The sequence below is a fragment of the Hyperolius riggenbachi genome, chromosome 2 (genome assembly GCF_040937935.1).
Source record: "Hyperolius riggenbachi isolate aHypRig1 chromosome 2, aHypRig1.pri, whole genome shotgun sequence".
Taxonomy (NCBI): Eukaryota; Metazoa; Chordata; class Amphibia; order Anura; family Hyperoliidae; genus Hyperolius; species Hyperolius riggenbachi.
Window position 1 is genome coordinate 264,272,809 of NC_090647.1, and position 279,692 is coordinate 264,552,500.

The following is a 279,692-nucleotide window of genomic DNA, read 5'->3' on the forward strand; positions in this document are numbered from 1 at the left end:
AGCCACATGGCTAATTAGTATTCACTGCACAGTAGTGTCTTTTTTCTGAGTGGAATCATCAGAAAGCAGGGAGGACATGACGACACATTTGGCTTCATAAGAGACAGACAAACATGGAACCTGCCATGAGCTGTCAGGAGCATCATTCTCTGCAAATACTATATAAAAATTCTGTGAAATCCAAACGTGGACAGTGAAATGCATATGTAATGTAAGTACAGCCAATCTTTAGCTACTGATATATGTGTTTTTTTTTCTCTGAGACCTTATACCTAACAGGTCCTCTAACGACCAAGGTCAGCCGATCAGCGGAACTAGGTGTTAAGTGGTTTTACATGGAAATGGCCTTTCCATGTCAGTTCATGGAGGGCGTATCCGTGAACTGCCTGCGAGCCTCCGATCGCGGCTCGCAGGCAAAATGTAAACACGCGGGGGAAGAAATCCCCGCTGTTTACATCATATGGCGCTGCTACGCAGCAGCGCCGTAAAGGAGATCGGTGATCCCCAACCTCTGATTGGCCGGGGTGGCCGGCATCTGAGAGGCTGAAGCCTATCAAAGGAGGCGCAGGACGCAACGCCGTCCTTTGCTGCCCAGGGGAAGGACGAAAAACGCTGCGAAGGGGGGCTTTGAGGAGCCCCCCCGCTAGGCCAAAATAGCCGGTGGCGATCAGACCCCCCCAGCAGGACATTCCCCTAGAACAGGCAAATGTTTGATTTCATGAGGGCAGCCATCTTTTTGGTTGAAAGGAGGTGACAGGAAGCATGAGACACAGTTCCAACTGTCCTGTTAGCTGATCACCCCTCCTAGTTGCTAGGCAACGCAAACAACAACCTTGGAAATCCCATCATGCTTTGCACAGCATCAGGGGAAAAAAAGCCTGAGCAGTTGTCTTTGATGGGTGGAGCTTAGCTAAAAATGCAACTAAAAATGATGCTTTGGTAAGAAAAACAAAGTTCTGATGCTGTGAAACTGTTAAAGAAACACCAAGCCTTTTCAGTGCTGCTGAGTAGAATTTTAGTCCGGGGGTTAACTTTGAGGACAGTGGGGACAAGAGGAAAAATAAAATGTTGATCAGGGTGCTGTGGGTGCTCCAGGGTGCCAGAGCGGGAGGGCGCTATAGGTGCGGTGGGCAGTGAGGAGAGCGGGAGCCGCGCAGGAAGGTGGACGGAGGACTTGGAGCCAAAAACATATTTAAATTAGGCACCAAGGCTCACCATTTGTCTTAACAAACCAATGGGAATCTGGAGGGTGCATTTCTCATGTTTTCCTTCTGTCCCTTGCAAGAGTTCGGGTCCACTTTAAAGAGAACCTATCAAGACATTTGTTATACGTTACTGCTGGAGGTACTAGTTCTAGGACTGGGCACAAGCGATTTAGCAGGTTTAAAAAAAATAAAATAAAACAAACTGCTGTTGGGGCTTGAGGGCAGATGTGGAAAAGGAAAACACTATAGCAATAAACACATTGCTTTATACCAAACTATCGTATTATTTCTTTATGACATATTCAACTTGTTCATTGCTATATTTAATAACATTATCGAGTCATGTAGTATGAAGTACCCATTACACGTAGCTTTGCAGCCTTCTTCAAATTCTTCATGTCGCAGAACCTGCAAAGAATATGATAGTAATTAGCTATGTACTAAAACAAGAGTGGAGTATTGTACCAGAACAATGAATCACCTTTAAATGTCCATTATATATACGCTGAGCGTCCTACATGTTGTCAGAATACAGGAATTTACTTTCTGTACACAGGGTAGGGAAAATACAGCCAGGACAATTGTTCTGTGAGATCTTGACAGAAAAAATCTAGGGTGTGTACAGCTGACCCATGACGTCATTTAACAATCCGCCACTCTGAATAATCAAATGAGTGCACTGTTCTTTAGTTACAGGCACTGTCCACCATATCTCTCTATTGATCAGCACATCCTGCTTTTGGCTATTGCCAAACATTGTGTCTCTACAGTGCTTATTCCCCAGATTGTCGCTCTAACAATATATCAACAGTTGTTACGGGTGACCATTATTGCGCATATATACAAGGTTTTATGCTGGGAACACGTTTCGTTTTTGCAGGAAGAATCGTTCCGATAGATGCCTTTGATCGATAAATTCCGTCATGTCTGATTCTCTGCTCAATTGTTTTCCACTCGATTTCTCACAGAAGTGAATGAAAAAAAAGATAAGAAAAACGAGCGGAAGATAAGAGAATCAAGCAGAGAATCAATTGCGGAGAATCGACCGCAAAAAAAAAAACAAAAAACGTATCGTGTGTTCTCAGCATAATGCTGGGGATACACGGTACGTTTCTGTACCGTGTATCAACTAGCTGATCCAGCCAGCTGATAATATTCAGCTAGCCCGATCATGCCGCTTGACCCGTGCCCGCTCGATTCCCGCCGGCGGACAATGGCAGGGAATCGAGCGGTGATAAGGAAGCGCCGGCAGGGACAAGCGGCAATCGATCCGCACGCACGCGCGGGGATGCGCTGGCTCGATTCCGCGCATAAAACGAGCCGTGTATGAACGGCATAAGGCATGCAAAACCTAAGCAGGACCCTCTGGGTGGAAAGTGAACACACTGAATAAACAAATATCAACAGTACATGATAGAGATTCCTTTTTACAAGAAAAGAAAGTTTTCCCCACATCATTGTGCCTTATCTTAGCAAATCAAATTACTCAAACACTCCCCTTCATATGTTCTATGGACAGACACATGAAATAGTGAGAAGTATTAGCTCAATGCTGAAACTGGCTGTCAGCACTTATCAGGCTAATGACTCAATTTGGGTGTGGATGCCACACAGCAATTACCAGTACATTGGCTTCTATGAAATATAAAATAATAACATTTAGCGTAGGCAATTGCAGAAAAGCAGCTGCTGTGCAACTACAAATTTTACCAAGCCACATCCGTCTGTCACATAGAAGATCTGATCAGTTTATACAGTGCTGCCCATAATTATTCATACCCCTGGCAAATTTTGACTCTACATTATTTTTCTTCAACCAGCAGTAATTTTTTAAAGAGAACCCGAGGTGGGATTTAATGATGATGTTAGTGGGGCACAGAGGCTGGTTGTGCCCACTATCACCAGCCTCTGTTGCCCTATGGTGTGCCCCCAGGACCCCCCTGCGCTCTGCTATCCCCAGAGCCGTGCTAGCGACACACAGCGTGTCGCCAACAGGCTGTTTACCTGTGACTGTCTGTCAGCGGCGCTCCCCCGCCTCCTCTGTATTGGCGCTACCCGCAGGCATCCCTTCCCTCCAATCAGTGGGAGGGAAGGGACGCGGGCGGATAGCGCCGATACAGAGGAGGCGGGGGAGCGGCGCTGACAGACAGGTCACAGGTAAACACCCTAGCACGGCGCTGGGAATAGCAGAGCGCAGGGGGGTCCTGGAGGCACACCATAGGGCAACAGAGGCTGGTGTTAGTGTGCACAACCAGCCTCTGTGCCCCACTAACATCATTAAATCCTACCTCGGGTTCTCTTTAATGGGAAATGACATAGGTGTCTCCCAAAAGATAATAAGACCATGTTCAAGAAGCATTATTGTGGGAAAAATATAAACATTTCTCAGCTTTTATTTGCATTTAAGCAAAAAGTGTCCAGTCCAAAATGTTTCATACCATTTTCAATAATCAATAGAAAAGCATTTATTGGCTATTACAAAAATCAAATGCTTCCTATAATAGCAGGCCAGCCTTTTGCATGTCTCCACAGGTATTTTTGCCCATTCATCTTTAGCAATGAGCTCCAAATCTTTCAGGTTGGAGGGTCTTCTTGCCATCATACAGATTCTTAGCTCCCTCCAAATTGGTTTCAAGTCAGGACCACCACTTTTTCTGTGTGTTTTGGGTCATTGTCATGCTGAAATGTCCACTAGTGCCCAAGGCCAAGTTTCTATGCAGACTGCCTGATGTTTTAGCTGAGAATTCTCATGTATTGCTCTTTTTTCATGGTGCCGTTTACTGTGATTAGGTTCCCTGATCCATTGGCTGAAAAACACCCCCAAAGCATTAGGTTCCCACCACAATGTTTGACAGTGGGGATGATGTTCTTTTGGTTGAAGGCTTCTCTATTTTATGCTAAATGAAGGAAACATCATTGTGACCAAACAATTACATTTTTGTTTCATCTGACCATAACGCAGAAGACCAGAAGTCATCTTTGTCCAGATAAGCATTTGCAAAGGCCAAGCAAGCTTTTGTGTGCCTTATCTGGAGAAATTGCTTCCTCCTTGTTCTGCATCCGTGGAACCAAGCAGTGCGCAGTGTCCTTTGGATTGTCCGCCTTGAGACATTGCCACCAGCAGAGCCCAGATTCAGCAGGATGGCCTTGGTGCTGATCCTTGAATTCTTTTTCACACCTCTCACTATCCTCCTGGCCAGCACAGGTGTCACTTTAGGCTTCCGATCACGTCCTCAGATTTTCCAGTGCGGAACAGCTTTAATTTTTTAATAATACTTTGCCCATGTGCCATTGAAACTTGAAAACATTTAGAAATGGCCTTGTAGCCCTTTCCTGACTTGTGAGCAGCCAAAATGCACAGCCGCAGGTCCTCACTGAGCTCCTTTGTCTTAGCCATGACTATCCACAAACCAACTGCAGAGAGCTGCCGGTTTTCACCTGTTCAGTTGATTAAGCCAGCTGTTCCCAATTAATCAGGGTAATTAGGATGCTTTAGAACAGCTTGGACTATTTGGAATGGTATAGAACGGTGGATTTTCCTACAGACTGTGACAGTTTGTGAAGGGTGTGAATAATTTTGGACTGGACACTTTTTGTTCACATGTAATTAAAGGCTGAGAAATGTTTTTTTCCCCACAAGTAAAAACATGCAAAAGAGAGAGCGCTCTGAGTGACAAATAAATAAGAGCATCCACCCTGCCAAGGACAGGTCTCACCTGTTCAGAAATGGCTGCTCGTAGGACACAGCCTCTGATAGCGTTTGTCCCTTTAGGGGCCAGGGACCAGGCTCACGATCCAGCTCCAGGCGGGGAATCCGGAGGGCCACCAGGGAGTCACGGTCTCAGTTTGGACACTTCCAGGGAGGCAGTAGGCAGGCCAAATGTTAGATCCTGGCGCACGCTCACCTTGCGAGAGCAAACGGGAGTGAGCGGCGTCTATGCAATGTCAGTAGCGTACTGAGTAGTATTGTGCGGCTAGCAGATATAACTGCTGACTTGCCGCAAATAAAATAGAGAGTGGTGGGGTAGTAAGGTATAAAAGGGGGGCTTATTTATTAGTAAAAACAACGCGTTTCTCAGAGAAAACGTTCTCTGTTTTATCAGGCTAATATAAAACAAGATGGCGGCATCTCTTTTTATAGGAAATGCTAAACATTGGTTCTTTGGGATTGGCCAATCCACATTACATGGGCAGTACTATGCAAAATAGTGTGAGGTCATAAAGGTGGTGCTAATGATGTAACTTCCACTAGGTGGAGTATGTAAATGAGAAGGAGGAGTTAGAAAACTGCTCCTTTATCACAATACTATAAAGATCACTGAATAAAACAATTGAAAGTTGTATATATAGCAGTAAGGTTTTTTAGAAAGGATCTTCTTAATTTAAATTACTCGATCTTAAGAGGAAAGTAATATTGAAATTTCCCAATAATCAGTCACCATAATGGGGTACCATTAATGGTTCCCTAGGGTATATATAGATAAAGAAAGGGAAGTGATATAATGTGAATTCGCTCACAATTTCACATGGTTACAAACAAAACATGCATCATGCACACAGATCCACATATATATGTATATGTAGCATGTGGGTTTGCCTACCAATGGCTGTACCCCACAGCCACACATACCTGTTGTTCACAATCAAATCTTCCATTATATACTTTGTAAATTTCAATATTACTTTCCTCTTAAGATCGAGTAATTTAAATTAAGAAGATCCTTTCTAAAAAACCTTACTGCTATATATACAACTTTCAATTGTTTTATTCAGTGATCTTTATAGTATTGTGATAAAGGAGCAGTTTTCTAACTCCTCCTTCTCATTTACATACTCCACCTAGTGGAAGTTACATCATTAGCACCACCTTTATGACCTCACACTATTTTGCATAGTACTGCCCATGTAATGTGGATTGGCCAATCCCAAAGAACCAATGTTTAGCATTTCCTATAAAAAGAGATGCCGCCATCTTGTTTTATATTAGCCTGATAAAACAGAGAACGTTTTCTCTGAGAAACGCGTTGTTTTTACTAATAAATAAGCCCCCCTTTTATACCTTACTACCCCACCACTCTCTATTTTATTTGCGGCAAGTCAGCAGTTATATCTGCTAGCCGCACAATACTACTCAGTACGCTACTGACATCGCATAGACGCCGCTCACTCCCGTTTGCTCTCGCAAGGTGAGCGTGCGCCAGGATCTAACATTTGGCCTGCCTACTGCCTCCCTGGAAGTGTCCAAACTGAGACCGTGACTCCCTGGTGGCCCTCCGGATTCCCCACCTGGAGCTGGATCGTGAGCCTGGTCCCTGGCCCCTAAAGGGACAAACGCTATCAGAGGCTGTGTCCTACGAGCAGCCATTTCTGAACAGGTGAGACCTGTCCTTGGCAGGGTGGATGCTCTTATTTATTTGTCACTCAGAGCGCTCTCTCTTTTGCATGTTTTTACTTTCTCTAGTGGATACTGAGAGCTGCCTAAGGAGGATTGCCAAATCGCACCAACAGGGAACTGTCTACATTCCCGATTTGCATTTTTCCCCACAAGAATGCCTTTTGTGCATCGTCTTAGTTGAAAAAGCTTTGTGAATCATGCCCATTGTATGCTTGTACCTGGATCTGTTAAAAGCACAACAATTTAGAATGAAACTAATACTGGAGTGCAAAAGTACTCGAGTCCATCCTGATGCCCTTTATTTTCTTATTCATATCCCCTAAAGGGACCCAGTACCCTTCATACAAAAAAGTAGGTTTGTAATTGAGTGGGTTGTTGGTGAGGGCGACTGGCATTACGTACCTGGGGAGCGACTCCCTAGCCTCCTTGTCAAATGTTCTAATCTGTTTGTCATGAATGAGAAAACCTCCTTGTAAGACCCTTCTTATGTTATAATTAGAAGACAACGGTAGCAAGAGGGTTATGGAGGCTGTCATATTTATTTCCTTTTAAGCAATACCAGTTGCCTGGCTATCTTGCTAATCCTCTGCCTTTTAGCCATAGACCCTGAACAAGAATGCAGCAGACCAGGAGTTTCTGACATAATGGTCAGATCTGACAAGATTAGCTGCATGCTTGTTTCTGATGTTTTTCAGATACTACTGCAGCCAAATAGATCAGCAGGGCTGCCAGGCAACTGGCATGTTTTAAAAGAAAATAAATATGACAGCCTCCATATTATTCTCACAACAGTTTTCTTTTAAGGCATCTGAATGAAATGTATTTCTATTGTGCAAAAAAAGTCTCTGTACCTCCGTTTGATGTTCAATGTATATAAGCTATGCGTTCTAACATTTTGTAGGCATACAGGAACAGAGTCTAAAGTTGTTTTATTCGCTGAAAGCTTACTCTTTTTCTCTTAAGTTAGGCAATAAATGGTATCATCTTGATTCAAAACTTCTACGTTTTTACAGGAAAGCAGAGTATGAAAAGAGTTATTGTTACGGTATCTGCAAACTGGAGCTGGCCAGTTGAGTCATATGTAACCGAATCAGGCAACAATCTCATGACCATAGATTCTCTCCAAAGATCACAGACTGATCATTATAAAGAAAGAACTGTCTAACCACTTTTATTCCTTCCTAGTGAGGTTGCACTGGAGTTTCTCACCCCCATCCCATCCTTATTGATAAAATAAGTAAAGAGCTAGTTACACATACACAGTTACTGCTCTCAGCAGAGATTGTACCTGGATACCTTGGACAGCAGATTCAAGTTAAATGCTGTAGAGATGCATTGCTTAGCAATGTGCCTGCTGCTACAGAGGGGGAAAAGAGGCAACATGCGGGGTACGACGGAGCAGTAGCCGCATGAAGCTGGCCCCCTACAATCAGCAAAATAAAAATGATTTTATACTACGGTGATCCAATTTTGCCTGATAGAAAACGTCCTGCAGGCTGCATCTCTTCTGCACTTTTCCATGTATTTTTAGCAGCCAGAGATAAATAAATAAAAAACAAAAAAAACACAAAATCGCCAAAAGAAAAAAAAACAACAACCCCCCCCCCCCCAAAAAAAAAACACAAAACATGTTCAGTATAAAAGAACCCTGAGGCTATGCTATACACTATGCCAAAATGGGCCTTTTCTACAACAGGCTCCGTTCATACATCTGTTTGCGATGGATCCGGTGCCTATTTCGTCAGCAGACCGGTGCTCCAACTACACTGGCATGTCCAATTGCAGCGAACAGAGCGCATTCTTTTGCAATGCATGATAAATCCCAGACTCTGGATGGTTGTCGGATATGTTATAATGGAATGCTATGTATGACATGTCCAATGAAACTGACCCACCGGAAACTCTAGGAGCAGTAGTTCCATGCCATAGATGTTCTTTTGTGTTGTTTATACTGGTTGAACTCGATGGACGTATGTCTTTTTTCAACCAAAATAACTATGTAACTATGTTGTGGATCTGCTGACAATGTGCACAACACATGTGGGAAGAGAGCCTGACCAATTGTCATTTAGCTGTAGACTCATGCAGGGGAATGAGAGGTACAGACTAACCAGCAAGCTCATGGTGACCCAGAACTCATTGGAGTGCGTAAGGGACTACAATGGTCCTAAAAGCCCCCTTACTAAGATGTTAAGAAAAACAAAAAGTTTGCTTTCTTAAAACAGAAAGAATTTGCGATAATTCAGGTTGGAGTGAGCTTGAGATTTCTCCCAGAGCATCAATGAGGAAGGACTCTGCCCTCAGCTTCCCCTGAGCCCCTTATGGTGCAGTGTCCTCACCTTCATGCCCAGCACATCTCTGTAGAAGCGAGCTGTCTGGCCCCGGTCACCAACTTTCAGGACATAGTGTAGAGCTCTCCTGCTTCCCATCCCTGCTGCTGTCACTACTAGTCTGCTACAGTCCTCCCGTCTCAGCTGTGTCGGCGCTTCCTAGTGACATCACCTCTTATCACCGGGGCGACGACTGGCTGGGACGCCAGAGTACTGTCATGTGACTGTGTGTGCCCTCTCCCCTCCAGTGATGCCTCTCTACAGTGGCGTACCTAGGGCATTTGGCACCCGGTGCTGGGTATTGAAAGACCACCCCCCCTAAAAAAAAAATGGGCGTGGCTCTCTATAACCTATACATAATGTATATATAGAATGCATTGTATACGTGCAATCCTAAATGACCCATTAGCTGGCGTGACACTATTTACACGTATGCTCCAACTTCCCCACTATACGGAAATACAATCCGCCAACCACAGCATGCGAATACAGCGCATACGTCACTAGATGCGACAGGTCAGGAGGTGAGGGAAATGGCGGCGCTCATGAGAAGCGTGCTGAGCTGTAGCCGGCTGGTGGGAGCCCGGGTGTCGGTGAACGTGCAGGTGACCCGGCATGTACGGGCGCTGCGGAGGCGGCCTGTCCGGGTTATCCCGCCAGAGAGCGAGAGGAGGGAACAGAAAGAGGAGAGTCGGCCACAGGCTCGGTCAGCCCACCCTCTGCAAGAGACACAAATCCAGCAGAAGGCAGCTGATCACATCCCCCGCAAACAGGAACTCAAAATTGACAAGGCTAAAGCTGGGGATAAGAGGCTCAGGTAAACCGGTCACTTCCATGCTTCACCCTTCTCCAACATGCTTTACCCTTCTCTAACATGTGTAGCTCAGTGATGACCCTCATCCAAAAGCAGGAAGAGCTCACCAATCAGCTGCTGTACAGAATGCACCTGAACCTGATCTTTACCATTGTTTAGCTTTTAATAAATATTAGTATGTTAGTATTATATGTAATATATATAAAGGTGAAATGTATTGAACAAACCTCACAAGATCTTAATTGCTGTGTCTACTTGGAGAGCTTCTCCTGGTCTCCCACTTTCTAGGTTTGGAAGTGAATCTGGGTAGGATAGTAGACTGCTTTCCCAGGAAAAGGTTAAAGATAAAATGGGGCCCAAGGCAAGGGAAGCAACTTCCATTCTTTTGGCAGCACAGAAGTATGGGACTTAGCCAGCCAGGTACTTTCAGTATATTTAGGTTTCTTTCAGAGGGGCAGCAGACAGGCAGTAAATTCAACTGCTCTCCTGCATCAGCCAGGGCTAGACAAGTGTATTACCTTAGTCACATCTGAGCCCAGCCGTCCTCTGCCCACAGGTACCACTACCAGGTGTCAGCACTTGACAAGCGTGGTGTTACAACCACTGCAATTCATCTGCATTTAAATTGCACCCTAATTGCACTGGGGAGTGAAAAGCGTGCAGTTCAGACGTCCGTCTGAAAGAGGCCTTATTGTAAGAAATAACTATGTGCAATAGCAAAATACTTACAGTATTTAAAATGTGCATTCAAAGAGGCTGAACTAGGGCATTGAGTTACCTAATGTATACACAATATAATTCCTTCATAGTAAACTCCAGTGGACCTGGCCAAGTAGTTTAGTATATCAGAAGTTTACTGTGACAGAATTGGTAATACATTGTATGGTACTTATCCGTTAGCTGGGCGCATCCGGCAGGTGGCGACAAAACTCCACCAGAGTTACATCTTTCCCGACTATCCATAGCGGCCTGGAGGGGGAATAGTAATTAGCGCCACCTGCCGGATGCGCCCGGCTAACGGATAAGTACCCATTGTATATTCATACAAGCGCATGGTTGAGGACTGAATTTACTATAACGTAGTTCTACTATAATTGCATATATTGGTATATATTGCATTTATAATGCATTTAATTATTTAGATTTTTTTTTTTTTATTAACCTCCTCAGCGGTAATCCCGAGTCAGGCTCAGGATTGAAATCCGCAGGTAAAAGCGGTAATCCCGTGCCTGAGTGAGTTATATGCAGGAGCTGCTGCATATCTCTATGTGGCATGTTTTATTTTTTTTCCTTGGTTTTTAGGGTCTAAAAACTTGTGAAAAAAATTCACGGCTTTTAGACCCTAAATCTGGAAATAATCATAATGCTAGGGAGGTTAATTTGATCTACCGTTTATCCTCGAGTATAAGCCGAGTTTTTGAGACAAAAAAAGTGGCCCAAAAGTGGAGGTCTCGGCTTATACTCGGATCACCAATTAACCTAGTGTCCCCCAGCACATTAGAGGTGTGTGTGTGTGTGTGTGTGTGTGTGTGTGTGTGTGTGTGTGTGTGTGTGTGTGTGTGTGTGTGTGTGTGTGTGTGTGTGTGTGTGTGTGTGTGTGTGTGTGTGTGTGTGTGTGTGTGTGTGTGTGTGTGTGTGTGTGTGTGTGTGTGTGTGTGTGTGTGTGTGTGTGTGTGTGTGTGTGTGTGTAGGTGTGTGTGTGTGTAGGTGTGTGTGTGTGTAGGTGTGTGTGTGTGTAGGTGTGTGTGTGTGTAGGTGTGTGTGGGTGTGTGTGTGTGTGTGTGTGTGTGTGTGTAGGTGTGGTCTTCCCCTGCTGAAGCAGTATTCTTGCCAGTGTGAGTAACCTGTAGGTATATGTACAGCAGGAGCGCAGTGCTGACAATGTCCCCCCTCAGCTGTGTGGTACCTGCCGCCGGAGCAGTATTCCCGACAGCGTCCACCTGCCTGTGTGATTAAGTGTACCGTGGGCATATGCAATGCAGGAGCGCAGTACCGACAATGTTCATCCTCACCCGGCACATTAGGGAGCAGTGTGTGTGGTATGCTGTATTTATGCACGTGGGACACTCAGGCAGGCGAGCACTGTCAAAATTACTGCTCCGGTGGAAAAGACTGCTCTGGCGGGGGAAGGGGGGACCACACACAGTTCCCTAATGTGCCGGGAGAGGGGAGACTTTGGCTATCATTCATAAAGGTGCAGTCGGTAGTGCGGGAAAACACCGTTCTTCTCCGCAAGCGGTGCTTATGACTTCAGGGTGGTCATTCATAAAAAAAGTAGCCTGTTGCGATACAAATGCGGAGGTTTTCTGGAGGAAGCTGGCGGTAGCGTGGCGGAAGACATGCGGAAACATAAAAGCTGCCCGATTCCCTCCGTGCGCTGCTCTGTCTGATGCTGCTTGGGAGGTCCGTCCCATTCATTTAAAAGTAATCCGCCCGCCTATCGCTACTGTCGAGCAAGCGGTATTTTCCTTCCGCATACTGCTTGCTCTAATCTTTATGAATGGACGTGTTTGTTACTTTTTCTAGATAAATCTAGAAAAACTCCGCACAAGGCGGAAATGTATTGCTCTGCTCGGTAGTGTAATTTTTTCATGCGGAAAGAGCCTTTATGAATGCTGACTTTGCCGAGTGTTCGGTAAAGTCAGCTGTTCTATGCATTTCCGCATGCGGAAATGCTTTATGAATGATAGCCATTGTCGGTACTGTGCTCCTGCTGTGCAAATGCCCGCGGGACACATACACAGGCAGTCACTGTCAGGAACACTGCTTCGGGTGGGGGGAGACCACACACAGCTCTCTATTGTGCCAGGTGAGGGATCAGCACTGCACTCCTGTCTATCTACTATCCTGTAGTAGGTGCTTGGCTTATACTCGGGACACTCATATTTTTTTTGCCTTTTTTTAAGTAAAAGTGTGTGTGTGTGTGTGTGTGTGGGGGGGGGGGTCGGCTTATACTCAAGTATATACGGTAATCTCTTTCATGTTTAACATAACTAAATTACACTGTTCGCTAATGGACAGTGTCATCTCACCTTGCTGGTCACATTGTAAAATATATTGTATGTTTCATAAGAGCTGCCATTTTGCTGATTTAAAGGATATCCAATAAATCTATTTTACTTACCTGGGGCTTTTTCCAGCCCCTAGAAGTCAAGTGTGTCCCTTGCCACAGCTACGGTCTTCTCCCAGGTCCCTGTGGCAGCCTGTGAAGGAACACCGACTCCCAATCAATTGGTCGGCGCCTTCTGTGCGGGTGTGCACACACCCACCCACTACATCAAGAGCGTACTGGGCCTGCTCAGTAGTGGTGCCGATCCATTTGGGGGGTCCTTTACAGGCTGCCACTGGGGACCTGGGAGAAAACCGGAGCTGCGGGGAGGAACACATGACTTTTAAGGGCTGGAAGAAGCCCCAGGTAAGTAAAAATAAATGTATTGTGTCGTCTCAATATCCTTTAACGTTAACAGTACCTTATTCATTCTCTTCCTAACACTTAATAATGAATTTCTTCCTCCCATATAACTGTTTACACAAACGGGTGGGACAAATAAATGAACAGCTAGTTAAAGAGAACCCGAGGCGGGGTTCTAACAACGAAATCCCCATACAGAGGCTGGGTCTGCCTATAGAGCCCAGCCCCTGTTGCTATTCAGATTCCCCCTAACCCCCCCCCCCTCCCCTGCGCTCTGCGAGACCCCATAAATCACAGCCGCTCTGACACGCTGTGTGTCGGCAGCGTGGCTGTGATTTATGGGGTCTCGCAGAGCGCAGGGGGGGCTTAGGGGGAATCTGAATAGCAACAGAGGCTGGGCTCTATAGGCAGACCCAGCCTCTGTATGGGGATTTCGTTGTTAGAACCCCGCCTCGGGTTCTCTTTAAAGGGAACCTTAAAGTGGATCCGAGATAAACTTTTACTCATTGCATAATTGTGTTCCTTTCATATAGTTTATAGGGCATTCCTCAAGCCAAATACTTTTCTTGTTTTGTTTTAATACTCTATCTATAAACTAAACAAGCTCGCCTACAGCTTTTCAGAGAGCCTTGGCACTGTAGCAAGGACTTATGGAAGATCAGTCTGGGCAGGAGGAGGAGGAGGTTACCAGCCAGAGATTTCAGAGGCAGAGGGGGGAGGGTGTAATTTTCCACAAGCTGAGTGCTGAAGATGCTATCAGCTTGCCTCAGGTAAAGGAGGACACTCAAATTCCAGCTGCAAATGGAGGAAGCACTCAGAGGAAGTGAGTGCAGGCTCTCTACATATGCAGGGGCAGTACAAGCTGACACTTGCATGCTGCTCTTTTTGGAATGTGAGAGGAAACCAGAATGCCTGGAGGAAACCCACACAGACACAGGGAGAACATACAAACTCCTTGCAGATGTTGACCTGACTGGTGATTTGAACCAGGGACCCAGTGCTGCAAGGTGAGACTGCTAACTACTACACTACCTTGGCAGCCCTGTGTTCTTTATTTGGGCAGTTCATCACTATAAGAGTCTACAGTATTTATAAGGGACTGAATGCCAGAGTCTGTCTTGTTCCTCACTGAAGAGTAATACTAGATACAATTTTGGGGATCTCACTTAGCTGTGTTGCACTAAAGTACAAGGCGGGAGTAGGGAGACGGGTTAAATTTGTAGCTTTTTTTTTTCTGTTCAGGTATGCCCAGTCCTCTGTGCCTGCTGATTAATAATAAATTATTAAGACTAATGGTGTTCCCTTCTGCAACAGTAATATGGGTAAAATGGGTAGAAACAGACAGAGAAGGGTCACCAATTACAACTTTCAGCTACCTTTTTCCTGCCCTCTTTCAATACTCTCTCGTCTCTCACCTTTCCAGGCCTGTAGCAGGACCTCCGTGCTGGTGCCCACCTCCTGCAGGTACACCACCCCTGCACAACCGTAGTACTAGCACAAATGGAGACGGCACACAAATGACTTCAGTATTGCACTGTATTAGCAAGCATGCAGAGGCACACACGACATGTTTCGGGCGGAGCCCTTCCTCAGGTGTGCCTTTTTCCTGCCCTCGGCTTATACTCTGGTCAATAATTATTTCCTGTTTTATGAGGTAAAAGTTGGGGGTCGGCTCATACACGAGTATACACAGTATATTTTCCTGTCAAAGGAGAATATAAAATGTTTATTTAAAAATTATAAAAAAAAAAAAAACACAAATTTCAGCGTTTAGGCTTACAATGTTTTTTGTACCTTTTATATAGCAAAGTTGTTACAATAGCCAAGTCTAAGAATTTTCGGGATCGCCATGGCCTGGTATTACTGGAAGGACGGAGGCTGCTTGTGGATGCAATGGAGGCCGGTGCCGTTCTACAGACGATGTTCTTTAGTAGAGTTGATCAGTTAAAAGACTTACCATCTGATAAACTTCAAAATGCAGAGCTCATCAAAGTGAAATTTGAAGACATTAAATTGTGGTCTGACGTCGTCACCCCACAAGGAATCATGGGTAAGAAGACTGTGTACAGTCAGGTACATGATGTTGTGTTTGTATGCTACTCTTCAGGACAAGCATGCATACTTGACACTTGCTGGGAGATTGAACTCAATACAGTGAAATGCATTGTTGTCACCTCCACATTTGGTTGACCATATAAACAGGTCAAACTTCCAGGCAGGTGCGTGTAAGAAAAAAAAAAGGTTGCTGGCTGTACATGACAGCAATTTTTAATGTTAAGATGATGACATGTAAGTGCTCAGAATGATAGGAGCAGTCCCTACAGCCTAGTCCAGACTGGGACTCTTTTCAGGAGCGTTTCAGCGCTTTGCTGATCGCGGCACTGTAACAATGTATCCCTATGGGACCATTCTCTTTTCAGCATTTGTGATTTGTATATACCGCAAATGTACTGCATGCAGCATTTCGGGCACGATTGCGTTGTGGTTCTTGCTCCCCACAAACAAAAATTTGTACGGGAAAATGACAATTGCTAGACTGCGTTTTGTAATCCAAATGTGAAGCACCTGCAAATCTGTCTGCCATCTTGGATAGCAGAGACCTCTACAGATAGACTAGAGGTGGATCGGCCGATGTAAAGAAAGTGATTAATGGCCAGTCGGGGTTCATTTACATCTGATGGCCCATGCCCCCACCATTGTTTCCCCAACAGGAGATAGTGCTATTTTTAATGGGTAGACTTGCAAGTGACTTTTAAGATGGGTGAAGCCTATTGTACATTTACCTTACTAATATAATTTACTAAACAATATTGGCAATATCCTGCTTTTTTCTGTGGTTTACTATGGTAGTTCAGAGACCTCCATATTGTAGCTGTAATACTTTCGGCTCCTCTCCAGGCATTGGTGCACTTCCAGGTGCGCCTGCACTGCTGCTATTGCCTTATGACCATAGCCAGTGGTGTGTGCCCACATGTGTGATGCTGCATTACATTTAGCATACACATGCACAGCACACGGGCATGCAAGCCAAAGAATCACTCACTTGCCTGTAAAAAAAAAACCTCTCCAAGAAGTCAGCATCATGGAATATGTTTGCACTTTATAAATCAGTACTAATATTACTCAGTGCAGATGGCTTTGTCAGCTTTTTTTGGTTCCACCTGACCCTACCTGGTGTTATCCACTTACTTTGGGCCTGTCTGACCTGTGTTTCCTTTATACAGCTTGGCTTGTTTGACCACCCTCAACTTGATCTCATTTAACTATAGCTTGTGACCTCAATGCTGCCTGATATCTTCTTGCCCTGACATACGCTAGTTACATACCTCTGCAATTTAACTGCTTACCTTGACTTTAGTTTGTGACCTTGTCTACACCTCTCCGCTGCCTGCCCCGCAATCTGCAAAAGGGGGCAACAGCCTGAGTACAGTTGGTCCCTGCTGCTAAGACGATTAGGTGCACTTTTGGTGGGCATTTAAATGTTATGCCCAGGTCTCTTATTTGTTCATGGTGTGGGCCAACATGACCATTTAGTGTTAAATTCAATGTCTGTATTTGCTGCTGATCATTTATTTTGGTTAGGGAATGCTTGACCGCAAAAACAGCTTATTTTTATGTAGTGGTGGTGGTTCCCGAATGTATTTCATTGGAGCCATGTACAGTAGCTGTTTGATTAGTATTTGTCAATGTTAATCTACATGTAATTTTCCTTTAGGAATTTTTAAAAGACCGGATCATGTAAAGATGAAGTATCCTGAGAGCCAGCTGAAGAACACATTGCCCTTGTCTCTTATTTGTGATAATATCCGTGATCCTGGCAATCTGGGGACTATCCTGAGAAGTGCAGCAGGTGCTGGATGCAACAAGGTCTTGCTTACAAAAGGTAATGCAGATAATGTAGACATGTATATACTGAATTCAGTATCAATCAGTGGAATAATAGCAATGAGATGCAAATAATAATTCTGAGTTCATACAGGAGATGTAGTGGCTGGATAGTGTACTGGTGAGGGCACCGCCTTTGACATGGGAGACCAGGGTTTGAATCCTGGCTAGGGTCTGTACCTATTCAGTAAGGAGTTCAAGGCAAGACTCCCTAACACTGCAGGGTGGTCTCTTGAGCGCGTCCCAGTGGCTGCAGCTCTTGAGCTCTTCGAGTCCGACAGGAGAAAAGCGCTATTCAAATGTTTGGATTATTATTAGGAGTATGCAAATTTTGTATGCACAGCTTGAACATGAATCCATCGAATCCTGCCAAGGTGCAATTCGGCTGGCCCTGCTTCCCTTGCTGTCGTTCTGCACTTCTCTGTTCAGCAGCTGTGCCAAGCTGAAACCTGGCCGGCAGTTGCAATTTTTACAAACTGCGCAAGCACAAAAAGCACCCAGCTACAGTAGCACGATGGGGGGGGGGGGGGGGGGGGTGTCATGCATGCAGCTTTCAGAGAAGCACAGCTGCGGTAGGGATTGGAGTGGAATGATGGTGATGGACCAGAACCTCAACAGGGGGCTAGAAGAAGGCCTGGGTAAATTTAACTGGGCACAATTTTTGTTCCCTTTATGCTTGGTACACACAATACAATTTCCCATGGGATTGACGATCGAATCGATAATTTCCAACAAGTCCAATCTGATTGATTTTTAGATAACTTCTATACAAAACTGGTCATAAAAACAATTGGAAATTATTTGTAAACAATTGGAAAAAATTTCAAACAGTATTGATTCAACTGTAAAAAAAAAAGGGGGGGGGGGGGGGGTTAAATTCCAATCCCCACTGACAACCAATACACTAGTGGCTTCATTTAGCACACATTACACAGGTGGCAACAGGGCTTTTAATTATAACACAAATCATGTTATAGTGCAATATATTTTATAGCAAGTACATTTTTTCTGGACTAGGGTTGGCTTTTTCCTTATTCCATTTTTGCACATTGCACTTTTACATAGTATATATTCCCTTTTTTTTTTTTTATTGACTGAGAGGCTGATTGATGGATTACCTTGTTTGCTAATTTTAATGGCTATGCTATAATCTTTGTAGATGTTTTTCATATTTTGTTGCTGCATTTCTAAATAAAACATTTTCCAAATACCTTATATGTATCATGCATTCTTTTTCTGGGCAAAGGCTTTGATTGGTTAGTTTTGCATTGTTGTAGATACTTGTCCAGATGGATTTTACTTTTTTGCTCCACTCTGTGTTGGCATTTTGATAACCCCACGATTTGCTTGGTAAAGATGTTCCTTCTGTTTTTCCCTCCAGGCTGTGTTGATGCATGGGAGCCTAAAGTAATCCGAGCTGGCATGGGTGCTCACTTTCGCCTACCAATAATCACCAGTTTGGAATGGGACATTCTTTTCAATTACCTATCTGAGGATACCAAGGTGTTTGTAGCTGACCACGCCTTGCTAGAGACTTCAAAGGAGAAAGTCATTAAGCAGGATTGGATGTCTTCTAAAAAAGTCAGTTATGTTGAAGGAGAGGATTATTATTCTTCCAGTGATGACGAGGTGGACGAACTTCTGGATCTTCCCAATGTTCCTATTCAAAACTATCATGAACAGTGGGCTAAGGGTCCGAGTGCACTTGTGATTGGAGGAGAGACTAAAGGCCTGAGTTTAGAGTCACTGTTACTGACTGGAAAATCTGGTGGAAGGAGGCTGTATATTCCAGTTGTACCGGGGGTAGAAAGCTTAAACTCTGCTATGGCTGCAAGCATTCTTTTGTTTGAAGGAAAAAGACAGCTAGAATTGAGAAACTCTTAGTTGTGTATATCCTTTTTGCATTGTTTACATGTATAGTCTGTACTGTTATATATCAGTAATTGAAAGTAGACTTGCACATTAAACACCCATCTTGTATTTGTTTATAAAAGCAAATGCATTCATTTTGCTAAGAATCTTAAAGACCACCTCCAGACAAAAAAAAAGTCTGAATAGCAATACATATATGTAGTCTAGGCACCGTGTAGTTAGATGAACATATAAAGTTTACATCTGGTACGGGATAGAACAGACACTTGCATGTATATCTGTAGCAGCACTTCCTTATTTATCTTAATGCTTAACCACTTCACAGCTCCAGTACAGTATATCTACTCCCCTGCATACTTCATCTAACCGCCCAGGGGAGTAAATATACGTACTCCCGCTGCCACCACTGCTGTAAGCGCTCCCGCTTATTTGTGCGCTCGTTCATGTTGCCATCTGCCCGCCAGGAGATCAATGAATGGGAAAGCAATTCCTAATCATTGATCTAAGTCCCCATAGCAATTATCGGCGCCTTTTATGAGAAGCTGCACGATCATTCTAATAAATAAGTTTCCCATCTTTAGTACACTTCCTGTAAGCATACATATTTCGCTTACAGGACATATAACAAAAAAAAGACTGAGGCCATCTTGTGGCCAAATAGTAAAACTACATCTAAAAGTACTTTTTTTAAATGCAAAGACCTGTTTTTACATTTTAAATTAACCCCTTACCTCCCACACTCCCCAATAGTTACCAACATTTATTTTTTTTTTTGTAAAAAAATACAATGAAATAAATTTACAATTATAAAAAATGCATTAATAGTTTTCTTAGGGACTGAACTTTTTTAATATGTATGTCAAGATGGTATAATACTGTTACTTTATAAATTATGGGCTTTTTATTAATGATGGATGCAAAACTGAAAAAAATGCATCTTTATTTCCTAATAAAATATTGGCACCATACATTGTGATAGGGACATCATTTAAATGGTGTAATAACCGGTACAAATGGGCACATTAATTACGTGGATTACGGTAGCATGCATTATTTGAAAATTATAATGGCCGAAAACGGAAAAATAAGGATTTTTTTCCAATTTTTTTCTTATTTTTCCATTAAAAAACATTTAGAATAAAAAAATTCTTGCCATAATGTACCACCCAAAGTAAGCCTAATTAGTGATAAAAAAACACATTTAACACATTTCATTCTGATAAGTAGAGATAAAGTTATTGGCAAATGAATGGAAGGAGCTGAAAGGTAAAAATTGCTTGGATGCTGAAGGGGTAAAACCCCTCAGTTGTGAAGTGGTTAAGCTTTGTGTCCTCCCCTCCAGATTGGTTAACTCCCCTGCCCTACTCTCTGCCTGCCTGAATCAAATTACTTCTCTTTTCACAGTGTGTAACAGAGATGAGACACAGAAGAACTGCTGTAGCATGTCTTGTTTGCTATAATTCTTATTTCAGATGTATGTCTGTCTAGATTTGATCACATGTATATGAGGGGTGGAGTTATGTCAATGCCCTAGCATCCTTTGCACCTATGGTTTAGAAAGAAAAAAATGCCAGGGCCTAATTTCACACTGGGGGCAAGGATTTTAAGACCATATGTGGAATATGGACCCTGGGGGTGATAAAATCACACTTTAGCATGTGTGATTTTATATATCTTGTAAACTTATTAGGTTTCAAGCAGCTTTACTTGCTCATTAATGGGTGTTTTATAGCCACGTGAGCCCGCCCACTCATGCGCAGTAGCATGGAGCCCGTGGCTCCGGCTTACTGTGCATGCAAACTCAGTCAGCTACTGCACGGCCATGTACAAGGAAGAGGAGATGAGCAGCCCTGATCTGATTAGTGACAATGCATTGTCTCTAATCTCCCAGTGGTGGTGGGCACTCAGTGATGGGGACAGCAGAATAGAGAGGGAAGCCTCAATAGGATCGTGAGGCTTCCCTTTCTGGACCTGAACTGTAAATTTAAAAAAAAAACATTGGAATCCTTTTTAAAAATCAGTCAAAAAACTGTGCAATATATGATAAAAACGTGAATAACACTCATAATATAAACAATTGAATTCATCCCCTCCCACCTGTGATGTTGGATGCCGCGGCAATCACTTGATAACTTTTCGGCAGGCTTACTGAGAATGCTGGGAAATCTTGTACGTCAGCTAAATGCCACCTATGTATTGTGCTCGCGAGAGTTTTTGCAGGCATGTTTTGTTTACGTGACGTCCTCAGCTGGCGTCTCCTCGGAAGGCAGAAGGGGAAATGATAGGCAGAGCGGACTCAGTGAAACATACAGCGGAGGGACGAGAGAGGAGATTAGAGGAGTGCGAGAGAGCTTTTGGAGGAGCGACCACGGACATCACAGGGAAGGATACAGGAGAGAGCCTAGCAGAGTACATGGTGGAGGGGGAGGAGAGGCTGGGAAGCGCAGTAGAGGGACAGTGCAACCCAGCAGACTCACGCCTGAGTGCACAGAGGAGGATCCCCCCTCCTCCCCCCTCCACAGCACAGAGCCCAGCAGACGAAGGAAGGGGGAGAAGGGGCCTGCATCAGCTAATACAGCGAAGAGCTGTGCTGTCAGACTCAGCACGACAGTCAGCACTCTCCCGTAGGTAGGTTGCAGCAGGCAGGGGGAATCCCCTCTGGCATCATCCAGCTGCCCTGGTCTCTCCTATAGATAGCACTGCAGAGGAAATCCCCTAAATTAAAACTCTGAAGCTTTGACCTGTATAGCTGCAGCACAGTGATGTATGACAGTCTGCTGCACGCTTTCTGCTCCAGGAAATAGAGCATTGTACACAGAGTGTACGCTTTTATCAGACGCACAGTGATGTGCTGCAGCTTCAGAGGTGACATCAGTTTAAAGACCCAGTGGCTGTATCAGGATGTCTCTACTTCCTGGAGCAGAGTGCAGCAGCTATAGAGGACACAACAGTGATGTATGACTATCATACATCACGCTGCAGCTTCACAGGTCAGAGCTTCAGAGTGTCAATTTAGGGGATTCCCTCTGCAGCACTACCTATAGGGGAGACTATGGCAGCTGGATTACATAAGGGGATTGCCCCTGCCTACCATGCTAACTACAGGAGAGGGGGGGGCAAGAGATGGTTGACATGAGAGAGGATTCGCTAACTAGGGTAGACCAGGGCAGCTGGAAGCTTAAGAAAATCAGCTGAAACAGCTTACTTTACATGTGAAGTCGTGTGACAGTACAGTGCAGCAGCCTTACAGTGTCAGTGTCCTGTGACAGCCTGGGCGACTGCTGATGACATCATGACACAGGGCTGTAAATCTCGTTCAGTGGGCGTGAATGGGACAACTGTAACACCGCCCAGGGAATCTGACTGCACCTCCCATGGAGTGAGAGCTGCAAGATGGAGCATGCCAGTCTCCAAAAAACCTTTTACTCAAAGTTGAATTGCGCAAATATATATATATTTTTATATTGCATGTGACAAGTGTTTTTTTTTTATCTAATAATTAATTACTAAGGGATAAAGAGTCTCAATTTAGAAACTTTTTTTAGTTCAATTCCTCTTTAAGTATCTTGTTTTGTGGTACACTTTAAAGGGAAGGTTCAGGGAGGGGATTAAAAAAATAAAAATAAATTTCCACTTACCTGGGGCTTCCTCCAGCCCGTGGCAGGCAGGAGGTGCCCTCGCCGCCGCTCCGCAGGCTCCCGGTGGTCTCCGGTGCCCGACCTGGCCAGGCCGGCTGCCAGGTCGGGCTCTTCAGCGCTCCATTTCCTGGGACTTCTGCGTCCCACGCCGGCGCGCTGACGTCATCGGACGTCCGCCGGGCTGTACTGCGCATGCGCAGTAGTTCTGCGCATGCGCAGTACAGCCCGGCGGACGTCCGATGACGTCAGCGCGCCGGCGTGGGACGCAGAAGTCCCAGGAAATGGAGCGCAGAAGAGCCCGGCCTGGCCAGGTCGGGCACCGGAGACCACCGGGAGCCTGCGGAGCGGCGGCGAGGGCACCTCCTGCCTGCCACGGGCTGGAGGAAGCCCCAGGTAAGTGGAAATTTATTTTTATTTTTTTAATCCCCTCCCTGAACCTTCCCTTTAAAGCCAGTCTAAAGGCTCTCTTTAGTAATGCTACTTATGTGTGGATGTTGAAAATCCTCCAAAATACCCTTTTATGCTGATGACACGAGTGAAAATAAATGCCTCTGAGCTTAAGGCCCGGTTCACATTAGCGTTCCCTGTCCGGATCCGCCTGATCGGATCTGGACCGTATACTGTACAAATGGAACGTACATTCCGCATAGCAATGCAAAGTCTATGCGGACGTTCACATGCGTATGTTCCGTACAGAATGGAGCCGGATCTGGACTTCGGACACTTTTCCAACATGCGCTATATTTTGGGTCTGGATCATCCGGCCCACGCACCCGGACCGGAGCCTGACTGTACCATCCGGAAATAGAAACCTATGGGGAACGGAAAGCACAGAACACACAGGATACAAACACCTGACGTTCTACACCACTTCCTATGCGTATTCTAGCGGCCATTTCGGATGGGGACACATGGGCAGCAGTGACTAACGTGCTGGAGCTGTTTGGCAGGAGGTGGAGGTGAGGCCTAAACAGCGGAAGACCTGATTCTACAGGTGCACCTTCTGCTGACCCCAACAATTTTATTAGTAATTTCGCTGTTTCTACCACACGGATCAGAATGGCAGCCTGATACATTTCTGATGCAAACGGATCGGATCCGGATTGGAACCGTACGGTTCCGATCCGGATCAGGTCCGGATCCGGTCCGTTTGCATGCCAAAATGTAAGTGTGAATGGGGCCTTAGCTGGCAATAATTACATTTGCTGATGACTAGCTATAAACAAGCTTCACCTGCTCTCTGTAGTGAAAATAATAATATATAATTTAAAGGTTTTTACACAGTGGGAATGCTTTCAAATGTTATTTTATGTAACTAAGAGTAGTTACTGAAATTTTAGTTTTGGTAGTATATTCCCACTTTAATAAAAGTGAGTCTACAAGTATGTTCACTTAACATGCAATGTAACACTACTTGTAATGAGACTGGATGATGCCTACCATGAATTACCTGACACAAGAAAACTTCTATGGCACTTTTATATAACATTAAGCAGCCAACGTGCTTCAGGATGGCTGGTTCCTGCGTACGTATTCTTCCACCACCGGTGAGTTGGGCGCAGCTGCTCAAATTCCCAGCAGTGTTAAATTAAAGAGAACCTATAACAAAAAAAAAGTCCCTTGGGGGGTACTCACCTTGGTAGGGGGAAGCCTCAAGGTCCAAATGAGGGTTCCCCTCCGCTGTAGCTGCAGGCAATCCAGCGCTAGCTCCCCTGAAGTGTCCCGCAATTCAGGGCTCGACAAAGCTTGATATATTTACCTTCCCTGGCTCCAGCGGGGGCGCTGTTGAGGCTCTCCGCGCAGAGATAGGAGAAAATAGCCGATCTCTGACGGGTCCTCTCTACTGCGCAGGCACAGGAGGCCTGCGCAGTAGAGTGGCCCGACAGCTATCGGCTACTTCCACCTATCTCCAAGCGGAGAGCCGAGCCCGCACTGGAGCAGTAAATATTTACATCCCCACCGTTCCGGGAGGATTTTCGCCGCCGCGGGACAGAGGAGGACGGAGGAAGCCTCAATAGGATCCGGAGGCTTCCCCCACCTGAGGTGAGTACCCCCCAGGGGAACTTTTTTTCATTACAGGTTTCCTTTAATATTTCTGCAGAGTCATCCTAGCATTTGTGTCTTCCATTGTCAGAAGAGTTAGGCTCAATAACTCACATGCTCGGATAAAGTATGTCACACAAGGCTGTCATAAAGCAATGGTGAAAGGCATGGTTTCTCAACCCAGGCTACAGAGACCACTTAGGCCTCGTTTCCACTACATGCACATTTGTGTGCATTTTCTGCACATACATTTGCATAGCAATGTATTTCAAGGGGCCTATTTCCGCTGTATCCAGAATCTGTATGGAGAAAATATCTGCACAGCATTACTGTCACGTTTCTGCATACAGGGTACGCAAATTGCACGTTATGTATTTGATAGGAAATTTGTGTGCATTTTAAGAGTGCTTTTTGTGCATTTTCACGTGAAAAAACATCAGCCAGTCATTTTACACATTATGACTTCCTGTGTCGGTTAAAAAAAAAAAAATGGAGAAAATTTGCATTTGAGTTTTTATATGCAAATTCATATCTCTAATGGAAATTAGGCCTTTGGCTGAAAGAGTACATGAGTGAAAATTAATAAATGTTGATCCATTTACCTGGGGCTTCCTTTGCAGTCTCTGTGTCCCTCGTCACAGCTCTGCTGGCAGCCACTCTTCTGCGGTCCCCACCATAGAGGCTGCCTACCCAGGCAGGTTGGCGGCTTCTACGCCTCACGGAATGCTCCCGCCCACATGGGTGTTGCCCCACACTAGTAGCCTCTACAGAGGGGACCACAGAAGGGAGATGAGGGACAGAGACTGCAAAGGGCTGGCAGAAGCCCCAGGTACATAGATCAGCATTTATTCATTTCCGCTCCAGGATTCTTTGAACATCAAAAACTGACGGCTGCAAGGCTATTTTTTAATCCACTGCCTTTGCCTATTCACTACAAAGATTGGTGCTGCGCAGCAAATATACCCCAAAATCACACCTATAGTTCATTTAAAAAAAACCTATTGCTCATCGTGGAGATGGTATAATCAAAATGCACTGGATGTGTTTTCATTGGGGAAACAGACAAAACTGCCTGCAGTGTGCATGGAGCAACATTCACATCTCTTCATAGAAATATGAGAATGGCTACATTCAAACTAAAGCGTTGCATTCCCTGTAAAAAAAAAAAAAAAAAAAAAAAATTGCGAGAGGGAAAAAGGTGTATGACACAAAGTGTACTTCACTGCAACTGTTACCAGGCACGATATGTGGTACTGCACTACATGCATCACATGATTCCATTGCACTGCTAACACACCAATGTAAACGTTCCATTGCAATACAACTGCATCACGTTAGCCATGCAATTCTGTTATGCCCGTGTAAAGTAGCCTTCACCTATAAACTGAACACTTGTGAAAGTGCTTTGGATATATGGAAAACATAACTTGGTGGTGTTTCCTGAGGAAAAGATGGAGACACACGGGCCCAGATTACTCAGGAATTCTAGGTAACTTATCTATCATCAGGTATCACACAACCTGGATCATTTATGGAAGAACTTATGGAAGCCCAAGATACACAAGATCAACAGTGGTCTTTTATGCAGCACAATTGTCAAAAGACTTTTGTTGTGAAACAAGTTGAAACAACTAAAAAAAAGTATTTTGCTATTATTCAAACAGCTGATAAGAAGTCAATCCAACTGTTTTTTAACAATAGCAAAATACTATTTTAGTTATTTCAACTTGTTTCACAACAAAAGTCTTTTGACAATTGTGTTGCATAAAAGACCGCTGTTGAGCGTGTATGGGGCTTAGGAAATGTGTGTTTAATAATCCAGCCAGCAGGGGGCATATGCAATCCATTTTATTATCACAGCTGCATCTGGAATTTGACTGTCAGTACTGAAATGCATACAGCTGAACCATATACAGTACTCAATAATCAAATGGCAATGTGGGTTATGGCTTGCTAAAGCAAACCTAAACTGAAAATTAAAAGTCAAAATAAACATGCACAGGTCATACTTACCGACCTTGTAGTCTACCTGTCAAATCTATTTCTCTACTATTGCGTCCCGTTAGTTTATTGTGATCGATGGAATTCTCCGTCCTCCATTTTAAAAATAGCAATGGCCCTGCTTAAGCATCGGTAAGGATTTCGATTTGCAGAATCCTTATCGATTGCCAACGCCCAAGCAGGATTGATCAGGCAAGCACTGTACACAGACTTTGTGCGAATGATTGTCGGCTGAAACAGTTATCGGCCAATCCATCCCACAGTCATGGCATGTGTGTATGTAGCGTAAGTCCGGCCTTAATTTATCGATCACTTTTAATCCTTGTTTGAGGCAAGATTAAAAAACAAAATTCTCCAGACACAATGTCAATTTTATTTTTATTTAAAACACCATGAAGTTCTTTCACAGGAAACCTATTCAGGCAGTTTAAATATTACAAGACAAAAGGTGTATGAAAAGATGAGCTGATCTAGCTGAACCTTCCAACATTATGTGCATTACTATTCCCAGTCCTCTGCAGACTGGGGGTCAAATAACAACAGAGTAGCACCTGGCACAGTTGTAAGCGAGAAGACACAAGTACACTGTTACTGTCAAATAATCAGGGGTGTCCTTTACATATCTTATTGTGGTGAAGTGTGAACAGCCAATAGAAAATGTTATGTGTACGATGATGCCAAGCCAGCGATGTATGTGTGATGTGCTCAAAGCTAAAGAGATGGGTTTACTAACATAGTGGTAAGAATATCAGTATACAGTATTGTTACGCATGACAACAAGATATCAGCATTCAGGAGCTAGAGTGATTTGAATTATGAAAGCTCATTTTGGACAGGTTGCTATAGATTATTTCACAATAATATTCTCTGCATTACAAACAAGCTCAAATAGATCATGTGCGTATCACAACTATTCCAAAATTTGGCAAACAGGAGCGCTGAATACTGAAGTGTTCTACTTGATGTACATATAGCTCTTTGTACATACAAAAAACAGGCTGAAGAAACTGCATATTAAAACCACAGGTGAATACAAAATATAAAAGAAGAGGTATGGCCTAACCATTAAGCATGGCCGAGATGTAACAGAAAACTTCTAATAATATGATTAACGCTTTTTTGTTGCTGTAAAATAATAAAAAAAAAAAAATGAACACCAAGAGTTATGCTGGATACACATGTTGCGATTTCCCGCTCGATCCGTGGTATCGATTGGATTATTTCCAACATGTTTGATCGGGTTTCGATGGATACAGCCATTGATTTTTCATATTAAGTATGCAAAATTGACGGCTGTCGAAACCTGATAGAACATGTTGAGAATAATCGAATCGATCCTGCGGATCGAGCGGGAAATCGCAACATGTGTACCCAGCATTAGGTTAGTTTGCTCAGGACAGTTCCCTGTATATATACTCATTGCACATCTATGGAGTTTTAAAGTGTAACAATGCCTGGTTTTAAACAAACCGATCACCTGGAAAACACCTGAATGCATTAGCACTGTATGCACTTTTCTAAGCCTTTTAAAAGCACTGCCCATGTAAACGGAACCAGAGGGGGGTACATTGCTTTGAGGAAGTGACATATTCAGTTCTGAAGCCATGGCCGAAAGTGAAGGTGGCTGGTACTTGGTGCTGCTCTCCGAAGAGGCACTTGGCAATAGAGATTATAGTCCTGGAGGATCAGATTATAAAACGACGACACAAAAAGGCACCCTGAAAAGGCGTTCTCAGATGAGATAACATCTTAAAATCCATGTGGCAAGAGGAAACAAGCATTGTGTTTTCTTAAATAATAATTCTTTTCTGTGGGATATGAATACTGTGTTCTGTTAAATGGGTTCTGGTTTCAGTTTCTCTGCTAGGAAATCATTGACAAAACTCTCCACAATCTCTGGCGTGATTTCCTCCACATCCATGACATACTTTGCTCTGGCAGACATGTCCAGTATGGTGAGCAGAGGGGCGGCTTCTGGGAGGTTTGTGAAGTCCCGCAGGGAGTCTGTCATATCATCCTGAAACAACAAACACAATCCATGGATTCAATCTGCACTTCAAAGAAAAACAGACTTCTTAAACTGCTGGCAAACTGGAAATAATACCACAATAGACTGTCATGAAGAACACAGAAGAAAACAATTGTTCACACCTTTAAATCTAAATCAATCACAAAATTCCAAGTAAAGAGATGATTTGCATATTCTGGAGTGATGCATCATGGGAAACAGTTGCTCACTTCAAACTGAATTGTCGCAAGTACCTTCTGTTTTTTTTCCCCAAATACATTTTAAACAGCTGGATTATTATTATTATTATTATTTAGTATTTATATAGCGCCGACATATTACGCAGCGCTGTACAGTGTGTATATATATATATATATATATATATATATATATATATATATATATATCTTGTCACTAACTGTCCCTCAAAGGAGCTCACAATCTAATCCCTACCATTGCCAAATGTCTATATTATGTAGTGTAAGTACTGTAGTCTAGGGCCAATTTTCAGGGGGAGCCAATTAACTTGTCTGTATGTTTTTGGAATGTGGGAGGAAACCGGAGTGCCCGGAGGAAACCCACGCAGACACGGAGAGAACATACAAACTCTTTGCAGATAGTGCCCTGGCCGGGATTCGAACCAGGGACCCAGCGCTGCAAGGCGAGAGAGCTAACCACTACGCCACCATGCTGCCCTAGGATTGCAATGATGTGTCAGCTTGTTAATTATACAGAGCCACAATAATCCAACATGCATATAGGCCTGGTGCACACCAAAAACCGCTAGCAGATCCGCAAAATGCTAGCAGATTTTGAAACGCTTTTTCTTCTTTTTCTGTAGCGTTTCAGCTAGCATTTTGCGGTTTTGTGAAGCGTTTTTGGTGTAGTAGATTTCATGTATTGTTACAGTAAAGCTGTTACTGAACAGCTACTGTAACAAAAAACACCTGGCAAACCGCTCTGAAGTGCCGTTTTTCAGAGCCGTTTGCGTTTTTCCTATACTTAACATTGAGGCAGAAAAAAACGCCTCCCGCTCTGGTGTGCACCAGCCCATTGAAATACATTACCCTAGCGGATCCGCACCCGCAAGCGGATCGCAAACCGCAGCAGGACCGCTCTGGTGTGCACTAGGCCATAGACTGTTTTAGTCTGGTTGGTCCTCATCAGCTCATGGCATGGATTAATATGGCTCTATGAGGTAGGACTTGAAACACTGTAACTTTGAATTGTTGGATAATTGAAACATTTTTTCCTCAACTAGAAGGGATCAATGCAAGCCTTATTTTACATATTATCAGATATTATCTACTCTACTCTCTCACTAGCAAATGTTTCACTAGCCTTCTCAAACATCCAGTGATGGAAAATGCTATAAAGACCTCCATTTCCAATCTCATGCCTCTTCCCAAATTAGTGGAATTCAGGGAATTTTATTCACGTTTTTTGTTACAGAAACCTTAAGGTAATTTTCAAACAACATTAAATTTGAAACAGTTACATGGTTAGAATTAAAAGTTATTCAAGATAGAAAACATTTACTCTGTAGAAAAAATCTCCTTCAGAAGCCTACTTTGTCTCACTAGATCTTTAAGATGTATATTTACATATAGCCATCCACCCTATTTCTCAGTTACCTAAAATGTATTTGCATGGATGAGACAATACAATAGAGGTGTGATGCTCTGCTTTTTAGTCACATATTCACCGAAATCATGTCCAAAGTAATGTCCCTTATAAAACCGCAAAAAACTTCCATACCTTCACATTTCAATTCATTTTCTGACCTCTGCCACATCCAGAAAGAAGTTCTTAGAAGATTTTCAGATCAAAAGTAGTAAGCAGTAGGTTCCATTTGGGAACCCTTGCTATCGCAATGGCAGAGTTAACTAAAACATGCATTGTATAGTAGCCACACTGACTGCACTGACAAGGAATCTGAAGTCAGAGGGATGAGTCTGACATATTTAGTTTAATGCTGGGCATACACGGATAGATTATGCGCCAAAATCAAGCCGCTCGATAGATTCCGGCGCGTCCCCGCTGGTGCCCGGATCGATTCCCGCTTGTCCCCGCGGGCCCTTCTTATCTGCCGCTCGTTTTCCTCCATTGTCCGCCCGCGGGGATCAAGCACAGAATCGATCCGGCGCGGTGATCGGACCTGTCGGAAATTATCAATCAAGCCATCAGCGGCTCGATTGATAAGAAGAAACTCACCGTGTATGACCAGCATTAAACAGATCCAGTTGCCTGGCTGCCCTGCTGATCCTCTAAACAAGCATGCAGATAAGAAGTTTCTGACAGAAAAATGACAAGATTAGCTGCTACATACTTGTTTCCAGTGTGTGATTCAGACACTACTGATGCAAGAATGATCATCAAAACAGCCAGGCAACAGGTATTGTTAAAAAGGAAATAAATATGGCAGCCTCCATATCCATCTTGCTTCAGGTTTTCTTTAAAGTGTGCCCAAGATGGATTTTACATATTAAATGGGACATAGAGGCATCGTCCCTGCTTCATAACATGCCTCTGTGTCCCCCAACTGCCACTCTCTAACCCCCCCCCCCCCCCACTGCCGCGCTATAGCCCCACGGATCAGGTAGCCTAATTTTTTTGGGGAGCCCACCTCGTGGTCTCTTTAATGACATGCCTCTGAGTACACCCCTTCCCTGTGCTCTCTCTCCCCCACTCCCTCCTCAGAATCTGTCTGTCAAGCAGTTTCTTAGTAGGTTAATAGGGAAGGGGAGTCCTCTTTGTAGGATAGGGGCACTTCTGCAAAACGCCCACTCTGGCAATAGGAACGTCTTTTCCCTGCCGCTCTGTGCTCTCCAGGTATTAGGAACACCCCTCCTCGCCTCTCTGTGCTTTGAGCTCAGAAGCAGAGCTGAGGCACTGCAGTGCTGTGATCCTGGATTATGTGGCCATTTTAGAGATAAAAAAAACCTTGGGGCTAGGGATTTGAGAGTGGGATTGCAGACAAGGCGGTACCCAAATTGGATCATTATATCATAGGCTAAAGATAGGAGCGAATTGCTCATCAAAAAAAGGACTCACACGCCTGCACAAACAATGTAGAAGGAAAGCATATCTCACATAGTCACAGCTTACAGTGCCTATTTTAATGAAATAAAGGAGGTGCTTGGAAGTCATTGGCACCTTTAATTGAGAGCCCTGATAATAGCCAAAAGTGTGGTAGAGTACCCACACTTGGCAGCCAGGAGGTGTACCAACCAAAATGGCCTGCTTGTTAGCAGCAAATTTGGTTGAAATAAAAGGAACCCCCCCCCCCAAAGTTAGAAAGGGCATGTATAAATATGGCGATTGCAACATATGCAAATTTGTTGAGGAGATACGTTTTACAACCAAATCCGCTGTCCATGTGACCTTATTTATGTAGATAAAACATATAGGGGTTGATTCACTAAAGTAAATAGCGAGAGTAACCTTCTGTTACTTGCGCTATTACATCAGCGCGGTTTAATTTGAAGTCCCTGCACGTTAGGCGCACTAGTGTCAGCATAGCATGCGTAACTAAGCAGCGGCCGCTGCTTACAAAAGCCGTGTGGTAGTGATGTATCGCGATACTTCACTAGCACAGCCTGTTAATTAACATACTTACTACATAGTAAATATATTAACATAGTAGCATGTGAGCTAGTAAAGTATCGCGGTAGCGATAAATCACTACCGTGGGTCCTTTGTAAGCACTGGCCGACTGGCCAAATTACTGGGCCGCCTAGCGGAGGATCCAGGTGGCCTGGGAGGACGGCGAGGGAGCGATGAGCCTGAATGGAGCTGGAGGAAGCCCGGGTATGTATCATTTTTTTTTCATTTTCCTGTAGAGAATTATCTTGTGATATCAATTTAATAACCTGCACATGATGGCAAGATGAAAGGGCTACATCTGGAACCATTTAGTGACTTAAACTGCAAAAAAAAGTGTCACAAAGCAATGCCAATGGTTTCCTATAGTCCCTTGTTTTGACCATTAAATTATCTGTAAGATAAGATACAAATGTAAAGATAGTAACAGCAAGACCTGCCTAACAGTTTGCAATCCATTTCTCAACAAATATATATAACACTGAGAAAATATACAGTATATCCTATCTATCTACTAAGAAAATTCTTCTTACTAACTGAAGATGTAGTTCTATTTTCTTTTCACTAGAGGGTACCAGATACTGTGCTCTGCACATAGACAAGGGGCAGTGCCAGGACAGTACTCTGAAAGCTGAGAACATGGTGAGAGTCATAGAACAGGAAATTCCAGGATAAAGTACGTAGATATACAGACAACACCTCAACGGGGGATGTAATGGGCCTCATGCCAATTCAAATGCTGCATTTCAAAAGAGCATAGCTTCATGCAAATTGTGTGTTGGATCCAGTAGGTAATGCACATATATGCATATGCAAGTTTCTGACTGAAACTCAATAACAGCATTCTGTTATAATTTATAATGAAGGAAACCAGCTCTGAGTTCTGCAAAGCAACATGTTTTCCCAGTATCCCTCTCATAATGAATCCTAACTGTAAGCTCCATCTGATATTTATTTGTGTTTTCTAAACTTCTGGTAATCATTTAGTACTATTTATACTGCTGGGGGGTAAATAAACATAGTTTTCAAGTGATTCAGTAATACTATAACAATGCTGCCAGATTGCTGTACTTTGTGCTGCCTGCATGCACTTATGACAAGAAAGAGTTGTGTGCAGCTGAGAAACCCTAGAACACACCATAAAATTAGCACTTGAATTTCAGAGGAAGCATCTATGTTACATTTTGACTTGGTATGTGTTAGCCTTCCAATACTCCTGGCTACATCTGAATCCTATTTATGGCCTATGGATTTTTCAAGACTCCCCATGGATGTTCTATTTGTATATATTTTCTATGTATGAGCATCATGTCTCTTTTCAATACATTTTTATTGATTTTGAGTAAAAAATTAAACATAACAGTAACAGTGTATTGTATGAAAAATTGGATACTGATCCAAAGTCACATTAATAACACAGTAATCACAATGATACAACATGGTCATAACAATGAGAACACAATATTAATCATTCCTATGGGTATCGCAAATCATTGCTGATGTAGATATGAAATATATGACCGCAAATTAAGCTTTTAAAGATCCTCAACCATATCCGGTAAATAGCATCTCAAGTCCATCTGTAAGTGGAGGTAGCGACAAATAATAGCAGTATAATCATTCATAAGTACCAAAGATTGGACTATAGATACCGCCATCATAGACTAATAAGATCCGGAACTATGATCATTGTATTAACCACTATAAACCAGAAAACAAGAAGGGATAGGGTAAAAAGGAGAAGGTAAAGTGAGAAAAGAGAAAGAGGGAGGAAAAGTGAAGAGGGAAGACTCCCCGGGGGAACACAAACTATAATGAAGTATGCTTCTGCCGAGACTCAATCCTGAACAATTAGAGTGCACTTAGAGATGGAGGGGGTGGAACATGGTAGTATTGGGTATATAGTGGTTCCCAGATTTTTTCGAATTGTGACATTTTACCAATCAAAGTAGCATGTAATTTGTCATAGAACATAGCCTGCCCCAGACGCTGTAAAACAGCTTGATAAGAGAGAATCGGGGTTCTCCAAGTAGCTGAGAGAATGTGCGTTATCAATTTGAATTTTTTTGTGGTTACCCCTTCAGGCTTAAGTCCCAACAGAGCCACCTCAGGAGATTTGGGAAAAGAGTTCCCTGTCACAGAGTATATTACTTGATACACTCTATGCCATAGCTTCCTAACTTTAGGGCATTTCCACCACACATGCAGAAATGTTTCTTCTTGAGAACACCCTCGAAAACAGCAATCAGAATGTTTATTACTAAATTTCACAAGCCTGTTAGGATTTAAATACCATCTGAATAGTACCTTGAGGTTTGTTTCAACAATATTAGAGCATATAGAAGTTTTATGTACATTTTGCCAAGTTCATCCTGATCAAATTCTACATTAAGATATTTTTCCCATCTCTGCATGTATGAAGGTTTATCATTTTTAGGAGAAGCCATCAAGCTAGAGTAAATCATAGAGATCATTCCAGAAGAAAATGGGTTATGATAACATCTTTGCTCAAAGCTTGTGCGAGTTAACCATTTCTGCCACCCGGACGTGAAGCTCAAGTCCGGGCGGCTGCTCTGCTGTGGTGCTGCACTTTGGCGCGATCGCTGGCGCGCCCCCGTGGTGTCCCCCGGTAGCCCTGGGATCAGTGAACGGGAACGTGGTTCCCGATCACCGATCCGTGTCCCCAGCAGAAAAACCGAAGCGCTCTTACAAGAGGCTTCAGTCTTTCTGCACGTAAAAATTTCCGCATCCCCCTTGTGCATCCGCTTAGCGAGAAGCAAAAGGAGGAAAAAAAAAAACTCAAGGTGGCCAAATAGTAAAACTACATCCACATATTTTTTACATTACAATTTACACATATAATAACATTAAAAATTAACTGTTTATTTCCCACACCAAAATATTACCCAAATAAAATTTTTAATGGGAAAAAAAAATTACAAGACAAATAGTTAACTAAGGGTCTGAACTTTTTAAATATGCATTTGAAGGGGGTATACTACGAACATTTTTTAAATTATAAGCTTGTAAATAGTGATGGACGCAAAACGGAAAAAATGCACCTTTATTTCCAAATAAAATATTGGCGCCATACATTGTGATAGGGACAAAATGTAAATGGTGTCATAACTGAGATAAATGGGCAAATGAAATACATAGGTTTTAATTATGGTAGCGTGGATTATTTTAAAGCTATAATGGCCGAAAACTGAGAAATAATGATTTTTTTCCATTTTTTTCTCAACCCTGTTAAAATGCATTTATAAAAAAATAATTCTTAGCAAAATGTACCACCCAAAGAAAGCCTAATTAGTGGCGGAAAAAACAAGATATAGATCAATAAATTGTGATAAGTAGTGATAAAGTTATTAGCGAATGAATGGAAGGTGAAAATTGCTCTGATGCATAAGGTGAAAAATCCCCGCGGGCTGAAATGGTTAAAAGAGATTCAGATCCTGCGGACAGCTTTTGTACAAAATGCGTAACTTGTAGGTACCTTTCAGAACTGGGTAATTTTTTTGTTATCTACAAACAGCTGAAATGATTTAACGGTGGAGTCTGTGACTAAATCATAGACTGTGGTGAGATTATGGTCTTTCCAGTTTTGAAAAGCCCTTGGGTTAAGCAAACCAGGTAAGTAGGAAAGGTATCCCAAGATTGGTCTATGTTTAGACATTAGGACTCCCACCCTCTTAGCTCTGTCCCAAATTTTTAGAGAGTGCAGAAAATAAATATAACTCCATATAACTCACTTTAATATTTTGATAGTTAAACCAATGCATTTGAAGTGTAGCTAGTGCCCACACTGATGCATAAAATACAAAGGATCCTTAAACGTACCATGAAAATATCCCTATTGTCAGAGGGGCAAGGCCAATCTCCCAGAAACTCCGGTCTCCGTTTTGAGTTCCTCCCCCACTTGCAGCCACGAACTCACATTTGTACTGTGCACGTTCATAAAACCGTGACCTATACTTGTGACTAGGCATATGTAGTTTGTGGACTCATGTATGACCAGTACAAGTAAGCGAGTTCATGTTTACCCAGCATGCATGGTTCGGAACTTGCGCACGTCCAGTACATATTCAGCCATGGGCTCTTCCTGAGCAACTTATTTGACTGCCCAGTCATAAAATAATTTGAAGTAGCCAAAAGTGAGAATGAGTTGGACATTGGAGGCTGCAAATAGTGATAAGCGCTTCCTAAAAATTATAGGAATGCTCCAAATACTTTATTTATTTGTTCAGTTTACTTCAGGTTCACAAAGAAAAACGGTCTCGTCCAGCAGTGGTCGAGGAGGAATTTACAGGAAATTAAGCATTTGCAGATAAATGGATAGAACATATTACAGTGCTACTCAAGTGATTTTATCATTTCATTTTGAAAATAATATCTTTACATTTCAATGTGCAGCCAGCAATTATCTTCCAAATATGTCAGATAATTAAAAATATGCTTACTGGCAGCTATGTAATTGTCCACTGTGTATTTACAGCATACCCAAAATTCTGTTTCCACACAATCATTTTTCTGTAGATTCAACTCAATTACCGCTTTCGGTTTATCTACCTCATACAGCAGTTGTCTGGCATATCTAGTCACTGAACAGACAGAACAGTTCTAAATAAAGTCAAAATAATTTATATATATATACAGTGGAGGAAATAATTATTTGACCCCTCACTGATTTTGTAAGTTTGTCCAATGACAAAGAAATGAAAAGTCTCAGAACAGTATCATTTCAATGGTAGGTTTATTTTAACAGTGGCAGATAGCACATCAAAAGGAAAATCGAAAAAATAACCTTAAATAAAAGATAGCAACTGATCTGCATTTATACAGGTGACTAGTTAAGACAGGTGTCCTTAATGAGGGTGACTAATTGAGTAGAAGTGTCTAACCACTCTGTGGGAGCCAGAACTCTTAATGGTTGGTAGGGGTTCAAAAACTTATTTCACTCAATGAAATGCAAATCAGTTGCTATCTTTTATTTAAGGTTATTTTTTCCTTTTGATGTGCTATCTGCCACTGTTAAAATAAACCTACCATTGAAATTATACTGTTCTGAGACTTTTCATTTCTTTGTCATTGGACAAACTTACAAAATCAGTGAGGGGTCAAATAATTATTTCCTCCACTGTACAGTGGTGTGAAAAACTATTTGCCCCTTCCTGATTTCTTATTCTTTTGCATGTTTGTCACACTTAAATGTTTTTGCTCATCAAAAACCGTTAACTATTAGTCAAAGATATCCTACTTGAACACAAAATGCAGTTTTAAATGATGGTTTTTATTAGTGAGAAAAAAACTCCAAATCTACATGGCCCTGTGTGAAAAAGTTATTGCCCCCCTTGTTAAAAAATAACTTAACTGTGGTTTATCACACCTGAGTTCAATTTCTGTAGTCACCCCCAGGCCTGATTACTGCCACACCTGTTTCAATCAAGAAATCACTTAAATAGGAGCTATCTGACACAGAGAAGTAGACCAAAAGCACCTCAAAAGCTAGACATCAATGCCAAGATCCAAAGAAATTCAGGAACAAATGAGAACAAAAGTAATTGAGATCTATCAGTCTGGTAAAGGTTATAAAGCCATTTCTAAAGCTTTGGGACTCCAGCGAACCACAGTCAGAGCCATTATCCACAAATGGCAAAAACATGGAACAGTGATGAACCTTCCCAGGAGTGAGTGGCCGGCCGACCAAAATTACCCCAAGAGCGCAGAGAAAACTCATCCGAGAGGCCACAAAAGACCCCAGGACAACATCTCAAGAACTGCAAGCCTCACTTGCCTCAATTAAGGTCAGTGTTCACGACTCCACCATAAGAAAGAGACTGGGCAAAAACGGCCTGCATGGAAGATATCCAAGGCGCAAACCACTTTTAAGCAAAAAAGATCATTAAAGGTCCGTACACACGCCGGACTGGAGGCAACGACGGGTCCGTCGTCACCTCCCGCTGGGTGGGCGTTCCAGCGACAGTCCGGCGTGTGTACAGTCTGTCTGCAGACTGATACGGCTGTTTCTGAGCGATCCGCCCGGCGGCTCGCTCACAGACAGCCGTATCAGTCCGCCGACAGTGCGTACACACGCCAGACTGTCGTTGGAACGCCCACCCAGCGGGAGGTGACGACGGACCCATCGTTGCCTCCAGTCCGGCGTGTGTACGGACCTTAAGGCTCGTCTCAATTTTGCTAAAAAAACATCTCAATGATTGTCAAGACTTTTGGGAAAATACCTTGTGGACCGACGAGACAAAAGTTGAACTTTTTGGAAGGTGCGTGTCCCGTTACATCTGGCGTAGAAGTAACACAGCATTTCAGCAAAAGAACATCATACCAACAGTAAAATATGGTGGTGGTAAGTGTGATGGTCTGGGGTGGTTTTGCTGCTTCAGGACCTGGAAGGCTTGCTGTGATAGATGGAACCATGAATTCTACTGTCTACCAAAAAATCCTGAAGGAGAATGTCCGGCCATCTGTTCGTCAACTCAAGCTGAAGCGATCTTGGGTGCTGCAGCAGGACAATGACCCAAAACACACCAGCAAATCCACCTCTGAATGGCTGAAGAAAAACAAAATGAAGACTTTGGAGTGGCCTAGTCAAAGTCCTGACCTGGATCCTATTGAGATGTTGTGGCATGACCTTAAAAAGGCGGTTCATGCTAGAAAACCCTCAAATAAAGCTGAATTACAACAATTCTGCAAAGATGAGTGGGCCAAAATTCCTCCAGAGCGCTGTAAAAGACTCGTTGCAAGTTATCGCAAACGCTTGATTGCAGTTATTGCTGCTAAGGGTGGCCCAACCAGTTATTAGGTTCAGGCGGCAATTTCTTTTTCACACAGGGCCATGTAGGTTTTGAGGGGTTTTTTCTCACTAAATAATAAAACCCATCATTTAAAACTGCATTTTTTTTTCAATTATGATATCTTTGACTAATAGTTAATGGTTTTTGATGAACAGAAACATTTAAGTGTGACAAACATGCAAAAGAATAAAAAATCAGGAAGGGGGCAAATAGTTTTTCACACCACTGTAGATAGAATTTTCATATTACTCACACAAATCTTTACATATCCTTTTTGGCTAGCTTACCAAAAATGATGAGGTTTTAAGACTTGCTTGTCCCAAATGGCCTGATGTTATTCTGCTTTCAAGTCAATCTGTAGTATAAGTACTGTGGACAGCTGAGCAAAGCCTTGTACACACGCTAGATGTTTCTCCGGTGAGATGGCCAGATAGTGCATGGCAAGTGATCTGCCTCAGCCAAGGTTACCTGTTGTGCTATTCACCCCGTCTGCCCTGTCATTCGCTGCACCACCAGCCCTTCTACCCCTACATAGCAACAGAACATGTTGCTAATCTGCCACCTAGTGACACATCTATGCAGTTTAAACATGCCTTGATAAAGGGGGACCCTGCTCGGCCCCCGAAACAATTGGCGGCGAACTTCTTGTGGAAAACATATGGCTCAATAAAAGAGCGTGTTTGAAGGAAACCGGTGTGCTGATACACTGAATCAGAATCAGAATCATTTATTTCGCCAAGTACAACGGGGGTTGTACCCGGAATTATTTTTGGCACATACAGGGTCGGTGATGGTACAGCAAAACACAAGCAGTGATGTACATTACATATAATAGTGAGTACACAGTGCATGGGACATAATACTTAGTTAAATAGTCGAAGGCCCCGAGGAGACATTCAAATGCTATGTGAGTGGAGTCGCTACCTTCTCTGCAGCGCTCAACAGCTCTGCAGCTATTTGGATGCCCCCCAGCGAGCCAAGAAGAAGCATAGAATGAGCCTAGATGGAAGAAATTTACAGATGGACCCAGGAGGAGGACTGGAGGGGGTAATCCGCTGCCGTATTAGGCACTCAAACGCTTCTGCAGCAATACTTGAATCAGATGCCCCCCCCCCCAGTCCAACCCTGGGGAAGAAAAGAGATACGAGAGAAAAAGGAGGAAAATAAAGATAAGTGAGAGAGAAAATGAGAGGGACAGCGAAGAGTGAGTCCCCTTGTGCAGAGCAGCCGTCAGATGGATCAGGCGAGGAAGTGTTCAGGTCAGATGGATCAGGCGTCAAGGTGGCTGGGGTCGATGTGGCCCAGGAGGAGCAGACCGCGTGGTGAGCCATTCAGGGCATGAAAGCCAGTCGCGTCGGAGACTAGAGAGAGGATCTGCAGAGAGGTGCCAGTAGGTGCCAGATCGGTGGGCCCCTGCCAGATGCTGGATTGTTTTAAGTCTGTCAGACCACGTGGGGACCAGGTGGAAGGTGGCCGCACCAGGTTGTTGGAGCAGGCCCCAGAGGACCAAAGTGGCCTCGGCTAAAGTTCCTCTGTGGAGGGACAGGATGCTTTCTATGGAGGGGCCACAGAAAGTGAGGGCAGTGCCTGCATCAGGTAGGCCTATGGTCGCAGCCACGTGGGGCTGATGTATATTATGGCGCTATGGTGGGGGTGACTCGTGTAGCAGCAGCAGCTTGGGCACCAGCTGTAGTCCACAGCACTAACCTCGGTGGCTCAGGCAGGCAGAGCTGGGCAAGATGACCCCGTATCCCGCTCTGTGGACCGGTTTGGATGGTGGGCAGCTGATCCTCAGGTGGTGGTCACGCTGGAGGACGTGGGATGGCAGCAGGCAGATGAACACGGAAGGTGGCCCGCAGAGCCGCTCATGCAGTGAGGAGCTCCTCCACGTGTAGGAGCAGGAAGCGGCGGCGGGTGGGTCGGCTATAGGTGGCAGTGCAACGTGTGTTGGAGCAGCCAGCAGCGCCCGGAGGTCTCCCCGGGGCCCGATCAGCTGCAGCCCGCCGACAAAACCGTGTGCAGCGGCAATGTGCTTCCCATCGGCGGCAGCGATGGAGCGGTCTGCGTGGTGGGAAAAGCAGCAGCCCTGCAGCAAGCAGTGTGGTAGACCTGAAGAGCATCCCAGGAACATTTACTACTGGAAGTGGCATTGCCTATGCTGCAGCGTCAAGCACCCTAACGTTTATTTGATGGAGTGCCCATCCACAACCATTGTACTGCATCTATGCAGTTTTGTCCCCAAACAGTCGCCCGAGGGATTGCGTCCCAACCTATTCCGGCAAACAGTCCTTATATGGGGAAGGGGGGGGACTGAAATAGTTCAAATCTCGGCCTACACTTACTTATACTGACTGATGATATACTGGCACACATTCACAAGGAAAGTTTGATGAATATCAATGAGTTATCTGAGTGGCGAACTGTAAGAACTGCACTGAGCAGCAATGTGGAGTCCTTTCCCACACGTCTGCCTCCCAATGAATTTGAAGAAAAATGCGAATTGCTGTCATCATTAACAGGCAAGGGGAATTGTGCTTTTTACACAGATAACATTAAATTGGCTCAAAGCCAGGTGTGATAGATATAAGGCTACTTTCACACTGAGGCATTACACATCCTGCAAAAACAAGATTGCAGTGCAACAGAGGGGAAAAGTCACATTGCGCGTTGTTTGTATGGTGCAACGCATACAGCGAAGCACGCAGTACATACAAAGTATGCTTCACCCCACCCGTAAATATGCACATTATGTGATACAGCATTGCATGAATTGCGTCATGCCAAATGATTCCGTTATATCGCACTGCTAGCACGTCAATGTCAACATTCCACTACAGTATACAGTAGCAAGAAAAAGCATGTGAACCCTTTGAAATTGTATGGATTTTTGCACAAAATGGTCATAAAGTGTGATTTGATCTTCAGCTTAGTCACAACAATAGACAATCACAGTCTGCTTAACCTCCTTGGCGGTTTAATTTTTTCGCCAAGGAGGCTGCATTACAATTTTTTTGTAATTTTTTTTTTCTGTTTCATGTAGCTACCCGAGTGGTAGCTACATGAAACACCACTAGAGGGCGCATGTGTCCCTCAAGTCCGATTGCCGCCGGCAACAACAGCAAACAGGAGATTGCGTAAAGAACGCAATCTCCTGTTTGGCTTCTCCTGTTGCCATGGCGACGATCGGAATGACATCATAGACGTCAGCTGACATCCTGACATCAGGCGCACCCGATCCAGCCCTTTGCGCTGCCTGGGAGTGATTGGTCCGGGCTGCGCAGGGCTCTGGCGGGGGGGCCCTCTTCCGCCGCTGCGTGCGGCCGATCTGTACGTGTGGCTAGCAAACTGCTAGCTGCGCGTACAGCACTTTACAGAATTTAAACGCCCCACCAGGGGCTGAGATATCCTCCGAGGCGGCTTACCCCGAGCTCAGCTCGGGGTTACCGCTAATGAGGTTAAACCACACAAATAATGAAATGTTTCCATGTTTTTATTGAACACACCATGTTAACATTCACAGTGCAGGTGGAAAAAGTATGTGAACCCCTAGACCAGGCTTTCTCGACCAGGGTTCCCTGGAACCCCAGGGTTTCTTAAGTACTCTGCAGGGGTTCCTTGGCAATTTTTCCCATCGTGGGGGAAGTATAATAGAGCACATTATAATAGGTGGTACTTCAACAAGAAGCACTAAATTGGGGGGTCAGGAGACAGTATAATGAGTGGCACTGTAATAGGGCATAGTGAAATAAACAGCCACACATACTTTTAAAGACCATGTCTCCTCCAAAATAAATGCAGGGGTTCCTAAAGATCAAAATATTGTTTGCAGGGGTTCCTTGAGATCCCAAAGTTATTTGCAGGGTTCCTCCAGGGTAGAAAGGTTGAGAAAGGCTGCCCTAGACTAATGACATCTCCAAAACCTAATTGGAGTGTGGTGTCAGCCAGCTGGAGTCCAATCAATGAGATGACATTGGAGGTGTTGGTTACAGCTGCCTTGCCCTATAAATAACAAACACTAGTTTTGGGTTTGCTTTTCCCAAGAAGCATTGCCTGATGCCTCCCACAAAACAGCTCCCAGAAGACCTATGATTAAAGTGAACCGAGCACCTTTTTTTCACTCAGGACATTTCTTTAGCACATGAAAAATGTATGCCGACTATCTGTTTCATTATTAAAATAAACTTTAATTTTACTTTGTATTTTACATTCAAAGTTGTTAAATTGGCCTGTTTGAGCAGACCTGCCGACCGTCCCCATCCCCATCCCCAGAAAGTTCAGTAACCTCTAATTGTTTTATTGCGCTAATTACCAAGAGATAAACCATGCCTTTCATCAGCAAAGAGGGTGAATAATTAGGAGTGTGTTTTCAAAGCATGGCTTTGAAAACACACTCCTAATTATTCACCCTCTTTGCTGATGAAAGGCATGGTTTACCTCTTGGTAATTAGCGCAATAAAACAATTAGAGGTTACTGAACTTTCTGGGGATGGGGACGGTCGGCAGGTCTGCTCAAACAGGCCAATTTAACAACTTTGAATGTAAAATACAAGGTAAAATTAAAGTTTATTTTAATAATGAAACAGATAGTCGGCATACATTTTTCATGTGCTAAAGAAATGTCCTGAGTGAAAAAAAGGTGCTCGGTTCACTTTAAGAATTGTTGACTTGCATAAAGCTGGAAAAGGTTATAAAAGTATCTCCAGAAGCCTTGCAGTTCATCAGTCCATGGTAAGACAAACTGTCTATAAATGGAGAAAGTTCAGCACTGCTGCTACTTTCCCTAGGAATGGCCATCCTGTAAAGATGACTGCAAGAGAAAAGGGCAGAATGCTCAATGAGGTGAAGAAGAATCCTAGAGTGTCAGCTTAAGACTTACAAAAGTCTCTGGCATGTGCTAACATCCATGTTAGCAAATCTACGATACGTAAAACACTAAACAAGAATGGAGTTCTGGCGTTCACAGTAGGATACCACAGAGGAAGCCGTCTTCCCCCCCCCCCCCCCCCCCCCAAAAAAAAAAAACCATTGCTGCGCGTTTAAAGTTTGCAAAAGAGCACCTGGATGGTCCACAGCAGTACTGGCAAAACATTCTGTGGACAGATGAAACCAAAGTTGAGTTGTTTGGAAGAAACACACAACATTATGTGTGGAGAAAGAAAGGCACAGCACACCAACCTCAAACCCTCATCCCAACTGTAAAGTATGGTGGTGGGTGCATCATGGTTTGGGGCTGCTTTGCTGCGTCAGGGCCTGGACAGATTGCTATCATCAAAGGAAAAATGAATTCCTAAGTTTATTGAGACATTTTGCAGCAGAACTTAAGGCCATCTGTCCACCAGCTGAAGCTCAGCAGAAGATGGGTGTTGCAACAGGACAACAACCCAAAGCATAGAAGTAAATCAACAGAATGGCTTAAACAGAAGAAAATACGCCTTCTGGAGTGGCCCAGTCAGAGTCCTGACCTCAACCCGACTGAGATACTCTGGCATGACCTCAAAAAAGCGATTTACACCAGACATCCCAAGAATATTTCTGAAACAGTTTTGTAAAGAGGAATACTCAAGAATTACTCCTGACCATTGTGCACGTCGGATCTGCAACTACAGGAAACATTTGGTTGAAGTTATTGTTGCCAAAGGAGGTTCAACCAGTTATTAAATCCAAGGGTTCACATACTTTTTCCACCTGCACTGTGAATGTTAACATGGTGTGTTCAATAAAAACATGAACACATTGAATTATTTATGTGGAATTAGTTTAAGCAGACTGTGATAGTCTATTGTTGTGACTTAGATGAAGATCAGATCACATTTTTATCACTAATTTGTGCAGAAATCCATATAATTCCAAAGGGTTCACATACTTTTGCTTGCTACTGTAATTGCATTGCGTTACCAAGGTGATTATATTGTCCGACCCAACGCACTGCTACACCCCAGTATGAAAAAAAGTCTACGGGAAATATGGAATTAGGAGGCAGGTTTTTAATGTATGTTATGTCAGACTGTAATTACACTTTGAACAAATCTAGAACGCTAAACAGACAAGAAGCACAGGAGTTTGGAAAAAAGCAATCTCTGAAAATATTTGCCATTTTTGACCCTGCTGTGACTTTAACACTGACATATGAAAATATTTCACATATTCAGCCAAGAAAATGGAGAATTGGGCGCAGTAATAACTGGTGAGTGGCGACAATGTGAAGAGCTGCAGGCTGATGGAGATGAAGTGAGGACACTGATGAGGAAGCTAAGCCTTGTTAGTCACGTTGTCTAGGAGAGAGCAGCTTCATTGTGTAATCCACAAATGACATATAATGTGCTCCCATTTTTTCCCAATCATTCCTCTACAGTTGGACTGTACAGCTGAAAAGAAACAGATGTGAAAACTAATACAAAAATCATTCCTTTCCTGACTGTGCAACATGATAGATTACAGACATGGCACAGGAAACTATTCAGTATAGCTCAGTCCCTGTACATAAAGCATTGTGCACGCCTCTGATCTGCAAAAATCATCATTTTCAATGCAGAGATGAACGGATTTACAGCTATTTACAGTATATTACTGCATAACAAATGGGCAACAATGTCACACACAGTAATTACCTATAAATTATGACCACAGGTTACAACATAATACACATACATTAATCAATAAAAGAATTTAGTCTGTAGGCACAGAAAACAATCTCCATCCAGGTTTGTGTGGCAAACTAGAAAGTTGTATCCCTTTTGTGCTATTATTAGTACAAAGGCCCGCCTGTTGAAAAATGGAAGCTAGGCCTCGCCTGCTACCACCCGCCACGCGCGCACGGCCGTCATTCGCATGCCAGGCATGATGCACAGACACAGGGAGATTGTTATAATTGTGTTATTTCACATGAATTTTCAGTTGATGTGACCTATCAGCCCAGTAAATACAAAGGATGTCCAGATTGTGCAATACCAATATAATAGGATGATAATCCCGAGAAATGGCGTAAGCAGCATCTAGCCCTGCAATATAAACAGATTTTTAATCAGCCATGTTTTGTTTTTCTGAGCTACTAAACCCACAAACTGGAAGTTTTCTGAAGAAGACATTAAGCTGTCATTCTGATACAAGTTATTACTGTGGATTCCTTTTCATGTCTAATTTACGCTTAATTACTTTGTGTCAAATGTACTCCCTGCAGGCAAATGGAATGTTATCATCTATTATCAAATATCAAGCAGATGGGATTGTAAAGGAGATAATACAGCCGCCACATCTATCCACAGAAGCAACCACTGTAAAATATCTAACTCCATTAATGCTGCACATTATTATTATTGTTTATTTATATAGCGCCAAAATCTTGTGCAGTGCTTTATAATAATGTATATATAGTCATGTCACTAACTGTCCCTCTGAGGAGCTCACAATCTAATCCGTTCCTATTGCAATCCAAGGACCATTTTTGATGAGAACAAATTAACCAATAGGTATGTTTGGGGATATGGGATCTCCTGCTACAACCTGCGGCAGCTCCTTCTCACCACTCTGATGGCAGCAGCATCACCTGCTCTCCCGGGGTCTAGACTGCACCCCTCTGCCCGGGCAGCCAATCAAGACTTGCAGCAGCCCCAGAGCCATAAGAAGTGGTCCTAATGCTTGTGCTGCACATGCGCAGAATGATCGAACACTGACATGGATGCTACCCTACCCTACAACTAAACCATAAGGCTTGGTTCCCATCTGCCGTTGGACCACGTGCGGGCCAGCAGTAAAGGACAGTGGCCTTGATTCATCATTGTCTTTGCGATAACTTTTTCCAGTTCGTTAAATTACCGAATTCGAAGTTTATCGATTTCTAGTTGTATTCATCAAAGTTTTTCCGCATTCGGTGTGAATTCGATAACATGAAAAATATCGATAACAATGCGGTGACCATTTGGTCGAGATTTCCATTTTACAGCAGTAATTTAACACAAGGCCATAAGATTCCCATGGAATTGTGGGTAAAAAGGCAGTCCTTTGAACATCACGTAGCAACATTCCGAATAGGGCTTAAAGGAATACTTAAGTCAAAAAAAAAAAAAATGACATTTACTCACCTGGGGCATCCCTCAGCACCCCGAAGCTGGATGGTGCCCTCGCAGCCCCGCTCCGATCATCCTGTCCCCGCCGGCGGCTACTTCCGGTTCGGCGACAGCCGCCGACAGGCTGGGAACGCGGCTGATTTTCCGCGTTCCCAGCCGCTGCTATCACTCTCTATGCTGCTATAGCGTATATATATACGCAATAGCAGCATAGAGAGTGATAGCAGCGGCTGGGAACGCGGAAAATCAGCCGCGTTCCCAGCCTGTCGGCGGCTGTCGCCGAACCGGAAGTAGCCGCCGGCGGGGACAGGACGATCGGAGCGGGGCTGCGAGGGCACCATCCAGCTTCGGGGTGCTGAGGGATGCCCCAGGTGAGTAAATGTCATTTTTTTTTTTTTGACTTAAGTATTCCTTTAACACGTGGACCAGGATTCTGGAAGTGGCTTGAGACAAACCCACAATGTTGCCAGCTATGGCTTGATAGGAGCCTTTTCTGAAAAAATGTAGTGCAGCTAGCAATTTAGTTAACCCTGTGTTCTCTTAGAAGATGATCCAAGAGAAATGCCAATGTCCTGGTATAGCAAATAAATCCATTCTCTTGCAAATTGATATGGTTCTAGACCTTATTCTTGCCCTTCTGCACCTTTGAATCACTTTCAGCTGATACATAACCACTTCAAATGGCTCCATCTTCTCTGTCAGCAATGATCTGACAGGAACAACAACAGAGCAGTGAAGGAGATAACTAATCCTAAATTTAACGCTAAACCACGCCCACTTTCATTTTCATGAATTGCACTTTCTTCTGTTTTATAGCATCATTACCTAATGATTACCGAAAGCTCGCTAACAGCTGTAGATAACTTTGATGAATCCTGAAATCAACTTATCGAGTTCAGTATTTTACCGAGCTGTCGGTAATTGATTCGATAAGTCTTGATGAATTGAGGCCAGTGTAGTGTCCTTTCCGAAGGTTCACTGTGTTCCAGCTGTAGCCCAGGCTAGATGGGTTACTGCCATAAGCTATATGGGGAGTGCATCTGCCGGTCTGGGATTTTTGTGGACTGCACAGAAGTGCGATGAATGCAGAATGGACAAAAAAGGTCCATTCTCAGCTTTACAGTACACTCCCATTACACTGTGTTTGCAGTGTTGTTCCAATGCATGATCCAGGTGTCATCTTCAGCTTGCTTCTAGGCATGCAGAGGAATTACCAATGAGACTAAAAGGTGGCCATATACGATTAGATAGCTATACAATATGGCAAACAGATCAATCCCGCTTCGATCTGAATGTGATCAGAGAGGGATCAAGTCCCCTCCCCATACACCGCTTTTCAATACTGTACACAGATTTTCAACAGGCTTTACCCCCAAATGTACTGAAAATCTAACTGCAGTGTTGCACTGTACGATACAATGCAACGTTATGGATCACTGGTCTACCAGCCACTCCCCCGCCACGTCTGATCAACCAATATTTACCATCCGTCAGATTGTGATTTTGACCAATTTTTGCCAGGAATCATTGCGTCACAGATAACAAGTAGATTCGATCATGGTGATCAAATCTGCTGGAAAAAAATCGATACGTGTATGGCCAGCCTAACAAAAAGCCACAAACCAGTTAGGAGCTCAAACACCAGTACTAAAGCAAGCAGGGGCTAATAGCAGCTCCTGTTCACTCCCTGATCAAAAAATGGATTGAGACATTTTACTGGAATCACACAATGAAAATGTACTGCTGTTCCTGGTGATACTTTCAGCAATGTAGCAGAGAACTGCTAGTCATGTGCCATTAATATATAAATGTATACATATCTTGTTTAGCACACTGTTTACTATAGGGTTTTTTTTATAATACAAATCTGCACAGAACCTCTAGTTTTAAATAACAGTTCAGTTTCCAGTTACAACTGCAGTGTGTGATCTTTGAGTGGGACACAGACATATTCTAAACAAAGAGCAGGACAAGAGGGCCACAAGATAATGTCAAAAGGGAACAGAGATATGTTAAGTGCTTTCAAATCTGTTCTGGCAAGCAGAAGATGCTTTGCTTGGATCCAAATGCCAGAAGCCATACAGCTACCTTTGCAGACAGAGAAGTGATCTGTCAAGATGAGGTAGATGCTGGGAAGATATAAATCAGGAAGGTGCACATCTGGTTTCAGGAATGCAGACTCTACTCTGCAACTTAACAATATTAAATGCAGAGACAGAGTTGCTGAACTTTCTAAAATAATAAAATAAATAATAATTTACAAGTAAAAGAATGTAATAAATCCATATGCTGAAGCCACAGAGAACAAACTACAGCATCACACATGTTGCACTAATAATCTAGTATTCTATTTTAATCTGCAGCTATGAAAAGCTGTGTTAGCCTTACAAGGAGAAAACAGCCCATTTCTCAGTTCATGCAGCATTAAATTATCTGCATACCAACACTTCTTGCCAATTCGTCATGCTATTGTTCTGTCCTGGAGGGCCTGTAGGTAAACTGGGATTTGTACACACTTCCAAAATAACAAATAAGATGCCAAAAGAATCACATTTACTGTGACACGGTTTCACAAATAAACTGGAATTAGCTTTCCTTCTTCACTTCAGAAACAAAAATGATTGTTTTGGACAGCCATTACTGCAAGTGTGTAATGGCATTTAGGAAACTATCTTCATGCAATAACAGGTACTGTAATGCTTATTAGATGCTCATAGCTATTCTATTGTTAAAGAGACTCCGTAACAAAAATTGCATCCTGTTTTTTATCATCCTACAAGTTCCAAAAGCTATTCTAATGTGTTCTGGCTAACTGCAGCACGTTCTACTATCACCATCTCTGTAATAAATCAATGTATCTTCCCCCTGTCAGACTTGTCGGCCTGTGTCTGGAAGGCTGCCAAGTTCTTCAGTGTTGTGGTTCTGTGATGCATCTCCCCCCTCCAGGCCCCTCTCTGCACACTGCCTGTGTATTATTTAGATTAGGGTAGCTTCTCTCTTCTCTCTTATCTTTTACAAGCTGGATAAATCCTCCTCTGAGCTGGCTGGGCTTTCACATACTGAGGAATTACATACAGGCAGAGCTGTCTGCACTCTGCAGGAAGAAACAGCCTGACACTTCAGTGGAAGATAGCTGCAGGGGGAAAGAAACACACAAATGATCTCTTGAGATTCAAAAGGAAGGGTGTATACAGCCTGCTTGTGTATGAATGTATTTTCTATGTGTGGACATACTGTACATCAACCTACTTCCTGTTTTGGTGGCCATTTTGTTTGTTTATTAACAAACTTTTTAAAACTGTTTTTAACCACTTTTAATGCGGCGAGGAGCGGCGAAATTGTGACAGAGGGTAATAGGAGATGTCCCCTAACGCACTGGTATGTTTACTTTTGTGCGATTTTAACAATACAGATTCTCTTTAAAGCTAAATTAAAGTGCAAGGGCTAATATAAAATATTCTGATAAATACGATCAAATGAGTAGGCAATCCAAAAATAGTATGTGAGTTTTGCTACAGACTCATTAAAATGACCAATAAATGGGTCCGAGTTGGATGTTGAGTGATTCGACACGATAGCACATATCAAGATAATTGTTGTCACACTGAGTGTACTTCCGAATGATCAATCTAATAAGAGTGCACAATGGATGTTTGACAGCAACAGAAATTTGATGTAAAAGAAAAGAATGAAATAAAAGAATATAAAAAAACAACAAAAAAACAAAAAGCACATGCTGCAAAGGTGTACATCGTTATGGCATTATTGTTCAAGATATTGATAGTAACGATTGATCGCCCACGTTTATAGAAATAAGATTTTCGGAATTAGGCCTAACATTTTGTCTTAGTTTACACTACAAACTACTAAGTGCTTAGCAATTGCGATAGGGATTGTTGAAGGAATGTGTTGCATGCAGCAATATTGCAATTTTAAACAAAACGGGAAGCTGCTGCAGGAAGCCCCTTGTAAAGTAAATTAGTACTAGCGCTTTGCTGACGACTGATAATGTGAACAAGCCCTTAGTCCACTTTAATAGCACCTCAACAAAAAGGCTGTGTTCCCACTTGAGGTGAAAATTGACATTTTTTTTGTCAGTTCCCCACTCATTGCAAAACTGACAGTGAGCGGCTCCTATTTTATATATAGGAGCCGTTTACACTTGTCAAGTTTGCAATGGATCCATTTGATCCTTTGTGGTAAGTGGCATGCACTTCTGTGCAGTCTGCGATAATCCTAAAACATTTGTATAGTGCTTTTCTCTCGTCGGACTCAAAGCGCTCAAGAGCCGCAGCCACTGGGACGCGCTCAGGAGGCCACCCTGCAGTGTTAGGGAGTCGTGCCTTGAACTCCTTACTGATTAGGTACTGATGCATTCCCTGTATAGCCCATGGTGGTAATGCATCTGTCCCAGGCTCCAGCCGGACTATCGGAGTGGTCCCCTCCCGCTGGCTGCACGTAATCCTGGGTGAGTGGGAACTGAGACTTGGTGAAAAAAGTTCTTTGAAGACTGAAAGTAATTAGAAGTGTCAAAAATAAATACTTTGTGAAATGAGCTATCACTGCTCCAGGACTACTCTCTTCAGATGGCAGAAGAGGTTCTCTACCAAGTACTTTACTGGCGATTAGTAACTCAGCTGTTAAACATTTTGGCAATTTAAAAACACTTTTCAGATGTAAGGCAGTCCCTTTTCAACCCACGCTCAAGCAAACTTCAGCTATTAAATTGGACCTAAATGAAGACATCGGGCTTGATTCACAAAGCCATGCTAACTGTTTAGCACGGGTATGCAAAACAGTTAGCACGTGAAGTGCCATTCGCGGACTTTTACGAGCGCAAAGTGCCACAATTCGCGAAATCGTGGACTTTTGCGCGTGCAAAAGTCTGCGACCGCGCGAATCGCGCCACTTTGCGCGCGCAAAAGTCCGCGAACGGCACTTCATGTGCTGTTTAGCACACCCATGCAAAACAGTTAGCACGGCTTTGTGAATCAAGCCCATCAAGTTCACTTTAACAGCAGAGTTCAGCCACAGTAAGACACTGTTTTTGTGGCTACGTTTTCATACAAGTACTTCAGATGTACGACACACATTTTAGTACTACTTAAAGAGTGCAGGCCCTCGGTAGCATCATTATACTTGTACACCGCCCTCCCCCACCCAAAAAAAAGCATGCTCCAACTTTTATTTATTTTATCTGCTGATGGAAAAATGGCATACGTACAGCTGCGTGTTGGACCACTTAACACCAAAGAATGAACATGTTGTGTTTTTATTTGCCTAGCCCACTGGACGCCAATTGCTCCTGCCCCCCCACCCATTGTCCTACTCCCCTCTCCACTGTATAGTGCATGCTGCTCAGCTACAGTATAGCACTTGTGTCCCAAATTCTTTCTCTATTTATCGAAGCATAATCATTGAGGATGAAAATCATTGTGCATGTGTACATACCTCAAGAATGGCATATAAATCTTTCATTTACTCTCCATCACATATTCTCTGGAAAGTCCTGAGATTTCATTACTTTCATGTAATACAGACCATTATTGTATGTAAGGACATTACCAGAACGCTTATTTGGACACCTAACTGATACACAACTAATACGAACTGGACATCTGTTAGTTACGTCTGGCTAACCACGATCTATATGGATTTTGGGCATGCACCATTTACCAAGGGCTGTATATGTCAGGAAAAACAGTTTCTGGACCAATGACCAAGATGACCAATTATCCAAGACTATAACCGGATAGAAATTCTTCTGACATAATGCATCACATTTCCTATCCCATTTTCTTAAAGTAAACCTGAGGTGGGTTTACTAAAAGATTTGATAATAACCCTGAGCTTCCTCCAGCCCCATGAGCACTGAAGCGTCCCTCGCCGCCCTCCCGAATGCCGCAATCAGCCCTGGTAGGAGGAGCAGTGCATGCGTAGAAGAGCCGACTGGCGCGACTGAGCCAGATTACTAGGGCTGATTGAGGCACTCGGGAGATGTAAATTTCCTTTTTTTTTTGAGAACGAGGACAAGCAATCAGCTCTGTGTTCATAGGGCAGGTCTGTCTGGTTTCCCTGTCCCAGTTTCTCAGAGACTAAGGCCAGTTTCAGACTACTGGCTGGTGTTAGGGGTGGGGCCTGAGGGCCGCACCACCAAAAACAAGCCTTTGGGGATTACCGTATTAGCACGCAGTAATCCCCTTCCATTTCTGTTCATGATTTCACTTGCTCCAGTCCCATTTCTGTTCATGATTTCACTTGCTCCAAGTCAATTTCTGTTCATGATTTCACTTGCTCCAGGTCCATTTCTGTTAATGATTTCACTTTCTCCAGGTCCATTTCTGTTCATGATTTCACTTGCTCTAGGTCCATTTCTGTTCATGATTTCACTTGCTCTAGGTCCATTTCTGTTCATGATTTCACTTGCTCCAGGTCCATTTCGGTTCATGATTTCACTTGCTCCAGGTCCATTTCGGTTCATGATTTCACTTGCTCCAGGTCCATTTCTGTTCATGATTTCACTTGCTCCAGGTCCAGGTCCATTTCTGTTCATGATTTCACTTGCTCCAAGTCAATTTCTGTTCATGATTTCACTTGCTCCAGGTCCATTTCTGTTCATGATTTCACTTGCTCCAGGTCCATTTCTGTTCATGATTTCACTTGCTCCAGGTCCATTTCGGTTCATGATTTCACTTGCTCCAGGTCCATTTCTGTTCATGATTTCATTTGCTCCAGGTCCATTTCTGTTCATGATTTCACTTGCTCCAGGTCCATTTCTGTTCATGATTTCACTTGCTCCAGGTCCATTTCTGTTCATGATTTCACTTGCTCTAGGTCCATTTCTGTTTATGATTTCACTTGCTCCAGGTCCATTTCTGTTCATGATTTCACTTGCTCCAGGTCCATTTCTGTTCATGATTTCACTTGCTCCAGGTCCATTTCTGTTCATGATTTCATTTGCTCCAGGTCCATTTCGGTTCATGATTTCACTTGCTCCAGGTCCATTTCTGTTCATGATTTCACTTGCTTCAGGTCCATTTCGGTTCATGATTTCACTTGCTCCAGGTCCATTTCTGTTCATGATTTCACTTGCTCTAGGTCCATTTCTGTTCATGATTTCACTTGCTCCAGGTCCATTTCGGTTCATGATTTCACTTGCTCCAGGTCCATTTCTGTTCATGATTTCACTTGCTCTAGGTCCATTTCTGTTCATGATTTCACTTTCTCCAGGTCCATTTCTGTTCATGATTTCACTTGCTCTAGGTCCATTTCTGTTCATGATTTCACTTGCTCTAGGTCCATTTCTGTTCATGATTTCACTTGCTCCAGGTCCATTTCGGTTCATGATTTCACTTGCTCCAGGTCCATTTCGGTTCATGATTTCACTTGCTCCAGGTCCATTTCTGTTCATGATTTCACTTGCTCCAGGTCCAGGTCCATTTCTGTTCATGATTTCACTTGCTCCAAGTCAATTTCTGTTCATGATTTCACTTGCTCCAGGTCCATTTCTGTTCATGATTTCACTTGCTCCAGGTCCATTTCTGTTCATGATTTCACTTGCTCCAGGTCCATTTCGGTTCATGATTTCACTTGCTCCAGGTCCATTTCTGTTCATGATTTCATTTGCTCCAGGTCCATTTCTGTTCATGATTTCACTTGCTCCAGGTCCATTTCTGTTCATGATTTCACTTGCTCCAGGTCCATTTCTGTTCATGATTTCACTTGCTCTAGGTCCATTTCTGTTTATGATTTCACTTGCTCCAGGTCCATTTCGGTTCATGATTTCACTTGCTCCAGGTCCATTTCTGTTCATGATTTCACTTGCTCCAGGTCCATTTCTGTTCATGATTTCATTTGCTCCAGGTCCATTTCGGTTCATGATTTCACTTGCTCCAGGTCCATTTCTGTTCATGATTTCACTTGCTTCAGGTCCATTTCGGTTCATGATTTCACTTGCTCCAGGTCCATTTCTGTTCATGATTTCACTTGCTCTAGGTCCATTTCTGTTCATGATTTCACTTGCTCCAGGTCCATTTCGGTTCATGATTTCACTTGCTCCAGGTCCATTTCTGTTCATGATTTCACTTGCTCTAGGTCCATTTCTGTTCATGATTTCACTTGCTCCAGGTCCATTTCGGTTCATGATTTCACTTGCTCCAGGTCCATTTCTGTTCATGATTTCACTTGCTCCAGGTCCATTTCTGTTCATGATTTCACTTGCTCTAGGTCCATTTCTGTTCATGATTTCACTTGCTTCAGGTCCATTTCTGTTCATTATAATCCCCTTCCGGTTGACAGCCAAGGGAAGGATTGCTCGCATCCTGTTTCAGAAATATGGAAGTACACAGAAGTGTATTGTAAAAATATGTTTCCGCGCATGCATGCTGCAACACCACCATGGAGGTTTTTTAAAATCCCTGCATCGCCATAGACTTCTGGTCCACTGCATGTTACTGCAGAACCGCGAGGTAACGTAGTTCTGTCCTTGCGTCGGAGATGCGGCAAAAAGCCACTTCCTTCGTATAGCACCGCACCAGTATGAACCATAGACTTTCATTGGGCTGCAGTGGGGAGTGGTAAAATTACTGCACCCGCCTAGTGTAAAAGCACTCTAAGGCTACCTTCCCACTTGGGAGCCCGCTGCACCCATGCTGATGTGGAATTGCATACGGATCTAACAGTAGTGCCAATGCGCAGCTATGGGGATTGGGATGAGATGTCTGAAAAAATGCTACAGGCCCTATTTGTTTTCACTTGTGAATTGGAAGCAGCCTATTGATTTCAATAGGTTGCGATACTGCTTCAAAATTCGCATGCGGGGAACCCATGTGGAAGATGGGATATGGGGAGAATTTTAGACAGTGTATGCCCAGTAAAATTACCTTATCATTTCAACAGGAAAGAGGCAGACAGGACCCAGCCAATCAGTTATTTTAAACAGGTTTATTTCAAAAGCTGCAGATGTACAATGTGCAAACCTTTTGCCTTTTTTAATTAATGCATGTGTACCATCATGTGCATTAAAGGGATTCCGAGCACCTCTCATCGGCATGCCTTTAAGACAGACGACTTCCAACAAAGTCGGGCTATGACCCCTCTGGAGAAGCCTCTTGCGTGTCACTTCCTCTTCCTGCTTCATTCAGTGATGCACTTCTCTAACAGAGAAGACAGGGGGGACCCGGAATTTTTAACATAGCCAAAATGGCAGCCGCAATTTTTTAATTGAAATCGAACAAAAACTATTTGATGTAGAACGGCGTCAGGCATTAAATAGAAGAGGAGAGTACAAGCTACAAAATGGTATGCATCTTTAAATACTTTGCAGTACTGGTCGGAGTCTTAAAGGCATGCCCATGAGAAGTGCTCGGAGTCCCTTTAAAAAGTCGCTGAACTAGTATTTTAACACTTTACTCCAATTATCTATACTGACTATTTTCTCTACATGTCTTTAATCTCTGTCAAATACTTAAACTTTGTGTACTGGATACACATCATGCATTCCCTAGAATTTGATAGATGATAATGTCAAATCTTTGGCATGTGGTATGTGGCACCAGAACAAGGACTTCCATTCATCCTGGATTTCCATTTAATCCAGGACCATCCATTGACAGTGATGGGTCAGCTTTGCGCTTGCGGGCAAAATGCAGGCAGCAGTACGCAAGCACATCATAGCGCATCGTACTGCTGTGCAGCGCCTTTGATGTGAACGGCAGAAGGGCTGTCTATGCCTTTCTGCCGTTCTTGCGTGTCACCACGTCATAAGCGCTTCCAAATGCGCACGGAAGCGCGTATGATGTGAACGAGGCGTTAGGAACGTACAGCCAGACTTTTTCTGTGTTTCAGCAATATTTACATGCGCTCTTGGTTACTAAACAAAAATTCATACTTCCTAGCAACTAAATCATGGCAAAATATTTCACTCCTCTACACTGCCTTCTTTGTCATCAATATCTTATGGAACAAGTTGCAGCCCTTAGAAGAATGGAGTGACAAAAGGAAGCCACACATGGGTAGACATCACTGTAGAATAATATTTCCTATGTTTTTTTCTCTATGGGGACGCAAGGGGGTGTGTTCACTAAGCTGCGGTAAGTGCAATACTGTGCGTAAAGTCTTACCGCAAGAACAGAATTCAATACATTCATTATATGCCATGCATTTCGCTCTACTCATTGTGCGGTAAGACCTTATACATGTTATTTTGTTTACCACAGTTATGTGAATCTACCTCTAAGTTCTGTACGGAGCTCTCTGCTGTTAGCCCACACTAAATATGGTCATGCACATTTCATGTAAGGCTTCCTTATTTTATACCACAGTGCCGAGTGGCCAGAAAACCCCAGGAATCTTCTGTGTACTTCATCTCAACTCCTGCAATGAGAAGTGATAACAGAGCCAGGCCTGGCTATCTGCTGATAGTCTGTGCTCTGTTCCATTCAGCTCTCACTTTCTTCTCCACACCCAAATTCATCTCTTCCCAGGATACAAGTGATTTACGTTATTCTGGAAAGCACATCACAAAGCTCATTCACAGGAGACATAAAATGTCTTCATCGCTCCACCACATTATTATTATTTTTTTCTTATTTCACTGCTTTTGCCATTTGTTTTCTCAGTTATTTTAACTTTCAAACATCGCCAGCCTTTAACTATAATGCAGTGACCCAGATAATTCTCGCCCAGCCAGAAATTGTGTGTAGTTATTTCAAGACTGAGCTTCTTTGCATTTTCACATGTTCTGAAACACACACTTGTATAAACCATTCATAATCTGAGAAGATAAACAGGCACATTGCTATAATAACAGCTCAGGTATGCACAGAGCACACCATCCATCACATAGCAAGACACCAGTGCAATGATGCTACATAATACTCAGGCTACGCACAACTAAACAGAGCCAAATGTGCATGTGCAGTAGCCACGCTCGCCCCAATCGGCCAGCTTTCAGAGGGGGACAGCGGCTAAATAGAACAGAGCAGAATAACGGTGAGGGACCAGGGCGACTACAGGGGGCTGCACAAAGCTCCAGGTAAGGTAAACTGGACACATTTTATTTATTTATTTATTGTATTTATAAAGCGCCAACATATTACGCAGCGCTGAACATTAAATTATATAGGAGTTTTATTAAGTCTGTTCTGAATTGTACACAAATACTCATTGGCACAACTTTTTGCCCTATTAAAGTGGATCTGAACTCTTGCACAGGACAGAAGGAAAACAGAGAAATGCACCCTGATTGTATTTAGAGAGTTTGGTCTATTTAATTCCCCCTCATTTGTGTCTAATCACAAGTTGTAATTTGATCTCCCCCAGTGTCACATGACTGCCACGGCAGATAAGCCCATTTGAAAGTACAGGCTGTAAACAATATGTCTGCTTCCATGAATCAGGAAGTAGAAACTGTGCAAATTTATTTTAGGATTTTATACAGCTGTAACAAATACACGTTTCTTGTTTAAAGGTTATTATGCTGTTGTGTATCTCTTAGAGCAGAGAGGAGTTCTGAGTTCAGGACCACTTTAAATAACCAAAAACAACAATATTCCACAGTGGTCTACTGATGCACAAAATATTTTATTAAATAACTGCAATACAAATCCCCTACCCCACTAGAAAGAGCAGCATGTGATGTTATACAGCCTGAACCATACACAGCTGGCTGTGTCACACAACTACACACTCATACCAAACCCATACAATTGTCTCTGTACTCCCGGGAGTCGATGGAAACCATCACTTCCTTAATAACAAAGATCACAATCGTATTGGCAGTATTGTCCAGTTCATAGGCCTCCTGTGGTATATATGCTAATCCAAGTGCGTATAAACACTAGTGTCCCGCTTAAGGTGATCACCTAATGGTTTCAAGGGCTAGAATAATACAGTTCATTGACGTATAGCTATACCAGTGTAGCCGGCAGTATGAGGAGGATAATTGTGCTCGTGTATAACAGCGTGGCGCACAGGAGGGCTCTCACCACCTCCTGTGATTTACACCGCTCCAGTACCACTTCACATCATGGGTGCAACACGCAAGCCAAACGCTGACACTCTGGATCCCCTCAGCCGCCGGCCAAAGCTCCAGCAGAGCTCAGTTCCGGACAATGGCCTCAATTCACTAAGATCATGCTAGAGATAATAAAGCAAGAGAAAACTTACCTCCACACGTGAGAGAGTTATCTTACCTCTTCATTCCTTAAGTTACCTCTCCTGTAGTTAATTTACCTCCTCTGTAGTTAATTTACCTCCTCTGTAGTTATTTTCACATGCAGTTAATTAACAGCCTGTCTTTAACTCTGGAGTTATTTTAAGGATTGGAGAGTTAATTTAAAGACAGAAGAGTTAACTTTAGGCTTGCCTGAGGTAAAATGTTTCCTGAATACTACATGCCTTATCACCATGGTAACAACTCTAGAAGAGTTATTAAAGACAGGAGATAAGCTTAGTGAATTGAGGCCATTGTGTAGCGGTGATATCACCACGCTACTCTCGCCGTAACTAGGTTCGCCGGCCCATCGGGCTTCGTCAGACGGTCACGTGAGTGGCACCGTCACGTTCATTTTAAAAGGTCCTCATACATCATTTTAATTTAAAAAAATAAATCATTCACTATAGATATTTTTCTCCACTCACCTCTCCGGCCACAAAAAACAGTAGTGGTGCTTCCTCATCTTTGGCTTTATATTGTGCTATTATCTTCTCTGCTATGGGTCTAACAAGTTCTTTTGCAGCTTCTGACTCTCCTTCATCTTCTGAGTCTAAAAGACACAATATTATGTCATGTTTTTCTTTTTCTTATTAAAATATACATTTAAAGTAATCTTCAACATGGAGATTGTAAAGGCCAATTTTCATATAAAAAAAAAACCTGCAGCACTATGTAGAGTTACAGACACTGACAAAAGTAAATGTTTTTTTCTCTTCTAACAAATCTGTCAGGATATATTCTCACTTTTCTTGTTTCCATGGTAGTGGAAAATGCCAGGAAGAAAGCAAGTGAGAAATTCTGAACAATTACTGGCAAATTTTCTGAATTTTGAAAAGCCCAAACCTGCTAGCACTGCTGTGTAATACAAATTTTTGGTTAAACAAAATATTATCATTAAGAGAGGACACCTACTGCATGTGGTTACTTTAGACCGTGTCGCTTTTCCTATACCACAGAACGCAGAAATGTGACAGGCTGATTTTAAAACACAAGCTGGTACTGTAACACAAATATATGTACATTGCATGTAATAGTATAGATTTTCTTTGCAGTTGATCTTTAATGTCATAGAACCTAGGTTCTCAAAATGTGGTACACGTATCCCTAGGGATACTTCTGAATAGAATGTTCTCGGAGGTCAGTCGAGTAATCTGGCATGCAATAAATTATAATTCTTCTCTGGTCTATGAAAAACTATAAAGTGCTTTCCATCGTAAAAGGATAAATGTACTTATAAATTGCTTCTTGATCAATAATTACTGATTTTGCTCCCATGAGGAGGAAGCTCTAAAGACCCCTTGGCTGAACACTCTGTACACTAATTCTGATATCTCTGCATTGCTGTAGGAAAGGTTTACTCACATGACTTGTAGATGAGGTCTTAAAGCCATGTTCTGTCCAAGCCTTAGGGCTCATTAAGACAGGCGTCTGAACCGGCAGCAGTGGTGTCTGGCTTAGATTATGTCAAAAGCTTTTCTACTATTAATCAGGAAAGAATTTGACAACCTTCAGCTGCGCTTCCCGACATTTAGTCTTTGCGTTTTGACTCCCTCGGGGGGACATGGAAGGGGCAGCATCCTGGACAAAATGAGAGGACAGGATCAAGAGTAGCGTTTGCGCTGATGGGAAATGCCTGAACTGACGTTTAAAAAGCGCTGCCCATTCATGTGAAGGATGAACGCCGCAACTGCCGTTTAATGCCTGTGTGAGCCGGTCCTTGCTGCTCCGGTAACTGCTTATCTCATTTCCTAATCGTGTATGGGTACAGGGCGGGACATGCACGGAGCAATGATCAGAGCTGCCTATACATCACAGATATGCAAGTAAAGCAAAAGGTCAATATACAAGCTGCTATGGAAAATTGTGACCAGCTGGAATGGTACTCAGTTCTCTTCAGGGGAGTAAAATCAGTAATGCATTAGGACTGCACAATTGGTCAGGAAGTAAACTAGGGTCATGTAATTAATAACTATAGCGTGCTTACCACTTAAATAAAATAGAATTAAGCAAATCCCCATTTACCTCTTGTGGCCTGTGAATTTAAACAAAGCACAAGTTTAGAATGAATGTTACTTTTGTAAAGGAAACCAGGACTGCACTGATGTGGAAACAGAAACTTTTGCACATGATACAAGCAGACTTTCTAAAGCTGGGACTCGCTATCAGCAGGGAAACAGGAAGCAAGTGAAACATTTCCCTTCCCAGGCTAAACACCCGCTGCCTTCCCATGAATTAATAACTTTGCTATAACAAAGGAAGTGGATTATAACACCCCTCTGCCTTGTTTCTGTAGAAACTAGTGTCATTATGTTTAACAAACAGCAGTGGAGGAAGCTGCCTGTACAATGCACTTTTCTGTGACACTGCCAGCGTGGGAGGTTTACTATGGTTTAATATCCAAGATCAGATTAATGTCACACAAAATCTCTCAGTGTGAAGTGCTCAGGGAGAGAGAGGTCTAAAGCATGCCAATAGCATTTCTACAATGCAATTGTCTGCTTGTGGCTGACAAGCTTTGTCAACAAGGCTTTAATGAACTGTCCATTGGGTATGCACCGCATGTTATTTTAAATAGTTGTGTGTGAAATGGTGTACCAATAGGGACATGCTGCAAGGTTTTCCTCTGTTCTGCACACTGCTGAATACTTTTGAGATCTGTGAGATCAACAATTTCATCAAAGAATAAAAAATGGTAGACAGTTCAGTCTTGCCTTGCTAGCATTAAATTGTACCTGAGATGGTACACTGGCCCTTATTTATACTGACCTGGGGCTTCCTCCAGCCCCATGAGCACCATGGCTTTCCTCGCTGTACTCCTCGGCCCCTCCATTCTGGCGCTACTACTCCCGGTAATCTGGTCAGTCGTGGTCAATCACGGGCTTCTGCGCATGCAGGGCTCGCCACGCGTGACCCCTTTGTGCTCCCGTCCCCTGGAGTGTTCTGCGGGGATGGGAGCGCGGCGGGGGGGTGCACATGCAGCCGAACCACGCATTCGCAGAAGCCCGTGACTGCCTGGATTATCAGGAGTCATAGCTGCAGAACGGAGGGACCAAATAGGACGGTGAGGGAAGCCACGGTGCTCATGGGGCTGGAGGAGGTCCCAGGTAAGTATAAATAGGGGCTAGTGAACCATCTCAGGATGGGAAAAACCTATCCTGAGCTCACCAGCAGGGATGAGCAAGAACAATTTTGCTAGAATCAAAATGGTCACAGGGAATGTGGGTGGGCAGGGCTTGGGATGTGTAAGTATGCTGTCGCCTCTCTTCCGATGCTTACACCCCTGCTTACACACCCTTCTCCCCGAGAAATCCATCTTGTTCATCATCACTCACCAGAAGAGCAACACTAATTGTGAAAGGCTCTGTTCAAGATTTTGTACCTCTACCTTGATTTTAAATTAAAAACTCTTTTCATCAGTATCATTTTTTTATATATACATCATACAAGATTTTTTCAAGTGAGGAAAATTTTGGTTAATCAGAGCTGAGTTACTTTGATAACCTTATCAAAGTAACTGAACTCTGACTAACCTAAATTTACCACCTAAATTGTTATTCCCTTTTTATTAGTTAGGAGCTGAAAACATACATACATTTCTGTGTATTCCCATTTAATAAATGTTAACTGCATGACTGAAATATCTAATAAAAATAATTAAATGAAACACAATTTTAGTATTATTAAAATGGTGCTTACAATACACATGGTTAAAGCAAACTTGAACTTAAAATAAACGTATGAGACAATCAATTCTATGTGTAGTACTAGAATCTCACGTTATTTTCAATTTGATATCTGAATATTAGGACTGAACTCAGCAGCTATGACAGTATAATATAAAATCAGCTTAAAGAGGAACTTCAGCCTAAACAAACAAACTGTCATTAAGTTACATTAGTTATGTTAATTAAAATAGATAGGCAATATAATCTCTTACCCACCCTGTTTTAAAAGAACAGGAAAATGCTTGATTTCATGAGGGCAGCCATATTTTTGGTTGAAAAAAGGTGACAGGGAGCATGAGACACAGTTCCAACTGTCTTGTGTGCTGATCACCCCTCCCAGTTGCTAGGCAACGTGAACAACAACATAGGAAATCCCATCATGCTTTTCACAGCTTTAGGGAAAAAAAGCCCGGGCAGTTTTCTTTGATGGGTGGAGCTTAGCTAAAAATGCAGCTAAAATTGATGCTTTAGTTAGAAAAACAAAGTTCTGATGCTGTGAAACTGTTAAACACCAAGCCTTTTCAGTTCTGCTGAGCAGATTTTTAGTCCAAAGGTTCACTTTAAGGCTCCCTTGCACACTGCAAATCCGTCTTGTGATTCCGATTCCGTTTTCAATTCCGATTTTCCCTGAATACAATCAACAGAAAAAAATCGGAATCGCATGCAGTGTGCAGGGAGCCTAAGGCCTCTTGCACACTACATGTGATTCTGAGTTTTGTTTTTTATACGATCCGATTTTTTATTCCAATTAAAAAAAAAGTAATGCATGCTGCTACTTTTTTATGCGGAATCAAAAACCGGATCGTATAAAAAAAAAAACGGAATTGCATGTAGTGTGCAAGAGGCCTAAGGTGCGGCCAATTTTTACGCAACTGAAATACATTGCAATCGCAATTGCTCAAAAAACGCAGAAAAAAATGCTGCATGTAGCACAATTGCATTTTGCGCTTATCACGATCGCCTTATACTTTTTATTGCAATAGCCATTTAAAAAGCGATAGCAATCATCGGCGATTAGCAGTAAACGACCGCTAATCGCCCAAGTGTGAACGGGCCCTAAGGCCTCTTTCACATTACATGACCTACAGTGTGACGTCAAAACGCACAGATCAACTCCTAGTGTGAAAGAGCCCTAAGACTCGGTGTCACTTTAGGTTTGATTTTCCAAGGATTAGGAATAAACAGATCATATGCATACTATTACAAATACTTTAAAATAATGCCCCCATTTTCTAACAGATTACCTGTCTGCTTCAATTTACCACGTACATTTTTCGTAAATTGCTATGATCTTGAATTTTTTTGTAAACAAAAATTACCTAATCTAGTATTAGTACATAACTTACCATATTTTTCGGACTATAAGACGCACTTTTTCTCCCCCAAATGTGGGGAGAAAAAGTTACTGCGTCTTATAGTCCGAATCAGGTACTTGTTTCCTTGGTCCGCAGCGGGGTGGCAGCAGCGCAAAACATTCTGAGCTGCATATGGAAACTGCTGTAATCATCCCCAATGTAATCATCCCCTTTGATCTTTAATCTCACCTAGCAGTGCGATCCCCATTGTTTCTAAGTGGCATTGGAGCAGCCCCTGTAGTAGCCGCTGTAGTCTTCACAATGCCTGTCCTTTGATCTTCCGTCTGCCTCATTGTTCCCCGCAGTGCGATCCACAATGTCTCTAAGTGGATTAAGAAAAGCAGCGGTAATCCTCCACAATGATTACTCTTTGATGTTGCACGTGCGTCGGGGTCATGTGATGATGAAAGTAAACAAACCAGTACGGAAGCCGCTGGGGACTCTGCCGCTATAGCGGCTGAAGATGTGCTATGTCAGCTTGCATCGCGCTGCTGCGGGGCTGCTGGGCAACATCAAAGAGTAATCATTGTGGAGGATTACCGCTGCTTTTCTTAATCCACTTAGAGACACTGTGGATCGCGCTGCGGGGAACAATGAGGCAGACGGAAGATCAAAGGACAGGCATTGTGAAGACTACAGCGGCTGCTCCAATGCCGCTTAGAAACAATGGGGATCGCACTGCTAGACACTCTGGGTAAGATTAAAGATCAAAGGCAGCTCCTATGCTGTTTAGGATCGTTGTGAATCACGCTGGCTGCTGATACCACCACCTCATTAGGACAGCATGGACACCCAGACCGGACCCAGCAACTGCCACCCAGGCTGGTGAGATCTCATGTAATGCTATTGTATTTGTTGGTTATTGTAGCTGGGGTGGGGGTTGTGTAGTGTGGGGTTGTGTACTGTAGTGTAGGTAGTGTTGTGTAGTGCAGTGTAGCTGGGGGGCAGCAAGGGTTAGTGCAGTGTAGTTTAGTATAGTTTGTGGGGGCAGCAGGAGTTGTTAGTGTAGCCTAGCAGTGTAACTTCGACATCTTGGGGGGAGGAAAGGCCCATAAGACACTCCTGGACCATGGATGCACCCAGGTTTAGTTTTTTTTTTCCCTGGTTTTTGCCCTATAAACCTAGGTGCGTCTTATATTCCGGAGCGTCTTATAGTCCGAAAAATACGGTAAAATGATCCCGCCATGAAAATAAACTAATACACTGTACCTATCCTTCTAAATATTACTTTTTTTTTTTTTTTAGATACTCAATGATTTTATTTTATATTTAAATGATTTACAAAGTAGATGTAATATTTTTTGTTTCTGCTCAATGCCAGTCTATTAAGTGTCCCAAAGCTAAAATACATGAACTATTGTCCTTTTCAATGTATACCTCTGCTCTCAGAAGTCATCTGCAGGAAAAGTTTTATGGCTGTAATTCCTTAACAGCAGGGGCGTAACTAGAAATCACCGCCCCCCCTGCAAAAATGTGGATGACCCCCAGGGCCGTTTTGGGGGCAGGAGGGGTCGCAGCATGAGGAGAGAGCATTACCTCACATCGGCGGTGAGGGGGGACAGTCCCCCTCACCCCAGTCTCTCCCCTCAGCGTGCTCCCCTCCTGCAATTATCAGTGGCAGCGGGCGGCGGCAGGAGCACATACCTCCATCCACCGCAGAGGTCCGATCTCTAAGTGCCTCATGACACTTAGAGAGAGTGGAACCTCCGGCACATGGAATGCATGGAGGTATGTGTTCCTGCCTGCCGCCACTGGTAATTGCAGGAGGGGAGCGCGCTGATAAGAGAGCCTGAGGTGAGGGGGGATGGAGTGTCCCCCCTCCCTTCCGTTGTGCGGCCATGCTCTCTCCTCATGCTGTGACCCCTCCTGCCCCCAAAATGGCCCTGAGCAGGCCCCGGGAGGCCCTGCCCCCCCCCCCCCCACAGGTGCAGGAGCTGCAGCCCCCATTGTTACACCCCTGCTTAACAGTGAGGGTTAAGCTATAATCCGACAAGCATTCCACAAAGAGAGGAGCTATCACTTGCATGCCTGAAGATTAACTCTTTCAAGCAGTAAAAGAAAAAAAGAAACACGGCCTGGTTATTAATGGGTTTGGCACTGTACATACACCTGTTTATTCAGGTCACATGTCACCTCAGGTACAATTTGATAAATAGGGTGGAACAGAGTTTGGGTACCAGTACATTCAGCAAGTACAGTTGTAGAACAAAATAACAGAACAAGAATTTTGCAGAAACACAACAATCATCTCTTTCCGTACCTACAAAAAGAACAAGGCAGGGCCCCTCATTTAGCTGTACTGCATTTAATTCCGTCAGCTCCACAACAGGTTTTGGGTGCCATGGGAAGTCTTTGCAGTCAATATCGTGAAGGACCTCTACTCTCCCCTGACGAGTAATGACCTCTCCTTTGGGGTCCAGTATAATGAGATTAGGAATACCTGCATGAAAGAAAACATCAACAAAGGATCAAGAGAGAACGACATGCTGCAATTTCATATATTTTAGCTTCTAGGCTGAAGGCAAAATATATCAACCCCATAAAGTAATAGTGTTTGTGAACTTACTCTTATGCTGGGCACACACGATGCAATTTCCCATCCAATCGGTGGGAATTGAGCAAATATTTCCGATACGTCCGATCTGTTTCCGATCGAGAAAGGGAAAGATTTTGTGAAGTTATCAGAAAATTGATCACTTTATCTATTGGGAGCAATTTGGACATGTACACGCTATAACTTCCTGTCTGATCACCCGTCAATCAGATGGAAAATTGCATTGTGTGTTCCCAGCATTAGCCCTGCATAAAAAGCCTGGACTCCTAATCAGTAATGCAAGATACTGGCATTTATTTACCCTATTATAGTAGTAATTTAGCTGTAATGTGTCCTGATTGACTAATGTGCTGCTACTGTTGAAAATAATCTCTACACAATTATCCTTTTACTGAAGTGCAGATAACATACAGGAGTATATACTGAGGACAATGGCATCAACAAGCTTATTTAGAAAAATAATGGTCAGTAATGCAAGCACGTTGCAATAATGATCAGAGCCTCATTTTAATCAGGCTTAAAATAAACAGTAAAAACACAAAAATTAAACCAGGGTCTGCACCTGCGCAGTAGAGCGGGCTTTGCTATTTCTGCCGAAGCCCATCGGAAAGCCACTACTGCACCTGCGTACGCCAGTATAGTGTCAGATAGTGCATCATATCTGATAGTGCTCCCACGGCATGCGCAAGTGGACTTTCCAGCCCTGAGCCGAGTGGCCGAGGATCCTGGTCTGCAATGTCCACTATCCAAGTGGAAAAGAGATAGAATATAAAGTTGTCCAAGCACAGCGAGGACTAAACCCAAAGCCAACTTACTTCACCGATTTGCAATAGAGGTAACATTATCAGAGGAGGGAGCATTATCTCATATGTCACTGGCGACAAGTAGATTTTTGGGGTTGCCATCGTTGGACACCCCACTTCTAAAGACGACGTGAAAAGCCTCTTTAGGACCCAGAGGATTCCCATTCCTGAGGTAAGTACCCCCCTAGGGACACTTTTCTCCCTTCAGGTACACTTTAAAAAAAGGTGACTAGGTTCTGCAAATCATTACACGCAAGTTCACTATTTCTATAGAAAAGGTACAGTAAACTTGATTACACTCCAATAGGCAATATTCAAATAATTTCTAATATTTATATTTTACATCCCATAAAAAATCTGAGTATTGTAGTAAAACATAACACTGAATGAATTGCTAAAAATTGAATCTCATAACTATATTCTGTAGTGTGACTTTACTGAGTCACGTTTAAAAGGAAAGGTTGAAACCTGTAGTTTCTACTGTTGAACTTATGGGAAATCCATATATCAAAGATTGTAATGTTTTCTGTTACTTATCAGACATAAGCCAAAGAATATGGACTGTGGGTGAAATTCTGTTTGTCTGCAAAACTGTGAGAACACTGAAAGAGCCATCAAAGCCACCACTCTGACAGGAGACACATTTGTTATATTTTTACCAATATACCGGTATGTCTAACGTTAAAGTGAACCTCCAGACTAAAAATCTACTCAGCAGCACTGAAAAGGCTTGGCGTTTCTTTAAGTTTCACAGCATCAGAACTTTGTTTTTTCTTACCCAAGCCTCATTTTTAGCTGCACAGAAGCTAAGCTCCGCCCCATCAAAGAAAACTGCCCGGGCATTTTTACCCTAATGCTGTGCAAAGCATGATGGGATTCCTGATGTGGTTGTTATCATTGCCTAGCAACTGGGAGGGGTGATCAGGACACAGGACAGTTGGAACTGTGTCTCATGCTCCCTGTCACCGCCTTTCAACCAAAAAGATGGCTGCCCTCATGAAATCACAAACATTTGCCTGTTCTTTTAAAACAGGGTGGGTAAGAGATTATATTACCTATCTATTTTAAATAACATAACTAATGTAACTGTATGACAGCATGTTTGTTTAGGCTGAAGTTCCTCTTTAAAGAAAACCTGAACTGAAATTAAAAGTCAAAATAAGCATACACAAGTCATACTTACCTTCCATGTAGTCTACTCCTCTCCCGCGTCCTGTTTGTTCACTGTGATCAAGGGAATTTTCCGTCCTCCATTTTGAAAATGGCCATTACCCCATAACAGCTTTCTGGTCAACACACAGTTAAACTGTAACATCGCCCACTTGAGCCATAAGGAAACATGGACATTTACCTGATGCATCGGTTTTCCTCTCAGCTATAACTGACAGCAACTGATATTTTACTGACAGCAACTGATATATTTCAGATCTGACAAAATATTGTCAGAACTGGAAGGGATTAATGTCAGAAGAAAATGGTGAGCTTCTGAGAGTAACAGATGGCAAGGTAACTATGCAATGTTCATTTAAAGTTACCTCATGTGTTTATTTTAAATATTTTTACTCAGTACAGGTTCTCTTTAAAGGACAACTGAAGTGAGAGGGATATGGAGGCTGCCATATTTATTTCCATCTAAGCAATGCCAGTTGCCAGGCCCTCCTGCTAATCCTCTGCCTCTAATACTATTAGCCATAGCCCCTGAACAAGCATGCAACAGATCAGGTGTTTCTGACATTAATGCCAGATCTGACAAGACTAGCTGCATGCTTGTTTCTGGTGTTATTCAGATATTACTGGAGAGAAATAGACCAGCAGGGCTGCCAGGCAACTGGTATTGATTAAAAGGAAATAAATATGGCAGCCTCCGTATACCTCATACTTCAGTTCCCCTTTAAGAATTGTTCCATGAAGTGCCAGTATAAAAGGGAAGACATTGTGTGGAAGATGCCAACCTCAAGTGACAGTGCAAGTTCTAGAGCTTATCCTGATTGTTAGTTCCCAGTTTGATGAGTCTTTGACACAGAAAAAATGAGTGTGCAGATGATAAAGGTGAAAATCCCAGCAAGAGTATTTGTTTTAGGTTTGTAAAGCTCTGTGGGGAAGCAAGGATACCCCCTCCAGAGCTTGTATGTTCACACATTATCTCAGCAAATGCTGCTGTCTCGTTTCTTTGTTAACAGGTTTCCTATTAAGAAAACTTTCACTTCAATGTAAAAAAAATAAAGAAGGATAGTACTTTTTTAGTTAAAAGCCAGCAATAACTTGCAAACACCTCCTCAAAATGAAAACTGTGCTTGCTTACAGTTATGGCAGCAGTGTACTTTCTGGCTTTTAATACCAATACTGTTACTGGTTTGCCATTTTCCTATTCTACACAAAAGGAAATAATCATTTTACATATGCTTTTAACTAGATTTGTGTTTACTGCAATGAGTCGCACATGTAAAAGGATGCCAGGGAAGCAAAATTTCTCTCAACTCTGGAACTGAACATCCCCCTGGTCATTTCTGCAGAAGCTCAGTACAATAGCCTGCAACAGACTCCAGAATGGAAACACAAACCAAAAACCAAAACACTTTCTAAAATCCTTGCATTGTATAATACTGATCTGGTATAGCAAAGGCTATTTTCCCTGAAAGTGGAGTTACACTTCCAATAGGATTACTTTCTGGCAGAAATTATTATTTTGGGTTCATCTAAGCAAAATGATTAACAGTTGAAGCAAAAAACACAGGGTTTCCGGCATAATATAATGAAAACGTGATAAGGGTTATTAATTCTAAATATAATCACAATTAATCCAAGCTAAGTTATGCAGACAGTTTTAAGATGCATCTAGTGCTAGTTTCTGAGGACTGACATAATTACTCTTACGTTCCTTACAGTGTTTAGTTAAGCAAAGTTTCTGTATCCAAAGGAAAAAGATTTTGCCAGTGTTTGGAAATGATACAGAAAGCTTACGCCGAATATAAACACATTGGAAACCCACATATACAAATCAAAATTTGTTAACACAGGCTTGATTCAGAGCAGACGGGGCCTATGTTCAAGCATGGAGGCTATTTGTTTACAACATGAACTCCTCCACTGCAGCCACACGCCTCTATTGTCTCAGGCAACTCTACTACATATAATCACCACTTCCAGAAACCATTTCTAATCCCCATAAAATAAACTGTACAAACAAAATACATGTTCTTAACCACACGACAAATAAAAGCTTAGAAGTAGCCGCCACAACTCTGACACAAACATGCTACAAGGCTTAGAACAGCCTTTCAGTTTAGACATCACAAACGCTATGGAACTAAACATGACTAAACATTTATCACTTGCTTAAGTGTAAATTTTCCGCATGGCATACACACAAATTTTAAGATATTTACATCGACTTCCCAATACTACTGTTTCTAAAAGAATGAAAATGAGGAACAAATACATTCATTTAAAAATAAGGCTTGATTGCTGGACATATGTTACCACACAGTCAAGGTTTCTGCAGACTTAGGGCCCGTTTCCACTAGGAGCGGTGTGATGCGGCTACATAGCCGCATCGCACCGCGTGTATGCTGAAACACATGCACGGCAATAGAAGAGTTTCCACTGTGTGCATGTTGTGCGGAGCAGTGCGGAGCGATCCGAGAATCTGCAGCATGCATCTGCGTCCCATCTCCTCCAATACGGGAGATGCGGAAGTGATGCAGCCGGCGGCGGAAGTGATGCAATGCGGTTAGGTAGCCACATTCGCATCACTAAGTAGTGGAAATGGGCCCTAAGGCTTTTGCAAGTTTTTTAGGTTTCACAATGTGTTGTGAAGATCAAAGATCCACAACAGTCATTGTATGATTCAACTTCTTGTTGGGAACAACACTGCATAAGCTGTAGATTACCCTCTCTTAAGTTTTCATGGTTGAAGCAATTTTTCCCCAACGGATGGCATGAAAATTTATCCGGGTGGGACACGACAGGGAAATGCAGGTCTGCCGCAACTCTGCTTACAGCATTGGAGGGGGATGAGGTTGTGAATCAATTGACAGTCGGGTGCTCACCAAAATTAGCTGGGTGGAGATCCTGACTAAAAGCTGGTGGAGTAAAGGACACTGTAAAGGATAACTGAAGTGAGAGCGATATGGAGACTGCAATATTTATTTTCTTTTTAAACAATAGCAGTTGCCTGGCATCCTGCTGATCTTTCATGCATCAGTAGTGTCTGAATCACTCACCTGAAACAAGCATGTGGCATATTCATTCAAACAGAATCTGATCTACATTCTTGTTCAGGATCTATGCTTAGGTCCCGTTTCCAATAGGGAAAATTAGGCCCGAATCTGCAGCATTTCCTTGCAGGCGGGATGCACGGGGGAAACGCTGCCTATGTGGCCAATGACTTGCCGTCCAGATTGCATGCTGTTGCGAATCTGGACAGCATGATGCATATTTCTGCAGCACGCACCTGAATCCCGATCTAGATGCCTTCTCGAATCACTTCAAGTGCCCCGCAGTTGCAGCACATTCGGTCTGCTGTTTCTATGACAGCAGAGCTCAGAGAGCAGGTCAAGAGCCAATTTCACTGGACAGGCCCGGTAGATCACAGGAAAAAATCTACCAGGAAGCTTCATTTCAAACACCCAGACACATGGTGATAGAGAAAAATGGATGCTTGCAAAATGTATTAATCAAAAGTTGATTTTTGAAAGCCAACAAGAAACCTTTAATAGCAGATAGTCATTAGAAGGTATTCCCAAAGTAACATTCCTTTAGATTGTAAGCTTTCAAGGGAAGGACTCTCTCACCCTTTTGTGTCTCAGAATTGATTTGTTTTGTGTCTTGGTATATGTTATACATTTTATTCATCATGTTACTTTTGTCACTGTAATTACCAATTCTGTGTTTTGTATATTGGCGTATACCATTGTCTATATATGGAATATGTTAGCGCTTTATAAATCTATAACACAACAACATTTATTTGTTTTACTAAGGAAGTTTTCTGGTCCATTACGCCACTATTAATGGACCACACATCAACTTTATTCTATTTTGTGATATATGGAGAAAACATGACTTTTTTAAATTGAAAAATAGAAAGAATTAAACACTTTTTCATAATGCATAAGTTAGAAAAGATTTAAATTTAACTTACAAATTACAGCAAAATCTAAAAAAAATAAATGCTGTCTGTCCACTTTCTGTTAGTGCATTCCCTTCATTCCATGTCAAAAACGTCACACACTCACATTCCTGAACACTGCTGAGCCAGCAATGACTGGGATAAAAGCAGAGGGAGCTACCTGTCTGTTAGACAACCCCACACAACACAAACCACATAACACTGAGGGGGCTGCTTTATGTAACTATCTCTACAACATAGTATGTGAAGTCACCAAGGGACTTATGTGTGTTCTGTAACATTTTAGCATAATGCATGTTATGTTATGTTGCAGGGAATGTGATGTTACTGTGATATACGGCAATGCATCCACTGTCCACAAAAATGTGTGTTGTCAGCTGCATTGGGTACCCTGAGAATGAAGACATTTAAAACAACGGGTCCACACTGTACTGTGGATTGTGCATGTACTTGTACAGCGCGTACGTGTACAACACTCTCGGCTTGCAACACTGGGTCCCTGCTATGTTCTCCCGATGTCTGCGTGGGTTTCCTTGGGGCACTCCGGTTTCCTCCCACATCCTTAAAGCATACAGATAAGTTAATTGGCTTCCCTCTAAATTGGCCCTAGGTAAAGATAGACATACATGACTATGGTAGGGATTACATTGTAAGCTCCTCTGAGGGACACCTAGTGACAAGACTATAAATACTCTTTAAAGCGATGTAGAAGATGTCAGCGCTATATAAATACTAAAATAATAGTACAGTATCCCTACACAGTAAGAACGGGCTTCAACAGGAATAGATTCAAAATTGTTCTTATCAGTAATGCTCCAGTTCACAGATTTCCTCAGAGGAGCTGTTTAGTTATGTGGGTGCCCATAAGAAAATCAGGGTGCATCTCTAAGGCCATCTAAAGTGGAGATATCCATTTTCTTTTATTTGCAACAGTCTATTATGCAATCTTGGTGACACTTCACAGTAGCTCACAAACACAAAGTTGAATTCCAGGTTCATAAATTGAACACACCAACCCCTATTTAGATTATAAATTAGATTATATTGCCCACTAGTTATTCTGTTACTGCAACCACTTTTCAATACAGGTTTCCCTTGTTTACAATATGCAGGGAAAGATGACTGAACCCTGTATATTTGCTGCTGAATAACACTGAGCATCATGAAGCTGAGCTACATACACACTTTACATTTTCAGCTAAGAAACAAATAATCATTTCAGCCAAGGAAAATCTAAATTGTGTACAGGTGTTTTCAAATGTCACTTAAATTCCCACAGTGGACAGTTTTTTTTTCTTCCACCCAACACCCCCATTCCTTAATCACCTTCCATAGAATGAAACACAATGGTTGATAGAGAGCCAACTAGCATGTATGTACAGCAATCATTCCTAAACTGTCCACCAAAACATTCACTGATGTACATAATACATAACCCATTTTAACCACTACACAAATACACCAAGAAAAACCTCTCACCTTGTATTCCAAATAACCGGTTTAATCGTGACCTTCTTGCCTCGTCACTGTATGGGACGGCCAACCAGGGCATCTCACTAAAATACTGGTTAAATGATTCTTCAGATCTGAGAAATAAATATATACATTATTCTAGGCCACAGTGATGCCAAATATTCACAGTGACGGTTCATTCATGGCAGCAGTGGTAATGCCAAATGTTGCTTTCTGTGCAAGGTCTGGTGTTCTTACAAGATCCCACACTATATCTGGTATGATGTAACTTTAATGCAAAACTTCAAGGACAACTGAAGTGAGAGGGATGCGGGAGGCTGCCATATTTCCTGTTAAGCAACACCAGTTTCCTGGCTATCCTCTGCCTCTAATACTTTTAGCCATAGACCCTGTACAAGTATATGCAGATAAGGTGTTTCTGACATTATTGTCAGATCTGACAAGATTAGCTGCATGCTTGTTCCTGGTGGGTTTCAGTCACTACTGCAACCAAATAGATCAGCAGGACTGCCAGGCAACTGGTATTGTTTAAATTGATATAAATATAGCAGCCTCCATATCCCTCTCACATCAGTTGTCCTTTGAAGTGTTAGCTTCCAACTACTGTCAAAGCTGTAAAGAAATGAAAAAAAAAAAGTCAAAAGCCTTATCTGAGCTATGCCATGAAGACCAGACTGTGCAAGCCCTTTGTTCAGTGGGTGAATTTAAAGCAGGGGTCCCCAACCTTTTGGGGGCACGGGTATGGAGGGGCGTGGCTAGTGGCGGCGGCAGTTAGCCCAGTATAGCAAGTATAGTTACCACAGTATAGCAAGTATAGTTACCACAGTATAGCTAGTACAGTTAGCCCAGTATAGCTAGTACAGTTAGCCCAGTATAGCAAGTACAGTTACCCCTGTATAGCAAGTACAGTTACCACAGTATAGCAAGTACAGTTACCCCTGTATAGCAAGTACAGTTAGCCCAGTATAGCAAGTACAGTTAGCCCAGTATAGCAAGTACAGTTAGCCCAGTATAGCAAGTACAGTTAGCCCAGCATAGCAAGTACAGTTAGCCCAGTATAGCAAGTACAGTTAGCTCAGTGTAGCTAGTACAGATAGCCCAGTATAGCAAGTAGTACAGCAAGTATAGTTGCCCCAGTATAGCTAGTACAGTTAGCCCAGTGTAGCCAGTAGTTACCCCAGTAAAACTGCCCCAGTGTAGGTAGGAGAGGTGCCCTCTCAACCCCCCTCCCCCCCAGCCCCCCCCTAAGCGGCCGCCGCTCCTGTTACCTTAAGTACAGTTAGCCCAGCCCAGCAAGTACAGTTAGCCCAGTATAGCAAGTACAGTTAGCCCAGTATAGCAAGTACAGTTAGCCCAGTATCACAAGTACAGTTAGCCCGGTATAACAAGTACAGTTAGCCCAGTATAGCTAGTACAGTTAGCCCAGTATAGCAAATACAGTTAGCCCAGTATAGCAACAACAGTTACTCCAGTATAGCAAATACAGTTAGCCCAGTATAGCAACAACAGTTACCCCAGTATAGCAAGTACAGTTAGCCCAGTATAGCAAATACAGTTAGCCCAGTATAGCAAATACAGTTAGCCCAGTATAGCAAATACAGATAGCCCAGTATAGCTAGTACAGTTAGCCCAGTGTAGCTAGTACAGTTAGCCCAGAGTTGCTAGTACAGTTAGTCCAGTATAGCAAATACAGTTAGCCCAGTATAGCAAATACAGTTAGCCCAGTATAGCAAATACAGTTAGCCCAGTATAGCAAGTACAGTTAGCCCAGTGTAGCTAGTACAGTTAGCCCAGTGTTGCTAGTACAGTTAGTCCAGTATAGCAAATACAGTTAGCCCAGTATAGAAAATACAGTTAGCCCAGTATAGCAAATACAGTTAGCCCACTATAGCAAATACAGTTAGCCCAGTATAGCAAATACAGTTAGCCCAGTATAGCAAATACAGTTAGCCCAGTGTAGCTAGTACAGATAGCCCACTATAGCAAACACAGTTAGCCCAGTGTAGCTAGTACAGATAGCCCAGTATAGCAAGTAGTACAGCAAGTATAGTTGCCCCAGTATAGCTAGTACAGTTAGCCCAGTGTAGCCAGTAGTTACCCCAGTAAAACTGCCCCAGTGTAGGTAGGAGAGGTGCCCTCTCAACTCCTGTTACCTTATGAGCGGGCGGTCGCTTTCTTCCTTATATTCCCCCAGGCGCTCCTGTCCTCGGTTGCAGCATCTCGTAATACAGCAGCGCTTTCCGCGGCAATCGCCGTTACCATGGAAACCGCTGCCCCACCTCCTTCTCTCCTTACAGCAGCCGCACAGAAAGCGCTGCTGTAATAAATGCTGCAAAGAGGAGAGGGGCTAGCCGCTATGGGATTGGGGAATATAAGGGAGGAAGCGGCCGCCCGCTCATAATCTAACAGGAGCGGCGGCCGCGGGGGGGAGAGGGAGAAAGGCCAGATCCGCCGCGGCCCCCCAGAAATTTGCCCACAGACCACCAGGGGGCCGCGGCCCCCAGGTTGGGGACCTCTGATTTAAAGGACACCTGAAGTGAGAGGGATATGAGGGATATGGAGGCTGCCATGTTTTTTTCTCACAAACAGTACAGGTTGCCTGGCATCCTGCTGATCATTCTGGCATTAGTGTTTGAATCACACACCTAAAACAAGCATGCAGCTAGTCCAGTCAGACTTCAGTTTGCATTGTTTAAAATGGATTAAATTCATCAACCTCCATATCCCTTTCAGTTTAGATGTCCTTTAATGATCTAATGAAGGTAGGCAACAATAAAAATGGACTCCATAACTATATTTTTGCAACAATAAATGTAAAGTGCAACATACCAAATAGCTAGCATACTATCTAAACTATAACAATGTCAAACGTACATACAATACTTTATCCTGCATCAAAACACACATAATCTTTTTTGCCTTAAACCATTCAGGACCAGGCAATTTTATTTTTGCATTTATGACTATCAATTAAAAGGAACCTGAAGTGAGAGGGATATGGAAGCTGACATACTTCTGTAATTTAAAACAATACCAATTTCCTGGCAGTATTGCTGATACTCTGCCTGGTATTACCTTAAGCCATAGACCCCTAACAGGCATCTGACAAGATTAGCCGCATGCTTGATTCAGGTGTGTGATTCAGACACTACTGATGCCACAATGATCAGCAGGACTGCCAGGTAACTAGTTTTGTTTACAAGAATATAAATATGGCAGCCTCCATTGACTTCTTCCTTCGGGTTCCCTTTATTTATTTTTAATTCTCTAAAATATCATCTTAATTATTAATAATGATTATTGTTACATAGCAGTCAAACGATTGTTTATTAGGACCTCAAAAATGTACCAAATACGCTGGAATGTAAAGCAAGGGTTTTTGCCTCAAAATAACATTGCATATCAAATCCTTGTTTATTTTGTAGTCACTGATCCAGAGAGGACATGATGAGTGTGCCAGGGGTAATTATGTAACTTTTCTTGTTCCGCTAGTTTGATCTCCAGTCTTCACTCAGCTGCTGCCTGTCACCGTATTCTTCACTCACTGTGGTGTTCTCTACAGCTCGCTGCTGTGTTGTCAACACTCAGGCTTGTTGTGCCTTACGATCCACAATGATGTATGACCCATAAGAGGACTAAATGATGGTGGTTGCCAGCAAAGCACATTGCAGCAGGCAATGGCTGAATGAAGAATCTCATTAAAAATCAAGTATACCTGCACACCAATTTTGTATGTTGCAAAAAAGTTTTATATTTAAATAATCAAAAAGCTAGACAATCACATGTAACAACAATATAGTAACAGCTGAGATAAACACTCAATTAAGACACTCTGTAAATGGTGGTACACCATAGAAGTACATAACATCAATGACAGCAGTAAACAGCAATGAGTCTAACATCAGTAGGACTAGGTGATGCCGGGGATGCCAAAAAATTTTTTTGTTTGTAAACCTATGGTGCTGACCACATGAAATACAGCGAAAGAGATCCTAGTAAAGCAGCCACAATACAAGCTTGGAGACACAGGATCCTACAGTATCTGTAGCAGAGTATCAAATGTCCATTACCCTGACAGCGCTGTTTCGGAAAATCCTTCGTCAGAGGGTCAGGAGACGCCCAAGGAGTGCTGTATCATAATGTTCACCATTGTGCCATATAAAGAGTGAAACTAATTGCTAATGAGAGATTGTGGGTGTGCATACCATATTTTTATATAATATTCTTGTCTTTTCAGGTTATTGCACCCCTTGCTATTCGTTTGGACTATAGAAAGCATGTCTTTTTCTGACCTAAGTGGTCTAGCTAATCGGTCAGCTGAGACATTAGCCTATACACAGGCAGAGATTGATAATACTGTCACCAAGTACGCTAATACCCATAGTAATATCACTACTGACATCCCTTATTTAAAGAGGCAATACGAGGATTTGGAAAAAAGAGTAATAGATTACAAACTGCATTCTGACACACTAGTGGAATACCTGAGAGCTAAGCGTATACCAAGAGGCCTGCGCCTCAATATACGTCCCACCTTTTGTAGAAATAGCAAGGAATTTTGTGAGGATTGGTTTAGAATTTTGAATAAGTGCAGTCTTGACTTGATCAATCTCACTATTAAAGGTATCCAGGACGAGATTGCTAGGCTTGAATCCTTGGCACTTTCTCTTAAAGATAAACTTAAGACTATCTTAGAAAAAGAAGATTTTGCAATTTATCTTGAACTAACTGAGTCTGCACTTCTTGGCTACAGACAGGACGTCCTTTCCAATAAATTAGATAAATTTCGCCGCGATACCCTCGACTATCAAGAGGATCGCGTATATTCTTGGCGCCCAGATAGACGCCCCAGGAGACGTCCTAATCATCCTCCGAGTAATCCACCAACAGATAGCTCAGGGGAAGGCTCCTCAGGTTCCACTAGTTTTTTAGGCCAACGCCAGCGAATCAAGGGAAGAGGAAGAGGAAGAAAACCAGGAGAGGCAACAAACGCTCCAGTAGACCCCAGGGTCACGAGGAGCCAAACCCTGACGAGGACCTAATAGTGAACCTTTCTTCTCGGACACTGACCGCGACTGAGAAGCAGGTACTCAGACGTGGTCTGGGCTTTGTCCCAACCCACACTGGCAGTAAACTTGAATTGGACTGTGACTTATACAATTTTTTTAGGACCTTACGTTTGAAATCTTTTTTCTCAGGGAGGACATCTGACACAGCCTCTATCCCAACCTCTACTCCAGTTAACCTCTTCCCACCTGAAGTCAATTTAACCATGTGTCGAGCTAAAAGTAAGTGGCTACCTCCCAACACCTCATATGCAGTTGAGACTTTCATTGCCATGGTACAGCGTGACGTCCACTTGATCAGCGGTGCAAGTAATCAGGCACACTTTAACATGCCTATCGCAGAGAGACAGGCTTTACGTTCACTCTGTGAGGATCCGAATATTATAGTGAAACCCGCTGACAAGGGGGGAGCCACGGTGATCATGAATCGCCTGGATTACAGGCGGGAGGTGTTACGACAATTACAAGACACTAATGTGTATATTAAACTTTCAGGTAACCCGACCTCCAGATTGAAAGAGGAGATTGACGAACTTATCAAGGGGGCCCTTGAGGTGGGCACAATAACCAAACAGATTCACGACTTTCTATTAACTCCATTTCCTCTGATCCCTCTCTTTTATGTTCTCCCGAAGATCCACAAGTCCTTAGTGGATCCCCCTGGGAGACCTATTGTGGCAGGCACTGGCTCTATTTTTCAACCTCTCTCTATCCTTCTCGATCAGGTTCTACGTCCAATGGTGTCAAGCATGCGTTCTTTTCTCTTGGACACTACTGACTTTCTGTCTAAAATCTTAAGCTATGGCACGTTTCAATTTCCAGTACTTCTCTGTACTATGGATGTGGTTAGCCTATATACCTCCATTCCACACTCTGAAGGTATTGCAGTTATTGATGAAGTGTTCTCGAGAATGAACCTCTCTACACATCTGTCAGGCTTCCTCTTGAGATTGCTGAACATGGTCCTAACTAAGAACTATTTTTGTTTTGAGGATGTCTTTTACCAACAGCAGCGGGGGACGGCGATGGGGAGCAATGTAGCCCCCAGTTATGCTAATCTCTTTATGGATTGGTTCGAGCGAAGGTTTGTGTATGGGCATCCTATGTACCTCGGCCATGCCATGTGCTGGCTGAGGTACATAGATGACATCTTCTTCATCTGGTCGGGCTCGGAGGAAACACTGCTGTCATTTAAGGGGGACCTTGATCGGAGTTTCCCCACGATTTCTTTCACGCTAGAATACAGCGCAGAATCTGTACATTTCCTCGATGTCCTGATCCAGATGGAGAGGGGTGAATTACATACATCTCCCTACCGCAAGCCGACGGATCGGAATACCTATTTGGCAGCTAAGAGCTACCATCCGCAGCGCCTCAAGAAAGGCCTACCTTTTGGCCAATTTTTGCGTCTGAGGAGGATTTCCTCAGATGATGCTTCTTTTTTTAGAGAAGCAAGGACCATGTATGCAAATTTCCAGGCAAGGGGATATGACTCTGTAACACTTGATAGGGCATTGGAGAGAGCCACACAGAGGGATAGGGAGTCCCTACTGCGGTTCAATCCACGACGAGAACAGTCACGACTTCCCATGGTACTAACATATTCTCCACTCTCCTTACAGGCACAAAAAATCGTGAGGAAACATTGGCATATCTTGAGCAGTGACCCATCTCTTCCAAGCGTTTTTGGTGAACAGCCAATTTGTGCATTTAGACGATCCAAGAATTTGCGCGACACTTTGGTGCATGCAAGGAGTACCATACCCACTTCCACAGAAGGAGGTAATTGGCTTTCTAACTTACCTAGCCCTAAGGGCATGTTCCCATGCGGCCACTGTGCACAGTGTGGTTACGTCCAGAGGGGTAGATCTTTTCCGCACCCACGCTCTGGTAGACGCATCGCCTTAAATTGTTTTGCAAGCTGTTCATCGAAGAACGTAGTGTACTGCCTTATATGCCCATGTGGCCAATTATATATAGGCCAAACTTCACGTGACGTACGCACGCGGATTAGTGAACACCGCAGCAATATACGCTGTGGTGCCGCAGATTCTCCTGTCGCCAGGCATTTTATGGAGGCAGGACATAATGTGTCCCAATTACGCTTTAGGGTAGTGGAAGTGGTGACTCCTCCATATAGGGGGGGAGATATCGAGTTAAAATTATTACAGAGAGAACTCTACTGGATGTATCAACTTGATACAATTTCACCCCATGGGATGAATGAAGATGCAGATTTGGCACCTTTTCTTAGATAAGTTATGGGGGCTATAATTGGTGACAGTGTGTTCATCTTGCTTGTAGGTATGGCTAATTTTAACACTATTTTTCTAGCGGTTTAGGGAACTGTTTTGGTTTTATTACCATTTTAAATAACACTTTGTGTCTTATTGCTTTTAGATTTTGCTTGCTGAAGGCCTGGACACTGCAAACTGCTCAACAGCACCATCTACTGGACATTGAATTTACTGCACTAGCTTCTGTTCTTGTTCTAATTATATTCCTGGCCGGGAAGCGCCGCACTGGGCATGTGCGGCGGCCATCTTGTGTGTGTCTAGGACACTGCTGGATGGCCTGCTGCACAATGCGGCGCCAACCGGAACCGGAAGTGACGTCATGACGCCGCGGCGCACGTCGCGTGACGTCATGCGCGTCAGTGGGCCGGCCCCAGTGTCCAGGCTGGTCTCATTAGCAATTAGTTTCACTCTTTATATGGCACAATGGTGAACATTATGATACAGCACTCCTTGGGCGTCTCCTGACCCTCTGACGAAGGATTTTCCGAAACAGCGCTGTCAGGGTAATGGACATTTGATACTCTGCTACAGATACTGTAGGATCCTGTGTCTCCAAGCTTGTATTGTGGCTGCTTTACTAGGATCTCTTTCGCTGTATTTCATGTGGTCAGCACCATAGGTTTACAAACAAAAAATTTTTTTGGCATCCCCGGCATCACCTAGTCCTACTGATGTTAGACTCATTGCTGTTTACTGCTGTCATTGATGTTATGTACTTCTATGGTGTACCACCATTTACAGAGTGTCTTAATTGAGTGTTTATCTCAGCTGTTACTATATTGTTGTTACATGTGATTGTCTAGCTTTTTTATTATTTAAATATAAAACTTTTTTGCAACATACAAAATTGGTGTGCAGGTATACTTGATTTTTAATGTATTGTGGGGGCTGTCAGCCCTATTTATCTTACCTAGCACCCAGTCGCACTGATGTCATATGCTTGATTGTGGGTGTGCATACCATATTTTTATAGAATGAAGAATCTCACCCAGCATCCAGCATGCTCATTTGTGTTCTTTGTATTCCGCATGTAGTTCAGACACTAATGGGAAGCAGGATGAGCAGGAGAACCTGCCTCAGGAAAGAAAAGGGCCCCTACGTTTATAGTCCTGTCAAACATTTTTAACTGTTTCCTCAGGCAAAAAATGGGCACCTTGCATTATACTCTTTTTTTCTCAACTGCAAGTGTACTTACATGGTTAATAAAGCTAAGTGCTGCTGTAATGCACAGTAAGCCTAGCATTCAGTCTAAACATCACCTTATACTGAATGACAGACAAAAGCCAGACTACTAATATTTAAGAATTTCTTACATGGAAAAGTTGTTTTGTTTTTTTGCAATACTGTGCACTACCAAAATTAAAATGGAGGAAAAAAAACAACAACTTAGAATTATAATTGTATTTATAAACTTATGGAATGTCTACATATATGTGCACTATGCAAAAAAATTTAGACTTCACACACTGAAAAACCTGCTATAATACAGTCGACTCTTGGATACCCAGAACTCAGTTAATCAGAACTCTCAAGCAATGTTGTACAGTAAAAAGAAAAAAAAAAAAACTAGAGGTTGGACAAATCCACAATTTCTTCAAATCCGAATCTAAAAAGGTTCTCAAATATCTCAAAAGTTTCGAATCTCACTAATCCTGTACATAATAATTGTGTGACCCGTGGTATAATTGACCACAGTATATAGGTAGCCAGGCATAGGTGCCCACAGTATAGGTAGCTAGGTAAAGGTGCCTTCAGTGTGGGTAGCTAGATAAAGGTGCCTTCAGTATACGTAGCTAGGTATAGGTGCCTTCAGTACAGGTAGCTAGCTAGGTATAGGTATCTTCAATATAGGTATCTTCAATATAGGTAACTAGCTAGGTATAGGTGCCTTCAGTATAGGTAGCTTGCTATAGTTGCCTTCAGTATAGGTAGCTACTTAAAGGTGCCTTCAGTATAGGTAACTAGCTAGGTATAGGTGGCCTTCAATATAGGTAGCTAGCTATAGGTGCATTCAGTATAGGTAGCTAGCTATAGGTGCCTTCAGAATAGGTAGCTAGGTATATGTGCCTTCCGTATAAGTAGCTAGGTATAGGTGCCTTTAGTCTATGTAGCTAGGTAAAGGTGCCTTCAGTATAGGTAGCGACCGTTTCTCATCCCCCATCCTGGCAGAGCCTGAACTTATCCAAGTATACATGGATGATCCCTCAGGTGACATTGCAGGGCCGAGTGTAGAGATGCATCGCACTAGCTGTCTATTGCTATGCAGAGTGGGTCTATCCATTGGGCTGATATCTGGCCAAGGAGTGGGGGGGGGGGCACTGTACACATACAAGATTTTCGGCATCGGCAACAGTTATAGACCGCCTTGGCCAAATTTTATCTTACATGTGCCGTGCGGGGCTTTATGTCTATATTGAATCATTATACTGCTACGTACACAAGATCTCAGCATCTCAGTCACTATGATGTATTCAGGCTATTGGAATGTACAAGAAAATAGTTTAGTGGAACAGCATTTATTGGTTAAGATTTCAGCCCTGAATCTTAAAATGTTTACACAAACACAGATCATTGGTTTCCATGGCTGAAAACCATAATACCTTTTACCGTAACTCATCTAGCTATTAAAAAAAAAAGTTTCCTGGAAAAGTAGCCAGTCGCCTTCCACTTTTATTCGTTCCAGAGCTATTCAGCTGTTGCCAACTAATATCATCTCACCAAGATTAAGTTTACTGTCCCCAGATATATGAAATAAGTTGGCAGGTGTTCAGTGTTTCGCTGTGCTGGTTTAAAGAGCGCATAACTCCTAGGTTATACTGCAGACTACCACGGGTTGTGCCGCTTTTTCAAAGATACATATGATCTAATAAAATGTAAGAATGTTAATAGGATTAAAGCAATTATCTTGAATTATAAAAGTTTAAGGGATTACTAGCAGCAAGCAAATATTTCAGGAAATGGACCTCGGAAATCAATTTGTAGCATATGTAATGAGAGGACAAGGTCCAGGAGTTGTATACATCATTGTATAACATAACAAATAAGTCTTTGCCTGTAACAGTATATCATCCCTGTTCTCCTAGCACTGTGCTTAATGAAGACGCATAAAGGCCCATTCACACTGGAGCGTTTTCCATGCAATTTCAGCATCGCTTTCAATCGCTGGCGTTTTGAAAAGCGCTACTGCAATGTAAAGTGTATGGCAGGGATCTCACTGTAGCGATCGCGGTACATGGTTTTTAGCAATTGTGTTTCAATATTAAAGTATCATAAAACACAACTGCTCCAAAATCGCTTTCTTATATACTGTACAGTCCTGGCCAAAAGTTTTGAGACTGTCAAAAATATTGGAAATTCAAAAAGTTGGTGCTTAAGTTTTTATAATAGCAATTTGCATATACTCCAGAATGTTCTGAAGAGTGTTCAGAGGAATTGCATAGTCCTTATTTGCCATGAAAATTAACCACTTTGTCCTCGACGTATAAAAACGTCGAGGACATGCGCTCTCCCGCGAGCTCCCGCGGCCGATCGCGCGCGTACACGCGCACTCCCGGCCGAGGATTCGGTAGCCCAGGAATCAATGTATCGGGCTACGGTGCCCGATCACTGATTCCTCTCCCCCGCTGAAAAAGCGACAGCTTCTCTCGGAAACTACACTTTTTCTGAAGCTATGTCCCTCTAAGCGTACATTGTACGCTTAGAGTAACGTCATGTAAACAAACTCAAGATTGCCATCTTGTGGCCAAAAAGTAAAACTACAAGTAAAAGTAAAAAAAATTACAATACACAAATATTTCCCCAAATAAAACACTTTTTATATCCCACCCTCCCAAAAATGCCCACATAAAATGTTTAAAAAAACATTACTATAAAAAAAAAATTTTTATAAGCTTGTAAATCGTGATGGATGCAAAACGGAAAAAATGCTCTTTTTTTCCAAATAAAATTTTGTCGCGATACATTGTGATAGGGACATAATGTAAACGGTGAAATAACCGTGACAAATGGGCAAATACAATACGTGGGTTTTAATTATGGAGGCATGTATTATTTTAAAACTATAATGGCCGAAAACTGACAAATAATGAATTTTTGCATTTTTTTTTATTCTTCCTGTTAAAATGCATTTACAGTAAGGTAGCTCTTAGCAAAATGTACCCCCCAAAGAAAGCCTAATTGGTGGCGGAAAAAAACAAGATATAGATCAGTTCATTGTGATAAGTAGTGATAAAGTTATAGGCTAATGAATGGGAGGTGAACATTGCTCGGATGCATAAAGTGAAAATGACTGAGAGCTTAAGTGGTTAACTGAATCCCCAAAAAATCTTTCCACTGCATTTCATTGCTGTGATTAGAGGACCTGCTGACATCATTTCAGTAATCGTCTTGTTAACTCAGGTGAGAATGTTGACGAGCACAAGGCTGGAGATCATTATGTCAGGCTGATTGGATTAGAATGGCAGACTTGACATGTTAAAAGGAGGGTGATGCTTGAAATCATTGATTTTCCATTGTTAACCATGGGGACCAGCAGAGAAACGCATAAAGCCATCATTGCGTTGCATAAAAATGGCTTCACAGGCAAGGATATTGTGGCTACTAAGATTGCACCTAAATCAACAATTTATAGGATCATCAAGAACTTCAAGGAAAAAGGTTCAATTCTTGTTAAGAAGGCTTCATGGCGTCCAAGAAAGTCCAGCAAGCGCCAGGATCGTCTCCTAAAGAGGATTCAGCTGCAGGATCGGAGTGCAACAGTGTAGAGGTTGCTCAGGAATGGCAGCAGGCAGGCGTGAGCGCATCTGCACGCACAGTGAGGCGAAGACTTTTGGAAAATGGCCTGGTGTCAAGAAGGGCAGCAAAGAAGCCACTTCTCTCCCAAAAAACATCAGGAACAGATGCAGAAAGTATGGTGAATGGACTGCTGAGGACTGGGACAAAAGTCATATTCTCCGATGAAGTCCCTTTCCGATTGTTTGGGGCATCTGGAAAAAGGCTTGTCAGGAGAAAAAAAAGGGGAGCGTTACCATCCGTCCTGTGTCATGCCAACAGTAAAGCATCCTGAGACCATTTATGTGTGGGGTTGCTTCTCATCCACTCACAATTTTGCCAAAAAACACAGCCATGAATAAAGAATGGTACCAAAACACCCTTCCAACAGCAACTTCTTCCAACAATCCAACAACAGTTTGGTGAAGAACAATGCATTCTCCAGCACGATGGAGCACCGTGTCATAAGGCAAAAGTGATAACTAAATGGCTTGGGGACCAAAACGTTGAAATTTTGGGTCCATGAAACTCCCCAGATCTTAATCCAATTGAGAACTTGTGGTCATTCCTCAAGAGGCGGGTGGACAAACAGAAACGAACTAATTCTGAGAAACTCAAAGAAGTGATTATGAAAGAATGGGTTGCTATCAGTCAGGATTTGGCCCAGAAGTTGATTGAGAGCATGCCCAGTCGAATTGCAGAGGTCCTGAAAAAGAAGGGCCGACACTGCAAATACTGACTCTTTGCATAAATCTCATGTAATTGTCAATAAAAGCCTTTGAAACGTATTAAGTGCTTATAATTATACTTGGTGACCTAAGCCCGTTTAAAAACGGGCTTTAGGTCTCCTCATGCCGCCGCCACCGCCGCCCGCCCAGCTCCCTGGCCTGTCCTCCTGTCCCAACGGCTGTCTGTACTGCGCACATGTGCAGTACAAAAAACCCACGGACGCACAGCTAGGGACAGGAAGGATGACGCAGGGACAGTAAGGTTTTATTATAGACAATTTTAGTACATCACATAAACAACTGAAAAAAAGATCTAAAAGTAGATTAGCAGCAAACTTTGTGAAAACTAATAATTTTGACAGTCTCAAAACTTTCATGTTAACCACTTAAGTACCAGCGGTCTCTGCCCCCTTAAGGACCAGAGACCACTGGTAAAAAAAAAAAGTCAGAATCCTGACATTTGCCGCACATACCCGCCGCATGTCGGGAACCTGGGCCACCCACTTTGCCGGCAGAGTTCCTGTGAACCCGGTCAGGAGCAATGGGATTTGCTTACATTGAAAGACAGGGCCAGGAGCCAATGAAATCGGCTCTTGACCTGCTCACAGGGCTCTGCCGTCATAGAGACAGGCAGAGCGAGTGAGCTGTGACGGGAGATGGCGGGGATTCAGTAGCGAGATCGGCTGGAGTGACGAAAACGGCGGATGCACACAGTGGTGGCCCTGGCAGCCAGATAGCCAGCAGAACAGGGCGTAGATTTCAACTACTAAGGTCCTCAGAGCTGACATATTAAACAAGATTTATACATACCTGGGGCTTCATCCAGCCCCATCCGTACGGATCGCTCCTACGCCACCGTCCTCAGCCTTCTCGGTTTTCTACACTGGGTCCCGTAACTTCCGCCAGTCGGGGCCAGTCTAGGCAATATCCAACTCCGACTCCTCAGTTTATGAACCCACCGTCTCAGACTCCAGGTACCCAAAATTGCTCCAACTTCTTAGTCTAATTTTTACAAAGGCTATATGGATTTGGTTCAAAAATCAACCGACTCCTCAGTTTATTGAAACCCCCGACTCAGACTTAAAGTGAACCTAAAGCCACTAAAAAAAATGAGATTAACTCACCTGGGGCTTCCCTCAGCCCCCTGCAGCCGATCGGTGCCCTCGCAGCTCCGGTCCGATGCTTCTGGACCCGCCGGCGACAACTTCCGGTTTCGCCGTCACCGGCCGACAGGCATGGGAACGCGAGTGATTGTTCGCGTTCCCAGCCTGTATATCGCCCCCTATGCTGCTATTGCGGCCTCCTTGCCGCAATAGCAGCATAGGGGGCGATATACAGGCTGGGAACGCGAACAATCACTCGCGTTCCCATGCCTGTCGGCCGGTGACGGACAAAACCGGAAGTGTTCGCCGGCGGGTCCTGGAGCGTCAGAGCGGGGCTGCGAGGGCACCGATCGGCTGCAGGGGGCTGAGGGAAGCCCCAGGTGAGTTAATCTTTTTTTTTTTTTAGTGGCTTTAGGTGCACTTTAAGGTACCCAAAATTGCTCCAACTCCACAGCCCTGTTTACTATATCAGAATTGGTCATCCATTGTATATTTATACAGACATGTGCTGGGACCTGAGGACTGGGTTTACTATATCCAGAGGTTTACTCTATCAGCCTTTACTATAACAAATTGTACTGTACTGCCCTTTGCAGACATACAAATGAAACAGATCAGCTCTGTTTCATAGTCATCATCTCACTGCAAAAATATCACAGAAATTGGTAGAGCCTATATATTGTGCTTCTAATACTGCCATGGAAACAGCAATCCATTTAGTTCAGGTTTCCATTTTGCAGGAAATGACAACAAACCTTATTTCAGCATTCTTAGGCCTGGGTCCCACTACAGGATTTTGGTAAAGCAATTTCAGCAGCGATTCCCAGCATTTTTTGGGAGTGATTTTATTTTAGTCCTGGTGATTGCAAAAGTGATTGGGATTAGTGATCGCAATTTCATTTTTTTATTCTTTTGGGTGGTTTATGTAGTAAAATTGCTTCAAGTGCTTTTGTAAAGGTATTATAAACGATTTTGCACTGATCCTATACTGAACATTGAATTGCAATTGCTAGGAAAATACAGCAGGCCGAGAGTTTGCTATCTGGCCAAATGGAAATTGTACCAGTGGACACACCACCAACCACTTTCATTGGCATAGTGATTTTTGGAATCGCCAGCAATCATCGGCTGAAAGCAATCTAGTGGGTCCTAGGATTTTAGTAAGTAAAGCACAATTATCCAGAGTCCTTAACAGAGACTGTAGCTTGGGAGTGTTCAAGTCAGCTGACCATACTAGTGTGGAAAATGAAAAAGAAGCTCCTGTTCTGTGTAGCTAATTACATCAGCAGCAAAATGAGAACTCTCTAGGCAGCCCGTACTCTACAAAGGAAGTACAAATTCCAGGCTCGCAAAGAACTATAAATCCAGCTTTAGCCAATTATGGAAAGGACTACCGTATATACTCGAGTATAAGCGACCCCCCCCCCCCCCCAACTTTAACCCAAAAAAAGCTTGGAAATATGATTGACTCATTGGGCCACTTTTTTTGGACACAAAAAACTGTCCTGTATCCTGATAACTCCTCCCAGCTGTGTGCGCTAGGCAATGAGAACAACAACATCAGAAATCTCATCATGCTTTGCACAGCATCAGGGGAAACATGCCCAGGCAGATTTATTTGATGGGACGGAGCTTAGCTTCAGTGCAGCTAAAAAATGAGGCTTGTGTAAGAAAAACAAAGTTCTGATTAGTGATATTATTTAGAAACACCAAGCCTTTTAAATGCTGCTGAGTAGAAACTGCTCAAGCAGTCGACAGAGGACCACAATGCATTATACTGCCACAGAAGTGATTTGGGGTTTTACCTGTGGGTAAGTCATGTGCCATCCAAATACAAGAATTTAGCAGCTGGGTGCAACAGATCCAGGAAGAAGCTGTGTGCCCCCGTATATTAGAATTAGATAGTCATGTGCCCCTAGATACTTCTAATATTTAGTCGTGTACTCTAAAATAACCAAGATGAATTTGTTCTGTGACTCCAGATACCAGCACTAAGTAGTCAAGTGCCCCCAGATATCAGTACTGTATTAGGTAGTCATGCCCCAAGGTACCAGAATTAAGCAGCATGTGCCCCTGCCTACAAAAATTCAACTGCCATGTGTCCCCAGATATTAGAATTAAGTAGACATTTACCTCATAGATTCAAAAATTAAACTGCCACTTGCTTCCAAGATACCAGGATCAAGCAGTCATGTGGCCCCAGAAAAGAATTGAGCTTCCATTTGGCATACATTTAATAAAGTTACATTTTTAACTAAAGGCCAAGTATCGCAGATATTTTGCCATCAGCTTTGGTGTTTTTAGGGGCCCGTTTCTGATCGTTCCTCTATACCTAAACAAATACCTTTTATTATCTATTGCCTAACTCTAACCTACCCTATTAAACCCCTGTGGTTAATGGAAATATCTTTCCAATGCCTTGCCCTAACCCACTCCTTCCCAGAGCAAGCCCCTAAGTCTGTAATTTGTGGCACAGGTGGTCATTTTTTAAACATTTGACTTCTGATGCCTGCGCTGACTATGACGCTTCAAGTCCATTTTATTAGGTTGAAGTTAATTACAAATTGCAACAGTCTTACCAAACGGCAGAAAACTGAGGCTGAACATACAAGACCCATGAGGTAATCTCTATTACACTGCACTGCCAAGCCAAGGATGCTTCACTTGTGTAATACAACTCCCTTGGGGCTTTCAGTAACGAGTTCATAGAAGAAGACATTGTTACAGCATAAAAAGTCCGCATTCATACGTACTTATACTAACTGTTAAATGTATACTTTGTAGTTAACATATGAACATACAGTCAAATCCTCTGATTGTACAGTACAGAGAGGTTTATAAAATGTGATATTTCAGATCTCCAGGGCACTTCAGTAGAGTACTAATAGCTGCCAGATTATAAAAAAATCCTTAGTTAAAGGGGAACTTCAGCCTAAACAAATATCCTGTCATTAAGTTACATTAGTTATGTTAATTAGAATAGATAGGTAATATAATCTCTTACCCACCCCATTTTAAAAGAACAGGCAAATGTTTGTGATTCATGGGGGCTGCCATCTTTGTCATGGGGGCAGCCATCTTTTTGGTTGAAAGGAGGTGACAGGGAGCAGGAGACACAGTTCCAACTGTCTTGTGTCCTGATCACCCCTCCCAGCTGCATGTGCTAGGCTTCAAATGTCAAATTCAAAATGTAAAAAGAACAAAATTGCACCAAAACAGCAGAACGAGAACAACAACATCAGAAATCCCATCATGCTTTGCACAGCATTAGGGGAAAAATGCCCGGGCAGTTTTTTTCTGTGCAGCTAAAAATGAGGCTTGTATAAGAGAAAAAAAGTTCTGATGCTGTGAAACAGTTAAAGAAACACCAGGCCTTTCCAGTGCTGCTGAGTCAATTTTTAGTCTGGAGGTTCACTTTAAGGGCACATCCAACTTTCAGCCCCAACAATCCCTCCCCCCCCCCCCCCACACACACACACAAAGTATGCAAAGTAGGGGCGCTTTTCGTAAGAAATGTAAGCCTGCATAATGTTCTCATTATTTTACTACATCTGAAAATGCAGGAATGTGAATTCTAGCAATGAATTGCAGGCATGTGAAAAAGCTAAAACACACTAGTGACTTCACCCATTAGCAACGTTACCGCAGTAATAGGCATGTCGGTAATGGGTTCCCCCAGTGTTAGAAACTGTAACATTGCCATGTGCTGCATGTGCAAGGCAACCTTACCGATGAATAGTGTATCTACAATGGAGAAATTTGCTACCTCATTTTCAACACATTTGAAGATGATTTACTAATGGAGAATTCTGAGAGGAGCAGTGAAGTTTCAAATGTGTCACTGAAGTGGATCTGAAATTGGTTATGGTAAAACAAAAAATAGTAAGGGTGCATCCGCAACAGCTTTAGGCAGGGAATGCGCTTCATTATGCGCTTTTCCCAGAGATTCCTGGGTTTCCATCGTTTTGCGCTCGCATTTTCACACACACAATTTTCCACACTGGTTCCCCGATTTATCAGATGTGACAGAATAAATTGTAATAGCTAATGTGGGTATTGTGTTGAAAAAAACTGAAGCTGTCCAATTTAAAATCACATATTGGGGGGGACACACGACTGTAAATGTGCGATTCCCGAGCAGGCCATTTATTATAATGGCCAGTGTGGCAGTGCGTATTTTGCCATGCACAGTAACACGTGCACAAAACTACAAGTGTGTTCCCTGCCTTAGCGATTCTTACTGTCTAAGCCTTGGTTCACATTGAAGTTGTATCGCCAACCGGGGCAGACGGTACACCGTGGAGTCTGGAGCAGATGCGGTTTCACCATAGGTGTCTATGGAAAGTGCATGTGCTTGTCGTTTTAATAATACATATTTGTTAATAACATAAGATCCATCAAATGTCTGTTTTACTATCCAGCAAAATAGACCCAAAAAAATAAATAAATATCTGTTGTGGTTATGGGAATATCTCTCTTTGTGCCCATGACAGCCTACTTGAGTCTCCATTTCACATAACTAAATTTTAATATGTGTACCTCACTGGCTTCTAAAAGCAATAAAGAGGTTCTGTGGAGAGTTTAAAAAACAAAACAAAAAACTGACACTAACCTTGGGCTTCTATCGGCCCCCTGCAGCTGTCATGTCCCACGCCGTCTTCTACGATTCTCCATTCCCCGCCACCGGTCCAGGTCTAATTATTCATCTAACTAGAGGAATACTGCACGCTCCTGCTCGCGTCTCGTCTCCGGGAGCTTACTGCACAGGCCCAGTATGAGAAAACCTCGTACATCGCAGTAAGCTCCCGGAGACCCGAACGGGAGCGAGCATGCGCGCAGCCACGGCCGCACAGCTGCAGTTGTATTAGAAGAATAATTAGACTGGAACCAGCGGCGGGGAATGGAGGTTCGTAGGAGGACGGCGCGGGACATGAAAGCTGCAGTGGGCCGATAGAAGCCACAGGTAACTGCCAGTTCTTTGTTTTTTGAACCCTCCACAGAACGCCTTTAAAAGCAGTTTTAGCAAATGATTAAACTAAACTAATTTACTGCAATGGCAGAATGGCTGAATAGTACTGTATTAATGCTGTTGGGTATACAGCATTACAACTACGACATCACTGACTTCTGTCACAAATGGGTCTCTACAGAGCCCTGGCAAGTCCCTTAGCCTTATAAGAATCTAACTATGGACCCGACCTATTATCTGCCCTTTCTCTTCCCAGGTGACATTGCAGCCTCAGTACTGGTGCAGAGGCCAGGAAATGATGTCACCAAGGGGATGAGAGGAGCATGGAGGCTGCCATATTTATTTCCTTTTAAACAATATCAGTTGCCTGGTTGTCCTGCTGATCCTTTGCCTCTAATACTTTTAGCCATAGTTCCTAAACAAGCATGCAACATATATGTTTCTGACATTATTGTCAGATCTGACAAGATTAGCTGCAAGCTTGTTTCTGGTGTTATTCAGACACTACTACTGCCAAATAGATCAGCAGGACAGCCAAGCAACTGGTATTGTTTAAAAGGAAATATATATGGCAGCCTCCATATTCTTCCCACTTCTGTTGCCCTTTAAATATGACATTCAGCTGAATGCCGACACTCACCGAGGCACAAAAAGAGCATCATTAGCTAAAACAGTCAGTGCTGCTTCAAGTGTAACTGTCAGGCTGCAAAAGCTAATTTAAACCTCTATTCTCCTGTGTTAAACAGTTTAGAAGGAAGCCAAAAAGGCAATACTGAAGTTAAAAATCTCTCTTACTTTTGATGTGTGCTGAACAGCAAGGCTGTTATTCCCAAGCTCTTAAAAGGACAAGAGGCCGCATAACATACTGCAAAGCATTCTGGGGCTACTTCTCCCCACCTTGGGTCCTCCCCTCGGCTGCTAGTGAGAAGTTACAGGCTCAAGTTACAGCAGCTTGTAATGCAGTCCAGCTCACAGCACTGAAAAATCACAGGGCAGAGTATACTGCATGAGTCCGCTATTGTTCCTAGCCACGTGGCTAATATTTACTGCACAGTAGTGTTGTCCATTACAATCTTTTTTGTGAGTCGAATCATCAGGAAGCAGGGAGGACATGACGACACAATTGGCTTCATAGGAGACAGACAAACATGGAACCTGCCATGAGCTGTCAGGAGCATCATTCTCTGCAAATACTATATACAAATTCTGTGAAATCCAAACGTGGACAGTGAAATGCATATGTAATGTAAGTACAGGCAATATTTAGCTACTGATCTATGTCTTTTTTTTCTCTGAGACCTTATACCTAACAGCTCCTCTTTCATACTAGTATAGATCATTACTACCAGATAGGGAAATACTGTAGTGGTCCACAATATCATTTATAGCTTATGTTTTAAAAGGAGCGACACTTACCTGTCAGCACTAACAAGGATGATTTCAAACTTTTGTCCTAACTCTTTTATCTTTCGATAAGATTCGACTAATACCCTGGTGAGGCTCCGGCAGGGAGGACACTGCAATTTAAAGCAGACACACTTAGAAAATATTAATATTTACCCGGCAAGCATGCTATGCAAAGCCAAACACTTGAAATCACATATTCAGGGACCATGGGTACAATTTATTTTGGAAACTCATTCAGTAACATTTTAATGGAAGTAAGCCTGCCCAATACACTGTTTCAGCTACATTAAAACAAAAGGTATTCATGCAAGAAAATACATGAAAAAAATACTAAACCGCCATATTGTTTATTGTACTTTCTATCATTAAAAGCCAGATTTACTAAAGTTCTCCAAGGCAAGAGCAAACCTGGCTTAGATTTATTTTTGTTATGGTTTACTATTATGTGGCAAAACATTGCAACTGTCACCTGGGCCATTACAGATAGAAAGTCCACTTCACACCAGGTTCCAATAAAACCAAGGAACTTTATTGACTCAAGTGCAATACAAGGGCAATGGTCCCAGAGGACCACACTCTCCAAAAGCCAGCGCTTTTAAGGCCCATCTGGGTCGCTATTCACAGCCATTTTAACATAGGTACATGTAAAATTGAAATACCCTTTGCCTCACCCAATACCTCCTCGACAAGGCACATGTAACTTAACCCCTAATATGCCCAACTCCATCAGCATAAAAGACTAGGGAAAGCAGGAGAAGATTGGAGCCAGTAAAATAAATAAAAACCTATCACAGCTATAAATATGCATATAATTCTGGCACATAGTGACAACTACAAGAGAAATGGGACATTAACAATTCAGATCTATTAAACAGACTAGATCACCTGGGCCATATCAAATTACAGTGAGGGCCGTTAATGGGTTTAAGTGCATTTGTGTGATTACAATTGTGTGCACAAATCTAGTACTTCTTTATAGATAGTGCATCCGGAAAGTATTCACAGTGCATCACCTCTTCCACATTTTGTTATGTTACAGCCTTATTCCAAAATGTATTAAAAATAATGTTTTCCCTTTGAATTCTACACAACACCCCATAATGACATGAAAATGTTTACTTGAGGTTTTGGCAAATAAAAAAAAAAACAAAAAACATTTTTTAATTTTTTAAAAAATAAAAATGTCTCTGTACATTGCTGCAGCCATCTTTCCCTTTATCCTGACTAGTCTCCCGGTTTCTGCCACTGAAAAACATCCCAACAGCATGATGTTGCCGCCACCATGCTTCACTGTAGGGATGGTATTGGCCTGGTTGTAAGTAATGCCTGGTTTCCTCCAAACGGGACATCTGACAGTCAGACCCAAGAGTTCAATTTTTGTTTCATCAGACCAGAAAATTTATTTTTCATGATCTGAAAGTGCTTCAGGTGCCGTTTCACAAACTCCAGGCGAGCTGCCATGTGCCTTTTTCTAAGGAGTGGCTTCCGTCTGGCCGCTCTACCATACAGTCCTGATTGGTGGATTGCTGCAGAGATGGTTGTTCTCTCTCCACAGAGGACCTCTATATATAGTTCTCTCTGTCAACTGTTGGACCTTATATAGATAGGTTTGCGCCTTTCCAAATAATGTCCTATCAACTGAATTTACAGAGGAAACAGGATGCACCTGAGCTCAATTTTGAGCTTCATGGCAAAGGCTAACTCAATTTTGAGCTTCATGGCTTATGACAGCTAACTCAGTGTTTGGTTTTTTGTATTCTTAAAATAAATTTGCCAAAAACTCAAATCAACTTTTTCATGTTGTCATGATGGGGTGTTGTGTGTAAAAGTCTGAGAAAAAAAATGAATTTAATCCATTTTGGAATAAGGCTGCAACAATGTATACAAGTGATGCACTGTGAATACTTTCCGGATGTATGTATATCGAGAAGGATGCACTGTAAATCCAGGACCGCCTGAATTCATTCTCAAAATGTCCTACTGTTCCTATTGTGATTGTACAACTGTTTTTGTTTTGCTTGCCTCTCATCCATCTTTATTATGGCCTGCTATGATCCAGAGAGTTGCCAACTTTTGCCATGTAGTAGCAAACAAAAAACAGGTTATTTAGGCTACATGTCATAGACACTGTTTTAATGTTGCACTGTTCCTTTACAACAATCTGTCTAATTTATTTAGCAATATGAAACAATGACTTAAACATATGGTTTATGGATGACTTGACTATTCAGGCCGGCTTCACACTGCGGATTGGCAGCACCACACCGCCAAAAACAGGCCTTCAGTGATTACCGCGTTAGTGGTAATCCCTATCTGGCGTCCGTCCAACTGGAAATGATGCTTACTTCCTGTTGGGCAATCAAGGGCATGCACGGAAGCACATTGCTAAAATACGCTTCCGTGATTGCACAACGCTAAAAACTGCGGCAGGTTTTTTAAATACACGCATGTACCATAGACTTACATGACTTCAGGTCCCACACACATCCCCACAGGAGCCGCGCAGTAACACAGGTATGTCTGCGCGTTAGTTAAGGCACTTCCAGGGCAGCGTACCACAAGGTGGGGAGTGTGAACTACCCCATAGACTACCATTAGGCTGCGGTAATTTTAACACACAGCCCCAGTGTGAAAGGGACCAGATTCTATGCCATCACCCACATTATTTTCCAGCACATATTGCAGTCTTCAGTGTCGGTCGGACCACTCTCTGCTTCCTGTAGAGCAAGAAATTCACCTACATTTACTTGTAAACCTCATAGCTACTTATGAACAAATATTCTAAAAATAACTTTCCCACTTTCAGTTACCTTTTGATTGGTGCCCAATGGCACTAAAATGGCTAGCATGATAAGAATCCACAAGACAAACAGAAAATTAGCCCAAGTCTAGGAAAGAGCAGAAATGTGACCTAATATTGCTTCCTCCATTGCAGCCTTAAAGGGAACCTGAACTGGGTAAAATAATTTAAAATAAACACATGAGGTAGCTGTAATTGAATATCACATACTTACCTCACCGTCAGTTCCTCTCAGAAGCTCGCCATTTTCTTCTTACAGTGATCCCTTCCAGTTCTGACATTTTGTCAGAACTGAAATATACCAGCTGCTGTCAGTTATATATCAGCAGCTGACAGTTACAACTGAATGTGCAAGGTAATGTCCACGCTTTCCTATGGCTCAAGAGGGTAATAAGACAGTTGAACAGTGTGCTGTCCAGGAAGTCATTATGGGATAATGGCCATTTTCAAAATGGAGGACAGAGAATTCCATTGATCACAGTGGACAAACAAGACACAGGAGAGGAGAAAGAGATTGATGAGTAAACTACACAGGAGGTAAGTATGAAGTGTTTATTTTGACTTTTAATTTTCAGTTCAGGTTCTCTTTAAGCCTGGGACACACTTAATTATGATTGGCAAACCACTGACCAATTGTACCACCTCCATATACAAGACAAGACAAATAACATTTATATTGCGCTTTTCTCCTGGCGGACTCAAAGCGCCAGAGCTGCAACCACTAGGACGCGCTCTATAGGCAGTAGCAGTGTTAGGGAGACTAGCCTAAGGTCTCCTACTGAATAGGTGCTGGCTTACTGAACAGGCAGAGCCGAGATTCGAACCCAGGTCTCCTGTGTCAGAGGCAGAGCCCTTAACCATTACACCATCCAGCCACTGCCTAACAACAGTAGTCAACAGATATTGAATACTATGAACAAATTGTGCTTCACCACTGACCACATAGAGGTGGTAAAACTGGTCAATCATAGTCAAAAGTGTGTACCAGGGTTTAGCTTTGTACTGCTTCCTGCATGACAGTTTGATTCTATTCTCAGTGGCCTTGGGCTTTCAGAATACGTCAGAAAGAGTACAAAGGTATTTTCTTTATAAATAGGATAATTTGACTAAGACACCCATTTACAAAGCTGAGCTGTGCAATTGTTAATAGAAGAAACCCAAAGAATAATGTGCTTCTTTACAGTCAGCAGCTGACACTTAAGTTGTATGTGAATGTAGAGAGGATAGTAAACATGCTGAGGAAAAAAAATAAATTGTTATTGTGCCAATGCTTTATTAAGTTTTCCTTAAATTTTTTCACATACACTCACCCAATGTGCAGAAAAATAAACACCAACATAAGAACCTTCCAATGTGCTACTGTCTTGGTTTTGGCCACTGTTCCTGTGCAAGGGTCCAGCAATGACTTCACTAAACGGCTTTGGCCCCCATGGGAATTCCAGACCTGAGAAGATTCATAATCAGAGTTAAATCAGCTTTCCTTCCCAGTCAATAAATACATTTACATTTATTATAAGCCACACAAGTTTATCAGAACACTGTAGAGGTGAGTTGCTAACCCTAAATAAAATCCAGATAAAACAAAACACAGACCTGCTGATTCATACAATTTCATTTATACAATGAAAACGTATGAGCTCTGCTAATGTACAAAGCAGGACTCCATGCAATGAACAGGTGGCAGAAGTTCTGCACACATACTGTAGCTTCATGGAATATGCTGCTAGACATAGTATCTTGTCCAAAAAAAAATGAATGCAGCCTGGCTTGTTGAATAATTTGTTCTATAGCCTACAAGATTCTGCACTCAAGAGCATAACAATGATCCTAAAAAAAAGGGTCTGGCACAGGCAGAAAAACAAAAATAGAAAACAGGGGAATATGCAGACAACACCATGGCAAACCAGTGAGATGTGTCTCATCGCTCTAAGGGCAGGTTCACTCTAGGGCGAATTCGGAGTGATTTCTGTAGCATTGCTGATCACCAGCGATCAGAAAAAGCATGTTCACATTTGAATGCTTTGTGCTTTTAAAAAGCACAAATGTGCTAAATGCAGCATTTTCTGAGTGGCTGTGATGCGCTTCTCGTCCCACAAATGAAAAATCCCATCACAATCACTAGTTGATTGTGTTTTGGTGGCTGAAAAGTTTAACGGTTAACCACTTTACCTCCCTTGCTACGCTTATCTACTCCCCACAAAACTTTACTTGAATCTCAGGGGAGTAGATAGGCGTACTTGTGGTAAACAGTGTGCTGTATGCCCAATAAGCTATCTGATTATGTATATAGGGTATCATTTTAACCGTGACAAGTGAGAGAATAGATTTTGTGGTGTTTGACAACTGAGGGATAAGTCATGTGATTTTTTTTTACCGGAAAACTGAATGAAAAGCAATAAAACTGTTATTTACATGCACTCTATACCCCTAAATAAATACTTGTAAAAAAAAAAAAACGTGACAGCATTGAAAAGAGAATACACAGTTACCCTAGGGACTTAGCTTTTAAAATATGTATGCCATGAGAGTGTATTACTGTTAATCATGAAGATAAGGGCTTTTAATTACTGATAGAGTACAATGAGAAAACAAAAAACACAAACCAGAAACGAATATATTATCGCCATACATTGTACTAGGAACATTATTTAAATGTTGAGATAACCAGGACAAATTAGCAAATACAATGTGTGGGTTTTACCTATGGTAACATTGTTTATTTGAAAACTATAGTGCATGGAAATGGAGAAATAGTGTATTTTTTCTTTTTTTTTTCTCATTTTTCCCTTTAAAATGCACAGATAATAGCATAATTACTAAAAGCAAATATCACCCTCACAAAGCATAATTTGTGGCAAAAAAAACAAGATATAGATCATTTACATCTGATGAGTAGCAATAAAGTTATTGGTGAATGAATGGGAGGAGCGCTGAAATGTGCAAAATTGCTCTGGTTTTTAAGCAAAAAACCCTGTGGTGCTGAAGTGGTTAAAGAGACACTGAAGCGGAAAAAAAATTATGATATTATGATTTGTATGTGTAGTACAGCTAAGAAATAAAACATTAAGATCAGATACATCAGTCTAATGGTTTCCAGTACAGGAAGAGTTAAGAAACTCCAGTTGTTATCTCTATGCAAACAAGCCATTAAGCTCTACGACTTTCAAAGTCGTGGAGAGGGCTGTTATCTGACTTTTATTATCTCAACTGTTGCTGAACTATTTACGTTTTCTCTGCCAGAGGAGAGGTCATTAGTTCACAGACTGCTCTGAAAGAATCATTTTGAATGCTGAGTGTTGTGTAATCTGCACATATTATAGAATGATGCAATGTTAGAAAAACACTATATACCTGAAAATAAAAACATGAGAATATTTTCTTTGCTGCTAATCTTCTAGTAATTATTCATAGTACACAACCAATTCACTATATCATATATTTTTTTTCGCTTCAGTGTCTCTTTAAGAGCTCTGCCTCTGACACAGGCGACCTGGGTTCGAACCTCGGCTCTTCCTGTTCAGTAAGCCAGCACCTATACTCCCTAACGCTGCTACTGCCTATAGAGCACGTCCTAGTGGCTGCAGCTCTGGCACTTTAAATCCACCAGGACAAAAGTGCAATATAAATATTCTGTGTTTTGTCTTGAACCAGAGGTTTCCAGTTGAAAGTACTGTAGTTGGTTGTAGCAAACTTTTCCTCCCGCTAAACCGCTTTGCCTCTCTGCCTCTATTGTCACAGGTCAATTGCATGTGCCTCTGCATGTATTTTGTTAATGCTTCGAAGTTTCTACATAGTAACTAAAACACAAACAATTAGCTTAGTGTAAATTACAGCAAATATCTTACCAGATTAACCTATAAGCTGAATTTTGCTTCAAAGCAACACGTTACAGTCATCTAAACACCTTTATGAAAAACGAATTTTAGATCAAAGGTTAATAAGGCATATGGAATAAATTAAAGGATGAGTACACTTCGAGGGAAGTTTTCCTATGCCTGCAGGAAAAGCCTACAAGGACATACCTTGCAAACAGACAGATTCTCATTCAGAGTAATAAACAACCTGCCTATATAACTACATTCTGCACTTATAAATCAAAGTTTATTGTAGATCAACATAGTTGAAGGTCAGATGAGCATGATCAGGTGATTCTATTTACCTTGCAGGCACATGGAAAGTATAAAAAATATATATAAAAAGTAAAAGTGCATTGTAAGTTTACTTTTCTTCTAATGATGGCGTTCACCATTTATTGTCTGTAACCTAAACTAATGTCCAGCGCTGCGTAATATGTTGGTGCTTTAGAAATACAATAAATAACTAAATAAATAAAATACTAATAAGGTTCAACGTGTAGTAACTCATACTAACAATTTCTTATAGTTCTGACGATGGAAAACTGAAATCAGATAAATCGCTGTGAGCAAATGTTTTGTATGGCCACTGCACTTTTCACTTACGTACAAAAAAAGGCTGTCAGTTTTGCATTTGCTTCAAGGTGCATTGTGATAACATTAATTTCATTGCCACAAGAGTTTTGTACAACCGATTGTCAATAAGAAAGCCTGGTACACGCATCCAATTTTGATTGGCTAATTTTACCACCTCTGTATAGCAAGAGAGCTAACAGACTGGGTAAAGTGGAAGTGTAAAATTGGGAATATTTGGCCAATCAAAACTGTATGTGTGTAACAGACTCAAGTCTGTTTGATGTGTATTGCTATCCACATACCATGTATTACCCCACAATTATGTAATCATTGACTGACTTACAGAAATGTTTCAACACGCAACAAAGCTGTATTGGTAGTGACACAGCTGCTTGTAATGTCAGTACTATTTAGATGGCTCATTGCTAGCAACAGTTATCTATCTGCACTGGCCCTTAATGGGAACCAGAGATGAAATAAAGAAAAGGTTTTATACATACCTGGGGCTTCCTCCAGCCCCATACGCACGGATTGCTCCTCCGCTGCCTGCAACTACGAGAACCGGCTTCTGTCACTGACGTCATCGGAGTCAGGCTATGCAGGAGAAGTGCGCCCTCTACGTATCTCTCCAGCGGCTGCTAGAGAGATACGCAAGGAGCGCACTTCTCCAGCGCTACACTGGCTCTGACTGACGGAAGAGCGGGGAGACGGTTCTCGTAGTTGCAGGCAGCGGAGGATGCAGCGTGGGAGCGATCCGTGCGTATGGGGCTGGAGGAAGCCCCAGGTATGTATAAAATCTTTTCTTTATTTCATCTCTGGTTCTCTTTAAAGAGGAACTCCAGTGAAAATAATGTAATAAAAAAAGTGCTTAATTTTTACAATAATTATGTATAAATGATTTAGTCAGTGTTTGCCCGTTGTAAAATCTTTTAACCACTTCGTCCACAGGTCAGTAGATATACGTCCTCTGGGACTTCATCTAAGCCACAGGTCAGTAGATATACGTCTTGCAGCAGAAGCAGTGCTGTGCAGGATTGGGCTTGCTCCTGTGCACATTTCTGGCACTATCTGATTCAGGACTAATTGGTGAATGGGAATATAAGTTTCCTGAGCTAATGAGATTTATTTTTACTATTAAAAATACTTGTATTTTCTCATTTCATAGTGAAAAACACACTCTGTAGCATTATTGCAGAATCAAATATCTTCACCATAAATTGTGACAGGAACATAATCTAAATTTTGTGATAAGCAGTAAGAATAGCCAAACAAAATTTGTGTTTTTTATCTACAGTAGCACTTTTTATTTTTAAACTGGAATCGGTAAAACTGAGAAATACATGTTTTTTTCTATTTTTTCTTTGTTTTCTTATTAAAATTCATAGAAAACAAAATTGTTTGAGGGAAAAAATGGCATACAATGAAAGCCTAGTTTGTCTTGAAAAAAAAATATATATTTCATTTCTGTGTCATAAGTAGGGATAAAGTTATTTCTAAATAAAAAGGGACATAGCTAAACTGTCAAAACTGCTCTGGTCAATAAGTTGAAAACAAGGTCTGGATGCGAAGTGGTTAAATCCCTGATTTACATTCTGAAATGTATTACATGGTGACATTTTTACTGTTGGCAGGTGATGTAGCTGCTGCAGGCTTTTTTGGCAGTTGGAAACAGCTGTAAACAGCTATTTCCCACAATGCAGCAAGGTTCACAGACAGGAAACTGCCAGGAATGCCACGGTCCTCAGAGTTTCTTTGTGGGAGGTGTTTCACCACAATATCAGTCATACATCGCCCCCTGATGGTCTGTTTGTGAAAAGGAATAGATTTCTCATGTAAAAGGGGGCATCAACTACTAATTGGGATAAAGTTAAATTCTTGGTTTGAGTTTCTCTTTAAATATCTTTCAAGGGTTGGGAAAAGGATAATGGGGACTGTAATTTCAGTTTTTAAAGTGGAACTGAAATTATATTTAAAAAAAAAATGATTTTCACTTACCTGGGGCTTCTGCCAGCCCCCTGCAGCCTCCCTGTCCCACACCGTCTCTGAAAAATTCTCCGTTCCCCTGCCGCTGCTCTTTTTCAGTTTCTCCATCTTAGAAGTCAACCCTTGCAACGCGCGTGTCCTAGTTCCCGTTCCCCTTGTCGAGAGTGTCCTGGAATGGGAGGGGAACTGGAGCTTGGGCGCGCGGGGCCAGGATCAACTTCTAAGATGGAGAAACTGTAAGTGAGCCGTGGGGGGGGGGGGGGGATCGTTCAGAGACGGCACGGGACAGGGAGGCTGCTGGGGGCTGGCAGAAGCCCCAGGTAAATTATTATTATTATTCTTTTTTTTTTTTTTTTTTTAACCTCACATCTTAGCCAACATGTAGCACACAGAATACCAATTAACGGATCTAGTGCATATTGCTGCAGGTTTCGACATTTTTTTTTTGAAGATTTGTCTATCCCTGCTGTAGACATACCACACATGCAATCCTTCCGATTTAAGTAGTTTCCAATCCTTTCCACACAATTCAAAACTTGTTTTTTTCTTTTTTTAATCTTGGAATTGAACTTTAATAATACATAAATAGCAACAGTAAATTAATCTGAATCAGTTCCAAAATGCAAAAGAGAAAAAAACAAAAAACAAAACAAAAGCAAAGCTGTTATTTTTTAAATTAGGAACAAGTATTACTTGAAGGACCACTATTGCAAAAAGTGTATAATACATATGTACAAACAGATCCAAGCAATGACCCAACACAGCAAAAGGTTTGCTTATCTGGGACAAATGTACATCTTATATGTACGTTATTATTATTTAGTATTTATATAGTGTCAACATCTTCCACAGCACTTTACAGATTACATTGTCTTGTCACTAACTGTCCCTCAAAGGAGCTCACAATCTATTCCCTCCACAGTCATGTGTCATGTTTGTCTAGGGCCAATTATACTGGGAAGAAAATTAACTTATCTGTATGTTTATGAGGTAAGAGACCGGAGTGCCTGGAGGAAACCCACACAGACAAAGGGAGAACATATAAACTCCTTGCAGATAGTACCCTGGCTGGGATTTGAACATAGGACCTGCAAGGCAAGAGTGCTATCCACTACACCATTTTCAATTTTTACGCAATAGTAGTCATTAAAGTGTCTAAGAGAAGTGCCATCTCTAGTGTTCATCATTTATGAAGCACCTTACTTACAGTAGCACCTAAAGGACGGTCATGGAAGACATTTACTAACCTTCTGGGTCATCTCTTATTAACAAGAGGCCATTCCGACAAACAGTTTTCCCCGTGGATGCCTCAATAAAGATCAGCGATGGAATGTTAGAAATTCTGTACTTGTTCCATAGTTTCAACTGGAAGAAAAAGAAAAGCTATTGGTATTTAAAAATACACAATAACTACATTTGCAAAACAAAAATGTAATAACCATTACAACCATAAAATGTAAATGAACTGAAGGATCATAAAAGGAACCTGAGGCGAGAGCGATCTGGAGGCTTCCATGTTTATTTCCTTTGATAGCTATCAATCACCTTTATTGAATGCATCAAAAGACAACACATGTATATTATGACTCCATGTCAATAATAAAAGAAATATGCCTATAGCTGCCTGGCTGACACACTCTCACCGCGGGCACCAGTGCCATATGGCACCAAACATGTTATGACCAGGACTGTGGAGTCAGTTCAAAAATCATCCGACTCTTCAGTTTATGAAACCACCGACTCCTCAACTCCGACTCCTTAGTCTAATTTTTAAAAAGGTTATGTATTTGGTTCAAAAATCATCCGACTCCTTAGTTTATTGAAACCATTGACTCCAGGTACCCAAAATTGCTCAATCTGCACAGCCCTGGTTATGACATCACATGAACCTAATGCCACATGGTACAGCCCCGGTGGTGAGAGCGGAGGCAGCCTGGAATCGCTCTGGTGGAGAGGTGAGACTTTAAAACACTGCACAGGGGCACGGAGGGACACCTTCTTGGAGAGGACACTGGCCACGGGGTCTGTCAGGTACATAGTTTGTTGTGGCCGAGACTTTTCCAACATATCTGAGCAATCCTTTTAACAGATTTTGGACAAAAATCAATCGAAACATAGATCAGGGGAAAACGTTCCAGCACAGATTATCCTCTGATTCCATAATTTTAGGTTATTTGGCTTGCAAAATCGTTTGATGTATGGCCACCTCAATCTAGTCGGACTTGGGTAAAAGTAGTTAGTGTATTTGGGAGAAGCAAAATATACAAAAAATCCCTGCAGGTGCACCACAAACACCAAGCTCAAAGTCTAAATAATTAATCAGGGATATACCAAAGACACGGAAGATCAAAAATTAAAAATTAGTTTTTCTTTTTTATTTGCAAAAAGGTGCCGAAATATGTACACAAATTCTTTAATCACGTAAAAAAGTGCATATAATTGATTGAAAAAAAGGCAACAACATCGATTTGTTTCGGGTTGGTAACCCTTCTTCAGGCCTTTAAATATATAGTGAACATCTGCACAGTTGGAATACAAGGTAGAAACTCATCTGGTCAAATATAAAGCCAGGGCAGACCACCACAAGATCAAACAAAGAGCCGCATGGAGACCGGACATTCACCCTGTTTGGATGTCCGGTCTCCATGCGGCTCTTTGTTTCATCTTGTGGTGGTCTGCCCTGGCTTTATATTTGACCAGATGAGTTTCTACCTTGTATTCTAACTGTGCAGATGTTCACTATATATTTAAAGGCCTGAAGAAGGGTTACCAACCCGAAACAAATCGATGTTGTTGCCTTTTTTTTCAATCAATTATATGCACTTTTTTATGTGATTAAAGAATTTGTGTACATATTTCTGCACTTTTTTGTAAATAAAAAAGAAAAAGTAGTTTTTCAATTTTTGATCTTCCGTGTCTTTGGTATATCCCTGATTAATAATTTGGACTTGGGTAAAAGCACCTAATCTGCATGCTTGTTCAGGGTCTATGGCTAAAAGTGCTATGTAAAACCAAATTTTGCATTCTGTTTTTAGTTTCTGCATAGCATTTTAAGTAAAGAGGCTTTTTAGTCCTTTTTAGCTCCTTACACACTCCTAGGAGTTCTGGTTCACCATTAGCTTCCTGGGCAATCTGTAACTCTGGCTAAAACTATAATCAAGAGGACAGCCAGACAACTTGCATTGTTTAAAAAGGAAATAATTATGCCAACCTCCATATCCCTCTCACGTCAGGTTAACTTTAAGTTTTTCAATATAATTATCTATATTATGGAAAGCCAAATGAAACCCAAAATTGGACAAGGCGAATTCTGAAAATACACATACCGATTAGTGCATATTATATTACCTTTAGAACTGGATTTTTCACATTTGAAATTCCCTTGTGTAGCTGTACATACCTGACGCTGTGCACCTACCCATACATACTTAGGACTAGTTCACACCAAGAGCGCTTTTCAAAGAGCCTGCACTGTGAAAAGCGCTTGGCTACTGTAACCCTATGGACCCTTTTCCACTGGCTGCGATCCGCTTCAAAAAGCAGATTGCAGACGTTTTGCTGATCGCTAGAGCACCATACAAACCCTCTTGATGATCTATTCAAAAAAGGTAAAACATTCTTGTGGGAAAGGGGTATCAGCTGCTGATTGGAATGAACTCCAAACCTTGGTTACAGTTCCTGTTTAATCAGTACAAGATACAGTCCAAGCATTTCAGTGTCTCAGAGAGCACAAACCCTATACTTTGCATTGTGTATATTTATCCCTCCATACCGCTTTTGCTGCCCATAATTGCTACACTTCTCTAGGCTCCTCTCTGCATCACCAACATACACATGCAAAACATTCACTGTTAACAGGAGCTGCACATTATGAAAAATACAAGTTTTCCAATAAGCAATTATGGTATTCTTTTATACATAAATAAGGTGGAAAGATTTACACTTCCACCACAAGAGTGTAGTGCAGCCACTAATCAGCTTCTGCCACCAGAGCTTCAGGAAACGAGAATTACTGTGGACAGACCGGATCTTCAAACAGGCTATACTGGATCTGCAAACATATCAACCATTAACCTTCTGAACTGGGCAACACTACAGGGTTGTGGCTGTACAGTTGTGTCACTAGCCTGCAGGCTAGTTCTGTGTTCTGTTACTATGCAGGACAGCAGCCAGCAGTGTGGGAGAGAAGTCACGTGGCAGAGAACAATGCTCTCGGCCGTAGCTGAGCCGAAGTGATCAGCCAGGCTGATCGCTGAGCCAGCAGTTGAGAGGGGTGGAGGCTGCTGTACACATACACACAGCCGAGCTGTGTGTATGGGGCTTTAGATTAGCCATGTGCAGATCCAGTTCAGCCCCCCTGGAATTTCCATTAATTGTAGAAAAAAAACTACTTTGCTGAATTCAATTTCATAGCTCTATTTACCACCAACAGGCAGATATCAATGTACTGATACTGCCAACTACAGGCAGACCTCAATTGACATGCAGATAACGCCACAGGGGCATAGCAACCTACCGGACAACCAACCTGTCAGAAATTATCTATTGAGCCATCTACCTGCCAAAAAAAAAAAAAGCTCATGGTGTATTCCCAGCATAAGAACAATTGACTCCCTCCCCTTGCCACGCATGGCCAGTTACATTCATCTTGCATCCACCTAATTTTTAAGAAAATTATATGTCAATAGCAAATGTACTAATCAGAATTAACAGGAAAATAATTTGATTGGTCCAATTCCAAGCTTCATAACATTTTCACAAAATTTGCATGCAAGCTGAAATAATCATTCACCATTCTAGTCATGATGGTGACTTTTGCTTTCTGTGTAGGCGGAGTGCAATCAGCCAATTCTTCTTGCAGAAGATATTTTCCAAATAGAACTGAACCATCTCTGGATAAGGACTTCGCATTTCCCCCAGGGTATCGCTCTTTGACAAAATGTTTTAAAAAAAAAAAAAAAAAAACCACAATGATTTGTCAACACTGATAGGGGATGTTATGGGCATGTAGATATGGATACTTTCACTTAGGAAAATGAATATTCAATTTTTTTCCATGCAAGCTTTGCAGCACAGATGTTCATGTCATACAAATCAGTACTGAGGATAATGAGCTAAGTATATCCCAGGTGGCAAGTAAGCAGCTGCTGACTAGTCAGAGGTGACCTCTACTAAAGTGTTGATTACTATCTGGCATGTTTATTAAACCATAGTTCACTAAAAGAGCATGTGACTAAATGCTGTCAAAATGCAACATTCAGCACAAAGCTCTGGAAAATACATTCACTATAATTACAAACACCAAGGACCTGCTGCTACACGTACAGGTGGTTTACAAGACCTTTTTATACACATTACCCAAGCAGCAATTCTTAGTCTGCCTCAACCTACACAGAAGAATGCTGAAGCACAGACAGGCCTGGAAAGAACAGCTACAATCTATGCATAGTTCACATAGTCTAGAGACCACACCCAATAAACTAAAATTGAATACCAACTAGCACCATCTAACAGACAACCTACCTTCACAGCAACAGACCACTTATGGCCATACGTTGAAAAATCGGACAAAAATATAAAGTGAGAGGATGTGCAGGTAAACTAGAGTGTCAGAAGCAAACCCACGCAAAGATGAAGAGAATAAACAAACTCTGAATGTAGTGTTCTGGCCTTGATTTGAACATTGGACACTGTTGTTGCAAGATGAGAATGCTAGTCCCATCATCACCATGATTCCCTAACTAACTTGAACAACTGACACCTGCATGAGTTCAAGAAACTCCGACCAAAAATTGAACATTATCCCAATCAGTAGCTGATACCCCCTTTTACATGAGAAATCTATTCCTTTTCACAAACAGACCATCAGGGGGCGCTGTATGACTGATATTGTGGTGAAACCCCTCCCACAAAGAAATGAGTACGTACTCTTAGCAGTTTACTGTCTGTGAACCTTGCTGCATTGTGGGAAATAGCGGTTTACAGCTGTTTCCAACTGCCAAAACAGCAAGCAGGAGCTACATCACTTGCCAGCAGTAAAAATGTTACCATGTGATAAATGTCAGAATATAAATCAGGGATTTTAGGAGATTTTACAATGGGCAAACACTGACTAAATCATTTATACATAATTATTGTAAAAATGAAGCACTTTTTTTTATTATTATTATTCTCACTAGAGTTCCTCTTTAACCCCCTTGCCGTTCCAATTCTGTCGGCAAGGGGGCGGCGCAGCACTTTTTTTTAATTCATGTAGCTAGCCTAGCTACATGATAGCCGCTGACAAGCGGCATCCTCCTATATACTAGCAGGAAATCCCGTTTAGAACGGGATTTCCTGCTCGGCTTCCCCTGTCGCCATGGCGACGGGGCGGGCTGACGTCACCGACGTCATGGACATCGGGACGTCAGAGGGAATCCCGATCCACCCCTCAGCGCTGCCTGGCACTGATTAGCGAGGCTGCCTAATGGGTCTGAGGGGGGCGGCGCGGCGGCTAGCGGCGAATCGGCGGCTAGCGGCGACGATCGGGATATGCACGCAGCTAGCAAAGTGCTAGAAAAGTGCAATAAAAAAAAATTGTGAAAGTCGCCCCGGCGGGGCCGGAGAAATCCTCCTGCGCAGGTTTCCCAGAGCTGAGCTCGGGATAACCGGCAAGGAGGTTAAACTAGACTCTTTGCTGTCTAGAGTAATATTTGGTGACATTTTCGTATTTTCTTTGATGTACCATAACCTTGATAAAAGAGCACCTTTCCAGAAATACATGGCTGCTTGGTTATTTATTTTTTGCACTATTCAGCAAAGGTATAGAGACATCTTAAAGAAAACCTGAACTCAAAATTAAAAGTCAAAATAAACATACACAAGTCATACACACCTCCCATGTAGTCCACTCCTCAATCTATTTTTCCTCTCCTGCGTACTGTTTGTCCACCGTGATCAATGGAATTCTCTGTCCTCCATTTTGAAAATGGCTATTACCCCATAACAGCTTCCTGGTCAGCACACTGTTAAACTGTAACATCGCCCACTTGAGCCATAGGGAAACATGGACACATCAGTTCTCCTCTCAGCTGTAACTGACAGCAGCTGATTTATAACTGACAGCAACTGATATATTTCAGTTCTGACAAAATATTGTCAGAACTTGAAGGGATTATTGTCAGAAGAAAATGGTGAGCTTCTGAGAGGAACTGATGGCAAGGTAACTATGTAATGTTCATTTAAAGGGATACTATAGGGGGGTCGGGGGAAAAGGAGTTGAACTTACCCGGAGCTTCTAATGGTTCCCCGCAGACATCCTGTGCCTGCGCAGCCACTTACCAATGCTCCGGCCCCGCCTCTAGTTCTCTTCTGGAATTTCAGACTTTAAAGTCTGAAAACCACTGCGCCTGCGTTGCCGTGTCCTCGATCTCGCTGATGTCACCAGGTGCATACTGCGCAGGCCCAGTATGGTCTGTGTCTGCGCAGTACGCTCCTGGTGACATCAGCGGGATTGAGGACACGGCAACGCAGGCGCAGTGGTTTTCAGACTTTAAAGTCTGAAATTCCAGAAGTGAACCGGAGGCGGGGCTGGAGCATCGGTGAGTGGCTGCGCAGGCACAGGATGTCTGTGGGGGACCGTTAGAAGCCCCGGGGAAGTACAACTCATTTTCCCCTGACCCCCCTACAGTATCCCTTTAAAGTTACTTCATGTGTTTATTTTAAATAATTTTACTCAGTACAGGTTCTCTTTAAGAGTATACAAGAGGAGAGAGAACCGAGAGCCCAATATGGTGTAGTAGGTTTTGGCAATTGGTAAATGTAAAAGAGTAAAAATTATACTCACAAACCAGGGTTACCTCCAGGCAACCACTGTATAAGCAGGTGAGGAATTTGACCTGTCCCCACTCAGGATTAAAAAGTCGCTCTCTGTAGATAAGGAAAGAAGGGGTATCCCCCTCCACCAAGGGTGGATATAAAGTGCAAACTAAGTAGAACAGAGGCGCCAACAGGATAAAAACAGTAATTAAAATGTTAAAAAATTCGCTGAGGAGGCTATGGTGGCTCCGCCCCCTCCAAGCAAACACAGAAAACTGTGTAATATAATCAGAATAAATTTATTGGTACACTCCAGGGTATAGATACACAACGCGTTTCGCGGGTATGAGCCCGCTTCTTCAGGTAGTAGAAGTAGGAGTACACAGCAATCTGTCAGCAACACACCTGGCGCCAAAGTCTTTGGCGCCAGGTGTGTTGCTGACAGATTGCTGTGTACTCCTACTTCTACTACCTGAAGAAGCGGGCTCATACCCGCGAAACGCGTTGTGTATCTATACCCTGGAGTGTACCAATAAATTTATTCTGATTATATTACACAGTTTTCTGTGTTTGCTTGGAGGGGGCGGAGCCACCATAGCCTCCTCAGCGAATTTTTTAACATTTTAATTACTGTTTTTATCCTGTTGGCGCCTCTGTTCTACTTAGTTTGCAGGTTCTCTTTAAGGTCACACACACACACACACACACACACACACACACACACACACACACACACACACACACACACACACACACTAGGATAAAGTTGTAGGAAGCTAGAACTGTACCGATATGTCACTCTGGTATACCAGGCACAAGTCTACCTCCATTAACAAAAAGAGCAAAGAATTAGATTTAAAGTCTTCTTTACTTTTTGCAAAGTTCCAGTTCAACCACCACTTATTCTGATCATCAAAGCACATTGAGGTAGGGATCACACTTGGGCCAACCCATGTTAATCAATGGGCTGGCTCACATTAGTGCGACTCCAGCATGCGGGAAACAAAATTTGCTGCATGCGCTACTTTGAAACACATCGCATCCAATTTCTATTGCCGGCAGTCTGCCGCTATCAGCAGCAGACTGTTGAATAAAACTCATCTATAGTGAGTTGAAACTCATCTCCAGTTGAGTGTGGCAGATTCATGGTAAGCTGAAGGTCAATGCTCCTACATTGACTCTATAAACAGAAGCACTCATTCAAGTTGAGCCTTCCCATTTATAGAGCAGCAAAAATATGCCCTGAGCAAGTTTTCTTTAGCTAGGACAACTGCAAATGATATTTTAGCTTAATGAGCAATTTTCAAATGCAAAGTCCAACCCCACCCCCCACCCAAAAGTTCTTCTATAGATGGCTGGTGTAAAGTACCGGGAAATAGGAAAAGGCATCAAAGAATATTTAGCTCTTCCTGAAGTAATGAGGAAGGATCCAAAATTTCAGAAAAGCCATGTTCTATCCCTGCAAAGAGCTCCAGTGTTTTGCTGCCAGGAAGAATGCATCTGATAGCTTGCTCAGCCAAAGCTAACACAGATGTAGAATCCATTTGACAATACTCATGCTGGGCCCTGTACAGCTCTCAGAGACATGAAAAGTCCAATTTGCCTGGCAGATTATCCTTCAAAGTGCTTTACATGTCAAAAAAACACTGAACTTTACCAATTACAAGGACACATAACACAGAGTAGCCAGTACAGTCTTATCTGTGCCCAGCTTGCCAACTCAGCCATGTTTTTTTTCAAAGTCACTGAGCTTTTAAAAGGGTTCAACATAGTCCAGCACATAAGTAATGTGTGAATTTGGGTGTGAATATGGATGTGAAGAGGTATGGTACTATCTTTGACCATGACTTTCTAAAACACAATATAGAAATAATAATAATAATAATACTAAACCATGGTGCCAACAAAACACTGTGGATTGCTTCTAATGAGAGTAGTTTAGAGCTTTTAACATGCAAACTAGAGTACACAAATAAGCCAAACGCCTATGTTTGTAATATCCTGCTTTAAAATGGACCAATCAAAACTGAAAATTTGGGGGTCTCGCTGTCAATCTTCAAAGTAGTAATGCACAGAGAAGCCAAGTAAAATAACACATTTAAACCTATATAGTACAGTGGGCAGGATTATGTAAATAATTATTTTGAAAGCCTATGCATAAACTGCACATCCAGAAGCACTGGGTGTTTTCCATAGTTGCAGACTAATCCAACATTCATACAGCTGTTTAGGCTATTCATCCGTCATCTGTGCAAGGTATGAGTTTCCTTTGATATGAATGTAAGAATCCAGGGACAGTGTTACAAAATCACTAGGTAGCTGATGGCTTTACTGAAGAGGGACTAAGGAACCAACAATAAACAAACTGCTAAGAACTACTGACACCTAAACTAGTTTGATGGTTGTTATTAACCATGTAATGACAGAGCAGAGGATTTGTTACATTATCATTATTCACTCTGCAACAAGTGATGTTTGTTTACATTAAATAATACAGAACAATCAGTTAAAGGGCAGGGGAGTCTCAGTCATTCCTTACCCTGTAATTATTAATAAGTAGTGGCTACAGGAGAAAACTGCTATGAGTGGCAAAAGCAAGATGTTACTCATATCTATAAGCAAACTCTTCAGTAATGTTGATGTATAATAAATGTACCTCATCACTGGGATGTGGAAAAGCTTCTTATAAGATGACACAGACAATCTTTTTGTACATTCATAAATGGGCTACTGAATGGGATTAGAGACAAAGAACTTAACAAATGAACTTTACTTGAATGCCACTTTGTAACAACTTTTTCATATGTACAGTATGCATTTCTCTCTTTTTTTTTCTCCTTGAGGCAAGTAACAATTTCATTAGAGAGAAAACCCAGCTCTGAGCTGGGCCTAAAAGGTGCCCATTAATGGTACAATATTTTACTCAGATGTGATTATTCGATCAGATTTGTGGGATGGTAAGTAATCAGAAAGTCAGTTATCGATTTTTCCCATAAACTGGTCAATTAGGATGCTTTCCCACTTCTGATATGATCGTAAAATGCAACATTCCAATTGACAAAGAACTGTATTCCAATCAACCATAGAATCATTCCACGCCCATTTTCTCCACATACCATGTGGTATTTTTCTGTACGATTCGATCTTAACAAATGATCGTTTTTGAGGAAAATATCGTACTGTTAATGGACACCTGTTAGGAGACATCAAAGCTCTGAATAGTACATGTATGAAAATGCACAAAAACATCAATTCAAAGTAGTTCCCAAGTTTACCATGTCTTTGTAGTTGTAATTTACCATGTTTTACTAAAGTTTACTACAATTACCCACTTAGGATCAGTTCACATTTGTTTAAAAAATTTATCCGTGGCTCTGTTTTGGGGCCCGGACCAAAACCGGAGCCACGGATACCAATGTTAAAAATAGCAGCAGCCTTCACTCAATTAAAAAAAAAAAAAAACGTATCCGTGGGCGATCCGGGGGATCCAGGTTGAAAAACTGAGGGTCCGGACTTGTTGGGACTTCACTGAACCCGGATGGGACTTCACGAAGCCTGGATGCATGGAGGGATAGTGGCAGGCAATGCAAAAATGGATCTCCCTCTACACACACAGACAGAGATCCGGATTGCCTACTGCCTGCTCCTCCTCTCAAGGTGTTTAGGCTAGAGGGGAAGCAGCTAGGACGGGGGGCTGCGGGCACAGCGGCAGGGAGGGGAGTTGCCCCCCTCCCTCACCTGGGTCCCTGTCCCCCTCCAGCTAGTTGCGAAAATGTTACTGTATGCAGCGATCGGGGAAGATTACCTTCTAGTGTGGACCGAGCCTTAGGAGATATCAGTAGAAAATAATCTGTTCATGTGAACATTTAACTTGCAGGCCACATCACTTGAATGACAAGAGAAAGCATATCACTAAACCAGGTCTGGGACAACTGCCAGGTCACTACTCTTGGTATCAGGAAAGTTTGGTAAGGTTTTAGTTAACATAGGCAGAATACAACCAGCTCTGACTTGTGGATATGCAAGGTGGATACATATTATTTAAAAATGCAAAAACAGCAGAACTGAAATTAACTCTGTTAAATTTAAATCTTAACAGATTACCAGGCTATCACCCATTCACTGGTAGTGGACCTCTCATCCAAACTTGAATGCGTCACCAAATGGAAATGCTAAGGAGAAGCCAGAAAATGAAGCCTCCTGGCTGAGGTATTTCTCCACTCAGAACTTGGAGAATGCATAGATGTTCCTAGGGAAAACACATTGTTCTCAGTATGGAAAGCCTCACTGCGTCACCACCTACTGACATCAATGTGGTTTATTTATAAGTTACAATTAAACCACACAGTATACAGCAACAGTCATGGACATCTCATACCAACACTGCATATCTGAAATGATTTGCCAGACTGGTGGTAATCTTTTACACATTAATAGTTAATAGAAATTCTCAATGTATTTACAAATCTTCTTCATACAAATATGGTTTTCTATTGCAATAGAGTAGAATTTAGAGAAGAATTAAAAAATCTTTCTTGTTTATCGTGTTGTCTATATCAAGCGGGGTTGCTGCTCAAGAGGAATTATAATCTGATATAAAGAGGAGCTGCAAGAATACATTAAACAAGTTAAGAGAGGGAACTGCCACTTCTGCATGCACGCAGAAGAGCTGACTGGCGCAACTGAGCCAGATTACTGGGGGCTGATTGCGGCCCAATGGAGGCACTCGGGAGGATGGCAAGGGATGCATCGGTGCTCATGGGGCTGGAGGAAGCCCCAGGACAGTATAAAATCTTTTTATTTTGCCATCTCAGGTTTACTTTAAGCAGCTCCATCATCTCCTCTCAGACTGAAATTTACCTATGTGCAGCATATATCGCACCAGCAGAATCGCAATATTTTATTCCCAATTGCTACCAAATCCTACAAATGAAGGCTACCCACTTCCAAACCATGGGAAAAATACTAATCTACGCTGATCTAAATGCCAAAACAGGTGTGGAAAGACTACCTCACCTAAGATGGTAATTTGCATATACATTGAAACCTTGGTTTTCAAGCTTAATTCTTTCCGGAAACATGCTTGAATGCCAAAGCACTCTTATATCAAAGCGAATTTCCCCATAAGGATTAATGTAAACTCAGATGATTTGTTCCACAATCCAAAAACAGAAAAATATAACAAAGTAATAAAAATGTAAAAGACTCACTATAACTAACAGAGTTATTCTTATCTAGTGGTTCTCCCCAAACGTTTTATTTTGTTTATGTGACTTTAACAAGGAACTTATCCAATGACAGTTGCTTTTGTCAACTTTTGAGGATTTCATGGAAATGTGACATTGTATAGTCCCTATGCTCAGAATAAGTACAGTTAAGTACAATCCTGCAGCCTCAAAGAGAGAAGAACCATCGGCTCATTTGTGTTGATGTGACACGTGTAAACACTTTTTTGCACGTATATTAAGACGTTGCTTGTATATAAAGTAAAAATTTCACAAACATTTTTGCTTGTATTTAAAATCTCTCTCCAACCAAGTTACTTTCAATCCAAGGTTTTACTGTATCTGGACCCAAGACCCAGTGCCCTAAAACATACAGAAGGATAGAAACAACTATGAATGCACAGTCAATGGCCTCGATTCATAAAAATGTGTTCGGTGAAGTAAATCAGTGCGGGGAAACTCCGCGCTCGCTATTTCTGACTTCTGGATGGGCATTCATAAAATGTTGCCAGTTGCGATAGCAGAGCGGAGATTTCCCGCTGTAGGCAGGCGGTAGGCTGTCGGGAGCCTTGCGGAAACACAGGAGCTGGCTGAGTTCCTCAGTACACTGCTCTCTCTGCTGCTGCTTGGGAGGTCTGTCCCATTCACTGCACTGTATTCCGCACGCTTCTCGCCACATCTGAGGTAGCGGTATTTCCCGTCTGCATACCGCTTCCTCTAATCTTTATGAATTGACATTTTGTTACTTTTGTTAAGATAATCACCGCACAAGGCGGCGATTTATCGTTCTTCTCAGGAATGTCGGCTTTTCATTCGGAAAAAGCCTTTATGAATATAAATTTTGCTATGTGGTCGGTAAAGTGAGCTGTTTTCAGCATTTCCGCATGCGGGAATGCTTTATGAATCGAGGCCAATATGTATGGGAAACCACTGCTGAATCACTGCAGAGGTCTAGGACTTCACATTCTTAACCACCCTGGCGGTATTGACGAGCTCAGCTCGTCCAGAAAAAAATTTGCTGAAAGCGGTATTGACGAGCTGAGCTTGTCAATACCGCCAGGGAGATTTCTTGTTTCTCTGCCCCGCCGGCTGCACTTTTCCCTCATCAGAGGGATTCCCTAGGATGGCTGGATGCCTGTCAGCACGCTGTGGGTAGCGATCTGTGCTACCCACAGCATACAGAACTAGCATCCAGCCACCCTGGGAATCCCTGTGCAGCCGGCGGGGCAGAGAATGTGTGGGGCTGTGCAGGGATTCCCCTTCTTTGCCGGCGGGTGGCTGGTGCGGGGATCCTCTCTGTGCGGGGGGGCGGGGATCCCCGTACTGTGCATGCGGGGTGACCCTTTTGTGTGTGCGGGGGGGGGGGGGGGGGGGGCGGGTATCCCCTTCTATGGGGCTGGTCTTGGCCGGTCGGGGACACCCCCTTCTGTGCGGGGGGGGGGGGTGTCCCCTTCTATGCGGGCTGTGGGTGGCCTCTCCCTCCTCTTCCCCCATCCCTCCCTCCCGATCCCCCGTGCCCCCCCCCATCCCGTGTCTCCCCCGTCAGAAGCCCTGCTTTACTCACCTGAGGTCTTTCTCCTGCGCCGGCCGCGATGGACACCCTCCTCCTCCATCGCCGAAGTCCCGGTCTGTGTAATTACAGTCACCAAGCCGCGTAATGTAATTACAGAGAACACGATGGAGGAGGAGGCGTGCCGCTTCCGCCGCAGGAGAAAGCCCTCAGGTGAGTAGATCAGGGCTTCTGACAGGGGGGAGACACGGGATGGGGGGGGGGCACGGGGGATAGGGAGGGAGGGATGGGGGAAGAGGAGGGGGAGGCCACCTACAGCCCACATAGATTGGGACACCCACCTTCCCCCCACCACAGAAGGGGGTGTCCCCGACCGACCACGGCTAGCCCCCATAGAAGGGGATACCCGCCCCCCCCCCCCCCGCACACACAGAAGGGCCACCCGCATGCACAGTATGGGGATTCCCCCCTCCCACAGAGGGGATCCCCGCCGGCCGTTACCAGCCAGCACAGAAGGGGAGCCCCCCCACAGAAGGGACACCCGGCAACAGCATCGGGGGCAATGGGGGGGGGGGGGGCAGAGGCACCTGCAAACCTGGCTCCCTATACATATGACTCCCTAGACCTGGCTGCACATATGTCTCCTATACACCTGGCTGCACATCTGTCTCCTATACACCTGGCTGCACATCTGTCTCCCTATATACCTGGCAAACATCTTGCTCCCTATATACCTGGCAAAACATCTGGCTAACTATTCCTGGCTAATACATCTGACTAACTATACCTGGCTGCACATCTGGCTAACTATACCTGGCTGCACATCTGGCTAACTACACCTGGCTAATACATCTGAGTCTTATACTCACCATTGGCATGCTGATCCCTCGTCGCGTACCACTGATAGCTTCCCCAGTGCCTTCTTTCATGTCCCTTGGCGGATTTTGCTTCTCCCTTGGCGATCACATGTCCCCCGTCGATCGGCGTTAATGGCACCAGTGTCACACAGCATCATCAAAATCTCACAGCAAACATTTTTTTTGAAATTGAATTCAATACAATAACCTGTATTGAATTCAATATAAAAAAAAATGATTGCAAAAAAAAAAAAAAAATTGGCTGAAAATTATTGGAAATTAATTGAACCACTTTTTGCACGGAAATCCTGGGGCTACAGGACTTACGAGGCGAAACGTGGAAAAAAAATTAATCACTTGCCTCATCTTTTAAGGCACGGACAACGCCGTCTGCGCCCTCCGTGCCGATCCGCCGGGTCCCTCCGCTCATTAGCCCCCCGGGACGGCTGCCGACCCCACGGCCCGGGTCGGGCTCTCTCGCCTCTCCTAAGATTGCCGCATCCTTTGCCTGCGGCTGCGCAGTCCGCATAGCTGCGAGTGCGGCTGCGCAGCTCTAGGGCCAACACCCCGGATCCACGCTACGTACCCCCATACTTCTCCCAACCCCCATAATGTAGAAAAATGCCAGGGAACCCTTGCAGGGTACTCAAGGAACCCTGGGGTTCCAGGGAACCCTGGTTGAGAATGCCTGTTCTAAGCGATCAGAAAAACACTGTCCCACCTCAAACCACCGGTAAAGGTCTGGTCTTTGACTGTGTCCTCACCCCAATCCCACTCTACAGCAGTGGAGTATGGGGCCCCATCACCTACCCAAATCAATCAAAATGGGAATCTAGCCGAACAGAAATATTCCACCTAGAATTCTGAAAACACCTCCTCCATGTCCACAGGAGTACCTCAAACATTCCCTTCTGAGCTGAGCTGGGTAGATTCCGATTACTGCTTGAGATACAGAAGAAAGTGCTTCACTATTGGGCCCGCCTACAGAGCAATGGCCCTGACTCATCACACTACAAAGCTATGTTGCACAATGAAGGACAAAGAAGTGCTCTGAAAGAAATGGTCAGCTATATGCTCCCCCCAAACCCAGATCCACGGGTCCTATCAAGAGCCCAGATAAAGCCCACCACAGACCACAGCAAAGAGGACTATGTAGATAAATGGAGGAGTGAAATAAAACCGTCACAAAAGCTAACCATACACCAGTCCCTACAGTAAGATTTAACAGGTATAGGGCCATTTTATATTCTCTAACAATTAAGAGAGGCAAATCCTGAGTGTCCACAGACAGTGAGTGCTCACAACTTTGAAACAGAGTCTGGGAGACACAGGCAGATGTACAAACCCTGGAAGAATAGACATTGCCAATACTGAGCAGAAGACCCTTGAGGATGAGAATCAATTCCTGTTGCACTGCCCAAAATATACTGCAACCACAGAACCCTTCTTTATGAAATTGATGGAACTATTTCCAGACTTTTCCACATTAGTGGATGATAGAAAACGCTACATTTTACTAGGAGAAGAGGAATCCACAGTGACAATCACTGCACACTATGTCACAGCACGATACAGACTGAGAGGAGCATAACGAACTGTAAACCTAAAAATGTCCAGGAATGCTTATCTGTTGTACCCCTAAGCCACTCCCTTTCATGTCCCCCATTTCCCCTTACTTTGGCAATAAATGTATGAATCTTTGGTCATGCCAATAAAGATATTTTTGATTTGATTTATATGTACCCTTGTTTATAACATCTGTTTTGTTCATATGTACACAAACACTGGTTCGCACGACAGCTGGGGCCCCAGTCTCTCTCGCTGGTTGGGGCCCCCAAACCACCATGCAATACCCAGAGGGAAGCGCTGGTGGGCCCTGGACCTCTCACCCCCAGGGAATTCACCCCCACTGCTAACTGCAAAACACACAATTTGCTCACTTCCAGCTAAAGCACTTTGCTACCTTTATTTGGTCAGTAGGGGCCAGCCAGCCAATCAGGTGTACTGTCATACACCCTTTGACAGCCGTACCAAATCTAGCAGGAACCACAGGTGTTTATTGCTGTTTTGTATCCCAATGACAAGGTTTTCTCACTTTATATGGTGTCACTGATATAAAGCCAGGGGAATCCCTTCAACAGTGCCACAGATGCCAATAAAAATGTTAAAGAAATTCTAGCCCTTTTGTACTCGATACAGAACTTAAAAATGTTATGGTGGAAGCACCACACTAAGTTAGTAGGGATACATCAGTACTTAGATACAGTATTGCATTGCACACTGCAGATATTAACTTCTGTCTGCCGATTTATAAAAAATGTGTTTACATTTATAGTGAAATTTAAGAATATAAGCTTGGCATATAATGAGCCTTTCTGTTCATGCCTGACCCTAGCATCACACACTTGGTTTTGCCTGACACAATAAGGGCCTGTTTCCACTTCAGCTGGTATGCGTCTCAGATATGCACACCGACACTTGCTGCGATGCAAGAATGAATCCGAATCCCTCTAGCCATGCATGGCTATAGGGATTAGCATGTGTGGCCCTGATATTTTTTGCTGCATGCCATGTGTCTTTTTCCCTGTGTGTGAATCAGAGGACAGCCTACCAATTTCAATAGGCTGTGTTTCGCCCTCCGAATTTGCATGAGGGGGAATGCAGCGAAATGCCCCTGGTGGAAACAAGCACAAGCCTTAAAGAGACACTGCAGCGAATAAAAAATTATCATATAATGAATTGGTTGTGTAGTATGGATAATTACTAGAACATTAGTAGCAAATAAAATATTCTCATATTTTAATTTTCAGTTTTCAGGGGTTTTTTTTTTTTTACAACATTGCATCATTCTCTAATATTTGCCGTTTACACACTACTCAGCAATCTAAATGATTTTACAGAGCAGGTCAGTGAACTTTTGAACTGTTCTCTGCAGCAAAAAAAAAAAAAAAAACAATACAGTGTCAGACACTTGAGATAATAGGCTTCAAAAGACAGAGCTCTCTGCGATTTTGAAAATCGTGGAGCTCACTAGAGTTTCTTAACTCTTCCTGTACTGGAAACAATATTAGACTTACGTCTCTGCTCCTAATTACATCGTTATTTCGGTTGAAAAAAAGACATACGTCCATCGAGTTCAACCAGTACCAGTAATGTTTTAATTCTTAGCTGTACTACACATACAAATTATATCATAAATTTTTTTCACTTCAGTGTCTCTTTAACCCCTTAATTATGCGTATTGCCAATCTCCAATGGTCCTCCAGTTATGTAAAGCTGCGTACTCACCGCTCGACGGGTCCTCTTCTTGTTGGCAGGTTAGGCACTAGGTCACGCGACGTACACACCAGCGCGAGCGAGACTTCCACCGATCGCTGTACTTTTCGCTGTGTCGTTGAGGATCTTAAAGATCTGATCTGCTGTGTCGGTCTTCTGTCATCGCGCTACACTATGCGACGTTCACAATCGTGCGCCTGTACCCACCTCATGACATCATGTAAAAATCGCCGGTGGTCGGGAAAATTGCTACCAGGTGGGTACATAGCTTTAGAGCCCATACACACCTGCAACCTCCTGAGTCAACGGTTTGTGACGGTCTTTTTCAAAGCATGTAGAGCCGTCCCCCAACATCTGCTGATAGCTAGTAAGTGATAGGCATGCAAGAAAACCATGCCCAATCCCTACTGTGATTACCTGCCTCAGGCACCAACAACTCAATTCCATTCATCCCTCACCCCACAGAACAGTAAACAATGCTTGTTAAATAGTCATGATGTGTGCTTGTAAGGGAAATTTTCACCGTAAAATGTTCACAAACAATTATTTTGAGTATCCTTGGTTACAAACATGAACAGACCTTTAAATAAAGGTATCCTCTTCTTAGTTTTATTATAGCAACTGATCTCACAATGCTTTTTCCTTGCATAAAATATGCTTTGAAGCCTTGCTTACAGTGGCTCTTCTGCTACTGAAAACACTGAGTAATTCTGGAGTGAGATAAATGCATGTTCTTCACACCACCTGTTCCGTTAGGTTGGACCAGCTGTTTCATTCAGGCATCTTTATGTGTTTAAACATAGCTCTTTTGGTCCATGCAGAAGTAATGTTAATATCCCGATTCTATCCGTTATCTTCCTATATATAGTTAAACATATTATGCTAGACTGAAACTTTCCAGATTCCTAAAACACTAACCTAATCGTAACTTCACTCATCACACTAACCTTCCCTGACTCCTGAAATACTTAAAGGACAGCTGAAACAATACCAGTTGCCTGGCTGTCCTGCTGATCCTCTACCTCTAATATGTTTAGCCATAGACCCTGAACAAGCATGCAGCAGATCAGATGTTTCTGACATTATTGTTAGATCTGACAAGATTAGCTGCATGTTTGTTTCTGGTGTTTTTCAGACACTACTGCAACCAAATAGATCAGCAGGGCTGCCAGGCATCGGATATTGTTTAAAAGGAACTAAATATGGCAGCCTCCATATCCCTCACCTCAGTTGTCTTTTAACCACTTCCCGACCGCCGTATATACAATTGGCGGCCGGGAAGTGGACGCCGCAAGGATCGCCGTATTGACAATTGGCGGCGGTCCTTGTATGGGCATGGGCGGAGCGATCGCGTCATCCGTGACGCGATCCTCCGCCTCCGCCTGGCGCCGCTCACCCGCCGGCCATACGGAAGCGCCGGCGGGATGTTAACCCGACGATCGCCGCATACAAAGTGTATAATACACTTTGTAATGTTTACAAAGTGTATTATACAGGCTGCCTCCTGCCCTGGTGGTCCCAATGTCCGAGGGACCACCAGGGCAGGCTGCAGCCACCCTAGTCTGCACCAAGCACACTGATTTTCCCCCCCCCCCTGCCCCAGATCGCCCACAGCACCCATCAGACCCCCCCCCTGCCCATCCCCCAGACCCCTGTTTGCACCCAATCACCCCCCTAATCACCCATCAATCACTCCCTGTCACTATCTGTCGACGCTATTTTTTTTTATCCCCCCCTGCCCCCCGCTCCCTCCTGATCAGCCCCCCACCCCTCAGATTCTCCCCAGACCCCCCCCCCATGTACTGTATGCATCTATCCCCCCTGATCACCTGTCAATCACCTGTCCATCACCTGTCAATCACCCATCAATCACCCGTCAATCACCCCCTGTCACTGCCACCCATCAATCAGCCCCTAACCTGCCCCTTGCGGGCAATCTGATCACCCCCCCACACCAATAGATCGCCCGCAGATCCGACATCAGATCACCTCCCAAATCCATTGTTTACATCTATTCTCTCCTCTAAACACCCACTAATTACCCATCAATCACCCATCAATCGCCCCCTATCACCAGCTGTCACTTTTACCTATCAGATCAGACCCTAATCTGCCCCTTGCGGGCACCCAATCACCCGCCCACACGCTCAGATTGCCCTCTGACCCCCCCTTATCAATTCACCAGTGCATTAATTACATCTGTTCTTCCCTGTAATAACCCACTGATCACCTGTCAATCACCTGCCAATCACCTATCACCCATCAATCACCCCCTGTCACTGCCACCCATCAATCAGCCCCTAACCTGCCCCTTGCGGGCAATCTGATCACCCACCCACACCATTAGATCGCCCGCAAACCCGCCGTCAGATTACCTCCCAAATGTATTGTTTACATCTGTTATCTTCTCTAAACACCCACTAAATACCCATCAATCACCCATCAATCACCCCCTATCACCAACCGTCACTGTTACCTATCAGATCAGACCCTAATCTGCCCCTTGCGGGCACCCAATCACCCGCACACACGCTCAGATTGCCCTCAGATCCCCCCCCCCCCCCTTATAAATTCGCCAGTGCATTAATTACATCTGGCCTTCCCTGTAATAACCCACTGATCACCTGTCAATCACCTGCAAATCACCTATCACCCATCAATCACCCCCTGTCACTGCCACCCAACAATCAGCCCCTAACCTGCCCCTTGCGGGCAAACTGATCACCCACCCACACCAATAGATCGCCCGCAGATCCGACATCAGATCACCACCCAAGCGCAGTGTTTCCATCTATTCTCTCCTCTAAACACCCACTAATTACCCATCAATCACCCATCAATCACCCCCTATCACCACCTGTCACTGTTACCCATCAGATCAGACCCTAATCTGCCCCTTGTGGGCACCCAATCGCCCGCCCTCACGCTCAGATTGCCCTCAGACCCCCCCTTATCAATTCGCCAGTGCAATATTTACATCTGTTCTCCCCTGTAATAACCCACTGATTACCTGTCAATTACCTATCAATCACCCATCAATCACCCCCTGTCACTGCCACCCATCAATCACCCCCTGTCACTGCCGCCCATCAATCACCCGCTGTCACTGTCGCCCATCAATCACCCGCTGTCACTGCCGCCCATCAATCAGCCCCTAACCTGCCCCTTGCGGGCAATCTGATCACCCACCCACACCAATAGATCGCCCGCAGATCCGACGTCCGATCACCTCCCAAGTGCAGTGTTTACATCTGTTCTCTACCCTAAACACCCACTAATTACCCATCAATCACCCCCTGTCACTGCTACCTATCAGATTAGACCCCTATCTGCCCCTAGGGCACTCAATCACCCGCCCACACCCTCAGAATGCCCTCAGACCCCAGCCCTGATCACCTCGCCAGTGCATTGCTTGCATCTATTCCCCCCTCTAATCACACCTTGAGACACCCATCAATCACCTCCTGTCACCCCCTAGCACACCTACCCATCAGATCAGGCCCCAATTTGCCCCGTGTGGGCTCCTGATCACTCGGCCAAACCCTCAGATCCCCCTCAGACCCCCTTCCGATCACCTCCCCAGTGCATTGATTGCATCTATTTTCCCCTCTAACCACCCCCTGAGACACCGATCAATCACCTCCTGTCACCCCCCTAGCACTCCTATCCATCAGATCAGGCCCAATACAACCTGTCATCTAAAAGGCCACCCTGCTTATGACCGGTTCCACAAAATTCGCCCCCTCATAGACCACCTGTCATCAAAATTTGCAGATGCTTATACCCCTGAACAGTCATTTTGAGACATTTGGTTTCCAGACTACTCACGGTTTTGGGCCTGTAAAATGCCAGGGCGGTATAGGAACCCCACAAGTGACCCCATTTTAGAAAAAAAGACACCCCAAGGTATTCTGTTAGGTGTATGACGAGTTCATAGAAGATTTTATTTTTTGTCAAAAGTTAGCGGAAATTGATTTTTATTGGTTTTTTTTCACAAAGTGTCATTTTTCACTAACTTGTGACAAAAAATAAAATCTTCTATGAACTCGCCATACACCTAACGGAATACCTTGGGGTGTCTTCTTTCTAAAATGGGGTCACTTGTGGGGTTCCTATACTGCCCTTGCATTTTAGGGGCCCTAAACCACGAGGAGTAGTCTAGAAAACAAATGCCTCAAAATGACCTGTGAATAGGAAGTTGGGCCCCTTAGCGCACCTAGGCTGCAAAAAAGTGTCACACATGTGGTACCGCCGTACTCAGGAAAAGTAGTATAATGTGTTTTGGGGTGTATTTTTACACATACCCATGCTGGGTGGGAGAAATTTCTATGTAAATGGACAATTGTGTGTAAAAAAATCAAACAATTGTCATTTACAGAGATTTCTCCCACTTAGCATGGGTATGTGTAAAAATACACCCCAAAACGCATTATACTACTTCTCCTGAGTACGACGGTACTACATGTGTGGCACTTTTTTTTACACCCTAAGTACGCTAAGGGGCCCAAAGTCCAATGAGTACCTTTAGGATTTCGCAGGTCATTTTGCGACATTTGGTTTCAAGACTACTCCTCACGGTTTAGGGCCCCTAAAATGCCAGGGCAGTATAGGAACCCCACAAATGACCCCATTCTAGAAAGAAGACACCCAAAGGTATTCCGTACGGAGTATGGTGAGTTCATAGAAGATTTTATTTTTTGTCACAAGTTAGCGGAAAATGACACTTTGTGAAAAAAAACAATTAAAATCAATTTCCGCTAACTTGTGACAAAAAAATAAAAACTTCTATGAACTCACCATACTCCTAACGGAATACCTTGGGGTGTCTTCTTTCTAAAATGGGGTCATTAGTGGGGTTCCTATACTGCCCTGGCATTTTAGGGGCCCTAAACCGTGAGGAGTAGTCTTGAAACAAAAATGACCTGTGAAATCCTAAAGGTACTCATTGGACTTTGGGCCCCTTAGTGCAGTTAGGGTGCAAAAAAGTGCCACACATGTGGTATCGCCGTACTCGGGAGAAGTAGTATAATGTGTTTTGGGGTGTATTTTTACACATACCCATGCTGGGTGGGAGAAATACTTCTGTAAATGACAATCTTTTGATTTTTTTACACACAATTGTCCATTTACAGAGGTATTTCTCCCCCCCAGCATGGGTATGTGTAAAAATACACCCCAAAACACATTGTACTACTTCTCCCGAGTATGGCGATACCACATGTGTGGCACTTTTTTGCACCCTAACTGCGCTAAAGGGCCCAAAGTCCAATGAGTACCTTTAGGATTTCACAGGTCATTTTGAGAAATTTCGTTTCAAGACTACTCCTCACGGTTTAGGGCCCCTAAAATGCCAGGGCAGTATAGGAACCCCACAAATGACCCCATTTTAGAAAGAAGACACCCCAAGGTATTCCGTTAGTAGTATGGCGAGTTCATAGAAGATTTTATTTTTTGTCACAAGTTAGCGGAAATTGATTTTAATTGTGTTTTTTCACAAAGTGTCATTTTCCGCTAACTTTTGACAAAAAATAAAATCTTCTATGAACTCACCATACTCCTAACGGAATACCTTGGGGTGTCTTCTTTCTAAAATGGGGTCATTTGTGGGGTTCCTATACTGCCCTGGCATTTTAGGGGCCCTAAACCGTGAGGAGTAGTCTTGAAACGAAATTTCTCAAAATGACCTGTGAAATCCTAAAGGTACTCAATGGACTTTGGGCCCTTTAGCGCAGTTAGGGTGCAAAAAAGTGCCACACGTGGTATCGCCGTACTCAGGAGAAGTAGTATAATGTGTTTTGTGGTGTATTTTTACACATACCCATGCTGAGTGGGAGAAAGATCTCTGTAAATGGACAATTGTGTGTAAAAAAAAATTAACAAATTGTCATTTACAGAGATATTTCTCCCACCCAGCATGGGTATGTGTAAAAATACACCCCAAAACACATTATACTACTTCTCCTGAGTACGGCAATACCACATGTGTGGCACTTTTTTGCAGCCTAACTGCGCTAAGGGGTCCAAAGTCCAATGAGCACCTTTAGGCTTTACAGGGGTGCTTACAATTTAGCACCCCCCAAAATGTCAGGACAGTAAACACACCCCACAAATGACCCCATTTTGGAAAGTAGACCCTTCAAGGTATTCAGAGAGGGGCATGGTGAGTCCGTGGCAGATTTCATTTTTTTTTTGTCGCAAGTTAGAAGAAATGGAAACTTTTTTTTTTTTTTTTTCTCACAAAGTGTCATTTTCCGCTTACTTGTGACAAAAAATAATATCTTCTATGAACTCACTATGCCTCTCAGTGAATACTTTGGGATGTCTTCTTTCCAAAATGGGGTAATTTGGGGGGTATTTATACTATCCTGGAATTCTAGCCCCTCATGAAACATGACAGGGGGTCAGAAAAGTCATAGATGCTTGAAAATGAGAAAATTCACTTTTTGCACCATAGTTTGTAAACGCTATAACTTTTACCCAAACCAATAAATATACACTGAATGGGTTTTTTTTTATCAAAAACATGTTTGTCCACATTTTTCGCGCTGCATGTATACAGAAATTTTACTTTATTTGAAAAATGTCAGCACAGAAAGTTAAAAAAATCATTTTTTTGCCAAAATTCATGTCTTTTTTGATGAATATAATAAAAAGTAAAAATCGCAGGAGCAATCAAATAGCACCAAAAGAAAGCTTTATTAGTGACAAGAAAAGGAGCCAAAATTCATTTAGGTGGTAGGTTGTATGAGCGAGCAATAAACCGTGAAAGCTGCAGTGGTCTGAATGGAAAAAAAGTGGCCGGTCCTTAAGGGGTAGAAAGCCCTAGGTCCTCAAGTGGTTAATTAGGTCCATAAATAGTGATGGATTCTGGCACAAAAATGATCTCAGACAAGAGTTTATGGTTTTCTCTCCCCCTACCTTCTTGAAAGAGACACACAGCTGGTGCATGAACATGTATGTCTACAAGCACATCTTTAAAGCAACTCTATGAATGAGGGGAATATGGAGGCTGTCCTGCTAATCATCTAGACTAGTAGTGTCTGACTCACATACCTGAAACAAGTATGCGACTGGTATAGTTGGACTTTATTAACCTCCCTGGCAGTATGATTCTCTAGGGATTTTAGGTTTTAAAAGAGGTGCAATTGTTTTGTTAGCTTTTAGACCCTAACATTCTGAAAATATCCCACCTCAGAGAGATTTGCAGCAGCCCTGCACATTACTCATCTCCCTAGGTGAGCTCTAACTGCTGCTGCGCGGTGTCCCCAAACCTCCTGCCTGCAACCCCGAGCTAGGCTTGAGATTATCGCTCCTGTCATCTTTTTTTTCTTCCAGAGCCTGACTCTGGGTAACAGCCTGTCATCGGGAACTTACTGCGCAGGCGCAGTACAAGAAAACTTTGTACTGCGCCTGGGCAGTAAGCTCCCGATGAGGCGCGCGGAAGCGAGCATTATTAGTCTTGTTAGACGAATATTAGACTGGGACCGGCGGCGGGGAACGGAGCATCAGAGGAGGATGGCGCGGGACATTACAGTTGCAGCGGGCCGATAGATGCCTCAGGTAAGTGTTGTTTTTTGTTTATTTTAGCAACCCACAGAACCCCTTTAAACGAAAATATTGCAGACTACATATATCTTTCCGAACAGTAGCATGTTAATGAAGGCTGTCATTGATAAACTTATTGAAAACATTGGTTTGCTGGAAAGTGACATCCTATAAGAGTGCCATGTTTAAGTCTATGAGCTTCAGGATGACATATTTTACTGCATGTATTGTCTAAGCAGATTACAGTAGATTACTGTATGCTTTATTGTATCCATGATTTAAAGGACTGAGTTGAGAGGGATATGGAGGCTGACATATTTATATCCTTTTAAACACCAGTTGCCCGATAGTCCTGCTGATCTCTCATGCATCAGCAGTGTCTGAATCACACACCTGAGACAAGCATGTGGCAAACTTCATTCAAACATCTGATCTGCATGCTTTTTCAGAGGGTGAAAGTATGCCTGTTCTGAAAATTTTAGACTTTTTAAAAAACAAACAAACAAACAAAAAAACACCACACAACTCACCTACTCCTGGTTCCCTTCGCTGTCTTTTCTGCCACGTCAGCTCTTCCGTTCCACTGACATGTCCTCTCGTATCTGCCACCATCTTCAACGATACGGCGCTGACCCGGAAGTAACTCAAAAGCACTTCTGGGTCAGCACCATTGAAGATGTTAGCAGATATGAGAGGAAACAGCGGTGGAAGGACGAGCTGACAGGCCGGAAAAGAAGGGAACCAGGAGTAGGTGAGTTGTGCAGTGTTTGTTGGTTTATTTTTTTTGATGAGTGTAAAACTAAGGGCTTACAAGTGCAGGGGAGCGTTCCTAGGGAGGAGAACGGCTATTTCCTCCCCACCCATACTAGACATTCTAGTCAGTGGAATATTTTGGCTTACTAGAGTGGCGGATACTGGACTGGTTCTGTGACATATTCAAGTACCCCTGAACTGAGAAGAGGTTTGATTGACATATGTGCCGTTCTGTCAATGGTGCTGTGACATAAGTCACGGCAAATATGTCAATCAAACCTCCTATCAGTTCAGGGGTACTTGAATAGCCAGGCAATTTGCATTGTTTAAAAGGAAATCAATATGGCAGCCTCCATATATCCCTCACACTTCAGTTGTCCTTCAAAAAGTGTGGATACTAGGCATGGTCAATAAGATGTAAATTAGAGTTTATGCAAATGTTTATACTAATATAATGCAAACATTTATACAGCTTGAAAACAGACCAATCAAATGATGCCACAGTATTTGAATGATTGGTCCATTTTTAAGCTCCATAAAATGAATTAGTAGCATCTCATAAATCATCCCTAGTGGCAACATCATTAAATCCATTACTAATTAGGAAGGGTGTCCATATAATTTTGTTCAGAACGTGGAGAGAAACTAAACTGAGTTTAATGAAAACCATTATTTCCCCTTAAAATAATTAATTTTACATAGTAGGTTTTCTGTTCTACATTGCACAACAGTGCTTCAGTGATCGGAAGTTCACAGAGTTCACTTTTTGCACAAAGAAGGAAAAAAATCCCTTATCCGATCATTAAAATTCCAATTCACATGAATCAATAGTGTACATGTCAGCATTACCAAAGTTTCTTGCCAAGAATTGAAAATGCTGCATGTGACCTACAGCCTATTCCAGAGTTCAGCTGCTCTCTGGCTACCAGGGGCATCGTTAACTTTTTCCCAAAGTGTTATGCAGCAAATCTATGGTTTTAAAGGACACTCAATGCTCAAAAGAACATCTTGCTTGATTAAAAAGCATTATAAGATCATTTTGATTGGTGAAAAGGGAAAGCTGGATGAGAAGAACATCCCTGCAATAGAGAAAGAGAAATCACTTTTAAACAACCCACCAGAAATTAATATAAAATGACATTAGTGCAGCAAAAAAAAATACACAGAAACTCGTACTGCTTCCACATGCCTGTTCCATCAGACCGATTTTTCAGTTTTATTTCCCATAAATACATTTTAAGGCTTCCAGTTTTTGGTAAAGAGCATCTTGAAAAGTCCCTAAGCTGCAAATTGAAGATGAAATGGAATAGCACACTGCCAGTTTATTGTTCCATCCAGACACAAGAAAATAATAATGCAGTTTCTTTGAAAAGTAACAGTGCCTTCAATTGCTTCCAAATTAAGGCCAGCATTGTAAAACAACGATATATGTCAAAATTATGCCCGCCACAATATAAACTGTACAGGACAGCAACTATACTGGAGTAGAACTAAGGTTTCCTTCCAAACCACACTATAAATAACCAAACTATTTAAATCCAAATTAAAATCACAAGAGAGCTAAAACTTCATGCTAGAAAATATTTTTTGGAAGATAACAGGCTTGCATGCCTTCTCAACAGCTACTCCAATAAATGCAAATGCAATGCATTTATGGTTAAGTCACAATAGTTTGGAGCACGGGTGTGGAGTCGGTACAAAAATCTTCCGACTCAGACTCCTCACTTTATGAAACCACCGACTCAGACTCCAGTTACCCAAAATTGCTCCTATTCCGACTCCGTCTAATTTTTACAAAAGCTATGAATTGGTTCAAAAATCATCCGACTCCGACTCCTCACTTTATTGAAATCCCTGATTCCGACTCCAGGTACCCAAAATTGCTCCGACTCCACAGCCCAATGACTGCACTAGGTTTCAGCCAAAACCACCTACTATATAGCACGATAAGCTCTCTTAATCGGTATACTGTATTAGTAAAATGCCTCTCCTAGGTTAACAATAGCCTCCGCCTCACATGGATACTGGGCACGGCTGTATAAGTGTACAGAAGACAGCTGTTATTGCCGTTAGTAAAAAAAATATTTTATCATAATTTTCCCACTAAATGGTGCTCTGTCTCTGTAGTGTTTTTAAAATGTACTAGAAGTCATATTAAATTATCACAATTAACCTATGTGCATGTGTGGTTTAGTCCCTACTTATTAGCAACCTCTTTCTTGCAGTAGATAATACAAATCTTTTGTTTAATAGACTGTCCAGACCTAAAGAGTTGTCACCTAGAAGGTAATCCAATGCCTGCCCTGATCTGCCCACAGTATTATGTCACTTCTAGCCCAACTTCCCAGCTGCCTTTGCTCTAGCACTGCCTTCTCCTGTCCAGGAAGCAGGGATTGCAACACGCATGGTCACCAACCATGCTAATACAATATTTAAATGTATTAAATTCAAAATATGCTACTACAAGTATGTTACTACATAATGGGCAGTTCATTTTGTCTTTTTTTTTTTACTTCAAATGATTTCTTGCACTACTAAAGCTTCTTAAGAAAAAACTGCTTATTTTACTATAATAATAAATGCGGTATTCTCAGACAATTAATTTGGCTCAAAATGCAAAAAGCTATAAGCTACTTTCACCCTATACACAATTTCCATTATGACAGGATCACAATGCAATGGTGGTAAAATGTTGCATCAGGAGTCTGATGCGAAGCATACACTTCATTGAAAGTATGCTTCACTGCAACTGTAAACATGCACATTGTCCAGGACCCACCGCATCACTATGTTCAGTGTGGTCCATTGCAGCATAGCATACATAATGGCTGCATTTCGACATGGCTTGCTGCACTGAAATGCACCACCTACAGCGACGTTCACAGTGCAGCAGGTGCATTATAACGGCTTGTGGCACTGTAACTCATTGCAAGCCGTTAGTTACTGCAAAATGTGGGCGTTAACAGTGAAGCATAATTTTCATTGACTGTAAGTTTCACAATACTCCACTGTATGCAACATAAGGAGGCATACAATCAGTCCTCTGTTCACTTTACAGCTGGCCAATGACCTCAGGTTATATATAGCCAAAATCCCCAACAAAGAAAAAAAAGTGAAAAAAGGAACAAAAAGGCCTAAAACAGAGTCCTTTCTGGTATTCATAAAGGAATGGAAGCGATCTGCATTCCAAGTCCTTGAGAAAAACTGTGTGAAAGTGTACGTAGGAAAACAAATACTGTTTTGTAGACCTAGGCTGGAACCAACAAACACTGATTTGGGGATTTTTTTTGTGCACTTTGTAGATGGCGAAATGATTAATAAAACTATTGACTACATCCTTCACCTTGTAGCATTTTCTCACAAGGGACAAAAACTTTTGCATTGTACTATATGCGATTCCAATCCAACAAGATATGCCAGAAATATAAGACTATTTCATCCTGTTCTCACACGTTCCAAAACAGGAAGGCCAAATCCAAGCCACACAACAGCTACAAAAGGATGAGATGAGCTCAACATGCATTGCTCCTCTTTGCATTGCTCCTCTTTGGCCTATCTTGTTTAAGCCCAAACCTGCTCTTTGAAGAGCTTGCATACACCACCCAGTATGTGGTCTGTTAAGACACAGATGAAGAGAATGTCACACTCTATTAAAGCAAAGCATTCAGCCAGAAGGAAGGTCTCCAGAAGCAAACTAAATCTCACATTGTAGAAATAAAGCCAGTGTTTACAAGGTGATAAAACGTGATACTATAAGATGTAGCCATTTACATATTTTCTCAGCTTTTACATCTCATCTTATCAGGAAAAAAATCATCTTTTCTCACTCTCCATCAATCTCAATAAAACTTCTGCAAAGGAATTCTGCATCCACTGGACAGTTTCAACGTACAGCACAACTGAACTGCCTGGAATGTTGATCAGATGGTTAACATTTCCTACAAGTCAATCCTTTCTCTCTGAATTCCAGACTAATCCTAAAACCAATTTTCACACATACTTGAAAGCTGATAAGACTTAACACATGACAGTATAACAACCAAGATTTGTCTCATCAGAAAGGAATACATCCACACAGTTTCAGAGAATAACCTGCAGAAATAGGGTTCACATTTTTATAGAGGAGTTTCACATAGGAAAGTATAAAGGGACACTGCAATGCAATAAAATGAAGGTCTTTATTATGATAAACTGTTATTAATTACACAAACAATGCTGCTCCGAATAAGCACCTTGCTCAGACACAGAAAACATGTAATGGTGAATGGAAGGGTTTTGGTTACAAACACAAGTAAGCTGCATTCTGAAGAATAATTATCCCTGAAAGTTGTGTAGCACCATATTCTTCCACAGTGCTATATATAGCAGTAGTCGAGGCAAACAAGCAATACAAGTATAAAGGTGGCCACACACAATACAATAAAAAGATTTGAATTTTGGCAATTCAATAAAAACGACCAGTTTTTGTAAAAAATTAAAAAAAAATTAAGTTTTTTTGTTTTGTTGTATTTCAGGGAAAAAAATGGATTTCCCAGAAGACTGCAGAAGAATGGAGCAGCCTGGGAGGATGGTAAGGGAGGCCACAGCCTACAGCGCTGCTTGCGGATAATCTTCTGCGGTTCCCGCACACCCAGGTGTGATTCCTCCTCAATTGTTTTTTCAAAGGGAGCCTTCGGGGTTCCCATTGCTGGATCAGCCAGAGTGAGGAAAACAGGGGAAACCTCTCTGGGATCCAGAGGCTTTCCCCTCTCATATCTAAATAAGGCTGCAGCAATCCCCTAAAGCAGGGTTTCTTAACATTTTATTGGTTTGTACTCCTTTTAATTTCTTGTACACCCCAAGCATCCCCTAGCATAGTAAACATTATCACAAGTACCCCTTAGCCATATCCATGCCAGCGTTTAGGACGGACTGAGAAATGGAGAAATGTGTTCTACTTAATGAACCACACTTTTCCTGATTCAGACCCATCAATTGATTTGAACTGCCAAAAATGTGCGAGGATCTTGGGCGGGAGATTGAAATACCTGCTCTAAAGTCTTTGCTTTAAAGTCTAATGGTCCGACACAGCTCATGGCCAGTGTCTGTTGTCTGAATAAAAAAACACGTTTCCTCATATTTATCTGATGGTTATATATCTACAGTATATGTATTAAAGTTTGTCTGGACTTCAGGTGGCATAAGGAGCTGATTTGCATAATCAGCAGTGATGCATCATGGGAGATATTTGTCCCTTTTGACAATAGAAACTGGATAGAATTCTCCTTCAGGGCCCATTCATATTGGGGAACTTTTGATCGCTACCATTTTGAAAAGCGATCTCACTGCAGCAACGCCATGCAGAGCTTTTTCGCATTTTTTTTTTTTTTGCACGATTACGACGCAGTTCAATGTTAAAGAATTGCAAGAAATTGCAAGAAACATGTTCCTGTACAGAAAAAACTGTGAAAAATTGGGCTAGCAAAACCCTATCGATTTCGTTGGCATTTGATATTTCCAGTGTGAATGGGCCCTTAGCGGGGAAAAACAGCCTTAATTACAGGACACCCGATTGATTTACTTGTACACAATACCAGTTGCCTGGCAGTCCTGTTGAGCTTCTGACATACGTAGTGTCTGAGTCAAAAACCCTGGAACAAGCATATGGCTAATCTAGTAAAAAAATGAGTCATCTGAGTCAGAGTACCTGATCTACATATGTTTGTTCAGGGGCTATGGCTAAAAATATTAGAGACAAAGGATCACGAGGACTGCCAGGCAACTGGTATTGTTTAAAAGAAAATAAATGTGGCCGCCTCCATATGACTCTCACCTTGGGTTCCCTTTACAAAAAAACAAAACTAAAATCAGATAGAGGTTGTAGCCCTTATCCGTTTTACTTAAAGCTAAAATAAAGGTTATAATTGGAATCCATATTGGCTTTCTTTGAATTTCATTCAAACAATTCTTTGGAACGCTTTCATATTTAGGAACTTATGGTTTAAATTATTTTCAATATTCACAACCATTTGTATTTTTCTGCTCAAACCTATTTTAATACTGAATATAAAAAAATAAATAAAAAAAAAGATTAAAAGTATAACAGAAATGCATTCCATTCAGCCAAGAAAATAGAGATGTGGGGCCTGATGCATGGAAGGCTGGTAATTTTGCTGTGCGCAGGCAACACATAGCACCTTTACAGGTGCTAACACCAGGGGAGCACGCCTGTTACTGTATTAGCGCCACACGCCTTAAAGTGGATCCGAGGTGAACTTTTACTCATTGCATAATTGTGTTCCTTTCCTATTGTTTATAGGGCATTCCTCAAGCCAAATACTTTGTTTTAAGGCTACTTACACACCAAGACGTTGCGTTTTAGGGGACATTATGGTCGCATAACGTGCCCCTAACACAACGTATGGTGGTGGTGTTGAAGTTGGACGTCAGATTGAGCTGCGTTATGCAGCTCTCAAAGCAGCAAGTTAGTGATAGGAAGTCCGGATCTTTTTAAGGATTCAGATCATTTGAATCGGATCATTGAAAAGATCCAGATCTTTGAACCGAATCATTTGAATCATTTTACTAGGGAAGCAGACTGGGTGAAATGACTAGCAGGACAGGACTTTCCCTGCACTGTACATTCTGTATGTTCCTTCCAGACAGACATCCACTGTGATCCGAATCTTTCATTGTGATGATCCGGATGATTCGACTCATGATCCGGACAACACTACAGTCCTACCACGAGTCTCTGCAGTGCAGTGAATATTAATTAGCCATGTGGCTGGCCGCGGAGGAGGAGGGGAGACCTCCTCCTCCAACATTACTGAGCATGTGCAAGCAGTCTAACGCTGCTTAGCCCAGTATAACGTACAGCATGCTGCACTTTCCCAGAACGTGCAGCGTTACAATGTAACGCAATGTGGGCACTGTGAACAGCACAATTGATTTTACAGTGCTATGAGTTAGGCTGCGTTACTGGCTGCTGTAATGTGGGACTTTAACGTCCCACTGTGAAACCAGCCTCATACTCTAATTCCCTATAAACACCCACAGGTTTTCAGAGAGCCTTGGCAGTAACAAGGGCTCATGGGAGCTCAGTCTGGGCAGGAGGAGGAGATGTTACTAGCCATTGATTTTAGAGGCAGAGGGGAGGAGGGAAGAGGGGGTTTCTTTTCACAGGTTGAGTGCTCAAGATGCAGATAAGGCCTGCCTTTGTGTAATATTTACAAACAACATGGCTGCTGTCGAATTACAGGAAGAAATAATCATTTTCTATCAAAGCTGTTTGCAGCTAGATTTGCTGTGCAAACTATCTAAACTTTAGATAAGATATATAAACAAGTTACTTGTTATAGTTAGTTTTTCATCTCGGATCCGCTTTAATGGATAACGTGTGCATTGCTATGGTAATGTGTGCCACCATAGTAACACAAACATTACTCCAGGAACAGGCATGGCACTAATAGAGTAACACACATGGTGTTAAGACTGGTAAAAGTGCCGTGGGTTGTCTATGCACAACAAACTCGACAGCCTTTGAATCAGGCTCATTGAAACAAACTGTAAGTGAGTACTCTCGTGAACTTTTGCCTAGGCAGAAAGTTTTTGCATTAGGTTACCATTTGATGGCTATTTTTTTTCCTTTTGTCTACAAAGACCAAAGCCTCACAAATTTAGGATGCAGATGGGATCTAAACTTATTCGGGCAGACAATATTGAAAAGTCAAGGCTGTACAGACGTGTTTTGTTGTCATTCAGGGTGGGGGAGTGGGAGTTACGTCAGGCAGTGGGAAGGATGAGAGGGGAAACCAATGCCCTTGGGTCAATCAATCTGTCAGTGTGATTGCTGGCCAAGGCATTGGGGACATCAGAGGGCAGTTGTCCACAAGGCAGATGCTTGGCATAGGTGGTCGTTATTGGCCACCGCTGCAGAGTTTAATCTACCGGGTGTACAAGGCTTTAGGGTTACCCATTTTTTAAAATGTTTTCAAGTTGACTACTTGGTCCATTGAACTAAATTTCTTAGCTCTCCTATTTGATAAAGCCAGTGCAATTAAGCATGGCCAGCATTAGGCTGGATTTTTTCTGGTGTGTAATGCCTCGTACACATGAGGCACAAAAGTCACAGGCAACATAAAAAAAAAAAAAAAAAAAAGCAGCGACAGCTCGTCGCACAGCAGCCGTATACACGGCGCACAGAGGGACAGAGATGCAGCGGAAGCTGTCGCCGAAGGTTCCTCCCCCCCCCCCCCCCCCCCCCCCGCCGGAAGCTCCTTGGATGGAGCATGGGTTGCTGTCACTAGTCCGCATACACACGCGGTACACGTGGCGGACTAGCGACAGTTGCAGCGAAGTTGCGGCGACAGCTGTGGCCGGCGATTGGCTAGGACTAGCGACGGTTCGTTGCCCGCACGTCATACACATGTGGGACCTGTCACCGCAACACGCGCGTGCCACGTGTTTGTGGCGACAGTTGTGCCCCGTATGTATGCACCATAAGTTTGTCATATGTTTATGGAAGTATGGGCTGGCCATGAGTGGGCTTTAGTTTATAATGCTTTGGTTCAGTCTGCTTAGCGGCTGTTCAGATGATAGAACTGTCAATCTCCCAGGCAGAGATGAAAGTATCTTATGTCTGTGATCAACCTTTATGTCCTCAACAAAAGGGAACCAGTATTTACACAACTGAGACCAGGGAAACTTTCAAAACCAGATGCAGCACAGCTTGGGAACACTAAACAAAGTCCTACAAAATATTTATTGCACAGCATTAGAAGGTGACTGGTGGCACTGCAGAAGCACTTGCAAGATCAATCAGTTCTATGATAACTTTGATGTAATAAACTAAACAGATTCAGGCAAGCTGATTATGTCAAGCAATTTGATGAAAAACATGCCATCAAGACAGAACATCCCATCAATTAAATGAACGGAGCAGAAACTTACTTGAAAAGAAGCCCCAAAATTTCATGAGATGGATACATTCAAGAGAACTCACAAAGAAGATTATGCAGACACTGCAAAATACTCCTGTTGATGTATGCACCCTTGAATAATAGACATTCTCATTTGCTGGATTCCAATTGCACAGACTTGTTTTAAGTGTACTGTTTAGATACAATAAGACTGCTATGGCACACTCTAAGACCTTGTCCACCGAGCCGGGGACAAGGTCCTCCAGCACCCAAGGCTGAGACATTAAAGTGTGCCCCTCCATCCCTCCCACCCCAGCTGTCACACACTGATTGCTATTAGACTAAGAGGTGCCCCAGGGCCCCCAACACCTTAATCTCTAGTTATCTGGCTTGCAGTCACTGCCATGTATCCCCTTTTCTTATTTCTCTCTGCTTCAAACACAATAAGAGAGTGATAGCTGAGTGAGTTGTGCGCCCCCTCCTAAATTGCGCCTTGAGGCTGAAGCCTCTCTCCGCTCTGCCTCGGCCCGGCTCTGCTTGCTTACACTACATTTCTGCAAGAAGTTTTGTGTCGATTACGCAAGGACATTAGAAGTGCACACACTGCACTCTCACTTATGCACTGTGCAGAAGTGCGCCATTGTAACACACTGCTGCAAGCATGTTAGTCCCAATGCAGTGCTGTACAATTCATTGTTAGTGAATAGGATCAGCACCACAATGGATATCAACGCAGATACTGTGCATTGCGATGCAAGTACATGGCATAAAGTTTTTGAAACTAAAAGAAGCATACACACATAAATTAACGGTTTAAAAAAAAAAAAAAAAAAAAAAAAAGGTTTAAGATGCAGGTAATGTCATTTTCAGAATTAGCAGAAAGCAATATGGCCGCCCCATGGCAATACATTTTGCTGCTCCGGCCAGAAAAGTTAGGTGAAAATGTAACTATAAAACAATGTTATTTAGGCATGAAAAACATCAGAGATCAAGTGAAGGAAAGTTTAGTTCAGAAGAGAAATGTATAAGGCAACATAATTATCACCACCCATTTAAGACCTTAATAACCAATGTGAAAGAGGTTAATCATTTGTAAAAGATTTACAATATCATTTAAAGCACAATCCATAGCACATGACCAATTAAATATAATTGCTCTCCATGGAAAATCTCAAGTCCTAATACATTTGCTTGGTGGTATGCAAAGATCTATTCCAAACTCGGTTCTTTCACATTTTCCTTTGTAACCTCTGCTAATAAATCCTTGAGAATTCAGCACTAAATGAATAATTTATTGAAGCAAAAGACACAAAATAGCTTTGTCTTAAATTCACTTTCCCGATAAGTAGCCTTTAAACATTCTATAATAAAAAATAACTGAGAATTGTACAATGTATAGACAATTGCAGTGTATGTATGGTTTTAAGTGATTTAAAATGTACCAGAGGTGAAATAAAAGTATTAATATATACTTACTGCGCTGTTCTAGAGTCTCTTCAGCGAAGCAGTTAATAAAAGCGCGGCCAAAAATGGGCACCCTCTGTTCAGCGGGCCAACCACTACCGCTATTTAGTGGGCAGTTTAGGTTAACTTGTTATTTACCGTTATGGCTCCGGGGAGAGTGGGGTGGTTATTAGTTGCCTGGGGGAGGGGTTGTTAGTTGCATTGGGAGGGAGAGTTATTAGTTTTTTATTTGGGGGGGGGGGGGGGTTATAAGCTGCCCATCCAACCTCCTGCACAGTGTTGCCGCTGCACACTTCACTCCGGTACAACTCACAGCAACCAATCAGCAATAGTTATTAGGACAGGTTTAACGTAAGGGCAACACTAAGTGGCTACCATAAATGTTCTGCAGTGAGACACCATTATAAATGTATGTGACCCAAACTAGTGTACCACAAATACCTCATTTAAAAACCTCTGTATACTTAAAAAGCACAAAGCACTGTAAAAAGCTCACTGCAAAAATGTTCTCAACACCAAGCCATTCAGAAAAATGCACTTTTCCCAAACATGAAATGGTGAAATAAAACAATTCTCCTAGGTCTACTTGAAGTATAGCATGAGAGCCAAGACACGTGTTCAACAAATTCATTTGATCAGAGTGCTCTTAATGAAACGGTTACAAGTGGAGCTAAATCATATCCAAAGTTTTTATTACTTTTTAGGAGTTCTGGCAAATAATCCAGCTAGGTTACCCTAAGGAAAGGTCACATACAATATACAGCACAGCTCAGCTGCTAATAAACTTCCCATGGTGAAAAAAACAGTATCATCCACAATCGGCTATCAACAAAGCACAATTAAGAAATAAGTGTCCCAACATGGTTACTGCATTCTCCAGTTTTGACTGTTTGGGGATCGTCTCCACTGAAATTAAACGTTTTCAACTTGGCATAGCAAAAACTTGCATATAAACTGACTTTAGTAAGGAATCGCTCCTCTCGGCTGCAGTATGGTCTGAGGCAGCGACAAAGGTAGAGTCAGCTGACACTCAGGCGGGGGTTTATGTAAATAATATAAAATATTGGTTGCTGACCCTGCCTGGGAACCCTGGTCTCCCACGTTGGAGGTGGTGCGTTTGACCACTGTGCTATGGCTGATACTGTCAGGAAGTCTTGCTGGTCAGTACTGGGTGGGTCAGCTGACCTGTTGTGGTCATCTGTGTCAGCTGATCTCGCTGTCAGCTGATTGATGCCTGCGTGTGATTGGCTCTTGTGTGCATGTGGTCGGCCACTGATTGGTTGCATGTAGTATTTAAACCTGCTGAATGCTTTCTGTCATGGCTCGTGATAGCTTCTAGCTTTTGTTTGCTGGTTACTCTGTTTACTTGTTCTTGGATTATCTGGATTTCGGCCTCTGCTTGTTTATTGGATTTCCCTTGTCTGCTGCCTGCAACGACCAATTGCCTGGATTACTGTTACGACTGTTTGCTGCCTGCCCTGATCTCGGCCTGTCTGACTACGCATCTCTATTGACATTCTGCACCTTGATTACCTCAGCTCTATAGGTCTCAGGTGACTATTACAAGTATACTGTATTGCATCCATTGCTGCCTTGGTGTCTTGCTATCTGGCCAGGTTATATGCGACATCTACCTGCAGGGGTTTAGTTTGTTGTTAGGAAGGAGCTTTGCGCAGGTGTTAGGGCTGGATTTGATGCCAGTCATATGGGCATACGATCTGACCTATAGCTAGTACCTGGCAAGCCTGACAACTTTAATGCAATTTCAATCGGATATAGTTTCTATTGAATGTGTTTTTTTTTAAGTAATTTCCTATACACCAAAAAAACAGAGCCTGCTGCAGTTTTTCTCATGCCAATAAGCAGCCCAATTTCACATGCCAATAAGTGACCCAACTGGCCTACTACATGCAGGTAAATCTAAGAAATTACATTGTTAAGTATATGTGGTATTAAAGCCCAATGAAAATAAATCTGCATACCTTCTGATCCAAAGGCAGCCAAAATACCACGAAAAAGCATAATGTCATTAGCGTATATAGAAGATCTGCTCCCACATGTCAGATACAGTTAAGGTTTGCCCACATCTTATACTGCATACACACAATTTGGCCTTAATTTCTGTTGCCCACAAAGGTCTAACTTGTTCCTAAGAGTTACAATACGGGGTCCAAATTCTGTACAGATGTGCCTCTAGGTAACAGTAAAGCGACACTTTCTCAATAGAAGGGAAGGAGTGACAGCGGCAGTGGGCCTGACTGAGCTGCTCCTGCAGGCGGCATAAGGAGAATAAAAATGATTTTGGCTGCCAATTGCCTCTTAAAAATTTAGCATGCTCGCGGATCATTAAGCAACTTAGGTGGTCACCTGTACCAACGCTAGATTCTCCGCTGAGACCGCGCACCTTGGCCAAGAACACAATTATTTATGATCAATTTCAGTGGCCCGTGCAGACATGCTAAAAAAATCACGCTACTGTAGCATGTTCCTGATCCCCCTCCATACATTAGAACATGTTACTTGGGAAAGAGCCCCACAGAGTGTCTGCACAGGGTTCTGTCACCAAAAATGATCAAAATCATTTCAGGTGACCAAAGTCTTAAATGTGTACTGAACTGTAAAAACTGTGGAGCCGACACCGTTGGGGTTACATTTACATAACAAGTGCATATTTAACTACTATAAATCTTTTCTACTAGGCTCCTCCCACCCATGTTTGTATTGTCAGACCCGTGAGTTTTGGATGCTGAAATGATATTTGGTCTTCCCATGACTCAGCCTACAGGATTGCATGTCTGGCAGCTGCATTGGAGCAGAAGGTCTTCAAAAGTTCCCTAAAGCCTAGTGGTACTGAATTGTACCCATGCATGCTGTGGTTTATCACATGGTTTGTACAGCAGGACACAGAGAGCTTTCAGAGGACTCCATAAAGGCAAGCAAAAAAAAAAAAAAAAAAGGTGGAAGTTTAAAGGATTTGGGGCCTATTCCTTTTCCCCACCTGACAGCCTCTGTATTAATGAAGAAGCTAGAGGATGGGATAAAGGGACATCTGCTTGCACTTCTACGTGATTAAAAGAGTTCAAGAGTTCAATGGCGTTTATAGCCATTTGCATTATACTGTATGTTTAGAGGTTTAACCAGCCCCACTCTAGGCTCAAATGTTTTTCTGGTCATCTAAAGTCATTCAGAGGCAAAACCTGTTTATTTGTGTATTAAGTTCAAAGGAGAGGAGAGGAGCATAAAGGAACTGTAATCCCAAAAAATGCTAACCTACTGTACCCCTACCCCACCCCCTCCATTCTCCATGCTTTGGCAATCCCTGTATTGAAGCTTGGTCATGCCAATAAAGCTATCTTTGATTTGATTTGTACCGGGCCCAGTAATTTACAAATTCTTGCGCCACAGCCTTTTTATTGCTCTAGGCTGTATTATACTCAGACACCTCAGTCTGTGGCCGCCGCCTGACTATTAGGCCCCAATCACACTATATATGCTACCCTTAAATTTGATGGACAACACAGTAGGCTCAAAACAGAAAACTCAAAGACTGCAATCATTTTCTATGAGCCAGCTCACATTTAACTGTTCCAGTTTAATATGTTTTCTTCTGTTGCAAGAAAAAAAAATTCCTGTTGCATGCATTTTTCAGACAGCAGAACATAATCTGACAAAAGAGTAATGTGGAGAAGCGTGTCGTGTCCATTTTCACAGAAGGGCAGATCATTTGTTTCATCTAGCGTGTGTACGAAGCGGAATATTTTAGCCATAAACCCTGAACAAGCATGCAGATTAGATATCTCTGACTGAAGTTAGCCACATGCTTGTTTCAGGTGTGTGATTCTGGCATTTTTTCGGTGTCCTTTTGGTCAGAGTCCTCCAACCCCTACTCAAGATCCAACACGAACATTCACAAGTAGGGTAATAAGTGCAACAGCAGATCTGATTGACTATATGTGAGAATTTCCACAAAACATGCATTGTTGGTGGGACTTGAGGAACACTGATGTAGAGGACCTAATTAGGTTGCAGAAATTCCCAATTAGTAAAATACTGCCTGCACTTGCCAAAAGCCACCAGCTCCAACATGATGCTACTGTACTTGTGTACTTCTTTAAACCAAACTTAACAGAAACATCAAGTAAATTACATTAATCCAGATTTACTTACCTGGGGCTCACTCCAGCCCCGGCAAGCTTATGTGCCCCTCGCCACAGCCCCGCTCTCAGCGGGTTGCCCGGGGTCCTCTCCGTAGCTGGTGGCTACTGCGCATGTGCAGTACTTCTGTTCTCCTGGCGACAAGAGCGTGAACGCAAGGCGCAGAAGCCGCCGACCTCGCCAGGTCAGCACCGGTTAAGCTTGCAGGGACTGGAGGAAGCCCCAGGTAAGTAAATCTGGATTAGTGTAATTTTCCTGATATTTCCTTTAAACTTATCCCCTATAGGAAAATGCTGTAGCTAATACAGGATATGTTGCCATCAAAAATGTCATCTCCAGCTTATAAAAAAAAGGACAGAAAAACTGCAATGCAGTGCCATGGATAACAATGCAGGACAAAATTAAAAAGCCACCTGATCACAATTAATCTGTTAAATGAAACCTGAAACAAGAGATATATGGAGATTGCGATATGTATTTCCTTTTAAACCATACCAGATGCCTGGCACCCCTGCTGATCAATCCAGCATCAGTAGTGTCTGAATCACACCCGAAACAAGCATGTGGTAAATCCAGTCAGATGTTTGGCAGAAACATCTGATCTGCATGCTTGTTCAGGGTCCAGAGCTTCAAGTTTTAGAGGGGGAGAATCAGGAGGACAGCCAGGCAACTCTTATTGTTCAAAAGAAAATAAATATGACAGCTTCCATATCCTTCTCACTCCAGGTTCCCTTTAAAGTGGACATGCTAATGCTCCAGCAGAATGTAGCCCCTGGATTATTGCAATGGCCCAAGTTAAAACGAGCTCTAAATACAAGCAAATAAATTATGTATCCTTTTTTTCCCTTTCAAGAAACATCCAGAACTTTATTCAATGTATTGCATGTACTAAAATTAGTGTGCACAAAACGGTTGCAGGTTTTTAGACTAGACAGACTAGACAGTGATGTGTTGTGGTGAGGCTTGCATCACTGCATTGCACCAACTAGATTGCAGAATGTATTGATTGTGCATAAAATCAAAATTGTATTGTGTGTGGACTCACCAATCAATCCAAAAGTTTACTTTGTCTGCAGTGTTGAATCCCTTTTGAATACCCTCAATGTCTGAGGGCTGAAGGTAAACTGTGACAAAAGGAACAGGTATTGGAGGGTGATGTTACACCTGGTTAAAAATAAAAAAGTTAGATACTTGTATCAGTAGTGGGAAGCCTCTGGACTATCCAGAGGCTTTCTGTACCTTCTTAAAACCCCCCGTTCCAGCACAGAGTCCACCTTCATGCTCTGACCAAGTTCACGGACAGACGCATCCTGACTGGGCATGCACGACTAAGGTCTGTGCATGTCCAGTAGAATGAAGCTCTGGGGGAAAAAAATCAAGCACTAGCAGCTGGGTTTTACTGGGCATGTGCAAACCTTACGTGTGCATGCCCAGTCTGAATGGGCTTATCCATGGTCAGGAGAGCAGCCATAAGAAACTAATTTGACTGACTCCAGTCAAATAAGTTTAGAGGGACTGTTTGCTCCAACAGTGGAGTGCGTGAACATACGGGAAGCCTCTGGTACTGAAGTATCTAACGTTTTATTTTTACCATGCTTCAAGGTACTTTAAAGCCCACTAGTTAATTAGAGGCAGCCAACAATCATACTGTACTCCCCAGTGTAAATGCAGCCACAACAGACAAGGAATTGTAACTTACATACAACATTGCTAGTGCTGTCCTACCTGCAAACTGCTGAGATTTATTCTGAAGGGAGTTTACTAGTTAAAGGAGTCTTTAGAAAAGGTGTTGCTGATGGTAAAAAACGAATTTGAAATCTATGCTGTGGTAAAATTGCTTCTGTCATTTTCAGTAAATATAGGACTTGCCCATTACAAGAACGGACTTAGAAGCACAATGGGAGGGTGAAAACTTTATGAATACTAAAATAATGTATTCTTCTCGGGGTAGTAATTGTAAGTCATCAAATGAATACCTTTGAAAAATAAGTTATTTATTAGTGTCCAGAGGCAAAAAGAAGACTGCTCAAGCAGGAAGCAAATGTTAGCCTATTTCACTTACAATAAAATTCCTCTCCCAGGAGAAAAGAGGATAGCTGTGTCTCAGCACTGCTCAGATTAGGAGACCTTGCTGCACTACAACTCACCCTGGCTCTCCAGCAGAACCTCAGACACCAGCAGCTACTTTGCTATATTTTTCCAACCAAGCAACATAACCTAAGTAATTATCATGAGCAGAGAACAATAGCGAAGCTCTTTCACACCATCATGCCTTGCTGTACTGAAGTACTCTAGAAGGGATGCAATCAACATTAACACTGGTTACATTCTCATCAATTGTAAACAGACATTCCAAGGAGAGCTGGGCAACATCTGTGCCCTCTTAAATATGATTCAAGCATAATTTCCTTATCAAATATAAAGACCCACTGGAGTCCACAATGCTACTTAGCTAAAGGAGTAAATATAGCAGCATGATTCTAAATATCAAAGATACCTAATGTTTTATAATAGAGCTAAGTGCACAGCCATTAACACATTAAGGTTAATAGGCGTGATGGCTCCTATTCTTAACCCCAATATTCCTATGGGAATTTCCACTGCTAGAACATCTATTTAAATGTTTTCATGTGGAGTGTCCAGAAGAATGCAGTATTAACCTTTGAACTGCCTAAGGGGCAAAATATGTTCAGTTCCCTGATGTCAGTGTAAAATATATAAATTTATGTAAAAGAACATTAGTAGCAAAGAAAGTCTTATATTTTTATTGTCAGGTACATAGCTTTTTTTATAACATTGCATAATACTGTCATATTCGCAATTAACTCTGTATTTTAAACTAAAAACAAGCAGAGTTTTTCAACTTTCCTGCAGTAGAATTATCTAAATCTGTCTCTGAGGCCTTGTTCACATTGCGTTCCGTTCGAGTGGCCTTAAGCGCTGGGTGGTTTTTGACGCGTCTATTTTTTTTCAATTCCCGGCGCTTCGGTGGGCGATTTGTTTCTGTGCTAAGCGGTTTTTAAGCGTTTTTCCCGAGCGGTTTAGTAATTCCCTCCCTGCCGCAAGTCAGGAAGTGAACTCTTTGACCCAGAAAATACATACAATGTATTTATTCTTGAAGACGCGAACGCAATAGCTACACAAAAGCGATTTTGTGAGAGTTTTGAGTTCAGATGTCAAAAACGCCCTTAGTGTGAACAAGCCCTGACTGTTTCTTTGATGTATAAGTGTTCCAGAAAACAGCTCTGCAGCGACCCAAGTTGGGTTGCAGAGCTCAGAGAAGCTCTTTTTCATAGATAACTTAAGTTTCTTAACTCTTCCTGTACTGAAAACAATAGGAGACTGGTTTCTGTGCTACAAATATTCTATTTCTTAGCTGTACTACACATACGAATCATTATATCATAAGTTTATTTTCACTTCAGATTCCCTTTAAAGACTGCTGAAAATCTTGCTATGCTGCAACACACGATAGCTTGTGCAGCAATGCAAAGGCCAGAGCACAGTGAGGTGACTGCAATGGTAATGATTACATACTTTTTTCTAGCTATAGATCAGGGGTAGGGAACCTATGGTTCGGGAGCCAGATGTGGCTCTTTTGGTGGCTCACATACAAATTAGTAGAGGTTGATTCACTAAGCTACACTGCTCAAGTAGCGCAGCAGCGCAGGTAAAATTTTCAAAGTAGGAACGCTACTGCTGTAGCATGCAAGTGGCAGGCAGCCTATTGGGCGAAAGTGCAGGGATCTCGTCCTACAAAGTGAATCAACCCCTAAGTCAGCTAGCTAATTGTACAAGCTGTTAGTCAGTATTTCTCCTGCCTGGCTCTCGGGGAAATTGCTGATGTTGCTGAAACCCAAGAGAAGCTGAAGACGTGTCTGACAGATCCGCTGCCTGGCGGAGCAACTCTATACACATCATCTTGGAAACAGGGACGTGATCCCTACTGTCCCAGTTTGAAACATATTGTATGGCTCTCACGGAAGTACATTTTAAAATATGTGGTGTTTAGGGCTTTATCAGCCAAAAAGGTTCCTGACCCCTGCTATAGATTCTCAGCTTGACCGTGGACAGATGAAGAATCAAGTATTTAGAAACCGTTGCATTTCCAGCCTTCCAGCAACTTCAAACACCACATGATATGGCCACACATTCACCAGAATTTTGTTGTAAAAAACAGCCAAAATTGTGGGCACTAGTTTGAGGGGACCCAGCAGGAATCCTCATAGGGAACAGTTCTTCAATCATAGCACAACACGAATCCTTGTAATAAGCCAAATAGTGTGGGAGTTGCTTACTACAACCTACACACTGCCACTCTCTGCCCCTCACCGCGGGACTAAGCCCCCCCCCCCCCTCCGAAATTAGTGACAATATTTGTTGCTATCTCGGAGGGTAAACAGAGAAGAGGGATTCCCTGTTCAAAACGCCCGCTAGGGGCATTCCTGCAGGATTTCCAGAGCTGCCGTGTTCAGCTCTCTCTCCCTGGCCGTGCCCCCTGCCACTCTCTGCCTCCCTGCATGTTGTGAGAGAGAATCAATCTCTTTCAGTGTCATGACCCAGGGGTCACTAAAGTGAAGTTTGGCCAGTGCGGCCCACAGGATCGGCAGTTTTGGCAGCTACCTGATGCGCTCAGCCCCCAGATCAGGTAGCATAACTTTTTTCTCATTTTATGAGCCCACCTTGGGCTCTCTTTAAGTAGATCAGTGTCAAATTGTGTAGGTCTACCTCATAACTTAAGTAAGCAGGTTGGAATACCTAACTAACTCCATAAACTATTTTCCAAATGAGAGTGAAGTTAAAGCCAAGTCTTATCTGCATAGAATGGTACATGCCACATCTAGCTTACACCTTGAGAAACCTTTTCTGCACCATTCCTCATTCTTTACTTCTAGATAACCCATCATTTTGTAATTAAATGATAGGAAACATGTTTTGTGCATGCAGCAAGCTTTTTATTTCCATGTACTGGTGATGTTCACACTATTAGCCTGAGGTTCTTGCTTTTTCTGTCATTTTAACTCAACCCAAACCTCCCCTCATTATAAAGCTGTTTTATGCACTGTATGTAGAAAAACAGAATATATCAGCCTTCAAGAAGGCTAAAGGCAAACAGCTGTACACACTAATTGAAAGCATAATGTTGCTTTTATTTGTCAGAGCAAGATATTTTTTTATTTAAAAAATAAAAATTAGAGAGGAAAGACTTCCCACTGCTTAACTCATTTGTAGCCAGAGGGAAGATTAGACTCTTGTTTTAAACCTATGTAAATCCAGTGTTTCAATGCAAAGTCATTTGCTCAGTCACAGCTTTTCTTAAAAAAGAAGCAATTTTATTTATATTTTAGTTCAGTGGAAAGTGCTGGTTATGCAGTCTTTGAAGATATTTGAATGTGTTCCACAGCCAACCATTTACCAGGGAATAAACCACAAGAGCCATTTGTCATTTGCTGTCCAGGGGGAAATTGCTGTCAGGCAGAGTCCCCTGTGGGTACAGTCTATCCTGAGTCTAAGTAAATAGAGCTACTAATCATTCTCTTATTTGCATAACCCATTTTCTTCTTTATTGTAACTATTGTGATGATGGAAAGAATCTCTAGACATAATGCTTATAGTCAACATTTAAATTCAGAACTCTAGAGACCATTAACTTCGTTTTTCTTTGTGTGTGTTTCATCTATCTGTCTTGTGCATTTTTCATGCATTTACATTTTTAGATACTGTGCTGTACTTCTGCATGTCTTTTAATAAGCAATTTCCTTGAGAAGCAGCAATTTTAGCACTGTACAGACCAGGGTGGGATTAATACCACACAGGGCTCCAGGCACAGCACTGAATTTGGGCCTCCCTTTCCATTCATTACTCTGCTGTATAGGTAGCCTCGCTTTAATCTGCAGGCCACACTACTGTTATCAGTTTAAGATGTGTGGTTCCCCAGACACATATATTAGGTGGCCATATGCCTCCAGATACAACAGCTAAGTGACAATGTGCCTCCAGATAGAACACCTAAGTGGCTATGTGCTGTCATATAAAGGAATTAAGTAGCTATTTGCCTGCAGAAAGTAGTAAGTAGCCAAGTGCCCCCTACGTACACAATGTAGTAGCCATGTGCCTTCACATACAAGAGCTAAGCAGTCACGTGTCTCCAGATAAAGGTATTACATGGCAATGTGCCCCTAGATAGAAGGATTAGGTACCCAAATATGCCCCAGATTCACAGATAGCAGAATTAGGTAGCTCTGTGAGCCACCCCAGACAGCCAAATTAGGAAGTCATACATTACTTCACACTATGTTTATCCATACATCAATGATAGCATGGCATCATATTGGAAAAAAGCTACCTCCAACAGAGCCTGAGAAAGGGCACTTACTTCACAACACTAACGTCCACAGAATAGCTGCAATTCATTAATCTTTAAGCCCCATCTACACCATGGGACATTGTAGCGATCCGGCGGCTCGATTAGCCGCCGGATCGCCTCTTCCGCGTGCCCGCCGCGTCCCCGCTCGCCGCGTGTGCCGCATTCGATTCCCCGCTCGTGCCCGCCGGCGCCGCTTATCTCCCGCACGATTCCCTGCCATTGTCCCCTCGCGGGGATCGAGCAGGGAATCGGCGGTGCGGAGATCCGTCCTGTCGGATCTTATCAATCGAGCCGCATCAGCGGCTCGATTGATAAGGAGCATCGCGGCCGCATCTACGCGTGTAGATGCGGCTTTAGAGCCCAAAGATTAAAAAATGGTGTCAAGATCACAAAACCTAGGATCACTGTGCAGTGACATAGAATGCACAGGTTTTTAACTCGCTGCTGTGAAAACTGCTCAGGTACCAAGTAACATCATGGTGGATATATAGTAAAATAAACAACATGTAAACCCCCAGACAGGCAGAAGTAATCACCTATAGAAGGAGGCAATAGTGGAAACATACTGTAGTGTACATATTTATAAATTCGAGACAGTAACTTTTCTTCAGTATGATTTAAGTGTACCCGAGACCAATTTGTGACATGATGAGAAACATGTATATCTACAGTACAAAACATAATAACCAGGCTGTTTTACTTGATTTATTTTGCTGCCTGAAAGAGTTAATTTCTAGGCATGGAAGTGACAGTTTCCTGTCTTGTCGATACCTTGTTGGGAATATCTTAAACATCACTGATAAGCAAAGTAAAGCGATAAAAGTTTTCCTTGGAGAATACAACTTCTGAGGGCAGGGAGAGATAAAATACATAAACTATTGACCTTTTTGGTCTGGAACACTTAATAGGTTATGATTAGAGAGAGTAAAACATTCAACCTACTTTGTAAATGTTTCAATATAAAAGAAAACCCTGGGATACTTAAAGTCCATTTAAGAGTAGAGAGTTAAATATAATGGTTTATCTCATCAGATTATTTTGACCTTATGTTCACTTTAAGGAAATGCATAACTTAAAAATTAGCGCTGTATAGAGAAAAAAAAATACTCAAGTGAAAAATTGCCAGTCCGCAAGCCAATGCACACAATTCCTCTATATCACAGCAAATCAATGCATAACATGTTTATCAAGAACAACCAGACTATATTGATTTTTTTTGTGAGCGATTTCCTGCAGTCCGGGGTAAACAGGCCCTAACAGAAAAAGATAATACACTGGATGGCCTTGTCTTATTAGATGAATAATGCCAAAGTCGCATAGCCTGTCTGTTGTCATAGCAACAATTCCACTTCCAACAATACATCACTTCAACCTGATGTTTGTTACACTGCACCATACAATTAACACCATCCAGCCCAATGCTACTTCTGCAATGAAACCATGCATCCCTCCAAAAGACCCCTTCTCATCCACAATAAATACTCATTCTGATCAACAATAAAAATAGGAAATATCAATTGAGACAAAGTCCATTTTTCATTCATTCCTTTTCAAGCACCTGTCGCAATGAAAGCCACTGATTGAATACATTGTAGAAAAGGTAAGAAAAAAAAAAACGAAGAAAAGGCAATTCAAGTATTTGGTTTTTGGAAGGATAGCAAAATACTTGCATAGCCTTCAGGTGAAAATTTTGCGCAACCTTGCATTAACATTTAAAATGTAAAAAGAACATTAGAAAACGCACTAATACTAAAAGATATGCAACAGCATAATAACCTTTAGGCCTCTTTCACAGTGCAAGTCGCACGTTAGAAAATGTTTCAACGCAGACTAACGCACAGCAATACTAAGTCTGTGCAACATTCACAGTGCACACGTTGCATTTGTGTGTAACGTGTAGCATTATTAGAAAGTGTTGCATGCTACACGTTATTAGCTGCGTTAGACTGTTTGCACATGCTCAGTAATGACTTCAAAGTATACTTTTCATTGCTTGTATGCTCTACTGTATGCGACGATAACGGGGCAATAAACTGCATTGCGACTTTTTTGAGGCGTTGCATTGTAATTTGCGTTGCGACCTTAACGTCGTATCAAACCCCAACGTCCTACTGTAAAAGAGGCCTTAAAGAAAAACATTTCTTTGTTACAGCCGATACAAATCCTACAATAAATTTGCAGTGCGTCTACTGCCTGCTTTCATGGAAGCAGACATATTGCTAACATCCTGTGCTTTCGAATGAGCTTATCTGACGTGGCAGTCAGCTAACACAGGAGAGGGATCAAATAAGACTTGTGATTAGACACAGATGAGGGGGAATTAGACAGGCTAAACTCTCTAAATACATACAGAGCGTATTTTTCTAAGTTTTCCTTCTGTTCTGTGCAAGAGTTTAGATCCACTTTAACCACTTCAGCCTACCTGGACAAGTATTCTCATCCAGATAGGCACCGCTAAAGTCTAACTGGACGAGTATTCTCGTCCAGTGTTTAAGCGGCGGTACCCACGAAGTCACGGGGCCGCAGTCTTGCGCACCCCAGAGGTTTTCCGTTTCGGCAATTGGCGAAGGGAAACAAAGCTTTCCGGAACAAATTACAGTGCCGGTTATGAATGGACATGACCCCGATCAGGGGCCATGTCCATTCATAATAAAGTACATGAATACAGAGACAATGAAACAGAAACACTTCCTAGTAATCCAAGGAATGTAGCTAGCGGCGAAAAATTACATTCAAGAGATGTTTTTCATTAAAAGAAATACGATTCTCCCCTTCCAAAGTCCCCCCTTAACCCCCACCCCAGTTACCATGCAAGTAAATGAAGAGGGGGAAAATAACTAACAAAAAAACAAATAGTTGCCTTAGGGACTCAGCTTTTTTTTTTTCTTTAATATGTATGTCATGAGTGCATATTACTGTTATTTTAGGACATAAGGGTTAACAGTTGATGGGACACAAAAAAAAAATAGAACAGAAAAAATGCACCTTTATTTCCACATAATATACTGAAGCCATACATTGTAATGGGAACATAATTTAAATGTTGTGATAGCTGGGACTAATGGGCAAATAAATTGGGTGGGTTTTATTTATAGTAGCATTGCTTATTTTAAAACTATAGGAGATGGAATCTGAGAAATAGTGTATTTTTTCTTCTTTGTGTGTGTATTTGCCTATAAAATGCATAGAAAAAGTAATTACCGAAAACAAGTATAGTCCACAAAAAGCCTAATTTGGCTGGATAAAGTAATTGGGGAATGAATGGGAGGAGCACTAATGGGAAAATTGCTTCTGTCCTGAAGGTGAAAACACCTGTAGGCTGAAGTGGTTAAGCGGGGCATGTTCACCCGTTGTCTATACTGTCTTGTTATATACTGTTTGCAATCCAATGTATGCTGCATACACTGCCTTTAGTATTGCTATTTTGAAAGTTTAATAAAAATGAAAGTGTAAAAAAAAAAAAAAAAAAAGAAGACTCGCTTATTAGTTACAGAGAATGTTCAATGAAGCATGCCAGAAAAAAAGAGAGCAGACAAGCACCAGTACTGCAATTACTCTAGTGCAAAATACTTGAAGGAATAGTTAAAGTGGGAAGTCACTGCTCATTTTTCTTGCGTTACACAGGTAAGCACTTGCAGAATATATTTATCTCCACACAAAACTCTTGGTACAAGCCTGCTCTAAAACTGGCCACACACCAAGCAGCTTTTGGATTCACTAGGCATATGATTCAACACTGGATTGTGCACAAGCCAATTAAAATTCACAGCCTCAGCTGATTGATTTAGACCAAAATATTGCCTGGAAGTTGATCATTAAGGTAGTAATGTTTATGGACTTTCCACAGGGAGGTGCAGTCTCGCCATAGCACCCACAAGGTTTTGTACTGCATTAAGTAGTTGAAATGAAGAGAGATTTCATGTAACCTGGTACACAATCCCTTAAGTGACAGTATATGGCAGAGGCTGTACAGACACGTAGCTAGCCTATGTTACTATGGGTGTGGACGAGTGGCGCATGACAAAATAGTAGGGGAAAGGAGGGTAAACAACAGTGTCAGGCAGGCCGGAGCTCTCACTGACGCATTGGGTAGGGTCAGGGGTTGTCATATACACACTAGATTCTTGGCAGAGATGGTCGTTGGTGGCCACCTCGTCCAAGTTTAATCTAGCGTGTGTTTATAAACCACCTCAGCCATACCTCCTTAGTAACTAATAGGCTACCCTGCATAACTATTCATTCCTATAGGTGGAAATAGTGAAGTATATGTTATCAGAAAGTGATGTGACCAAACTGTGGTAGAGTGCATGTAAAGGAGGCAATACTGCATCTGACAGCTTTTTTTTTCACCTATGTAATCCAAGGAATGTGATCTCAAACAAAATGACATCATGTACAATTACCAATCACGGCCAATGATCAATGAGATGCAAATAATTCCAAGTAAATTCAAGATTATGAAAATTGTGTATGCCATTTTTTGAATGCCAGCCTGAAAATGGACCAATCAAACCTTGCCAAGGTGGAATCCTTGTGCTGTGCTCCCGAAGACATAATCCAAATGCGAAATCAGGGAAAATACTAAATGCACTACGTTTTTGAGAAAGTCAACATGCACCAGTGGAAAAAGCACACAATACTATTATAGTGATGGTCATGTCTAGATGAACTCATGAAGAGAAGCACGTGCTTTGTTTGATCATTTGATAGATTTGCAAAGCTGTGATTTGCTGTGATCACATCTTGCTTTAGCACATGATCATGACTAGCAAATCAGAGACTTACATATCTATCACCTGACCAAGCTGATCACATGCTTCTCCATGAGTTTGCCTAGACACAACAATCACTATACTACGATAATCATGGTGGACCAGCAAACTGCATCTAATCTTAAAATCCGATCAAAACTCGGCTAAAGCCCCATAAACACGCCCAACAGCGGTCTTTTATGCTTTCACAACTTTTGTTGTGAAACAAGTTGAAACACCTAAAGAAAGTCTTTTGCTATTGTTCAAAGAGCTGATAAGTTAGATCAGTATTACTCAACTTTTTTCTAGCCAAGTACCCCCTATCGCAATTCAGTTCCAGCCAAGTACCCCCAGGACGTGTGGAGCAGGTGTTCGTTACAAGGAGAGGAGCACGTAAGTTACTAGTACTAGCGCACACTACGCTGCATTATGGCAGCATAGTGTGTGCCAAGTTTGTGCTCCTCTCTCATTAAGATAGATAGATATATATATATATATATATATATATATATATAGATAGATAGATAGATAGATAGATAGATAGATAGATAGATAGATAGATAGATAGAGAGAGAACCTGTGGTCAATATACTGTATATTTTACTTGTGTGCACTGTTTCTTCATACCTGCACAGCCTTCAAAATCCAGACTTGTGGTGGGTGGGACCAGAGATGTAAATCAAGCTTATTGGCTGTTGCAGTTGTCAAGACTGGTTTCGGCCAATAGAGTGCATTTAAAGCAAACCAGGTTAAGCTGCAGAGTGCCTCTGTCACTCTGCATATTACGATAACTAAGTGTGGGGTGGCTAACACTACTACAGGACGTCACTGATCACAAAGAGCTGATCGGGTTGCCGGCTGGCGCAGTTTACGTGCGGAGCGCGGCTGGCCGGTGGACACAGTAAGCCAGCCAGGGGCAGAGCTAAAAACCATGAGGCCCCATAGCAAAGTTTTGGTTGGGGCCCCTCCCTTAAAAATTATAAGGCACATTAGTGTGCATATTATAATTACTTACTATTACTACTACATTTGCAGTGGCAACGGGGCAGAGAGGAGAGGGTCACATAAGACTAAAATGGGTGATCCAATAAGTGAGCTTACACTTTAAAACAGCTTAGGTGCATAGGCAGAAGAGCTTATGGTTAGGCAGAGGAAAAGTGGGCATTAACAATGCAATTCTCCGGACAATACAGTCTGATTCAATAGTAATATCAATCGGAAACGATCATTCTCGATCACTAACAGAAGTAAAGCAGCTAACCAATCCAATCAGATTAATGGAATCGATCCGAAAAATTGATCATTTTCATTAATCTGAATTGTAATTGTATAGAAGCTTCCATTGCAGTAGTAGGCTCGAATACCTGCAGGCAATGCAAGTCCGCGGAGGAGGTGGACTTGCTGGAGCAGAGACATATCTCTGCTGGCTGATTCAAACCACGCGGGCTGGTGCAGCTTCCTCAATGATGTGCATGTGGGGGGCGAGGCCATTCCCAGTAACGAGACTCCCTACCTCTCTGGCTGTATTCCCCTCTGCAACTCCATCCAGACTCTGCTGTAGAGTGGAGGGGGCGGAGCCACATCCTCTGCAGTGTGTTCCCAGCCAGAACTATAAACTAATTATCGTCTGGGAGCAGGGATCTCAGAGAGGCGGAAGGTGAAATAGTCCCTTTCACCTGTCTGCCTGCCTCTCTGTACCAATCTTTGGGAGGTTTTTACTTGTGCAAATTGCAGTCTAGTGGCCTTAAAGAAAACCTGAACTGAAAATTAAAAGTCAAAATAAGCATACACAAGTCATACTTACCTTCCATGTAGTCTACTCCTCAATGTCTTTCTCCTGTCCCGCGTCCTGTTTGTTCACTGTGATCAAGGGAATTTTCCGTCCTCCAATTTGAAAATGGCCATTAACCATACCAGCTTTCTGGTCAGCACACAGTTAAACTGTAACATCGCCCACTTGAGCCATAGGGAAACATGGACATTACCTGGTACATCAGTTTTCCTCTCAGCTATAACTGACAGCAACTGATATTTTACTGACAGTCAGCAACTGATATATTTCAGATCTGACAAAATATTGTCAGAACTGGAAGGGATCATTGTCAGAAGAAAATGATGAGCTTCTGAGAGGAACTGATGGCAAGGTAACTATGTACCCCTGGGGTACGTGAACCACGTGTTGAGAACCACTGAGTTAGATAGTTCTGGAAAAGTGGGTGGCAGGAAGAGAGGTTTTTTTACTCAAGCACAGCCCAGCTCATTGTTATTTAGTGCTTAGGGCTGACTCAGATCTGAAACTATTACAAAAGATTTTCTAACTCACTTTTCCCTTGTAGATAACTGTTAAAGATAATACAAAATCATAGACCAATATGTCCTTTAGGAGAACAGTATGTATTTTCTTATTTTCTGTAGACACATACATCATTTGATGGTTCCCAGAACATGGTCTTTTTACAGCCATTTATCAGCATTATTGTGTCACTCAGCCATGAATTTTATGTGTTTCAAGTTTAAGTGCCCAATTTCATTCTGAATTTCCATTACACAGTATGCATACTGCAATTTTACCACCATCTTGAGGACTAAAAGAAAACCAACTACTGTTAGATGAGAAAATGTTTAAAGGGAATGTCAGAGGAAGACATTGAATAAAAGAAAAAAAAATCTACTTAACCGGAGCTTCCTCCTGCCTGTCAGCCATCCAGTACCCTCGCCGCAGCTCAGCTTCCGGACGATTGCCCAGGGTTCCCTCCGGTCAGCATCCACTGCACCTGTGCGAGAGACGCTCGCGGTGGAATTGATTTCATCTGGATTGTACTACGCAGGCTTGGTCACCGTCCTTTCACACCAGCATCCAGGACTTCTCATGAGCATCACCTCTTTGGAACTCTCTCCCACAGCTTGTCCATCATTCTTTAAGCCTGCAACAGTTTGGTAGCAATCGCATAAGTGGCTACGTTAGCCAAATCGCAATTGCTCCAGAAAATCATGGCACTTCCACGATTATGCAAATTGTGCGAGCTTTGTGCATTTACAAAGTGCCAGCCCTTAAAGTGTTTTTAACTACTTATAAAACAGTTTATACAATACTGGGACACCCAACAACAAAAAATATGTAATAAAAAAAAAAAAAACAGTATTGTATCTTTTGTACATGAAGACAGCCCTGTATCTCTGAACCATTTCTAAGTAGGGGATACACTGAGGATCCAGGGCTGTGGAGTCGGTACAAAAATCTTCCGACTCCTCAGTTTCTGAAACCACGACTCTGACTCCAACTCCGGGTGCCCAAAATTGCCCCGACTCCGACTCCTCGACCCCGACTCCACAGCCCTGTGAGGATCTATTGCATCCAACAAGTTGGAAAATCTGTCAAATGGGTAAGTGAGGACAAGGAGGAGACTGATGACCACACAACATTCTATTACATCATGGTTCTTACTGAAATCTAATCAAGGTTGAACAGACAAGATGATAAAACTGACCACTACCATCTGACTGATCTCTGCTCTGTGAGCGATTAACTTGCCATAGACAGCTATCACCCCATGAGTGACTCGGTCTATGGAACATTTGTCTGCTCTGAGGCTTGCTGGCATGCCCATCACTTTCAGAGACTTGCAACTAGTCTTGGACAATTTAGTAACGTATTCCTAGCTAAAGACAGCAGGAAATACAACATCTGTAGTTTTTGGAAACACCTTGACATGTGTAACCAATTAAGAGTGGGCATCCTCCTCCTCCTCCACAAAATTTTCAGCAGTACGCATAGGCACATAATGACACACTATGATTAATTTCCTTATTCTGCACCAACTTAAACATATGTCCTGGTTTTATCACCCACCTAAAAATGCTTAAAAGGCAATGTCTGAAATATGAAGCAAAAGTGTTTGGAAGTGTTTAGCATGTAATGCAAATGTAAAATAAAACTATAAGGGCCAGTTTCCACTAGAGCGAATCTGCATGCGTTTTCTGCATGCAGATTCGAAAACGCATGCAGATTCGAATAACCAATACAAGTGGATGGGGCTGTTTCCACTTGTCAGAAATTCTGTGCAGTCTGCTGTGCAGAAAAAAAATCTGCACGGCAGACCCGTCAGAATTCGCACACGAATTGCCGTTAATGTAATTTAATAGGAAAACCGCAAACGTATTAGTCTTGTGGTTTTCCCGGCGTTTCCGCGTGCGTTTTTGCTGCAAAACCCATGTCAATGCTTGCCGGCATTGACATGGTTAAAATCGCATAGCGCAAACCGTGAGCGATTCTGCGTGAAAATCCGCATGGAAACGTGAACGAATGCGCACCCGCATGGGGATTCATTGACGCGTTTTACGCGATGGAATCGCAACGCACAAGTGGAAACGGGCCCATAATCACAATTTTAAAAAGTAATAGGAAGTGAGGTGAGGTGACAGACTGACCATGAAGGCAGATTTGTTGTATAAATTTGATTAACACACGTTTATTTGGGCACCAGTTTACAATATTGGTAAAGTGCAGTTACTGATATTTTATTACTTTGTAACACCACTTTTGTTGGCAATGCCTGTGCTCTCTCTTCTCAATCAACTAATATCTAAATTATGTCCTTTACTCTACTGATGCTGAACCTGAAACTTACCACCCCCAGCAAGCAGGTAATGTTGGTGCTGCCATAGACTGCAATGTTAATTTGCAGTTACAGCAGCACCTGGTGTATAAGTTGGGCACCTGACATAGGTGGAGCCTGAATTTACCCCACGTAGGGATGGATATTGTTAAGCCTAATCTACACGATACGATTCTTTGTGCGATTCGATTATGATTCTATTTTACGGTCCGATTAAATCAGACATGTGTTGCAAAACAATGGCAAACCGAATTGAATCCCGATCGGACATGTCGGATTTAATCAGATCGTAAATAGAATCATAATCGAAACGCACAAAGAATCGTATCGTGTAGATGGGGCTTTAGACATATGGGTTACAGTAGATTAGGTTAAAATTAGGAGTAGCGTAGGAGAATTTGTTTTAGGTAGTAGAAGACTTAGCAGATTATCAGCAGCATTGCCAATATTCTACTAGGTGTTTCAACCAGTGCCCATATTTACATGCATGCCCTCCACCCCAAATGCAAAACCCTTCTTCACTGGCAACCTCAACCTCCTTACCTAGTGTACAGCATTTCCTGACACGTATTATTATTATTATTATTAGTGATTTATATAGCTCTAGCATCTTCTGTGGTACTGTACAACAGAATACAGGGTATAAAAATACAAAATAAATAATACACCATTAACAATACAAGACAATGGTGTATTGCAGCAGATGCAATAAATACAGTGGGATGCGAAAGTTTAGGCAACACTGTTGTCATGATTTTCCTGTATAAATCGTTGGTTGTTACGATAAAAAATGTCAGTTAAATATATCATATAGGAGACACACACAGTGATATTTGAGAAGTGAAATGAAGTTTATCGGATTTACAGAAAGTGCGCAATAATTGTTTAAATAAAATTAGGCAGGTGCATAAATTTGGGCACGGTTATCATTTTGTTGATTCTAAAACCTTTAGAACTAATTATCAGAACTCAAATTGGCTTGGTAAGCTCAGTAACCCCTGACCTACATACACAGGTGAATCCAATTATGAGAAAGAGCATTTAAGGGGGTCAATTGTAAGTTTCCCTCTTCTTTTAATTTTCTCTGAAGAGTAGCAACATGGGGGTCTCAAAACAACTCTCAAGTGACCTGAAGACAAATATTGTTCACCATCATGGTTTAGGGGAAGGATACAGAAAGCTGTGTCAGAGATTTCAGCTGTCTGTTTCCACAGTTAGGAACATATTAAGGAAATGTAAGACCACAGGCTCAGTTCAAGTTAAGGCTTGAAGTGGCAGACCAAGAAAAATCTCAGATAGACAGAAGCGACGAATGGTGAGAACAGTCAGAGTCAACTCACAGACCAGCACCAAAGACCTACAACATCATCTTGCTGCAGATGGAGTCACTGTGCAGCGTTCAACCATTTGGCGCACTTTGCATCACTCTCGCATACAGCATCTCCTTGTGTAGAGGAAGCCTTTTCTCCGCCTACAGCACAAACCGAGCAGCTTGAGGTATGCTAAAGCCCATTTGGACAAGCCAGCTTCATTTTGTAATAATGTGCTGTGGACTGACTAAAAAAAAATTAAAATTGAGTTATTTGGGCATAACAAGGGGTGTTATGGAGGTAAAAGAACACAGCATTCCAAGAAAAGCACATGACACCTACAGTAAAATATGGTGGTGGTTCAGTCATGCTGTGGGGCTGTGTGGCCAGTGCAGGGACTTGGAATCGTGTCAAAGTTGAGGGACGCATGGATTCCACTCAGTATCAGCAGATTCTGGAGACCAATGACCAGGAATGAGGGACAAAGCTGAAGCTGCGCTGGGGCTGGATCTTTCAACAAGACAACATCCCTAAACACTGCTCAAAATCCACTAAGGCATTCATGCAGAGGAACAAGTACAATGTTCTGGAATGTTCATCTCAGTCTCCAGACCTGAATGGAATTGAAAATCTGTGTTTGTTAAAGAGAACTGTCCATGCTCGTAAACCATCAAACCTGAATGAACTAGAGATGTTTTGTAAAGAGGTATGGTTCAAAATACCTTCAACCAGAATGCAGACTCTCATTGGAACCTATGGGAAGAGTTTAGAGGCTGTAATTTCTGCAAAAGGAGGATCTACTAAATATTGATTTAATTTTTTATGCACTAAATTTATGCACCTGCCTAATTTTATATACAGTGGCTTGCAAAAGTATTCGGCCCCCTTGAAATTTTCCACATTTTGTGATAACACTGCCACAAACATGAATCAATTTTAATGGAATTCCACGTGAAAGACCAATACAAAGTGGTGTACACGTGAGAAGTGGAACGAAAATCATACATGATTTCAAACATTTTTTACAAATAAGTAACTGCAAAGTGGGGTGTGCGTAATTATTCAGCCCCCTTTGGTCTGAGTGCAGTCAGTTGCCCATAGACATTGCCTGATGAGTGCTAATGAGTAAATAGAGTGTACCTGTGTGTAATCCAATGTCAGGACAAATACAGCTGCTCTGTGATGGCCTCAGAGGTTGTCTAAGAGAATATTGGGAGCAACAACACCATGAAGTCCAAAGAACACACCAGACAGGTCAGGGATAAAGTTATTGAAAAATGTAAAGCAGGCTTAGGCTACAAAAAGATTTCCAAAGCTTTGAACATCCCACGGAGCACTGTTCAATCGATCATTCAGAAATGGAAGGAGTATGGCACAACTGTAAACCTACCAAGACAAGGCCGTCCACCTAAACTCACAGGCCGAACAAGGAGAGCGTTGATCAGAAATGCAGTCAAGAGGCCCATGGTGACTCTGGACGAGCTGCAGAGATCTACAGCTCAGGTGGGGGAATCTGTCCATAGGACAACTATTAGTCGTGCACTGCAGAAAGTTGGCCTTTATGGAAGAGTGGCAAGAAAAAAGCCATCGTTAACAGAAAAGCATAAGAAGTCCCATTTGCAGTTTGCCACAAGCCATGTGGGGGACATAGCAAACATGTGGAAGAAGGTGCTCTGGTCAGATGAGACCAAAATGGAACTTTTTGGCCAAAATGCAAAACGCGATGTGTGGCAGAAAACTAACACTGCACATCACTCTGAACACACCATCCCCACTGTCAAATATGGTGGTGGCAGCATCATGCGCTGGGGGTGCTTCTCTTCAGCAGGGACAGGGAAGCTGGTCAGAGTTGATGGGAAGATGGATAGAGCCAAATACAGGGCAATCTTGGAAGAAAATCTCTTGGAGTCTGCAAAATACTTGAGACTGGGGTGGAGGTTCACCTTCCAGCAGGACAACGACCCTAAACATAAAGCCAGGGCAACAATGGAATGGTTTAAAACAAAACATATCCATGTGTTAGAATGGCCCAGTCAAAGTCCAGATCTAAACCCAATCGAGAATCTGTGGCAAGATCTGAAAACTGCTCTTCACAAAGGCTGTCCATCTAATCTGACTGAGCTGGAGCTGTTTTGCAAAGAAGAATGGGCAAGATGTGCAAAGCTGGTAAAGACATACCCTAAAAGACTGGCAGCTGTAATTGCAGCAAAAGGTGGTTCTAAAAGGATTGACTCAGGGGGCTGAATAATTACGCACACCCCCACTTTGCAGTTATTTGTAAAAAAATGTTTGGAATCATGTATGATTTTCATTCCACTTTTCACGTGTACACCACTTTGTATTGGTCTTTCATGTGGAATTCCAATAAAATTGATTAATGTTTGTGGCAGTAATGTGACAAAATGTGGAAAACTTCAAGGGGGCCAAATACTTTTGCAAGCCACTGTAAACAATTATTGCACACTTTCTGTAAATCCAATAAACTTTATTTCACTTCTCAATCAGTGTGTGTGTCTCCTATATGATATATTTAACTGACATTTTTTATCGTAACAACCAACGATTTATACAGGAAAATCATGAAGATTAACAAGGTTGCCCAAACTTTCACATCCCACTGTAAATCAACAACATATTTTTATACATGAGTGGGAGATTTGTGTGCATACAGTAATTACACAGCATTGAGAGACAGAAGGGGATAGGGAGCCCTGGCAAAAGGCCTTACAGTCTCGCCTAACCAAGTTGCATCTAAATCCACACTACCTTATTCATCAACATCAACCCTCCTAAAATAAGGACACACAGATACTCACCTTTTGTCATTTCCCAATCAGGTGCTTGATCTGAGCACTGACTATCAATTTTAGTGAATTCATTTTGCACCTGCATTCAGCTATTTTGTAGCTAGGTTTCCATGACACATGGCAACAGATTAGCTGAACACATGCATCCGATTCATTGATAAAATCAACAGCCGAGCGCCAGCAGTCAAGTCAAGAACCTGGCAACATAAAGCTGCAATTTTACGGCTTTGCAATGTTCTTTGGCTGCTCTGCTATAAGGACTATTACTGAAGTTCCTCAGTGAGCTCTTCCAAAACTGTTCAAAAATCTTATGCTGGGTACCTATGATTACATTTTTTGTCCCATCGCCGGGTAGTCTGACAGGAAGTTGTATCGAGTGCACATGTCCAAACTGCACTCGGTTTACCCATGACAGCTTTAGAAAATCGGTCCTGTTATCAAACAGGAGCAGAACGGACATGTCAGAAATAATCAGTACAAAAAAGTTTTAATTGGTCTCCTAATGGTAATACAATTGAAATCTAAACTGTGCTTTAGTGCTGCTGCACTACATAGACAGAATTATCAACTGTTTGCGGGCCTTTAACTCAGATCTTCAATCTGCAAAAAAAAACTATCAACAAAAGTTAGACCAGGCCTCGCTTACCAAGTATCAAAAATCTTTATTGTAAACAGACAACCAAGGAAGTGCCTCAAAATTCACTGTAATAAAAACAATTAAAACACTATAGGAGCCTCAGAGATCCCCCCCGCTTTCATGCCCACTCCATACAAACATGAACGCCATTCATTCCATAGATAGTTGTTTGCATGCACTTGTATTAAACCCCAGAGCTCTGGATGTTGCAGCAAATACTGATTGGACCACTATTACACCACTTCTATGTCAGTAATTCCAGGCTCTTGACAGCCAATAACTCTGTGACAGCCAGCGGATTCCAAATTAATGTTAGATGAACATCACCCACTTATGTCAAAGTCCCAAGTACACAAGCATAGTTTTCAGCGTAACATGTGCAGTAATCGGCAGTAGCAGTTCAATCCAGCCTTTTTAGTGAGCCGGTTTAGGCATAGTATGCATATCAAACATCACAGGCTAATTACACCCATTCTACATCTCATGGTTAGTAGATTCAGCATAGCATTAAGAAAGCTTGCAGAAAAGTCATTGTTCACTGAAGTCACAAACCTCGTTCAGGGGGTTGCCATATCCCTGTGTCCAGTACTCCCCCATGTGTATTCACTGACTGTTTGCAGGGTTACTCACAAGAGCTGCAGTATCTTATTAGCGGTGGCTTGTTGGGCGCCCACCTCTAGCACAGTTAAGCATATAAATGAGCGGAGCTCATAGTTCAGTTAGTAGCTAGTAGAAGGTGAGGTGTTTTTAATTTCATTTCTCCCATTTAGTTGATCCTTGGGCTTTTGGCATGGTTCCCACTAGAACGCTGATAAAAACTAGCACTTTTGCCTGGTTAGAGTAGGACTCACCAGATCGGGGACACCTTGGCTCAGTCGGTGAGCTTAAAAGCGTTAAAGCGTAACTAAGAGCCCCTGTCACTGTTTTCCTGCTGTGTGCTGCAGCCCCTCTGTATTTATATATTTCTAATGGAGATTGGGGTTCTCCAGTGCTGCATGCATGCATTTACATACACACACACACACACACACACACACACACACACACACACACACACACACACACACACACACACACACACACACACACACACACACACACACACACACACACACACACACGTCACCAAAGCAGAGATATCCAATGTAAGATTCTCTCTGCAGGTAACACTGTTTAACCACAGTCTATAATTACACTGTACACTACCCATACGGCTACAAGTACACCGAGAAATCTATCTCTGAGTTCAGACCACGGGGTGACAGTGTCCCTAATTTGTAGATCCACATAGTTTCTCTATGAAGGAGTTCTCACTCTATGTTGACCTTACTTGGCCCTTTAATTTTGGATGACAGAACCTTAATCAAACTGCCCTTAAAGCTACCCCCATGACATAGTTGATAATGTTCTCTTAGAGGGCCTTTATTATCCTCATTTTAATTGCTTACATTGGACATAAGTTCCAATATTCTAGTTTTAAACGCCCTAGTTGTCATACCAATATAGTGTAGACCACAGGGGCAGGTCATCAAGTACACTACCCCTGTGGTTCTGTGGTTTCACAGTTCATGAAGGCTCCAATCTTATATTCTCTCTCATGTTTGTCATCCCAAAAAGTTTTGGTTTTATGCACAAAGGGGCACACCTTGCACCTCCCACATCTATGCATACCCTTTGGGGGAGGGGTAGCTGCCACCCAGGTTTTCCTTTCTTCACTTCGCTTTGTATCTCTAAATTCAGAGGACACGAGCTGATCTTTTAAACTCCTTGCTGTCATCAGAGGGGTGGGACTCACAATCTCTGCAATCTCAGGGGATGCCATAAGAATAGGTCAAGCTTTGGACAAGGAGTCTCGTAATGTTTCCCAATGTGAGTCATTTTGGGTAGTTATTCCCTCCCTGTTTTTGACATTTGTTCCATCCCTTTTACTAGATCTGAGGAGGGTCTCCCGGTCCCGGTTTCTTGCCTTTTTCAGGCATCTTCTGATCACCCTATGCGGGTACCCACGTTCTCTCAAACGTTTATACAGTTCACAGGATTCTCTACCGAATTCCTCCTTACGTGAACAGTTCCTCCAACGGAGGAACTGTCCATTTGGGATGTTCATTACTAGGTGGCGTGGAAAACAGTGTTACCTGCAGTTGGCTTCCTATATGTTGAGCTATTGAGAATTCCATCTCCGACCGCAACCTTAAGGTCCAGAAAAGGAATTTCATGCTCATCACATGCATAGGTCGGAATAATGTTTTTGTTATTGACATTGAGTGTCTTTACAAAGTCCTCCAGCTCATCTTTGCCACCAATCCACACCACCAGCACATCCTCTATGAATTTAATCCATAAAATGAGGTGGCGCCGGAACGCGTCGAGTACATACACATCTCATCTCTCCCAATACCCCAGATGGAGGCACGCATATGCCGACGCACACGCCGCTCCCATTGATGTCCCAGCCACCTGGTGATAAAATTTACCTCCATACAGAAAGTAATTCTCAGTCAGTACTAGCCGCAACATGTCTACTACAAACCAATTGTGGTCAGCCAAAGTCGGGTGGGCCTCTTCAAGGTAGAATGAGACAGCCTCTAGGCCTACCTGGTGGAGAATCGAAGTGTAGAGAGACTCCACATCAATCCCCCCCAGGGCTCCAGGGGGGACTTGCATGCCAGAAATAATTTTAACCACTTCGCCATATCTGGACGCATATATCCGTCCAGATAGGCAGTGGTGCTGCAGCCGTGTGGTGCGCGCGATCGGTCGCGCGCTCCCGCTGCCTCCCGCTGCCCCCCCGATCAGTGAATAAGAATATAATTCCCATTCACCGATCTAAGTCCCCGGCAGAAATACCGACGCTTTCTCATCAGAGAGCGTGGTATTTCTGCCCCCAGGAAACTTCTTCTCTTCATTTTAGTTCCTAGATGCGACATCGTTCGCATCCAGGAATTTTTTGAATGTGGCCATCTTGTGGCCAAATAGTAAACTGCACCCACATACCTGTATTGAATAAAAAATACATTATATTACATCTAAAATTGGCTATTTACCTCCCAAACTAAAATTACCCAAATACATTTTTGTATTAAAAAAAAAATTAAAAAAATTACAATAAAAAAAAAAAACCTACATAAATAGTTACCTAAGGGTCCGAACTTTTTAAATATACATGTCAAGAGAGTATCTTATTACATTTTTTAAAATTATAAGCTTGTAAATAGTGATGGACGCAAATTGAAAAAATGCACCTTTATTTCTAAATAAAATATCGGCGCCATAAATTGTGATAGGGACGTAATTTAAATGGTGTAATAAGCGGGACAAATGGGCATATAAAATGCATGGGTTTTAATCACTGTAGCATGTATTAATTTTAAACTATAATGGCCAAAAACTGAGAAATAATGATTTTTTTTTCCATTTCTATCTTAATCTTCCTGTTAAAATGTATTTACAGTAAAGTGGCTCTTAGCAAAATGTACTACCTAAAGAAAGCCTAATTAATGGCGGAAAAAACGAGATAGATCAATTAATTTTGATAAGTAGCGATAAAGTTATTAGCGAATGAATGGGAGGTGAACATTGCTTGGATGCATAAGATTTTCGAAGCTGTAGGCTGAAGTGGTTAAAGACATCTCTAGTATCCTGGACGTATGAGGGTAGACTCTGAACCAACTTTTTCAACTTTTGGTCTACAAACTGTCCGATTTATTCCGTTGGTCCTCCGATCCCTGATAGAATCGGACGACCAGGGGGCTGCTCCTTGTTTTTATGCAATTTTGGAATCAGGTATAAAGTCGGTCTAATATATTCATCCACTTTCAAAAATTCAAGTTCAGCCTTGGACAGTAAACCCTCTCCGAATGCTCCTTCCAGTTTATCATTGATTTTATCAATCAAAGGGGGGAATGGGTCGTGTGTTAGACTTTCATATGTCATCCCATCACTTAGATGCCGGTGCATCTCTTTTAAGTAATCATCTTCATCCCACAGTACCACATTCCCCCCCTTGTCACTGGGTTTAATAACAAACCCTTTTGCATCTTTGAGTTCCTGCAATGCCACTTTTTCCTCTTTGGACATGTTTTGTTTAATCCTAAGGTTCAAATCAAGTGCCCCCAAGTCTTTACTAAAGGTCTCTAGAAAAACTGACAGATATTTATTTGAACCAAGGGAGGGCATAAATTTCGACTTTCTTAAGTTTTGTCTGCGGTGATGAGTCATTTTCCTCAATCTCCACATGTCCTTCATCCCACAAACTCTCCAATGCCACTAGAGCCTCTCTTTCTCCCAAACTCAAACATTCATATTGTACTTCATCGTCCTCAGTAGTAGTTTTTTTGTCTTTGAACATTAATTTCAGAAGGACTCGTCTTAAAAAAAGGAGGACACCCATATGGTGAACTCATCACCTTTTTGAACAGGGGCGAATGTAAGCCCATTTGAGAGAAGGGATATGTGAGGAGGCTTCAGTGGGAAATTGGAGAGATTGACAACGTCAACTCCTAGATGTCCCAGTTCTATTTGTTCTAACTCCGCCCCCTCTGGTTTGATTCCTTGGTCCCCTTTCATGAACCTTTGCCTCTGTCCTGGTCATCGCTTTCCTCTTCTTTTTCCTCTTCCTGATCTAAAAAAAAAAACTATCTGTCACTGCCTTCATCTTCTGCATTTTCATTTTCTTCCTCATTGTATATATTGATTTTGGGAGTTGGGGTTGGGCATCTAGGTCGACTGCCACTTCCCCTTCTCCTTGATTTTGACCTGCCTCGTCTAGGTTTCAGGGATGTGCAACATTCCGCAACATCCTTCTGAAACTTAGACTGTTTCATGTTCTTAATCGTAACTTGAGTTTTCTCTATATATGTTCTTAAATTGTTATTAAGTTTCTCAAATTCTGGATCATCTGTATCTGTATTTATCAAGTTGAGCTCCACTTTTCTCAACCGACTCTGACAGCTCCTTCAATTGCATCTTCGCCTCCTCTATAAAGAGTTAAAGTATGTGTAGGCCTCTCTGTAAGCAATCCTCACTCCAGCTTTTCTTAAACCTTTCTGTTAGTAAATTATCTGCTGGTGCTCTTTGCTCACGTATCCCGTGAGGAATGACCTTGGCCTTGTGGTAGGATTGCAAGAATGAGACATTCTATGTTCTTTTTAATTGTTTTTCCACTAGATGGCGATGCCCTTTGAACAGCTGCCAGATTGGTTCCCCATGTTTGCCCTTCTCTTTACCATTAGTAACTGCAGACTTCGAGAAAGCAGAATCAATTTCCTCCTGCAATACATCAGGTAATCTGTACGCCATTTCACTTAGTTATTTGGGCACCACCCATTCCGTCCCTTAAAAGTTAGTGAAAGTGGACACTTCTGATGGTTGCTGTGCACAAATTATATAGTATTGTCCCAATTGTGAGATACTAAAAAAAGGGGACCACAGTCTAATAGGTTTATATAAACCCTCCTTATCAGTACCAGGGCTGTGGAGTCGGTCCAAAAATCCACCGACTCCGACTCCTCAGTTTAGGATTCCACCGACTCCGACTCAGACTCCTCGACTCCTCTAATTTGCATATTACAATTTTGTTGATTAAAAGTATGTAACATGAAATTCGTCTCTTAACTGCCAACGCTTAGGAATTTTACAAGACAACTGAAGTGAGAAGGATATGTAGACTACTATATTTATTCCCTTTAGACTAAAACTAGACCTTTGTAAGAGTACTTGTAAAAGGTACAAACCGGAACAAAGAACATCTATCAGGCCCTAGGCAATGTAAGTGTGGGTACATGTAAGAATGATGTGCAGGTACTCTGCAGGGGAATGAGGAGATTGTAAACAGACAACACCTCTGTGTTCAATGTGCACAGCATTCTCAGTGGATTCCCAGCAGCTCTGTGGGGAGTGCATATGTAGAGTATAGTACTACTGTGTAACAAAGTAAACCTGAGACAGATGAAATTAAAGTTTTATACATACCTGGGGCTTCCTCCAGCCGCCTTTAGGATAATCAGTCCCTCGTTGTCCTCCTCCACCACCTGGATCTTCTGCTATGAGTCCAGGTACTTGAGCCAGTCGGGCGTAGTGCGCATGCACACACTCCGCCGCCAGGAGCATACTACACCTGTGCAGCACTATTGCGCAGGTGCAGAATGTTCCTGGCTGTGGGAGCGGCATGCGGCCGGACAGCGCTGACTGGCTGAATTACCAGGAGTCATAGCAGAAGATCCGGGTGGTGGAGGACAGCGAGGGACTGATTAGCCTGAAGGGGGCTGGAGGAAGCCCCAGGTATGTATAAAACTTTACTTTTCATCCGTCTCAGTTACCCTTAAATTTGTAGTCACCAAACCAAATTTTAACAACATATCAAATTATTTGATTTCATGAGCAAAGAGAGTGCATACATTTGCATAAATCAGCATCAATGCAGAATTATTTCCATCTCATTGACCATCTCTATTAGTGACACGACTACACATCAGGCTTTATTCTTACAGCATAGATGTTATTTAGTATATATAAGAGATTCCTGTGTACACATCATATATACAGTCACAATCAGATATGTATATCTGACCTTAAAAATACGGGGACTGCTTTATTGAAGCAGCACAAGTAACTAATTTTGATTGGTTTATTTCATTTTTGTGGACTAAGCACAGCTATTACTGTATATATACTGTATATATACATTCTTTTTAATGACTATTATCTGAGAAATAGAACATTTTATCATATTTTCTATTTTAATTACAGTTACAAATTCATTAGGAGTCGGGAGTCGGAGTCGGTGCATTTTTTCCCGACTCCAGGCACCCAAAATTGCCCGACTCTCCGACTCCACGACTCCACAGCCCAGATCAGTACAAAAAAGTTTTAATTGGTCTCCCAATGGTAATACAATTGAAATCTCAACTGTGCTTTAGTGCTGCTGCACTACATAGACAGAATTATCAACTGTTTGTGGGCCTTTAACTCAGATCTTAAATCTGCAAAAATTGTAATTTTAATACAAGTGCATGCAAACAACTATCTATGGAATGATTGGCGTGCATGTATGTATGGATGGATGGATGGAGTGGGCATGAAAGTGGGGGTGTGCTGTGATATCTCTAAGGCTCCTATAGTGTTTTAATGGTAAGCGAGGCCTGGTCTAACTTTTGTTGGTAGTTTTTTTTGTTTTTGTTTGCAGATGTCCTAAATAATCGCCTGATTCCCAGCAACGGACTGGAAATTGTGTGTATTTAGCATTATAGGACATTCACAGGCCTTTTGAAAGGTCAATAAGTGCAGAGGGATGGCCAATTCCGGGTACTGTGACAAATCTATATATGGTGACCTCAATTCACATCACAGTAAATGAGGCTGTAATGCTCTACAGCAGTGGTCCTCAAACTAAGGCCCGCGGGCCGAATGTGGTCCCCTGAGGCTTTTTTACCGGCCCCCCACACACCAAATGTATTATAGATGCGGTCAGCTACATCGTTAAATATTGGTGGTCCACATATAGAATGAAGCCAGAAAGCAGTAATTAGCTGTTTTCTAATCAAATTCCACATCAGGTGACACTGTTGTCCAACTGGACTGCAGGTTGTCACCAGGGTATGCGTCACCGTCTGGCCCACAAAGACTTCTACATCATTTTATGTATGCTCCGGCCCCCCAGAAGTCTGAAGTATGTTGATCCGGCCCTCGACCCAAAACGTTTGGGGACCCTGCTCTACAGTGTGACACCAAATAGCAGAAATCACCAGGTAACTTGGGCATTTTCCTAAACATTCCTGCCAAAATACAACAAAAACTTTAACTTTTTAACTCTATGGGCTTGATTCACAAAAGAGTGCAAACTGTTAGCACGGCCGTTTCCGCGTGAATTTTCGCATTGCGCGCGATCCGTGAAATGATAAAGTTTTCGCGCACAAACGTGATTTTTTTGCGTGAAAACGATATCTATTTCGCACGAAAATTCGTGTTTGCGCACGAAAACGCTATCGTTTCGCGTGAAAATTCGCTATTGCGCGCAATGCGAAAATTTGCGCGAAAATGGCCATGCTAAGAGTTAGCACCGCTTTGTGAATAAGGCCCTATATAACTGAATGTCAATCTACCCCACGGGTCAACTGATAGCTGCTGAGCTCTTCCTTCTTTACCCACACTTTCTGAAGGCAGGCATTACCACATCTCAGATGAATAATGCAGCATCATTGCCTGACATGCTGGCTCTATATAAAAATATTTTAGGCGCCTAAACAAGCAAAAAAAAAAAAATAAAAAAAAAAGTACTAACAAGACAAGAAAAAAAATGGTGTTTAACCTATGTTAATTAAGGGCTACTGATTACTTACCGGTATCTTTTTTTTAGCGTTGGAAAGCTTTTTTCTTCCTTTTTTAGATAAGGCTAAGCAGGAGGGAGGTTTTAACTCAGCCCTGTAACCTCTGCAAAATTCCTGGAATTTCACTTTAATAAAGGGTGTAATGCATCCTGTTGCTGTATGATGTATTACACAGGAAAGGGAATAAATCAAATGAAATATCTACGATAGTATCACATCTTGCTTGGTACAAAGAAAAAAGTTGAACATTTAGGTGCTATTGTCTATTGCAATCATAACACCAACCTCACAAGGCTTTTCTGGCCAAACAGCTTTGAGTGGTAAAACCCTTTGCTGCAAATAGGTAGCATTACATAGCAAAGCAAAAGAAAAAAAAATAAACAGCCAGAGCACCCTTCCCAATTAAAGCGGAACTCAGAACTTCCTCTCTGCTCTAAAAGATATGCAACAGCATAATAACCTTTAAAGAGACACTGAAGCGAAAAAAAAATATGATATAATGGCCTCAATTCACTAAGATCATGTTGGAGATAATAAGGCAAGAGAAAACTTACCTCCACGCAGTTTGCCTGAGGTAAAATGTTTCCTGAATACTACATGCCTTATCACCATGGTGATAACTATAGAAACGCAGGAGATAAGCTTAGTGAATTGAGGCCAATTAATTGGTTGTATACTATGAATAATTACTAGAAGATTAGCAGCAAAGAAAATATTCTCATATTTTTATTTTCAGGTATATAGTGTTTTTTCTAACATTGCATCATTCACTAATATGTGCAGATTACACAACACTCAGCATTCAAAATGATTCTTTCAGAGCAGTCTGTGAACTAATGACCTCTCCTCTGGCAGAGAAAAAGAAAACAGTTGAGATAATAAAAGTCAGAAGACAGCCCTCTCCAAGACTTTCAAAGTTGTAGAGCTTAATGGCTTTATTGCATAGAGATAACAACTGGAGTTTCTTAACTCTTCCTGTACTGGAAACAATTAGACTGATGTATCTGATCTTAATGTTTTATTTCTTAGCTGTACTACACATACAAATCATAATATCATAATTTTTTTTTCGCTTCAGTGTCTCTTTAAAGAAAAGCATTTATTTATTACAGCGGATACAAATCCTGAAATAAAATCTGCACTGTTATTACTTCCTGACTTCATGGAAGCCAATATATTTTTAACATCCTGTGCTCTCAAATGAGCTTATCTGCCGTGGCAGTCAGCTGACCCAGGGGAGAGATCAAATTACAACTTGTGATTATACACAAATGAGGGAGAATTAGAAACGCTAAACTCAGGGTGCATTTCTCAGTTTTCAGCCTAAGGTACACACTATGAGATTTTTCTGGCAGATTTACTGTCAGATCGATTATTTCCAGTATGTCTGATCTGATTTCTGATCATTTTCCGACTGTTTTCCATTCACTTTTATTCGAAATCGATTGGAAAGTGATCGGAAATCAGATCGGACATGTTGGAAATAACCAATCTGACAGTAAATCTGACAGAAAATCTCATAGTGGGTACCTAGCATAAAGAAAGGTTTGCATGGCTGTTATGTCTGGTACACACCAAGCAATTTATCATCAGATAGATGGTCCAATAGATCATTTCTGTCAGGTGTGATCTAATTTCCAATTGTTTTTGTATTGAAGTGATCGGAAAATCAATCAGAAAAATGATCGGAAATAAGATCGGATCTATCGGAAATGATCTATTAGACTATCAATCTGGCGAGAAATTTCATGGTGTGTACCAGGTATTACCGTATATAGACACAATTAGGCACCAATAAAAACAGCAGGGGCATGTGGCATTTGTAGCAGCTGAAAAAACGATCAGGCTTCTAGACAACTGCCTGGATTGCCTCTAAACAGTGTGAGCATGCATCCCATTATGTTTAAAACAAGTCTGCAGTAACTACTGATACTGTAAGTGGGTTTAAAACCCTTTGGCTGCTACTACAAAGTGCTTTTCCTCACCAGCTGTCAATGACCGATACAATCATTATGAGGTACCAACCATGAAGCTTAGCAAAATGCTCTATTAGTTTTCTTTCACGCGCTAATGCAATGGTGTGATCATCCCATTACAATATAATTGTTTTTGCTATTATATTGTCCAATGCAACGTGTCAGTGTGTAAGTAGCCTAAAAGATGCTACATCTACGAGCGCAGTCCAGTAAGGGGAAAAAAAAACTCTTCTCTCCCTGCACTGCTTGTCACATAATTGTAGAACGCCAGTAACTGTTTGTTCAGTAGCATTAACATGAAGCCCCCCTCTCATTTCCTCCAACCCTTAGGTGAGGGGTGTGATGTTACTACAATAAAACAGTTGCAAATTGGCCAGCAAACTCATGGTGAACCAGAATTCCCGAAGAGTGTGCAAAGGGCTGAAAGAAACCAAAAAGCCTCCTTACTAAAATGCCATGCAAAACAGAAGTTTGCCTTCTTAAAGGGACTCTGTAACAAAAATGTCATTGTGTTTTCTACCATCCTACAAGTTCCTAAACCTATTATAATGTGCTCTGGCTTACTGCAGTACTTTATACTATCACCATCTCTGTAATAAATCAGCTTATCTTTCCCCTGTCGGACTTGTCATCCTGTGTCTGGAAGGCTGCCAACTCTTCAGTGTGATCTGCTATGCATGCCCCCTCTATGCACACTCCCCTGTGTGTGTGTGTTACTTACATTAGCCAGCTTTTCTCTGCTCTCTTATCTTTTACAAGCTGGATAAATCCTCTGTTCACATACTGATGAGTCACATACTGCAGAATTACAGACAACCGGGCAGAGCTGTCTGCAAGAGTAAAACAAACAATCAGCTTGTAACTCTTCAGTGAGCTGCAGGGGGAAAGAAACACACAAATGATCTCTTGAGATTCAAAAGGAAGGCTGTATACAGCCTGATTGTGTATGGATGTATTTTCTATGTGTGGACATACTGTACATCAACCTACTTCCTGTTTTGGTGGCCATTTTGTTTGTTTACAAACAAACTTTTTAAAACTGTTTTTACCTACTTTTAATGCGGCGGGGAGCGGTGAAATTGTGACAGAGGGTAATAGGAGATGTCCCCTAACACACTGGTATGTTTACTTATGTGTGATTTTAACAATACAGATTCACTTTAAAACAAAAGGCATTTGGAATTATTCAGGTTGGAGTGAGTTTCGAGGTGTCCCACAGTTCATCGCTGCTGAATATGCAAATCATCTCTGTTGTCCATGATAGCTAAACACACCTCAAGAACCACTGAAAGGCAATGATGTGTCAGCTTTTTAATATAACAGAGCAAAACTACTCCAGCATGAGCTTGCTGGGCAAACTATAATTTGGGTGTTTCAGGTCCTAACCTATAAAGCCATATTAATCCATGCCATGCGCTGATGAGGATCAACCAATCCAAAACTGTCTGTATGCATGTTGGTTTCATTTGGCTCTGTAATAACAATTTTTGTCATTTTGGAGCGATCACAGTTCAAATAATGAAAATTTGCAAATCACGATGGCTCAAAATCATCCAGTGAAAAAAGAAACAAAAAAAAAATCACAGCGATTTTGCTAGCATTTTGCAATCCAGTGTTCTCCCCAGGCTCTTTTAGCCGGGTGCTCCACCCTGCTAGTTTCGGTGAGCACCTGGCTGTTCAGCTCACCTCCTCCAAGCAGAGTTGCGCACAGAAACACTGGCCCTGCATTCTCTCATCTCACCCCCCTGGCTACTTTTTTATGCCACCCGGCGACTTTTTCATTCCACCCAGCTGGGAAAAAATTCTGGGGGGAACACTGGTGTTAATGAACAGCGGCTGCTCAGTCCAACTGTTGAAAAGTGTGCAAACAAGAAGGAAGACTGGCCAGCAATTTTTAATAGATTCTTTCGAGGGATTGCCTTTGTAAAAAAAGGAATACTGGGATGAATCCATGAGAAGATGAACTTAGTCCAAATCCTGTCAGATTTTTACTACCTATTGTAAGTAAGTGACAGCAATATAAGAGAAAAGTTATTTATAGTGCATTCCACTCTGGGAAAACTTTGTCTTACAAACATTGTTTACATGCATTTTGACATGTTACAATTTTTGTAATAGTGGGGTTTTAAAAGATACCAGAACTGAATGAGCTATTAAAAAAACGTTCTCCACAATCCCCTCCTTTCCTCCTTACTACCCTAAATCACTGCCGCAGGTCAGTTCAGGTCACCCAGGTAGGGCTGTAGTTCACAGGTGTCTGTGGCCAGAAGAGCTCTACACATGCGCATGATGGCACGAAGATGATAATTCCATTACCCCTCCCAGTCATAGCAACCTCGACAGGGGCACGTAATTAAGGCACTGGCTATTACTGGAGGCTGAATTACCTCTATTTTTTCTAATTTGAGCTCTGGCAATAGCCGGCGCCCAAATTAGTCTTCGAGTGCCACTTTAGCTGTAATTCACATTATGGTCTATGGGGTACCCAGCTCTTCGGTACCCAGGCACAGCTCTGCGCCAAAAATGTGTGTCTCGACAGAGTCCCCTCTTACTGCTTGCAACACTCTGTCTCCCAATCACTGGCACTGGTATGTGTGCAAGTAAATGGAAGGCCAACCACTGCAAGCTGGACAGAGATGGCTCTCTGTGCAGCGGTCTGCTATGCTATGGTGAGGTTCTTCTGCTGCTCAACGATTTGCAATAAGACATTTTATATGTAAAAAAAACAATATTTAACAGAGAATATCTGGTTTCCCATGCCTTGGGCAGCATTAAACTGTACCACAATTAATTTACCTTTTTTGTGGTAAAACCCAGTTTCTGGATCTAATTACACATACTATGGAAAAACAAATTTTATTCGGTAAATTACATCTTGCATGCTGTAAACAGCTTCTTTAGTCCATTTATCAAACTGGATTTACCTGAGGCTATGAGCTGCTTGTAATACACAGTATCGCCCTCATATAAAAAGTGCAGTTCTAATGTTTCCACATGACAAGTGCCACCATGCCGGCCTTCTAAATTAACACAACCAGTGAGAAAACAATGCTACCAGGACACAAAATTACCACTATTTTTTATCACACAAATACTGGATTCGAACTGATCCATTTATTAACAATAATAATCTTAAATGAACACTACCAATATTACATGAAAGCAAACTGCCAGCAATGTTGCTGCTAGAGTTTATTTGGGCTTCAAATGAAAGCAAACCTTGCCAGGCTTACTGCTCAAACAGACAAGATACCTTCTAGCTTTTCTGAGTATCAAAACCGAACAACATTCCTTCTGCCTAAATAAGCTGTTTGTAATTAAAATTAGTAACATTCTGAAAAAAAAATCTATAAAATCAGACTCTCGGTCAGTTTGGGTATGTTCTTTCAATATAGCCAACTAATGTACAATGGCACAGCCGGATTAAGGCCAAATGGGGCACTAAGCAAAGCAGCCAATTTGCCAATACCACCACCACAGGGGGGAGATCAAATTACAACTTATGATTAAACGCACCATGAGGGTTAATTAAACAGGCAAAACTCTCTCAATACATACAGGGAGTGCAGAATTATTAGGCAAGTTGTATTTTTGAGGAATAATTTTATTATTGAACAACAACCATGTTCTCAATGAACCCAAAAACTCATTAATATCAAAGCTGAATATTTTTGAAAGTAGTTTTTAGTTTGTTTTTAGTTTTAGCAATTTTAGGGGGATATCTGTGTGTGCAGGTGACTATTACTGTGCATAATTATTAGGCAACTTAACAAAAAACAAATATATACCCATTTCAATTATTTATTTTTACCAGTGAAACCAATATAACATCTCAATATTCACAAATATACATTTCTGACATTCAAAAACAAAACAAAAACAAATCGGTGACCAATACAGCCACCTTTCTTTGCAAGGACACTCAAAAGCCTGCCATCCATGGATTCTGTCAGTGTTTTGATCTGTTCACCATCAACATTGCGTGCAGCAGCAATCAAAGCCTCCCAGACATTGTTCAGAGAGGTGTACTGTTTTCCCTCCTTGTAAATCTCACATTTTATGATGGACCACAGGTTCTCAATGGGGTTCAGATCTGGTGAACAAGGAGGCCATGTCATTAGTTTTTCTTCTTTTATACCCTTTCTTGCCAGCCACGCTGTAGAGTACTTGGACGCGTGTGATGGAGCATTGTCCTGCATGAAAATCATGTTTTTCTTGAAGGATGCAGACTTCTTCCTGTACCACTGCTTGACGAAGGTGTCTTCCAGAAACTGGCAGTAGGACTGGGAGTTGAGCTTGACTCCATCCTCAACCTGAAAACGCCCCACGAGCTCATCTTTGATGATACCAGCCCAAACCAGTACTCCACCTCCACCTTGCTGGCGTCTGAGTCGGACTGGAGCTCTCTGCCCTTTACCAATCCAGCCGCGGGCCCATCCATTTCTTGGCCCAGTCTTGACGTTTCAGCTTGTGTGTCTTGTTCAGTGGTGGTCGTCTTTCAGCCTTTCTTACCTTGGCCATGTCTCTGAGTATTGCACACCTTGTGCTTTTGGGCACTCCAGTGATGTTGCAGCTCTGAAATATGGTCAAACTGGTAACAAGTGGCATCTTGGCAGCTGCACGCTTGACTTTTCTCAGTTCATGGGCAGTTATTTTGCGCCTTGGTTTTTCCACACGCTTCTTGCGACCCTGTTGACTATTTTGAATGAAACGCTTGATTGTTCGATGATCACGCTTCAGAACCTTTGCAATTTTAGGAGTGCTGCATCCCTCTGCAAGATATCTCACTATTTTTTACTTTTCTGAGCCTGTGAAGTCCTTCTTTTGACCCATTTTGCCAAAGGAAAGGAAGTTGCCTAATAATTATGCACACCTGATATAGGGTGTTGATGTCATTAGACCACACCCCTTCTCAATACAGAGATGCACATCACCTAATATGCTTAATTGGTAGTAGGCTTTCGAGCTTATACAGCTTGGAGTAAGACAACATGCATAAAGGAGGATGATGTGGTCAAAATACTTATTTGCCTAATAATTCTGCACTCCCTGTACAGGGTGCATTTCTCTGTTTTCCTTCTGTCCTGTTCAAGAGTTCAGGTCCACTTTAATCAGAAATATGATTGAGAATAAAATTGAACAGCTGCGCCTGCTATCACTGTACTGGCCGATGCCGTACAAAGTGTTGTAGTTATTGATTCCCCTCCATATAGCTCCAGGCTCCACTCCTCCCTCTGATTCAATATTGGGCACTCATCATCCACGCGATAGTGGTGGCTCCGCTCTGCATTACACTGTCGACGGGTTACTGTACTGTAAGGGTCCTGCGCTTGATGACCCGGCGATGATGATGAGTGCTCTGCAGCCCTGCACAATACTGAATCAGAGGGAGGAGTGGAGCCTGCATTAAAGCAGTGGTTCACGGCGAGTCTGCTTCCCCCCCCCCCCCTCGCACATGCCGCTGCACAGAGATTTGGCCATCCACTGACTGCATCAGAGTGAGGAGTGGGGGACATTCTGAGTTGAGGGCCGCTCCTCCCGCTATGCTGGTGGGGCACCTAGACTGTGACTGGGGCCCCAAGCAGGTGCTTTCATTGACTGGTCGGTAATCCGGCAATGTACAATGGTCACTGATGGGTTAAGCCAAAACCCAATCAATCTGGAGATTATGACAGCTCATGAAAAAGCATCACAAATCAGAATTTAAAAGTGGGGTAATTCACCACAAAGAGACAACCACAGACTCAGAGGTCATCTGTGAATCTAATATTTCTTAGCACAGGCCACACTAATCTCTGCCAGCATCACAAACATGTAACTCGGGGCAGATAAGGATTTTACTACATGGCCAAAAGTCAAAAGAGAACATCAACATCTTGGTATGAGAACAATATATTTTGTTGACTCTGAGATCTTGAATGCCAAAGTCTTGCTACATGTAAGAATTAAAAGTGAATTTTCAGACCAGAATTTGGCTGTACTGCTAAACAACAGAAAAAAAAAATCATTCTCTAAGTCTAAGCCATTACTTCACTAATCTACATTCCATCATGTAAGTCCATGTAAACTGTTTCATATCAAAATCTCTGTAAAATGACTGCTTTTGAAGTAAATCACTAAAGCCTATTTTCAACTTTAATCTTTGTATCTCAGCTGCCCTTAGACCCTTTAAAGTGAACAAAGCACCATTTTTAGCACTTAGTGCATATGAATAGCACAATAAAATGCATACCATTAATGTGGCTCATTATTAAAAAAATCATACATTTAAAAGTGTAGCAGAGGTTTTTTACCCTACTTTCGCAGCTGCCTGGCCGCAGAAATTTCAGGCAGATAAGGACCGATGTAATTATTTTATTGTAGCAGTGACCAAACAAAAGCTTTCATCAGCATGGGGGTGGGGACATAGGACACTATGCTTCTTAGGGTTTAGAGAAGTCACAGATGTTATCTTCACAACTGCTCTTGGATAAATAATGGCCAGCTAGAAGGGGAGGGGGGAACATAGCAGCTCCTTAATCTATTAGAAACCAGGAAAAAAAAGTGGTGCTTGGTTACCTTTAAGTCCCAGCTATGACATCATGCTGGAACTCATATTCAGGTGAAAGTGACTCCTGCAGGCAGCTCACTGTATCATCATGGTGGCTTGCCTCACAAGGCGATATCTGGGTGGGCTTGTAGCACTTGCTACACTCATCCTCTTTTTCCCGCGGACTGAATGGAAGGTGTGACTGTTACTGCCTTAGACCTCCCCACCAGCATACAGATTGTGCAAGAGAGGGTATGGTTGCAGCTATGTGATGCATTGTGGGGCACAGCAATGCGGAAACAGTGCAGGAGCTCATAAAACTTAGCACTAAATAAACAATATATGACTTTCTATGTATAATTATGCATAGACATGATTTTATTGTGAATTTTTAATAGTGGTACACAGGTAGCCATAAAAACCTTGCACAATGATCTAATCATGATACAGATAATTCTGAGTAAATGCAAATGTATCTGCTAATATTATGCAAGTCTATGCAGCATGAAAGGGGACAAATGAAATGCTGCTGCGGCGGTCCATTTTCAAACAGCCAAATATTCATAAGATTAGCATAAGGTGTGCATCGACTCCAAATTAATTGAATTTCATCAACGATCCCTACTAATCTGGACAAGAGTTGTAAACAAAGTACGTACAGGTCCTCTTTAAGTAGCACTTTTAAGAACAAACTGCTTGATGTCTGAACAAGAGAAAAATAAATGAGAGGCCCATTCCTTTGTGCAACATAAAAACTAATGGAACACTACCATACAAACTATTATCACTCTATCAATGGAAAGAGAAAATCTATTTTCATTATGTGGCAGTAATCGGTAACTGCAACAAAGCCATCCGTTACTCTCTTTGTCGTTATAGAAAGAAGTCAAACACCTAGGCCAAAAGACAGAAGCCAGACAGCTGCCCCCAAACAGAAAATATACATTTATTGGAACAAGTCAATTTCCATTTACCAGCATTAACTCAAGACACTATTATTCAACAAGAGATTCAATGAAATGGTTGCGCATCTAACCAAGATGCACCTGACAGACACTCACTGCATAGGGCTAATAAGCCTCACAAAGGCACAACTGTGCTCATTGCAGTAGAACAGGTGCATTAAGAACTAATGCATCTCACAATACAAATAATGGAAGTAAACTTATGCTTTACACATTATTTAACTTATTAGGGGACCTTACCCTTCTCTTATTGAGAGAGACATCGGTTCCATGCTGCGAAGCATGTTTGCAGGGACGGCTCGTGCAACCTTCTCTTGGGGTCCCCGATTTCTTGATGCGCCTGTTCTGCTGCAATGAGTTGTGCCTTTGTGAGGCTTATTAGCCCTATGCAGTGAGTGCTAATCAGGTGCATCTTGGTTAGATGCGCGACCATTTCATTGAATCTCTTGCTGCATCAACTCAAGACACGCTCCGTCAATGGAACCGAGGAACAGCTGAGCGCTTTGACCAAAGACAAAGCAATACATTATCGCTTTCCTCATGAAATATTGATGCATGCTATAAAAAGGCAATATGGTTTAAAAAGAATCCCAAAACGCTTGTAGGAAGGACCCATGCTAAACAATACAGCTGAGTCAGATCACCCAATAATCTAGAACGCATGTCCATTGAAATCCATAGGTATCATTAATCTTGTACAGTAAACAGTGCAAATTATGTCAGCCATCCTTTTATACCACAGAATTAATTTCTACTCATGAAGACTTATCGGAATTCTACTCCCCGACATGCTCCATGGAGCTTCTCCTTAGTCTCCTGATGCAGCACAAACCATAGCTAGTAACATCTGTAAATAATCAAACTCGTCCAACTCCATTACAATATTTCCTAATGCCTCTCAGTCCCTGTACATATTACAAGTGGCTCTGCAGCCACTGTCAGAACCGCTTTATAACCCAATATTATTCCATAAAGCAGGCAGTAGGTTGTATACCTTGGTGGGGAGCTGGGTGCACAAGTACTCAAGGATGTTCAGAGGGGTCGACAGTCTGATCTTCTTTCCCTAATACTTAGAATCCTCATTGACATTCACTGTAATTACCCAATATTCTGCCCGTTTTTGAGGGTGGTTTTAGCTGAAATGTCCAGCACTCTCTAGGTTCCTAAGCTCCATTACATGGTAGTTATATAACAGAACCAGTAGTGCTCTGATCTACCAAATTATATTGGAATTGTCCTGAGCTTAACACCATCAAGTATATCAATTAACCAATGATGATTCTTGAATGCATACTGAATAAAGCAGCTGAGGATAACAGAGCAGATGAAGAAGGATAGTTCACTAATGGCAATCGAAAAATGCCAATAGGGTGATTGTCGAGAATGGGGGCCCTGGCTGTTAAAAAGAGAAACCTCCAAGCTGGGCAGGGAGAATGAACCAAAATGAACAACCAGATCCCCCTAAGTTAGCTGGGAACACTGCAGTAGGGGGCTTCCAGTATCAATGCAATATATAAATGTGGAAAACAAGCCGCATGAGGGAAGAAGGGCACACTGACCAACAGCAAAGTTATTTAATGTTGGGCACCAACCACACAACATAGCAAGATGTGACTAGGTAGGTCTAAAATATCCTCCCTAGAACAGTCATACCAATCTTCACGCCTAACCCATTCTTTTACATGTTCACACTATAATTATTGCACTATAACAATGGAGAACATACACACAATGAACATGAAGTGCGTGCTTATGCTTCCCTATGGGCCCTTGGAACATCTTCACTGCTCATATCCTCTGTTTTACAGTGCAGCAATGCACATTATTCAAAACAGAATATGTTGCAGTGCAAATAAAATTCAGTGGTACTTTTATCAGAAACTCTATTAATGTGCAAGTAAAATGTTTGGGCTATGGGAGGATACCAGAACACTACAATCACAGAGTTCGCAGTCGATGTTCAGTATTATATCCAGGAGGCAGACAAAGTAGATGGGAATGACCAAAAGACAGCAGCAGTATGAAGTACAGAATACAACAGCTGTGGCTTCAAATAACAGTATAGTCTTGTCCTACAGCATCACAAAATTGAAATACATCAATGAGAATAAGCTTTATGTCATTTAAGACCACTTGAATATATAAAAATAAAATTAACTAGAATTTTACAGCAGCACTATAAGGAAAACTAGAAGGATCACATATGTATTATTCGAGAAATCCATTTGTCAAGGGATAAAATGAACTGTAAATAAATTGTTCCTATGTAGATGTCATTTGTAATTAGGTAAAAATATCCTGATTTTTGTGAGCTTTTTACTGTGCCATCTCCTCATGGGGGGATTTTCAAGCTATTATTTTAAAAGCACTCTCCCTGAATGGCAACAGCACAGTCCACATGCCACAATTTTGTGAAAATGAGCAGGTAGCCTGAGTGAAACCTTCAGAATCCCCAAGTAGACAAACTAGTCAAAAACCTGTCAGTAAGAAGATCAGAACTTTCAGATGAATAAGACTTGTTAGGCATGGTAAACGATAGATAAATGATAGGCATGGTAAATAATTTACTGCACATGTTACTTTGAAACAAATGTAGATTTTTTGTATACAAATATACATTTTAGTTTTTTGCTCCACATGGTCTGTTACCACAGAGTAGTAGAGTTTGAAATACACTACATATAAACATTTCTGTCATCTGATTAAATAATTCTATAATTTTATGCAGATATTTCCATTTTTTCATGCGAGAAAACAAAATGAATAAGCTGCCTGATGTCATGGAAACAGGTTAAACATAGCACATATGGGCATATTTAGGAAACACTACATTTGAGGTCTTTTAGAGAGAAGAGGGGAATATGTGTGTGAGCAGGAAATTTTTTACATCAACAAAAAACTCCTTTTACAACAATGTACTTTTAAATAAAATTACCCTAAAATCTATTGTGTAGCATACTAACTAGGACTGTACCCACTGCTGTGCTCACACCTTGGAGGGTGTACTCAGACTCAGAGCCGGATTAAGGGTAAATGCGGCCCTAAGCAAAGTAACTGATTTGGGCCCCCCCCATCATGTCGTAATAGAATCAGAAGATGCAGCTGCACAGCAACGTGCCGCACACACCGGGGCAGCCGAGCTACTGGTTTCTATGGGCAACAGCCCGTTTTCCTCTGTGGGCGCACAATGCAGGGAATAGCAGCGGCAAAATTTCAGAGTGAGAGATGAATGGCTTGGACATTTGCACTCAAGGGCTGGGGCACCCCTGTGAAGAGAGCGCCAGATATCACAGCTGCAGCACTTTCCCCCTGCATCTCCAGCCTGGCAATAGCAGAAAGCTCTGGACACCGCCAAACCGGAAGCCGTTCACCAAACAGAATTACATAACTACCCCCACCACCGAATAACCGATTTCCACCCAAATTAGACAGCCAACATGCAGCCTCCATCCCAGTGAATACGATAGTCCAGAAGAGAAGGCAGCCGCAGCGGGGGAGAATGACAGCACCAGATGACTCACATTCACATATTGCGATCCAAGCAATAGAGGTCCCGTCATCCAGAGCTCATCTGTCTCCTCTAGAGTGCTGCTGCTCTGTTACTTCTACTATTACTACTACCTACTTCCTGTCTGATCTGAGAATCAGGAAGTTCAGAGCGAGCGGCTGCACTGTAGAAAGGACAGATGGGTTTCAGATGACGGGATCTCTATCGCTTGAATCATGAATAGGTGAGTGAGCATTTGCCATCTGCTGCTATCATTCTTGCTGCAGCTGTGGTTCTCTGTGGGAAAGGAGAGAGGAGTGGGCAGCGGCAGAGTGCACAGTAGCAGGAGGGGGACCTAAGAGGAGAGCCTGGCTCTGAAGACAATCAGCAGCGCACAGCATCATTTGACAAGACAAGACAAATAACATTTATATCGTGCTTTTCTCCTGGCGGACTCAAAGCGCCAGAGCTGCAGCCACTAGGACGCGCCCTATAGGCAGTAGCAGTGTTAGAGAGACTTGCCTAAGGTCTCCTACTGAATAGGTGCTGGCTTACTGAACAGGCAGAGCCAAGATTCAAATCCTGGTCTCCTGTGTCAGAGGCAGAGCCCATAAAGGGACTCCGAGCAGTGCCTGTGGGTATGCCTTTAAGCATACCCATAACTAATTAATTACATCCTCACACCTACCAACATGATGTTTGTAATTATATCCCCCTGTGTTCCTTATATTTCATTGCATTGTGCTGAATCGAGCTGCCGACTTTGGAGAAAAGTCGTCCTGTGTAATACAAGTAACTATGGAAAGATGCATATCATTTTGAAGCTCTCTTTCTCCTCTTTCCAATGATAGATAAACTGCCACCCTACGCCTTTTAGTTTTCGCTATTTTCGCGATTGAATTTGCTGTGGCCGCAATTTCGATCGCAAAAATATTGAAAACTAAAAGGCATGGGGCGACCATTTATATATCATTGAAAAGAGGAGAAAGAGAGCTTTAAAATGATATGCATCTTTCCATAGTTACTGCACTGCTGGTTTATGTGCTGATGGGGCCCCTTTGACTCTGAATGGGGGCCCCAAGCGACTGCTTTTGTTGCCTGGTCAGTAATCCGGCCCTGCTCAGACTCATTGAAATACTGGAAAGAACCCCTCCACAGACTTAAAGCTGGTTAACATTTGCAATCGCAAGAAGCAATCACATAACGATTGCAATTTTTCTGTGATTGCTCCCAAAATGTTGAATGCAGTGTTTTCTACAGATAGCAATGCTGCAGTGAGAATGCTCCCATACAGTAACACTGCACTAGTGCTTTACCAATTGCCGGCAATTGGCAAATGCAGCACAATCGTTCTCAGTGTGAAGCAGCCCTAAAGGTGCCCAGAGACATCAATTTTCTTTTTCGATTTATGACAGATTCGGTCACTGATCAAATCTGCTGGTAATTAATTCCACAAAATGTCTGATTAATTGAATTACAGTTGGTTTTGACCAATAATCGATTAAACGTATTGATTAGAAAGGATTGAATCTTGGTTTATCAAGGTTCTATCTAGGAGTGATGGCGAATTGACTGCCCATAACGTTTCACTGCATCGAACAGTGAAATGCTGCAGTTTGAAATACTTTTAATAAATTCCTTGCTGGAATCTCTAGAAAATCGATGTGCTGTGTATGGTAGGAGTATATTCCTCTCTGATTCAATTGCAATTAAAGAGGAATTGATCGATTTGGCACACTGGGTGGTAATTATTAGTGTATGGACAGCTTTAGGGTGAGTTTATACGATGGGCTTGATTCACAAAGCGGTGCAAAGTGTTTGCACGCCAGTGAAAAGCCCCTTATCACGCCTAAACTCACTTTAGGCGTGATAAGAAGAAACTCGCGCGAAGTTACCGCGCGTACGCGCGCGCGCAGCACCCGACGCTTCGCGCGAAGCACCCATTAAACCCTATGGGACTTTGCGCGCGCTCACGCGCGGTAACTTCGCGCGAAGAGCAGGAAAAAGCGGTGATAACTCAGTGGTGAAAAGGTCATCACGCCTAAAGTCTTTTAGGCGTGATAACTGGGTTATCACCGCTTTGTGAATCAAGCCCGATGTGTGTTATGTTGCACTGCATTACCACATGTGAACTCACTCATACAACTGTGCGGGTACGCTCACATCTCTATGTTGAAACCAATCATGTTATCTTAACACACTTTCTAGCTTGCTTTTCTGGATAATGTGAGTGAAAACGAACACATTACATACCAATTATATACATTATGAATAAAACGTGCGCGTTTAACATACAGAGTGTGCACTGCATTATGCGTGTTATAATACATGCATTATGCAGCACACATAGGGCTTGATTCACAAAGCGGTGCTAACTATTAGCACGCCTGTGAAAACCCCCTTAGCACGTCTAAACAAGCTTTTCGCGCATAAAACTTTACGCGCGCAAAACTTTATGCGCGTAAAACTGCAGGGCGCTCCGCGCGAAGTGCCCATTAAAGCCTATGGGACTTAGCGCACATAAAACTTTGCGCGCGCAAAGTTAGCGCGCGATCTGATTGAGAAATCCGGTGCTAACCTACTTAGCACCCTGGGTAGCGCGTCTAAAGACTTTAGACGTGCTAAGTAGGTTAGCACCGCTTTGTGAATCAAGCCCATAGGGCTCTATTCAGTTGACTTTGATCAATTTGTAAATACCTGGTTGTATGGTCCAGATCAGTTGAAGATCTGTCCAGCCCACGTCTTATTTTATAGAAATTGATGTCAGCTGCAAGAGAAACTTAACAGGACCATTTAATCAGTCCAGTTACAATTCTAGTTCTCCCTTTTTAAAGGACATCCAAGGTGAAAATAAACTGATCAGATAAACAATTGCATCTATCCTCCTCCTCCTAAAAATGGCTTTTTTCGATTTCCCACAGTTTTATCATAATACTTAAAGGACTTACGAGGCCAGTTTAAAAAAAAAAAAAGTTAGATACCTGCATCAGTTTGTAAGACACGGAGGACGCCGTCCGAGCCCTCCGTGCCGTTTCGCCGGGTCCCAGCCACTCAGTAGCCCCCCGAACGGCCCCCGACCGCACTGCCCGGGCTCTCCAGCCTGCAGAAAGATGGCCGCTGGAGCTGGGCGCGGCTGCGCAGTCCGCATAGCCGCGAGTGCGTCTGCGCAGCTCTAGGGCCACACCCCCCCCCCCCCCCGATCCACGTAACAGGCTGTTTCCTGTAGCGTGGATCGGAGGTTTGGCGGGGACCCGGCGAAACGGCACGGAGGGCGCGGACGGCGTCCTCTGTGCCTTACAAACTGATGCAGGTATCTAACTTTTTTTTCCCTAAAACTGGCCTCGTAAGTCCTTTAAATCTAGTTTGTACTCTTTCATTGTTTCTGCTCAATGACACCTTCATTTAAGTATGCCAGAGCTCAAACATATGAACAATTGACCCTTGTTTCTCTCTTTTCTGCTCTCAGAAGCCACTTACTGACAGAAAAGTGTTTTATGGTTTAATTACATATCAGTGAGGGTTACTCTATAGTCCGACCCAGACAGAAACTGTCACTTGCTTGCCTGATGTTTAACTCTTTCATACAGAGAAAGAAAAAAGGAACACAGCATAGTCATTTTTGTGCTTTTACTGTACATCCACACGTCTATCTCATCATATCAGGTCACCTCAGTTGTCCTTTAAATGCTCCAGGGCAGAGATATGAAAAAGCACTTGCATTATGACATGGGGCTTCCCTGTGATGGTGGAACTTTGTCATCTCTCCCAGAAATCAAGGGGTTAGCCTAAGTGAAATGAAACAAGACATAGCCTCTTTTATGGATTCCTAAGAATCTGCAATGAAAATACATTTGTGTGCAATTTTCAACCACAAGTACAAATTGCAAACCATTTACTCTTCATCTTACATCAGAAAGAACATACAAACCACTTGTGGTGTAACATAGCATGTCATTATTTAAAATAGCAATATTTGTCTTTCAAATAGTGAAACTGAGTTACATTGAAAAATGTTTCGGATATGCTACTGCAAAGAGTGGACTGATCATTTATCCTATTAGTTATCATATTCTACTAGTAATCAAAAAATCTGTTTATATCACAACCATGGCTTGAACTAGCTTTAGTGTGTTGGCCATCTCCTCCAAGCCTCCTGACAGTTGCCCCCACCCTTGTGCCCAATCTCACTGAAAGAGCAGAAATATTATCAACATGCCATCTAATTTTCATGCAGCTTTGTCATGTGACAATAAACAGCAATACCTGACTTACTTGGATTTAATTAGTCACTTTGTAACTATGGGCAGCACAGTGGCATAGTTGTTCGAATCCCAGCCAGAGCACTATCTGCATGTAGTCTGTATGTTCTTACTGAGTCTGCGTGGGTTTCCTCCCACATCCCAAAAACATACAGATAAGTTAATTGGCTTCCTCCTAAATGGGCCCTAGACTACAATGGTTATTTGACTATGGTATGCAAAACAAAAGTTTGCCTTCTTAAAACAGAAAGTATTTGCGATTATTCAGGTTGGAGTGAGCATATGATGTCTCCTGCGATGCCTCACTGTATAAATATGCAAATCATCCTTTAATGTCTCTTTTAGCCGGGTGCTCCACTTTTTTTGGTGGTTTTCGTGACCACCCGGCTGTTACAAGCTCATCTCCTCCTATGCTGTGAGCAGAGTTGCGCACAGAAGCACCGGCCCTGCATTCTCTCATCTCGCTCCACCCGGCAACTTTTTCATGCCACCCGGCTGGAAATAATTTCTGTGGAGAACACTGCAGCTACACAGACTACACTTCCCAATTACGCAAATGACACTTCCCAGTTACGCAGACCACACTTCCCAGTTACGCAGACCACACTTCCCAGTTACGCAGACCACACTTCCCAGCTACAAAGACTACACTTCCCAGCTACAAAGACTACACTTCCCAGCTACAAAGACCACTACAAAAACCACACTTCCCAGCTACACAGACTACACTCCCAGCTACACAGACTACACTCACATCTACACTGACTACACACCCATCTAAACTGATTACACTATCATCTAGGTTCTAGGTACCATGTCCCTGGTATCTGTCTTCGCCAATGTATACAGCCGATTCTGCCACTGTATAAACTCGTTCTGTGTGGCCCTGCAATTCCGGGTTCACTGGTACCCTCTAGCTGCTCACATCATGCATGACCTGATGCTGTGCGCAACTATAGGGCTTCGGTGAACTCGGAAGGGCGGAGGCCACACAAGATGAGTGTATACAGCAGCGGAGATGGACAGATGAGACGACTCGCGACGCTGAATGGGTAAGAGCTTGGGAGGGGAGGACCCTGTCCAGACCTTTGGCATATAAGACCTCCTAATTTTGGGGGAGAAAAGAGGGCGTCTTATGTGCTGAAAAATACAGTAATACTTAATAACTTTTGAAGGAAAGGCAGAAAATTATTTTGTTCCCCCATTTCTATTCATAAGTATGTAAGGGCATCACATACACCAAGTTTTATCAAAATCTGAGTGGTCAGGGCAGATTTTCATACACAATTGTGTTGATTTGACATGGAATGACTCTCACATAACATGACTTCATATCCACTTCAAGAGAAATAGATTGATGTATTACATCACAAAGTAACTACAAGTATGCATCCCTGCCACATGGTGCCAATAAACCATTTTTTTTCCTCTATTTTTTTTTTAATTCAATACATTTTCTTGATTGTATTATTAGAAAACAATCTATTCCATCATACTGTATTGTTTTTGTTTTGTTTCTTTTTCTAAAAATGGATCAGAGTTTTTCACCATGTTAAAAGATGAAACAATAAAACAATTATGAAAATGTTTGTAAAAAAAATTTTTTTTTTACTGTACAAGCGATAATCTTTAATAAAAAAAAAGACAAATGAAACATTTTGGTTGACTCATGTATGGCAACCTTTAGGGTACCCATACGTGGATCAATCAACAGCCAAACATTGTGTGACAATGTCCTAAGCTTATCTGTCAAGTCATAAAATCTATATATTTCACCAACAAAGAGCAGCTTCTCCACAATCCTCAACCTAGTTAAACTTTAAACTGAAGAGAGCATTGCTCATATAATTGCTGTGGTGGGGCCACCATAAAAATCCAGTTACAAAAAGACAAAGGAATCACAGATGCTTGCACACTAGGAGAAAAATTGCCTTGTAGTGGACATAGATGGGTCTGCTATGAATAGTCAACACTATCTTGTCACCAAAAAGTAGCTGTAAAATTCCAGCATGCTGAAGAAAGCTGAAAATGATTAGATCAAAACACCAGTAGCAGAATTGCATTATTTTACTTCGTTTAACATGTTGGATTGAGAAAACTATGAATTCAACAGATTTCAATGTAAAATAATGCCACACGAACCCCCATCGAGACACAGCCTGTATTTCATGCAAACTTACGAGATTATGAAAGATGTCATTAGTGACCTCATTCAAAAATCACAGGGCCAGATTTATCAAAGCATTACCGACAGTTTTTTTTCTTCTAAAACTGTTTTAACCAGCAGAGGAACTGTTCTGCATGATAGTAAGAAACTTCTTAAATCCTATATAATACTGGCAGTTTAGCGTGGATTTCTAGAGCTGCACTACAGTTAAGAAAAGTGCAAATCCATCCCTAAACTGCTGCAGATTAAAGGGACACTTTCGATTAACATGTTTTTTTTCAATCAAGATAGGAAATGTTTGGGAAGTGCTGCTAAGTACTAATGTATTCAAAACAGCCACAGTTAATATGGGAAATGCTAAGAATGTTTTTCTCTTTTTTTTACTGTAGAAAAATCACTAAAATCAAAATGTGTACAGTGCAAGACATATGTTACGTAAGTAGAGCAAGTATTTATCTACTTATATATGTGTGTGTGTGTTTGGGGAGGGGGGGGGGGGGGGGGGGTTCTGAGATAGTATGGCTGGCAGCTGCACTTTAAAGCTACGATTACTATGCAGAACAGCATTCAAACAGTTAGATACACCACTTGCTCTGTACTGGTAAGCTCCTTGAGCTTAATGTGTACCACAGACATTAAAAAACTTTTCTTTATATAAACCGAGGTTTGTCAATGGTGTTGGCTGTTGAGGGGGGGGGGGGGGGCAAGCATTAAATTACCTTTGAGGGGCAGCTCCTTAGTCTTCCCGTGTGTACGCAGTCATCTATTTTGTTTGTCCCTCCCGCAGCTGCTGGAGATTGAAGTTCCTGCACAGATATGAAACCTCCACCACAGTGCATGCCAGGAGATGTAGTCCATCATTATTATTCTTGGCTGGCAGGACATAAGGGATGAATACTAAAATATGGTATGCCCCAGGACTTGATACTATGCCTTTTGCTGTTTACCATATACATGCTGCCACTTGGAAAAATTGTCCATAAACATAGTCTGACCATATATCACTACTATGCTGATGACACACAGCTATATTCATCGTTCAACCCTGGCATGACAGACCTTACACCAAAAATAAACAGGTACTTAGTTGATGCTTAGTTGATCTTGAGGAGTGGAAGAATGACAACTGGTTAATAAATGCTGACAAAACGGACATTCTTGTCATCAGAGGTCAGCTGTTCACAGCAAAGCAGCTCAAGTCTCTATCAGCACCACGAAGAATAGGGAGTCCAGATCTGAATAGCTTAGACTTTGAGCACAGCTTGAGTGTAATGGTTGATGAGAAGTAGGGCCAGTGTCCACCAAAAACCTCTAGCAAATCCGCAAAACGCTAGAGGTTTTTGAAGCATATTTTCAGAGCGATTCTAGGCATGTTCAGAGAGATTTTCTAAACATGCCTAACGTTTTTGTTTAGCAGATTTCATATATTGTTACAGTAAAGCTGTTACTAAAGAGCTTCTGTAACAAAAATGCTTGGAAAACCGCTCTGATCTAGCGTTTTTCAGAGCGGTTTTCCACTTTCCTATACTTTAACATTGAGACAGAAACGGTTCGGAAATCAAAAAATGCTGCAGCCCCCGAGTTTGCGTTTGTGAAAAAAACGAACCACTCTGATGTGCACCAGCCCATTGAAATACATTACCCAAGCAGTTTTCAAACAGCTAGCATTTTTTTTCTTCAAGAATTAAAAAACTCAGCCATTGCGAAACATTTCTTTTTTCACCTAAGGAATACTGCAAAAATGTAAGCACCTCATACCTTCAGTAGATCCTCCATCGTCATTATTGAAATACTCTCTATGCAGGCCTTCTAAATAAAGATCTGCACTGCCTGCATTTTGTAGAGAATGCTGTTACAAAGCTATTAACAAACCAACCCTGTCATTGCCACATAAGACCATTCCTTCCCTCACTCCACTGGCTATGTGGCTCTTACAGCAGGAATGTGGCCCTGCTACAGCCCACCTGTACAGTGGCAGGGAGTAGCTCTGGTTTACTGTGCAGCCACAGCTGTACTTGCACAGGCACAATACAACCACGCTCATGCTAGAAGAGGAACGCAGCCCCCATCAGAAATCTGTGGAGAGTCTGCGAGCGGCATCAGGGGACCGGAGGATGCCATAGGAAGCCTCTACAGGATCTGGAGGCTTCCCTCTTCGGTAAGTTTTTCTTTTTTTAACCAGAGTTTTGGCTCTAGTACACCTTAAACGTTCCTGGCAATCTGCTTTACAGGCAGAAAAAAAGGTTTTTGCATGTGACCACGTAAAGGTTAGGCATGGACTGTATGAATTATTTAATCAGAATAAATGTCATCCAAATTGCATAAAATCTAGCCCATTATGCAAAAATCAGGTTTGACATGATCAAAAGGGGTTAACCTATGAGAGAAGTCATTACTTATAAACAACGGTTCATAACGGATTGGTAGAAGCAATTTCTAAAAAAGATTATATAAACATAACACCAGTAAAAGCCCCAATTGTCTGGAAGACAGGTAATGACTACAATCACTGCTGATGCTGCAGGTTATAGCGGAAATCTGGTTGCTATGGGTGACAGCCTCATCTATGTGCAGCAGGCAAACAATCAGTTAAGGGAATGGCAGGCTGGGTGGCCAATGCTGCTTTATCTGCACCTGGTTCTGCCTTAAAATAAAAAAAAAGACTCCAAACGTCTCACCGCTGTACAAAAATAAACCATGTACTAGGATTAACTTCTTTATTAACGTTTCTGCTCTAAAAATCTGTGTTAAAAATCTTCTGTCACATATTTGGAATTTCTTCCATGCCTAGCTGGCCTCCGCAAAGTAAACAACGTCAACTTACAGTAGCCATAGTGAGGCACACTTTACAGTCCTGTATTTTCACTGCAATCTATTGTTACCCACTACACCAGAGACACTTTCACCAAATACATCTAGGTTTTCTGCATTAAAACGAAGGTTCCTACAAAGGCCTCAATTCACGGAGCATTATCAAACGTTTATCAAACACTTTATCAAACGTTTGATAATTTACCTCATGGGTAAAATCTCACTAAGGTGTTATATATTTGTTGAACGTTTTATCGGTAAAACATTCGATATATATATAACACCTTAGTGAATTTAAAATGAGATTTTACCCATGAGGTAAATTATCAAACGTTTGATAAAGTGTTTGATAAACATTTGATAATGCTCCATGAATTGAGGCCTAAGTCGCTTACAAAAATATGAGCTCTGCTTATTTTACTCAAAGCATTTACTCCGCTTCATAAGTATCTCAGTTTCACTGGAACCAGTTTCTATTTGTAAACCATGAGGGCCTGAGCCCACTGACACAGTTGTATCCGCTCCTGTCCACTTTTCAGCATCGCTTGTTTCCATATAGCGCTTTTTCATGCACCCTTATGGAAACGCGATCGCAGGGACAGCAGACAGTGCATAGACTGCACTGTCTGCCGTTTCAAAACATGCATGGCGATTCACTGCTGAATCGCTGCGCATGTTTTGCTGCATTTGGGGGCAATTCAGCCCATGATCCCATTCAGTATAATGAATGGGATTGCAAGCTCCGCCCCCTGGTAGTGACGCGCAATGCAGAGCCGCACGCCTCTGCGTTACATGGAAACCCTTAGAGCTCATTCCCATTTGCAACTCAGAACCGTGTGGCTCTGGGTTGCATGTGACTCCCTGGGGGGAGGGGGGGGAGGTATCCCATTCATTATACTGAATGGGATTGCAGGCGCAATCACCCTGAAATGCAGGCAACTATGTGCTGCAATTCAGTGGTGAATCACAGCACATGTATGGAAACAGCAGACAGTACAGTCTATGCCAGGCATGGGCAAACTCGGCCCTCCAGCTGTTACGGAACAACAAGTCCCACAATGCATTTGCCTTTATGAGTCATGACTGTGGCTGTCAGACTCCTGCAATGCATTGTGGGACTTGTAGTTCCTTAACAGCTGGAGGGCCAAGTTTGCCCATGCCTGGTCTATGCACTGTCTGCTGTCCCTGCGATCACATTATCATAAGCATGGCTGATAGGGCTCTTTTCCATATAGCATGCTAACATTGATGTGTAACTGAAAAGCGGACACAACTGTGTCAGTGGGCTCAGGCCCTCAGGGCCCTTTTACACTATATCAGTTGCTGTTGTTGTGCTGCTCACTGTTTATGTTGCCCTATGGCCACTGTCACAGCTACATGCAAAAACGGCGCCAGGAAATTTGGGCGCAGGGCAAAGTTGAAAAACCGCTCACCCTGCTCCTGCAAAAGTCCCAGTGGCGTTATTTACTATTCTCCCTCCAGGCCACCATGGAAAATGTAAATATGCTGGCGGCCAAATTACACTGTTTTTATAGTAATTAGCGCTCAGTCTTTTGACAGCACCCAAATTACTGCCCGAGTGCCACTACAGCCATAATTGACATTTAGGCCTATGGCAGCGCATTTCCCTGCTCTGTTTTGCACTGTCTCGCCTTTTCACAGTATAAGCTGAAAAACTGAAGCTGTTTCACAATGCACTGCTATGGAGAAAAAAAATGTATTGCATAGCAAAGCATTAAAAAAAGTTGAAAAAGGGCCCTTAGACTGCCAGCTAATATTTTAAAAAGCTACACGCCAGTGCCAGCTATGTTTGCATTGCGTTTATTATTATATTTATTCTCTATCTTCCAAAGTCGCAGTAGTCAGTAGGGATGTCAAGTGCAACTGTCAGACATAAAATAAAAAATCAATTCTTTATTTTTATCTGAAAAACAAGTAACAAGGATGCTAACCAGGCAATCAAAAAGTTAAAAATCCTCTATTACTTTTCTTCTCCATAAAACGTCATTCCCCAGTTTCCCTGGCTCTTATTTGATACATCTGCCGCACAAAAGAAGTTGCAGGGCATGCTGGGTTTTCTTTTTTCTTCTTTACTTTCCCTTCAAACGACTTAACTAATGCAGCCTGATTGGCTGAAGCCTCTTTCCCTCCAGTTTTCCCAACCCACACCTCTTTTCCTCTCTTATTGGTCAATATTTCTCATGCTGAGACAATGCACTTTCTACTGCAGAGCTGGGTGGGAGTGTCTGACGACTGGGAGGAGGGATGGGCAATGATACACAGACAGAGTAAGGGAGGAAACGATGGATAAGACATAGTCAAATGTTTTTTTTTTACTACAGAAAAATCACTAAAATGAAAATGTGGGCAGTGCAATACATATGTTATGTAAGTAGAGCAAGTATTTATCTACTGATGTATGTTTTTTGTGAGATAGTATGCCTGACAGCTCATCTTCAAGATACAAATACATTAAGGGCCGGTTTCCACTACAAAGTGATGCGAATGCGGCTACCTAGCCGCATCGCATCACTTCCGCCATCTCCCGATGCGGAAGTCGATTGAGGAGCTGAGACGCGGCTGCGGGCGGATGCGGCCGTGCGAGAATCTGCATGCTGCAGATTCTCGGATCGCTCCGCATCGACCCGCACAACATGCACACAGTGGAAACTCTTCCATTGCCGTGCATGTGTTTCAGCACACCTGCGGTGCGATGCGGCTATGTAGCCGCATCGCACCGCTCCTAGTGGAAACAGGCCCTTAAGGTGAATAAGAATTATGCAATTATGAAAAACTTTTGTAAAATGTGCTAATCAAATCTTGCAGAGAAAGTTCATTTTGAAGCTGTGCAAATTTGCAGTAACAAAAGCATAATTCTGCACTTACAATTATTTGCAAGTTTTAAAGGGATACTGTAGGGGGGTCAGGGGAAAATGAGTTGAACTTACCCGGGGCTTCTAACGGTCCCCCGCAGACTTCCTGTGTTGGCGCAGCCACTCACCGATGCTCCGGCCCCGCCTCTGGTTCACTTCTGGAATTTCAGACTTTAAAGCCTGCAAACCACTGCACCTGCGTTGCCGTGTCCTCGATCCCGCTGATGTCATCAAGAGCGCACAGCGCAGGCCCAGTATGGTCTGTGTCTGCGCAGTACATTCCTGGTGACATCAGCGGGAGCGAGGACGCGGGCGTGCAGGCGCAGGGGTTTTCTGACTTTAAAGTCAGAAATTCCAGAAGTGAACTGGAGGCGGGGCCGGAGCATCGGTGAGTGGCTGCGCCAACACAGGATGTCTGCGGGGGACCATTAGAAGCCCCGGGTAAGTTCAGCTCATTTTCCCCCGACCCCCCTACAGTATCCCTTTAAGTAAAGTAGAAAGTTGGCACTAAGCCTTACCTTTGCACTAAATACCTTTCAGGCTGGATTCACAGTGGTGCGTTACATAAATACTGTTTTTGTAGTTAACAACAATGGAGCTAACTTGGACTAGCTGAATTGCAGGCTGCATACAATTTGTATTAAAACTGCATGCAAACAGGAATAATTAGCATCTTACTGGCTATTTATACACACCATTTGTTTTTTTACACATAAAATTGTGATATCCCAACAGATGAAGATCATACACATTCAGGTTATCAGCAGATATGTGCAAAATAATTGTACCGGTGTATACTTTTACTTGAAGGGAATCTTAAGTAAATAAAACCTTACCTTGGGCTTCTTCCAGCCCCCTGGACTCCTACTGTGCCTCTGACGTCCTCCTAATCCTCTTCAGACATCTGTGGTGACGTCTGCAGAGCTAGCCAGTCGTGGGTACTGAGTACACGTGGCACCGAGCCTTGTGCACCCTGGTCACGCTCCCAGCGCCAGGAGCTTTTTGCGTATGCGCAGTAGCAAATTACGCATGTGTGTGCGGAGCGTGACAAGGGTGCACACGGTTCTGGGCCACGCGTGGCAGTAGCCACCGACTGGGAGCCGTCACCACTGCCCGGAGGGGAACAGTAGGAGTCCAGGAGGCTGGAAGAAGCCTCAGGTAAGTTAAAATCATCTTTTTTTTTTTTTTTTTTTTTTTTTTTACTTAAGATTCCCTTTAATGCTCCGTCTACACGGAGCGATGTGACTGATCAATCGAGCCGCTGATGCTTAAAACGCATACTCGATTGATAAGCTCGATTGATAAGATCCGTCAGGTCGGATTTCGCCACCGCCGATTCCCTGCTCGATCCCCACGAGGGGGCAATGGCAGGGAATCGAGCGGAAGAAAAACGGCACCGGCGGGGACAAGCGGGGGATCGAATCCGTCGCGGGCGAGCAGGGACGCGGCGGGTACGCGCGGGGATGCGGAAGAGGCAATCCGGCGGCTAATCGAGCCGTCGGATCGCCTCGTGTAGACGCGCCATAATAGATAGGGACGATCTAATTGATATCTCAGGTCTCCCTGTATATACAATCCCTGTATAGACAAGCACTGTTGGCCTTGCCAAACAGCAATTTCTAAAGGTGCGTACTGCGTCCGGTGGGACCCGATCCCCTTGGGCGACATCTCTGGGCTACACAGACATGTCAGCTGTGTAGCCGACGACATGCTGTGTTGTTTTCAATCATTTTTTCATAATACAGTAGAATCTCATAGTAAACTGATATAGTAAAATCAGTCCTCAGGCCCCAGCAAATGTGTCCGTATAAATATACAATGTATGACCAATTCTGATATAGTAAACTACTTTTCCTGGTCCCTTGGAGTTTACTATTAGGTCGCATTCACAATGGGACGTTGCAGAGCTGCATTATAAAGTCTTACAATGCAGCTTACCGCACTGCAATGCCAATCCTATGGGACGTTCACAGTGCGATGTTAGCGTTGTGTAGCGTTATGGTAACTCACTGCTTGCAGTGCGTTATTTCTAAACGCACACATTACCAGGTACAGAGACACATACTTTTCATTGCCTGTATGCTTTCCTGTAACTACTGTAGGCAACTGTTACGCAGCATTAATGTGCGTTACCACTTTTTTTTGCATTGCGTTATAATGCTGCGTTGTGACTTTAACGCTGCATTACAACGCAACGTCCCACTGTGAATGCGACCTGAATGGATTCTACTGTAGGAATAAAATTAAACACGAGTATGGTGTAATGGTCAGATTGTGGGTGCGTGGTACACTGTAAACATTTGACTAATCAATCAGAAAAATTGTAATTCTTGAATTGAAAATACATTTTAAAAATTGTATGGTGTGTGGCCACCTTCATATTGATCTGCCTGAAAGCATTTGTCTTGCACTATACCTTTTGTTACTTAGAAGAAATTCCCATAGCTGGGTACACAGAATGCTGGTATTCTGGTATTTCCAGCATTAAACTTGTATTCTGCCCTTTGTGAAATTAAAAAAGGGCACAGATTGGGTTTGATGGTTTGTTATTGCTTTTTTAAACAAATGCCTGCCACACAAACCTGTTTGGTCACTGTCACTGATTAATTGCTGCACACTTGAGAGTACTGCCGATATTTACTGAGCAGTAACATTCCAACGTGCACCTGCTGATGTCAAAATATGTTGGGCATTACATAACACTAAACAAACCTAGTTTAAAACCACAAGTGTGCCATATGGATACTCCATCAGTGCTGCAGTTTTGTAGTCTCCCAAGTGAACACCGCATTTTATACAGAAAACTATGATTTTGTACATTACTGTTCAACTTGCCATAATCTCTGCTGATAAAATAAAAATAGCCCCTCATTGTAGCCCCTTACACACTCCTAGGAGTTTCGGTTCACCAAGAGCTTGCTGGGTACTCTGTAACTCTAATAAAATAGTAAATACTTATGTGCTTCAAGTATGCAACAGTTTTCAACAGAGTTTAGGGCCTCGTTCACATTGCACGCATTGCCGTCTGTATATTGGCAACGCGTGTAGGAGGCAGACACGCACGGACATCAGAAGTGCATATACTGCACTGTCTGATGTTCACATTACATGCGTTGTGGTCCACACATTTTTTTGCAAAACGCACGGCTGACCAATTCACTACAAGTCAATGGAATTAGCCACACAAATCATAATAATGCAGACTGCCTGTGATCATACGCGTTGCGTTCCGATCGCACGGGCACCTGCGGGTTGTTTTGTGAACGAGGCCTAAGTATTACACGCCCATTCATCATCTGATGCTTTGCGTTGCCTTTTAATGATTTTCTCCATAGCAGTGCATTGTGAAAAAGCTTCAGTTTTCAGCATATAGTGTGAAAGAGGCCATAAGGAAACTTGGACACTGGACTGCACCTCAGTTGCTTACAGTTCCAACTGACAGCTACTGATTTAGTGTAAAAGGACAACTGATGTGCAGTACACTTTTCGCAGAAATGGCAAACTTTAGTGATGGATGGTAATACCTTTTATTGCCTAACTGCAGATAAACTGTGCAATAAGAAATGTATATGTGCAGAGCAGCAATCAGGCCCAGTGCACACCAAACCTGCTAGCAGATCCACAAAATGCTAGCAGATTTTGAAACACTTTTTCTTATTTTTCTGAAGCTTTTCAGCTAGCATTTTGCGGTTTTGTGTAGCGTTTTTTGTGTAGCAGAATTCATATATTGTTACAGTAAAGCTGTTACTGAACAGCTTCTGTAACAAAAACTACTGCAAAACCGCTCTGAACTGGCGTGTTTCAGAGCGGTTTGCGTATTTCCTATACTTTACATTGGAGGCAGAAACGCCTCCGCAATCCAAAAAATGCCTCAGCCCGGGAGTATGCGTTTAAGCAAAACGCCTCCCGCTCTGGTGTGACCCACCCCATTGAAATACATTACCCTAGCGTATCCACAGCCGCAAGCAGCTGCAAAAACGCCTGAAAACCCGCTCGGTTTGCCCCAGCCCTCAATGCGCATTTAAACCATCCCATTAACAGCAGTCAAAATAATAAAATATGATAATCTATCACAAGCCATGAATGCTATGATAATCTGGTTTGAAGCAGTGGGGTGGGGGAACAGCTTACACCGATTATACCACTGTTAATAGTTGTAATGGTTATGTGCTGGAAACAATCAGACCAGACAATCTCCAGAGAAACAAGATACTGTACAAAACCTTTGAAATGTTTAAACTATTCCACAGAGACAATGCTACTCTGAGTCTGCAAGCCTGTAAAGGCACACACATGCTATGCTAAAGGAGTGGACTACAGAATTCAAAAGGATCTAAAATCTAAAAGCTCTTTTAGTGCCCTGACACACCAAATAGCGTTTTGGGGTAGTTTTCGTTTTTGTTTTTGTTAAATGTCTCCATTGACTTACAATAAAGAACAAGCAATAAAAAACACATATATAAGTAGATAAATACTACTTCTACTTACATAACAGATGTATTGTGCTATCCACGTAATAATTCCTGTGAATTTTATAAAGGAAAAGCAGAAAATCCTATTCTAGGCAGTGGCCATCTTGCCAAGCTAATGCTGACATCATATCCTCCCTGACTCTTGCATTCCCCCCTCCCTTCTCTTGCTCATTGTGTATTCATTAGCTGCCCTCCTCCCAGAGTCTTCAGACACTCCCACTGAGGTGTATACTAACAACTGCACTGTCTTTTTTTTATTTACACATCCAATCACTGAGTCACTTCAGCCTTGCTTGTAAACACACGTAATCAGAGGGTGTTTCTGATAAGCAGCTAGGCAGAGGAGGAATATATTATAGATAAAAAGAACTCCCAGCATTCAACTCTTTGGCACTGTTTGGCACTAGGGCCAGTGCTCCTAAAGTATATGATAACTACAAACCATAACAGCAGAAAAAGTTTTGCAAGTTTTGATTGCAGGATTAGCATTTTATCACTTAAAGTGGACCCAAATTAAAAATACAAGATTTCAGAAATAAAATCTATTTTCTAAATTATAATAATAAATAGCAGCCTTTTTTCAGCTGCATGATGACAAATATAACATATTTTACATTTATTGGAGGAACCCCTCCCTTCCTTTCAAATTGCCGGGACAAAACCTGGCAAACTGGTGGAGTAGCAATGGAGGAATTGCTAATGGCTGCCCCCAGTATAACCCTAGTTATGAAAAGAGAAGGGTGAAAAGCATGCACTGAAATGCTCATAGGTTTGAAGGAGTGTTTATTTATCTTTGTATGTGTTAGAGTGGTGCAACTAAATATTTGTAATTAAAAAAAATGTTTGGTTTGGGTCCGCTTTAATACACTCAGACCAGTTGCTGTTGAAATTTGATTGTTATGGTGACAACACCTCTTTAAAATCGCTGCAAAATTGCCACAATTGTGATTTTTCAAATATTGCCATTGCTGCAATTTTTCCACGATTTTAATGTAAGTCGATGGAGGCGTTTTTTTCAAATTCGAAAAAGACCCCAAAAAACGCTATTTGGTGTGACAGGGCCCTAAGTCAGGATGTTCCACTCCTCTTGCATCATATATTTCTATTCACTGACTCTTCTTATGTAATGTACAGCACTGCCTACAATTGTCACTTTAAAGACCTACAGTTGTGTTCAAAATGATTCAACCCCCACTGAAATGGAGTGTTTTGGCCAGTTTGACATTGATTTTGATCATTTCAGTCATCTTGTTTACACTTAAATCAAAGAGGCACTTGTAAGTCAGACAAATATAACTTTTATAATGAACTAACCACAAATGTCTTTTCTGAGCTCACATCATTATCAGTTGTATTCAACCCCCAAGTGACATTCATTCTTAGTGCAACATCCTTTTCCAGGTATAACAGCTTTTAAATGTCAAGCATAGCTTGACACAAGTGTCTTGCAGCGATCTATGGACTTTATAGATTAATATAAAAATGGTTAAAATGTAGATAAAGTAAATAAAGTCCAGTGGAATGAAACCTCTCGTGCATGGCTTGTTTCCTCTGTGCATGCACAAACCTTACTCTGGCATGCCCAGTCTGCATGCACTCGCCAGGAGCACAGCCAGAAGTTGAATAGGAAGCCAGCGCTGGAATGGTGGGCTCTACGAGAATCCGGAAAGCCTCTGGATTATCCAAAGGCTTCAATCTCATGCTTAAAGAGCACCTGTAGGGAACAAAGTGCCCCTAGTTACTGAAGGGTGGGGGGAGCCTCTGGATCCTGTAATGGTGACTGGATAGTGTAATGGTTAAGGGCTCTGCCTCTGACACAGGAGACCTGGTTTCAAATCTCGGCTCTGCCTGTTCAGTAAGCCTGCGCCTATACCTTGGGCAAGTCTCCCTAACAATGCTACTTCCTATAGAGCGTGTCCTAGTGGCTGCAGCTTTGCCGCTTTAAGTTCACCAGGAGAAAAGCGCAATATAAATGTTATGTGTTTGTTAAAGAAGCTTATCCCGTTCCCCTCCGCCCATCCTTTCTAGTGCCCAGGTCCCCCTGAAAATGCACCAATGAGGGCTTGTCGCCATGCGCGCAGGCGCAGTAGCAGCTATCCAATGGGCTCTGGCAAACATCTATCAATATTAAGATCAGACCAGGCAGGAAATTTTGATTAGATGCAGTGAGGGAGCGGCGATAGATCGATGGCTCATGCCATTGCACTGCATCGAACAGTGCAACTCGGCAGTTCGATAGAGTTTCAATAGGTTTCATGGTGAACTCTATTAAAGAGAGTCTGAAGCGAGAATAAATCTCGCTTCAGACCTCATATATAGCAGGGGCACGTGTGCCCCTGCTAAACCGCCGCTATCCCGCGGCTTAACGGGGGTCCCTTGACCCCCAAATCCCCCTCCGTGCAGCGGAGGAGCGCTTCCTGGTTGGGGCAGGGCTAACCGCCGCAGCCCTGCCCCACGCACGTCTGTCAGCGCGTATCTCCGCCTCTCCCCCACCCCTCTCAGTCTTCCTTCACTGAGAGGGGCGGGGGAGAGGCGGCGATGCGCCGCTGATAGACGCGAATGGAGGCAGGGCTGCAGCCGTTAGCCCTGCCTCCAGGAGCGACCAAGCCTGCGACCAAGTGTCGCAGTGGGGGGTTTGGGGGTGAAGGGACCCCCGTTTAGCGGCGCGTATGCGGCGGTTTAGCAACTATGAGCTCTGAAGCCAGATTTATTCTCGCTTCAGAGTCTCTTTAAAAATCTGTATGCCGTGTATAGAGGGAATTGATCTCTTTCTGATCAGATTCAGATCAGAAAGGAATTGATCGGTTTGCCACGTGGGGCATGTAAGGCTGACCTTACATGTTTTATTGCCTCAGCTGAATAACACAGACTTTCAGTGTTCCAGAGACAAAATCTATAAAACTGACTTTTTTATTATCTATCCCCTGCACCCTGAAGCTGTTTTCTGCCAGACAATATGTTTATGGCTGTAAAGAGTTATCAGTGAGGCTAGAAGCCCACTAGGCAGTGCAGAAAACCACGCTATCGGCGGCATATGTAAGTTAAACTCCCCCCCCCCTTTTTGCAGGCAGCGCTACTTCAAATTATGATTACGAGTAGCTACGTACTCATAGCTAACATTACTAGTTATAGCACATGCATTAGCATAGCCAGGAAATGATCCTTGGTGCTAGTATGGTTTAGGTGACCCAGGGGGAAACCTTATAGGGAAATTGTGCTAATGCGACTGGTTGCTGTTTCAACAGTTTTATAATCACAGCACACTCTACAACTTGAAGCATTGTAATTGGCCCAATAGTGTGAGGGCAGTTCTTATAACTACCTCAGTGTTCTCCCCAGAATTTTTTTCCAGCCGAGGGGCATGAAAAAGTAACCGGTGGGGTGAGATGAGAGAATGCAGGGCTGTTGCTTCTGTGTGCAACTCTGCTTACAGAATAGGAGGTGGTGAGCCGATGACAGCCGGGTGCTCACCAAAAGTAGCCGGGTGGAGAACCCGGCTAAAAGAGCTCAGGGGAGAACACGGCTACTTATTTGAACCGTAAAAGTTGGTGCTGTTGAAACTACGAACAATCGCCTTACCAGAATCTCCCTACGGGATTTCCTGCTGGGTCACCTAAATCATACTAGTACTGAAGGGTTCACATGGCAGCCTCAAAAGCTCTTTAAAGCGGACATGAACTCAGACCTTCCTCTCTGCTCTAAAAGATAAGCAACAGGATAATAGCTCTTAAAGAAAAATATTTCTTTGTTACAGCTGATTGAATCCTGCAATGAATCTGCAGTGTGTCTACTTCCTGCTTTCATGGAAGCAGACACAGGGTTAACTTCCTGTGTTTAGCTGCTCTGTCATGGCAGCCAGCTGACAGCGCTGCGTAATATGTTGGCGCTTTATAAATACAATAAATAATAATAATAATAATAGCTAAGATATCAAATTACACTTGTGCTCAGTCACAGATGAGGGGGAATTAGACAGGCTAAGCTATCTAAATACATACAGGGTGCATTTCTGTAAGTTTTCCATCTGTCCTGTGCAAGAGTTCAAGTCCACTTTAACAAAGATAAACAAATTCTAACTTAAGATAAATTGTTTTGCTCAAAAAAACAGAATTACCATAGAGTGAATCAAAGTTTTGCATGAGTCTAATCAGTAGATGGTCAATAAGATGTAAATAATTTTGCGCTAGTCTACTTGAGGGGACCCAGCAGGAAACTTCACAGATTCTCCAATCAGAGCACCCTCTATAACGCAAAGCATTGTAATTGGCTCAATAGTGTGGGCATAGTTTACTACAACCTATCTGAAACCTAAAAGTTCAAATAGGTGCTCTCCACCTAACCACATTAGTGGAACGATCCTATTAGGTTTACCGCACGGTCCCCTCAAGTACTAGCTCCAATTATTCTGGCTTGCATGCAAATATCACGCAGATGGTGTGCAATATGGATTTGGACCTATCAAATCCAGCAAGAACTGTACCTGACTGGCCCAAATCAAAGCTGCATGAAATCTGCATGCAAGCAGGTAGAATGATTTGGATCTTACTATCTCTAGTAATCAGATTCCAGAGCCAAAATATTACCTGACAGCTGATTTATTATATAACCTGAAAAGTATAAATTATTCTTGCACATCTGATTAGTTGTGTGTCAGCCAATGTGAATTCTGCTCAATCTAGAGAAAGATGATGACCATAATGCTACATACACACTTGAAAGATAAATGAATGATCTTAGGCCTCATTTACACGCGTAGATGAGGCTGCGATCCGGCGGCTCGATTAGCCGCCGGATTGCCTCTTCCGCGTGCCCGACGCGTCCCCGCTCGCCGCGCGTGCGCCGTATTCGGAAGATAAGCCGCGCTCGTCCCCGCCGGCGCCGCTTATCTTCCGCTCGATTCCCTGCCATTGTCCCCTCGCGGGGAGCGAGCAGGGAATCGGCGGAAGCAAGATCCGTCCTGTTGGATCTTATCAATCAAGCCGCATCAGCAGCTCGATTGATAAGGAGCATCGTGGCCGCATCTACGTGTGTAGATGCGGCTTTAGACCAATTTTACCTCCTTCCATGTAGTATGAGAGCCATACTCTACACAGTCTATTCTACGGAGCTGCACTCCCCATCAGATAACAATCTTTGCAAGATGCTGCACACAAAGATGCTGTACACATGCAACAGATCAGTATCTGCAAAAGATCTGTTCCGGCATAATGCATTCATAGTCTATGGGATCTGCAGATCATCATACACACCTTGTTTAACAGACAATCATCTGCAGATCAGATCCACCAGGATGGATTTTCAGATCTGCAGATGATTGTCAGATATGCAGATGAAGTTCAGTTAAACCAGGTGTGTATGATGATCTGCAGATATCATAGACTATGAATGCATTTTGCAGGAACGGATCTTTTGCAGATACTGATCTTTTGTGTCTGTACAGCATCTTTGTGTGCAGCATCTTGCAAAGGTTTTTATCTGATGGGGAGTTCAGCTCAATAGAATAGACTGTGTAGAGTATGGCTCTCATACTACATGGAATGGGGTAAAATTAGTCTGTGATCTTGCCTTTCCCAAAGACTTTTATCTCAAGTGTGTATGTAGCCTTAGGAAAGGGGTTGATTGAACAGGTTACAAATTGCAGTCATTATGTCCTTCCCATATTTCCCCATGCCCAACTTACGTCCCCCTCATCATAACATCAACTGTATTACATACCCAAACATTTGTTTTTCAATCCATGCTTAGGGTGCGTTTCCACTAACGCGAATTCGCATGCGTTCCCCGCATGCAAATTCGCATAACCAATAAAAGTGAATGAGCCTGTGTCCACTTGTCAGGAAAACGGAGCGTTTTCTTGTGCAGGAAAAATCTGCTCAGCAGAGCCATCCGAATTCGGACACCGCACACATGCATGCGATTCGCATACAATGTATTTAATAGGGAATTCGCATGGTGTTTTTTCATGCGAATTTTCATGCGAATTCGCATACGATTTCGCATGGAATCAATGAAAAAGCACACAGGCACTGACATGGTTAAATTCGCACACAGCGTCATCCATGCGAAATCGTATGCGAATTCGCGGTAAAATTCGCATACAACCGCATGCGATTTCGCTCCTGCATGCGAATTCATCCGTGGAGAATCCGCGGCGATTTCCAACCGCACTAGTGGAAACGCACCCTCAGTGTGATTTGCCTTAATCAAAGGATGTTCACTTAAAGCTGAATTATCGAAAATACCTTCTGTTTTAAGACAGCAAATCACACTAAGGGCTCAGACACACTATAAGCGCTTCTCTGAGCGTTTGAGTCATAAGTGCTTCCTGAGAACTTAAAAAAAAAAACACCACTCCCATTCACACATTAAAATTGCAGTAAAAACACGTAAACATCACCGCATTTGTGTACATTTTTCCGCATTTACAATTTTATGCGATTTTTTAAGGTGATTTTTACACGATTTTACAGCAATTTTAATGCAAGTGATTGGGAGCGATTTTTTAAAAGCCCTTAGAAAGGGCTGATGATTTGAAAACAGTCAGAAAAGCGCTTATAGTGTGTCTGAGGCCTAAGCATTGCTTTTTAGTAGGAGGGCTTTTCGGTCTCTTTTATTCCCCTATACTTTCCTAGTGGTATTGGGTCACCCCAGCTGCTTGGATACTCCGTTTTCCAATCCATGCAAAGAAAAAAAAAGCCTTTAGTGTGAATGGTTGCATGAATACATAATGAATTTTCATTAAAAAAAAAAAAAAAGTCTGCACAGCAGGCATATCAGGAAAAGACATACCGACACACAATTATTTACTAATCCGAATAACATGACTGCACTGATCATCTGATCCCTGCAAGTTGCTCTCAATATATGCCAGAGTATCAAATGCTTACAGAACATTTTACTTTGTACAACAGGCTTGAACATCAGTAGCATACCTTTGAATGCATTTCACCTTGATCTTTTCATCATATTCGTAAGTGCAGAGAACTCTACCAACAGATCGATAGCAAATAGGTTAGGGTCAGCCAAGAGAAAACAACTGTTGCTATTCTATCAGAGTTCCACAGAATTGTAGCTGTATACATGTAACAACCAACTCTGGGAGAGAATAAAGTGTTCTAGAAAATGTACAGGAATGCTGTGTCAATACAACTGGGGATTAGTAACACCACTGGGCAGAAGCCAAGATGTGAGAAATCAGCAAGGAGCAGCATCACATAAAGGCACTGGCACAAATCAGCTGCCCCATCCTGCACGGTACATGACACTGCCCCCTGGCACAAATCAGCTGCCCCATCCTGCACGGTACACAGCACTGCACCCTGGCACAGATCAGCTGCCCCACCCTGTACAGTACATGACACTGCCCCCTGGCACAAATCAGCTGCCCCATCCTGCACGGTACACAGCACTGCACCCTGGCACAAATCAGCTGCCCCATCCTGCACGGTACATGGCACTGAGCCCTGGCACAGATCAGCTGCCCCATCCTGCACGGTACACAGCACTGCACCCTGGCACAAATCAGCTGCCCCATCCTGCACGGTACATGGCACTGCCCCCTGGCACAGATCAGCTGCCCCATCCTGCACGGTACATGGCACTGCCCCCTGGCACAGATCAGCTGCCCCATCCTGCACGGTACATGGCACTGAGCCCTGGCACAGATCAGCTGCCCCATCCTGCATGATATATGGCACTGCACTCAGGCATAGATCAGCTGCCCCATCCTGCACGGTACATGGCACTGCCCCCTGGCACAGATCAGCTGCCCCACCCTGCATGATACATGGCACTGAGCCCTGGCACAGATCAGCTGCCCCATCCTGCACGGTACATGACACTGAGCCCTGGCACAGATCAGCTGCCCCACCCTGCACGGTACACAGCACTGCCCCCTGGCACAGATCAGCTACCCCATCTTAAACTGTACATGACACTGCCCCCTGGCACAGATCAGCTGCCCCATCCTGCACGGTACATGGCACTGCACTCAGGCATATATTAGCTGCCCCATCCTGCACGGTACATGGCACTGCCCCCTGGCACAGATCAGCTGCCCCATCCTGCACGGTTTTTGGCACTGCACTCAGGCATAGATTAGCTGCCCCATCCTGCACGGTACATGGCACTGCCCCCTGGCACAGATCAGCTGCCCCATCCTGCACGGTACATGGCACTGCCCCCTGGCACAGATCAGCTGCCCCATCCTGCACGGTACATGGCACTGCCCCCTGGCACAGATCAGCTGCCCCATCCTGCATGATACATGGCACTGAGCCCTGGCACAGATCAGCTGCCCCATCCTGCACGATACATGACACTGAGCCCTGGCACAGATCAGCTGCCCCACCCTGCACGGTACACAGCACTGCCCCCTGGCACAGATCAGCTACCCCATCTTAAACTGTACATGACACTGCCCCCTGGCACAGATCAGCTGCCCCATCCTGCACGGTACATGGCACTGCACTCAGGCATAGATTAGCTGCCCCATCCTGCACGGTACATGGCACTGCACTCAGGCATAGATTAGCTGCCCCATCCTGCACGGTACATGGCACTGCCCCCTGGCACAGATCAGCTGCCCCATCCTGCACGGTATATGGCACTGCACTCAGGAAGATTAGCTGCCCCATCCTGCACGGTACATGGCACTGCCCCCTGGCACAGATCAGCTGCCCCACCCTGCACGGTACACAGCACTGCCCCCTGGCACAGATCAGCTACCCCATCTTAAACTGTACATGACACTGCCCCCTGGCACAGATCAGCTGCCCCATCCTGCACGGTACATGGCACTGCACTCAGGCATAGATTAGCTGCCCCATCCTGCACGGTACATGGCACTGCCCCCTGGCACAGATCAGCTGCCCCATCCTGCATGATACATGACACTGCCCCCTGGCACAGATCAGCTGCCCCATCCTGCACGGTACATGGCACTGCACTCAGGCATAGATTAGCTGCCCCATCCTGCACGGTACATGGCACTGCCCCCTGGCACAGATCAGCTGCCCCATCCTGCATGATATATGGCACTGCACTCAGGCATAGATTAGCTGCCCCATCCAGCATGGTACATGACACTTCTTCCTGCACCGCTCGGGTTTCACAGACGCAGATGACGTTTGCCATGGCTACAGACAGTTGTATAGGATCCAGAAGCACGTAACAATAAACACGATCCATGGCAAGCATCAGTGCCCTGCCCTCCTTCCCAGCAGGGCTGAGCCCCTCACCTTCTTGTGTTTCTCCTGGTAGGGTAGTGCTAACCAGGGCATGTCCTTCAGGAAGAGCTGCCATTTCTTCTGATCAGGGTCCGAAGAGATGAAGACAATCTCCAGGCGTTCCCGGGTCTTAGAATAGAAGTCAGTGAGGCCGGGCAGTAACTGTTGGCAGGGAGCGCTCATCCCACAGCCGAACAGCAGCCCAATAAGCGTGGCTCGGGAGCCCAGAGACTGCACGTCCACCTCCTCCCGCTCTGCCGTCACCAGCTTGTCTCCCAGCAGCTCCACCAGCAGCCCCGGGCCCGACATGCTGCTGCTCGGCCCTCCGCAGTGTCGCTCCTGCACGCTTGGCTCTGGGAGTCCGTGACGCGCTCCCCGGTGGCCGGGAGGGGATGAGCCGCGTGCGCCACACGAGCTGCGCCGGAGTCCGGGCTGCACTGAGCCGATTGGCTGCGGCGGAGGGAGCCGGTTGCACATGGGCACAGGGAGAGAGGGGTGGAGAGACCAGCATGGATACTGTGTGGGAGATGGGCTGCTGCCTGGTGCCACTGACATACATTCACATCACAGACTGCTCCCATGCAGCTGGTCAGACCTCTGACCTTCTGTGTTGCCGGTGTGGCAGAAATAAAAGTTTTAAGAAAAGCATTTTCCATCAGTTGGTTCAGTGGTATGAAAATGGAAGATGTCATAGAACTCGAAATTTGGGGTTGGCAGGTTTTGGGGCACCATGTCAATTGTTATGTATAGAACGCTTGGGATGGCCCAATGTAAAACTGCGCACTGAGCCCCAAAGCTCCTTAGCTACGCCACACATATAACCGACCCAACTGCATACAATTTGCATGCAATACCGATTTATTTGCAGCTCATTGACCATCTCCTGCAAGTAAAAGGTGGGTAATGAGGAGCTAAAAATTTTAACTTGCATACAACTCAAAGTGAACTTGAACCAAGTACAGTAAAATTATTTAAAGTGACCCTCCCTGAGACAAATAGATATAAAAGATTTATACATACTTGGGGCTTCCTCCAGCCCCCTCTGCACTGATCGCTGCCACACTGTCTTCCTTCGGCTCCCCGTTCTCCCGGTAGAAGCCCTGTTAGCTTGGTAAGTTGGAGGCACACTGCGCAGGTGCAGAACGCTCCTTGCTGCAGGAGCGAGAGGCACTGCGCATGTGCCGACTGGCCAAACTTACGGGGCTTCTACTGGGAGAACGAGAAGGCGGAGGAAGATGGCATGGGAGCGATCAGTGTAGAGGGGGGCTGGAGGAAGCCCCAGGTATGTATAAATCTTTTATATCTATTCGTCTCAGGTACACTTTAAAATAAACACATGATGTACCTTCAAATGAATATTGCATACTTACCCCGCAGTCACTTTCTCTCACCATTTTCTTCTTACAATAATTCCTACCAGGGCCACGCATGTGCAGCATGTCCCGACTCGTGGAATTAACGGGCAGCTAGTGAAAGCCCGGGAAGATGGTGAGGGACCAATCAGCCTGAAGGTGGCTGGAGGAAGCCCCATGTATGTTTACATTTTCTTTCTGTGTTGTCTCAGGTTTCCTTTAAAGAGAACCCGAGGTGGGTTTTACAAATCCTATTAGCACACAGCGGCTGGTTCTGCATATAATGCCCAGCCTCTGTTGCTATATTATCTCCCCCCATCCCCCCCCCTTGCGCTCTGCTATGCCCCCCAAAGTAAACCGCCATGCTAGCGGCACACAGCTTGTCGCCAGCAGGCTGTTTACATGTACACTGTCACGCTCCCCCGCCTCCTCTATTTTGCTGCTTTTAGGATGCAATTAGGATTTGTAAAACCCACCTCGGGTTCTCTTTAAAGGGAACCTAAACTGAGAAGGATATGGATTTTTCCTTTTAAAATAATACCAGTTCCCTGACTCTCCTGCTGAACCTGTGTCTAATACTTTTAGCCCCTGAACAAGCATGCAGATCTGGTGCCCTGACTGAAGTCAGACTGGATTACCTGCATGCTTGTTTCAGGTGTGTGACGCAACCACCACTGCAGCCAAAGAGATTAGCAGGACTGCCAGGTAACTGGTATTGTTTAAAAGGAAACAGCCATATCCCTCTCAGTTTAGGTTCCCTTTAAAGCAGGGGTAGGGCACCGATGGCTTGGGAGCCAGATGGGGCTCTTTTGATGGCTACATCTGGCTCACAGTTATGCTAGATCCACACCATACAATTTTTCAGCCGACTTACCTGCCTGATCGATTATTTCCAGCATGTCCGATCTGAGGATCGATCGATTTTATGAGCGATTTCCGTTTGTTTCAATGGAAATCACTCATAAAATCAATCGATCCTCAGATCGGACATGCTGGAAATAATCGATCGGCATGTAAATCAGCCAGAAAATTGTATGGTGTGGATCCAGCATTAGGGGATGATTCACTAAGCTACACTGCTCAAGCAACGCAGCTTAGTGTGGCAGCGCAAGTAAAAAAAATTGAAAGTAGGCACGGTGCTGCTGTAGCATGCACTACTAACTTACTCACGCTACCCCAATACTAATGGCCACACCATTTGTCCCATATTTACAAGTAAGGTATGCACACCTAATAAATTAGTACTAAAGACTTACAATAGAGGGTGCTGAGTCAGTAAATAGGCCTATAATAGGCCATACACTGCCACTATATATACAAATAACTCGCACACCAGCGTAAAGATATATGCAAAGATAATTTATAGATGATAAATCTGCCCATACAAAAGTATGTCATAAAAAGTTCACAGCAATTGTAACATAGGCAAACACCACAGCAAGTGAAATTAGCAGCAAATGCACATTAGGGAAATCAGTTGAAAATATCAGCATTCATGTTTGATACTGCAAGGAAATACATAAGAAGGTAGCTAGTGCAAACAATCAAAACGATATCCCCATAGTGCCTGATATTAGTGTTGGGCGAATACCTGGATGTTCGGGTTCGGGAACGTTCGCCGAACATGGCCGCGATGTTCGGCATGTTCGGGCCGAACCCCGAACTCCCCGAACATCCCGCTTTTGGGGGCCCTATGGGGTCGCAGGCATAAGGGGGGAGCCCCGATCGCGGGGGGGGGGTCGGAAATTCCCCCCACCCCCTCCGCTAGCGCTCCCCCCTCTGCCCGCTTCCCCATACAAAAGTTTGACGAAAGTAAAATAGTACCGGTGGTGGTGGCTGGCTGCTGCAGTGGCTGGCTGGCACTATGAAGTGACTGAGGAGGAGGAGTCGGAGTAGGACGCGTTGAGGGAGGCCGGGCAGCGGGCGGTTCAGCGGTAGTACCCTTGTGGTACTTCTGCCCTTTCTCTGACCTCACGTCCTCTGCATACGAGGGTATGCGTCATCACGCAAAGGACGTGAGGTCAGAGAAAGGGCGGAAGTACCACAAGGGTACTACCGCTGAACCGCCCGCTGCCCGGCCTCCCTCAACGCGTCCTACTCAGACTCCTCCTCCTTAGTCACTTCATAGTGCCAGCCAGCCACTGCAGCAGCCAGCCACCACCACCGGTACTATTTTACTTTCGTCAAACTTTTGTATGGGGAAGCGGGCAGAGGGGGGAGCGCTAGCGGAGGGGGTGGAGGGAATTTACGACCCCCCCCCCCCCCCCCCCCGCGATCGGGGCATGCTCCCCCCTTATGCCTGCGACCCCATAGGGGGGCCGTATTCGGCCGAACAGGGCCCTGTTCGGCCGGGCATTCAGCAGTTCGGGCGAACCCGAACAGTTTGGCCGAACACCACCAGGTGCTCGGCCGAACTTGAACATCACCCGAACAGGGTGATGTTCTGCAGAACCCGAACAGTGGCGAACACTGTTCGCCCAACACTACCTGATATATACCCTGACAGCGCGCCGTTTCGGAAATAGTCCTTCGTCAGAGAGTATATAGAACCTTCCGGCTGCTGTAAAAACTTAAAGAAAGTGAAGCCTTAAATACCTTATCACTTATACGCCACCCGCTCTGGACATCTAAGCCGGCCAATTTGGCGCATCCGAGACTACGCGGCAGCCGCCGCGAGTCCCTGTGCGTCACTTCCGGTAACACGTAGATCCGCTTCCTGTGCAGCCAGCCACCCGGAGACAGACTAGCCATCCCCAGTATGGCAGCCGCACATGCGCGAGCGGAGCAACGGTGCCGGGATCTCACCTAACACTATACACATACATAAACAAGCTACAAATTACAGCCAAATACACAGTAGAACATCCAGATAGCGGGGGCTTCAAAATTTGATCAGGAAGAGATGTCCAGAGTCCAGATATGGCGAAAACACATATAAAGGCATAATGTAAAAAAAGAGTAAAAACATCAATTAATTACAAAAACCGGAAGTCAGTATAAATCTTAAAGAGGAAGGTCAAAATTAGTGTGCTAGTAATTTAGAAAGTCAAAAATGAGCCAAAGTCACTAGAATTGATCTGACCTCGTGGCCCCCAAGTCAATACCCTTCATCTCAAAAATGGTGATAAGTCCACCTCCTCATTCATCCCATTAGGTATTTTGTTATCAAATCTATAGATCCAATATAGTTCTCTCTGTAGCAACTTCTGCTCCAAATCCCATCCCCTATACGACGGGGTCACCTCCTCTATCACCCTAAACCTCAATTGGGTTACATTGTGGCCCGCCTCCCAAAAATGCCGTGCAACAGGCGAATCCATCTCACCGCAGCGAATATTGCTGCGGTGCTCACTTATCCTGGTCCTTACCTCCCTAGTGGTTTGTCCGACATACAGTCGTCCACATGGGCATAGCAGGTAGTACACCACAAATTTAGAGGAGCAATTGGCAAAACCTTTCAGCACAATGCGCTCTCCTGTACGTGGATGAGGAAAAGAGGGGCCCCTTTGTACGTAACTACATTGTGCACAATGTCCACATGAAAACATACCCGTAGGTCTTGGTAAGCTGTTAAGCCAATTGCCTCGACTGGAGGTCGGTGAGCTGGTGCTCCTGGCATGAACTAGGGAGTCCCTCAAATTCCTGGAACGTCGGTAAGCGCATATAGGCTGATTACGGAATGTGTCAGCTAAAGCCGGATCGCTGCTCAATACATGCCAATGCTTTCTGACTATCTGTTGTGCCTGCAATGAAAAAGGTGAATAAGTTAGGACCATTGGAATCCGCTTTGAGTTTGTTTTGGGTTTATTCTTTAAAAGGGAAGTACGATCCTGTCTAGCAGCCTTCTCCAGGGCCTGATTAAGCACATCGGGGCTATAACCCCTTTGTCTGAAGTTCTCCAGCATAACTCCCGCATCTCTAAAAAAGGCCTCATCCGTAGAAGAAATTCTACGAAGTCTTAAAAACTGACTAAAGGGCAATCCCTTTTTAAGCCTCTGTGGATGGTAGCTCTTTGCCAACAAGTAAGTATTCTTATCAGTCGGCTTCCTGTATGGAGCTGTGTGCAATGTACCTCCCTCAACAGAGACCAAAACGTCCAGAAAATGGACCTGTGATGGACTGAAGTCTAGACTAAAGGTGATAGTAGGAAATGACCCATCCAGGTCCTGTTTAAAACTAAGGAGAGATTCTTCAGTACCTGTCCATATCAGAAAGACGTTGTCAATGTACCTCAGCCAGCACAAGGCATGGCTGAGGTACAGAGGATGAGTGTATACAAATTGGGCCTCGAAGGCCTCCATAAAGAGATTGGCATAACTGGGGGCTACATTGCTCCCTATAGCTGTGCCCTGTTGCTGCTGGAAAAAACTATCTTCAAATCTGAAGTAGTTTTTAGTGAGAACAAGCTGTAACAACTGCAAGAGAAAATCTGTCAGAGCGTGGTTCATATCCATCTTGGACAAGTTGTTGCTAATCACCAAAATGCCTTCAGAGTGAGGGATAGAAGTGTAGAGACTAGTAACATTCATCGTACAAAGGAGAATCGGAAGGTGAAAAGACCCAAAACCAGAGAGTTTAGCCAGCAAGTCAGTTGTGTCCAACAGAAAAGACCGCATGCAAGAAACCCTAGGGCGAAGAACCTGATCCAATAAAACAGCCAGTGGTTGAAAAACAGAATTAGTGCCCGCCACAATAGGTCTACCTGGAGGGTGAACAAGAGATTTGTGAATTTTAGGAAGAACATAGAAGAGTGGAGTGAGAGGAAATGGAGTATAAAGAAAATCATGCAGTTGTTTAGAAATAATTCCAACCTCTAGTGCCCTTGAAATCAGACCATCAATCTCCCGTTTAATCGAGGTAGTCGGATCTCCTGAAAGTTTCAGATAAACACTCGTGTCAGTAAGCTGTCGTAGGACCTCATGCCTATAATCGGAGCTGTTCATAACCACCGTGGCCCCGCCTTTGTCGGCAGGCTTGATTACTAACCCAGGATTAGCGCATAAAGAATTAAGGGCCTGAAGCTCCTGAAAAGGTAAATTGCCATGGGTTGGACGATCAGGCCTGCCGACATCATGAAGGTCACGCTGGACCATGTGGATGAAAGTTTCCACTGTATGGGAAGTTGTTGGCGGAAGCCACGTACTCTTTGCCTTACACATCGTCAGGTCAACCTCGGGTGGAAATAATTGAACCCCTGCGGAGGATCTGCTGGACGTGGCTTGATTCGTAAAGAAGGCTTTGATTCTTAAAGTCCTAAAAAAATTGGAAAGGTCACAATCGAGCTCCAAACGAGACCCTGAGTGTGTTGGGACAAAACCTAAGCCCCGCCCCAATACCTTAGTCTCGAGATCTGTGAGTATGTGGTCCGATAGATTGACCACTAGCTCCTCTGCTGCGCCTGGCTCCTGGTTACCCTGGAGTCTACTGAGCTGCCTCCTGCCCCGCCTCGTCCTTTTCCTCTTCCTCCTCGACCCCTCGGTTGTGGTCCTAAAAAATGGTCGTGTGGGCCTGAGGTTCCCTCACCTGAACTACTGTCAGAAGGATAGTTGGAGCCTTGATGTGGTGGTCGTGGACGGCGTTTTGGTCGCCTGTCTGCTCTCCAACTTTATACCCGGTCTTACTGGTAGTCAAGGGTGTCCCTCCTAAATTTGTCAAGTTTTTTAGTCAGAATTTCTTGTTTATATCCCTCAATAGCTGAGTCTTGTACCTCGATATAGATGGTGAAATCGTCTTTAGATAGTACTGCCTCAAGTTTAGTCTTGAGACTGGATGCAAGGGACTCTAGTCGTGTAATCTCACTCTGGATACCCTGGACAGTGAGTGTGATTAAATCTAAGCTACATTTATTTAAGATCTTTAACCATTTATCGCAAAAGTCCTTACTGTTCCTACAGAAGGTAGGCCGTATGTTCAATCTTAGCCCCCTCGGTATTCTTTTGGCTCTTAGATATTCAACCAGGGTGTCTGAGTGTAGTTTATAGTCAATGACTCTTTTCTCCAAGTCCTCAAACTGTCTCTTAAGATAAGGGATGTCAGTTGAGATGTTACTATGGGTATTGGCAAATTGGTCGACCACCCGGTCAATCTCGGTCTGAGTGTATGCTAAAGTGTCAGCAGATCGATTTGACAAACCACTCAAATCTGCAAATGACATACTTTGGGCCTTGTTGAGCAGTAGGGTGCAAAAAACCTGTAACAAACCAGAATCCAATATTTACAAATAAGGTATGCACACCTAATAAATTAGTACTAAAGACTTACAATAGAGGGTGCTGAGTCAGTAAACAGGCCTATAATAGGCCATACACTGCCACTATATATACAAATAACTCGCACACCAGCGTAAAGATATATGCAAAGATAATTTATAGATGATAAATCTGCCCATACAAAAGTATGTCATAAAAAGTTCACAGCAATTGTAACATAGGCAAACACCACAGCAAGTGAAATTAGCAGCAAATGCACATTAGGGAAATCAGTTCAAAATATCAGCATTCATGTTTGATACAGCAAGGAAATACATAAGAAACATTTTTTGACCTTCCTCTTTAAAATTTATATTGACTTCCGGTTTTTGTAATTAATTGATGTTTTTACTCTTTTTTAGATTATGCCTTTATATGTGTTTTCGCCATATCTGGACTCTGGACATCTCTTCCTGATCAAATTTTGAAGCCCCCGCTATCTGGATGTTCTACTGTGTATTTGGCTGTAATTTGTAGCTTGTTTATGTATGTGTATAGTGTTAGGTGAGATCCCGGCACCGTTGCTCCGCTCGCGCATGTGCGGCGGCCATACTGGGGATGGCTAGTCTGTCTCCAGGTGGCTGGCTGCACAGGAAGCGGATCTCTGTGTTACCGGAAGTGACGCACAGGGACTCGCGGCGGCTGCCGCGTAGTCTCGGATGCGCCAAATGGGCCGGCTCAGATGTCCAGAGCGGGTGGCGTATTAGTGATAAGGTATTTAAGGCTTCACTTTCTTTAAGTTTATACAGCAGCCGGAAGGTTCTATATACTCTCTGACGAAGGACTATTTCCGAAACGGCGAGCTGTCAGGGTATATATCAGGCACTATGGGGATATCGTTTTGATTGTTTGCACTAGCTACCTTCCTATGTATTTCCTTGCAGTATCAAACATGAATGCTGATATTTTGAACTGATTTCCCTAATGTGCATTTGCTGCTAATTTCACTTGCTGTGGTGTTTGCCTATGTTACAATTGCTGTGAACTTTTTATGACATACTTTTGTATGGGCAGATTTATCATCTATAAATTATCTTTGCATATATCTTTACGCTGGTGTGCGAGTTATTTGTATATATAGTCACACCATTTGTCCCACCCTGGATCCTGTCAGGTTCAGTGACTTTGTAGGAGGAGAGCCCTGCAATTTGATTGGCCCAAAAGGCTGCCTGTCACTTGACAGGCAGCCAATTGGGCCAAAGTGCGGGGATCTCGTCCTACAAAGTGAATCAACCCCTAAGTCAGCTAGCTAATTGTACAAGCTGTTAGTCGGTATTCCTCCTGCCTGGCTCGGGGAAATTACTGATGTTGCTGAAACCCAAGAGAAGCTGAAGACATGTCTGACACTTCCACTGTCCGGAAGATCAACTGTATACACATCACTATGGCAACAGGGACGTGAGACTTCTGCTGTGCATGCGCACTGTGCCAGTTTGAAACATATTGTATGGCTCTCACAGAATTACATTTTAAAATATGTGGCGTTTATGGCTTTCCCAGCAAAAAATGTTCCTGACCCTTGCTTTAAAGTGATGCAACAATGGTAGGTAGCTGGCAGCTGATTGACTGCTGCAATGTATGCGGGGGTCCCAAGTCAGACTGTGTATAGGTAAACCTCAGCAGTAAGCTACGAGCTCAAACCATATAGACCACGATGTTCAAAACTCAAGAAGAAAAAGAGGTTGGCACTGTAGCTTTTAATAAAGTGCTTGCAAACATACAGTAAATTCGTCTTGTGCATTACAGTTCTTGACAACTTGCAGATAAATAGGCAGTGTACTTATCGTGGCAGCGCTGCGGAGGAGGGGGAGGCAGCTGTGAGCGTCAGAGGGTGCATGGTCATAAAGCCACGCACCCTCACAGCTGCCTCCCCCTCCTCAGCAGATTTACCACGATAAGTGCACTGCCTGTTTATTTATCTGCAAGTTGTCAAGAACTGTAATGCACAAGACAATTTACTGTATGTTTGCAAGCACTTTATTAAAAGCTACAGTGCCAACCTTTTTTTCTTCCTTTAAGTGAACCTGAGTAAAATTGTTTAATATAAACACATGATGAACCTGCAAATGAACTATTTCTGCCGCCCGGACATGAAGCTTATGTCCGGGCGGCTGCTCTGCTGCATTCCCGCGCTTCGGCGCGCGATCGCGGGCGCGCCCCCGTGGTGTCCACCGGTAGCCCTGGGATCAGTGAACGGGAACATGGTTCCCGATCTGTGTCCCCCGCAGAAAAACCGAAGCGCTCTAACAAGAGGCTTCAGTTTTTCTGCCCGGAAAAATTTCCGACTCCCCATTGTACTTCCTCTTAGCGAGAAGTACAAGGAGGGAAAACAAAAATGAAGGTGGCCATCTTGTGGCCAAATAGTAAAACTACATCTACATATTTTTTTACATTACAATTTACACATATAACAACATTGAAAATTAACTGTTTATGTCCCACACCAAAATATTACCCAAATAAAATTTTTAATGGAAAAAAAAAATTACAATTAAAAAAAAAAAAAAATCCAAATAGTTACCTAAGGGTCTGAACATTTTAAATATGCATTTGAAGGGGGTATACTACAAACATTTTTTAAATTATAAGCTTGTAAATAGTGATGGACGTAAAATGGAAACAATGCACCTTTATTTCCAAATAAAATATTGATGCCATACATTGTGATAGGGACAAAATTTAAATGGTATAATAACCGAGACAAATAGGCAAATAAAATACATAGGTTTTAATTATGGTAGCGTGGATTATTTTAAAGCTATAATGGCCAAAAACTGAGAAATAATGCATTTTTTTCAATTTTTTACTTATTAATCCTGTTAAAATGCATTTATAAAAAAATAATTCTTAGCAAAATGTACCACCCAAAGGTAGCCTAATTAGCGGCGGAAAAAACAAGATATTGATCAATAAATTGTGATAAGTAGTGATAAAGTTATTAGCGAATGAATGAGAGGTGAAAATTGCTCTGATGCACAAGGTGAAAAATCCCCGCGGGCTGAAATGGTATACTCTTCTAGCAATGATTTCTTCCAGGTCAGACTCGTCTCTCAGGAAGCTAAAAGCTTTAGGACTCTTACACTATACATTGGAAAAACTGATGCGTTTTAACTTTCCATAGCAGTGCATTGTGAAAAAGCTTTCAGTTAAATTGCGTATAGTGTGAACTGAGCCATAGGAAAACTTAGAAATGAGAACTTTGAAAATCAGTTGTCCTTTCAGTTATAACTGAGAGTAACTGATTAAATGTAAAAGGACCTTTAGGGCAACTGATGTGAAGTCAATGTTTCCCTGTGGCCTCTTTCACACTATAGGCTGAAAAACAGTTCAAGGATAAATGGGAAATAGGCCTAGGAAAATGTTAAGTGATAATCTTAAACATGCTCATAGATTATGATCAGGAACTTCTAGACAAAACTAAATTAGATATTGCTGCTGCTCAGGTGGAGCTGGCAGCTTTTTATTAATCTAAGTTGGTCCAGCCCTTCCCAGACAAATTCAGGATGGCGTTGGAAGAATTTGAAAAATGTATATGTAATGGAAAGAATAATAAATTAAGGATTTTGATGAGGGACAGGCCTACCATCGCCTACCCTGTATGTGCCAAAAATAATTCAGGGTACAACCTGCGTTGTACTTGGTGAAATAAATGATTCTGATTATGATCGTGGCAATGGACGTGGCCAGAAATGAGGAAGGCGGGGGGTGGGAACGTGCGGCCACCGGTGACAGGTCCGACTGCACACCATTGAATGCAGCCAGCGCTTTTGTGACTGAATGTATGTGTCAAGCGGAGGGGCTCAGGCTATGGTTTGGGACAGTTCGAGAGCTGGGGGGTTAAGGTCACATGTCACTGCAGGGCAAGGGAGATGGGGGGAGGTACCCCACCACTTGTAGGTACTACTGTGCATTTGGGGAGGGGGTGAGGCCCTTTTCTTAAATTTGTACACCCCGCACTTAAGGACCCTTTGCACTGCCCTGATGCACAGTGTGCACTATTTTATGCTGGCCTCTTTTTAGGTTGGTGGGAGAGCGAAGTTGTTTTTGAAGCTGACTTGGAACGGTACCAGTCTCACATTTTGGGCTGGTACTGTTTCATTGATGAGATCATTTTCTTTTGAGATGGCCCTATTGAACTTTGCCAACAATTTATTGATATACTGAATGTCAATACACTCAGTATCCATCCAACCTGTCATTATTTAGACCAACAGGTTGACTTTCTTGATCTGCGACTGACCATGGATAATGATAACCAAGTACATTCAAATGTATTTCAAAAGCGAACTGCATTTAATAGTTTACTACATTCCAGTAGTTGTCACAAGCCAGACCAAAAACAAAACTTGCCAGTGGGATAATTCCTGTGCCTTAGGAGAAATTATTCCGACTAAAGATTTTCAGGATCAGTCACGTGACCTGACCAGACAATTGAAGGAGTGTAGTTATCCTAGGAAGGTAACTCCTATGCATACCAGCGAGCTAGGATAAGCCAATTCAGGTTTCCTTTAATTGTTTATTGATCACAAGTAAAAAGGCCCGCCCAATAAAAAAAAAACGGGCGCAAAACCACATTCCCCCCCATGCAATGCTTGCACAGACGCGTCCCGCTCGCCCATCCCCCACCTTTGTCCAAAGTATATGTACACAGGGAGATGTTGCTTGCTTGGCAGTTGGAAAAAGCTGTTATTTTCCACAATGCAATGAGGTTCTCAGATGGCAAACTGTCAGGTCTTTGAAGCACGGACACGGGGACAGAGGAGGACGCAGGGACACAGGAGTTTTATTATATAGGATGTTGTTGCTTTTTATTGTACCAATAAAAAATATTGATTGAGATATGAATTGGTGGTGCAGCTATCTTCAATTAGGATTTCTTTTTCTACTTTTTATTCATATTATTGTTTGATCCTGTGGCTGGCTTGCACACCCTATTTGATCTGGTGTGCGGATACTTACTCTTTTTTTTACACTGATTAAATAAATTGTGTTGATGTATAATTGATTATGTTTCTCAGAGAATGAGGTCAGCTGACTACCTGAATATACTGAATGACCAGGTTATTCCATCAGAGAATTTCTTCTTCCCTGATGGCACGGGCATATTCCAAGATGACAGTGCTAGGAATCATTGGGCTGAAATTGTGAGTGATTCAGGCAGCATGAGACATCATCTTCACACATGGATTCCAGACCTTAAAGGACAACTGAAGTGAGAAGTATATGGAGGCTGCCATATTTATTTCCTGTTAAACAATACCAGTTTCCTTGCAGCCCTACTGATCTATTTGGTTGTAGTAGTGTCTGAATAACACCAGAAACAAGCATGCAGCTAAATTAATCAGATCTGACAATAATTTCAGAAACGCCTGATCTGCTGCATGCTTGTTCAGGGGCTATGGCTGAAAGTATTAAAGGCAGAGGATCAACAGGGCTGCCAGGCAACTGGTATTGCTTAAGGGGAAATAAATATTTTAACCTCCACAGCCCTCTTGCTACAGTTGTCCTTTAACCCCATTGAGAATTTTTGGGATGTGCTGGAAAATAATTTGTCCACAGTTCCGACTGTCCCATCATCTTAGCAAGAATTGGAATTTTTAAATGTTGTATTTTTACTCTTATACATCAACACCTTCTATGGTGTTTTATTATCACTGTAATGCAAACAATGCCTATGTACAATTAAACATGGCAAACAAGGGCAATATCAATAAGGCATACAGCACATCTAGTAGTAGAAAGTCACCTCAGTAGAATAGAACATGTAAACATGAGAATGCAGTTACCCAATCCAACTGGTAGCTTAATTCTGAATGCTAAATCCCCCCCCCCCCCCAATCTAACCAAACATAAAATTGCATTTATGTGTAATTTATCAAATTTTATTCAGTTGGGCTGGGCCTTGCACTAAGCACTATTGGTCCATTTTGATGCCCTAACAACCAATCTGTAAGGATCCCTCCTGTAGCATGTCCTGTCAGTTGCAGTGGAGCTGCAACCGAGCAGTTTTGATTTCTCCACATGCATTCGGTTGCTTAGTTTTGATTGCATTTGCAATAAATCTCATTGGCCTCAATTCACTAAGCTTATCTCCTGTCTTTAATAACGTTTCTAGAGTTATCACCATGGTGATGAGGCATGTCGTATTCAGGAAACATTTTACCTCAGGCAAACCTAAGATTAACGCTTTTGTCTTTAAGTTAACTCTCCACTCCTTAAAATAACATCAGAGTTAAAGACAGGCTGTTAATTAACTGCGTTTGAAAATAACTACAGAGGAGGTAAATTAACTACAGAGGAGGTAAATTAACTACACAGGAGGTAACGTAAGGAATGAAGAGATAAGCTAACTCTCTCACTGTGTGGAGGTAAGTTTTCTCTTGCCTTATTATCTCCAGCATGATCTTAGTGAATTGAGGCTATTGCCATCAGCAATCACTCTGCAGTTCAGAGCAGCTCAGTATGTTGTCATGAATCCACCTATAAATTGCTGCAGTTGAACTGCAGCCAGACAGTTCTGGATTTCCCACATGCATGTTGTTGCATAATATGGCATGCATTTGTAATGAGAGTTCTTTCCACCCACAGTCAGCTTGCAGCCTTCAATCAGCCTAAAGCCTCTTTTCCACGAACTGTTGAACTGTGTGCTCAGCAAGCAGTTACCAGGCAGCAGTCAGCAGTTACCAGGCAGCAACAAGCAGTTACCAAGCAGCACTCAGCAGTTGTGAGAGTTTGAGAGGCATTTCACTGCCTGTCAACAGTTCGTGGAAAAGAGGCCTAACAGCGCTTGAGTGATTACCATTCAGCTGTGTGGGAATTTGCATCTCTGCTCTCATTGGCTGATGTCTATAGAAAAGCCTGCTCCTCCTCTCACACCTTGCCTATCATAGCATTCAGCTTTGCCTTAGCTGGCTGCTGGGTTCCTAGTGTGAAGTTTGAATTGTATTGCATTACCCTGCCTTGCTTGCTTAGACGTTCACTGCACCCGCGGGGGGTACAGTGAAGTCTTTCCAATCCTGATAGCTTGGAGACTGCCTTCACGTTGGTGACTGGCAGTATTCCTGCTGGTTTTGTTCCTGTGGACGTAACTATAGCTGCGGTTACTATTAGTTAAAGAGAGTCTGAAGCGAGAATAAATCTTGCTTCAGACCTCATAGTTAGCAGGGGCATGTGTGCCCCTGCTAAACCGCCGCTATCGCGCCGCTAAACGGGGGTCCCTCACCTCACAAATCCCCTCGGTGCAGCGGGGGAGCGCTTCCTGGTTGGGGCAGGGCTAACCGTCGCAGCCCTGCCCCACGCGCGTCTGTCAGCGCGTATCTCCGCCTCTCCCCCTCCCCTCTCAGTCTTCCTTCACTGAGAGGGTCGGGGGAGAGGCGGCGATGCGCCGCTGATAGACGCGACTGGAGGCAGGGCTGCAGCCGTTAGCCCTGCCTCCATGAGCGCCCAAGTCTGCGACCAAGTGTTGCAGGGGGGGGTTTGAGGGTGAAGGGACCCCCGTTTAGCGACGCAATAGCGGCGGTTTAGCACTAGGGGCACACATGCCCCTGCTAACTATGAGCTCTGAAGCGAGATTTATTCTCGCTTCAGAGTCTTTTTAAGTTCCTTCCTGTTTTTCTTGTCCGTGCCAGTGTGGATGCTTGCTATCACTGGGGCAGCGATTAGATTGGCAAGCATTCCATCTCTCTGTCTGTTCCTGCTGGTCCTGTTCCTATGGACGTAACTATAGCTCTGGTTGCTATTGGTTACACTCCTACTTGTTTGTCTTGTCCGTGCCAGTGTGGATGCTTGCTATCGCTGGGGCAGCGATTAGATTGGCAAACATTCCTTCTGTCTGTCTATTGTCTGTCCTTGTTTACTCAGTGTGGTGGACATCAGATGCTCAGTGCTGCGGTCGCACTGAGCAACCACTGTGTGCTGTTTATTGTGGCGGTTATCAGAAGCTCAGAGCTGTGGTCGCTCTGAGCAGTCTTGCTCCCTTGTTCATAGCTCCTGGTGTGATCTGTGTAATCTCCACAAGGGCATTCTGTTCTATTTCCTGATATCACCAAACTGCATTGGCTATCATTCATAAAAGTGTGGTCGGTAATGCAAATCAGTGTGGGAAAACGCTGCTGCCGGTATTTTACACTTCTGTGTGGTCATTTATTAAAAAGTGCACAGTTGCGATAGCAGTGCGGAGATTCCCCGAACTAGGCTGGCGGTAGGCAGACGGTAAGCTTGCGGAAACACAGGAAGCTGCTGAGTTGATACATTTCTCCGTGTTCCGCTCTACTGCAGCTGCCTGGGAGGTCTGTGTCTCCATTAACTTAACATTGTTATCGCCTCATCCAAGGGAGCGGTATTTCCCGTCCTCATACCGCTTGTGTAAATCTTTATGAATTAACATTTTGTTACATTTGTTATGATAGTCACCGTACAAGGCGGTGCTTTATCGCTCTGCTCTGTAATGTCAGCTTTTCATGCGGAAAGAGCCTTTATGAATGAAGATCTTGCTATGTGTTTCGGTAAAGTTGGCTGTTTTCAGCATTTCCACATGCGGAAATGCTTTATGAATGATAGCCATAGTTTTGCTTGCTCTGGTGGTACTCTGGTTTTCCTGGCCAAGGCCTCTATACCTTGCACGTTAAGACCTGGGGGTAACCGAAGTCAGGATACATATTCAGTATCCTGTTCAAGTAGGGGCTTGTCTATAGGTAAAGATTGTGGCCCGAGCTCAGAGCTACGACACTAGATTGGGGTATAGCGGTTGAAGAAAAACAAGAGATCTGCCAGGCATTACACAATCAGAAACAAATCTGGCTGTGTGTGTCTGGCATTACCCAATTTCATAATTTAATCATGCGTTTTTGGCCAAAAGACCGTAAGCCTGCCCACAACCACAAGGTATGCTCTCTAATGCCCACTCTACACGATACGATTCTTTGTACGATTCAATTACAATTCTATTTACGATCCGATTAAATCCGACATGTCCGATCGGGATTCGATTCAATTCGATTTGCCATTGCAAAACAATGGCAAATCGAATTGAATCAAATCGAATCCCGATCAGACATGTCGGATTTAATTGGATCGTAAATAGAATCATAATCGAATCGTACAAAGAATCGTATCGTGTAGATGGGGCTTTAGGGCAGGACCTACTTTAGTGAATGTCAGTGTTGGCATATATCTGTCAAGAAGCACAAGTCGCAAACAATGGGAGTTAGATGAAATGATAACAGCATTTTTCTATCTCCAGCAGGGGACTGGAGATAAAATAACAAACAAATGTTTTTTGAAAAACATCTACGATAGCTGGGAAGGAGAAAAGCTGTGATAATTTCCAATAACTTCCGTTCTTTATGAACGTGTGTTTATCAGTCAGTGTATGTCTGTCACATGTAAAAAGAAAAGGACTTACCAAGATGTCCTCATCTGTCACCGCTGGTCTCTGGGTACATCATTATCATCATCTGGTCTTCTGCAGAGGTTTTCTAAGGAAGCAAAGCCAGTAATACAGTGTTAGCAAGAAATACAATTCATTTTAGATCTGATAAAACAAGCTGTATTCAGTTGGCTTCAGCTTTAATCTATGTGGAGATTCTATGTTATGTTAACTATGTTATGCCGGGCATACATGGCTTGATGCCGGCGCATCCCCTATCGTTCGCGCGGATCGATCCCCGCTCGTCCCCGCAGGCGGCTGCTAATCAGCCACTCGTTTATTCTATTGTTCTCCCCGCCAGTATCGAGCAAAGTATCGATCCGCCGGGGTATCGGACACGTCGGATATTATCAATCGAGCCATCAGGTCGATTGATAATCCTCCCCAGCAGCCGTGTATGCCCAGCATTAGATTTTGTTAATCTAACATTAAATCAAAATATGGCTGTGTGTGTCTGTATTAACTTAAGTTTTGGAGATACCGGATTCCGGAAGACATTTATAGTCAGTCAAAAGACCAAAAGTCTACTTATGACAAGATAGCCTTTCTTAAAGCGGTTTAAAACCCTGACATAATATTCAATAAAAACATGTTTACCTACTTTTTATATGCCATACGGTTATCATATTTGCATTTGTGCATAAGTATTATTATTTATTTAGAAGTTATAGGTTTCCAAAAGTACAGTTTTTTTGCTTTGTGAGCTGACTTTGCATTTTATTAATAACTGGTTTTATTCATTGCTGCATTGTAGGCAGACATGCTTTCAGTGATTCTCTGTCTCCACCAGCTCCTGCACAGTCAGAGAATGTGTCACATTCCTCACTTGATACATTCAAGTAAACACAAGATAACATTATCTAAAGTTCGGATGCGTCTGCATTTCACTGCACTGAACTTTCAAGCTCTGTGTGTAACCCTTCGAATGCTGGTCTAGTAAAAAAAAAAATGTTGGTTGCATATAATATGCTGTAAATAATGTTTTAGAGCAAAGATGAAATGCAGGGTTATATTCCACTTTAAGGTGGCCATATACCTTGCAATTTTGCGGCCCAATCGACCATACGACTTGATAATGTTATCAAATTAGATGAAAATCGGTGCCGCAACAAGTGTGCCTGATCGACTATTCGACTGATTTTGGGGCAAAGTCGGTTAAATGTATAGATCGAACAGAATGCGAAATCTCTGGCCGACATGGTCAATTGGGTGATAACGGCAGTGATATCAGGACGAGCGACCAGATCAAATGAAATCTGATTGGTCAGTACAAGTGAATGCTCCACTAATGCTTTTTGTTATCCATCTTGATAAATGAGCCTCAGTGAATGTTGGACTGGATGTATTATGCTAAAGGTGCATACACACAATAGATAAAGACAGCTTCGGTCGACAATCGTTCATTTTTTCGAATGTATTTATAGCACAATCCTTACATCGCTTAAGGATCAAACATGTTGGATCCTTACTGACGCCTGAGCATGCCCGATCACAATGTTATTTTTGTTCCCCTTGCCCCCGCCCTCCATCATGCGCTGATCTTCATCCCTGAAGGCTAGTGATGCATCTGTACAGCATCGGCCCACGATTTGTTGCCCGAGGGATCGTTTTCCAATCCTTGGCAGCCCACAATCATTGCATGTGTGTACTTAGCTTAAATCTGTGCCAGCTAGTGAATGTCTGTAGGGCTAATGGTGGTAGTTTGGTGGTTTTCCGGCATCTTACCCTGAAGGTCCATCTAGCGGCCACACCAGTGTTCCAAATTCTGGGGGATGCAAACAAAATGACAAGAAACGACAGTGATGAAGGTGACACAGTGGAATGTAAGGCTACAATGTCATGCCATCCTTCCTTGAGGAAGAGCCCCCTTACATACATCCAGTTTTGAAGTACACAGTATTGGTCTTTATTTCTAGGTTTTACTAAACTACAGTATATTGAATACACAGAATAAATATGATCTATTATGAGTAACAAGTAGGGAACCAAAACAAAATGATTAAAGTGGACCTGAACCCAGAACTCCCCCTCTGCTCTAAAAGATAAGCAACAGCATAATAACCTTTACAAAAATTATGTTGCTGCTGATAGAAATCCTGTAATAAGTCTGCAGTGTGTTTACTTCCTGCTCCCTGCTTTTCATAGGCTTTAACACCCTATGTTTGCAAATTAGCTGCTCTGCCAAGGACTGCTGAATTTCTGTGCTTACAGCTGAGAGATCAAATTGCAATTGTGGTTAATTACAGATGAGGGGGAATAAGACAGGCTAAACTTTCTCAATACATACAGGGTGGATTAATCTGTGTTTTCCTTGTGTCCTGTGCATGAGTTCAGGTCTACTTTTTTTTATCCAATAAAAGTTTTACTGGTATAATATAATAAATAAAAGTACATGTTTCTAGTTTGCCACAAAAAGAAGGCTGGGGAGTACAGCTCCTATATAGATATACAGTTGAATACAAACTGGGCAGAAGAGGAACACTGCATATAGTAGTACAAGCAAGTACACGTTACAGTAGATCCAGCATCGAAATCAGGAGATGGTAGTGCCATCTGGTCATGCACATTGAAAGGCTTTGTTACCTGGTAAGGAGGCTGTTATATGTTATACTCAATCTTTCAATCCATTTATCCAATATTAGCTGGAACTTATGGGTAGCTTTTCTGTGCATGTATATCAATTTTTCAAAGGGAAGTATTCTGTCTTGCCACCCAACCCTGCCAAGTGGGAATCTCTGCAGATAGCCATTTTAGGGCAATTTCTTGCCTAGCATGAAATAGCCTTTGGTAGATGAAAGTTTTTGTATTTTGTTCAGGTTCACTTTTAAATAAATGCACTCATCTTTTTACAACAGGACTGTTCTGAATCAGATATCTGCTTCCAGTTATGTCCTGAGACATTCCATCAGATTGCCAGTCCAGGCTTGGGCAATGGGCACTATTAAGAAATGGACAGTTATGGCACACTGAGGGCTATTCATTTGCTTCACTGCCTTCAAATGTGTGTATTGTAAAAACCTTTTATTGGTCAATATATCACTGATGCCTTAAGGTATTTGTTCTAACACACAGAGGGTTTTATTACCACATAAATAAAAGACTAAAACTAAGACATGTAATGACATACATCCTCTTTCTCTGTGGTAAAGGAAGAGTAAAACGCTGGGTAAAGAGCTGGAAAACAGTCATTTTAATAAGATGCTGTTCTCTCAGTTCTCCCAGTTACACCTACAACACGTGTTGCCCACATGTAGTGCATGAATAGGAGCCACAGTCCTGTCTTACACAAGCAATACATATTTGCACATGTATCTTATTTGTTGGAGTATGCATACTTAGACATGCAAAAGAAAAAAAAATGTGTTTTGGAAAAATTGTCACTTTTATTATCACTGTTGCATTGATTTACTAAGGTTGGGTAGGGTTGGATATTTCTTGAAGACTGAATACATAAGACATTGTGCAAGAGATAATTGAAGAAATGAGTAAATTATTCTGCAAGTGATGTCATCTCACTTACTGTTTTAGAGACGGTCACCACGAGAACAAAGTGGAATACATTTTCCCATTAGGCCTCTTTCACATGGACAGCTAAACTGCGCTTTTGCCATTTAGTTCAGCCTCTAATTTGCTGACCAACGGGCACGTGGTACAGATGCTATGCAGAAGAAACATGATAAGGGCCCATTCACACTATACAACTTGTGCATGAACCCAATTTGTGTGCATCCTTTCCCAATGCAAAGCATAGGTGACGATGTACGTGTAATATGGATGTCAGTGGCCACAATACTACAGAACCTTGGCTAAATCATGTGCATTATCTGATAAAATCAGCGGAAGCCTTACATCATATCTCACAGAATCACTGTGAATGGTGACATGGTGGCAGCTCTGGCAAGCTAGGAAAAATATGGTACCAATAAAGCCTCAGTGCCATCTGTATAGTTTAAAGAAAATGGTATCTAATAGATGATCTCAATCAAAGTAGTTCTCTGGTTGTCTTAAAATCCAGTGCAATAATCTCTGCCAGGTAGCTGATCCTGCACACACCACGGACTAGTGCTCACAGCAGTCCCACTATCACATCAAAGGCAGGACACAAACAAAATATTCAGTTTTTAATTCCAACTATCCGATAAAATACAGAATAAAAACTTTCTTGCAAGATTAAAAAGTTTAAACAAATGAACTCACATTACATGCTCTAGTGACCTGATAAATAAACAGCACCTATTCACAGTATGTTCACAAGTTTAAATACAAAATCTCATCTAGTAGCTATATTATAAAACTAGTGCTAGGAGTCCAGTGTAAAGGGTACGTTTCCACTTGTGCGTTGCGTTTTTGGCCTGAAAATCGCGGAAACGAATCCGCATGCGGATTTTCACGCGGAATCACTCGCGTTTTGCGCTATGCGATTTTAACCATGTCAATGCCGGCAAGCATTGACATGGGTTTTTCAGCGAAAAAGCACGCGGAAACGCTGGGAAAAACGCAAGACTAATACGCGTGCGGTTTTCCTATTTAGTTACATTACCGACTATTTGCGTTCGGGTGTGCGGCGTGTGAATTCTGATGGTTCTGCCGTGCAGATTTTTCCTGCACGACAAACCGCACAGAATCCCGCACTAGTGGAAACAGTCCCATTATTTTTAATGGGTTATGCGAATCTGCATGCAGAAAACGCATGCAGATTCGCTGTAGTGGAAACGGACCCTAAAACAGTTGAGGTCATGTTCTGTATTCAATCCATAAGGGACTTACTGGGGCGGTTCCCATTAGGCTAGATAGGATGGAAGTAATCTAAATGGTGAGAGTATATATGTACTTTGCTGAGCTGCCTGTCTGTAAAGACACACTTGAGGCGAAACCAGTAAGGCAGAACACAGGTAGCATAAGCATATTGTGAAATGCTGATGTTTATTTGTTGGATTCCTGTTACTAGGGCCTGGGATGTGAGTCCATTTGTTTACACTTGTTCTTACTCTTGCAAGAAAGTTTTTATACTATTTTTTATTTGGGCTTTTGGAATTGAATAATGAATATTATTATTGTGTGTCCTACATTTGATGTGGTGATGGGACCACTGTAAGCACTAGTGTGTGGTGTATGCAGGATCAACTACCTGGCAGAGAATATTGCAGTGGATGTTATGGCAACCACAGAACTATTGATCTATACTTGAATAGTATACAATTTGGATTGAGATCATCTTTTGGATACTAGATTAACGTTTGGCTTGATTTTTTTTTTAACTATACAGATAGCGCTGAGGTGTTATATGGTGTTGTATCAGAATCAGTAAATGGTGTCTTCCTGATTCAAAGCTTTTACTGATGGCTAACACGGTACAACATTCTACTGTAATCAGTAGGTCAGTATACCGGTGGTCAGTATCCTTAACTGCTGCTATTTTATTGGGTAAGCACCTACTAGGAAAAACGTCTCCTTTTAACTACTTCCGTACCAGCAGTCTTTGCCCCCTTAAGGACCAGAGACTGCTGGCACAGTAAAACGCTGCCTCCCAACGAAACGCCGCAATCATCCGCCACTCCCGCCGGTCAGACCGTTCTGTCCCCGCCACATATTTACCTAAGGGTCTAAACTTTTTAAATATCCATGTAAAGATTAAATATTTCTATTTTTTTTTTATTATTATAAGCTTGTAAATAGTGATGGATGCAAAACGAAAAAAATGCACTTTCATTTGCAAATAAAATATTGTCGCCATACATTGTAATAGGGACATAATTTAAACGGTATAATACCCAAGACTATTAGGCAAATACAATACATAAGTTTTAATTATACAGGCATGTATTATTTTAAAACTATAATGGCCGAAAACTGAGAAATAATGATTTTTTTCAGTTTTTTTCTCATTCTGCCTGTTGAAATGCATTTACAGTAAAGTAGCTCTTAGCAAAATGTACCACCCAAAGAAAGCCTAATTGGTGGCGGAAGAAGCAAGATATAGATTAGTACATTAAGGGCCGGTTTAAGCAAGAATGAGGCCCCAGGGCAAAATAAACCTGGGGGGGCCCCAACAGATACCCCGGAACAAAAATCGGCATTAAGGGACCTTTTTTGCAGCTGGTATAGTCAGGGTGTGAAGCCCCAATCGGTCGGAGCTTTACATTCTGGCTACCCCAGCCTGCATGGGGGACAGGGGTTAAAAAGTTTCAGGAGGGGGGACCCCACATAAAAAAAAAAAAAAAAAAAAAATTCCCACACTCTAAACATAAAAAAAAATTGGGAAAATTGGAAACAATGCCAGGGATCTTCATACAGCCATATTGCGGCTGTATAGCGATCCCTGGCCAAAGTGCTGCGGCTGCGTATGGACCCCCAGGAAACCCCGTCAGGAAATGTATTGCTCTTTCTTTTGATGCATGTAAAATTACACTACTGTTAGGTTTGCTACTAAAAGTGACATTTACCGCATTTAAAAGTATACTTTTTTTCCTTTGAAACTTTAAAATCGATTTTCTCAAAAACTATAAGGTCTTTTTGAAAAATTATTCCTCTTATTCCAAATGATCTCCTTAACATATCCTGCAAATTTAGGGGTTTTAGCATTTAAGGTGGATTTGCTATTAACCATTTAAGTCGGCAGGTTTTTAAATGTGTATTTTTTTCCCTTTGAAACTTTAAAATCGATTTTCTCAAAAACTATAAGGTCGATTTAAAAAATGTTTTCCTCTTGTAGCCACTGGGGGCCCCTACAAGCTCTGGGGCCCTGGGGCAATTGCCCCCTTTGCCTCTATGGTAGCGCCGGCCCTGAGTACATTCTGATAAGTAGTGAGAAAGCTATAGGCTAATGAATGGGATGTGAACATTGCTCGGATGCATAAAGTGAAAACGACTGAAGGCTGAAGTGGTTAATCAATGTAAGCCAATGGGATTGGCTTACAGTAATGACAGGGTCAGGAGCCAATGAAATTGGCTCCTGACCGGCTCACACAGCTCCGCCATCATAAAGACGGCAGGGCGAGTGATCTGCGGCGGGGAGACAGCGACATGATAAGCAGGAGCGGCGGAACCACGTGGCAACGAGTTTTGAAATCTACGTCCTGTCAGATCCGTACAGGCACATACAGAATGTAGATTTCAAGTGCGTTGGTCCGGATCCAATAAGCCAGGTAAAATGTTATGTGTATTAGTGAAATAATGTTATCCAGATATGTAGAGGATGGCAGAAGTTAAGTCAAGTGAAAAAACAAATATATTGGTTCAGACATGCCTGAGGCTGGGACCACACTTGTTTGTATTGTTTGCATTTTGGGGAGGGGATGCTATCTATTGATTGGAGGAGTGAAATGTTACTGTAGCATATACCATATATCACATTTCACACGGAGAGACTATTTCCTGAGGTGAAGCAGAGGCGGCCTTAAAGTATGCGGGGCCTGGGGCAAGTGTCACATGCGAGGCCTAGAGCAATAAGTGTAGGCCATATACCGTATCGCCACGTTCATGGGCTTGTCCGCCTTTAATGCAGTATTCCTTATTATTATTGTTTGAGAACAATTATGTCAGGTAAAGGCCACTAAGCCAACCAATATAAAAACAATCATTTGCATGGTGGTTTTAAGTGTGGGGGTGGGGGAGCTCATGCTTCAATTAATTTGAAAATTCTAAAGTTCATGTTTCACAAAATTCACATTGTTGTAGTAACTTTTGTCTTGCAAAATTCAGCAAATTCAGAAATCATGAGGCCCCCAGCATGACCAACTCAGCAATCATGAGGCCCCCAACATGACCAACTCAGCAATCATGAGGCCCCCAACAAGACAAATTCAGCAATCATGAGGCCCCCAACAAGACAAATTCAGCAATCATGAGGCCCCCAACAAGACAAATTCAGTAACCATGAGGCCCCCAACAAGACAAATTCAGCAGTCATGAGGTACATAAATAGACAGCATTTCACATAAATAGGCAGAATGCCCCCTTAATATGGTAGACACCTCTCACCTGGCAGCATTTCCCCAAAATACACTCAATCTGACAGCAGTGGTTGCCCAAAAATAGGTAGCCCCAGGTCTATAGGTGTCCCCAGAATAGGTGTCCAGCAGTATAGATGTCCCCAGAAGAGGTGTCCAGCAGTATAGATGTCCCCAGAATAGGTGGCCAGCGGTATAGATGTCCCCAGAACAGGTAGCCAGGGGTATATGTGCCCAGTATATATAGGCAGGGGTATATGTCCCCAGTATATGTAGCCAGAGGTATATGTGCCCAGTATATGTAGCCAGGGATATATGTGCCCAGTATATGTAGCCAGGGGTATATGTGCCCAGTATATGTAGCCAGGGGTATATGTGCCCAGTATATGTAGCCAGGGGTATATGTGCCCAGTATATGTAGTCAGGGGTATATGTGCCCAGTATATATAGTCAGGGGTATATGTGCCCAGTATATATAGTCAGGGGTATATGTGCCCAGTATATGTAGTCAGGGGTATATGTGCCTAGTATATGTAGGCAGGTGTATATGTCCCCAGTATATGTAGGCAGATGTATATGTCCCCTGTATTTGTAGGCAGGTGTATATGTCTCCAGTATATGTAGGCAGGTGTATATGTCCCCAGTATATGGAGCCAGAGGTATATGTCCCAGTATATGTAGGCAGGTGTATATGTCCCAGTATATGTAAGCAGGTGTATATATCCCCAGTATATGTAGGCAGGTGTATATGTCCCAGTATATGTAGTCAGGGGTATATGTCCCCAGTATATGTAGCCAGGGGCCAGGGGTATATGTCCCCAGTATATGTAGCCAGAGGTATATGTGCCCAGTATATATAGCCAGGGGTATATGTCCCCAGTATATGTAACCAGGGGTATATGTCCCCAGTTTATGTAGGCAGGTGTATATGTCCCAGTATATGTAGCCAGAGGTATGTCCCCAGTATATGTAGCCAGGGGTATATGTCCCAGTATATGTAGCCAGAGGTATGTCCCAGTATATGTAGTCAGGGGTATATGTCCCAGTATATGTAGTCAGGGGTATATGTCCCCAGTATATGTAGTCAGGGGTATATGTCCCCAGTATATGTAGTCAGGGGTATATGTCCCAAGTATATGTAGCCAGGGGTATATGTCCCCAGTATATGTGGCCAGAGGTATATGTCCCCAGTATATGTAGCCAGAGGTATATGTCCCCAGTATATGTAGCCAGGGGTATATGTCCCCAGTATATGTAACCAGGGGTATATATCCCAGTATATGTAGTCAGGGGTATATGTCCCAGTATATGTAGTCAGGGGTATATGTCCCAGTATATGTAGTCAGGTGTATATGTCCCAGTATATGTAGTCAGGGGTATATGTTCCCAGTATATGTAGTCAGGGGTATATGTGCCCAGTATATGTAGTCAGGGGTATATGTCCCCAGTATATGTAGCCAGAGGTATATGTCCCCAGTATATGTAGCCAGGGGTATATGTCCCAGTATATATAGCCAGGGGTATATGTCCCCAGTATATGTAACCAGGGGTATATGTCCCCAGTATATGTAGGCAGGTGTATATGTCCCAGTATATGTAGCCAGAGGTATGTCCCCAGTATATGTAGCCAGGGGTATATGTCCCAGTATATGTAGCCAGAGGTATGTCCCAGTATATGTAGTCAGGGGTATATGTCCCAGTATATGTAGTCGGGTATATGTCCCCAGTATATGTAGTCAGGGGTATATGTCCCCAGTATATGTAGTCAGGGGTATATGTCCCAAGTATATGTAGCCAGGGGTATATGTCCCCAGTATATGTGGCCAGAGGTATATGTCCCCAGTATATGTAGCCAGAGGTATATGTCCCCAGTATATGCAGCCAGGGGTATATGTCCCCAGTATATGTAGCCAGGGGTATATGTCCAAGTATATGTAGTCAGGGGTATATGTCCCAGTATATGTAGTCAGGGGTATATGTCCCAGTATATGTAGTCAGGGGTATATGTCCCAGTATATGTAGTCAGGGGTATGTGTTTCCAGTATATGTAGTCAGGGGTATATGTGCCCAGTATATGTAGTCAGGGGTATATGTCCCCAGTATATGTAGCCAGGGGTATATGTCCCCAGTATATGTAGCCAGAGGTATATGTCCCCAGTATATGTAGCCAGAGGTATATGTCCCCAGTATATGTAGCCAGGGGTATATGTCTCCAGTATGCGTAGCCAGGGGTATATGTCCCAGTATATGTAGCCAGGTGTATATGTGCCCAGAATAGGTAGCCAGGTGTCTCCCCCCCCCCCCGCCAGCAGGAGGAGAGCAGCGCAGTGGAGGGAGAGCGGTGGGCACAGCAGTGGAGAAGGGGGGCCATCCCCCCCTTTTCCCTCACCTAAGGGGGCTCTCCCTCCCTCGCTCTCTCCTCCGGAACTAAGTGCAGTGGGCGGAACTTACCTCCGTCACGTGACTCCGTCTGGTCTCGTCGCAGGCGCGGGATGATTTGCCGCTACTCTGGTCTGGTCCAGACCAGAGCAGCGGCTGCGGCACCAGAACTTCCGGCGCTTGGAGCGACACGGAAGGTAAGTTCTGCCCGCTGCCAAACGCCACAGCACATTAGTTCCGGAGGGGAGAGGGAGGGAGGGAGAGGACCCTAAGGTGAGGGAAGGAGGGGGGAAATGGCCACCCTTCCCCGCCGTCCGCACAGCTCTCCCTCTTCTCTGCTCCCCTCCTGCTGGCCGCACGCGGCCAGGTGAGCGAGCGATCGGCGGCCCGCATTGGTCTTTTCAAGCGCGGGGCCTGGGGCGATTGCCCCACTTGCCCCCCCAAAGGCCGGCACTGAGTGAAGGTATCGCTTTGATATGCTACTTGGTCATTCAGGCAATGTCTTTGTTAAGACTTGCATCTTTGAAACCTTAGAGCTGCCGTCTTTATGCTGCAGTTTCATAATTGTAAATAAATCAACGCGTACAGGTGGATCGGCAAATCACAGTGATCTGAAAAAGCAAGCGGAAAAATGGCTGGTGTAAAAAGGTCCTTAAACTTTGCCTAACCTATGCCTAAGCATCCTGGTACTGGGCAGGATGCAATAGCATCATGTTAGCAGTAGCAAACACAGGTAAATCAAAAGCAAATGACTGCTGTCTAAAGTTTTTTTGTTTTTTTTTGCCTTGTAACTCAGATTCTAACTGTGACCTCTCCTATATGCTTAATTATAACAACATAATACCTATCTGAATGCTATTATAACCTTTTCCAGGGCGTAGCAATAGGGGGTGCAGAGGTAGCGACCGCATCGGGGCCCTTGGGCCAGAGGGACCCCAAAGGGCCCTCCCTCAACTACAGTATTAGCTCTCTATTGGTCCTGTGATCATAATATTCGCTTCTATAGATAATTTGAATAGTGGTAATTATTAAAAACTGTTCCCCATCCCCTTCTTGTACCTCTAACACTGTAGTTGCCATTGGCAGGTTTTGGTGCGCCGTATCAATTGTTATGTATAGAGTGCTTGGGTGGCCCCATTGTAAAACTTGCATCGGGGCCCACAGCCCCTTAGCTACGCCACTGACCTTTTCTACTTTCACGCTGAGACATTTAGATACAAGGTTAACACTTAAAGGGCCTGATGCACTAACTGTAGAGTAGAGGTGGAGGCGCCCGAAGTAAATGTAGCTCGTGTGGCTAAATAATGCTATGTAGCGTTAGATGTATAGGTGGAAGCGCCCGGGACTACAGGATTCTATACTTCGGCACACCATACGACCTGAGGAAGCGTTTTTTCCGCGAAACGCGTTGTCTTTCAAAAAGTGCCTAATAAAAATGGTTATTGTTTAACCAAGTGAATGGACTACTTTTCAAGGTAGGACCATCTATTATTTATACATTTTATACATCTAACGCTACATAGCATTATTTAGCCACACAAGCTACGTTTACTTCGGGCGCCTCCACCTCTACTCTACTGACGAATTACCCCTATCCGGGGGCACCACTCCTAGCAAGTGGAATTTTTCAAGGAGCTGCGACCACTGGTAAACAAGGCCGAGCAGGGACGGTACTTCCTCGCATGTTCATTGAGTGGTTGCTTGGTTTGCAACCCAATTTTGTGAGTATAATCACCTAAGAACGATATTTATTGAATTTTAACTCTAATCCGCAATACTACACCAGATTGGGCTCCCGGTTCTCTTCCCGTCCTTTTTTGTATCTACCCTAACCTGATGCACTAACTAGCCTTAATATTGCTGTAGGGAGACAGCCAACGGTAATATTACTGGTACTACCGAAGTACTGTACCGCAAGTTACGCTTCTAGTGCGACCATTGCTAAGATAACGATGAGTAAAGCTCTCTGTACTGGAGTCACTATCTCCACACAGCAATACTACTGCTAGTTAGTGCATCAGGCTTAAAGGACACCCGAGGCGAAAATAAACTAATAAAATAAACAATTGGATCCATCTTCCTTCTCCCAAAAATGACTTAAAGATTCCACAGTTTTATTTTATGTTTAAATCTACTTTTTAAGTTTTAACCGTTTAATTGTTCTTGCTCAATGACACTTTCAATTTAATATGCCAGAGCTAAAATCTATGAAATATTGAGCCTTTTTATCTCTTTCCTGCTCTCAGAAGCCATTTTCTGCTAGGAAAGTGGTTTATAGTTGGAATTTATTATCAGTAAGGGTCACACTGTAGTCACTTCCTGTCTGGGTCAGGACTGAGTCAGCCACTTACATACCTGATATTTAACTATTTCAGGCAGAGAAAGAAAAAAAAGGAACACAGCATAGTTATGTGTGTGCTAGGCACTGTACATAAGTATGTCTATCTCATTATGTCACATGTCACCTCGGGTATCCTTTACATTAATTTAGTACACTTTAGAAACTAAAGGCAAAAAAAAGACAGGTAAAACCTGCTGTTTTTTACAGGAAAATGTGTGGTTTTGGAATTCACCTGTAGCAATACAAATGTGTCTTCTTCAACCACAATGTTTAGTGCTGTTAAATTTTGTGAAGAACAAATAGGGGAAGAGTGCCACCTAATGGAAAAAATTGAGAAAAGCGATTTTAGCTACTGAATTGTTTGGTTTTATATCAAAATGAATGTTGACATTCAGCCATTTGTCAATTTTATAATATTGTTCTAGGCAGTAATTATCACAGATTTACATAACTGTATGTAAAGACCTCAAGAGACATTGAACAGCGCACCGCTCATCCTAGATTCTGAATCCATAGTATGTTTACTTCAGAGGATAGTTTTCTTGGGCTCACTTGAACATGTTGCATTCAACTCATTACAGTAAGTTAAGAAGTGAAGAAAAAAACAATGCATCATACATAAGCAATTCTGAGTTAAAAGAGTAACTTTCAGGCTGCAAAAGCTAATTTAAACCTCTATTCTCCTGTGTTAAACAGTTTAGAAGGAAGCCAAAAAGGCAATACTGAAGTTAAAAATCTCTCTTACTTTTCATGTGTGCTGAACAGCAAGGCTGTTATTCCCAAGCTCTGTAAGTAGGACGAGAGGCCGCATAACATACTGCAAAGCATTCTGGGGCTGCTTCTCCCCACATTGGGTCCTCCCCTCGGCTGCTAGTGAGAAGTTACAGGCTCATGTTACAGCAGCTTGTAACGCAGCCCAGCTCACAGCACTGAAAAATCACACGGCAGAGTATACTGCATGAGTCCGCTATTGTTCCTAGCCACATGGCTAATTAATATTCACTGCACAGTAGTGTTGTCCATTAGGATCTTTTTTGCGAGTCCAATCATCAGGAAGCAGGGAGGACATGACGACACAATTGGCTTCATAGGAGACAGACAAACATGGAACCTGCCATGAGCTGTCAGGAGCATCATTCTCTGCAAATACTATATAAAAATTCTGTGAAATCCAAACGTGGACAGTGAAATGCATATGTAATGTAAGTACAGCCAATCTTTAGCTACTGATATATGTGTTTTTTTTTCTCTGAGACCTTATACCTAACAGCTCCTCTTTAAGTATTGGTTAATTAAAAACAAAAAAAGTAAGTAAATGTTTGAAAAGGATTGAATAACCAATTCAACAATTCAAACATAATCCTTAAAGGGGTTCTGTGGTATTGTAAAAATCAAACAATCTGACACTTACCTGGGGCTTCTATCGGCCCCCTGCAGCTGTCATGTCTCACGCCGTCCTCCTCCGATCACCTGTTCCCCGCCGCCAGTCCCGGTCTAAACAGATGAATAATGCTCGCTCCTGCTCGCGTCATCAGGAGCTTATTGCGCAGGAGCAGTACGAAGTTTTCTTGTACTGCGCCTGCGCAGTAAGCTCCCGATGACGTGCGCGGGAGCGAACACGCTCACGGCTGCGCAGCCGCAGTGTAATCACTCGTGTGATTACCCTGTGACTGGCGGCGGGGAACGTGTCAGCTCATTTGATTTTTACAATACCACAGAACCCCTTTAAGGAGTACACGAGCCGTGGCTCGGGTATAAAATTAGATACATACCTCAGGATCCTATTGAGGCTTCCCTCCATTCTCTGAAGCCCCCATTGTTGAGCGCGGCCCCCGCAAGATAAGCGACAAGGCATTGTTGCTAATCACATCGGGGCTAGGCAGCTCCTCTTCCTGGATTGTGGCGAGCCCGCCTACACATCCAGAGCCGTGGGCTCCATGCTACTACACATGCAAGGACGGGCTTATGCGGCCACAAACTAAGAAGATGAGCTGCGCAGCCCCAATGTGGAGGGGTGCCGTGCTCAGAAACGGGGGGCTTCAGACCAGCGAGGGAAGCCTTAATAAGATCCTGAGGCTTCCATCTCTTCAGGGTAAGGTCTGATGAACCTGAACTTGGACTTACTGCAAAGTTTATATTGCCATATCATATTTTAGGAACACTTTACAAGATCATGTCACACCTCAGTCCAACTGACTTGTGCTGTCTGCTGAACATTGCTGCTTATACATTCTACTTATTGCTGCTTATAAATTTAAGTAGTTCAGGAATGTTCAGGAATGTTTGTAAATTCCCATATTACATCCTGTGAATCCTTGTGTTCCAGCCCAGTGACCACCAATTATTTATTACAGGCCTGTTTTTTGGTAGCCACTCCCATCCCCAGCTGAACTGTTTTCTCAATTTGTAATTAGGAATCACTTCCATTTCAGCCATGGCAGCTATCATACCTATTTAAACGCTGCAAGAAGGTCACTTGTGGCCTAAGTCATTTGGTGCCATTTAATTCCTAAGTGCCATTTATTACAAAGTGCTTTGCAACAACTTAGCAAGAATTTACCAAGAATTTACCAAGAATTCACCCAGGAATTCAAACAGGATTCAACAGCAAAAGGACTCTGCTGGAAACTACTACTCTGCATCCAGAACTGCCTCCAATGCTGTTGCTCAAAATGCCACTGCTGGACATACTGTATGTTGCACAACCAAGTAGTCTCCTTATGTACACAGGTTTGCGTGCACTAACTGCATACTCATAAACTGTTTAGGGGTTGGAAATTTCCTGCTGATAATCTTTGACACTTACCATGTTTACTGCACTTTTTCTTATGTTCTGCCTGTCTGCAAACATCTACAAGTTGCATTGCAATATGCATCCTCCAAATGTACCACACTCCATATTAATTTCACCTGCTCTGCTTTCCTCACCTTGCTCAGCTTCTCATGAACTGGTAGCTCTCCTGAAATCTCTCTCTCCCTCCAGCAGCTCAAAAACCTCACAAACATTTAAATCCCATTCACATTTGCTTACTCTCTCCCTCCTACTCTTACTTGCTGCTGGTGATATATCATCTAACCCTGGGCAAGAGCCTGCTGCCGGACAAGCATCCCCTGCTGACCCGCTTCACAGCTCTCTGTCCACAAATAACCTCAACATCCATCCTCGCCCCAACCTTATTTCCATCCATCCCAACCACAAACACATGCTCCCCCTACCCTGCGGTCTCTGGAATGCCAGAACCGTCTGCAATAGACTTACGGCGGTCCACGACCTCTTCCTCTCCAAATCCCTCACCATCCTTGCACTCACTGAGACATGGCTCACCCCCTCTGACTCTGCCGCAGAGGCTGCCCTCTCATATGGTGGGCTTCACCTCAGTCACACCCCCAGACCAGTAAACAGGCCAGGGGGAGGGGTGGGTCTGCTCCTCTCCCCATCCTGCACATTCCGTGTCCTCACTCCACCTTCCTCCCTACAATTCACATCATTTGAGGCCCACACCATCCGGCTCTACAATCCCCTCCCAGCCATTGTTGCAGTCTTATACCGCCCTCCGGGCTCCACACGACAATTTCTCGACAACCTTGCCTCCTGGCTCCCACACATCCTCTCCTCTGACCTCCCCACCATCATCCTCAGGGATTTCAATATTCCCATCAATGAACCCAAGAACTCTGTTGTGACCCGACTACTCACCATAGCCAACTCACATGGCCTAGTACAACACACCAACGCCCCCACTCAAACTGCACGTCACACTCTCGACCTTATAGTCACTAAATCCACCACCATTGCAGACCTTGACATCGCACCATTTCCACCCTCAGACCATTACCTTCTCACCTTCAACCTCCTCACGGAAGGCACCTCCAAACTACCCGCCCACCAACCTGGTCGATGGCAGCGAGACCTACACAAGCTCAACCCTGGCGTCCTTGCTGACTCCCTCCATGGCCTCTCCTCCACTCTCCCCACCCTAACCTGTCCTAATCTTGCTGCAGCTCAGTATCACCAAACTCTCTCATCAGCCCTAGAGAAAGCTGCTCCACCAATATTCCGCCGCAACCGACCCCCTAACCCCCAGCCCTGGCGCACTACCCATACTCGCAACCTCCAGAGGGAAACACGTGCCACTGAACGACAATGGAGGAAAACTCGACTAAACCAGGATTTCTTACAGTACAAGACTAACCTGCTGCAGTTCCACACTGCCCTTGCTCATGCGAAGCAGGAATACATTACCAAGCTCATCGGAGCACAAGCTTCCAATCCCCGGCGTCTTTTTGGCACCTTCAACTCCCTGCTTAAACCCACCCCCCTACCTTCTGTTTCCTCCCTCTCTGCCACAGATTTAGCCACCCACTTCACCAACAAAATAGTCTCCATCTGTCAGGAAATATCCAATCTTCACCTCCCACCCGCTCACAACCAACTCCTCCTCCACCCTATCCTCCCCTCACCTCCTTCACTCCTACTACCACTGAGGAAGTCAACCACCTACTGCAGACTTCCCATACCACTACCTCCCCCCTTGACCCTATCCCTTCTGATCTACTTCAGCCTCACTTCACGGATCTGGCCCCAGTCCTCACTACCCTGTTTAACCTCTCCCTATCCACAGGCACCTTACCCTCAGACTTCAAGCAGGCCACAGTACTGCCCCTGCTCAAGAAACCCTCCCTCGACCCCTCGCTACCCTCCAACTACCGCCCGATCTCCCTCCTCCCCTTCGCCTCAAAACTCCTTAAGCCTGGTTCACAAACGCCTGACCCAGTACCTCAATGCCAACTCACTACTAGACCCACTGCAATCTGGATTTCGGCCTGCCCACTTAACCGAAACGGCTCTCACCAAAGTGGTCAATGACCTTGCCTTAGCTAAAGCTGAAGGTAAATACTCCATTCTCCTCCTCCTTGACCTTTCAGCAGCTTTTGATACAGTAGATCATCCCCTACTCCTCCAGTCCCTCTAATCCATGGGCATTCACAATCTCGCCCTGACCTGGCTTTCATCCTACCTCTCCAACCGCTCCTTCACGACCTCCTTCAATGAGTCCTCGTCCACCCCCAACCACCTCTCAGTGGGAGTCCCCCAAGGCTCGGTCCTTGGCCCCCTACTGTTCTCCCTTTACACATCCTCCATTGGCAAGGTTATCTCCTCCATGGGTTTTAACTATCATCTGTATGCAGATGACACCCAAATCTACCTCCACACCCCTGACATATCCACCACTACCATGGACAAGGTCTCCTCCTGCCTATCTGCCATCTCCTCCTGGATGTCCGCTAGGTTCCTGAAACTAAATCTAGACAAAACGGAATTTATGATCTTCCCACCCCGGTCATCCCTGTACCTCCCAGATGTGCATGTCCCTGTAAACCACACTACCATTCGCCCTACCTCTCAAGCCCGCTGTCTGGGTGTCACCCTGGACTCCGCACTCTCCTTCACTCCCCACATCCAAAACCTCACAAAGTCCTGCAACTTACACCTTCGTAACATCTGTAAGATTCACCCTTTCCTGACCCCTGCCACCACCAAACTCCTCATCCATGCCCTCATAATTTCCCGCCTCGACTACAGCAATACCCTTCTGTCTGGTCTCCCTATGACCCGAATAGCCCCACTGCAGTCCATCATGAATGCGGCAGCCAAAATTATCCCTTCCTCCCATCGCTCCACCAGGGCGGCTCCCCTCTGTGAATCCCTCCACTGGCTTCCTATCCAGTCCAGAATCAGATTCAAGATATTGTGTCTGACCTACAAATCCATCCACAAAACCTGTCCAACCTACATTTCTGAGATACACACCAAGCCGCTCTCTCCGCTCCTCCAATGAACTTCGCCTGACCGTCCCCCGCATCACCCAGTCCCATGCACGCCTCCAAGACTTCTCAAGAGCCGCTCCAACACTGTGGAACTCCCTACCTCCACCCATTAGGGCAGCCCCCTCCTTCAACACCTTCAAGAAGGCCCTCAAAACTCACCTTTTCACTCTGGCCTACCACCCCTCACAATTGCTCTAAACCCACAGCTGAACTCTGGTCCCTTACCTCTCGTGTCCCTACTTCTCCCTCTAGATTGTAAGCCTTTGGGCAGGGTCGTCCTCCTTTTGTGTCCTACTTGATCATGCACAGGGCCGTGCAGAGGGTCCTTAAGTGGGGGGTGCTCAAATTTAAAAAAGGGGCCTGGCAATGCCTTCCCCTGCATGCCCCCCCGCCTCGTTTCTGGCTAGGGGGGTATTGATTGTCATGCTGCTGAATGCAGATGAAGGGTGCCATGTGGGTTATGGGTGTAAGTACTGAGTGTCATGTGGGTTCTGGCTATGGTTGGGTATCGAATGTCATGCGGGTGTTGATTGCAAGAACTTAGTGCCATGTAAGATCTGGGTGCATGTACTGAATGTCATGTGGGTGCTGGGTGCAGGTACCGGGTGTAACATGGGTGCGAATACTTGGCCATGCCTGTACTGGGTGCTGGCTATGGGTGGGCTTTGGGCATCACATGGGTTTTGAATGCAGGTACTTTGGGTGCGGGTACGGGTTAAGTGGATACTTGGTGCAGATAGTGGGTGCCATGTGGAAGCTGTGTGCAGGTGTGAGTACTGGGTGCAATTTTAGGCCTGGGTGCAGATACTTGGTGTCATGTGAGTGTGAGATCTGGGTGCCAGCTATGAGGGGAAGGGGTGGCTGATGGGAAAAGTAGAGGTTAGTGTGGGTGCTGCAGGAAGGGGCAGGGCCATGCAGAGGATCCTCAAGGGTGTGGTGCTCAAATTTGAAATCGTAAATCATGCTAAATTGTGTATGTAATACCCCCTCTCCAGAAAGCATAAGGCAGTCTTAACCCCCCCACCCCCCAAACACACACACACACCTTTATAGCAGTATCAGGCAGACTTTGTGTCTCCTTCCAACTCTTTTGGTGCTACCACCCTCAAATCAGCAGTGATAGGTGCCCACTGTTAGTGGGTTAGAGTGGGCACAGTGGAGCCCACTGTGGAGGCACAGACTCACCTTTCATTACTGGGACCTCTGTCCCTCTGTCTTGATCAGCACCCAAACCTCTTTTCAGGCAAAGAAGTGGTTACCAATATGCAGTGGTTGCTAAGCATTAGTAGATGCAAAACTGCAGTAAGTGCCAAGGTGCAGTGGGTGCCCAGATGCAGTAATGGTAAGATGCAAAGGTTCACTTTGTGGTAAGTTGCAGTGGGTGCCGAGATGCCAAAGTAAAGTCTGTGTCAAGCTGCTTTGGGTACCAAGGTCCAGTTTGTATTGTGTGTTTATTTGCAATGGGTGCTATGCAGTATTGGGTGCTGAATGAGTAGCAGATCGTAACAATAGTGGGTGCCATGTGAGTGCTAATTGGTACAGGGAGCCATGTGAGTGTTGGACATGAGTGAGTAGGGACTGCCATGTGTGGTCTGGATGTGTGCCATGGGAGAGTACTGTGTCTCATATGGGTTCGGACCAAGGATGGGTACTGGGTGCTATTTGGGTGCTGGCCATGGACAGGTACTAGGTGCATATAATGGCTTTGGAACTTAGTGACGTGTGAGTACTGTGCCATGTGGTTGTTGATTATAGGGGTATGTGGGTCTTAGGTGCAAATACTGAGTGCCAAGTGAGTACTGGTAGTGAGTACATGGCGAAATATGGGTGATGGGTGCTGGCTAGTGGGGTATTTGTTGTCATGTGGGAGCTAAAGGCAGATGCTGGGTGCCATGTGGGTTCTGGGTGCTGGCACAGGGTGTCATGTGGAGTCTGGCTGTATGGGTGTGTATCAACCATCATGTAGATGTTGATTGCTGGTACTCAGTCCCTTTTGAGTTCTGGGTACACAAGTACTGGATGTCATATGTGAGTGCTTGCTGTGGGTGCTGGGCACCAAGTGGAGGCTTAGTGCAACTGGAACTACTGTAGATGAAACATGTGGGTGTTGGGTGCAGGTACTGGGTATCACATAGGTGCAAATACTTGGTGCCATGCCTGCACTGGGTGCTAGCTCTGGGTGGGTGTTGTGTGTCACATGGGTTCTGAGTGCAGGGACTTCGGGTGCTAGTACTGGTTATGTGAGTGGGTGCCATGTGGAGGCTGTGTGCAGGTGTGAGTAGTGAGTGACATGTCAGAGCTGGGTGCAAGTACTGTGCCATGTAGATGTGAGTACTGGGTGCCAGATATAGGGTGAAGGGGCGCAGGTATTGGGTGTCATGTGGCTGTTTGATGCAAGTACTAAGTGCCATATTGAGGCCGGATGTGAGTATTGGGTCCTGCTTGGTGCAAGTACTGGGTGCTTGCTATAGTGGGGGTTACTGGTTGAGTGTAATGTGGGTGCTGAATATTGGTGGGATTGCTGTGGGTGCAGGGGGTGGGAGATCACTTTGGGTACTGCTATGAATGGCATAGTTGCTGCTAGGGGAGGTCCAGGTCAGTGTGGTTGATGGGGGAAGGGTAGGTCACTGTGGGTGCTGGGAGGAGAAGTAACTGTGGGTGCTGTGGAAAGTAGAGGTCAGTATGGGTGCTGAAGGAAAGGGAGGTCACTGTGGGTCCTTTGGGGGAGATCACTGTGGGTCTCGGCAGGTAGAGGTCATTGTGGGTGCAGGGGGTGGGAGGTCACTATGGGTGCTGCTATGAATGGCATAGTTGCTGCTAAGGGAGGTAGAGATCAGTGTGGGAGCTGGGGGAAGGGTAGGCCACTGGGTGCTGGGAGAAGTCAGTGTGGTTACTGGAGGAGGGAATGGATGCTGGGTGTTGGGAGAAGCCACTGTGGGCGCTGGCAATGGGAGAGGTCACTGTAGGTGCTGCTTTTGGGATGGGAGGTCCCTGTGGATGCTGCTGGGGACAGGAGGGTAGCCACTGGGGGAGGGAAAAAAATCACTGTGGGTGCTGGGGGAGGGATAGGTCAGTGTGGGTGCTGGGGTAGGCAGGATCACTGCTAGAGCTGGGGAGGGAGAGGCCACTGTGGGTGCTGGGGGAGGGAGAGGTCACTATGGGTCCTAGGTGGAGGGAGAGATCACTGTGGGTGCTAGGTGGAGGGAGAGATCACTGTGGGTGCTAGGTGGAGGGAGAGGTTACTGTGGGTGCTGGGGGAGGGAGAGGTCACTGTGGGTGCTGGGGGAGGGAGAGGTCACTGTGGGTCCCAGGTGGAGGGAGAGGTCACTGTGGGTGCTAGGTGGAGGGAGAGGTCACTGTGGGTGCTAGGTGGAGGGAGAGGTCACTGTGGGTGCTGGGGGAGGGAGAGGTCAATGTGGGTGCTAGGTGGAGGGAGAGGTCAATGTGGGTGCTAGGTGGAGGGAGAGGTCACTGTGGGTGCTGGGTAAGAGAGAGGTCACTGTGGGTGCTAGGTGGAGGGAGAGGTCACTGTGGGTGCTGGGTAAGAGAGAGGTCACTGTGGATGTTAGGTGGAGGGAGAGGTCACTGTGGGTGCTAGGTGGAGGGAGAGGTCACTGTGGGTGCTGGTGGAGGGAGAGGTCACTGTGGGTCCCAGGTGGAGGGAGAGGTCACTGTGGGTGCTAGGTGGAGGGAGAGGTCACTGTGGGTGCTAGGTGAAGGGAGATGTCACTGTGGGTACTGGGTAGGGAGAGGTCAGTATGGGTCCTAGGTAGAGGGAGAGGTCACTGTGAGTGCTAGGGGAGGGAGTGGTCACTGGGTACTAGGTGGAGAGAGAGGTCACTATGGGTGCTGGGGGAGGTAGAGGTCAGTATGGGTCCTAGGTGGAGGGAGAGGTCAGTATGGCACACTAGGATTCCTATCTGGGCCTCTTCACTTGAAAGTGTCCCAGGCGGGGGCGGAGCTTCCCGCAGGTGGGTGGAGCTTAGTGCGGTCGGGGCGGGGCTTATTTTGCACGGCGAGAGGGACCTTTTTTGAAGATTTTAAAAAGGGCACCCAGAGCACCCCCCTGTGCACGTGCCTGATCATGCACCTCCATTACTGTGAACCCATGCTATGCATTTGAGTGAACCTAACTTGCCCAATCTCCATGCTCCCCTCCAGTGACTGACTAAGCATTACCTTGTACTCATACTGTGCTGTGTGATCTGGTTTTCTTGTATTCCTGTATTGTCATATTGCTGTTTGTCACCTCTAAATATTGTCTGTAACCTAAATTAATGTCCAGCGCTGCGTAATATGTTGGCGCTTTATAAATACAATAAATAATAATAATAATTCTGCTGCCTACGTTACCTATAGATCAAATATTTACATTGTCAAAAATCTTCCTATGCAGCTTGCACCAAGTCATTCATATGTATGCTCCTCAGCTTTCATGTCCATCATGTTTTATCAGCTGGACTTGGGCTTTATTCCTTAAAGCAAACCTGAAGTGAAAATAAACTTATGATATAATGAATTGTATGTGTAGTACAGCTATGAAATATAACATTAGTAGCAAAGAAACGAGTCTCAAATTGTTTTCCAGTATAGGAAGAGTTAAGAAAACTTCAGTTGTTATGTATGCAAAAGAGCTTCTCTGAGCTCTTCGCCCCACTGGGTTGTAGACAGTCCTGTTTTCTGAAGCACTTAAAGGACCACTATCACAAATGGTGTTTTTACAAATATATACCTTTCGTGCTGGTGTGACCAGAGGTTACCAGAAAAGTGCGGTTTTTTACAGTCCTGTCGGCACAGGCTCTGCTGGGGGAACATTTCAAGGCTCAGAGACTCGTGCATGCGTAGTCAAGGTTTTATTGCTCATAAAGCCGACAACTAGTTTACTCAGCTAACACTGTGCGCTTCTACAAAAATAAAAAAATGTAAAAATATCACTGCACAGTGCCGTAGAGAGCGGTGTTGACTGCGCATGTGCGAGTCTCTGAGCCTCAAAAGGTACCCCCTGCAGTGCATGTGCAGATGGGACTCTAAAGGTCCCCTCCGCAGGCTTCCTATTTAAAAAGCGGTGACGTCACCTGTCACTATGACAGGCGCTCCCGCTGTGTCCACGAGCGGCTGTCACAACGCTTGTTAGGAGCAGCCTATGTAGGCTGGGGTGAAAGGCAGTGTTAGTTTATGCACCCCTATTCTGCGTTACTGTGTCCCCCGTTGCCATCGCAAATACATGGGGGGACTGAATGGAAAATGTAAGTTTTTATTAACCATATTGTACAGTAAGAAAAACCCACTTTGCTGGTAAGCTCTGCTCACATTACAGCAGCACTAAAGGTATATATTTTTAAAAAAACACTATTTGTGTCCTTTAAACAGTGAGAGACAGCTTGCGATAAGGTTTTATTGAAGGAAAATTCAAAGGGTCATTATTTCTGCTTTGTTTTATAGCTTCAAAAGACATAGGGCTTGATTCACAAGAGTGCTAACTGATAGCACGGCCATTTTCGCGCAAATTTTTGCGGTTCGTGCGATCGCAAATTTTCACGAGAGAGTTTTTGCGCAAAACCTATATCGTTTGCATGCGAAAATTCGCATTTACGCGCAAAAACGTTATTGTTTCGCGCGAAAATTCACAATCGCGCAAAATGCGAAAATTCACGTGAAACCGGCCGTGCTATCAGTTAGCACTCTTTTGTGAAACAAGCCCATAGTATGGTTTTAAATTGCAACTGTGACAGTATGATGCAATGTATAAAAAAAAAAAAAACTTTCCAAACATTCTCAAGTTTCCAAACATTCTTAACCCTTTCGGGGACCGGCTGCCTAACCCCCTTTCAGGACCAGGCATTTTTGCAGAAGGGGGGGCGTGTTTGGGGGGTCAGGCAGCCGGATCCCTGCAGGGTCTGGCTGGGCTGTCTCCCCCGTGTGGCCAGGTGTCCCCCCTTGTCAGCAGCAATCACTCACCTTCCAGGCTCCAGCGACGACCCGCAGCGTATCCCTCCGCTCCGGCCGGCATCTCAGCTCCTACTGCCGCTCAGTTCCGGGTCACGGCTTGATGACGTCATCAAGCCGGGACCTGGGGCTGATGTCAGAAGGAGCAGAAATGCCGGCAAGAGCAGTGAGGGGCGCCGATCATCGCGGGAACGGCAGGGAGGTGAGTGGATCCTCTGCTTTCTCCCCTACCGCCGCAGCTGTTAAATTGATCACTATGATCCGACCGCGATCGTAGTGATCACGTGATCAGCAGCCATACGCGATGGTTGCTGATCACTGAGGGGAGATGCCAGCTGTCATAGGACAGCTTAATCTCCCCTCTCCGGTGCACACGATCGCGTCGGGACGGTTCGTTAGCGCAGACGTTGAATCAACGTCCAGTCAGAATGGTAGCACCGACTACTGGAAGTTGATTCAACGTACTTGGTCCCCAAAAGGTTAAAGAGATGTCTGAATTCGGTGACCTTAGCAATTTCAAAATAAACTTCCAACTTCCAATAAAATTTCCAAGACAGAGGTCCTCAATATTTCACTATCTGACAGCTTGGTGCAGGATCTGTCTACCTCCTTCCCATTTAGGTGTCAGAAACACAAGATCAAATATTTAGGGGTTTGTATATTTAACAACCTATCTGTAATGATCCGCTCAGCCGCCTGCGCAGGCAGGCAGCTTTTTGACCACTGTTCAGGTCTGCATTCTGCAGGTGTCTGGAAAAGAGACCTTTTGTCAGTTTTGCAGCTTGCTGCTGCTGAGGGATTTGCATACGTTTGTCATGCAAATTGCCTAGCCACATCCTTTGTAGGCTTGCTTTATATATACCATGTGATTCCACAGTACGTCGCTGGTCATAAGGGTTTGTCCTGTGAAACACTCCTGGAGTGTCAGCCATGCTTATCGTTCCTGGGACTGCATTAGGCATCCTTGCTAGAGCAGTCAGGATTGTATTATTTGTATTGCCTGTTCTGTCTGTCTGTCGTGCTTGGATCACACTAGCCTCTAGCAGTAGCGGCTGTGGATCCTTCTGATCTACAACTCTCTTGCTATACTTGGATCGCACTTGCTCTGACGGAAAGAGCAGTGGATCCAGCTCGCTCTGTTTCTGTACTTGTATCACACTCGCTCTGGCGGAAAGAGCAGTGGATCCTGCTAAACTCTCTTGCTATACTTGGATCGCACTTGCTCTGACGGAAAGAGCAGTGGATCTTGCTAGCTCTGTTGCCTTACTTGGGTCACACTCACTCTGGCGGAAAGAGCAGTGGATCGTATCTCTCACTTATTCCTGTTTTCGTGTATCTGTCTTGTCTGATACGAACGCTTGCTGGAGGCTCAGTGAGGTAACCGTTAAGCAAGCACTCACGTCCTCTGTTTCATGTTTGTCTGTCGGTGGTTAGTTAGGCGTGCTTGTCTCTGTTGTGCTTAACACGCGGAGACCGCGCAGTAAACGCGTTCGCTGTTGCGAATGAGTGCGGTGTTCGCGTTTAGTTAGCGTTTGTTATTTTCCTTATCTTCTCATTGTATGATTACTGTGCCTTTGCTACTCTCATGCCCTGTCTTGCTTAAGCCTTTTGTCACCTCTAGCAATCGCCGCTCTCGCGATTGCGTTCCTATTTCGTTTCTGCTGTTGTGTGTGCACCGTCGCGGGTTGGCGACTAGATTGGGGCACATACATACATTCTGTCCCTGTGCTCATTCTCTTTCGCAATCGCTTCTCTTGCGATTGCGTTCTCACTTGGTTTCCTTTGTTGTGTGTCCACTGTCGCAGGTTGGCGGCTAGATTGGTGGACATACATACATTCCTCATCTGTGCTTATTCGGTCTTGTGTCGCTGTTAGCAATCGCCATCTCTGGCGATTGCCTTCTCACCTGGTCTTCATGGTTGTGTGTTCATCGTCGCAGGGTGGCGACTAGATTGGTGGATACACATACCCTCTGTCGCTTTGATCTCTCTCTTTCAGGGCTATCTTGCCCTGCGTTTCTTCCCTTCGTACAATTCCTGTCTGGCGTCTGTGGCAGGGCAGAGGAGCTGTTCCTCTGCACTCCACGGCTCCACCTGCCAACAGGAATTTCCCTCTACAGGTGCGTTGCACCTTTTGCTGGGTTCCCTCAAATTATACACTTGTGGAGGATTTCCGCAGTGTCAGCGCACGTCCTGTGCGCTGATCACGGAGAGAATTCCACAATCGTTACCAGCTAAACCGAAATTCCCAGTGTAGAGGGAATTTCCGATTTGTACGATTTGGTCGAGTATGGGTCCTGTGTCTTTAAGAGCTTTAAAAGGCTAAATTCTGAGACCAAGACGGAATTTCTCTCTGAATGTGTGAGATTTTGCCTGAATCCCAGCTTTCAGATTACTGATCCGTCCATGTCGGCTCTTCAGTTTGCCTATGTGCTCTTGAAAGGGGATCTGTTCTCCTGGGCGTATAATGTGTTAAAAGACAATTCTTGGAATAATAATCTGTATCAATTTCTTACATTGATATTCTCTCACTGGTTTAAGCTGCCTTGCTTACCACCTGCTCTGATTGGGTCTGTAGCTGTTAATGAGTCAGCTGATCTGTCCTTTCCAGGCAAAACCATTCAGTATAACAATCAGTTCAATGCTTCTGTTGCCACTTCAGGTTCTAAACAAATGCAAGAGGAACGATTTGATTCCTCTCTTGCGTTTAAACAGCAGTCATCCAGAGCTGTTAAAAAGAAAAAATCGAAAAAACACAAACATCTGAATAAAACGTTTTCTAATGATGTTGCTCAGTGTCAGGATTTTTCGCCCCAATCTAAAGCATTTGTGGATCCTTTAATGGGCAGAATTATTTTCTATGTTAAAGGAGTAAAAGAGTCTATGCATGTACCTGACCCCAACCCGTATGAGAGCTACTTAGATGCCGGGTTGTTTGAGCCCCCATTTGCTCCCTGGGATATTGGAGCTTTGGTTGAGGAATTCGAGATGGATTGGAAGGCGTTTTGCGATTTCTATATCGCAGAAAGCGCAAAGACGCTAAACGCTTGTATAAATTCCGTGTACACTTTGATAGATTCTGATGAGTGTGACAAATGTTTTGTGGATCCAGTGATGTGGGTGTGGCAGACGATTTTGGATGAATTGCATACACACCAATCAATTGATTCCAATAAAGAGACATCGTTATCGGATGATTGTTCCTGCTTTTCTGTGGTAAAGCATGTGAGTCTAGACATTGTGCGATCTGAAATGAATGGGTGTACCACTGTGGTTGACTCCTGTGCGAATCCGGAAAGATTCTCTCCTGACTGTGTGCAGTTTGAATTTATGCGATCTAAAGACAGATCTTTAAGATCTTCCATCTATGATCCTGCTATGGGGAAAATTCCTAAATTATGCAGCGTCAAACGTAAAATTGATATGTCTAATAAACTTTCTCCTGTTGTTGTCGCTATTTCTTCTGCAAATGAGTCTTTGTCTCACCCTGTTCACACCTGTAAGCCTAGTGACAGTTGCTCCAGTGTTTCTGTCCGGAGCGCCTTACAGTCTGCTCCGCAGATTGCAGAGGTTTGCGCTATGAAAGCGTCAGTTTCACAACCTAAAGCGATTTTGGATTCGCAAGTTTTGCGTTCTGACTCCTCGGATTCGACATTGTTAGCCGAATCTAAGAGTGAGACAGCACTTCGGTTTTGCGAATCTGATGCTGAAGCTTCTTTGCCTTGTCCAGAGAAGCTTTTTCTGAACCTGCCCTGTACCCTGAATGAGGATATGATTTCCACTCGCACTGACAGTTGTGAGCCCCTTGCTTGCTCTGAGGAAAATGCTGATTCTGCACCCTGTATTCTGGATAAGTCAATATGGCCTTGCTTAGAATCCCCTGCAGTGTCCCTAGAGGCTCGTCTAGGTATTGCTACTATTCTCACCTGTTTTTCTGCAGTTTTGGAGTTGCAAGCTAGTTTGACTGCTACGCAGAATTCTGGGAGCAGTGAGATTGAAGTTAGGGAGTCAGTGTGTGTACCAGTAAATATTCCTGTACATTCCGCTCATGATGATGAAATTCAGTCTCAGCTTATGGTGGAACCATTTCTGGGACATCTGCCCTGCCTGCAGGAGGTATTTAATGTTCTGCCCTGTAACATGGATAGTTCAGAACCCTTCATAGAAAACTTGGAAAATGACATTTCTGAGGTCTTAGTTGATGTTTTGAAGGTTTCCAAGTCCCTCCTAAAGGGTGCAGAACTTCTAGGAGATACCTCCTGCCCCCCAGATCCGTCTGAGGTTTTGCCGACTTCAGTGGGCATTGCTGTTGTGCTGACTACTGTTGCAGCTCTTAAGGAGCTTCAGTCTTGTGTAGTCAATGATGAATATGGGGTAGATACCAGTACAGTCACAGAAATATCTAGGTTTGAGTCCAAGCCTTCTTTTGAAAGTCCAGTGCTTGTGACCACTGCTCGTGATGATTCTCTGCCCATTTCTGGTTTTGGTCTTGTCGTAACGGACTCTGAGGTTGGCTGTCCCTCGAGGTTCCCCTTGGGCTAGTGTACCCTGATGTGTTCTGTGACCCAGAAAGCCCAAGTGGGTCTCGGTTGCCAGCCTACTCAGATGCTTCCTCGGTGGAAACCTATTCTGATGTTGCCTGCCTGCCTGCATGCCCAGAGGTGGTCCCTGAAGGCCCTGGTCTTGATGCTTGTCCTGGTAATTCTGAATCTGGAATTGTCATTGGTTTCATAGGGGTTCTTGATAGTTCTCCGTGTGGGCCTGGTAATCGTTCTGCCCTCCTGGGATCTCTGCGGAGCTTCAAAGTGTTCTGGGAGATCCTGAGAGAAATATTTCCTGGTACCTTGGATGAGATCAGCAGTGGGTGCTTTGTGGAAAGGGACACTTCGAATGGGTATTGTGGCAGGTTTGGTATTTTTGGACGGTCCCTGGAAGGTGGTGGGCATGGCTCGGTGGGTGTCGATGGCTTCTTCTCTGGCATTCACAATCCTGATGGGTGTTACACTGAGACTTGTGGTACTGATGGGCATGTTTCGGTGGCTTCTCCTTCCGATGAGGTCGATCTCGGGTGGGCTGACTCTGGAATTGGGCCTTGTTGGGCTGTCCCGACCTTCATGAGTCTTCAGTTAGAGTCTTTTGCAAATATCAGTTTAGAGGGTCGTCTGGAATCCAACCCTAGAGGGGGGGGGGGGTACTGTAATGATTCGCTCAGTCAGTTTTGCAGCTTGCTGCTGCTGAGGGATTTGCATACGTTTGTCATGCAAATTGCCTAGCCACATCCTTTGTAGGCTTGCTCTATATATACCATGTGATTCCACAGTACGTCGCTGGTCATAAGGGTTTGTCCTGTGAAACACTCCTGGAGTGTCAGCCATGCTGTTTGAAGATTAGCTTAGAGTATTCCTGGGACTGCATTAGGCATCCTTGCTAGAGCAGTCAGGATTGTATTATTTGTATTGACTGTTCTGTCTGTCTGTCGTGCTTGGATCACACTAGCCTCTAGCAGTAGCGGCTGTGGATCCTTCTGTTCTACAACTCTCTTGCTATACTTGGATCGCACTTGCTCTGACGGAAAGAGCAGTGGATCCAGCTCGCTCTGTTTCTGTACTTGGATCACACTCGCTCTGGCGGAAAGAGCAGTGGATCCTGCTAAACTCTCTTGCTATACTGGGATCGCACTTGCTCTGACGGAAAGAGCAGTGGATCCTGCTAGCTCTGTTGCATTACTTGGATCGCACTTGCTCTAGCGGAAAGAGCAGTGGATCCAGCTCGCTCTGTTTCTATACTTGGAGCGCACTTGCTCTGACGGAAAGAGCAGCAGATCTTGCTAGCCCTGTTGCCTTACTTGGATCGCACTTGCTCTGGCGGAAAGAAGCAGTGGATCCAGCTCGCTCTGTTTCTATACTTGGATCGCACTTGCTCTGACGGAAAGAGCAGTGGATCCTGCTAGCCCTGTTGCCTTACTTGGGTCGCACTCGCTCTGGCGGAAAGAGCAGTGGATCGTATCTCTCACTTATTCCTGTTTTCGTGTATCTGTCTTGTCTGATACGAACGCTTGCTGGAGGCTCGGTGAGGTAACCGTTAAGCAAGCACTCGCGTCCTCTGTTTCATGTTTGTCTGTCGGTGGTTAGTTAGGCGTGCTTGTCTCTGTTGTGCTTAACACGCGGAGACCGCGCAGTAAACGCGTTCGCTGTTGCGAATGAGTGCGGTGTTCGCATCTAGTTAGTGTTTGTTATTTTCCTTATCTTCTCATTGTATGATTACTGTGCCTTTGCTACTCTCATGCCCTGTCTTGCTTAAGCCTTGTGTCACCTCTAGCAATCGCCGCTCTCGCGATTGCGTTCCTATTTCGTTTCTGCTGTTGTGTGTGCACCGTTGCGGGTTGGCGACTAGATTGGGGCACATACATACATTCTGTCCCTGTGCTCATTCTCTTTCGCAATCGCTTCTCTTGCGATTGCGTTTTCACTTGGTTTCCTTTGTTGTGTGTCCACCGTCGCAGGTTGGCGGCTAGATTGGTGGACATACATACATTCCTCATCTGTGCTTATTCGGTCTTGTGTCGCTGTTAGCAATCGCCATCTCTGGCGATTGCCTTCTCACCTGGTCTTCATGGTTGTGTGTTCATCGTCGCAGGGTGGCGACTAGATTGGTGGACACACATACCCTCTGTCGCTTTGATCTCTCTCTTTCAGGGCTATCTTGCCCTGCGTTTCTTCCCTTCGTACAATTCCTGTCTGGCGTCTGTGGCAGGGCAGAGGAGCTGTTCCTCTGCACTCCACGGCTCCACCTGCCGACAGGAATTTACCTCTACAGGTGCGTTGCACCTTTTGCTGGGTTCCCTCAAATTATACACTTGTGGAGGATTTCCGCAGTGTCAGCGCACGTCCTGTGCGCTGATCACGGAGAGAATTCCACAATCGTTACACTATCTGAACCATTTAAAACTTAACTTCCCCCCTCTAGTAGTAAAAATCAAAGGAGATCTAGCTAGATGGAAAACTTTATACTTATCATGGTCTAGCAGAATATGTGTGATCAAGATGGACGTTCTACCCAAATTGCTATATGTCATGCAGGCACTTTCAATTTGGCTACCTAGTATTTTCCTCAAAAAAAACTCCATACTTCTTTTCTCCAATTCATTTGGAATAACAAATCCCATAGGATTAATTTTAAACTCCTAAGCAGGCCTAAGATTGGTGGAGGAATGGGCCTGCCTGACATACGCATTTACTATTTAGCTGTCTTGCTCACAAGAGTCCTAGATTGGTTTCAAAGTAGACATTCCAAACAATGGGTGGTGTTAGACACCATTTTCTCAGATGTTGATCCAAAGGCTATGCTTTGGTCTGACATCTCCACCAGACCCAAAAAAGAAGTCTTTGCACTTGGGCACCAAGTGGTTCTTAAAAGTTGGGATATAGCCATTAAAAAACACAATATATCTACGGTGCCTGGCCCTCTCACACCCCTTCTAGACAACCCAAGCTTAGCAATTGGTTCTAAGGCAAGATCTATCCTAGGTTGGACTCGTGAATTTTGGGCACAGATACGCCACATTTCAGGAAATAACAAAATAAGAGATTGGGAAGATCTGGATAATCCAGAGGACAAACCACACACCAACTGGTTTTTGTGGAGACAGATCAGGCAAATTTTCAACTTTTTAATACCACCCTCTAATATCTTTAGGAAACTTACACCCTTTGAAACACTTTGTTCGGCTTCAGTCTCCACAGACCTTAAAATGTCACTTATATATTCAAATCTAATCTGCACTCTTAGTACACCACAACTACTTCGCTTAACTGACAAGCGGGATGTAGACCACACATTGGAGGGGGAACAATGGGAAGACATATTTTCCTCACTACACATATCCTCAGTATCTGCTTCCTTCCAAGAACGTAATTATAGACTCTTCGCTAGATGGTACAGATGTCCCTTTCAGACAGCAACATTTAATCCTGAAGACACAGATACATGCTGGAGGTGTTGACAGGAAGTGGGCTCCTACATACATATTTGGTGGCAGTGCCCTCTGATCTGACCTTTCTGGGAGATTATCTTTACCATCAATGAAGCTATGTTTGTGGAAAAACTTCCTTTCACTCCGGAAGTGGCTCTCCTTAACCTTCTTCCTGGAGGGACTTCCCAATTAAAGAAAAACTTAATAAGTACTCTTATGATAGTAGCCAAACTACTCATTGCTCGTAACTGGAAAAGCTTTTTGATCCCTACCCCCCTCCAGGTGTTTGCTGAACTTAATGAGGTATGCAGACTTGATCTGTTTTACAGTGCCTACGATAGCAATGAAGCATTTACTAAAAAATGGGCGGTCTGGTATGATTATAGAGAGTCTGAGGGGGCCAAAGCCTTAATCTCCTGAAACACCTTTATCTCCCAACTTTCAATCTCTAAAGTATTTATTTTCCTATAATTTATTTTATTATATGCCTCTCTTGGGTTGAGATACACATGAATACAAGCCATCTGCCATCTCTTCCATCACATAGTATTATTCATACCCATATTAAGATGCTGAATTCAGTTTGATTTTGTATCAATGTCAATATGGCTGACCTGTGGGTCTTTGGGTTTTCTTAATATTGGTAAGCTGGACTTATTCCCTTTGCCTCTCCTTCCCTCCTCCCCACTCCCTTCCCCTCTCACTTCCCCTTCCGATACTTCTCTCCTTTGTCTTTTTCTTACGAACTTGAGATATGCTGGGATATTGCCTTACCTCACAAACCAATGATTGTTTTTTTACTTGACTATACCGCATTTTGGTTATGCAAAGGCATTATTGCCACTTTCTTCTATCCATATGTATTATACATCAATGTATATTCTCCTCTTTTGATTATTCTCTATAATACTACCTGTAAAAATCTTGTGGCTGTATTATGTGAGGTGGTGCGCCTTATTATGTGATGTGGCTAATATCTCAGCTTTTGATTATGCACGTAAGTATATGCTTGTTTGTATTTGTTGTGTTTCTTTAATACAATGTTATAACACACACACAAAAAAAAGCTATATAACAGAAAATAAAAATATGAGACTCTTTTCTTTGCTACTAATGTTCTATTCATCATCTGTGCTGCACATACAATTCATTATATCAGAAGTTGTTGTTTTTTTTTTGCTTCAGGTTTGCTTTAACCGGTTCGGCCTATCTGGACGAGCTTTCTCGTCCAGATAGGCACTGCTGCTTTGCCTGCGTGGTGCGCGCGATCGGGCGCGCATCCGCCGCCCACCGCTAGCCCCCCGATCAGTGAATGGGAATATAATTCCCATTCATCGATCTAACTTCCCCGCAGAAATACCGACGCTTTCTATCCAGAGAGCGCGGTATTTCTGCCCCCAGGAAACTTCTGCTCAGCATTTTAGTTCCTGGATGCGAGATCGTTCGCATCCAGGACTTTTTTCACTGTGGCCATCTTGTGGCCAAATAGTAAACTGCACCCACATACATTTTTAATTAAAGAATTATAATATTTTACATTTAAAATAGGCAGTTTCCCTCCCACACCAAAAATTACCTACATACATTTTTTTTATAAAAAAATAAATAAAAAAAAATACAATAAAAAAAACAAAAACAACATAAATAGTTAACCAAGGGTCTGAACTTTTTAAATATGCACGTCAAGAGAGTATGTTATTATATTATTTAAAATTATAAGCTTATAAATAGTGATAGACGCAAATTGAAAAAATGCACCTTTATTTCTAAATGAAATATCGGCACCATAAATTGTGATAGGGACATCGTTTAAACGGTGTAATAACCGGGACAGATGGGCAAATAAAATACATGAGTTTTAATTACGGTAGCATATATTAATTTCAAACTATAATGGCCAAAAACTGAGAAATAATGAATTTTTTTCATTTCTTTCTTAACCTGCTGAGCGGTCTGGACGAGCTCAGCTCGTCCAACACCGCCAGAGGCTGCCGCTCAGGCCCTGCTGGGCTGATTTGCACCAAATAAAAAGCAGCACACGCAGCCGGCACTTTGCCAGCCGCGTGTGCTGCCTGATCGCCGCTGCAGCGCGGCGATCCGCCGCGTGCAGCGGCGAAAGAGGGTCCCCCCAGCCGCCCGAGCCCAGCGTAGCCGGAACAAACAGTTCCGGCCAGCGCTAAGGGCTGGATCGGAGGCGGCTGACGTCAAGACGTCGGCTGACGTCCATGACGTCACTCCGCTCGTCGCCATGGCGACGAGGGAAGCGAAACACGGAGGGCCGCTCATTGCGGCCTTCCGTGTTATCTCTTGCCGCCGGAGGCGATCGGAAGATCGCCTCCGGAGCGCCCTCTAGTGGGCTTTCATGCAGCCAACTTTCAGTTGGCTGCATGAAATAGTTTTTTTTTTATTTAAAAAAAACCCTCCCGCAGCCACCCTGGCGATTTAATCAGAACGCCAGGGTGGTTAATCTTCCTGTTAAAATGGATTTAGAAAAAAATAAATCTTAGCAAAATGTACTACCCAAAGAAAGCCTAATTAGTGGCAGAAAAAAACAAGATATAGATCAATTCATTGTGATAAGTAGCAATAAAGTTATAGGCGAATGAATGGGAGGTGAACGTTGCTCGGATGCATGAGATTTTCGGCACTGCGGAGCTGAACCAGTTATGCAATCATAGATATATTTTATGAAAGCAAATTGTCTTTTTATTAAAGGGACTCAGAGCAGTAAATAAAAACAAAATCTGAACTTACCTGGGGCTTTCTCCAGCCCACCGTAGGCCGGGAGGTCCCTCGGCGTCCTTCTGGCTCCTCTCCCAGGCCCTGTTCAGCAATGGCTCCCGGCGAAACTGGGACTGAGTGTCGGGATCCCTCTTCCGGAAAGATGACGTCAGTCGTCACCACGCCAGCCGCCTCACGTCATCGCGGCGGCCGGTGTGACAGTACTGCACATGCACAATTAAACAGCACGTGCTTTTTTTTCCTATACCACTCTATAGTGTTTAAATCTCAGCTCTTCCTGCTCAGTAAAGTGACTGTGGGCAAGACTCCCCATCGCTGCTACTGCCTGCTGAGCACACCTTAGTGGCTGCAGCACAGGCGCTTTGAGTCCGCCAAGAGAAAAGCGCAATATAAATGTTTTTGTCTTGTCAATGCACATTATAATGTGCAGAGCAGGATCATCCACCAGGCACCCTAAGCAAGTGCTTGGGGTCTAGTGGGTATAAAGGGGCCCACCTGCCACGCCCACTTTCTTTGACCTCGCTTCACTTCAGCCTACCAAAATAACTGCAAGGGGGCCACAAATCTACTACCTTGCCTAGGGCCCCACTGCATCTTAATCCATCTCTGGCCTATTATCTTTAATAGGATGAAGACATGAGTAACATGCTCATTATCGCAGACAATATCCAGGAATATGCTATAGAAAGTGTGTTTGAGAATGTGGTACATGACAACAGAGAGATGGGAACGTGCACATACAGCTGTGAGGGAAAGAATTCTTCACCGTGAGGGTGGTGAAAATGTGGAATCCTACTTTATAAGAATTGGTTCTACTGGATACAGTGTACTACTTCAATTTCAAAAGGGTTTTGTGTTTTCCCAAAAGAGAAAAATATACATGGCTACCAGCATCTGAGTGACCCCTGAGCACATTGTTTCCTGGCATCCCTCCTTCTCGCTCATAGTAGCAGATGCATCACTTGCCTGAAGGCTAGTGATGCATCTGTACAGAAGTTAGTCCCAAACTGTTGCCTAATCCCAGCGAACAACAGTCCTCATTGTTGTGAAAGTGGATTTACTTTGATTGGATTCAGTTGCCATTTGTGTTGTCGTCAGGATGGCTGAGATTCCTTCCTTGAAATTCCCCATTGCTACACACATACTGCTCCCTCCTGCCAGCACAACTAATCAACTAGAATTTGAAACCTAAACCTGAAGTCAGTTTTAAGTGTGGAAATAAAGCTGCATCAAAATGAGGATTTTCTTGTCTTTCCTGGCAATTACTGTCATGTGTAGTGCTGCATTTAGACTCTTCAGCAGTGACATGGGCTTATACTTACATCCGTATCTTTCATCCAGTCCTGGAGGGAAAGCAGTAAAGGTATGTAGTGAACAATCTCCAATGCGCCGCCCTGCTGCCTAGGGGTAACAGCAGTTTTACAGCAGTGTAGTTTACGTGTGATTGTACCTATACCACAAACAGTCTTCAAAAAGGTGTGCAGCTTTCATATATATCATTTACAGCCTCCTCAAATGATGTCAAGGCACACGGAAGAGCCCAAGGAGACCTCTCCTCTATCAGGCAAACCTCAAGGATTTAGGAGATTTTTGGGGAACCTGATACCAGAAGGTTTCTGTCATGAAGCTAAGAAGCTGCTTGAGCTGGCCATACCTGCGGTGAGTCTTGATTTTGCCTGTGCTCATACTCTGCATGTGGCACAGTGAAACAGATGTAGAAATAAAATATGACACTTGGGTGTGATACTTACTGCATTATTAAACAAAAAGAATAGTATATCTTTACATCACAAATGTTCTGGCCCAAATTTAGTAGGCCAGGTTAAAAAAAAAAGGAATAACCAATGATTGTAATTGGTTGCTCTGGGAATCTTCCCTACATCTGCAGTAGTTTTTTGCACCTCTTTTTTTTATGTCAGTCTCATTTTGGGTTAATTTGGTACTTTATATATATTGTTCATGTGGCTTTTATATTTTACTTGCTGTTTATATCTATGAGAATTTTTATTTATTTATTTAGTACTATGATTTTATTTATTTATTAATTTTTATTCTGGTAGGATTTGATGTATGAATGTCTCCTTTCAACCAAACTATGTAACATTGTAACTATGTGACACAATCGCAAGGAAAATGCTGCACACAGCAAGTTTGTTATCGTCAATATTTGCAAACACGCCGCAATTGCTGCAGTGAGAGTAATTCCATACGATTACTTGTGCAGCAGTGCTTTGCTGATGCCTGGCGATCAGCAAAGCACAAATCGCAGAATTGTTAGTTAGCAGCTGCACAGATAACTGCATAAGCCACTCAGAAGATACCTTGCTTCAAACATAACTAAAGTAAAATAAAGGGGGGGGGGGTTCCTACTTGATTGGATAATTTTATCTCTAAGGCCTCTTGCACACTGCAACTGATTCCGATTCAGATTCCGCTTTTTAATCTGTTTTTACTTCCGATTCAGATTCAGATTTGCAGTTTGCTCCTTGCACACTGCTAATCTGAATCTGAATCGGAGGTAAAAACTGATTAAAAAGCGGAATCTGAATCTGAATTGCTTGCAGTGTGCAAGAGGCCTAAACCAGCTTTTGGGAATGTGTACCCTAATGTAGCCTCTGCTCTTATCTACGTAGGGATTGACTGTCAGGTACAAGTCCCCCCAATAGTATTTTCTTTCAGTTCAGAAAAAGAAGCCTACATTGGTGAAAGGTCCATAAACATTCACAAGTGTAACAATTTTGTCAAAATAGCCACTATAACAATATCGACCTTGCACAACAGTAAATGTATTATGGTGAGAGAATTGTTTGCATAAATGTTTGCATATTGAGCACACCGTTTGAATTTGTTAGAGGTTTTACAGAGTGACACAAAAATTACCAAATCAGCATATCTCTTTGTCTTTCTCTAAAGCCTTGCTCACATGTACAAGGCATGACCCAGTAGGGATTGGTACCCCCAATCCCTGTGGCAATACTGGATGGCTGACGCTGTACAGGTACAGGCTAGCGATGTGTTCTGTAGCTATACGGAAGGACAAATCAGCACAGGAGTGATGTCATGCAGGAGCCGGGTGAGAGGGGAGAACAATGCTCTCAACTATTGCTTAGCTGAAGCAATCCGCCACGCGGAGCAGGCCGAGGCTGAGTTTTGAGAGGCATCGGGGCTGCTGTATACAGGATTCTCAGCAGAGGCGGTTGTTATCGGCCGCCTCAGCCGAGTTTTATCTAGCATGTATATGGGGCTTTACTGTTTTAATTGGCAGCGCAGCTATGCCCAAAAAAATGGTAATTGGGCATGTCTGCCCACAGGCCTGGATCCCACATTTGAGGTCCTCATATACCTCTAGGTGTGAATACTTCTATCCATATGAATAAAACGCATTCACTGCAAAATTGTATATTTGTAGCAGTCTCAGCCTCCGAACAGCCAGGGTAAAAAGCATATTTTAGAATGTCCAGAACACCATAGCTGGATGCATACAGATCTGAAAAACTAATTTTAACAATTTTAAATTACAAAACTGTTTGTTTTGTGTATCGGTGAAATATAATGTATTTATTTATATTTTTTTTATTGAAACGGGAGATATAGTTTATGTGTTTCAAATGCTAGGTACTGATGCTAAGAGGTGATTGTCCACACCTGAGTCAACCCAATAAACATCAAAGCACTCATTTAATAATTGTTTTTCATTATCTAATTTTTTTCCAGATTTTTTTTTCCCACTTTCACACCTTATTAAAGAAAAAAAGTCTGCAGCTCCTGCCGACCATAAAAAAGTACTCAGAGTTACTTATTCAAAAATAACTTACTTTGACACTACATTTCATACCTAACTTTTGGTACATTTTCACTTGCTAAGTATATACGGTAGGTGAGAAAATATCTTCACAGAGAAAGCAGAATATCAGTAGACAGTTTGGGTCTATTAAAGATTGTGTCTGGACACCCTCAGGAAAATCCATTAGCTTTTTCCCTTATAACATCCTTGTAATGTGGACAAACCAGAAAAACTGCAGTAAAAACAAAAGAACTTGCCTTTCTAGTGGTCTGTAAAACTGCAAAGCCTTTTCTGATGCTTCAGCTGTAACATACATTTTCTAAATTGTCCAATTTGCAGACCTGGAAAACTTAATTTTGTAGAATCATTCACATATCTACTATCTGTAACGATCGGTGTCAGCAACCAGAGAGAGAATCTGATCCTTGGCGATCCGCAGTATCCCCAAGAATACAGATACACCCGACCATTGAGGACCTGCGGAATCGTCAACAATCAGATATGTCTAACCTCTAGACACCTGAGAGAGTGTAAGTGTTTGGTGCAACAGTAACAACTCTGAGTAAAGACCACCAGAGGAGCTGGCGGCCTATACTCCTGAGGAATTCACCCCTGACGGTGGGTGATATTCCTGTAGCCTGTGGACCCCTGAGCGAGGGACCAAGGCTGAGTTGCAGGAAGCCCTGCTGCTAATATGTAAGGTTTTGCCCTGAACTGGGCTAACGTAACACAGTAATAGCACAATCCTAGTCTGGGGTGTGAGGTCCGTAGTCACAACACCCTGGAACTAGTCTGGAGCATAACATAAATGATAATACAATTCCCTAGTCTTGGGTGTGAGTTCCGTGATCATCAACACCCTGGAACTAGTCTGGAGTATAACATAAATGATAATACAATTCCCTAGTCTTGGGTGTGAGTTCCGTGATCATCAACACCCTGGAACTAGTCTGGAGTATAACATAAATGATAATACAGTTCCCTAGTCTTGAATGTGAGGGCCTTGATCTCAAAACCCTGGAACTATGCTAGAGAATACACAGAAGATACACAGTATTCCTAGTCTGGGGTGTGAGGGCCTTGGTCTCAACACCCTAAAACTGGTCTAACAAATAATACAATTCAATTAGTACTTAAGCTATCAACAGAATCTGGCTAAGTGTGAATTCCCAAGTCCACCTAGTTCAAACACACTGTAAGGATCTGACTAAGGTCTGAGTGCCTTCACGTAAGTGTTAGCAATGGCAGACAACCAGCAACTGACAAGCAGCAGAATATATAGTTGCTGGACTCTGCCGCCCCGCCCGAGCCATTCAGCCAATCATGAGTCCTGCAGGATCTTCCTGATCAGCTGACACTTCCCCTGCTGGTATAAAGGTCCTGAGTTCAGGCCCGTGCGCGCGTAGCTCTCCATCTGCCTATGTGCACTAACAGACCCAGCCACACCAAGCGCACGCTGCTGCATGCAAACCGCCGCGTTGGACGCGGAAACAGCCGCTTTGCTGTCAGGACATGCGGCGGCTTTTCCGCATTCCACCGTACTACCAGAAGCGTGTCTATGCGTGCAAACCGCCGCGTTGGACGCGGAGTCAGCCGCCTTGCTCTTGGCACATGCGGACGGCTTTTCCACGTTTTCTCACACTATCTCAGGGATGCCAAACTCCAGGCCTCAAGGCAATCAGGAAAGGTGTGGCCCATCAAGTAGAACACATTTCTCCATTTTCTCCACTAAATAATAGCCAGTCCATTGTTATTGTTTAATTGCAAGAAAAATAATCCTGCGTGAAGCAACATACCATACAAACAGAAGTGAACCTACATTAAAAATAGTTGACCATCTATACCCTTTTTATTCTTGTAACACTTTGTTGCATTACCTAAATATGACCATGACCAATACTCTTACTGGTAATTTTCTAGTCTGCTCACAAAATCTGACCTTTTAAATTCTGGATTTACTGAATTTTTTAATAAAAAAAATTGTGAAGCTTTTTTGTAATAAGAAAAAGTTTCAATCAATCTTAAATATACAACTATACAGCTAGGAATCCCACTATTCTAAAAAGAATCTCACACCGCACTAAGCTGCCACACACACTAAGGTACCCCCCACAACTGCACTGCCCACACTATACCGCCCATGTGCAGCTGTGCATTCATACCACAACCGCACCATTAAGCCACCGCCCACAACTGCAGAGTCTACACTAAGCCACCATAAACTGAAGGTATTCAAATACAAGTTTAAAATGTGCATAGCTTTTTAGTAAGGGTGCTTTTTGGTTCCTTTTAATCTCTTACAGGTTCTTACTGGTTCTGGTTTACTATGAGCTTACTGGGTACTCTTGAACTTGTCATTTGCCTTATTCTTCTGCTGTGGTCATTACCAAAGGCTTTGGTCCAAATTCAGTTGCATATATTACAAGCACTAAACAGATCAATATGAAATTTACCGTATGTGTTAACAAATAGTTAACAAATAATATATACCCCATAGGACAGGCTTGCATGCAAGATGTAGCTCCCTTTTAGAACAGCAATGTGCCTTATGGACCAGCAAGCAAGAAAATACTTAAAATCGTTTTGATAGTACTTTTCACCTACCTTTTGTTACTTTTTCAATTGCAAATTTTGGGAGCGGGCATTTGTTTCGTTATCCAAGACTGAAAACTTGATGTGTTTCAGCCTGCTAAAAGACATGCGAAGAACTGCCAAATATTCAAATCTGTGTGACTCTTGCGATTCCATTAGCCAGGTATCAATGATTGGGAATATCTAATTAATATTCCATATTACTTAAGAATGGACTGATGCAGCTGGAAAACTCTTACAACAAATTTTAAAGTAAAAGTAAAGTAAAAGGAGTACATAGGTAGACCAGCCTCTTGTGGGTAGCTAGTTGGGAATGTGTCTTTAAAAAAAAATAGATTCCTTAAGGGCCCTTTCACACTTAAAGGGATACTTAAGTCAAACAAAAAAAATGAGTTTTACTCACCTAGGGCTTCCAATAGCCCCCTGCAGCTGTCCGGTGCCCTCGCCGTCTCCCTCCGATCCTCCTGGCCCCGCCGGCAGCCACTTCCTGTTTCGGTGACAGGAGCTGACAGGCTGGGGACGCGAGAGATTTCCTCGCGTTCCCAGACACATTAGCACCCTCTATGCTTCTCTATGGTATATGATATATGCTATAGTAGCATAGATGGAGCTATTGTGGCCAGGAACGCGAAGAATCACTCGCGTCCCCAGCCTGTCAGCTGGGGCCAGGAGGATCGGAGGGAGACGGCGAGGGCACCGGACAGCTGCAGGGGGCTATTGGAAGCCCTAGGTGAGTAAAACTCATTTTTTTTGTTTGACTTAAGTGTCCCTTTAAGCGATTAGCGGGCGATTCCCGCTAATCACTAAAGCGCTAGCGCTTTTTAAAGTACTAGTGCTTAACTACTGTATGGCAGTGTTGTCACTGCCGCGATTGGCGGTAATCGCGGGCGTTCCGTGATTAGCGCCAATCGGAAATGCGTAGCCTGCAGCATTTTTTTGCGATTCGGGAGCGATCACGGTACAGTGCTATAAAGCGATGACCGCGATCGCGGAAATGTGAACGGTGGTTTTTTACCGCACTAATCGCGGTAAAATCACTGCGCAAAATGGTAGCGCTAAGCGCTGCTGTTTTGCGATTTTAAGTGAGAACGGGCTCTTAAGGTTTTGCCTAAAGTATGTATAAATGCTTAGTTAATCTTTTCCAAGGAATAATAATAATAATAATACGACAATAATAACAATAAGGGTTAGTGGTAGGAGATACATGAATATTTCCTACATTATATTATTACATCACCATTAGTAATCCACCCCTACCCCCCCCCCCCCCCCCCCAAAAGATAAAAAGATCAAGGAGAAATGTATTAATATACGATATGGAATAGAAAGCAGGCACTACGGAGTTATTGCAATACAACAGAGGGTTAATAAAACAGTATCGTACTTCGCGGCTGTTCGCCACTACTTGCATAGTCTGGGATCAAAAAGCATCAACAATGCTCTTCAGTTATGAAATAAAATGAAAATCCCATGGTCATAGATACATAAATATATGTCCTACATTATATCACTGTATTACATCACCATTAGTAATTCCCCCCCTCCACCCCCCACTCGAGGAAACAGAGAGCGACAAACTGTGAAAGAGGGTAAAAAAGGTAAGCTATTAAAGGTTGAAGCGGAGCACTGTCAAGTAAAGACAAGGTCCAGAGTGTGGCCATCTTTATGGGTCAAAGTAGAGGACCACTGTGAGAGATCGTACTAGGAGGTGAGTGTGAGAAGGTTAGCGGCAGTAGGGCATGTGATGGATTCACCACTCACCGAAAGTCATCACTGTTGGAATCTATTGATTTAAGTCAAGGATAAGTGATTAGTGAAAGATGCAGTCAGTTAAAGAGGAACTCCAGTAAAAATAATGTAATAAAAAAAAGTCTTCATTTTTACATTAATTATGTATAAATGATTTAGTCAGTGTTTGCCCATTGTAAAATTTTTCCTGTCCCTGATTTACATTCTGACATTTATCATATGGTGACATTTTCAATGCTGGCAGATGATGTAAGTAGAAGGAAATGCTGCTTGCTTTTTTGGCAGTTGGAAACAGCTGTAAACAGTTGTTATTTCCCACAATGCAACAAGGCTCCCACAGTGTGATGTCAAGACCTCAGTGCTGTGAGGCGCTGACATCATTTGTGGGAGGGGTTTCACCACAAGATTAGCCATACAGAGCCCCCTGATGATCCGTTTGAGAAAAAGAATAGATTTCTAATGGGAAAGGGGTTATCAGCTACTGATTGGGATGAAGTTCAATTCTTGGTCACGGTTTCTCTTTAAGGCTTGCATACACGCCCTCCTAACAGGCTGTCATCAGCAGGAAGGTAATTGGCTGAAGAGTATATTGCAGTCATTAATATGACTCCCTGCCTGTGAATAGCTGATAACAGTGGTTGGCTGGCTAGTGCGCCTGCATCATATGGAGCATAAATTACAAGGAGCACATGTAACTTAAGAGCGCACGGTATTGTTGCATAGCGTGCACACACTGATTTTATCTTGCGCTGCTTGTACTAACGCAGCTTAGTGAATCAAGCTCAAAGTTACCATAAAGGTTTTATTACTCATATTGTTATGCCTAGTTAGGTTGTTGAAATAACCCTTTCTTTTTTTACAGGGCTAGCTAGAGTTAGAATAGTGCCTTCTCATGCTCAAATGCAGCTTACCTGATCTCTGGACAAGATCACAGATTATATTGATTTTACATACAATAGAAATTGTCCTGTCTGTGGACTCACCTACCAATCCAAAAGTTTACATTGCCTTCAGTGCTGGAAGCCTTTGGAATTCCCTCAGTGTCTGAGAGCTGAATGGTAAGCTGTGGCAAAGAGAACAGGAATTAGAGAGTGATGTCACAGGCCAGTCAGTGACCATGGTGACACTGAAGTTCCTGATAATGATAGAAGTGGAGAGGAACTGGAAAAACCATGCAGAGACTGCAGACGTGTAGTCTACAGTGGTGGAGGCTTGTCCAGGAGATTGATAGATGTCTGCAATCTGGAAGTGGCAAGGAGTGTAGATATAGATAACATGAACCTCAAAAGATGAGAGACAGTGAAGGCACATGTGCAACAAAAAATCGCTGCTGCTTGCAATTTTTTGCCTATCTAAAGTACTCAGACACAATCACTGCCCCACCACAGTGGGAAAAAAATAAAAACAAAAAATATAAAATTGGTAGATAATTATCTGCCCGTGTGTATTGATCTCTTGAGCAGACTACATCATTGGATTGTAATATATTGTATATGCCTGGTGTCACGGAACAGCCGTGAGAAACGCAGATGAATCTGGAAGATTCGCAGTCGATTTTCTGATCACTTCCTTGATTAGATTTGCCCAGTCATTGCAGCGATCGGAAAATGACATTCCTTCATTTAAAAGACAGTTTTTTTTTCCTTTTTCCTTTGAGCTATGCTAAGGGTCCATCCATCAGATGAAGTAGATAAGCAGTCTGGCAGAAAAAATTTAGAGGAAGGAGAGTGAGACTCCCCGGCCCCGATCACAGCACGGAAGCCGACACGTAGCCTGCTGTCCCAGCTTCAAAAGAGCCTTTACCTAGAACTGACCTGCTGTTACTCCTAGATGTACAGTATGTAATATTCCATAAACTGCCATATGTGTCATATTTCCTGTATTGCCAGTCTGGCAGGCCCTCCAAACTCACAAGGCATGCCAGGCCTTGACTGGCGCTGGTACTGAAAAAGTTTCAGAACATTCTGAGGTAAAGACTGTCAGTTAGGCAGTTCGAAAGTACCCTGGTGATACCACAGGGTTACTACCCCTCAGGTCTGGTATCAGGGCGCTGGGTAAATCGGGACGGATCTGAAAATGTTAGTAAATCTGCCCTGACCTGTACGGTTCTGTGAGATAGAGCCCATATATGGTTAGATATGATTTCTGGTCCCCAGGACAAGGGGAGGACTCATCTCATGTTCTAAGAGGGTGTGTGGCTCCCGCCCTCACTCCTTCCTACTGGATCAGGGGCATAAGAATGGCAGAGGACCCAAACTCAGTGTCCTCCACTTTGAACATAATCCTGATTACATCCTTGCCAGCTCGAGGACATGCTGGCACCTGGTTTGTTTGGACTTTGCTACTGGACTGAACTGAACTGAAACCAAGAACTTTATGAGTTTTCCCAGAAGGACATATTTCCACGAACTCTAAGTATCCGTTTCTTCCCTTTTATTTTTATACTGGCTATTAATGTTTCTATAATTGTTGATTTTAATGATTTTTTGTATATATTAATTATTTATATTGCGTTTTAATAAACGACGCTAAACGTTCTTTGTTGATCCAGCTACCTTGCTATTCAGCCGCACAAACTGAATCCTGGTCTCTGAAGAATCGCTACTATTGTTGCTAGCTAGACAGAATAGAGTGTGTTTAAACATTTTTATTTTCAGGTCTAGAATCAGCCAGTCAGTGGGCTCCTCTGTCCCATGGTAACAGAGGTGGTGGCAGTTATACCCTGAAATAGTGTGTAATTTGTAATTACCGTAACTCACAGGCTCCCTTCTAGTCGGTCTGCTGCCAAAATTCCAGCGGTTTCTGCGCACTAATTGCAACCACAGCTTGCATGGTCTGTGTGCTGAAACCGATTGGAAGGCATTTTGCGGTGCGGCCACTAGGGGCCCTGTGACACCTGGTTCATTGTAGAGATGTCTCAGTACATGAATAACTTGGCTTTATATCCAGCAGCATGTATATGTTGTTCACAGCACAACTGATATTCCTTAATTCTAAACAGTCTCAATATATTCACTTTGACTTTGCAAATAGGCACATTAGTATGCACAGTTCACAATGACAGATGCTTTCTAATGAAGTTATACTGCATATGGATTATCCAAGCAGTTTGCAAATAGGCTTGTACTCACAGACCCCTGAGAGCTTGCTTGCAGTTGTATACAGAGCTGCTCAATCCTGTGAAAAAAAAAATTATATATATATATATATATATATATATATATATATATATATATATATATATATATATATATATATATATATAAAATTATATATATATCTATATATATATATATAAAATTATATATATATATCTATATCTATATCTATATATATATATATATATATATATATATATATATATATATATATATATATATATATATATATATATATATATATATATATATATATATATCCTCGTTTTGTTTAAACAATTATTGCACACTTTCTGTAAATCCAATAAACTTCATTTCACTTCTCAAATATCACTGTGCATGTCTCCTATATGATATCTATTTAACTGACATTTTGTATCGTAACGACCAACGACTTATACAGGAAAATCATGACGATTAACAAGGTTGCCCAAACTTTCGCATTCCACCGTCTATATATATATATATATATATATATATGTATATATATAGTAGATAATTATCTGCCCGTGTATATATTGATCTCTTGAGCAGATTAGATCGTTGGATTGCAATCTATTGTATGTGCCTGATTCCTTGTAGAAGTGTTTCAGTACATGATTACCTTGGGATTATTTCCAGCAGTCTGTATAATATGTTGTTCAAGCACAGGTAAGGTATTCCTTAATTATAAACAGTCACAATATATTCATTTTGACTTTGCAGATAGGCACATTAGTATGCACAGTTCACAATGACAGGTGCTTTCTAATCAGAGATAGCTGGAGGATGGGGAATGCCTATGTTTAAAGGAGCTGTAAAGTTACGTCTACTATTCAAATGTATAGAAATCCTTATTCAATCCTGCTGGTACCAGAGTGTTTAAAGGGACTCCGAGCAGTGCAGAAACTATGGAAAGATGCATATCATTTTAAAGCTCTCTTTCTCCTCTTTCCAATGATATATAAACCGACGCCCTACGCCTTTTAGTTTTCACGATTTTCACAATCAAAATTGCCACGGCCGCAATTTCGATCGCGAAAATAGAGAAAACTAAAAGCCGTAGTTCGGCGATTTATGTGTCGTCAGAAAGAGGAGGAAGAGTGCTTTAAAATGATATCCATTTTTCCATAGTTATATTGTATTACACAGGACGACTTTTTCCTAAAGTCAGCAGCTCCATTCTGCTGAATATATCATTGGAAAGAGGAGAAAGAGATCTTTAACCATTTCAGCCTAACTGGACGAAAATTTTTGTCCAGTTAGGCTGCGCGCACTCCCGCAGGTCGCGCTCCTGCGGGCCCCCCATGCGCGCTCCCGCTGCCGGCCATTAACCCAGCGATCAATGAAAGGGATTATAAATCCCTTTCACTGATCGGACCCCCCCTGAGAAAAGCCGACAGCGTCTCTTCAGACGCTGCAGCTTTTCTGAGATCAAAAAGTTCCCCGTCTTCATACTTCTTCCTGGGAGCGAGATCGATCGCTCCCAGGACTTTTTGACTGTGGCCATCTTGTGGACAAATAGCAAACTACACCAAAAAATTTTTTGAATTGAATAAATACAATTTAAAACTTTTAAAATCCCCTGTTTACCTCCCACACCAAAAAATACCCACATACAAGTTTTAATAAAAAATTAAATAAAACATTACAATAATAATAAAAAACAACAACAAATAGTTACCTAAGGGTCTGAACTTTTTAAATATTAATGTCAAAGGAGTATAAATGTCAAAGGAGTATAAATATGATTTATTAAATTATGGGCTTCTAAATAGTGATGGACGCAAATTGAAAAAATGCACCTTTATTTCCAAATTAAATATCGGTGCCATACATTGTGATAGGGACATAATTTAAATGGTGTAATAAGCGGGACAAATTGGTAAATAAAGTACATAGGTTTTTATTATGGTAACATGTATTAATTTCAAACTATAATGGCCAAAAGCTGAGCAATAATGATTTTTTTCATTTCTTTCTTAACCACTTGAGGACCTAGGGCTTTCTACCCCTTAAGGACCGGCCACTTTTTTTCCATTCAGACCACTGCAGCTTTCACGGTTTATTGCTCGCTCATACAACCTACCACCTAAATGAATTTTGGCTCCTTTTCTTGTCACTAATACAGCTTTCTTTTGGGGCTATTTGATTGCTCCTGCGATTTTTACTTTTTATTATATTCATCAAAAAAGACATGAATTTTGGCAAAAAAATGATTTTTTTAACTTTCTGTGCTGACATTTTTCAAATAAAGTAAAATTTCTGTATACATGCAGCGCGAAAAATGTGGACAAACATGTTTTTGATAAAAAAAAACCCATTCAGTGTATATTTATTGGTTTGGGTAAAAGTTATAGCGTTTACAAACTATGGTGCAAAAAGTGAATTTTCCCATTTTCAAGCATCTCTGACTTTTCTGACCCCCTGTCATGTTTCATGAGGGGCTAGAATTCCAGGATAGTATAAATACCCCCCAAATGACCCCATTTTGGAAAGAAGACATCCCAAAGTATTCACTGAGAGGCATAGTGAGTTCATAGAAGATATTATTTTTTGTCACAAGTAAGCGGAAAATGACACTTTGTGAGAAAAAAAAAAAAAAAAAAGTTTCCATTTCTTCTAACTTGCGACAAAAAAAAAATGAAATCTGCCACGGACTCACCATGCCCCTCTCTGAATACCTTGAAGGGTCTACTTTCCAAAATGGGATCATTTGTGGGGTGTGTTTACTGTCCTGACATTTTGGGGGGTGCTAAATTGTAAGCACCCCTGTAAAGCCTAAAGGTGCTCATTGGACTTTGGACCCCTTAGCGCAGTTAGGCTGCAAAAAAGTGCCACACATGTGGTATTGCCATACTCAGGAGAAGTAGTATAATGTGTTTTGGGGTGTATTTTTACACATACCCATGCTGGGTGGGAGAAATATCTCTGTAAATGACAATTTGTTAATTTTTTTTACACACAATTGTCCATTTACAGAGATATTTCTCCCACTCAGCATGGGTATGTGTAAAAATACACCACAAAACACATTATACTACTTCTCCTGAGTACGGCGATACCACATGTGTGGCACTTTTTTGCACCCTAACTGCGCTAAAGGGCCCAAAGTCCAATGAGTACCTTTAAGATTTCACAGGTCATTTTGAGAAATTTTGTTTCAAGACTACTCCTCACGGTTTAGGGCCCCTAAAATGCCAGGGCAGTATAGGAACCCCACAAATGACCCCATTTTAGAAAGAAGACACCCCAAGGTATTCCGTTAGTAGTATGGCGAGTTCATAGAAGATTTTA

General features: G+C 43.1%; 3 protein-coding genes across 6 annotated transcripts in view; 1 reads left to right on the top strand and 2 right to left on the bottom strand.

Annotated features, from left to right (window-relative positions):
- The window catches only part of GLOD4 (glyoxalase domain containing 4), a 72,714-nt gene extending 63,385 nt beyond the window's left edge, over positions 1–9,329 (bottom strand). The window contains exons 1-2 of one of the 2 annotated variants that reach the window (XM_068268608.1): positions 8,940–9,329; positions 1,564–1,613 (exon numbers count right to left, since the gene is read on the bottom strand). In XM_068268608.1, coding sequence (XP_068124709.1) covers positions 1,564–1,613; positions 8,940–9,029 — 140 coding nt within the window. In that variant the 5' untranslated portion in view covers positions 9,030–9,329. The remainder of the gene's footprint in view (positions 1–1,563; positions 1,614–8,939) is intronic. The other variant, XM_068268607.1, reaches the window with a different exon arrangement.
- Positions 9,138–19,008, top strand: MRM3 (mitochondrial rRNA methyltransferase 3). Of its 3 annotated transcripts, none has more exons than XM_068268606.1 (4): positions 9,138–9,156; positions 14,962–15,206; positions 16,872–17,039; positions 18,423–19,008. In XM_068268606.1, the coding sequence occupies exons 2-4, from the start codon at positions 15,050–15,052 to the stop codon at positions 18,923–18,925; spliced, it is 828 nt and encodes a 275-aa protein (XP_068124707.1). In that variant the 5' UTR covers positions 9,138–9,156; positions 14,962–15,049; the 3' UTR covers positions 18,926–19,008. The 3 variants fall into 3 exon arrangements, with proteins under 3 accessions (XP_068124707.1, XP_068124705.1, XP_068124706.1); XM_068268604.1 differs by lacking the exon at positions 9,138–9,156 and adding an exon at positions 9,190–9,747; XM_068268605.1 differs by lacking the exon at positions 9,138–9,156 and adding an exon at positions 14,694–14,749.
- A 7,953-nt stretch (positions 19,009–26,961) lies between these two features.
- NXN (nucleoredoxin) lies at positions 26,962–213,394 on the bottom strand. Its single transcript, XM_068268609.1, has 8 exons — positions 212,962–213,394; positions 105,137–105,254; positions 98,787–98,920; positions 94,686–94,786; positions 74,343–74,449; positions 66,636–66,815; positions 59,721–59,845; positions 26,962–28,612 (listed from the first exon to the last, which is right to left on the bottom strand). Exons 1-8 carry the CDS (start codon positions 213,256–213,258, stop codon positions 28,430–28,432), a joined length of 1,245 nt encoding a protein of 414 aa, XP_068124710.1. The 5' UTR covers positions 213,259–213,394; the 3' UTR covers positions 26,962–28,429.
- Between the last annotated feature and the right edge of the window lie 66,298 nt (positions 213,395–279,692).

Coding starts and splice junctions, on each gene's coding strand:
- NXN (XM_068268609.1), bottom strand. CDS start 213,258: ATGTCGGGCCCGGGGCTGCTGGTGGAGCTGCTGGGAGACAAGCTGGTG. Junction 105,255..212,961: donor ACCAGGAGAAACACAAGAAG/GTGAGGGGCTCA, acceptor TTTTTCTTCCAG/TTGAAACTATGGAACAAGTA. Junction 28,613..59,720: donor TGTTTTTTGTGGCCGGAGAG/GTGAGTGGAGAA, acceptor TTGTTGTTTCAG/GATGATATGACAGACTCCCT.
- MRM3 (XM_068268604.1), top strand. CDS start 9,464: ATGGCGGCGCTCATGAGAAGCGTGCTGAGCTGTAGCCGGCTGGTGGGA. Junction 9,748..14,961: donor GCTGGGGATAAGAGGCTCAG/GTAAACCGGTCA, acceptor CCTTTTATATAG/CAAAGTTGTTACAATAGCCA. Junction 17,040..18,422: donor CAAGGTCTTGCTTACAAAAG/GTAATGCAGATA, acceptor TTTTCCCTCCAG/GCTGTGTTGATGCATGGGAG.